General features: G+C 50.5%; 14 protein-coding genes and 1 long non-coding RNA gene across 28 annotated transcripts; 9 read left to right on the top strand and 6 right to left on the bottom strand.

Moving 5' to 3' along the window:
• The first annotated feature begins 10,546 nt into the window (after positions 1-10,546).
• Positions 10,547-11,883, top strand: CLDN5 (claudin 5). Its single transcript, XM_008142605.3, has one exon. The coding sequence runs from the start codon at positions 10,664-10,666 to the stop codon at positions 11,318-11,320; it is 657 nt and encodes a 218-aa protein (XP_008140827.1). The 5' UTR covers positions 10,547-10,663; the 3' UTR covers positions 11,321-11,883.
• A 2,445-nt stretch (positions 11,884-14,328) lies between these two features.
• Positions 14,329-37,252, bottom strand: CDC45 (cell division cycle 45). The gene is made up of 19 exons (XM_008142606.3): positions 37,202-37,252; positions 37,013-37,072; positions 35,681-35,773; positions 34,040-34,177; positions 33,005-33,151; positions 32,331-32,386; positions 31,530-31,578; positions 31,078-31,139; positions 29,831-29,881; positions 28,350-28,469; positions 26,593-26,724; positions 26,236-26,334; positions 25,499-25,660; positions 22,841-22,979; positions 22,678-22,761; positions 21,232-21,350; positions 18,909-18,985; positions 15,620-15,686; positions 14,329-14,453 (listed from the first exon to the last, which is right to left on the bottom strand). The coding sequence occupies exons 1-18, from the start codon at positions 37,250-37,252 to the stop codon at positions 15,622-15,624; spliced, it is 1,704 nt and encodes a 567-aa protein (XP_008140828.1). The 3' UTR covers positions 14,329-14,453; positions 15,620-15,621.
• A 784-nt stretch (positions 37,253-38,036) lies between these two features.
• UFD1 (ubiquitin recognition factor in ER associated degradation 1) lies at positions 38,037-58,292 on the top strand. The gene is made up of 12 exons (XM_008142608.3): positions 38,037-38,160; positions 41,006-41,138; positions 42,026-42,058; positions 44,515-44,636; positions 48,487-48,617; positions 50,178-50,250; positions 53,412-53,480; positions 54,870-54,935; positions 55,202-55,249; positions 56,025-56,113; positions 57,008-57,089; positions 58,178-58,292. Exons 1-12 carry the CDS (start codon positions 38,158-38,160, stop codon positions 58,250-58,252), a joined length of 924 nt encoding a protein of 307 aa, XP_008140830.2. The 5' UTR covers positions 38,037-38,157; the 3' UTR covers positions 58,253-58,292.
• LOC129148098 (uncharacterized) lies at positions 57,843-60,951 on the bottom strand. The gene is made up of 3 exons (XR_008555275.1): positions 60,864-60,951; positions 58,371-58,544; positions 57,843-58,208 (listed from the first exon to the last, which is right to left on the bottom strand). It is a non-coding gene; the product is annotated as an uncharacterized LOC129148098 (long non-coding RNA).
• C23H22orf39 (chromosome 23 C22orf39 homolog) lies at positions 60,928-66,867 on the top strand. Of its 5 annotated transcripts, none has more exons than XR_008555274.1 (4): positions 60,928-60,988; positions 61,135-61,302; positions 64,183-64,372; positions 66,622-66,677. XR_008555274.1 is itself a non-coding variant. In XM_028147022.2 (3 exons), the coding sequence occupies exons 1-3, from the start codon at positions 60,965-60,967 to the stop codon at positions 66,739-66,741; spliced, it is 312 nt and encodes a 103-aa protein (XP_028002823.1). In that variant the 5' UTR covers positions 60,928-60,964; the 3' UTR covers positions 66,742-66,867. The 5 variants fall into 5 exon arrangements, 3 of the variants coding, with proteins under 3 accessions (XP_028002823.1, XP_054568601.1, XP_008140831.1); XR_008555273.1 differs by lacking the exon at positions 66,622-66,677 and adding an exon at positions 64,546-65,459; XM_028147022.2 differs by lacking the exon at positions 64,183-64,372 and having other exon boundaries at positions 66,622-66,867.
• Positions 65,532-70,221, bottom strand: MRPL40 (mitochondrial ribosomal protein L40). 2 transcript variants are annotated; one of them, XM_054712625.1, is made up of 4 exons: positions 70,119-70,221; positions 68,207-68,290; positions 66,814-66,972; positions 65,532-65,969 (listed from the first exon to the last, which is right to left on the bottom strand). In XM_054712625.1, the coding sequence occupies exons 1-4, from the start codon at positions 70,196-70,198 to the stop codon at positions 65,645-65,647; spliced, it is 648 nt and encodes a 215-aa protein (XP_054568600.1). In that variant the 5' UTR covers positions 70,199-70,221; the 3' UTR covers positions 65,532-65,644. The 2 variants fall into 2 exon arrangements, with proteins under 2 accessions (XP_054568600.1, XP_028002822.2); XM_028147021.2 differs by lacking the exon at positions 70,119-70,221 and adding an exon at positions 68,643-68,982.
• Positions 69,570-134,383, top strand: LOC103286974 (protein HIRA). Of its 7 annotated transcripts, XM_008142610.3 has the most exons (25): positions 69,570-69,863; positions 84,611-84,673; positions 86,461-86,571; positions 87,809-87,899; positions 89,240-89,334; positions 97,126-97,221; positions 98,472-98,632; positions 100,590-100,757; positions 102,457-102,570; positions 104,355-104,425; positions 105,069-105,174; positions 107,269-107,484; positions 108,818-108,903; positions 114,512-114,709; positions 116,834-116,995; positions 117,427-117,631; positions 117,951-118,055; positions 119,473-119,621; positions 120,643-120,804; positions 121,411-121,469; positions 122,091-122,196; positions 123,727-123,849; positions 124,297-124,460; positions 126,909-126,997; positions 133,583-133,756. In XM_008142610.3, the coding sequence occupies exons 1-25, from the start codon at positions 69,827-69,829 to the stop codon at positions 133,697-133,699; spliced, it is 3,054 nt and encodes a 1,017-aa protein (XP_008140832.1). In that variant the 5' UTR covers positions 69,570-69,826; the 3' UTR covers positions 133,700-133,756. The 7 variants fall into 7 exon arrangements, with proteins under 7 accessions (XP_008140832.1, XP_054568594.1, XP_054568595.1 ...); XM_054712619.1 differs by lacking the exon at positions 126,909-126,997 and having other exon boundaries at positions 133,583-134,383; XM_054712620.1 differs by lacking the exons at positions 117,951-118,055; positions 126,909-126,997 and having other exon boundaries at positions 133,583-134,383.
• A 14,608-nt stretch (positions 134,384-148,991) lies between these two features.
• SLC25A1 (solute carrier family 25 member 1) lies at positions 148,992-152,348 on the top strand. The gene is made up of 10 exons (XM_008142612.3): positions 148,992-149,105; positions 149,283-149,442; positions 149,698-149,805; positions 149,885-149,984; positions 150,071-150,209; positions 150,682-150,766; positions 150,911-151,015; positions 151,135-151,250; positions 151,331-151,404; positions 151,622-152,348. The coding sequence occupies exons 1-10, from the start codon at positions 149,007-149,009 to the stop codon at positions 151,734-151,736; spliced, it is 1,101 nt and encodes a 366-aa protein (XP_008140834.3). The 5' UTR covers positions 148,992-149,006; the 3' UTR covers positions 151,737-152,348.
• An 11,485-nt stretch (positions 152,349-163,833) lies between these two features.
• Positions 163,834-165,293, top strand: GSC2 (goosecoid homeobox 2). Its single transcript, XM_054712845.1, has 3 exons — positions 163,834-164,077; positions 164,180-164,433; positions 165,189-165,293. Exons 1-3 carry the CDS (start codon positions 163,834-163,836, stop codon positions 165,291-165,293), a joined length of 603 nt encoding a protein of 200 aa, XP_054568820.1.
• A 3,848-nt stretch (positions 165,294-169,141) lies between these two features.
• On the top strand, positions 169,142-178,636 carry ESS2 (ess-2 splicing factor homolog). Its single transcript, XM_028147029.2, has 10 exons — positions 169,142-169,305; positions 170,988-171,156; positions 171,249-171,350; positions 172,061-172,230; positions 172,337-172,454; positions 172,742-172,875; positions 173,695-173,797; positions 174,957-175,066; positions 177,503-177,618; positions 178,084-178,636. The coding sequence occupies exons 1-10, from the start codon at positions 169,171-169,173 to the stop codon at positions 178,361-178,363; spliced, it is 1,437 nt and encodes a 478-aa protein (XP_028002830.2). The 5' UTR covers positions 169,142-169,170; the 3' UTR covers positions 178,364-178,636.
• A 1,703-nt stretch (positions 178,637-180,339) lies between these two features.
• Positions 180,340-181,694, bottom strand: TSSK2 (testis specific serine kinase 2). The gene has a single exon (XM_008142614.3). The coding sequence runs from the start codon at positions 181,565-181,567 to the stop codon at positions 180,467-180,469; it is 1,101 nt and encodes a 366-aa protein (XP_008140836.1). The 5' UTR covers positions 181,568-181,694; the 3' UTR covers positions 180,340-180,466.
• Positions 181,695-186,260: 4,566 nt separating this feature from the next.
• On the bottom strand, positions 186,261-187,704 carry TSSK1B (testis specific serine kinase 1B). Its single transcript, XM_008142615.3, has one exon. The coding sequence runs from the start codon at positions 187,545-187,547 to the stop codon at positions 186,423-186,425; it is 1,125 nt and encodes a 374-aa protein (XP_008140837.2). The 5' UTR covers positions 187,548-187,704; the 3' UTR covers positions 186,261-186,422.
• Positions 187,705-191,415: 3,711 nt separating this feature from the next.
• Positions 191,416-237,051, top strand: DGCR2 (DiGeorge syndrome critical region gene 2). 2 transcript variants are annotated; one of them, XM_028147025.2, is made up of 10 exons: positions 191,416-191,808; positions 208,342-208,464; positions 216,299-216,424; positions 219,121-219,331; positions 221,282-221,358; positions 223,834-224,010; positions 227,518-227,721; positions 231,359-231,511; positions 232,476-232,712; positions 234,231-237,051. In XM_028147025.2, exons 1-10 carry the CDS (start codon positions 191,730-191,732, stop codon positions 234,485-234,487), a joined length of 1,644 nt encoding a protein of 547 aa, XP_028002826.2. In that variant the 5' UTR covers positions 191,416-191,729; the 3' UTR covers positions 234,488-237,051. The 2 variants fall into 2 exon arrangements, with proteins under 2 accessions (XP_028002826.2, XP_054568796.1); XM_054712821.1 differs by having other exon boundaries at positions 216,299-216,426; positions 219,114-219,331.
• A 2,790-nt stretch (positions 237,052-239,841) lies between these two features.
• LOC129148149 (protein FAM246C) lies at positions 239,842-240,597 on the bottom strand. Its single transcript, XM_054712844.1, has one exon. The coding sequence runs from the start codon at positions 240,595-240,597 to the stop codon at positions 239,842-239,844; it is 756 nt and encodes a 251-aa protein (XP_054568819.1).
• A 7,719-nt stretch (positions 240,598-248,316) lies between these two features.
• ZNF74 (zinc finger protein 74) lies at positions 248,317-261,484 on the top strand. 2 transcript variants are annotated; one of them, XM_054712444.1, is made up of 5 exons: positions 248,317-248,739; positions 249,122-249,204; positions 256,528-256,654; positions 257,075-257,170; positions 258,867-261,484. In XM_054712444.1, the coding sequence occupies exons 1-5, from the start codon at positions 248,706-248,708 to the stop codon at positions 260,540-260,542; spliced, it is 2,016 nt and encodes a 671-aa protein (XP_054568419.1). In that variant the 5' UTR covers positions 248,317-248,705; the 3' UTR covers positions 260,543-261,484. The 2 variants fall into 2 exon arrangements, with proteins under 2 accessions (XP_054568419.1, XP_054568418.1); XM_054712443.1 differs by having other exon boundaries at positions 257,072-257,170.
• Positions 261,485-278,551: the final 17,067 nt, after the last annotated feature.

Here is a 278,551-nt window from a genome sequence, read left to right as displayed (position 1 = left end):
TGCAGATGATATGATTATCTACGTGGAAAACCCAAAGGCATCTACAAATAAATTGTTAGCATTAACTAAGGGTGCTGGATTCAAAGTGAAATTCATTTGCATTTTACACATTAGCAAAAATCAGAAGACTTCAATTTTAAAAAGACACAATCTAAAATAGCAACAAAAATATAAAGAATCCTAGAATAAATCTAATAAAAGAAGTGTAACCCTATCATATAGTAAAATAATAGCTGCGACACCTCTTAGTGCCATTATTACTCTAAGGCCTAAGCACTTTAATACATTTTACCCCCTTTGTTTATTAGCTATACTATTCTTTGTTCTGTTTTTTTTCTTAGTGATTGATTTACTGTTTACAGAATCAATTTTTTACTTAATGTACCATTAAATTTCTTTTAAATTTGTTGAGGAATTTTTTTTGCATGATTCAGATAGACATGCTAGTCTCCTCTTAATCTTTTTAAACAGCTTTCTTGAGATATAATTTATATGCCATTACAAGTCACTCACTCACCGTGTTTTTTAGCCTAGTCACAGCTGTGCCACAGTTTTCTCACCCCAGAAAGAAACTGTCACTTCATTAGCAGTCACTTTCCAGTCACTTCCTGTTTCCCCTCCAAGCCCTAGGCTAGCCACTAAACAAATTATCTTTATACAGATTAGCTCTTCTGCATATTTCGTATAAAAGGAACCAAATAAGTGTGTCTTTGTACCTAGATTTTCACTTAGAATAATATTTCCTATATTCATCCATGTTGCAGCTTATACCATACAAACATTGTCCCTTCATCAGTTGATGGATATTTGTCTCTTTTCCACTCTGGATATTATGAATAATACTGCTGTGAACATTTGTATACAACTTTTCATGTGGGCAGTTGTTATTTTCTGTTTTTTATAATAATCATCCTAATGGGTGTGAAGTTGTATCACATTGTAGTTTTGATTTGTATTTCCCTAACAAATAATGATGTTGAGCATCTTTTCATATGCTTATTGGCCATTTGTATATGTTTGGAGAACTATCTATTTGAATCTTAGACCATTTTTTAAATCTGGTTATCTGTTTTTAATTATTGAACTACAAGGTAAAAATATTCTAGATACATGCTTCTTATCCGATAAGTTGCTTATATTTGTCTTATTATGAGGGTTGTATTTACATTTTCTTGATGCTGTCTTGTTAAGCACAAAAGTTTTAAATTGTGATTAAAGCCAAATTTCTATTTTTTATTTTATTCTCTTAAATATCTTATTCTTTTTAATACTTCTGTAAATGTAATTGATTTTTTATTTTTAAATTTTATTTTCACATTATTCATTGATAGTATATAGAAATAGAATTGTTTTTTGAAAAAACTTGTTTATTAATTCTAATAATAAAAAACTTGTTTATTAATTCTAATAATATTTTAGTGGATTGTTTAAATTTCCTATATACAATATTATTTCATCTATAAATAGTGTTAGTTTTACTTCTACAATATTATTTCATCTATAAATAGTGTTAGTTTTACTTCTTTACTTTATTTCACCTATAAATAGTGTTAGTTTTACTTCTTCCTTTTCACTCTTGACCTTCTAATTCTTTTCTTGTCTAATTGACCTGTTTAAAACCACCAGTACAACTAAATAGAAGTAGTGAGAGCAGACGTCTTTGTTTTGCTCCTGATCTTAGGGAGAAAGTGTTCAGTCTTTCATCATTGTAGATGCCTTTATTGGATGGAAGAAGAGCCCGTCTATTCCTTGTTTGCTGTGTGTTTTAACAAGAAAGGATGCTGGCCTTAGCTGGTTTGGCTCAGTGGATGGAGCTTCGGCCTGTGGACTAAAGGGTCCCAGGTTCAATTCCGGTCAAAGGCACATGCCTGGGTTGCAGGCTTGGCCTGCAGAGGCAGCCAATCGGTGATTCTCTTTCATCATTGATGTTTCTATCTCTCTCTTCCTCTCCTTTTCTCTCTGAAATCAAATAAAAATATATATTTTTTAAAAAGGAAGGATGCTGGATCTGTCCAATGCTTTTTCTGTGTCTATTGAGATAATCATTGTTTTTGTTCTTGATTCTGTCAAATGGTGTACTACATTAGTTAATATTTGGATGTTAAAACAATTTTGCATTCTTGGAATAAATCTCATTTGGTCATGTTAGATCATCTTTCTTATAAGTTGTTGAATTCAATTTGCTAACATATTGTTGAGTCTTTTTGCATCTCTATTTATGAGAATTATTGGTTGTTGTTTTCTTGTGATATCTTTGTCTGACTTTGGATCAGGGCAATTCTGGCCTCGTAGAGTGAGTTAGGAAGTATTCCTGCCCCCGCTATTTTGTGTGTGTGTTTAAAATTGATTGATGTTTGTTATTCTTTTAACATTTGGTAGAACTTATTAGTGAAGACATCTGGTCCTAGACTTTTCTTTGTTAGAAGTTTTTAATATGACTAACTCAATATATCCATTCAGATTTCCTGATTCTTCCTGAGTCAAGTTTGGTAGTTTGTGTTTCTAGGAACTTGTCCATTTCATCTAGGTTATCTACTTTGTTGGTATACAATTGTTCACTTTTATTATTAGCAACATGTCGTTAGTGATATCTCATATTTCATTCTGATTTCATTAATTTGTCTTCTCCCTTTTTTTAAAGATCCATTTAGCTAAAGGTTTGTTAATTTTGTTGACTTTTCAAAGAACCAATTTTTGCTTTCATTGATTTTGAGGTTTCTGTGGCCCAGAATATGATTTGTCTTGGCATAGGTTCTCTGGGCACTTAAAAGAATGTCTATTCTGCTGTTGTTGGCTAATGTTATATAAATGTTTATTAGATCCTGTTGTGTAATGGTGTTGATTCTATCTTCTTGCTGATTTTCATCTAGTTCTATCAATTGCTGAGAAAGAAATGTGGAAGCTTCAACTATAACTGTCAGTTTGTCTCTTTTCCTATTCAGTTTTATCAGTTTTTGCTTCACATGTTTTCCAGCTCTGTTTAGTGCACACTTAGGATTGCTCTGTCTTCTTGGTGGGTTGACCCTTTTATCATTATGTAATGTCTTCTCTGTCCCTGGTAATTTTCTTAATGAAGTCTACTTTATCTGATATTAATATAGCCACTCCTGCATTTATTTGATTAATGTTTGCACAATATATATTTTCCATCCTTTTGCTCTCAACCTACACATGTCATTGTATTTGAAGTGAGTTTCTTTTAAATAGCATATATTTGGGTCTTTTTGTTTGTTTGTTTACCAATATCTGTTGTTTAATTATTGTATTTAGATCATTTACACGTAATGTAATTATCAATATATTAAGGCTTAAGTCTGCCATTTTATTTTTGTTTTCTGTTTGTTCCCTCTTGTTCCTCTTTTTATTTTTTCCTACCTTCATGTGGTTAACTTGGACATCTTTGAGAATTTCATTTTGAATTATCTATAGTATGTTTAAGTGTATCTCTTTGCATAGCTTTATAGCAGTTGCTCTAAGATTTTTTTTTTATAAACAAAACTCATCCAAGTCTACTGGTGTTGACCTTTTACCATTTGGAATGAAGTATAGAAACCTTACCTCCATTTGTGTCCCATTACTCTCCTTTTTGTTTATTATAATTATCTTAGATATTTCCTCTGCATATACTGAGAACATCTTTCGGCAGTGTAATAACTTTTGCTTTAATCATCAAACATAATTTAGAAAACTCAAGAGGAGAAGAAAAGTCTATTGTACTTACTAAGATTTTGCTTATCATATTCTTTTGATGTTCCAAGATTCCTCCTTTTACCATTTCTTTTCTGTTTAAAGAACATATTTTAGTCATTCTTTTAGAGTACATCTGCTTATGACAAATTTTCTTAGTTTTTCTTCACCTAAGAATATATTTATTTTTCCTTCACTCCTGAAGGATATATTCACTAGATATTGAATTCTGGGTTGACATTTTTTCCTTCCAGTACTTAAAAAAAAAAAGTGCTACTTTCTCCGGGCTCCATGTTCTGATCAGAAATTCTTAGTTGTTTGATTTGTGAAGTGTCCTTTTTCTCTGGCTCCTTTCAATATTTTTCTTTGTCTTTAGTTTTCAGTTTTTAGTTTATGATGTGTCTTGGTGTGAATTTCTTTGTGTTTATCCTGCTTGAGGTTTGGAAAAAATCTTGAATCTGTAGGGTGTTGTTTTTTTTAAATTTTCTTTTTGCTAAATTTAGGAAATTTCCAGATACTATTTCTTTAAGTACTTTTTCTTATCCCCATCCTCTTTCTCCTCTACTTTTGGAACTCCAGCGACATGGATGTTAGATCTTCTGTTATGATCCCACATTTCCTGAGGCTCTGTTCTTTTTTTAGTTCACATTCTCTTGTTTATATGTAATAATACTATTATTCTATCTTCAAGTTTACTGATTATTTCCTCTTCCCTTCCCCCATTTTGAGGTTGAGCAAAACTCTAATCTGCTGTTAGTTCCATCCATCTTAGTCAGAATCGGAAGCTCTCCTTGACATGAGGCAACGCAGAAGAAAACTATAAGAAATTATAACTTAATTTATATCTTCTGGATATAGAAGGACTTTTTTATTATTAAAAATAAAGATAGCCGAAACCGATTTGGCTCAGTGGATAGAGCTTCAGCCTGCGGACTGAAGGGTCCCGGGTTCAATTCCGGTCAAGGGCATGTACCTTGGTTGCGGGCACATCCCCAGTAGGGAGTGTGCAAGAGGCAGCTGATCGATGTTTCTAACTCTCTATCCCTCTCTCTTCCTCCCTGTAAAAAATCAATAAAATATATAAAATAAATAAATAAATAAAGATAGAGCCCTGGCCAGTGTGGCTCAGTTGGTTGGAGTGTCATCCCACACACCAACAAGGTAGGGGGTTCAATTCCCGGTCAGGGTATATACCCAAGTTGTGGGTTTAATCTGGTCGGGGCACATGCAGGAGGCAACCGATTGATGTTTCTCTCTCACATTGATGTCTGTCTATCTGTCTGTCTCTCTCTCTCTCTCTCTTTCTCTCTCAAATAAAAATAAAAGTAAAGATAGAAATCACACAGAAAAAATCTTAATAGATTTAAGTACTCAAAAATTTAAACATCTATAACATCTTGAAAAAAATCAACAGATTGGGTAGCAAATGGCAAAAGGATGTGCCACATATATGATAGCAAGTAATGTTTCTAACATACATAGTGAGAAAAACATCAATATTCTATGTGGGTACATAGACATTTCATTAAAGAGGAAATAAAAATGAGCCATTTGAATTGGAAAATAAAATTTAACACCTAAAACTAATCCTATATAATAAAAGGCTAATATGCAAATAGACCAAACAGTGGAACAACTGAACAACCGGTCACTATGATGTGTGCTGACCACCGGGAGGCATGTGCAGAACATGGCGGGCATTGGCCGCAGCGGGATGGTGGAGCAGGTGAGCGGGGGTGCTAGACCAAGGCAGGGTGCCAGTTGCTGTCATGGGGGCAAGCATCTGGTGGTTACTGAAAATTCTTTGCTCCCGCACACCACGGTCTGGTCCCGCCCTGCCCAGCGCTCGCACCTGTTGCTGGTGCCGGCCCCGCTCACACCTGCAGCTGACACCAGAGCCAGTCCTGATCACTCGGCACCATCAGCGGGTTTGAGCAGCGGCTGCCAGCCCTGATAGCCCCTGAGGGCTTCTCCACCTCCCCCAGCTCCTGAGGGGTGATCGGGGCGGCAGCCGCATGTGCAAGTGGGGCCCGCTTCGCCAGCACGTGGGAGCGGCGGTGGCAAGAGGGGGACTGCCAGCAGACAGGCGACCGGGGGCGCAGTGGGAGGGTCCAGGTGGGGGCGAGGAGGATGGGCCAAGACCCACCCCTGTGCCTACCGCAGCCTTGCAGCCCACAGTTCCTTTCAAGGTGCATGAATTCGTGCACTGGGCCCCTGATATAAAATAATATTGAATGTCAACTATAATTGAAAAATAAAATAAACTTAATATAAACTCATTACAAAGAAATGCAAATTAAAGTAAGATACCACTTTCTACCTATCCAATTAGAAACATTTTTAAACTGTGAATACCCATCGCTGGTGATAGGTAGTGAAAATGCATATTCAGATAAGTGGTCTAGGTCCTGGGTGTGAGCCAGAAATTTTACATCAAGGAATTGTTCCTGGGGAAATCATCCCAAAATACCAAAGCTTATGAATAATGACATTCATAGTAGCATTATTTATAATAAAAAATTGTCATTTATAAAACTGTCTTGAGGGACAGTTGCATAACCAAAATCATCATCATCAAAATCAATCCATTGTCTACCTTGAGCCACAAAGTGATGTCCACTAATCCCCTTGACAATCATTTGCATCCCCATTTTACAGAACCTCAGAACAGATTGCCCTGGCCATGTCCCGCCCCGCCCCGCCCCAGGAGTGATTGAGATAGGCAGTTGCATCCTGGCTCTGTCCAACTCCCAAGGCCATCTTGCACGCAGTTAGAAACAATAATCAAGAGGATGTTTTTAACAAAGTAGGAACATGTTTACAATATGATGCAAAATGAAAAAGGAGGATCCAGAATCACTCTATGATTAAGTGCAAAGAGTATAAAATTATTGCAAAATGCAGAGAAGGAAGGAATCTGAGAAGGAAAAGGTTGTGAGAAAGAGGCCACAGAGTCAGTGCAGGCACAAGGGGTGAGGGGGTGGGGGGCAGTGAGGGCACTGCTGTTATTTCACAGAGCCTTGGCTGGCCTCCTCCAGGCTCTGGGGAGGGGAAGGGGTGCAGTTGTGAAGGCCCAGGGGTCTACAGCACCCTGGAGCTCTGTCAACCAGAGCTCTCTGCCCCATCCAGGGAAGGTAAAGCCACAGTGCCCTCCAATCTGACCAACAGCCAGTGGTGCCCACTCTCAGGGAGGGGACTAAAGTCAGATGATTTGTGAAGGTCAAGGGAGCCAGGAAAGACGTCTCAAGAACCTGGAGGGCGCTCAGGAAAGACCTCAGAGGACCCAGGATCAGTGAAAGCCTCCTCTCCAATCTTGCAGGCTTCACCACGGACTTTGTAACCAGTGGTAAAACTAAGGCCAGGAGAGGCCAACTCACTCGTCTGAACTGTGAATTCACTGGCTGTTTGCCAAAGGGCGTTCTGTGCATGAGTGCAGGTGGTGCCCCTCTAATGCAAGCGCCTCAGGCCCCAGAGCGGGCAGAGTGACACCTGGAACCAGAGCTGCTTCTGAAGCGCTGTCTTGTTCCGAGAAACATCTGCTGCATTGGAGGAAAACATCCTTACCTATTTCAAAGCCGAAAGATAGAAGAAATGTTGGTTTTCACTTCCCCTGAAATGAAATCCCTTAACTAGGAGCTTCCCAAAACTCAACCCCAAGGACTCTGGAGCCTAAGTTTAGATTGTCCTTGCAAGGTCACCGGATAATCCTGGCTCGGGGTCAGCCAGCAGCTGCTCAAGATAATTTTGCTTTTCTGCTGACTCGGGCTTTTCCCTCAGACAATTAATGAGATCCTGCTGCACTTCCCCTGGGAAAGAGAACAATGGCTGTAAATGAGCAGGTGGCCTTGGCTGGTGGGAGCCCCTTGCCACAGATCAGGGATTGACGTCCCTGCCCAGCCCTGCACCCTCTCTGAACTGGGCTTCCAGGCCCTCCCCCTTCCATCTGGCCTGAGCAAGCTCCTGCTTGGGGTTCCACCCCTTCCTACCTCTGGGCTCTTGCTAGAACTTCTTCCCAGATCTTAGCTCCTCAGAGAGGCCATCACTGCACCACATGCTGTCTCTTTCCCCAGGCAACAGGCACACCTTACCCAGTTACTGGTTGAGGGTGAGAGCTCCCTGGGTTGTGCTCCACTAAAGAATGTGCTCAGCATGCAATAGGTCAGGAGATCCTCCTGAGTGGAAGGAAGGGTGGGCTGTCCTCCTGCCTCCCCTCCCTAACCCCTCCTCCACCCTGCCCTTGGTATGAGCTGGCCTGGCTGTGGTAGCTCTGGTTCCACTGTGGTATTGAGGTAGAAATCAGATTGTAATAGGTGGACCCTGTCAGTCCCAAGATACTGTGATCCCCAATACACTGTGGGGCTATCCCAAAGGGTCATGAGATTGCTGGGGGCACCATTGGCTGCCAGGCTGGAGGTGGGCCCAAGGATGGGCCCCAAAGTGGTAGATGGAGGGAGGCAGGTGGGCAGGTGAAGGGGGAGAGCCACATGCAGCTGCACCCCAAGCTGGCTGAAGGAGCAGCAGACAGGCCCCTACCTGGTACAGATGCATGAAGATGGCCACTGTGTTGAGATTCGTTCCTGGATACTGGTGGGGAAAACCAGCAAGCAGATGGACAGTTCCAGCTTGGACCTCTGGGAGCAAAGCTAGGGGACGTGGCAGAAAGGCCTCTGAGTGGAAGTGGCCTCAGCAACACAATGTAGACGATGAGCAGGCCCCAAGCCAAGGGACAAGCACTGAAGGCAGAAAAGGCTGTGGATGAGAGACAGACCAGCCTGAGGGCCCAGAGGGAGGCAAGTCTGGGCGGAGCATGGAGTGCGTGCTACAGAGCGACCAGGCCCAACACGGCCAGACACACGTCACCCTAGGCCACTCCCAGTAATCAGCACTTTGTCCTTGGGCAGTGAAGAAAGCCATGCAGGATTTTAGGCAGAGTGTGAGTCGGGGAGGGGCCTGCTGGGATGGCCCAGCTACCCTGAGAACAGCCCAGTGGGCAAGGGTGGGGCCCAGGCAGTCTGAGGACGCAGAGGTCATCCTGGGAAGAAGGCGGTGTGGATGTAGGGGGGGACCTTGGGCAAGGTCCCTGGACTTGGACTGGGGGAAGCAGGACTGAGAGGGTGGGGTGAGTAGTATAGCTGGGCCTCCTGTAGTGGATGGCAGAGGGGATGTCCAGGAGGGTCTGCAGGGTATTGGGGGGGGGGGGGAGGGGGCGGGCGGGGTGTGGACAGTTTGCAGCAGGAGGGTAGCAGCCAGTGAGGTGGTGGCTGGGAAGAGGCTGTGGTTCTTGGTGCTGGGAGGTAAGGTAGGGGTAAGGAAGGAGGTAAAACTTCCCTCCACATCCCACCCCTGCCCGCAGGGCCCAGCAAACTTGCCTTCCTCCCCATGCTGGAGGAACAGGGTATTGGCCTTACCTCAGAGCCACCTGAGGAAGGAGAAGGAACCAGGACCCGGAGCGACAGCTTTGTCAAAGCTCCCAGGCTGTGGTTGACCTCAGAATACCAGGTCTTCTCTGGGGAGGGCCCTGGCTAGCAGAGTCAAGCACCTCAGACCATAGGGAAGCACAGGCAGACCAGGGGCCCCAGTCCAGGACAAAGTAGACTTTACTGGAAACAAGGGGGCTGACAGAGAGTGAGGAGGGGGTTGCCAGAAAGGGCTGGTGCCCCACCTGTGGGGCTCCTGTGTTCATCCTGGTAGGCCTTTCGAGAAACTGCTGGGCCATTGTGCAGAAGAATGCCCGGAAATCCCGAACCTCCCTCCTCTAGTGAGGATGGAGGCTCTTCCTCCTCGCCAGGAAACTCCAAGTTGGCTTCCGGAGGCTGGTCTGGGGGCTGGGGTGCCAGAGTTACCACTGGTGGGAGGGCAGAGCACAGCCCCTCTGTCCCTTTATGTCTCTCCTGTCTGAGGCCAGAGTAGGCCTTGGAGCTGGGCCACCGCAGTACAACCTGGATGCTGGGTCATTGGGGAACACTGGGGACTTTCTGAAGTGCTGTCGCTTGAGCTGGGCCTCCCAGGATGGGGGATGGGCAGCATCTTAGGAAGGGGAGCAGTCTGGGAAGTCTCCAGGGCGGCAGCAGAATGGGAGGAGGAAGGGTTTCATGACAGACCGTGCCTGTGCCTCCCGCTTCGTGCTGGGGCCTCAGGCCCCAGGGAGGCAGTGATTGGGTGGGCAGTGGTGCTGGGAAGTACCTTGGATGAGGCAGGAGGCCAGCCTGACTCGAACAATTCTGCCTGGCCTCTCAGCCTGTGGGAGAGACTGCGCCAAGACTCAGAGGGGCACCGAGCAGTAAGGATGCGGTGAAGGGGTCTGGGTCCGCTTAGACTCCAGGGCGAGCTTGGGAGAAGATCCCACACGCAAACCTTTACTCGGTGGTGATGATGGGGACTCCCTCGGACCTTGGCCAGGGAAGAGTGGAGCTGGCCTGGGGGTGGGGACCATCAGGGCTCTTTCCGGGAAGTGGCGGGGGAAGTTGGGGATCATGTAGCTCCTGAAATGGCGAGGCGGGACATGCAAGGGGGTGGCCGAGGAGGAGCGTGCTGGCAGCCGCCCCAGGCCAACCCAGAATGCGCTCGGCCACAATTAGACAACCGACCGCGGTGGGGGCTTGGGGGTGGAGACCGTGCGGGGAGCGGTCCCCGGGCTCTCCGCTATCCTCACTCGCGCTAATTTTACTACCTGCCGGCTACTGGGGGGCGTCGTGATTGGCTGCGGGTCGACAGCTTGAGCGTGGATTGGCTGCTTGGGCCAGGAGGCCGGACCCGAGTCCGCCCCCCGAACTTTCAAAGGGGAGGGACCCCGGGAGGTGCCGGTAGACGCGAAGTCTGTGTTCAGGCTGGTGGAGCAAGCTGAGAGGGCAGTGAGGCGGCGGCGCGGGCGCAAGGGCACCAGAATCCACGCAGGGCGCCGATCTGCTCGGCCAAGGCACCGCCGCGCCCCCCGCGGAGGTCCCGGGGCCATCGGGCGTGCGTCTCACCTCCAGCCATGGGGTCGGCGGTGCTGGAGATCCTCGGCCTGGTGCTGTGCCTGATGGGCTGGGTGGGCCTGATCCTGGCGTGCGGGCTGCCCATGTGGCAGGTGACGGCTTTCCTGGACCACAACATCGTGACGGCGCAGACCACCTGGAAGGGGCTCTGGATGTCGTGCGTAGTGCAGAGCACGGGGCACATGCAGTGCAAGACGTATGACTCGGTGCTGGCGCTGAGCACCGAGGTGCAGGCGGCGCGGGCGCTCACCGTGGGCGCCGCACTGCTGGCGCTCCTCGCGCTCTGCCTGACCCTGGCGGGCGCGCAGTGCACCACCTGCGTGACCCCGGGTCCCAACAAGGCGCGCGTGGCTCTCACGGGCGGCGCGCTCTACGCATTCTGCGGGCTGCTGGCGCTCGTGCCGCTCTGCTGGTTCGCCAACATCGTGGTCCGCGAATTCTACGACCCGAATGTATCCGTGTCGAACAAGTACGAACTGGGAGCAGCGCTGTACATCGGCTGGGCCGCCTCAGCGCTGCTCATGTGCGGCGGTGGCCTCGTGTGCTGCGGCGCCTGGATCTCCGCGAGCCGCCCGGACCTCAGCTTCCCCGTCAAGTATTCGGCGCCGCGACGGCCGGTGGCCGGCGGTGACTACGACAAGAAAAACTACGTCTGAGGGCGCCAGGCACGGTGGGGGCCCTCGTGTCAGCCACGCTCTCAAGCCGGAGTACTGGCCATGGAGCTCCGCAGCCCGTCCACTCCGACCGTTACTCGCTGGGTCCTGGGCGGTGCCCTGCCCTGAACAGGCGACGCGCACTTGGGAGGACTTGCTCGGTTTCTTTTTCTGGGGGCATTGTTGGCTCCGACGTGGGTGGGGCGCAGATTCCTTGGTTGTGTGGGCGCTGGACCAAAGATGCCACTTCTCTCCCCGTCCCTGGTGGTCTTGAGTGCCACTGTACTTTCCAGCAGTTTCTGCTGATTCCAGAGGGGCAGACTGAGGGCCCCGGGGGCCCCGGTCTGGGTTGCATGAAGGATGTGTACAGTTGGCCTTTACCCCATCAGCAGTCCCTGAGCCCAGGGGGCCCAAGAGACTTGATCTGGACCTCCCGTCCTCCCCCCCCCCCCGTCAACCCAGCAACTCCTCAGGCCAAGATCCTGAGTGTGGGACTGGGGTGCTGTCCTCCTTGGCCGTTTGGGGGGAGGGTAAGAATTTGTTTAGTAAATGGTTTGAAAATCCTCCCACCTGTGTTCTGTTGTCTGTGCTGTTACCACTTGTGCCCAGCAGCCCCCATTCATCCGCCCACACATCGACTCCTCCCAGAAAGGCTCCTGTGGGGACCTTCCACAGCTAGCTCCGGAGTCCGTAAGGTCCCACCCACAGCCTTTCCTTGGGTCCTCTCTGCCACATGATCTCCTTCGTGCAGCGTAGGAAACAGCCAAAGCTCACTGCAACCCAGGAAGACCCTGTAGTCAGAAGAGCCTCTCTGAGCCATGGGACCTGGGAGGTGGGGGTGGACACCTCCTCCCTCCCTCAAGCCAGTGAGGGTGGGCTCGAGATGTCGGAAGTGCTGAGGGTGGGCTGCCAGGCTGCTGCTGGCTTTGTGTAGAAGAGGCTGCTCCACAGGGTGGATGTTTTCCACCTGCCCTCGCAGGGCTCACCTATCTCTGGTCACATTAAATGGCCACAGACACCTGTTCACCAACTGGGCCTGTCAACTGGGTGCAGTGGGAACCGGGGCGAATCCAGGATGTGTGCTGGGGGGGCTCCAGCAGAGCTAGCTGCAGGTCGACAAGCTTGTTGCCATGGGAGGAGGCCCCATGGCCAGTTGCCTGGAGAGTGCCAGGCTCAGCTCCAGCCCATCCTGTCTCTTCTGCCAGTCTTGTTCCACTGTGCCCAACCAGATGACCATCCCAGACTTGTGCCATCAGCACCTGCTGGGAGCCCCCTGTATGACCCTCCTCCTGTGGGTGGGACCCCTGGGAGCTATGCTTTCCCTGGTCAGGCACCCTGGTGGGGGTAGATCCCAGAAGAGCAGAGCAAACCAGAGCTATTACAGCAACTGAAAGCTCGTTGCTTCCAGCTCTGTTCTAGGCACTTAAAATTAATGTATTTTTACCTTCTGCCAGACTAGGGCAGAAGAGAGCAGTGGACAGAAGCAAAGGTGTTCTAAGCCTGGCCAGCAGGAAGGTTTGGCATCTGCCCCCAACCCCAGCCTCAGGGGCCCTGTCCAGAAATGCCAGTGTCATGTCCAATAGCAAGGAGTCCCCCAGGCTTGGCCAGGCCTCTTAGGGGAAGAGGGGGGCAGTGGATAGGGAGAACCTGAGGACATGGGCTCAGGGTGGCCACAGCAGAGCCATTGAGTGGGACTTCCCGGGAGGCTGAAACAGCTGGTGGCCTGAGCTCCCAACAATGGCTGTAGCAGGATGGGCCCCACAGTACAAAAGACCTCAGCAGCCTGCCATGGCCTGTGCAGCAGGGACCAAAAACAGCTCCTGGCTGCTGGGGCCAGCTAATGCTGGCTACAGGGTATTTGGCCAAGAGCAGCCTGCATCCCACACAAACCCATAGCTCTACAACTCTTTCAGGTCTCAGCTGGGGTTCTGAAGGCAGCTGCACAGGCAGCTTTTGAAAACAGCCAGGTTGGGGAGTTTGAGGGCAAGCCCTGGAGAGACAGGCTGCTGCCACCTGACCCATGCCGAGCAGGGTGCAAAGTCCACAGCCAGCGGTCAGGAGAGAGAAGCTGGCCCCCATCGCAGCCAACCTCACTGTGCCCACTACCCTTTCCCAAGGGCTGCGTTGAGTCTTGGCCACACCCACCCACATCCTCAATTTCAGGCCACTCTCTAAGCTTTCCCCTCCACCAACTTATAGCCTGCTCAAACTACTCTGCCTCCACCTGCCCACGGCCTCGGGTGCTGCACTCAGGTGGCCATGTCCCTCCAGCCTGCTTGCTTCCCTGGCACCCAAGCTGCAGGTGGTAACCACAGACAAGCTCAGCCACTTGTATGAACTCTCTCCTCCCCTGAAACAGGTGATGTATCTAGATGACAGACCTCCCAAAGAGCAGGAATAGATGGGAGCAGGGAGCATCCTCGCCTCCAGATCATGCTCCAGAGACATCTGGGAGAGTGGGACCAGTGGATCCCATGGCTCCCAGAGAACTCGCTCTTCTGAAGACTTAGGTCACCAAGGTCCTATCCAGCTTCTGTGACAAAGACGCAGGTGAAGCTGACCTTGAGGGCATCGTGTCTCTATCAGCAGCCCTTCCTGGCTTGGGCCTCACTGTGTGCCCGTGAGGTTGGTGGTACATGGACACATAGGTGCTAAAGTGTGAGATGACAGTCCTGGGGATGGGGTAGAGTGGCTGATCATGCGAGTGGGACATGATCAAGAGGGTGAACTTGAGATGTTGCCAAGGCCAAGAGGAAGTGGTGAGGGAGTGGACACAACTAGATTCTGGCTGGCATTGCTGGGCAGTGATTGGCGCAGTGCTATATAGATACCCAGGTGCTCGGCCTCTGCCCATTGCTGTCCCCATACGCCCCACCCGTGCTGATTTCCTGTAGGGCCTGAGGGTGTCCAGGGCACATGATCAAGGCTCCTATGAATCCACAGAAGGCTCAGGGCACAACTAAGTGCTTGCCCTATGACTGGAGTAAAGGTTGGCACACCGAACCTAAAATAAGCCTTTTATTCCATTAAAAACCACCGTCCCTGCATTTAAAACTATATCCATAACTTATAATCTAAATAAAAAGCTTATTAATATAAATAAGGAGAAGGAGGTCATTTCTGAAGATATCCAACTCTGAAAAAGAAAAAAAAGAAAGAAATTTCAAACAATTCTTATGTCTCTTTCAAAATAATACATTGCTGGGCCTCCCCTCTGACATGCCAGGCTGCTGCTTCTGAGTAGCCCCCACCACTCATGGGGTGAGGGCCACCCCAGAACTACCAAGGTGCCTGACCCTGCCCTCCTGACTGTACCCCTTGCCCAGGTCCAGGCTATCTGCTCGAGAACCCCTGAAGGCATTATGGACCCCCAGCACCTTCTTACTTGCAGTTCTTACCCAGTGGCTTGTCCAGCCTCAGCCCCATGGTGACCCTCCCCTTGCCTGGAGTGTCCTGCTGCCACCCCCGACACACTGTTCCTCACCCTTCCTGACTGAGCCACCTTGCACCCTACCCTGTCTTTGTGGAAGGACATATCGCTGAGCAGACTGCAGGGAGCCATACTTGTAACCTTTGATTGGATCATCTGCTCTTAGTTTCCACTTATCATGGACGGGGAAAAAAGGGGACCCTGGACCAGCATGAGGGCCCCCTCCTATGTCAGAGCCTTGACAGGCCCATCTGCCACAGCAGTAGCCCCAGCTCAGGCTCAGGGAGTTGCAAGACTAGGTGTGGGCATCCACTGTATGGGGTCCCTGTGCTGAGAAGTGGTCACTAGACACAGAGCAGCCCCTGACCAGGTCAGCTGTGGCCCATTTCCCGCGGAGCCCGACAGTTACAGCCACATGCTGGTGCAGGCCCGCGTACAGCCACCATTTCATAATTCTCAGCTGAGTGGCTGACAGCAGCTCTGCTTTCTCAAAAGCACACAAGAGCCTGAATAGAGGCCCTTGTGGGCTCCAGCCCAGGGCCTGAAGCCAGGCTGAAGGGGCAACAAGGCTCCAGGTGGCCTGTGTGTCCCTGGCTATTGCCCAACCCACAGTATGGTTGGGAAGAGGGCAAATGCTGGCTGTTTCTGAAGGGGTCTCAGGAACTTAATGCAATTAGCTCCCCAAAATGCCCCATTGTGGGCACTGCCGCCAGCACAGAGACAGACATTCTTGGGAAAAATGTGTTGGCCCCAGATCTCCTCAGGAGCCCCGCTATGGTCTGAAACCCAAGTAGAAGCCCGACGGAGGAGGAAGAGAGCAGGGAAACCACAGCAGGAATCAGGCAGGGCCCCCACCCTGCCCCCGCACTCACCCTCAGGACAGGAGGGAAACAAGCGCGTCCAAAAACTTGCTCCGATCCTCCGCTTTCAGTTCAATTACTGCAGTAATGAAAGAAAAACAGCTTGTGAGACGGGAGGAGCAGGGACGGGAGGGAGAAGTGAGAAAAACAAGCCACAGCACATTAACTTCTTTCCAATCATCCAGGGCTGGAACTCTCCAGTACATTCCACAATGGACTTGGCTCCCTGATGGCCTGGAATATTCTGGACTAAATCATACTTTCTCATCCCACTGTATTTAATCCTCAGAAACCTCCAGCTGCCCTGTTGGTGAGGCTGGGGCTGTGGTCTGAGGGTAGGACCCTCCAGGCAGCCAGGGGAACAGCACTGGACACGGGGATGTGATGACTTTTAACACCATAGTCCTGGGCACAGATAGGCCTTCCACCCTGCTGGACAGAGTGCTGCCCCACAGTGGGTTGTGAGAGGCCCTGAAGCCAGCCTTCCGTCCTGCTCTGGCCAATCCCTCAGCTTAAGTGTCCTCTTTTGTAGAAGGGGGACACAATGCAAATTGCCTTTATTTCTGGGGGGCCATCAGGCTCAGACAAACACATGGGCCCTCATTAGAGGGCAAACTGTCTGTGCCATGAGTCATGGCTCCAGGAGCCTCAAGCTCAGCTCACCCAGGCATACTGGCCAACTGGTGGCTTTAGGACAGTGGTCTCAACCTTTCTAATGCCGCGACCCTTTAATACAGTTCCTCATGTTGTGGTGACCCCCAACTATAAAATTATTTTCGTTGCTACTTCATAACTGTAATTTTGCTACTGTTAATGAATCATAATGTAAATATTATGATTAAATTAGATATAGTAACAGTCTATTCCTATCATAAGGATGAATCGGGGAATTAGGCCCAGTTGGTGTACAGGGCTGCCCATGATCTCCACCCACAGGGGAAACCAAGCAGCTCCTGGCCCACAAACCCTCCCCAGGTATAGCTAGGGCATCCTGTAGGTCAGCCAGCATCAATCTTTCCCACCTCTCAGACACGAAACAGCAATTAGGGGGCTGCTGCTGGAGGTGAACCCACCCAACTGAGCCACAGCCTGAGTGGGCCCAGTAGGAAGAAACCAGCTCTAGACACTGAGGCAATTGGAATGAAGACTGGGTCTCTGATCACAGTGATCATTGTCATTAAGAAATCAAGTGGTGAGCCCTGGCAGGTTTGGCTCAGTGGATAGAGTGCCGGCCTGTGGACTAAAGGGTCCCAGTTTTGATGCGTCAAGGGCATATGCCTGGGTTGCAGGCTTAATCCCAAGTAGGGGATGTGTAGGAGGCAGCCGATCAATGATTCTCTCTCGTCACTGATGTTTCTCTCTTTCCCTCTCCCTTCCTCTCTGAAATCAATAAAAATATATTTTAAAAATAGATAAAAGAGATGGGTATTAAGGGCTGAAGCATATCCTCCCAGAATTCTTTTTTTTTTAATATATTTTATTGATTTTTTCACAGAGAGAAAGGGAGAGGGATAGAGAGCTAGAAACATCGATGAGAGAGATACATCGACCAGCTGCCTCCTGCACACCCCCCACCGGGGATGTGCCCGCAACCAAGGTACATGCCCTTGACCGGAATCGAACCTGGGACCTTTCAGTCCGCAGACCGACGCTCTATCCACTGAGCCAAACCGGTTTCGGCCCTCCCAGAATTCTTATATTGAAGGCCTAACCCCCAGCACCCGAGAATGTGACTACATATTTGGAAATGGGGCTTTTTAAAAGGTGATTAGATTAAACAAGGCAGTTATTGTGGGTCCTAATCCAATCTGACTGGTGTTCCTATAAGAGATTTGGACAGGGACACAGAGGGACAACTATGTGAGGTATAGGGAGAAGACAGCAATCTACAAGCCAACGAGAGGGGCCTCAAAAGAAACTGACTCTGTAGATGCCTTGATCTTAGATGTCTAGTCTTCAGAACGGTTGAGAAATACATTTATGTTGTTTAAACCCCCAGTCTGTGGTACTTTGTTACGGCAGCCTGGGCAGACTAATACAGGGGTGAAGTGTCAACACATCTGTTTTAAAATCTGTCAGCAAATATGGCCAAATGTAGGCCATGTTCCATGCTGGTGTCTGGAGAAGTTCAAGGGTAGTGCAGGGGCCACTGGCTGGCCTACAGATATGATTGTCCTAAAGCCACCACTTTGGCAGGGCTCTTCCATTCTCTGGGCTCGTGCAACACATAGGTGGGGCCAGTGCCTGAGCTATCATACAAACCACATTGAAGCCTCAGGTGGGCCCCTCACAACACAGACAAGAGCTGCTGGCCTGCACAATGGTGGAGGTGGTGCCCTCGAGTCACCACAAGCGCAGCTGTTTCTTTTTCTTGACATACAATATTAAATTAGTTTCAGGTGTACAACCCAGTGATTAGGCATTTATATAACTTATGAAGTGATCCCCCCCAATAAATCTAGTACCCATCAGGCACAATACATAGTTATTACAATATCATTGACTATTTTCTTTATGCTATACTCAAATCCCAGGACTACTTTATAACAACCAATTCGTGATTCTTAATCCCTTCACCTTTTTCATCCAGCCCCCAAACCTCTCATCCCCTCTGGCAACTGTTAAAAATATTCTCTGTATCTATGAATGTTTCTGCTGTTTTGTTCTTTAGATTTTGCATATACATGAAATCATATGGCATTTGTCTTTCTTTGTCAGACTTATTCCACTCAGCACAATACCATTTAAGTCCTGAATTTTAACTGCCATAGGTGGGTGTGGGACCAGCATTCTGTGTCTCCACCAGTCTCCATGTGGCTTCTTCTTCTTATCTCTAGTTATAGGACTTCTGTTCAGCTAGACTTCAGGCAGTTCTCCTTGATGGTTGCTCTGTAGTTTAGTTGGAATTTTGATGTGGTCATGGGAGGGGTACCTACTTCGCCATCTTGGGAGTTGAGAGCTTAGGCGCTGGTGTTTCTACAACCCACAGAAGGGTTGCAGACCATGATGGGTGAGGCTGGGCCCTGGAGGCTCTGGTGAGTGGCCAGTCCTCTAGGCTCGTTGGTGAAGTGATCTCAAGGGCCAGGCCTATGGGTTCCTGGGCAACACCTATTTCTTCTCCTGGGAGCCTGTCAGGGTCTGAAGCATTCCAGAGCTCCCTGAGCTGCCTAGAGAAGGCAGGCTCAGGACTGGTTCCAGCAGGATGAAAGGGCTGCTGGCAAGGTATCTCTGGTGATGCCAGCTTCCCTGGTTCCAAGGCCAGTGCTGACCTTGAATGGGCCCCAATACATTGGACTCTTACCTGAGAAGTCAAAATAGTTGTGCAGTGTCCGGGAGTTGGTGCCCTCCGCTGCCTTCTCAAATGCCCGCCCAAAAAAGCTGCAGACACATAACAGGCACATTGGGGGCCCTGCCACTGTGACAGACCCTTCCCACGTCTCTGGACACACACCAGATTCAGCCCAAACTCCATCCCAGCTGCCAGTTCCTCCCATCAGGACTCATGCCCCTCCTGGGCCACTGCCCTCTGAGGCCTCACCACTCATTGGGCTGGCAACACCTCTAATTGCTGCTTCCCATCTGTACCCAACTGAGCCCTTCTCAGCCCTCAGGGAGTGAATGTCCATTTGTACCCCCCAGGGCTTCATGCCCAGGGCTCTGACTGCAGCTTCCTTCATGCCTGTCATTGTTCTGGCAGCTGGAGCAGGTGAGAGGCAGAGGCTCAATGAAAACTGCTGGGATGGGGGTCTCAAATGAGACCAGGTTACACACAGTAGGATAGGACTGGGAGGAAGCTGCAGAGCTGGGTTCTGGCATGCGGCTAGAACTTGGCCAACAAGGGCAGGAGGCAGGAGTACCGAGCTGCTGAGAGCACAGGGCAGCAGATAGCAGAGATCATGGGCCCGCCCCCTGGGGGCTCAGGGCTGCGGCAGCTAAGGGCTGGCAGCAGACAAATGAGTTGTGGGGAAGGGGCTCTTGGGCACACCACAGAGTGGAGGCAAAAGGAAGGACATGTGCTTCAAACTGCCATGGCAACTCTCACAAGGGACTGTGCACACGCAGTCAGAGCTAGCACTAAGCATGGTTACACATATGACGTACAATGACAAACTGACTGGAGGAAGAACGAAGGTGACTGTGATGACACCATGAGGGAGGTGCTTGCTGGTTGCCTCACGAGCCCTGGCCAGCTACAACCTGTGTGATCATGAATTGGAGACCCATGGAGAAGCTTTGGAGAGCAGCTTAGCCACTTAGAAGCACTTGTCTAAAAAAGTTCATTGTCTCACCCAATATCCTACTAAATGGTCTTTGCAAACACAGGAGGTCAAAGCTCACGACAGTGGAGCTATGATTGATCTGTCCTCTACGGCAGAGGCCAACAAAGGCTAGTTGGGAAAAATGAGGGGCACAAAATATTGGTTGGTCCTTGGCCACCCAAGCTGCCCTGCCAGGAAGCTGGGTGGCAGCTTCCTGCTACCTGCTGTCACTCAGCGTCCACCCAAGATCACCTTATGGGATTTGTTGGGGAGCACTTGACCCGGGGCACTTATTGCACTTAGGAGGCAAAGATACCTAAGGATGGTGACAGGCAGCCCCTGAGATTAGTCACCAAGTTCTCCAGTTTGCACAGCATGGAGGGGCAGCAGGGAGAGCCAGGGAGCCCCCTTGGCCTTGCCTGCTGGCCAACACCTGGTCTGGAAGGAGTGGCCAGGAGGAAACCTAACACTGATGCAAAAGAAGGGAAAGAACACAGTGCTGAGGCTGAAGATGCAGGGAGGGCCAGAAATACATTTAGATGTGAGGAAAGCTTTGCAGAAGTGCAAGAAGATGAGCCTGGCTCAAACTCACTGGTTTATTATCTATATAATAAAAGCCTAAGTGACCGTTACAGCAGAACAACCAGATGCTGGGTCACTATGATGCGCACTGACCACCAGGGGGCAGATGCTCAATGTAGGAGCTGCCCCTGGTGGTCAGTGGACTCCCAACAGGGGAGCGCCGCTCAGCCAGAAGCCAGGGTCATGGCTAGCAAGTGCAGCGGCAGCCTCTTCCGCCTCCACTGCAGGCAGGCGGTAAGGAGTGAGGGGTCCTGGACTACGAGAGCCCCAGATTGCGAGAGGGATGTGCGGTAGTCAGACATCCCCTGAGGGGTCCTGGACTGAGAGAGGGCACAGGCTGGGCTGAGGGCCCTCCACCCCTCCAGTGCATGAATTTCGTGCACTGGGCCTCTAGTTAATAATAACAAAGAGCTAGCCTCAACTGGTGTGGCTCAGTTGGTTGGGCATCATCCCATGCACTGAAAGGTTGCAGGGTGTGTGCAGGAGGCAGCAATCAATGTTTCTCTCTCTCACCCCTCTCCCTTCCTCTCTCTCTAAAAATCAATTAAAAAATATATTTTTAAAAATAACAACAGAGTTGGAAACAGCATGAATGTCCAACAGGAGAGGTAACCTGCCATCCGTGGATTAAAGTCTGAGTCTTTGCCTCATCAAAGAAAAGGGTCTCCCTGGTGTGGCTTTGAGGACAAACCTCACCCAACTCCAAAGGGCTCATGAGCTAATGACACCCCTGCACCCACCCTAAACCATGCAAGCTCCCAGGACATGTAGAACATGACTCACTTCTTTCTGTCTGAGCTGTCGGTCTCTGGAGGGATGCCCACCACAGTCACTGTGCCTTGTTCCACACTCAGTGGGGCAGCCATCACTAAGGGCAGCAGCTTGCAGCGCCGGTTCTTCGTCTGTGGAGGCAAAACATCCCCAGTCATGGTGTTGAAGTAGAGTGCAGCATTCAGCGCCCAGAACCTGACAGAGCCACTGCTCAACTCCCCAAAAGCCTTCAGGGGCTCCATTTCACCAGAAGAGATGCTCAAGCCTCCATCGGCTGCTTCAGCTTCCTTCTGTGCTGATGGTCAAGGCCCCACTACCCCTTAGCTGCTTCCTCCCTCACCTCCTTTAAGTCTTGACAGTTATCACCTCCTCCAGGAAGCCCTTCCCAATCAAGCCCTCCCTCATACTGCTTCATCTTCCCCAGTGTGTGCCACCACCAGACACTGCATGTACTTATTCCTCGTCTGTCTCTCTCGCTAGCATGTGTGCTTCCTCAACACTGAGACTCGAGTGTTTCCTTCACTGCTATGTCCACGACACCCACATCCCACAACCACGGTGACCAACTGTCCTGGTCTGTTCAGATGTGAGGGCTGTTCTGGGACTTGAACCTTATGGTTGGTCACCCTGTGACATCAGAGCCCAGCAGGCAGTGGATGCTTAATAAACATCTGAAAAATGAATGGACCTCACCCATTCTACAGAGAGGGAAACTGAGACTTAGGTCAAATAATAGACTTCACATCACACAACTGGTAAATGAAGAGGCTGAGATTTAAACACAGTCTAGAGAACTTCAGAATTTTTCCCTAGTATACCTTTTGTTATTACTTGACTGTTTCCAAGTAATTTTATTGGTCAGTTGACTGGTATGAGGTCATCTCAACCTTCTATTCAACATTTGTGTAAAGTAGCCCCCAGTGTAAACCCTCATCCTGGACGAAGACTGATTGCTGAAATGTGAGGGATAATCTTTTCCTTGACCACACCTGGGAAAGTGCTCACATTATCAGGGTAGGGGCCCTGTTCCAATGCCAGCTGAATTATGAGTGATCCCAGGCCAAGGCAAAGAAGGGTGTCAGGTCATAGGGAAGACAGAACCACACACAGCAAAGGGAAAGTAAGCCCAGAAAACAAACTTGTGCTGGGAAGCAAGTTTGCTCCAACCAACTTCATCTTTCCCTGATCTGCAACAGCAGAACAGGAATCCCAGTCCCACATGCTCCCTGAGGCCCTCCCCACTTGTCTGAGTGACCAGAATGGCCAGTGACAAAATCAGAGCTTATGGGAACTGGGAGGTTCCTAGGGGTCAGCTGAGGAAAACACAGCTCGGAAAAAGGGAAGGGTTTGCCCTGTAGCTGGTGAACAGCCACAGGCACCCAAGGCCAGCTTCTAGTGCCCACCTGAGCACTGCTCCAAGAAGTCTGCCCTCTGGCACCCACCCACCCTCCTCCTCACCGAACACACAAAGGACTTGAGCAGGTGTCTGCTGAGCAGACTCAGGGAGGCTGGCTTGGAGAACAGCGCGACGTCTGGAGTGCCCTGCAGGGAGAAGTCACTCAGTCAGAGGGGGCCACCAGCAGATGTGGCCGGTGCCCGTCCGTATCCGAGGAAGCCTGACCTCCATGAGGGAGCAGTAGAGGAAAGGTCCCTGGGAGATGACGAGGTTGGTGCAAAGGCAGCTGGCAATGGTCTGCTGGGTAGCTAGCAGCTGCTTCTTGGCAAGCTCCAGGCCGTGGTATAGCTTGTCCAGGTTACCCCTGTAACGTGGCAGACACATGGCTTCAGCACAGAGTCAAACAGGATGCTTGGTTCCTGGGTCAGGAGGGAATGTAGGGATGACAGTTGATTTCTCGCCCTCCTGAGTTCCCTTTCACAGGAAAGGAAGGAATAAACACTGTATAAACCCATAGTGATGGACAGGGGAGGTGGGAAGGTGTGCTGGCATCAGAAGGCAGGAAACTAAAAGCCAATAGCGGGGGAAGACCCTGCCCAGCAGGCCTTGGAAGGTGCCTGGAGGGCAAGGACTGCAGGGAGGACCTGACAAATGTATTTTTACCTTTTGGCACAAAAAGGAGGGTTCCCCTCTGAGTACATCAAAATGAACCCTCGTGGAGAAGTGAGGTCCTCAAGCAAAGCCGCTGCACCCAGAAGTTAAGGTTCCCCACGTGTCACACTGACTCCCACCCCTCAAGATGGAGTGATGCCTTCTGGCTAGCAGGCTGTGCCCAGAAACCCAGGGCTCTAGAGCCCCCCTCTTGAATGCGAAGAACCATCAGACATTGAGAAACACCTGGGGCCTGAAAAAAAGGACCCAAGAGGAAAATGAGATAATTTGGAGAACAAAAGAAAATGAACTCTAGTATCTTCAGAGAGATTTGGGCAACTATTCATAAACCAAGAACCGCACGCTATAAAAAAGGAACCATGTGATACTAGGAAGTGTTTGTGGAAAGTAAAATAATTGCAAAAAATAAAAAATTCTCTTTCAAAGACAAGAGGATAAAGAAAAGCTTCCTTAACATCAATAACAAAACAAAGACATGGAAATATAAGACAAAAATAAGAGCTAGGGTATTATTCTAGGAAGTCTGGAAAGAAAATAAAAAACATTGACATATATGTATTGGGGGATAGTAAAGAAATAGCACATACTCTCAACAATTAAAAAAAAAAAAAGAAATAGCACAAAAGCATTCTCAAGCTTAAAGACACAGAACCTCAGATTGAAAGGGCTCACTGAGAACCCAATATAATACATGAAACAAGATCCACCCTAGACACATCACTAAGAAATTTCTGGAACACTGAGAATAAAAGATCCTATAAACTTCTTCAGATGGGCTGGGAACACATTTATAAAAAAAAAAAAAGAAGAAGAAGAAGAAGGAAAGAAAGAAACCAAAATGGCTGAGACTTCTCATTAGCACCACTGGCTACTGGAAGACAGGGGAGCAATGGAATCCATATTCAACAAGAATTACCTTCCACCTAGAATTCTATACGAGCTAAACTAGCAATCAGAAGAGGGTAGAAGAGATATTGTCAGAAGTGCAACTCAGAACGTTTATACTCTTTTTCTTTTTTTTAAAATATATTTTATTGATTTTTTACAGAGAGGAAGGGAGAGGGATAGAGTTAGAAACATCAATGAGAGAGAAACATCAGTCAGCTGCCTCCTGCACACCCCTCATTGGGAATGTGCCTGCAACCAAGGTACGTGCCCTTGACCGGAATCGAGCCTGGGACCCTTCAGTCTGCAGGCTGACGCTCTATCCACTGAGCCAAACCGGTTTCGGCCGTTTATACTCTTTCTTTAAAAGTTACTCGAGATTGCGCTCTAGCAAAATGAGGGAGTAAAATAAAACAGACAAAAGATGAGAATGCCGAGAAATGTTGGCTCCAAACCAGGGCGCAGTTAAGGGCCATCCACGATGGCAGCGGACAATAGGCATCGGGAGCTGCAGGTCCAGGTTGGAGTGAAAAGACAGACTCCCAGGCTCTCGCAGACAAAAAGGACTTGGGGAAAACCTGCTGAAAGGAGAGCTAAGAAAAAACTGGATGTGATAAAAGGCAAATAAGAGCCCCAGGAAAAACAAAGCGCTAGACCAGAAGATAATGGAACCACTGCGCACTATTGACTGAAATATTTTACTAGCACAGTGAAGTAACACCGTTTATTGATTTTCATCGTTTAGAATCAACCTATAGCCAAAAATGAGATGACTCACATTCTCTTCTCTAACTCAAGATTGTGTTCTCAACCTTGAAAATGTAAAAGCCTAGATTTATTGGGGGAGGTGAGGGGGGAGGGGGCGCAGGGAAGTGGGGAGGAGAAAAGTAGGAATGCTGATAACCTTTTCTTACAAAGAAGGGAGACAAGAGACACTGGTGATAGAACAAGATGTAAGGATGTTGAAGTTACAAAGGAGCTAAAAATAGGGGCAGACTGTAACAACAGGAGGGGAAGGAGCACAAAGGTGAGAAAAATGCTCTTTTGTCATAGCAGGAAGTCAGCAGACAATGTCTAAAACTGACCCATCAATCCTGGGATGAGGGCAGTATATGACCCAACAAGTCCATTCCTAGGCATATACCCAAGAGAAACGAAAACATAAGTACACACAACTTATATGTGATTCTAATTTGCATGTCAGCAGTTTCTGCAGGCCACAGTCACACCCACACCCCAGGGTCCCTGAGACCTGCCTCCCTGGGCAGTGTGAGGTTGAGGGCAGGAGATGGCCTGAGGGCTAGAGGCCACAGCCATGTCTACTACCTGGAGAGACTGTCCAGAGCCTGGATGAAGTTATCTGTCCCGGAGCTGTCCTTCTCGGGACTCTCCATCAGTGACATGGTAGCAAAGACCACGTCACTGGCCAGGAACTTATGCTTGAAGCCAAAATGAATGCTGAAAGTCTGCACACGCATGTCCTTCATCCTGCAACAGAAAGAAGCAACATGGCTGTCACCCCGGGGCACATGGGAGTGTCAAGTGGGTGAGCTCTTACCACTAGGCCAGGACAGCAAAATGTGCTGCTGTTCCCCCTCTCCCGCCCTCAGCAGCAGCCTGGCTATTTTGGTCAGAGAATGAAGGGGGTTAGAAGGCCTGATGTAGAGCCCTGTAACCTGGGCACTGAACGCCTGGAAGCTGCTCAGCTGGTTGGGAGCAGAATAACTAGCTGTCAGGCCGGGTTGTGCATTGTCCTCTCCCACGCCCCAGGATGCCAGGAGCGGCAGTGCTGGAGAACCTGGTTGGCAGAACTCGCCTGAGTCTGGACCCAGTGGGCTCTTCCCAGGCGTTCCCTGTGTCCAGTGAGGGACACACTGGGTCAACCTCAGCCCCGGGATTTAAGGATCCCGGACCTTTTGGGCACTTCATGAAGCCCTATTTTTAACCCAAAGAGAACTGAAAATTTCAGGAAAGGCTTGGCAGGTCATGCTCATTTGTGCATTCCTGTTTTTTTACATTATTTTAGGAAATGTGGTTAAAACTGAAACCTTCACAAAGCTTACCCAAATTTATTCGCAGATTCTTCAATTAGCTCCCGCAAATTCTCCTTCAAAGAGATGTCCATAGACTGAAACTTCTGCTTCACCTGTTTCAGGGGAAGACTGGAAAGATGGCAAGCACTAGTCACACACAACCTGACTTCAAATAGAGAACGCTGACGCTGAACACCAAAGGGCCCCAGTGTTTGTAAACAAGGGACATCCTGGCATGGGCGCATGGGCCTTCAGATGATATTCTGGGAACTCAGAGTGAGGAATTTATGGCAGAAACAGGCAACAGCTAAATATTACAACCACGTCAGTCACAATGAAGGGGAGGGGTTTTTTTCTTGGGGACTTCAGGTCAAGGGGGTCACTCACCCCATGTCCGCAAGGAACTCCTGGAGCCGCTTCTGCCCGTGGACAGACCAGAGCTTGAACCTGGCTGCAGTGTAGCACGTGTTGCACAGGCTGTCATGGAGGGACCAGTGCTGGTAGAGCGCCAGGCGGAGGCTGGGCCTGCAGTCAAGGAGGCTGCACCGTGACCTGGGCCCCCCCACCCTGTGAGGGCCACTTTGGATGCTCCAGTAGATGGCCTGCTCCATTCACCAGGCACAACCAGTCAACACCTGAGTACCCTGGAGCTCTTTGACCTTCTTGCTTAATTTAACCCATATATAGAGTTTGTGAGATTGTGGGTGTACACCATTATCTCTGTGTGACAGACAGGGAAACTGAAGTGAAGGGGTCCTGAGAGCCTTACTGTGGTTATAGAGAACCTTCTGACTCCCTGCATCCTCTACCTGACCCTGCCCTCCTCCCCATCCATCCCCCCTGCCTGGACTCCCTCAGCTCCGAGGCCTCTCCTCTCACTGGAGGGTCTCAGGCAGGATGCCAGGCTGGCCCTGCCTGCATCGAAGTGCCACTACTCCTGCCAACATACCTGCCTCCCCCAGGCCAGCCTCTGGGCACATGGCAGGCTGTGTTCTCTTTGCTGCCCCTCCTGAGGGCTAAGATCCATAGCCACCGACCTCTCTGCCCACACCCCAGCAAGCCCTGGTTCTGAATGGCACATGTCTGGACTCAATTCCCGGTGGGTTCCTGCACACTGTGGCCCCTCTCCCAGGAATTCGGCCGCCCCGCACCCAGCACCTCTTCCTAGACTTGTTTTGGATTCTTCCCACATGACCTGTCCAAATCCATGTTTTTACTCATTCCCACCAACTCAGCACTGGGAAAGGAAGGCACTGTCCTTGCCATTATTCTGCCACCTAAGCAGCAACCCCATCATGCCTCACGCTCACTCTGTGGTCTGACCCAAGCCACCATCCTGTCTCCTTTCCTCGAATCGGCAGTCCAGGAACCTTTTAAACACTAAAAAGTGAACACAGTCACTGCTCTGGGCTCACAGGGCCACTTACTCCATCAACCGCCCAAATGATCTCATGAAACGCCCAGTATGTAATCACATGCTGGTTCACTTTTTTCCTGACTTGACAGGAGTCTGCAAATGGCACTAAACTGCCTCCACCACAGAGACAGTCCCTCATGCCCTTACCTGCATACACCTAGCACCAGGCCTACAATGAGCTCTACATACAGATGCTTCTTAAAACAGCTGTGGTGCCTAGGAGCCAAAGCCACACAGACAAGGTGAGGCAGAACCTGCGTCCCTAGTACCTGGTGCTTTGCCCAGCCCAGGGACACATGGGACCCCTCTTCTCGAAGCCTCTTGTCTGATGCCCATCCTGGGGACATGGCAGCCACAGCTGCACAACCTGAAGCTCTGTGGCCAGCAAGCACGCCAAACACAGGGGACATGGGCTAGGGCAGTGGTCGGCAAACTCATTAGTCAACAGAGCCAAATATCAACAGTACAACGATTGAAATTTCTTTTGAGAGCCAGATGTTTTAAACTTAAACTTCTTCTAATGCCACTTCTTCAAAATAGACTCGCCCAGGCCATGGTATTTTGTGGAAGAGCCACACTCAAGGGGCTAAAGAGCCTCATGTGGCTCGCGAGCCGCAGTTCGCTGACCACGGGGCTAGGTTCTGCAGAGGCGACAATGCACAACAGAACAAAGTATCTGAGGGCAGGGGCGCTGCCTGCACCCCGAAGGCCTGAGCCACAAGGATACTCGTACTCGAAGGAGATGCGCATGCAGTCCACAGAGAGGGCATTCTCCTCATCCTCGTCCCGGTGGTTGTGCCGGGACACGTGGCGCTGCAGGATGCCAACGTCGGTCACGTACTTCATCCTGGGAAGGAAGCACTGCTGGCCTGGGCGGGCTCCCTCCTCTCCTCACGTGCAGCCTGCCACGGCTTCCCCCTCCCTCGGAGCTTCCCCTCACAGGCTCAAGGGCCAGCCCACCACCTCTGCCTAGAAAGCAATCATGGCAAAGGGGGTGGCAGGCCTAGGTGCTGGGGGAGCTGAGCAGACAGAGCTGGCAGGGGGGAGCTCAGGCCCCCACCTCCCCTGCACTCTCCTCTGGGCATCAGCTGCTCTGCCATTACTTATTGAGGCCTTCTGAGAGTGGGCACTGCAGAAGGCCACAGCCCTGCCTGCCAGCCACGGTCAAATGGACAGACCCCATAGGTGACAGTGATCCGCAGCAGGGGTGTGGACCAGGCACAGGAAGTGCTTCTGAGCACAGGAAAGGCCGGAGTCCAGGTCCTCCTAAAGGGGCCACTGAACAGGACAGTAATAGTGTGGTCTCACCTAAGGGAAAGCCACAGGCCAGGGATGGCACCTAGCACTGCACACACCCCCTGCTACCCTAACAGGGAGGGGGAGTGAGGACCAGCAGGGCAGCAGGCTGGACCCAGATGACAGATCCAGGAAGTGCCCCCGAGCCTGTGAAACTCAGGACTCTCCCACTCCCTCAGCCCCACTACAGACTTAGAAAAGTAGGGGAGGCAGAAAATAGGGGGCACAGGGACCTTTGCAAACTGTACAAGGAGGCTGTGCCTGGGGTAGTGCCAGGTGACAGACTCAGGTCCCCTGGGAAAGGGTTAACGTCTTGGGGCCAAGGTCCCTTTGATTCCCTTCGAGTCCCCACCTGACGGCTACCAGAGTAGGGATGAGAGGGCACCAGCACCCTGCCCCTCCTTGGCATCTGCATTCGGCAGCCTTTCAGCTTGTCTGATTCCAATGGCAAGCACCAAAGTCTGCCCACTGAGGGGCAAAAAAGGATTCATTCCATGCCAGCCCTCCCTGCAACCCTCACCACCCTCCCTGGCAGGACTCCTGGGGCCCTCACCTCCTCCTCCTGCCCTGTGTCTGCTGTGCATGAGCCACACCTTTACAGCACAGAGCGAAAACAGCACCCAGCTCGGGGACACTGGGCTCCCTCCTCTCACCTCTGGCTCCACCTGCTGGGGTCCCCGAGGGTGGACAAAACGTCCTCGTAAGGCCACATGCTACTCTGACAGAGTTCCTGTACTAAGCCCTTCCTCCTCAGTGACAAGGACTCAGGCCCAACGCCAGCCCCTCCTCAGTGGGGCTCTCCAGTGATGCTGCCACCCATGTCCCCACTGCAAACTCCGAGCCTGCGGCTGGGCCGTGTACATCCTCCCAGCACAGGCCGACCTTGAACAGCCCGAGGGAGTACATCCTTACTGAGTGATCCTGTCTTGTACCCACTGGTCTGTTAGTCCAACGATGGCCCACCTGGAAAAAGAGGAGAGGGCAATGAGGCCTTGCACAGGGCAGGGCAGGCAGGAGCGTCCTGCCATCATGGCCAGACCCAGGCCCACCCTCAGACAGGTAGTCCCTCTTCAGGGTGGAGAGGTGATGGGGGAGACTCAGGGCTCCTGGTTCAGTGCTACCACTGCAGGAACTTCTGATACACAAAGAGGGAGATCAAGAACAAGGGCGCAGGGCACCACTCTCTGTATCCTGGCTCGCCCGCCACTCTCCGCCCTCGTCCTGCCAGTGCAGGACTGCAGCAGACACCCAAGCTCAGGCGCTGGTGCCTCACTCTACCTCTCCGAGCCCCTCACATTACCCCTCTCTGAGGTATGCCCTTGTCACATCCACAGCTCCGTCCTTCCTGTGTAAAATGATGGCACATAAAGTACCAGCATTTAGGCTCCTTAGTAACCTTCCAAGGTTCCTTCTCCAAGCTTATCTTTTGTGGATGAGATCATGGAGATCTAGGCTGGACCGACTTCCCTGGGTTCTCAGCCGGCCCACAGCAGGAGGGACCAACACCCGAGGTGTGTGCTAACTGCTGGTCCCAGGCAGCGTCCTTCAAGACACGCCTCCAGGGCCACAGCTGAAAACAGCTGGCACTGGGCACAAAGTGAGACAGGAGAGGCCCTGCGGGTGGAAGACAGGTCACTGGAGCACCCACCACATCTCAGCGCAGCATGCACCCACCTCACAGGGACCTCTTCATAAAATACCACCTGGGGTGTCATCCCTGGGACCAACCCCACCCACCTCCTCTGACTTTTCCACCCCAATGTACCACAAGTTCCTGCTTAAAGCAAACTCAGAGGGGTCACATGCAGGGTTGCCAAGATGCCTAGCAGGGCTGCCTTGTTCAAATCCCACACTCCTTCCGTAAGGCTCAGCAGTAGAGTAGGAAGGGAGGAGCTGCACAAAAGCCCCACCGTCAGACCCTCTGCACTGGCCATGCTCCCTCCACACCTGAGAGCTCACGTGCTGCCTGACAGCCTCACGGTTAGAGAGAAAACCAGGGCCATGCACATTCCCAGGAAGGGGTCTGCATCCAGTGCTCCCAGTGGGAACAAGGGAGGTGCACATGGTGACATCTTCCTCCAGACCCTGCCCTCACTGGGCGGACAGAGCTGCTAGAAGGAAGCCACGAACAGGAGTGACCTTGACTAGAGGCTACATACCACAGCATGTCATTCATATCCTTGGACATCATCCATGCCAGGTCGAACATCACCATGGCCGACTGAAAGGAAGAGGGAAGCCTGAGTCCAGAGGCAGCCATGCTCATTCATGGAAGGGGCATACACTGGGGCCAGGCCACAGCTAGCCCAGACCTGAGCTGCTCAGGGCCCAGCTGAACCCCTGCAGCGAGTCTGCCCGACCAGTGTGTGAGTGGATTGGGTACAAAGGGTCATCCTAACAACTGCCTCTGAAATGAAGATTGTGCTCTTCCTTTAGTGGAGGATTTAAGGCTCAGAGAGACTGTACCACCTCCCCAAGCTCACACAGTAGGAAATTATGGGGCTCAGATTCAAACCAGATTTTTGTGGCTCTATGCGCATTCCTCCTCATGTTCCAGGACAACGACCCCCGAGTCAGAACTTTGTGGTGAATTCCACCTATCCATACTCACTGATGTCCCGTGATATTCATACTGCTCATAGTCAAAGAGGATGTCTCTTCTGTAACAAAATAAAGTGCAACATAGAATGCGAGTCTTCAACAGGAAACAGCAAACATTTTGGGAAGGCGCTAAAATTTTACAGTACTCAAAGAAATGCAAATAAAGGCATGGTAGTCTCTGTTTTCACTTACTGACCCTTTCTCGGAGTGTACAGGCACAAGGCTGGGAAGGGAGTGATATCAACACACACCGCTGTGGCGATGGGAGATGTGCAACGGGATAGTCCCAGAACCCCACTTCTGAGAAATTATCCCAAGATGATTCAAAGAAACAAGCAGGACCAAACTTGCTATGTGCACAAGGTTGTTCGCTGCAGCCTTACTTGTCATGGCAAGATACTGAAGTAAGATACAGTTCAAAAAGGAGGATGGCCAATTAAGTACTATGTAGTACTTCCATTGCTATTGTAAGTTTTACACAATTGGCGTCTAAATCAATTGTAAAAGTCTGTAAATAAAAGTATCTACATCTGGAAAACAATAAAAATAAAAGAACCAGAGGCCATCATGCTTGGTGATGTATGTGGGAGACCTTTGGGCCTGCTCCTGTCACTCCTGGGACCAGGACTACAAAAAGGACGCCAAGTTCTCCAATGCAGGGATCACATGCTCACTCGAGGAGCCAAAGGTCCAGAGGTCCTAAACCGAACAAATTACCCTCACATGGAGAAAACTGCATGCGCTCCCAGGGGAAAACCAGATGCCACAGACCCAAAGGCAGAGCAAGGTGCTGCTTGAAGTGCACACTCACCTCCGGGCCTCCCACTCTCTTCGCTCCCTCCTTTTCATGGTTTCTGCTACTATCTCCTGATACAGGGACAAAGAAAACAAAAGTAAGCAAATGAGCCAGGAATTGATCACCACAGCCCGAGAACGTTCTGATTTGACAGAAGCCATTGGACTCAGATCCAAAATAGGAGTCATTCCAGTGCCGAGCACAGTCTGCTCCCGCAGAAGGGAAGCGATGAGGCAAGGGATGGCCGGGACTCCTCTGACCCATCAGCCCTGAAGACATTAGGACAAGAGTGATGCTTCCACAATGCCTGCTCAGGGTACACTCTGTCTACCTCAGTTTTCCAACACCCCCACCACCAGGTCATCTGGGATAACACACAGCTGCCTCATACTGGCTTCCCCACCAGATTAATAAGAGCTAATGTTTCTTACATCCTATCATGCGTCAGCTACTATTCTAATTAATCTTTTTTAATCCACACTCGAGGGAATGTGTGTTTTTTTCATTCTAGAGAGAGGAAATGAGAGGGAGAGAAACATTGATGTGAGAGAGAAACATCGATCTGTTACCTCTTGTACATGCCCACACCTGCTACCTCCCAGGGATGTCTGGGTCCAGCAGGCTCCAGACTCACCTCTGACCTCCTGGAGTGACAGGTTCCCTAAGACTGGTGAGAGGCCCAAACCCACCTCTTCTAACCGTGTGCGCTTCTCAGAAGGCTCTGATCCATCATCCTTTTTATCTTCCGAATGTTCTTCATCCTCCTCTTCGTCCCTAAAGATATCATCGTAGGCGGGAACTTCAAGGTCATCGTCTTGTTTAATGAGTAGTTTGATCTAAGATTAAAACAAAGAACCATCAAGTCTCTCCTTTCTCTTGACAGAAAACTATTCACATGTTTGTGTCTTGAAGAATCTCATTTTCTAATTGGCTGACTCAACTTTTCTGCACACATAAGTAGTCACGTGATTAAGAATTTCAAACTTCTCAGGCATTTTAAATTTTTCATTTCCATTAAGTGAGGTGCTAGGGTTACACCACACTGTCTGCAGAAATTACAAAAAAACTTGAAAACTATCTACAGTCACTAAGTCTTGGAAAAAGCTTCCTCTTATGCCACACACCAAGCCAACAAAACAAACACTCCACAACTTGGCCTTTGACAGAGGATACAAAGATGTGCAACCCCAAAGTGAATAAAAATCCTGCCTGTAAAAGCAGTTCCAGGCCGGCGGATTTCACGTGAAAATTCCGGGCCGAAACTTTGTTAATGTGGGTGGGAAAAGATCACCTCAGAGATAGGTTAGGCAGCTGCTCTGTGCCAGGCTCCGTGTTCTGCTCAGGAATTCAAAAAGTGAACGCAGCAGAGCCATTTTAAGTTAACAGTGGCCTTTTGCACCACCACCTTGCTGGTCCTCATGCCATCCCTTGGATGGGCAGGGCAGATGTCTCTGAGGCCCCTTGATAGTTAATGAGGCTAGGCCTGAGCTCTGAGGGCAGACTCGGTGCAGGGTTCTGGTCCCTACACCTTTCAGGTCATGCACGTTCCACAAATGCATTCCGAGCAACTCCAAGGGTTAGGTATCATGTTTCTCATCAAAGATGGACAAAACCAGGTTCTTGTCTTGCTAAGGACACCAAGTGCAATGCTGTCCTTGACATAAAAAGGAACAGACAGATCGATGGGAGAACGCAGGAGATGCATGGGCCCAAAGGCCAGTTACCTGGGTATCATTGTACACATTCACAACATTGACTGGCCTATGGGTGTCACACACAAAAAATATGGCGTCATCATCAGGCTGAAGGATATCCAATAGGTCTATGTTAGCTCCACAGTTTATGAGGATAAAATAACGGAACTGAAAAAAAGAAGAGACATCGTGAAGTAAGTACATCGACAGGGCACACCAGGCTTCTGAGTCCTTCTGTTGAGATACATCAAGCCCCTAATAGGCCCTGACAGTAAGGGGCTCCCAATAAGATATTGGGCTGTGCTAAGTGCTTCCATTACAACACTGTGAGGTAGGCCCTGTGGTTGTCTCTGCTTCACCATGGAGCATGCAGAGGCTCAACATGCCTGAGTCACACATGGAGTCAAGTAGTTGATGAGGGCCCTGGCTGGTTTGGCTCAGTGGATAGAGCATCAGCTGGTAGACTGAAGGGTGCCAGGTTTGATTCTGGTCAAGGGTACGTACCTCGGTTGCAGGCTCGATCCCCAGCCCTGGTCAGTGTGCATGTGGGAGGCAACCAATTGATGTATTTCTCTCACATCAATGTTTCTATCTCTCTGTCTCTCCCCCTCCCTTCCACTCTCTCTAAAAGTCAATGGAAAAATATCCTCAGGTGAGGATTAACAAAACAAAACAAAAGTGAAGTTGATGAGGAGCAGACCAAGATTTCAAAGACATAACTGGGCCTCTTCAGATCTCAATCACTCTACTCTGCTTATCTGCCTCTCCATGCTAATAGCATTCTACAGGTTAAAAATTTTAGCAAGTCTTGGGTAGTCCATACTTAATGGACACCTAAATATTAAGTTTTCATTACATCCCGTCACTATAGAAAATCCTTTCCTGCCCTAACCGGTTTGGCTCAGTGGATAGAGCGTCGGCCTGCGGACTGAAGGGTCCCAGGTTCGATTCCGGTCAAGGGCATGTACCTTGGTTGCGGGCACATCCCCAGTGGGAGGCGTGCGGGAGGCAGCTGATCGATGTTTCTCTCTCATCATCGATGTTTCTGTCTCTCTATCCCTCTCCCTTCCTCTCTGTAAAAAAATCAATAAAATATATTTAAAAACAAAAAAACAAAAAAAGAAAATCCTTTCCTTATAAATATAGATCTGGCAGAGGTCCGTCCCATCATGACAAGAGCATCAGGTGAGAATGTACCTCTGCCAGACTGTCACATATATGGCCACAGACTCCCGGGACCCTCTTCCATACTCCAGCCCCTCGCAGTGGGGTCTCAGCTGCCCCAACTCTCATTATAGCCCCATGCAGAGGTGGGAGGAATCCTGACTTCCACTGTTTAAATTATGTTCCCGGATTCCAAATTGGAAACTGGGACACATCTTTTTGGAGAGATAATGGGAATAGTAGTCTAATCTAAAATAATTTTAACTAGGCCATATCTAAAACAAACTGCTAAACTCCAAGCACCTTACAATGGAATGTCTGCAACACAAATTCAGAGTTAGAAGCTGTCCATATTGACTATCTTTTATTTATTGTTGACTTGAAGGTATGTCACCCAGACATAATGCTTGTTTTTCCCTTTCATATTGTGCAACATATTTGATACTTAAATAAGACATTACAATTGAGTAAAAAAAGCCTAAGTACTCCAAAATACATCTTGCATACCTGTTCTTTATGTTCAAGAAATGCAGTTTCAAGTTCTTGCCACCCAGAAACGGGAACCAGTGTATATTGCACGTGGTCACACTGGAACAGGGCCTAGAGAGAGATTATTTTCAAAGCCTATCATATTTGGAATGTCTTTAATTTACCTTGAAATGCACTTAAAAAAATAAGATGGATTGAGAGACGAATGACATGTGATAAAATAAGGTTAGAAAAATATTAATGGAAAAAACTAGGGGATGGGAATGTGAGCGTTCACTACACTATTCTGTAAACTTTGATGAATTTTTTTAAATTACCAAAGGAAAACATTGGGAGAAAACCTGATCTTATTTACAGTTCTTCTGAGAAGTAGTTCCTGAACCAAGGGCCTGACCAAAGCTCATGTAAACATCCATTGTACCGTATAAAAAACTGAAGCAATGATCCTATCTAATAAAGAGGGACTATGCTAATTGACCCTCATGCCATCACAAAGATGGCAGTGACCACAGCCAATAAGGAGGGACTATGCTAATTGACTGTCCTGCCCTCAAAGATGGTGGCGCCCACAGCCAATAAGGAGAGAATATGCTAATTGACTGCCCTGCCCTCAAAGATGGCAGCACCCACAGCCACAAGATGGCGGCGCCCAGTCCCCTCAGCCCCCAGCCGCCCAGGGCCAGCCAAGGCACAGGCAAGTCTTGGATGGCGGCTACCCAGCTGCCCAGGGCTGCCTGAGGCTCAGGTAACCAGAGCCCACAGTGACAGCAACAGAGGTGTGATGGGGCACTGCCTTCCCCTGATCACCGGGTCACCTCCCGCCCCTGAGGGCTCCCAGACTGTGAGAGGGGCCAGGCCGGGCTGAGGGACACCCCCTCCAGTGCATGAATTTTCATGCACTGGGCCTCTAGTCTTCCATAATAGACTAAGGAATCCTGTGTTTCCAGCATTACTTATGGCATCACTATGTCCTCAGTTGTCACAGATTTCTCTGTCTCAAACCCCACATCTGAAAAGCCAATACAGGTCTCTCTAATGCAACCATATTTTGCCTAGGTTATTGCAAAAATACTAACTCGTCTCCCTGACTTTTGCCTAGAACTTCTCTAACCCACCCAATACTAACCTGCCAGGGAAGAAACTTCAAGAGGCCTCCTCCCCAGCTTTCAGCTGTTGTTGCTTCAGCCCCCTACCCCAACCTGAGCTCTCACCTGAGAAGGTGCTCACCGCCCGCCCTGCTCCCTACCCCACCAAGTTCCCTCCGGACTCTACGCCCCCACCTCCCGCCCCGGGGCACCCAGCACCCTCCGCTCTCGCCCGGTCCCACCCTTCCAGGGTCCGAAGTCGCACCTGAAGGATCTTGCAAGCGCACAGAGCGTCCACGTCCGAAGCCACGAAGAGAAGGACCCTCTATCGGCAGAAGAGAAAGAGAGCTGAGCGCAGCGCCCCTCACCCGGGCCCCTCCCGTCCTCCCACAGCCGCTCCCCTTCATCCCTTCCTCGCGAAAAGGCCTCAGGGTCCAAGGAAGGGCGGGGTCACCTGGTTCTGGACCACCTCGTAGAACTCTTTGCGGAAATCGGACACGAACATGACCACGGTAGCCGGACACCCAGAGCTCGCGCAGAGACACTCGGAGCCCCGACTGTGATCAAGGCTCCCGCCAAATTGGGGTTCTTCCAATTGGCCCGCAAGCCAACCAATAGCTACTTAGTTCCCGCCTTTCTTCCTGTGTGATTAGTTCAAACTGCGGCGGCTGCAGCGCTCCGCCATTCACTGCTGGAAAGTTCTGGCCCGCCCCTAAACGCGTCATCGACGAGCGGGATGCAAACACGTTTGCCCTAAAACAATACGGTCGGTGGACATCTTTACTTTGGGCAGAGAAGCCTATTACTCTCCCACAGGAACCCCAGGAAAAAGAAGCCATCTCACCTTAAATTAAATATATTTATACATCGAATGAAGCTGTCAGTTTATTATTTCAATATCACCTTAAGTTAAATATGCATCGAACGAAGTTGTCAAGTTGATGATTTCTACAGGCTCTCGGTCTAATTCGAAGGCGGATGAGTAGCAAACTTCCGCCCGAGTCCTCCAAGACTGCTGCATTCTGGGTAGTGTAGTCAGTAAGGAAAAGGGCCCTAGTAAATTCGTCGGGCGGGGAGGGGTACTATCAAACTGTAATTTAAAATACTTTTTAAAATTCCTCTAGAGTGGGAACAAGTTCAAAAAAAGGGTACTTTATGGTTCATTCCGGGGAAACTTTAGACCCTGGCGCTTTTGCCTGCCTTTTTCTCTTTTGCAACCCAGCCCTGTGTTCGGCACCTCCCCCCGGGCTGTAGTCCGGAACTTCCGGCGAGCCTTCCGTGACGTCAGAGCCGAGGCGACAGCGGCGGCCGCAGTGAGAAGAGCTAGTCGGCTGTGAGGAGAGCGAGTCCGAGGGCTTGGGTCGTAACGTTCCCTGGACAGAGCGGTGTCTGCGTGGCAGAGGTGCCATCATGGTGAGCACGGCAGGGCAGGGTCCGGCAGCTGGGGGCCGGGGTTGGGGAGGAGGGTGTTTAGGACCCGGCAAGGCGGACCTGACGGCTGCGGAGATGCCGAGTCACCCGGCCTAAGTCAGGCCCGTCTGTCCGTCCGTCCGGGGAGCATCTGGCAAGCGCCGTACCCTTGACTGCAAACGGTCGTGGGTCATCCCCACTAGTTCGGGAGATGGTTTGCATTTCCTCTCAGTTGAACTCGAGCTCCTTCCGTGTTTGTGTCCACCCATGGTTTTCGCAAGTGGTAGACATTGAACAGGTTCCATGAATACCGAATTAATTGAAAGTTTGTTGTGGGGAGGAACAGAATGAGGGGCTTCCCAGAAAGAATACCCCCGGGGGGGGCGGGCATCCCCGTGAGCGGGAACACTCCGCTCTTCCCCCGTTCCTGGAGCCCAGTACCTCCTGGTCCTGCCTGGGTGGTGACCATGCCTTCGGCTGTGTAAGCGATTCAGTAAACATGACAGTAGTAGCTAATATTTGCTGGTGCTTTTCCCGATACACAGCTTTTATTTAACACCTGCAGTCCCTCCTTACACCTTATCTCATTTAATCCTTACAGTGTCCTTGGAGACAAGAATGATTATTATCGTTTTAATATCGAGAAAACTTGTTGTTTACAGAGGTCACAAAAGTGGGGAGTGAACATTTGAAACCGAGTCTGGCTAGCTGGCTGCAAAGCTCAGTCTAATTACTACTGAACAGCATTGCCTCGGTGTGGCCCGTTCGTTTTTGTAAAAAAAAAAAAAAACACAAGGAATGATGATTAGATTTTATCCTGAGTGTGTTGTTGTCGAGTCATACTTCTGTTCTCAAGTTTATCCGCTTAACAGACCTTGAATATTTGGTATGTGGTAGGCCATATGCTAGGCCTTGGGCTTATAAAGGAAAGTAGGATTTGGGATGGGGAGCAGTAGGAAGGAGCAGAAATTCAGGTTCCCGAGTGGATTGAAGGCAGATTGGTATGGGTGTTAAATACTTTGCACATTTTCCTCTTTCATTTTGCAAAGAGAAGACATGGCTGAGACGGGGTGGTGTAGGGAGAGGCGCTCAGGGAGGCCCCACTTTTCTTCCTTTTATCCCAGAAACACTTTCTTTTGTTAGGTTTCTGGCCAAGATTTTGTTAGACAGAGTTCTGTTGGTTAAAAGAAGAGTCAAAGGTTTTAAACTCCTGTGCCAGAACACAGGGACTGAAGAATCATTTGAAATTTTAAGCAGAATCATTTGAGATTTATATTTGCATTTTAGGAAGATGGCTGATTCAGTTTGCTACTTTCGGTAACTACCTTATCAATAGATGGCTTTCCCTCTACTTAATGTATATTTGGAATCAAGTCAAGAAATATTTGTCTATTTTGAGATTTATTTTTTTAAAAATCTTTTAGGTTGAAAGTATTACATATGCCCCGTATTTTCCCCCACTGACCCCTTCTAGCCCGCTCCCACCCCCTGCCCCAGGCCTTCACCACCTTTTTGTCTGTGTCCATGGGTTGTGCGTATTGCATACAGTTTGGTTGGTCTCTTCCCACCTACCCACCCTCCCCCACCTTCCCTCTGAGATTCCACAGTCTGTTCTGTGCTTCTTTGTCTCTGGAATTTTGAAATTTCTTAAGTACTTGGGGTAAAAAAAAAATCTTCACCATTTTTAAGTGTACAGTCAAATAATGTTTCCATTGTTGTGTAATGGGTCTACAGAACTTTTTTATCTGGCAAAACTGAATCTATGTTTTAAACAACTATTTCCTCCTCCCCCCCAGCCTCTGGAAACCAACATTCTACTTTTTGTCTCTTATGAATTTGACTATTCTAGGGAACTTATATAAGGGGAATCACACAGTTTTTGTCATACTGTGTTTGGCTTACTTGTCCTCAAGGTTTATTCATGTTGTAGCATATGTCAGTATTTCCTTTCTTTTTAGGGCTGAACAATATTCCATTGTGTGTATGTACCACATTTTCTTTATCCATTCATCCATGATGGGCATTTCAGTTGTTTTTACATCTTCGAAATTGTGAATAGTGCTGCTCTGAACATGGGTACAAATATCTCTTCGAGACCCTGCTTTCCATTCTTTTGGATATATACTCGGTTGTGCTATTATATTCTTTTTTTTTTATGTCATAATAATTGCAGTACTTGGAGAAGACTCCAGGTTGCTGTGTAACAGCCCCCTCATCAAAAAAAAAGAAAACACCCTGAAAGCAAAAAACAGAGAAAAAAATGGTTAATTCAAAGTTTAAATATTCTGTGGGAAAAAACTTCTGAACAAAATTAAGAGACGAGTGCCCAGCTGGTGTGGCTCAGTGGTTGAGCGTCGTCCCATGAACCAAGAGGTCACTGGTTCAATTCCCAGTCAGGGCACATGCCTGGGTTTGATCCTCAGTGTGGGGTGTGAAGGAGGCAGCGATCAATGATTCTCTCTCATCATTGATGTTTCTATCTCTCCCTCTCCTTTCCTTTCTGAAATCAATAAAAACATTTTTAAAAATACGTTTTTACTGATTTTTAGAGAGAGAGGAAGGGACCTCTTGGTTCCTGGATCGACATTCAACTGCTGAGCCACACCAGCTGGGCTCAACTCTCAACTCTCTTTTTTTAAAAAAAGAAAGGAAGAAAGGGTGGAAACAGATTTTAGGTTCACTGTAATACCGAGAAGTGCTTCAGGCAGACCGCTGTGGTCCATCAGGATTTTGGTAGTATATTTTGTTCTTCGACAACATTTAGCAGCATTAACTACCCTGATCTGTTTTGGCTTTTGATGAAAATAAATGTGTGTCTTTAACTCTCGCATCTCTTTTCTCCTTCTAGTTCTCTTTCAACATGTTTGACCACCCGATTCCCCGGGTCTTCCAGAACCGCTTCTCTACACAGTACCGCTGCTTCTCCGTGTCCATGCTTGCAGGGCCTAATGACAGGTCAGATGTGGAGAAAGGCGGGAAGAGTATGTGCTTGTTTTTATTTTGAATAGTAACTTTTATTTTGAATAGTAACTTTTATTTTGAATAGTAACTTTTCCTGCCCTCAGCCTGCAGTGCTTATAGTCTTCAACAGTTCTAATTTTACATGTGTAACAGTAGCTACTTACACTAAAAATATTGCTTGTTCCAGCCGAAACCGGTTTGGCTCAGTGGATAGAGCGTCAGCCTGTGGACTGAAGGGTCCCGGGTTTGATTCTGGTCCAGGGCACGTACCTTGGTTGCGGGCACATCCCCAGTGGGGGGTGTGCAGGAGGCAGCTGATCGATGTTTCTCTCTCATCGATGTTTCTAGCTCTCTATCCCTCTCAATTCCTCTCTGTAAAAAATCAATAAAATATATATTAAAAATATATATATATATTGCTTGTTCCAGATTTGATGGGGTGGGGGGTCTAAATTATGATTAGATATGGCCAAAACCGGTTTGGCTCAGTGGATAGAGCATCAGCCTGCGGACTGAAGGTCCCAGGTTCGATTCCGGTCAAGGGCATGTACCTTGGTTGCGGGGCACATCCCCAGTAGGGGGTGTGCAGGAGGCAGCTGATCGATGTTTCTCTCTCATCGATGTTTCTAACTCTCTATCTCTCTCCCTTCCTCTCTGTAAAAAATCAATAAAATATATATTTTTTTTAAAATAAATAAAATAAATAAATTATGATTAGTTATGTGGCTAGTAGTCATTCAGTTCCCCAAAATAAACTATAGCAAGTAAAATTCATTATGATAGATCATTATTATTAATTCTGGCTACCATATAAGTATCATTTAGTACTTTTTAAAGATTAACAGCAACTGTATTTTTATTTCTGCCCTTTTTATTTTCTAATATTTTTAAAATGTTCTTTCCACAGTTATTATGCCACCCTCAGCCCTCGATCAACTCAGTAAGTATTTTCTACATGACTTGAGAACTGAGGTAGTATAAAGAAGGAGGCTATGTCTGGCCAGGAATTGTCTCTGGAATATGCACGCTAAGCTGGGAGAACTGAGGCCACAGATGCCCCCGTGAAGTGGCCCTGGGGCCAGTGAGTATTCAGCTCCAGGTCTCCCCTATGAAGGGGCTCTCCCCTGACCCGCCCACTGTTTTGGATCCCATCAGGACTAAAGGAAGGTTGGAGCACCAGTGTGTATCACACTGCCTGGGCAGTTGATGCTGTTGCTGGATTCACTAGGTTTTCTCCTCTTGGGAGCTGTGTGGCAAGGCTCTCATCTCCAGCCCAAGCATCTTTCCTCGGCTCCAGGCCCTCATTTCTACCCCCTCTGTCCTAGTGCATCTGCAGCATGTCAAAAACAGTCTTCTGCCTCAGAAGTTTTTCCTCTCACTGGCTCCTGCCTCTTTCCCTGGCCACCCCCCCACCCCCCTCAACCCATCAGAACAGTTTGGAGACTTCATACCACGGCTCCACTCCAAAACCCTGAGCACAGGCACAGTCATTGCCTATTGAGATTCAGTGGTGTTTCTGGTGTGAATTCTTCCCATCTGAAGCAGCTTGGAGGCCACCAGCAGGAGGGTCCATACATAGTGTTCAGTACACTTGGAAAAAGGGTGCCAGCTCTGGTGTCGCTCTGGCTTGGACTTTGCACCTTGCCTAGCCTGACTCTTGATTAATGACTTGCCTCTCTGAAATTCAGTGACTTCATTTTTAAATGGGGACACACAGAGCTGCTGTGTGGCAAGAGTACCTCTTAAATAGTGCCCTGTGGTGTGTTTGTAAACAGCCTAAACCCAGGTAACACCAGTCAGAGGCGTGAGGTGGTAGCCTTTAGCCAGCAGGGCTTCACCAATGCCAACAGCAGCAATGGCCGTACCCAGTGGGGGCCTTTAATCCTGGCCTCAGCTCAGCCAGTGGGTGGATAGAGCTGAGCGGTTCACATCCCTCAGACAAGTCCCTGTAATAGCAGAGGAGGGGTCAAGGCCCCCAGAGACCCTACCTTTCCATTTGAGCGGACCCAGGAGCTGAGCACCAGTGTGACCCTTGGCACAAGTGTCTGAGAAGAGACTTAGGGATTGGGACTGTGGTATTTAGATCAGTGCTGTTCAAACCTTTTATGTTGTGGGAGAAACTGTCCAACTGAAATCTATCAGCATTCAAGTCACTCTGTGATGTGCAGGGGGCAACACCCACATCCACCACTACCTCTGCAGTGAGGAGCCTTCCCCATCTGTGTGTCATGCCCCAGCTCATTCCTTGGTCTGCTTTATCGGAATTTTTAGGGAGATCCCAAGTGAGTCTGCCATACCTCCTGACTGCTGAATGAAACTTCTGTTGCCATGTTTTCCTAAATCGACAGGGTGAAGTGGGCCTCAATGGTTAAGTCCCCGACCTGGGCCAGTAGCCTAGGTTGAATCCCAGTGTCACTACTACTGGGCCGTGGGTCCTTGGCATGTTGCTGAACCTGCGTTCTTTTGTTCCCCGAAGATAAAATTGGCAAGGACAGTACCTACCTCACTGTTCTGGGAAGACTGAGTGAGGGCCTGACATGTGACAAACACTGTCACTGTGTCATTCTGTCCCAGTCCCCGACTCTCCTGGGTCTGCTTCCCATTGACAGCTCCTCCTTTCTGTGCCCCTGCACTCCTGGGTCAGGCTGACAGCAGTCCTGTTTGCCTGCCTATGGCTCTCTATGTGGCCTCACCCTCAGAGGGGATGCGCTGTGTCAGTCACCCTGCCTGGTGTCCCACCCAGCCTCCTCTCCTGACGGCTCCATACCTTGTACCCGTGCTCCGGTCTCACCTAATGGTCAGCCATTCCTGAACTGGCTGGGCTCCCCTTCCCTCCATGCCTTTGCTCAGGCTGCTTCCTCTGCCTGGAATTCCCTTCCTGGCCCTCCCACCTTGACTCACCTGGAGGACATCCTCCAGGAGCCCAGCTTCCTCCCGCCCTACTCCACCCCTCCCGCAGCACCCCTCCCGCAGCACCGCGCATCAGGGTGCACTTGTTTTCTTTCTTAGTTTGCTCACTAGAAACCTTTGAAGGTGGCAGTTTTGTCCAGCACATGGTTGGCACTTAAATTATCTGCAAATAAATGAATGAACATGCCACTTTTTAAAATTAGAATTTCAGAAAATCACAAGTGTAAGCTGCTGCTGAGAATTTGAGTCACTGAACATTTCCCAGTTCTGGGCCAAGTTCTGTGATCTCGCAGGGAATGTGGGGTCTTGTGGGTGGGCAGACTCTGAAGGGCGAAACACCACACAGGTCCAGGACCTGCTCTGGGGGGCAAGGCTTTGTGGAGCCATAGTGGGTGCCCAGGAGGCCGCTTTTTATGGGAGCATGTTGGGGGAACAGCGTTTCTGTCCCTTGGAGAAGCTTTGTCTCATAACCTCTCTTGTTTCTAGGCCGACTCAACATTACCTACCCCATGCTGTTCAAGCTGACCAACAAGAACTCGGACCGCATGACGCACTGCGGGGTGCTGGAATTTGTGGCTGATGAGGGTATCTGCTACCTGCCGCACTGGGTGAGTGGGGCTGTCCTGGTCTCTGGAGAGTCTGTGAGCCTCTCGAGTGGGACCTCAGGCAGGGACACCAGCCCACCCAGCATGTGCAGGTGTCTTGCCCCCAGATACAGAGTGAGGGAGGGCATTCGGAATATCCTTTTCTTTGTTAATTGCTCAACTGGTAGCCGGGATACCACCCCATGCCATTTTCCTGTGATATCCTGGTAAGGCTTGTTCACCATAATGAAGCGGGAGTATATTTGAAATGGTCTACGTACAAAATTTTAGATTTTTAAACATGTTCTCCCCATTTTCAGTAGTTCCTCCCCCAGTTCTGTTGCAACCGGTATGCATTTACTCTTTTGCCTATAACTGAGTCTTTTTAAAGCACTCAATTTTGTTGCCATGAAAACAAACCTTCTCTAGAGCTCTTAGGCTTTCCCTTAAGCCTGTGTCCTTCCCGAGGGCTAGGCGGAGCCAGCCTCTCCACCACAGGAGCCCTCCACTCCCTCTCACCTGCTGCCTGGCCTCTCTTGTGATGTTTCCCAATCTTGGTCCCATGGGGAGCTCTTACACCTCAAAGCCCAGACCCAACTTGCTTTCCTTTTTTTTTTTTTTTTTTTTTACTTTCCTTTTTTTTTTTTTTAAATTACTTTATTGATTAAGGTATCACATATTTGTCCTCAACCCCCTCCCCCCGTTCCCTTCCCAATCCCCCCCACACGCAAGCCCCCCTCCCCCTGTTGTCCGTGATCATTGGTTAGGCTCATATGCAAGCACACAAGTCCTTTGGTTGATCTATCTCCCTTGTCCCCACCCTCCCCTACTTTCCCTCTGAGGTCTGACAGTCTGATGGATGCTGTTCTTGTTCTTCAGTCTATGTTGTTCATCTTTTCCCCTAGATGAGTGAGCTCATGTGATACTAGGAATACACTTATAGGAACTGAAAATGAGACAAGCAATAATGGTTATGCTGAGAGGCAAATGAATCAGTCTGTAGTGAGTTTCTTTCTGGGCCAACAGTTCTTTTGAGTCCCGGTTTCTATGTCCAACAGTTGTTAATGTGTTCATAACAGCAATGATATTTCAGTTCTGGATGGTGGACAAATGGTGGTATTGCAGGTCTGACCCTCTCTGGTTTGGTCCTGGGCAATCTGCAGTGACTCATATCTGCTGACTGCTAGTATGGCAAGGCATCGTCAGCGTCTTCCATCTCTGGACTGTTTCTCTTCTGACTTCATGGCTGGAGCACTCCTGTCAATTCCTCTCTGTTGCAGGAATCCACATGTCTCGGAGTTGTTTTCTGAAAATATACAAACATATTCTCGACCAAAAGTTATTAAAGGAATATTTTCTATGAATTTGATTTGCGATCCTTTTTCATTTTTTTGCCCAAATGATTTTCCTTTGGCTTGTTTTGACACCATGTATGTTTTACCTGGGTGACTTGCTGTTAGCATTACAAATGAAAGTTAATTTTCTAAAGTAAAAATTTTCTAGATGTAATTTATTTGCAGGATATTTTTCCTTACATGATATTCTTCTACTATCCCCCCTTTTTTGGTTTAAATATTGGGAGGCTTTTGGAAATTTTATGCTGTAATCTTGATAGCTTTTAAATTTTACTTTTTTGCACTAAAATGTGACTGCTTTAGGTTCATTATATGTTATGCAATTTTACCATGAGATGAACTACCAATAAAAATTTTAGTTAACACTTTAGTAACAGCTTTTTTGTCCAGTACAATTGATTTTTCTAGAGTATTTGCTTATTTTGATTGGCAAATTTAAATTAGTCTGAAAACTTGACTACTATTTTACTGTCAAATTTAATATTCTAACAACCATCTTGTTTTACCCTGTAATTATTAGTGGAGAGGATTATTTGCCTTCTTGAGTAGGCCCTGAGCATTCCTGGTGCTAGGCTGGATTTAGATATCCTAGACCCCAGTTCCCCGGATCATGGGTGCAAGACATCTCCATCAAGTCTTGTTGCGGTGAGAGGGCATCTGCTGTCGGCCAAGTCTCTGTTACCTGGGTCCCGATTTGAGCTGGGCATGTGAAGCTGAGCAGCCATGGGGGCAGGAGATCTCTTTCAGCAGGGGTGAGGGTTCAGGCCCCTGCAAACTTGGGGGGGTGAAGGTCTGTGCCCCACCTCTGTTGACCCCCAAGTTCTCTCCTGATGGCCCCTGTGCGACTGTGCCTGTCTTAGGTTGTTCCTTCCCTGAGGAATCTTACCCGTCTCTGGCTAACCAGCCATCCTCCGGGGCCAAGCAGGGTGATGTGAGGTTTAGTTCTGTCTCCTTGGTCGCCTATGCCCCCATGGCCTCCGCGCCCAGCACCTGTCTTGGGATCCCCTCGCCTGTTGGCAGGGTCCCAGCACTGATCACATATCTTGTGGAACCCAGGTTTCTTCTCCAGCTCACCCCACTGGGCGAGAGACATATCCATGGTACCAGCCATCATGAGGTTTCACCCTTGGCATGAACAGAAGCTCAGGCAACAGCTGTGGACAATTGGATTGTGAGAAGCAGGTCCCTCTTGGCTAAAAGGGCAAGAGGGGCCAATTTAGAATGCTCAGGTGCCTTCCCAGGGGGCCCTCTACATAGTGGAAGAGATTAAACCCTTTCATGTCCTTTTTAAATTGTTGTCAGACATTCAAAGAATTAGTTTGTAAGTTTGTTTGGGGTAATTATATAATATGCTGTTGTAATTCTAAAATATCTAGAGATGTGTTACGTTTGTCTCCAAGCACCAAACAGATGATCCCCCCCCCCCCCCCCCCATGGGTGTGAGGAATTATTATATGTAATGGGGGTGATCCAAGTCTGGGAAAATTTTTAATGACAGTGTAGAATAATATCATGTAAGGATATTCTTTGTTCTAGTCCATGGCAATACCCTTTCAAACTGGCTGTCTATTTCTTTTTGTATAGACAAGGTCTTGGTTACATTTTCTGCACTTCTACCACGGGCAAGTAGTGATAGTAGTGACACCCTTTCTTTGGTGTCCACATAAGCCAGAAACCTCTCTTTAATTTTACACACAAAGGGGCATTGTTTTGATTTTGTGTCATACAAAAGGGAAGCTGGGTGGAGACCCCTGTGTATTTATACTTTCTTGCCCCCCTCCCCCATGGACCTCCTGGATAACCAAGGTGTTTGGTATTATTGGTGACTACGTTAGTCAGGGGATCAGCCTATATGAGTGGTCTTACCCACCAACTTGCTTTCCTGATCACTTGCCCTCCCCGGCACTTGCCTCTCAGTGCCTCGCTCTCCTGTGTATCTGGAGGTCCCTCTTCTTGGTTTGAGGCCTTCTCCTACTAATCCAGTAGAGCATTGTGGGTGGCTGAAGCTTCCTGGGGCCACTGTGGATCTGCAGAGACCCCTCTATAGAAGTGCGTGAAGAGGTGGTGATACTGGGATACATTGTACCTCAAAGGTTCTCTGCAACCTATTGACTTGGAGTTTGGGTGGCCCCTTGTCTAGGTTCTTAGGCCACTTTGGATCAGAAAACTATTTGAATTCTTTTTTCTGAGAAAAATCACATTCCCTGGGATGCCTCTTTAGGGAGCATGGAGCTGCCGGCCTGTCTCTTCCTGAGCTGGTCTTCTAGCTCCTGGCAAGAATAGGTGTTTGCCTGGGGTTTCCCAGGTGTTGCCGCTGCGTCAGCTCCCATGCTCATGCATTGTGTTGGCTTATTGGCTGGCTCCATCTCACCTCAGGCTCCCGGGCTGCTTCAGGGTGAGTCAGCCTGGAACAAGGTTCCAAGAGGCCATCTGAATGTCAGACTTTAGCCTGCCCAGTGTATGGGTCATTGACGGTCCCTGATTTCCAGAAGCCTCATGTGGCCTTCTTTTTCCTTTAGATGATGCAGAATTTGCTGTTGGAAGAAGGGGGCCTGGTTCAGGTGGAAAGTGTCAACCTTCAAGTGGCCACATACTCCAAATTTCAGCCTCAGAGCCCTGACTTCTTGGACATCACCAACCCAAAAGCAGTGTAAGAAGCGTTCTTCTGGACAAAAGGGGTTTGCTGGCACACGGTCTACAGAGCGCTTTGTTGAACGTGTGCCTACTTTGAGGAGCACATATTTATGGTGATTGGCGTTGTAATTTGAGAATAATGACATTCAGCCAGCACATCTGCCATCACTCCTGGACCTGGGCCTCACCAGTGTGCTAGACGCTCTGTGCGCCCCTTCTGTATGCTCTGTATACTTCTTCATGGGCAACGTGGGACCTTCCTTCAGGTGAACTCTGACACCTAGCCCAAAGCCCAGTATGTTCTGGTGGAAGGGAGCCAGCTGGTCTGCCTCTCAGCTCCCGAGCCACTGGTGCCCGTAAACTTGCCACTCAAGCTTAGGGCTTTTCACTCCAAACCAGTGGGGAGCATTGGCTTAAGCTTTCATCCTCTTAGCAAGAGGAAAGCAGAGGTTTTAGGCTCTAGTGATTTTTTTTTTTTTTGGGGGGGGGGGGCGGGTGTTCTCTGAACAGTAGCCAGATGTATGTGTTTATAATTTAAGGAGTGACCAGTATGGGTGAGAGATGTGCTGTGAGTGGACTACAATAGCTTGGAGGCCCCAGTTTGGCTCATTGAGGTCATGTGAGAGTGGTCACTCTGTCTCCTATTTGTTTTTTAAAATGCATGTTTGAAAAAAATGCAGGTAAGTGGACAGTAAAAGAAAAGCTGCCTCCACCTGTCTCCCTGCACACTCTTCCCAAGCAGGAGCTCAGGAGCAAGTTGCTGACAGTCGTGTCCTATGTGGGTGGGCTTGTTGAGCCATCCACTGACTGTGTCTGTGGACTGGCGTGTTGAGCCCCTTGCAGCTGGATCCTGGACATGCAGAGGTGCTAGGCTCTGCTCACAGCAGTCAATGTCTGTGGCAAGGTCTGGTCCCTTGTCATTCAAAGCTCTGCTTGGGGTGCTTGTCTGACTGTCAGTGCCTAGGAGTGAGGTCTGTATCTGACCGTAGCCCCTCATGATTTTCTCTGGATTTTTACATTTTTTGCAATGCATACTTACTGGATTGCTTTCAGAAGCAGTTTCTCGCATAGAAAGGGCACTACTTTCATCAGCTACAGTCAACCCAGTGCTCCCTTGTCTAGCTGATAGTCTGGATAAAGGCAGTCAGCATAGAGCAGAGAATGGGGGCAGGGGTGCACAGAGCAGTGATGGGAGAGCCATTTCCATCCTCAGAGGCCGATTGGATTGGGTCTGACAACTCAGGGGTCCTCAGGAGGCGTCAAGGGCAGGGCCCTCCTGAAGCATGGCATTTCACACGAGGAATGAAGACAGCATCCACACAAGGCCCTTTTCACAAAGTTGCTGTCACCCTGGAAGAATTTGTGACCAAGAAAACTAAACCTAGACAGCCTGGCTTTTTCCCCTCAGGCTCTGAGAGCCTCTCTAGGACAGCATTCGCCAAGCGGTGGTCCACGGGCCACTGGTAGCCTGTGATATCTGAAAGATTGGCAACCGCTGCTCTAGGATGTACCATGTCACTGTGGTGAATTCTGGAGCTTTAGTTTATGTTTATGCCTTGACATTGTGTGTCTGCAGATTAGAAAACGCATTGAGAAACTTTGCCTGTCTGACCACTGGGGATGTGATTGCCATCAACTACAATGAGAAGGTAAGTGTGTCGGCTAGAAGGCCAGCAGGGCCAGGAGCCCAGCTCAGGGCAGGTCACATCTAAATAGGGCCTGCAGTGCCATTCTGGTATTTGAATGGGGGTTCTTTTTAAGCAGTGTATACCTGACTTTTGTCAACTAATTGCTGCCTACTGTTTACTTTTTAGAGCCCTATACTAATAATTCAGCAGCTAAGTTTTGGTAATTGATTTATTACATTAATAGGTGAATAAGCTTAACATTGTTATCCTTTTGTTTTGTTTTGTTAATACCCAAGGATATTTTTTACTTGACTTTTTAGAGAGCACGGAAGGGAGGGTAGAGACCGAGAGAAACACTGGTCTCTACCAGAGATTGGTTGCCTCCCACATGGGCCCTGACCAGGGCTTGAGGTATGTGCCCTTGACCAGAATTGAACCCGGGTCCCTTCAATCCTCAGGCCGACACTATCCACTGAACCAAACTGGCTAGGGTTTGTTATACTTATTAATCACATATCTGTGTATCATGGTGGTGAGCCTGCCAATTATGCCTCAGTTAGAAAGGTCTGCATTGCACCTAAAATCTCAGATAAGCCCTTTGCTAGGCTGTCAGGACAGAGAAATGAGCCAGTCTAGGTCCCTGTCCTTATGATTCCCTCCATTGGAAGCAAACAGGCCCTCCTGGAGCTGGCCAGGCAGTGCGCTCCAAGTGGGGGGCGCCTGGAAGCAGAGCTGGCCACATCCTCTTCCTTACGTTTTCTTTCACTTTGGTTTTCTCGTAGCTCCTCTGGGCTTGTCCATCCTGACACAGTCTTTCAGGTCTGAACACCACTTATGTTCATCCGTGATTCCATGCTTTTTAGGTGTCTGGATCTAGACAATTTAGCTGTAAAGTGAAATAGCGTACTGCATCTTTCATTTCTCATTCTTTCATGCATAATGACAGATGAGTTCCCATGAATTCAAGACAGCATCCACTTACCCATTATTTGTGGAAACGTATCTGAGGAAAGATAAAATAGTTGCTAACTCTATTGATAGGCCATCCTAACACAGGCGTGGAGCACAGTGATGTGAGTACCTCGTGACCACTGTGACAGTGACCAGGATTGACCTTCACAGAGTTGCTGTCAGGGTCGACCACCTAGTCCTCAGGAGTGACCAGCCCTGGCGTGCCTTTCCCTGAGGCCAGCTCTTAACTCCTTCACACACTCTCTTGTCCCCTCATGGCCTGGGGCCCTCATGCATAAACAGGAGCCTGTGGCTCAGCCAGTCCCTTCATGTAGGATCAAGAGGACACTTACTCCCTTGGTGTCAGTGTAGGGATCCAGTATTCTCCAGCAATTTCCTTCTGTTTGCAGCATCTGATATTGAGAATCCTTACTTTTCAATTTGTGGATCTTAAATCACAATTTTCTATAAAACTAAGAAATAATCCTATTGCCTTTAGCTTTGTGGGGAACATTTTAAGTATTGTCTACATTAACTAAATACTTTATAAGCTTCCATAATTAATTGCAGGTAGCCTTAATGTTCTTTATTAAGGTAGTAATACTAAATATAACTAAATTGATATTTTTGCACTGAAAGGGAAGGTGAGTTACATAGAGTTTGGAAATATAGAAGACTAGGTACTCTAAAGGGCCCTTCTGATAAAACCCAGTTTAATCAGGATAAAACCTAGGTTATAAATGTGTTGGTGGGTTGGCAAGAAATATAAGAAGTTTTCAAGATTCTCTCAGCAGGGAGATCCTGATGGTAAATGACTATATCAGTCAGTGATATAGTAGGAGATCTGAATCAGAGACTTCCACATTAAACTGGAACTCTTAAAGGGGCCATAATAGATCCAGAGGTGGGTGTTATCCTCATCCCACAAGAAGGAACTCAGATTCTGTTTGGGAAAGGCCTCCCAGTTTATTTAAGCCCTCAGGACTGCTAAAGATTGAACAAGCAGGCAGGAACTCATAATACAACTGCCAGACACAAAGCAGAGACAACAAAAGCAGATTTAGACCCTTAAGGAAATCAGCATTGGGATTTTCAGGTGTAAATATGAAATAATTATGTGTAAAATAGTTAAAGAAATTAAAAAGTGGAATTATAAAATTTAAGCAACAAAAGACTACAAAAGAAAAAAAGGAAGTTTTGAAAAACAATAGTTAAACAATAGCTGACAAAGAATTAATGAAATGAAAGTTAAGTCTGGAAACGTGACTTAGAATTCTGCACTGAGAAGCAAGGTAGAACATATGAGAGCTTGAGGTATTGGAGATACTAAGAAAGTCAAACATGCTCTGTAAAAATCCCAGCAGGAAAGAATGGGGGAATGGAAATATTGTAACGAAATAGTAAGTGAAATTGTTTTACAAGTGGCCATCAGCCCATAGTTACAGGAAGTAATATGTACATCAAACAGGAGAAGTTACAGATATCAAATACCAGATACAGGGAGGTGAACAGAGAGAAAATACAATACTTCCAGGAAAAGAGCAAATAGCAACCATTTATAGTCCCCAAATAGCAGAATATCTTTAGAGGCTGAGAGAAAGTAACTCACCAAGCCTTCTTTAAAGAATGAGGGCAACCCCAAGACTTGAAACCAGGGGGGCAGTGGATAGCAGCAGCTTGTCCCAGGCTCTGAACCAAAAGCAATGTTGACAAAAAAAGAGTCAGCCACTTTTAATGTATGTTTTTATGTACTTGAGATTATCCTAAATACACAGCAACATTACTGGTTTAATTTCTTATCTCTTGGCTACATTGTATTCTCCTGGTGGCTGTAATTTATTTATATATGAATAAGTTTTGGCTATATACTATTCCTAGCAATGTTGGAGTGAACATTCTTAGAATTTTCTCTCTGCATATTTAAGCTAATTAATTACTTAGAGTTAATTCCTAGGAGTGTACAATCTGGGATAAGGTTATAAGTGTCTTTTTCAATTTGATCCATAATTCCCTTGTCTGATTTGAACTACTTTTAGGGAATAGCTTCTGTTGAGTGATGGACAGGCTTGAAGGCAGTCCACCCCCATGGCCTCTTTGTTGCAGCAAGATGCTGAGGAGGGTGTTGTGGAGGTGAATGATGTGTCTGCGAGAGCCCAGTAGGGAGTCACAATAACAGTGACAGTTCCCAGTGCTGTCATGAAACTAACCAAATGATTTCTGTGTTCTCACAGATCTATGAACTGCGGGTGATGGAGACCAAGCCTGACAAAGCCGTGTCCATCATCGAGTGTGACATGAATGTGAGTAACTTTGCTGCTTATAGTGCATTCCACCTGGGGGAGACGGGCATTTGGTAGCACCTGTAGGCCAGTGCCCCAAGAGGATGTCACTGTCACACAGTCCCCAGGACTGTGTGGGTGAGAGAGGAGGAAAAGGCTGCCAGAACGTCATGAGAAGGCCGCTGACCTTGTGGTCCTTCTCAGGGCCAGTGGAGGTGGCACAGTTGCCTCCGGTTCTGAGATGGCTAACTCTACTGGCACCTCAGACCTGCCAAGAAGTACGTCTTCTTAAACACTAAGGAAGCTCAATTTTTTAAAATATTTTTATTGATTTTAGAGAAGAAGGGAGAGGGAGAGATAGAAACATCAATGATGAGAATCATTGATTGGCTGCCTCCTGCACGCCCCCTACTGGGGATCGAGCCTGCAACCCGGGCATGTGCCCTAGACCGGAATCAAACCCAGGACCCTTCAGTCCACAGGACGACGCTCTATCCACTGAGCCAAATGAGCTAGGTCAGGAAGCTCAATTTTTTAAAAAAGCTAAGGAAGGCTACTCAGCTCCTAAGTAGAAAGGAACTACTGGGACACACAATAGTTTGGTGGCTTTGCAGAGAATGATGCTGAGCAAAAAAGGGCAGTCCCAAATGGTTACAACTGATTCCAGTTTTTGTTTTTGGGTTTTTTTTTGTGTGTATGTTAACCCTAACCTGAGGATATTTTTCCATTGATTTTTAGAGAGAGTGGAAGGGAGAAAGAGAGAGGGAGAGAGTGAAACATTGATGTGAGAGAGGCACATCAATCAGTTGCCTCCCGCATGCACCCCAGCTGGGCCTAGGGATTGAACCTGCAACCCAGGTATGTGCCCTTGACCAAGAATCGAATCGAACCCACGACCCTTTGGTGCACAGGCTTATATTCTAACCACTGTGCCACATTGGCCAGGGCTGATTCTTGAAATAACAATACTTCAGAAAGGGAGGACAAAATAGTGGTTACAGGGCGCCCTGGGCGGTGGAGAAAGTGGCCAGCAGAGGTGTGGATGTGGATGTAGAGGGAAACACGGAGGGATCCTGTGGTGCTGGAACTGTTCAGCATCTTGACTGTGGGCCTCACTGGTGATAAAATTGTGAGAACTTAGCACACACACACACACACACACACACAGTGAATTCTTGTAAAACAGGAATTCTCAATAGTGTAAACGTCGATATCCTGGTAGTGATATTATACTATAGTTTTGTAAAATATCACCGTTGGGAAAACTGGGCAAAGTGTACAGGGCATCTTTCTGTGTTAGTTCTTAAAACTGCATGTGAATCTACAGTTGTCTCCGTTACAAACAGAAAAGCTAAGGAGTGCCAAGTGCCAGCATGTCTCACAACTTTCCCTTTCACCTTGGGAACGCAGGTGGATTTTGATGCTCCCCTGGGCTACAAAGAACCCGAAAGACAAGCCCAGCATGAGGAGTCAATTGTAAGTTCTTCCCTCCTCAGCCTGGCGGGTTTGGCCTCCTTGGTAATGGGCTTTGGGAGCGTGTCCTGGTCTGTCCTGGCTGCCAGCTGTATTTGGTCTCTACTGGTGCTAGTGTAGCCACATTCGCTGCTTTTCTCCCAGCCCTGCTCCCAGGGGATGGCCCAGCTGTTCCGGTGCAGAGACAGCAATAGAAATGAGGGGCCCAAGGGAAAAGTTGGGGTGTCCCTGCTGGGAAGCTTATCTCTCATTTTTCTGTCCCCTGTCAGGAAGGCGAAGCTGACCATAGCGGCTATGCTGGAGAGCTGGGCTTCCGGGTGAGTAGCAGGCCACGGGTTTTACTTCCTGTGCTCCTGCCGTGCCATCTGCTCCTCCCAGCCACTCGATAACGCTCCACGGACATCAGTAGGGATTGGGCCTCTGGTATCTGTACATACATGAATCTGCCACTCTATCAGTTAATAGCACTTGACATCCACTTTCTCATGGAATCTTCCTAACAAATCTGTAAGGCAGCCACAACTTTCTTCTTTTTAAAATTCTAACCTGCCATAAAGTTAAAATAGTACAGTGGACACACATATACCTTTCCCTTAGATTCACCACTATGGCCACATTTGCTTTATCTCTAAGAAGGTGTCTTCTTTTCTTGGCCTACACTGTTTAAAAGTAAATTGCAACATGACCCTCAGCACTGCTGCCAGCCCGCTCCCTGGGAAAAAGCGATGACGAGTATCGGGGCACTGGGAGGCAGTGGAGGACTGGAAAGCTGAGCTATGCGGCAGTTCCAGCAGAGGTCTTAGTCCATCCACAGGGCCCCAGACTGGTCCTGCAGAGGCCAAGGCCAGACCTTTTAACCTGTCATTGGCTATTGGCTACTGGCTCCCCCTGGGCGGTGGTCGCTCTTTGGCCAGGAGACTACCTTCATCTCACAGCAGTCCTGAGACAGAGTTCTCAGCTGCCCACACTTCAGCAGCTGGGGAGTGAGGGCTTCATTCCTGAGGGGGACTGGGTGGCACCCCCCAGAACATATCCCTGCAGCAGTCTCAGCAAAGGGCGTACATGTGCTTACCCGCCTGCTTGCCTGTGTAGGCCTTCTCCGGCTCCGGGAATAGACTGGACGGGAAGAAGAAAGGCGTAGAGCCCAGCCCCTCCCCAATCAAGCCTGGAGACATCAAAAGGTGGGTCTGCCCTGTCTCTGCTCCAGCCTTATGCTTTATCATCATCTAGGGAGGATCTGTGCCAGACCTCTGGGGTGGGCAGCCTCACTCCAGCTCTGGAAATAAAGCCCAGCTCAAAGAATCCAGTAGAGTGGATGAATTCCCCACCCCCACCCCCACCTGCTCTCCTTGGGGACTGAAACATGACAAGGAGTTGCTGTTTCCCAGTGGAAGTGTGTCAGTATCTTCCCTCCAGTCCAGGAACACTGCAGTCCAGCCTCCACCCGCCTCCAGCTGGCCCCTCATCAGATCTCTCTCCTACTTAAAACCTTTCTAGTTCCTATCTAATCTGTTGTTCTGTTTTATTCATCAAGACACAGTATCTAACTTCCTTCAAACAGGAGGCAGGAGCTGCCTCACTGATGTGTTTCTGTTGTTTGGTCCAGGGACTCAGAGCAGATTCCCTGCTCTGGTGGCTGTCACAGTGGTGGCAGGGATGAGATGTGTCACCTGTCATATGTCACCTTTCTACTATATGTTGGAGCAGAAGGATAATGCTATAATGGATTTTTTACCCACTCTCTGAGTTTGGTACAAGTGTACCCCTTCAAGGTTGATCCGAGGCTGGAGGACGGATTTGATGAGGGCCTCCCAAGCCCCTAGGTGACCCTTCACTGCAGGCTAGGTCCTGTCTGAAGGCCCCTGCCCCGTTTGCCTTCTGATTCTCTCCTGTAGGGATGCTGGGGAGCACCGGAGGGCTGGCCCAAGGCCAGGGTGGTTTACAGCCGCATACCTCAGAATGAGAATCACCAAGAGGACACCCTTCCTCTCTTTGGCTTGCCTTCCTCTTGTTTGTCAAAAGAATTTGAGTCTTTTTCTTCTGGAGCTAACATTTCTCCTCTTCCATCTTTACAGAGGAATTCCCAATTATGAATTTAAACTTGGTAAGATCACTTTCATCAGAAATTCACGTCCACTGATCAAAAAGGTTGAAGAGGTGAGAAGTTTTATTTTCTAATGATGAGTGGGGGAATTCTTTCCACTTTGAATCAGGGTATTTCTGTCATATTTTTCTTCATTCCTGGGGCTCTCCTCCCTCCAGTGGGCTGGTTGTCCTATTGAGGCTGTGTGGAATGTGTGGGGCTGGGTGTAGAGGTGTGTGTTTGGGAGCTCAGAACCTTGATCTTCTATAGATAACACCGCTGGCTGACTAACAAAAGGAATACATGAAAGATACCTGTTTTTGCGGGTTCAGAAAAAACAAGCCCTCTTTCTGCTGGTGGGAGACTAGCTTACTAAGGAATTCAACTTCTAGGAAATACCAAGCTGTGTGCAAACACATTAAGCTGGTCACCACAGCAATTTAAAATACTGCAAACCTAGAAGTAATATCCAATGGTAGAGACTGCCTCTCCCACGTGATGGAATTCTCTGTAGGTTTTAGAATGTACTAGATAAGAAATCCATTGTCTTGAGACTTGGGAGTTAAGTTTGAAAATAGGCCCTAACCGGTTTGGCTCAGTGGATAGAGCGTCGGCCTGCAGACTGAAAGGTCCCGGGTTCGATTCCAGTCAAGGGCATGTACCTTGGTTGCGGGCCCATCCCCAGTAGGGGGTGTGCAGGAGGCAGCTAATCGATGTTTCTCTCTCATCGATGTTTCTAACTCTATCCTTCTCCCTTCCTCTCTGTAAAAAACCAATAAAATACATTTTTTAAAAAAAATAGTTTATATAAGCACATACAGAAAAGTGACTAGAAGTGTTATTTTTGGGTGGTGGAGTTACAGGTGACTTTTCTTTTGGGGGTGTCTTTTATACTTTATATATCGAAAATGTGATGCTTCTGCAAAAGGATATACGTTCACCCTGAGAATAAAGGCAGTGGTAGACAGACACATAGTTGTGATTGTGTGGTCATGTGTTCAATTCAGTTTATTATGATTTGTATTTATATTTCAAAAACACTTCTTATTATCAATAATGGGGAAGTAAAGAAAATGGGTGGATGGTACATGAGTCAGCAGAATAAAGCAATTTCTATAAACCTCCAAGAAATTTCTGAAAATAGTATTTTATCTTCACACAGGATGAAGCTGGAGGCAGATTCGTCGCTTTCTCTGGAGAAGGACAGTCATTGCGTAAAAAGGGAAGAAAGCCATAAGTTAGCTGACTGGAAAATAAAATACTCAATTGCAACATAATGGCTTTTAGTTACTGGCTCTGACAGGGATGAAACTATTGCAAAGACGCTCTGTCACTGTAGGTTTGTTTAGAGTTACCTGAGAGTTGTCTAGTTCAGTCTAGAAGTGGGATGCAGGACTTCGTGGTTACGTGCTTGAACTGGGGCTGAGAAAGCTGTCTCCGAGGTCCCATAGGCGGCCTCCTCACCACTTCCAGCTTTCAGCCCTAGGGAGCACTCCCGCTGACCCCGCAGGAGCAGAGTTCCCCCGTTCCTGATAAAAATCAAAGGGAGGGGTTGAATTGCTCTAACTTGTGATGTTCGTTTTATTTTATTTAGCCTTTCTTTTTGTGGGTCTGTAGCTTAGATGTTGCCTTTGGTCTAAAGAAAAGTGGTTTAAATAGATTTGTGCTCTATAAATAGTGGTTATTCCATTACTCTGGCTACAATTAAGAATTGGAGGATGGGTTTTTCTATTTTTATTTTACTTTTTTTTTCACAAAAGAATTATTCCTCAGAAGGAAAACCTTATCTGAAAACATTTCTACTTTAGTTTTCATTTTGAAATAACTGGCTCCCTGAATCTATTCTATTAGGGGGAGGGAGGGAATAACAAAACTTTATGGTGAAGCACAAATATGAGTATTAGAATAAATAAGAGCTAAAGATGGTCCTCTTTCTCCTTCCCTATCTCCCACTCCCAGTTTAATGTATTATCCAATGTTCTGCTGGCCTGTATTGGTCTCAGATCCTCACTTTGTATAAAGTGAAATCTTTTGACATGTTAACCCAATTATTTTCATGTCTTTTGTTCCTTGAAAGTAAATCTAAATTAAATTTTTAAATAAAAACAGGGAATGACTAAAACCTGGATTGCCTCTAAATGTTTGATTAGATGTCAACAGGGATTGATGTTTGCAGGTATCCCTCATTCCATAGTGCTGTTAGAAAAGAACTTGGGGACAGGGGAGTGGCTCTGTATGGAGAAACAAGGCTTTCTGACCCCTGGGGTGAGGATGGTCAGGCCCAGATCTCCCCTTGTACCAGGTCTCCTGCTTGTAGGCAGAGAGTCCTTCTCTGAACAAGGCTCCTCCCAACACTCAGAAGAGGAAAGGATGTACCATACCAGGGTCCACCCATGTATCTCAGAGAATGAGCACTGAAGATTATCATGATGACCAGGGCTGTTCATCCATCATGGTGATGGATGTAGTTTCAGAAGGCATAAAGTACCACCGTGACCTACCTGACTCCACTTAAGGCAGGGGTGGGGAACCTTTTTCCTGCCAAGGGCCATTTGGCTATTTATAACATTTGCGGGCCATACAAAATTATCAACTTAAAAAATTAGCCTGCTAAAAAAGAAAAAAAAAAAAAGAAAAAAAAATTAGCCTGCTATATTTGGTCAAACATTTAATTAACTCAGCCCTAATGCTTTGGCAGGGCCAGACCAAATGATTTTTCGGGCCTTATATGGCCCGTGGGCCAGATGTTCCCCACCCCTGACCTAAGGAGTCTCAGTTCCACTACAGAGGTAGAAGCCCTTGGTGGGTAGGCAGGATCACATTGTCTGACATACTGTCATTTTATGCAGAATGAAGACGCTGGCCCTGGGTTTTTCTCTTCCCTAGGTATCACCTACTGTAAATGTAATGAAATCGGTCCTGTTCTTTTGCTGGAGGCACATTCCCCTGCCTGGGCCAGGATTGGACCCCAGTGACGGATCTCCTGGTGACACAGTGGGACCACCTGGAGCAAAACTCCTGGTTCTTACTGCTGTACCCTGGCCAGCAACCTTATTGTCACACAGTGTCTTCTCCAAGCTTGGTCTGTGAGCCAATCTGGCAGGACTCCTGATAAAATTGCAACTTTCTGAACCACCTGCAGGGCCTCTGACCCGGTCTCAATCATAGAAGGGGCCCAGCAGCCGCCTTGTAAGGGGCTCCCCTGCACATGATCAGGTTTGCATAGGCTGGGGAACCATTGCATTGCTATTGCAGGGCTTTCTGTCTCAGTAAAGCTTTCACTCCTAATCAGATATGCAAGCGGCCCTGGACTTGTACCCAATGCCACTCGCAGCCTCCATGCCTTGGACCACCCCGCCCCTGTGCTCAGAATGCCCTTCTCGCCTCCACTTCCGGCCTGAGTTCCCTCGGGAGGTTATCCCGCACCTTAGATACCCTACCCCTACACACGCTATGCCCAGCCAACCCCCGTTATTTTGTGAGTGGTCACTGCAGCAGTAGACTCGGCAGCTTCGCGGTGGTTGCTGCACAGTATGTAAGCCCGATCTTTGAGATTTGTGAAAATAAGAGTCGCTGAAAAGAACTGGCCTGACCCGCGGGGTTTCACAAACAGCCAACTTAACGTGGCGGCGGTGCAGCGCGGGACGCCCACCCACACCGGGGGGACGTCCTCAGTCAGGACTGGGCCGGCGCGGCTCCGCGCGCAGCGTTCCTACCCTCCCGGCACGCCCCCAGCCCTCTGGGCTCCACCCGCCCGCCTGCGCCCCGCCCCGGCTGCTGTCGGCTGCCCCACCCGAACGTCCTGTCTATTGGGATGTCTCCAGGAGGTGGCGAGGATTTAAACAGACCTCTGAGTTCCTGGGTGCCTCGCGCGGTGCGGGCCTAGTCCGTCTTCATTGGTCATTGGCTGGCGGGCTGGGGAAGGCGGGAGTTAGGTGCTCGCCTCAGCATGGCCGACGGCGGCGGCTGGCAGGTAAGTGTGGTGGGCGCCGGGGACCTGGGGGGACCTCGTCGGACCGTGTGACCGGCTTAAGCGAGGTCTCTCCCGGGAGGATTCGGGTTGGAGCTCCGGAGTGGGCGGCGCAGCGGCTCCCGGCTCAGGCGCCCCTCTCGCCGCAGCCGCCGCGCCCCTGCGAAGCCTACCGCGCCGAGTGGAAGCTCTGCCGCAGCGCCGGGCACTTCCTGCACCACTACTACGTCCACGGAGAGCGGCCGGCGTGCGAGCAATGGCGACGCGACCTGGACAGCTGTCGCGAGTGGGAGGAGCGCCGGAGCGCGGAGGCTCGGGTGCGCGCGGGAAGCCGGGGGTGGGTGCGGTGGGGGGCGCTGAGCCGCCGCCAGGGCGTCTGAGTGCACAGGCCACCCTTGCCCCCGTTCCAGCTCCCGGGATTTTGGAGAGCACTGCTGAGGGCCTTCCTCTTTTTGTGCTTTTTGTTCTTTCGATAAATACCAAAAATTAGTCTATCAACTGGGTTTTCAGACTCTGGAAGACAAAGAGGGGAGTGGAGAGTGGTGTGGGAAGACAGCGTTAGGGTTGTCAGCTGACCTGCAAAGGAGGGGATACTGCTGAGTCCTGAAAGCCCAGGAACCAGCCTGAGCAGCCTTTACCCGGTCCCAGGGGGTTACTTACATGAGGAACAAGGTTCAGAAGGAGGGTGAGCTGCAGAGGGGTAGGGTATGAGGCTGCAGAGGTACCAGGGACCTCTTGGGCCTTTAAAAGGGTTTTAGATTGTAGTCTAAACATGCGCTAGGATGCATGATTTGTTTCTTGTTTTTTTTTATTTAAATTCAACTTTTTTGTATATTTATTTTATTTTATTTTTATTGATTTCAGAGAGAACGGGAGAGGGAGAGAGAGTTAGAAACATCAGTGATGACAGAGAATCACTGACCGGCTGCCTCCTGCACGCCCCTAACTGGGAATGGAGCCCACAACCTGGGCATGTGCCCTTGACAGAAATCAAACCCCGGACCCTTCAGTCCTACGCTCTATCCACTGAGCCACACCAGCTAGGGCAGCATGCTTTGTTTTATACCTTTAAAAGATCAGTCTGGCTGCCAAAGTGGGAGGGTCCATTATGGAGGGGCACAGAGACCAGTAAGGAGGTGGTTCTAGTTGTCTGTCCATTTCAGCAGATACTTGTCATGTTGGGTACTCTTGGAATACAGGGATGATGAGAACACCTGCCCTCTTAGCACCTTCAGTCTAGTCTAGACTACAGTGGTGCCTTGGAGCTGTTGTGGGTGGGGAGATGGAGAGAAGCTGTGAGGGTGCAGTGCTCATGGGGAAGGGGAGCCTGCGGGACTGACTGGTGGCTGCTTCAACGTTGTTAAATGTATGTTATTATTGAAGCAGACAAACTGATGTGGAAACAAAGCTACCACATAAAAGAAAATGTGACAATTCCATACCTAGTAAGTGAAGTCCAAAAAATGAAAAAGATAACTTACAGCCTATATGACAAGAGATTAGTAACCTTTATATACTATGTCTGAGCGCTTATATCAGTAAGAAAATTGGGGATGATTTCAGAATAGAAAAGTAGACAAAGGACACAAAGAAGGAATTCTTTAAAAAAGAAAACCAAATGGCCTGGTGTAGAAGTTAAAATGATAATAGGTGGTTTCTGCCTAGCAGTATGTCAGAAGTGTTGATAGGGGTTTGGAGAGTCAGGGTTCCTTGTGCATTGGTTGGTGGAGTGTAAGGTGTTCTGATTTCTAAATGTCACATGCATACCCTTTGACCCGTTTTACTTCTGGAAGTTTATCCTAGGGCAGTGGTCGGCAAACTGCGGCTGGCGAGCCACATGCGGCTCTTGGCCCCTTGAGTTTTTAGCAAAGGCCAGCTTAGGAGTACCCTAATTAAGTTAATAACAGTGTACCTATCTATATAGTTTAAGTTTAAAAAATTTGGCTCTCAAAAGAAATTTCAATCGTACTGTTGATATTTGGCTCTGTTGACTAATGAGTTTGCCGACCACTGTCCTAGGGGAATAATTGGGTAACAGAGCATAGTTTAAAAATTCAAAATAATCCATTTTGTCACTGTGATAGTGCAAAAACTGAGTGTCCTAAATTCCACTAATAGACATTTGACCAAATAACTTCTTCCACACAGTGGAGTATTACATAGCCATTAAAAAGAATAGATAGCCCTAACCAGTTTGGCTCAGTGGATAGAGCATCGGCTTGCAGACTGAAAGGTCCCAGGTTCAATTCCGGTCAAGGGCATGTACCTTGGTTGCGGGCACATCCCCAGTAAGAGATGTTTCTCTCTCATCGATGTTTCTAACTCTATCCCTCTCCCTTCCTCTCTGTAAAAAAATCAATAAAAAATATTTTAAAAAAGAATAAATAACATATTGTGGTTAAAAACAATAGATAGTAACATATCCTGGCATGGAAAGATGCCTCAGTGAAAAAAGCAGGAAGTATATACTAGCCAGTAGAAGATTCCATCTTTAGAGAAACATGTGATAGCTCAAAAATTTAGGCCTAAAATTGTGTTGGGGAAGCTGTTCACTTCACCTCAGGGATGGAGGTCTGGGAGTCTTTCATATTCTCCTTTGCATTTCTTATCATTTTTTAAACAAGAACAGAAACATCTATTTGAGACAATAGAGCTTAAGAAGACTGAGAAGGTGAAAGTAATATGTGTAAAGAGGCCAGCATAGCCACTGGCACCTGCCAAGGAGCCCGTGACAGTTGTGGGTTGGCATCTGTAAACCCATATTCAAGGATCAATTGTAATTTTTCACAATAGCTTGGGAGGAAGTATGATCTAGATATGTGTGTGCTAATATGGAACCACCACCAAGGTGTATTAGATGGAAGTAGAGTTTCAGAGTAGTGTGTACCGTACGCTGTTTGTCCATCTGTGTTTGGGAGCCTGCTGAGGAGGAGGGAGGTACAAGGGCTGTGTGAGGTGTGAAGTGACCAGGGTCTCCCTTGCACAGCGATCCCTCTGTGAGAGCGAGCGTGGGAGAGTCCAGGCTGCAAGAAAGCACACCCTAGTGTGGACCCCGAGACAGAGCCCCCCTGCAGACTGGCATCTCCCCCTGGAGGAGAAAGACGAGTGACAAGCACCCCTGCACGGCTTCCTGCAGTCCTTCAAGTGAAGCTATTGCTCGGCCCTAAGGAGTCTGATTGGCCCAAATATCCCAGTAGGTACCTGGGAGCTTCTGCCTGGCTTGGAACACGGAGCTCGACGTCTCCAGCGCTACTTGCCCAACCTCACCTGCGTGCAGGATGCCCCACCACTGCATATTGCTGTGAACAGCCACGGTGGGCTGTCTCATGCTCCCCTACCAGGGACATTAGCACAGGAGATGGCCATCCGAAGGTCTAGAATTCTCAGGTAAACTTTTGAGGAGTAGCCCTGACCCGTGTGGACATGTAGAGTAACTAAATGGTTGTGCAGTCATGAACACCTTGTGGGGACGTTTTGTGCCACCTTGGTTTGGTGATGACCATGCATTGCCACCCTTTGCTCACACTTGGCTATGGCTGACTCTCTCAGTTCCTCTGCAGACACAGTTGGGGCGTGACCTCTGGACCAGCAAGCTGCACCTTCTAGGCTCAGGAGGTGAGATTTCCGTTTTTCTGAAATGCACACAGCTACAGAATATACCACCTTGCATAAAAAGGGTTCATGGACTCGTGGCTGAAGAAACCCAAACCCAGGACGAATGGAATTTTGGTCTGCTTCCCTCAAAATTTTTAGAAAATGTGGAATATGTCAAAAACCATTTTACACATTAGATTCTAAATAGAAGCTGAAAATTAATTCAACAGTTTAGTTGTTGAGATTGTTAAATTTCCCATCTGACGTTGTACTCCGACTGCTGAAATGAGGTCAAACTCCAACACCACCTTGTGAGGACATAGCCAATAGGTCAAGGAGAGGAAAAACCGACCTTACTGGTAACTCAATCTTAGGAGTTAAAGCTTCCAGAACTGTGCAAAATGTCACTTTCAGCCATGCAGTCTAAATGGCATTTAGACCCCACAAGGTGTTCATGACTGCACAACCATTTAGTGGCATTTAGTTCTGGCAGCCCCAGCACACTAATACAGTCACCATCCCAGCATAAGAGTGCTCAGCCCCACTTGTCCCACCCTCCTGTGGGACACGGCAGTTTTGTTAATTAGTGCGTCCCTGGCTTGCTCCACTCTCTTTAGCCTCCCTTCCCAGCTTAAAATGCTAAGCTGGTCCGGCTGATGATGTGAGGAAGTTCATGTGTTCTGTCATGTGTTCTGTCTGTCCCACCCGTGCAGACAACACAAAGCATACAGCCTGAACATCCTTCATCTTTGTTTCTTGCCTCCTGCTGGGGGGAAATGGTCTTGATCATCCTATCCCCAGTACCTGGCATGGGGGGTGATGGGGACATTTGTAATCATGTAAACAATCAAAATAAAGTGAAAATAATTTTTTTTTTAAAAGAAGGGCAGCCTATTGCACCCGTGTCTGTCCTTGGGTGAATTAATTTTGACTCTTACGTAAGACAAAGAGACACCTGATTAAACTTACATTTATTCTCAGCATGCCTAATTCTGTGACAAGGAGGCTTGAGCTCTGGTCATTCTGGCTTTCAAGGGCAGCGTGTTCAGACAGCTGCCTGCAGCTCTACCTCTTGAACTCCACCTGTGTGTACACCTTGGTGATGTCATGGTACCTGCCTTCAGGGGGCTGGTAGTTGGAGATTGGTGGTGTGTAAGCTGGCCCTTCTCTCTCAAAGGGAAACAGACTGTAGTCCCGCTTGATGGCCTCCGCATAGAGTTCCTGGGAAGTGAGTTGTAGCTCCTGCAGAGCTTCCTGCTGGGCCTCGAGCATGGACTTGATGGCTTCCCTCTCCATCTCATGCTCTCGCTGCTTGTACAGGGACCACTTCTTCAGGAGCAAAGCTCTCCGTTCTGCCTCCTCAAAGGAGAGCTCTACCTGAGGCCGCTGTCTGGGAACACACAAATCCAACATGTGAAGCTGGGAAGCACCGACCTCACTGACCAAGGGGTCATATGGCCCAAGCACCCTCCCTGCCAGACACAGATGGAACTCAGAAAAGAAAGGGACACATTAAGGAATGCAATGTTGAATGTGGTGGCAGCTGCAATTGACACTAGGAACCAGGCCCATTTGCTTTATGTGGAAATAGGAGACAGTGATCCTCTGAGGAGATTATAGTAGCACTTCCTCTTTCCCAGGCAGAGACGACCTTTGGTGAGAGGTGACTTTGGAGACAAGTGAAATGGTATAATGAAAACAAACACCAAAATCCCAGGGAGTCAAGAGCCTCTTATCAGCCCTGGAATACCAAGACACCTGCCATGTCCCACTTGTAAGGCAAGGTGCAACTTTATAAATAGTATACGCTTTTATAAGACAGCAACCCTGCACGTGACACATCCCAATCACAAGCAGTTTGCATCACAAAGCAAGAGGCTAAGGGTTTTCTAACCATCAGGATGGGCAAGGCCCAAGATGTCACAACTACAACTTGCAAAAGAAGCAACAATATGAACTTTTGAGCAGTGTTGATATGAACTAACTCGAGCATCTGGACTGGCTTATCAGACAATTACTCTGAGTTTCTTTCCCACATTCAGCCACTCAAGAGCACCACCCAGAAATGTTTGTCAACTCCCATGAGACATGATCAAGAAGAGGACTCAGCCCAGGGCCCAGTCAGCCGAGGCCTACTGACCCCCTTCCCGTTACCTGCATAAACTGCAAGTAGAACTACCGTTAGGTGATGGAACTCCTTTGCCCTGAGGCCCTCAATCCTAGAGGTCTCTTACCTCATTTTATCCATGAACTTCGCAGGTATAATAAAGTCTTCAATGGGAATTAGCTCCTGGGTAGCCTTTTCTAGTTTTCGGATCCTCTTTTTCAAACGGTCCTTTACAGCTTGGTCTTTTTTAGGATCGATCTTCTTCTTCTTTTTCGGAGGTTCTGCTCTAATGGATAAAGCAAACATAAAAAAATGTTTCCTCTTCGGTTTCACAAACATGCTGAGAGGCATGGCACCAGGTAAAGTACCCCAAACCTGTACTGAACTCTCCACTGGGGAATGCACTGCACGGTCCAAACCTCCTAAGCTGAGAGTGGCAGGGAGAGGGCTTCCAGCCCAGGGTCCCTGTGAGAACGGTTTGGGCACTGTCAACCCAGGAAGGGGTGGGAAAGCTTCATGGGGCATCCGGGTATAAATTAAAGGGAAGGGCTCATCTTTAGAGCCGGAGTCCAGGTGTGCCTTGGGATTGCACTGAAAAGTGAAAATACCAAATTGATGAATTAGAAGTCAATTACATCTCAAATGGATTTGTGATTTATAAAAATTATTTCAAATGGGGAGATATGGACACATGTAATACCTTAATAAAAACAATGAAAAAAAATTATTTCAGTAAGACTAAGAGAAAGCATAATAAAAGTGACTGGCCTGCCGAAACCGGTTTGGCTCAGTAGATAGAGCATCAGCCTGCGGACTCAAAGGTCCCGGGTTCGATTCCGGTCAAGGGCATGTACCTTGGTTGCGGGCGCATCCCCAGTAGGGGGTGTGCAGGAGGCAGCTGATCGATGTTTCTCTCTCATCGATGTTTCTGGCTCTCTATCCCTCTCTCTTTCTCTCTGTAAAAAATCAATAAAAATATATTTAAAAAAAAAAAAAAAAGTGACTGGCCTGTCCCTACTTTTGGGGGTTTCTTAACAAACCCCCATCCTAGAGCATTAACAAAAGTCTTATTTACTCGCAGGAGCACATCTCCTATGGTGATAATTTAGTATTAAGAATAATCAAATCCTCTAGCATCAAAACCAAATTTTGTGAATCAAGTCCCTAGAAAGCATCCAGAGTTCCAGATGGAAAAACTAGTCCTCACACCTTCCCGCCACTTCTCCAGTGGGTCAGAAATGGAAGGCCCATGAAGAACAGACGTTTATGCATTGCCCTGTAAAAAGCACGAGAATCCATTCAAAGTAGTTAAACTACTTTTACATTTAATTTTTGTTTTCTGATTACAGACACGCCAGTATTCCATACAGAGACAGAAAAACATCTAGCTAAATTTAACTGAGAATTTTTGTAAGCTGTTAATTTTGCATACCAAAGAGTAGTCTTGATTTGTGCCGTTCAAGTGCATATCTGCCTCCCGCTGACACCCCCAAAGAGGTCAGGCCCACATCTGAGCTTACCTCATGGGAATGAGTTCCCAGAAAGACAACAATGAAGCTCGCTGGTGGGTGTCTCTAACCTGTGTCTGCCAAATTCCCAGACGCCTGAAAGAGATGAGTATGTATAAATATCTGATTCTCCCCACTAAACAGAAAAAAAAAATTGTAATGCCCTCGAAATCTAAGGCACTTGTAACTACTAGCTGTGACAGCAAGGTCAATGTGCGAGATTTTTCAAAATCCCCCGTTCACAACAGAGCAGTTGGGCAGGGTCCCTGCTCGCTAGGGGCTTCGAATGTTCATCCACAGGTAGAGGCGGACCAGCCCGTTTGTAACGGAGATGTCCGTGGACAAGGGCGGTCAGGGAGGAAGCACAGGCGAGGCCCTGACCAGCCGGCGCGAAATGCCCCGCGCGCGCCCCGGACACCCCGCGAACGGTGATGATGTCCGCACTCACCAGCACGGCGAACGCAGAGCACGCGCGGTAGCTCCCAAAACCATGGTGGCCATGGCTTCAAAGGCAGCCACCGGCTGCTTCCGGGCGCGCACCTCGGCGGTCCGGCCCACGGTGCCTCGCGCTACGGTCCGGCAGTCCCGTCGATTCACGCGATCGCGTTCCGGCCTGGGGTGCAAGCCGCGGAGGACGGGATCACGCCTGGCCCCGCCCGGCCGTAGCGACGGCGCGCGGGCACGCCCCCAACGGAGGGCTGGGTCACGCCGGGCCCTGCCCCAGGCGGCGGTGCGGGTCCTTTCTTCCGCCTCCGCCGGGCGCCGCGACCGCACACGTCATCCCCCCCCCCCCCCCCTTACTTGGCCTGCACCCTTGGGAGCGCCAAGACTCCGCAGTGCAGCGGGAGTGGCCAAGAGGATGTCCCTTTACTCCAGGTCTTAAGTGTCCACATCTGTGAAAACGGTCCCCAATCTTCCAGTAAACGCGCCGCCTCGGCTTCCCCTGTGGCCCTCAATGAGGCGGGGTTATCCCCCTGCATTCGTTCAAACTCGGGACCGCGGCCGCCCGCCTGCCGGTGGCTGTACCTGGGCGCCGGCACGTGGCCTGGCGCTCACGAGATGCCCAATAAACGCGTGCTGATGAGTGACGGAAGCTAGCTAATTAGTCGGACTGGCAACCAGCGATGTAGAGCTGGAGAGGCGGTCCACGCTACTCCGACCCCGTGTGGCACCGCCGGCCTGGGCTGCAACTCGAGGCCCCCCACTTGCCCGCCGCGGTCCCTGCAGACCCTCCCCTTCACCCATCGCTGCGACCGGGCTGGACCCAAAGCGGAGCCTCCCTACGCTGCCCCTACCCGCAGAGGAGCCAGGGCGGCCCCGTCCGCGCAGGGAGCGGTTTCCCGCCGGGGCGATTTGGCAGGTGCGCGCCGTGACTTCCGGCGTTGCCCGGGAGCTGCCGGAGGAGGAGCGGCGCAGGGGATGCGGCTGTGGCGGCAGCGGTGGCGGCCGAGCGCGGGGGGCGGCTGTGGCGGCGGCCTGGGGCGCGAGCCGGCGATGGCGTGGCGGCACTGAGGGCGCGGGGCGGGCGGCGGCTGGAGGGCGGGCGGCGTGGGAGAAAGCGGCGGCGGTGGCCCCATGGCCCGCGCGCGTTGAAGGACGCGGCTCTCGCCTCAGCCCGGCGGCGGCCGAACAATGAAGCTCCTGAAGCCGACCTGGGTCAACCACAATGGTGAGTGAACACTGAGGTCGCCGGAGGCCACGCCTGGCGTCAGATCGGGGTCTGGAGCCGGGTCGGAGCCGCGCGCGGGGCCGTGCCCGCCTCGCTCCCGACGCCTGGTGCCCGGTGCCAGAGTCGCGGAGCGGGAGGTAACGGACTTTGTCCTCGGAGCGGGAGACCGGCGAGCCCCGGCACGTGCTCCCGCCCGGCTGCGGCGAAGTCCGCCTCCGCCCCCAGCTCTTGAGCGCTGAGCCCTCAGCCACCCACCCGTGGTCCGTGAAGGCGCCGCGGCCTGGCTTTGGGGAGCGGCCCTTGGGCGCTAGCCAGTTCCTGCCACTCGTCTGCATCAGCCAGGATGTGCTCAGATGGTTCGATGTGTGTGAAACCTGGGCGCAACCCCTCTTGTAGCTTTTGATTGGCGGGGTGAAGACCTGAAATCTGCACGTCTCTGCCCTGCTGGAGGAGCTGTTCCTGCTCCGGCTGAGGCCTGGATCTGGTGACTGTGCCCCCAGTTGGGGGGCTATGGCTGAGCGCCGAGGTCCCCCAGCGGAAGGAACCCCGTTTATTCTGAGCTGGGGCATCATGGTGACTTGGGTTGGAGTCCATCCGACACAGGTGTGTTCTAGGAGAGGGGCTTCCTTAGTTCTGTGGCAGTGGCCCCCAAGCACACCCCGGGGAAACTGACTCTTCCAGTCCTCTGGTTGAGAACAGGCTGTGTGCGGCACGGAGAAGCCTTTAGTAACCAGCAGTTTTGTCATAGTTCTGCCTTTGTGGGCACAACTGCTGGAGTTGGTCCTCCTCACCACCCCTGTCTCCAGGCCCCAGGGAGGTGAGGGAAGAGAGTCCCTCATCCCCTTGCTGACAGCACGGAAGCCCAGGGAGCACTCCTCCAGCATAAGGCCTGTAGCCCTGATCCCCGCCTGCCTCTGACTACTGGTAGGCAAAGGGTCACCCCTTGTTCCTCATTCCTACTTTGCATGCAGCGAGAATGAGTTATCGTTTTCTCTTAGAGCAAGTAGAGTAGATGCTTTTGCCTTTTTTGTACATGTAGCTTTTCAGTTTTGAACCTGATCTGCGGGTTGCTCTCTGCTACTGCAGCTGAACTGAACATCTATGTTCCTTCAGGCAGAAGTGCTCTCCCTTTCTCTCCTTGTGTGGTATCTTTGTCATTTTCCAGGGCCCGGGTGGGTCACCTTTTCCTTTTACCATTCCTCCTGAGTTAGTCCACTAGATGTGCTGTGTCCCTGTGTCCTTTCCTTATACCCCCAGGACAGAGACTGCCTCGTTCCCCTCTGTTTTCCCTGCCACACTCGGCAGTGTCTCCCACATAAAGGAGGCATGATAAATATTGGCTGAAACAGGTAAGAAAGATGAGGTTTCTGTGATTTATGAAGACACACTAGGTTTATGTGCATGAAACCAAAAGCTGTGAACTAGAGTTTCATTTCTCCGAAGTTGATTTTCTGATGTGTAGTATGCAGATCTTTCCCTGGAGACCTGGGGAAATGTTCAGTAATTATAAGTTATGGGGCTTGTGAATTAGGAAAGGAAATATTTCATTATGAACTAGTTTGTTGTGTAAGTGAAGATCTGAAGGAATTTTTTTATTTTAAAATAAAAATTTTGCCTAGGTCAGTTTGTGTGTATAGTCAGCCTACCCTTCTCCAGTCTCTCTCTCTGACTTTCTGCCGTATAATTTCTAACTTTGTGATAAGCTCCTTAGTAGGACACAAGTTCTGAGCTGTGTAAGAATAAGTCAAGGTGCTTAAGTGATTATCGAGGTACAAACAAGTGAGAGTCTACAATCAGGCCAACAGCCAAACATCCCACCCTGGCAGCGTGGGCGGGGCCTCTTGTTGCTGTGGCCTCTCCATAGTCTTAGGATGGCACTTGATATCTGCTCCGCCTTATTTATAGTACAGTTATGATGTTTGGTTGGGAAGGAAGACACAAAAGTGCACCCCAGATTATAAAATACTTTAGAAACCTAAGACATAATAAAAAAAATTGACACTCTGGAGGGATGGAATTTAACTTATTTTAAACTTGTTCTTTGTTAAATTTCCTTTCTTTTAAAATCTCCTGAAATCAACCTTTGTCTTATCAAGTGTTCAGAAGAACTGTCAGGGTAAATTACCACTATCCGGAAGGAAATAATCATTGTCTGGATTACTGACCAGTCCTACTGATCAGTCCTTTAAAAACTGGTGAATAGTGAGAGCTGGTGGGGGCGGGAGCGGCTTAGCCAGAAGCCAGAGTGGTGGGTGGTGCTTACTTTGGATTAGCAAACAAAAAAAAAAAGACCATGGTGCTTTGGAGAGGGCATCATTTCACTTTCTGGCTTCCTTACTCTGCATTTATGTCTCCTGACTTGTTACGTGGCTTGAACATACTTTTTCTGGTGTCTGAGAGTCCAAAGAGGGATGGAGCAGGAGAGCCCAGCAATTTTTCTGTGGTGGTAGGATCCATTCAGACAAGTGGAAAAGGCAGCTACAGTGGGGCTGGTTTAAGGCACAATGAGAAGTATATGTTGGGGTACAGGCATACTTTCAGTCTTCGTTTTCCTGGCTGATAATAGTGGTAAGACCTTTCTTCTAAGATAAGGTTCCTCAGCCTCAGCACAGTTGACATTTCGGGCCATATAATTGTTCTGTTGTAGGATTTTAGCATCCCTGGCCTCTACCCAGATGTCAGAGGCACACATCTCCCCGTACACACCCAGTTGTGACAATCAAAAATGTCTCCACACATTGCCATTGACCCCTGGTGGCCAGAATCACCCCCAGTTGAGAATCTCTGCTCTGTGGTAAGTTAATAAATTTTGAAGTTGTCATATCCCAGTGAAATGAGCCTTGAAAATGGAATCAGACTGGGTTCAAGATGCCATTATTTATTAGGAAATTCTTGGGATTGTGATTTCACTCCTGGACCTTGGTAAAGTTGAGTAAATATAAAAACTCACCCCTATCATTTCATCCCATATCCAAAGAGTGCCTTAAGGTATATAATAGCCAATAATATTTATAACTTATATAGAAGTTAGGTGCCAGGCATTGTTCATACTCACATGTTTTACTCTCTGTTCTTAGATATAGTATTCTTTATATTTCATTTTATTTTAGGCTTGGCCAAAGGTTCATTTCTTAGTTAGGTTATGACCATATATTGGTCAGAACGTGAAAGCGATTGGGATTTTGGTTGTAAGAAAACGTGGTCTATATTTGTGTGTTTAGGAAGTTTCATTGAGATGGGTTCTTCCCATCCCTTGGCCTTTGTTCCTAAGAGTTTTCTGGAATTCTCACTCCTGGGCAGTGTTCATGCTCAGCTCTTCAGAAGGACCAGGACTGGAAGAACTCTCATCTTCCTTTGGCCTCTGGCTCACACTTTGATGGCAATGTTGTAAAAGGTGTTTGGCAAATTTTCAGAAATGGAATAATTTGTCAGTTAATCACATTGCTTTGTGGTGTGTTTTCTCGCCTGTCCTGTGATTGCATTATTTTCCCCCCTACCCTGTCTCATCCCAGAAAGGACTTTGAGACATCCTATTGAGACATCTTCTGCATCTGGGTGAAAATAAGTAAGTCAGCTTGAAGGGGAAATGCGGGGAGGATGGTGCGGTAATGAAGTCAGGACTGGGTGTGGAAAGGCCCTGCACAGCTACTGGAGGGGCCCTGCAGACCTGTCTCTCAGAACAGGCTGGGAGGGATCCTAATAGAGATATTTTATGATTGCAGCGGTTGTTAAGGTACACTTTAGAGTTGCTCTAGATTGGGGGTTCTCAAACAGGATGATGTCTGGAGACATTTCTGGTTCTCACAACTGAGGGGGGTGGAGAGCTACTGGTATCTGGTGGATAAGCACAGGACTGCTGCTGAATACCCTCCAGCGTATAGGACATGCATCCACAACAAAGGATCCTCTGGCCCAAAATGTCAGTAGTGCCGGGGTTGAGAAACCCTGCTCTAGATAAGAATATCTTCATTGTGTTTTTTGTTGGGGTTTTTTTGCCTTTTCTTGTATTTGTCTCATCATTCCAATTAAATTGATTCTTGAGGACAAGAGTTTTGCCTTTTATTTTGAAGTCGGTCTTGTTCTTGAGTCTCTGTGCTCTACTGCTCACCAAATGTGTCAGGGAAAGTCCTTTTGATCTCTTTTCCTGATCTGTTAAATGAAGCCAGTAACACCTGCCTCCCCTCTACCTGTGAAGGCTCAGGAAATGTGAGCTCTCTTTACATTGTCTCTCACTGACTTATATCTGATGGCAATAGGTCGATTTAAGAAAACAACCAGAATACATTGCAAGTGGGTTCAGAAGAAAACTAGGTGGGATTTTGCCTTGGATAATACACATGTGGATTTTTCACTGATTTATACACCAAACATTGAACCCTTTTGGAGAGAAGTTCATGGTACATAAGGTTATCCCTATGTATGGAAAGCTGTGCAGTAGGTGGGAGCGGGACCTATACCACATTCTAGAATGCAGGGCAGAGGGAAACCAGCACTAAATGAGTGAGCAGCCATGGCCCCAGGTTGGGGGGCCTGGCTTGTGGTGTGCCCTTGGGCTGAACCTTGACCCCAGGAGGACTGTGATGGGGGAAAAGGCCCCACTGCTGTGAGGGCATCAGGAGGAAAGGCCCGGGGAGGGCTGAGAGCACTTAAGAGGAGACAGCATGTTAGGGCATGACTGAGCAGGTGAATGGGGAGAATGGGGCTGGTAGGCGGAGCCTTAAGCACCTTGATGGAAGCTTAGACTTCCTTCCAGGGGCTGGGGGAGGGGCACATTGAGGTTTCTGAGGAGGCTGTCTCCAGAAGGCCCCAGAGGAGTTCAGAGGCTGTTCCCTCCACCTTGGTGAGAGATGATGAGGGAGGTCAGGAGTGGTGGAGGTAAGGAATGGATAGGCACTGAAAACAGGGCAAAGGCAGGTGACTGTAGATTTGGGTCACTCTCTGAGTATTTCTTTAGTATGCAAGAGAAAGCAAGAATGAGGACTAAAAAATGGGGTTTTCTTAAACATTTGTTTTTATCTAAGAAGTTGTTGAAAAGATGTTTTCATTTCATGAACAGAATTGTAATTTACAGCTTGGAGGGACCTCTGGGAAGCACCTGGCTTTGGCCACTGAGGGGACCTGCTGCCATTGCACTGATCGTGGGTCCTGTCAGTGACCATGGAGAGAGGGCTGTCTCCTTTGACCTCTCCTTTGCCCCAGAGGTTACTAGGTTCTCCCGTTTATCAGGGTGTTTGCCTATAGGCTGCAGAGGTGTCTAGCACATGAAACAGGTCTGGAATGAGCCCTGGGACCAAAAATCGATGCAAGCACATTTTATTATCCTACCAAGATGAGCAGCAACTCCTAGAGAGGTGAGTGGGTCCGTCTGTAGTGTCCACATTATTAAATAGCAAAAAGGGAGTGATGCACATACTGCGGGTTGTCTGCCCCTATTTCTGTCCAGCAGAATCCCAGTGTTTTTCAGGTGTCTGCCCTCTTCTGCAGACCAAGCTGCTGGGGCAAGTTTTGATAGCCCTAAGCTGGTATGTGGATGAGTGCCAGAGATTTTTTGAGGAACAGCCATTTGATGCCATTCTAGCCAATAAGACTGGGCAGGGATATGTGCTGGGGGCTCCTCTGGAATCCGGTAAGAAGAGCTGTGTGAGAGGCCTTGCTTCTGTTGGACTTCACTGGGTTTGCACGTGGCAGTCAGCCTGTAACCATGAGGATGACAGACGGGTAGGTGGAAGGCCATGGCTTCTTAAGGTGCTAAATTAACACACCCAAAGCTGACCCGTTTCAGGATTTGTTATATCAGTTACCCTTGAAATTCTCTTTGACTTGCAGCAGAATTTGCAGGTAGAAACAGGCTGCATAAAATGAGGTGACCTACTAAATGTAAAGGGGGTGAGTTAGGGGTCACACCCAGATTCCAGTCGGAGCCCAGGCTTACTCTTTCTAATTACCAAGTGTTGGTCTCTGTGCTGGGCACCTCTGTCCCAGGGAGATAGAGTACCCATTTCCTCCTTGCAAAGAGCTTCCAGAAACCAGGAGTCCCCTTGTGCTTGGATATTTTTCTATGGCTGCTTCTGTAGCCACGCAGAGGGCCTTGAGGCTTCTAACCTGGCAGATTGCTCTTGAGGTGTGCTTGGCGACTCTTCTGGCATTTGGTTTTTAAGAGCTCTTTGGTCATGGAGTATCAACAGAATGCTTTCAGGGAGAGACCTGTGCCCCAATCATGGACTTTGAGTCTTCCTCTTGCCTTCTCTTTCTTTTTATATATATATATATATATATATATATATATATATATATATATATATTTCAGAGACGAAGGGAGAGAGAGAAACATCAATGATGAGAGAGAATCATTGATCAGCTGCCTCCTGCATGCCCCCTACTGGGGATTGAGCCTGCAACCAGGGCATGTGCCCTTGACTGGAATCGAACCTGAGACCCTATCCACTGAACCAAACTAGCTAGGGCTCTCTTGCCTTTTCTTACACTAGTCACCATTGCCTGCTGGCTTACATAGGGGAGGGTGAGATACTTGACTAAAGTTGGGGTTAGAGACCTTCCCACCAAAAGTAAGCTCTTGAAGGGTAGAGGCTTTGTGTTTGCTAACGCTCTATTCCCAGGGCCTTGGACAGTGTGTGGCACACACCAGAGTAGGCCCCCAGGTTGATGGAAGGTGGCTGGTGGATGGGCAGCCCCCAGTGTCTGCTACCCTTGGCTGGTAGAGTTGATTTGCTTCAACAAACTACTTGCTCATTCTGGCTGGCTTTTCTAAAGATCACACTTTGTGGTAGAATTTGCTGGGTATTCCAACAATGAGAGGGAAGCATTCTTTTTTTATAATCCTCACCTACATTGATTTTTTTTTTTTTTTTCAGAGAGTGGAAGGGACGGAGAGAGACAGAAACATCAATGTGAGAGAGACATCAGTTGGTTGCCTTCCGGGGCCGGGAGCCTGCAATCAAGGGACATGCCTTTGATCGGAATCAAACCCAGGACCCTTCAGTCCACTGAGCCAAACCGGCCTGGGCGAGGGGGAAGCATTCAAGTCCTTATCCAAGGAGCCTATTTATATAATTGAGTCTTAGAGCTTCCCATTTTAGGAAGGGGAGTAGATGAAACAGAATAGATAGCAAGTGGTGTAGGGGTGGGTGGGGGAAACACACTTTGCAGCTGTGGAAATGTGCTTCATTCCTGGAGGGAGGGACCTGGACAGGGTACCATGGCATCCACTCACAAGAGACCTCATGCAGGTGAGGAAGGCAGCCATCTGAGGGAGGAGCATCCCAGGCAGAGAGAACAGCCTGGTGGGTTTGAGGAACAGCAAGGATGTCTTGTGATTTGAGTGAGACTAAAGCACCACAAGGGCAAGAGCACAGACCTAAGGTATACAATTTGATGAATTTTTGAGAAACAAATACACTTTGTAACCTATTCCCCACTCAAAATATGGAATATTTACACCTCCCCAGAAAGTTTGAGTTACAGATGTATTGCTAAGGTAGAGTTGCCAGGGTAGAATATGGGGTATGAGATAAGGGAGGGCTGAAGGGTGGGTAACTCCCGTGCTGTCCACTGAGATCAGTAAGACTGGGAAAGCAGATGGAGAGAGAGCCCAGATTCAATTAGACCCCCCCGGGGGCTGGGTGAGGCCACTACACAGGACCTTCCCCAAGCATCTGTTTGATGAGTAGCCTCTCTGCCTTCTCCCTTTCGAAAAACCCTAGAGCTCCATTCTAGAGCTATTAAGGAACAGGACAAATACCTTTATTTTTGGCGTGACAATTGCCATATATTATTATACTAGGATACTTCTTATGGTATATGTGTGGATGTGGATAACGAAGCATTTTTTTTTTAACGAAGCATTTTATGATTTGATATTTTTAATTTGTAAAATGTAAAATTATTTTTATTACTATAAAAGTAATACCTGTTTAATTTAGAAAAATTTTGAAAATGCAAAAAAGGAAATAACATTGTTAAAATTGTCTTTCAGACTATTTAGAAAAAGTAACTGGTGGCTTGGTGCTTTTTTTAAAAAAAAAACACACATTTAGTTTACATACCACGTTATAAGAGTGTCTCTATTTTTTTTAAATATATTTTTATTGATTTTTTTACAGAGAGGAAGGGAGAGGGATAGAGAGTTAGGAATATCAATGAGAGAGAAACATCCATCAGCTGCCTCCTGCACACCTCCTACTGTTTGTGGGCATATCCCCTTGACCGGAATCGAACCTGGGACCTTTCAGTCTGCAGGCCGATGCTCTATCCACTGATCCAAACTGGTTAGGGCTATTTTTTGTTTGTTTACAAAGTATCTAAATTTTTAAGACCTTAGCCAAATCCCTGATACCATAGCAAATCCAATTTTTTAATTGTGTAGCCTCCCTTCAGACCTTGCATTGCATATATAACTGTGAATAGCTAACATGTTGCTGTGTAGTTTCCATTTAATATGGTAGGTTTGTTTTCTTTTTAATTGAAATACATTATATCAGTGTCAGATGTACAACATAGTGATTCAATATATCTATATATTGCAAAATGATCACCAAATATCTAGTTAACATTCCTCACCGAACATAGTTACAGAATTTTTTTTTTCACTGATGAAAATGTTTGAGATTTACTCTCTAAGCTTCTTTCAAATATGCAACACAGTATTATAAATGACAGTGTTATTTTCTTAACTATGGTTGTCAAGCTAACATATATCTCTGCCCTCCAGTGGGAATGTGGTTCTTATGCTCTTAATTTTCTAATAGAACTGGAAGAGATTATTATATTTATAGAAATCCATGTTGCAGATAACTTTTAAGGAATATCTATGTTCTGCAAAATTAGAGGAGAAAAGAGTATGAAGAAACAAGTAGTGAATGTTACCAAAACTTGATTATGTGTTGGCAAATGCTTCAGGAGAAGTGATTAAGGCCTATAAATGATATACCTGTCACTTTCTCCTACCTTAGTTAGGGCGAGGGGGAGGGGTAACGGTTGCATGATTGCTGCAGCTTCCTTCCTGTGCTGTTTTGAGTCTCTCGGCCACCTGATACCTATTGGATGTCATTGTGGTACTGCTTACTTAAGGCTGGAGAAGTTTTTGTGGTTGAAAGCAGTAGAGATAATAGCAGCAGGTGGCTCTGTGAAGTGGTTGGTGATATCTGTGTCCCTTCTTCAAGAGATGAGAAGCCTACCTTCCAAAGACTGGGATGCTAGTGACACTGTGAAGGTGTGTTTGAATTTTGGGCCTTTGCTGTGGACTTTCTCCAGCAATTAACAACAGCAAATATTTATTGAGTGCTTGCTAAGTACCAAGCCATAGCTGGGAATGACTCCATGACTGAAACAGACAAAAATGGCTGAGCTCTTGGAGTTTACATTCTGGTGGGCAGGGTGAGCAGAGATACAATAAAGGAAATTATATACTATGTAATAAATTAGTTAAGGAAAAAATAGATCAGTATTAATGGGATGGGTTGTGCCCGTTTGAGGAAGTAACACTTTCAAGTAGGATATCTAGGGTAGGTTTGAGGAAGTAACACTTTCAAGTACGATAGCTAGGGTAGGCCTCAGTGAGAAGGCAACATTGAGTAAATGCTAGGAGGAGGCAAGGAAGGAGCCGTGGTCTGTACTATTTGGGAGAAGAGCTTCCGGCTCAGGATAGAGCCAGTGCAGGGCGCTGGGTGGGAGGGCACCTGGTGCAGTCTAGGAACAGAAAGGAGGCCAGGGCACTGGACCAGTGATTAGAGGGAAGGGGACCAGGAGATGAGGCCAGAAAAAAAGTCATAGGCAGTATGGCTGTTGTGCCCAGCCTGTTGGCTTCTTCTGTCTAAGGCATGGCCTTAACTGTGATGGGCAGACAGCCAGTAGAGCAGGTATAGATGTGAAGATCAGTTCTGTCTTGGAGAAGTTAAGGATGAGATGTCAGAAGGCAGCTGGCTAGAGGTGTTAACTGCACATTAGGAGTGCTTAGGTGCCAGGGTTTCTCCAGAGAGACTGCTGGTTGTCGAGTACATTATCACCTGCACAAGAAAATAATTTGTTTCGTTATGACAATCACAGGTGGTTTGCTGTTTACCTTGATTACCTTCATGTTATTATACACAAAAATATATATATTTGGTTTTTAAAAAACAGACCATATGTATATGTTTGTTTCTCATTGAGATAATTGTAGAATTACATGCAATTGAATGAAATAATGAGAAATAGAGAGATCTTTTGTACACTTTGCCCATTTTCTCCCAGTGATAACATTTTGCAAAACTATAGTATAATACCACATTGACATTGACACACTCCACCTATCTTATTCAGATTTCCCCACTTTATTTGTACTAATTTGTGTGTAGATGGGTATTTAGTTCTATACAAGATTTTACCTGTCTAGGTTCGTGTATTCACCACGACAGTCAAAACACTGAGCAGTTCCAACACCTTCTATAACCACACCTATCACCTTTCCATACCCCTCTACCTTATAGATATATGTTTGGTTTGGTTTTGATTAGCATTTTTTAAGTTGTAGTAAAATACATATAACATTTATCATCTTAATCTTTTGAGTGTATAATTCAGTAATGTTATGTATATTCACATTGTTGTGTAAAATATCTACAGAACTTGCTCATCTTCCAAAACTGAAACTATATGCCTGGTAAGCAACAACTCTCCATATTCCCTTTCCCCAGCTCCTGGCAACCACTATTCTTCTTATTTTTTTTAATTTTTTTAATTTTTTTTACCCCCCCTCTCTCCTCCCCACTCCCCTTTCCACTATTCTTCTTTCTGTCTCTATGAATTTAACTACTCTAGAGACCTCATATAAGTGGATTCATACAGTATTTGTGCTTTTGTGGCTGGCTTATGTCAATTAGCATAATGTCTTTAAGGTTTATCCATGTTGTAGCATGTCTGAATTTCCCTGATTAATATTCCATTTTACGGATATACTACAACTTGCTTATCCATTTATCCATCAAAGGACACTGATTGTTTTCCCTTGGTTATTTGAATAATGCTGCTGTGGCCCTAACCGGTTTGGTTCAGTGGATAAAGCATTGGCCTGTGGACTGAAAGGTCCCAGGTTTGATTCCGGTCAAGGGCATGTACCTTGGTTGCGGGCAACATCCCCAGCAGGAGGTGTGCAGGAGGCAGCTGATCAATGTTTCTCTCACATCGATGTTTCTAACTCTCTATCCTCTCCCTTCCTTTCTGTAAAAAATCAATAAGATATATTTTTTAAAATATGTTAAAAAATAATAATAATGCTGCTGTGAACATGGGTGTACAAATATGTCTTCAAGACTCTGCTTTTAATTCTTTTGAATATATACCCAGAAGTGGAATTGCTGGATCCTAGGTAATTCTGTTTTTAATTTTTTGAGGAACCACCATACTGTTTTCCATAGTGGCTGCACCATTTTACATTTCTACTAGCAATGGATAAGTGTTCCAATTTCTCTATATCCCACCAGTACTGTTATTTTCTTTTTTCTTCTTTTGATAGTATCCATCCTCATAAATGTGAAATGATATCTCATTCTGGTTTTGCCTTGCATTTCCTTGATAGTTTAATGATATTGAGCATTTTTTCATATGCTTGTTGGCCATTTTGTATGTCTTCTTTGGAGAAATGTCTGTTGAAGTCCTTTGCCCATTTTTTAATGGAGTTTTTTCCTATTTTTGCCATTGAATTTTAGGAGTTCTCTATATGTTCTGGACATTAATCCCCTAGAGAGGCAGCAAACCACAGTATTTAATACCTTGGGCTCTGGAGCCAGATACCTAGACTCTTCCAGGCAGCTGTATGATTTGGGGCAACTTTTTTTAACCTCTCTGTATGCCTTAGTTTCCCTCTCATGGTAAAATGAGGATGTCAGAAGTATTTACCTCAGAGGGCCAGGTGAGATTTATAGAATGGCCTGGCCTGGCCTGGACTGCCTGCAGGGTTTTTTTTTTAAATATATTTTATTGATTTTTTTTTTGATTTTTTTTACAGAGAGGAAGGGAGAGGGATAGAGAGTTAGAAACATCGATGAGAGAGAAACATCGATCAGCTGCCTCCTGCACACCCCCTACTGGGGATGTGCCCGCAGCCAAGGTACATGCCCTTGACCGGAATCGAACCTGGGACCCTTGAGTCTGCAGGCCGACGCTCTATCCACTGAGCCAAACCGGTTAGGGCATTTTTTTAAAAAATTGATTCCATAATCTGCTTCATCCAGACTATTTTAAATTCATTCCAGCATTTTTTAAATATATTTTATTGATTTTTTTTTTTTTTACAGAGAGGAAGGGAGAGGGATAGAGAGTTAGAAACATCGATCAGCTGCCTCCTGCATACCTCCTACTTGGGATGTGCCTGCAACCAAGGTACATGCCCTTGACCGGAATCGAACCTGGGACCTTTCAGTCCACAGACCGATGCTCTGTCCACTGAGCCAAACCGGTTTTGGCGCCTCCAGGTTTTGAGATACTCGAGAGCATGTCATGAGCGGGAGAGGTGAGGGTCTGGCCTTGGAAAGGCAGAGCTCCATAGAACATCCCCCAGCATGGCTCTGGCTCTCCTAGAAGGAGTGGCTGGCTGGCACCTCTAAGGGCTGGCCTGCCACAGATGCCCCAGGAGGCTCCAAGTGGAGATGGCAGCACTGATGAGGTCTAGGCTCCCGCTGCTGTTCTCATTATACTTAGAGATATCTGCTCTTTTGAAGTTCCCAAGGCTCCTATGGTGCTAATTGGTCACTGTCGTCTGGTGTCTGGCCGCACTCCAAGCCTCAGTCTTAGCACTAGCCATGGTCTCAGCATTTCTTACAGCCTTTGGAGCAGTGGCATCTGCACCACTCAAGGTTGGGCCCACAGCCCCAATTGTCCTTCCTGTCTTGTTTCTTGAGGCTCGCCTGGGAGGCATATCTCACAGGCAGATAGGCAAGAAACCCACCTTTTCGCAACTGCTTCCCTCCCAGGCCCTCAGCCTATGGGAAAAGCTGGCACATTCTCAGCAGCAGCGTGTGGGACTCTGGCTTATCACACATGGCAGCCACCAAGCCCAGGAAGGGTGTGGGTGTGCCAGCATGGGCCTGAGTGCACACGCATGGAAGGACCAGTTGGAGCACTTTCAGTCCTTACCTGTGTTCTCAGCACCTGCCCTTCTTAGCCCGCCCTGTATAATAGTTTCTGGAGTCCTTTATTGAAGATGAAGGTGGGAGTGATCAGGTCTGCCCTGTCCAGGCTATTGGAGAATAATAACTGGCAGGCTTCCTCTTCAGGTCTCTGTGAGTGCACTCCACTGCTGGGGCTGGCTCCTTCAGAGATTATGCAGTACCAAGCTGTGTCAGGGCTTGTCTTGTGAACTCTTGGAATGAAAGCTCAGAGCAGACCAGGGCTGAAATTTCATGTGTTTGGGACCGCTTTGAGCACCCTGCCGTGCTCCCGGAGTGCAGGCCGCAGCTCCTTGGCTGTCACTATAGAACTCTGGCTCTTGGGTGTGGGCCTGGAAGTGACTGAGGGGCCCAAAGACCAGGCCAGAGCTGCTAGCATGGCCTGTTGTGGTAGCCTTTGTTGTTTTGGAATTCAGTAAATACTAGAGATGAAATAGCATGTGGTGTGATTTTCAAATTTTCCTAGGTTTCTACTTGCTCCCTGAGACAAAATAGAGAGTTTGTACCTGCTTGCTGGCGGCCTTGCACAGCTGTGTCTCCCACTACCACGTAATGACCAGTGAGAAGGGAGCACATTTCCCCGGCCTGTGGCAGCTCCTGCATAATTGGACTGTGAGACCTGGCTCCAGAAGTGAGGGAAGCGGTGCCACCGGGGCCAGTGCTGGCATTGCCTTTTCATTTCCACACATGGATGTGAGCCCTGGCAAGACTTTCAGCTCTTAAGCAGCCATTGCCCACACTTGCTACCTTATAATTCTATAGCCAGTAACTCTTGTCCTAGTGCCCATACCACCTTTCCTTGGGTGACAGCAATAGAGCATGCTTGACTAAGAGACTCTTTGGCAACAGCAATTGCTCGTGCTCAGTCCATTGTCATGCCATCTAAATTTGTCACTGGACAAATATTACTGTGTTACCACTCACCAGTCAACATCTGTTTGGACATCGGGCATGTACCGTGGAAGGAGGATCAGCAAAAGGAGATGCCGAGAAGGCCGACTCTCCGTGGACATTGATGCAGCACAAATGTATGGGGGCGAAGCTTTTCGGAATCAGAAGCATGATGAGGGCAGCAGTGTGTTGCAGACAACCACTGGCCCTACCCAGCTCTCAGTCAGCAGAAAAGCCAGGGCATGCATCCCGTGTCCAGGCTGATCCATGGGACGGGGAGATGGCTGGATGTACTAGTATATACTAGTAGCCCCTGTGACTCAGAGCTGTTGTCATGATTAGCCTTTACAAACATGCATCCCCGGAGGTGGCAAGCTCTTATCCAGTAGACCCCTGTGTAAATGCCCAGGTGACCTATGCGCTCAGTCATTCTAGGGACAGATTGCTTTGTCCCACTTTTATACTTTCATCTAGTTAATGTCACTTGGAGAGTGTTCCAGCAGTTTATACTTTAAAACTTAGATCACTCCGCCCTCACTCTCAGGTAAGTGTACATTGATAATATATTATTTTTCCTAGGATCAGTGATTAGGGATATTGTTTGAATAACCAATATTTTAAAAGTTTGAGTCTGTTGCTATTCTTCAATGAATAGAAGCCAAGGCGATGTTGTGTGTGTTTTTTCTTTGTTTCCAGGCAAGCCAATATTTTCAGTTGATATTCACCCTGACGGGACCAAGTTCGCAACTGGAGGACAAGGTATGTTCATGGAATAACAGGAATGCTCACAGCCCTGCACCTAGCTCTGCTTCTCCTGGTCACCCATTGAGCGATAGAAAGAATATTTGCTGTTTTCAGTATAGATGTGACTCAGTTTAAGTCTGAACAAGTCACATCAAAATCCCTTTTTGGCACTAGAGTATGCTGTGTATCGATATTTCGATAACAGGTTTATCTTTCTAATTTCTGTTCATTGGGTTGATATTAAAATCAATTTGCATGTCTGAGCCCAAGCTTATTGAGCGTGAAAAATGGCAGGTAGTCTCATGGACAAAGCTCCAGCCCCAGAGGCAAGGGCTCTTGGTCCTCATCTTGGTTCTGGCAGTGTTTTCTCATCTGTAAAGGGGAGGAGATGGTTAACCTCTGGAGTCAGTCATGTAGTTATCAGGCCCATTCTCCAGGCTCAAAGCAATTCAACTGGCGTTAGAGGGCAAGTACAAATGTGCACCACCATTTGAAAAGATGATCCATGGTATTGTTGGTGTGTTTCACCCAGTGTCTGCTGCAGTATTGCAGTAACAACTCTGGAAAGGCAAAGTCACTTTTGAGGCCAAGACACCAAGATGTATATATGGTCACACAAAGTAGCATTCCCGCAGAGCCCAGTCCCCCAGCAGCTTCACTACAGAGCAGGGTCTCCCTCTGGCTGAGGCCTTCCTGGACAGGACTGGAGAGTGCCCCTGTGAGTTCCAGGTCTGCAGGTGCTGCAGAGCAGGTTGCCTGAAGACTTCCTGCTGCAGGGCTTACAGGGAAGCCTTGATCTCCTTCCAGCGTGCTGCCGGCTGCACCAGAGAGGTGCCCACAGGCGTCACCTAGGACCAGTGGACTTAGCTGGGGTAACAGATTTCTCCTCATCCACGAGAAGAGGCACACCTTCCTGACCTACTCAGCATAGTACACTCTAGAAGAGCTGATTGAAAAATGAGTTTACACCCTAGCTGGTTTGGCTCGGTGGATAGAGCATCAGCCCCTCTATAACAGAAAGTTAAAGGAGGGGCTGGACTTTTGTTAGTTATCAGTAATGGAAATCTTAGAAAGAGAAATCATTACTGAAATGCATAGATGTATTTTTTAGCCCAATACTACATCAGCCTATGACCACAGGCCTCGAAATGCCCTCTTTTGGTTGATCTCTCATCTGTAGATGGCAAAGAGCCGGTGAGATAATGAGGACCTTTTCCAGTGTTTAAGGCACATTTCAGACTGGGGTCTTAAAGCACCATGTGAGGACAGCCACGGACTGCAGACAGCACCTGAAAGGGAGAGAAGCTCATGCAGAGACCTGAAAGGGTGTTGGGCCTAGGCTTTTCCAGCCTCTTCATTTACAGATGGGGCCAGCGACCTGGAAGCAGTAGGGTTTGGGGAAGCGTGTGTAAAAGACAGTTTATGAAATGTCTCAGATGGCCCCTGTGTCACTTGGAGGCCCTCTACTAGGACCCTCTTGGTTACTGGGCAGGAATGAGGACCTTCTAGGGGCCTCTGGTGGACCCGTGTTAGAGGCCAGACCAGAACTTGGTCCTCATTTGATTCTGGTCTAGAATTCTTTTCATAAAGTCAGGTTGGCCTCAGCACAGTACTAAATCCACACTTTTTGAGTCCCCATCACACTTGCTTTTCTTCATCTTTGCTGTAACTTATATTAGTAATTCAAATTCAGTCTCCCCCAATCTAGTTAGTTGTGATTTGTGAAAGCTAAGTGAGGACTGTGTCTCATAGTTAATAGTCCACTCCTTGTGCATTGAGTTATTTCTGCCCCTTCGTTCCAGGACAGGATTCTGGGAAGGTTGTGATCTGGAATATGTCTCCAGTCCTCCAGGAGGATGACGAGAAGGATGAAAATATTCCCAAGATGCTTTGCCAGATGGACAATCACTTAGGTATTACAGAGTGGCCCTTTGCAGGCTTTTCGTGTTGGCAGAGTGCCCAAGGTTAGCACATGTGTTTGTAATTAGAAAGATAAGGCCCCGTGCGGCGGTAACTCCCCTCGGCCTGCTGTCTGAAGGCACAGATGTTGGCTGCACACCTGGGTGAGTTATTCGGCAGAAGACTCGGCCCGCCCACAGAACCATCTTTGGACAGTCTGCAGGTACCTCTGGTGATTTCCTGCTCATGAGTCGTTACTGCCTGATTCCATGGGGCTTTGGGGCCAGCAACCTGGAAGCAGTAGGGTTCTGGGAAGGGAGTGTAAAAGACAACTTACAAGATGTCTCAGATTGCCACTGTGTCACTCAGAGACCCTCTACCAGGACCCTTTTGGTTGCTGGACAGTATGTGGTTTTCCTTCCTGCGTTAGTGCCTTAGTTTCCCGCCCCTGAGCATCAGGGTGACTGTACTTGGCTCTGGTTTCCTACCTGGCTGCTTCCCCTGAAGTGCTCCATTAACAGTTACATCCCCTGCCTTTGCTCTGTATGTTCTTGCTCTCCCAACATGTCTCTTGGCATTCTCCAACTTGGAGCGCAAGTCACTCACAGGCCTTGTGTGGGCCACAGCTTGGATAGTGTCCCTCGTATTGCTGGGCTCCCGAAGGTTGAGCTGTGAGTGCTCCCAGAGGCTGCAGCACAACAGGATCCAAGAGGGATTCCTGTTGGTCTCAGTTTATGAGCGCAGGATCAATCGACCTGCCGTCCTGATGAGTTTGGAAAATCCGAATTTAATTGCTGACAGGTGGAATGAAGTCAGAGTTTTATGTTTTACCCAAGCTGCTTCCTGAAAGCTCTGGAGAAGGCATCTTGGCCTCTTTAGCACATGTCTTCCTGTCAAGAATTATCCCTCTTCAGAAATACATCTCATCATTAGACAGCCCTTTTTAAATAATGAGATTTAGGTATTTACCAGTTTTCAAGGCAGTGAGCCTCCTCCTACTGACTACTTCATCCAGCACTAACACTTCTCAGGTTATATAGCCTTTCACCCTCCAGGCTCTATTCTGGTCATTTGTTATTATAGCACAAGTAGATTAGTGCTTGAACTGAAATGTTTTTCTAGGGCTCTCACATAGTAGATGCCTTGAATAGATTAGATAGATTAGACTTTATAAACCCTTTGCATCTTGCCAAACTCTGCTTAAACAAATGACTATTGGATTTTCATCACCCTATTTTTTTTTCTTCCCAGCATGTGTGAACTGTGTGCGGTGGTCAAACAGTGGGATGTATTTAGCTTCTGGGGGAGATGACAAACTGATTATGGTGTGGAAGCGGGCTACGTAAGCATCATTTTCCTTTCTTCACATTTTATTTTTAGAAGCTTCTTTGCTGGTCTTTATCACAGTCACTTTCTTTACCCTGGCACTGAAGTCCCCAGAGTCCCAACTTCATAAGAAACAGGAAGCACACGTAGGCCAGGAGCAGCTGGGGCCTGACCAGGGAGTCAGAAGGCCACCAGCCTCCCTAGTGATCTGCTCAGCTGTCCCTTGCCAGGCAACAAGGTTTCCACCTAAAAAGAAAGGGCGAATCCCTTCCAATGCTGATATTGGTAGCTTCCTTTGTTTTGTTCTTTAAATGAGATTTCCCAACATACAACGTGGTGAAAAGTCAAGGTGCTCTGATGGAATCTGGGGAGGGGTCCAGAGCCTGCCCTCTTAGCCATTCACCTCATTTTCTGTCTGTCTCACCCCTGACCTCTAAGGAGTCCTCACTTGAAAGCCCTTTCTCTGCACCAGTAGTGAGCTAACCATCACCTAGAAAACTCTTCTTCTTTACACCTAGGCAGCTTCTCTCAGGGTGGGTCCTGGGACTCTTCCATAACCAGCTCCCCAGGTGACTCAGGCCAGTCAAGCTGGAGACTCAGACCTACCCCACTGCTCAGCCAGAGTGGCCCTATGGCCGAGGCTTTGAGAGCAGAGGCACACTGTCCCACCCAGCTGCCCCAGCAAGGTCCTGCTGTGAGTTTGTGAAGAAGTCTACAGGAGTAAAGGCTGTCAACAGAGGCATGTCAGTGGTGTAGGCACCACCTCCATGGGAGCCCACGTGACTGCTTGAGTGCCAGGACCTAGTACCCATGATTCGAGTGCTTTCTCTGCCTCAGGTGTTAAGGCTGAGGCCTTCAATTCTTTATAAGAGGGCTTAAAAACTGTTGATTCTGCTGCTTTAGCCAACATAAATAATATTAAGTATATAATTTGGAAAACTAAATATAAAAGAAAAATATGATAATCCCACCACCTAAAGAAAGCTATGGTTAATATTTTGGTGTTATTTACATGTGTCCTGATCCATTTTCCATGCGTACATGTAATTTTTTTGTTACATAGTGACATATTGTATATGCTGTCCTATGGCCTCCTTCTTTCACTTAGTTATATATTGTGAACATTTTCCCATGCAGTGGCTAGTCTTTTACCACACACTTTGTGATAACTGTGTAGTATTTCATCAAGTGCAAATAATTTACCAATCAGCTCCTACTGTTCAGCAATTCAGTGCTTTCCAGCCATTGTCTGTTTTTGCTTTGTCCTGTCTGCCATGATAAGCCATGCTGCAGTGAGCATCTCTGTGCAGTGCCGGAGCCTCCCTGGAGTGCCTTTCTGATTCCTCTTTCACACAGGTACATCGGCCCCAGCACTGTCTTCGGCTCCAGTGGTAAGCTTGCCAACGTGGAGCAGTGGCGATGTGTCTCCATCCTCCGGAGTCACTCAGGCGGTGAGTGGGGCTGCCTGTTGGGTTGGGCGGCCCCAGCAGCTGTCTGAGACCAGCAGCAGTATCTTCAGCAGCTCTGTGTCTGGGTCACCCCTCCCCATCACCATCGGTCATACCCTGCCTGTCCCTCAAGGTCTGTGCAGTCATCGTCCCCACTGCCTGCCTCCAGCTGCATTCAGTGCCCCCACTCCTGCCCTCATGGGGTATATGTTTATATTTTTAATGTAGAACTCCCCACGTTCTGCTGTTTATCCTGGTGAACTGAGTCACTTCCTTCATCAGTGGATCACTAAGTCCGTAAGCGCACTTTATTTATTCCACAGAAACTAGAATACAGGGGCCCAGTGAAGTTTTTTATTTGACCCTGAGTATGTTTGCAAAGTGTTGTAAATAGACTTAGAATGGAAAGACACATTTTGCCAATTTGGACTGAAGAGGAGGAATGTCACTCAGTCAGCAGCAGTCTAAAACCATGTGATGCACTTCGTTAGGCACGAGGGATGCCAGAGCAAATATCACTTAGTCTTACCTCAGAAAGCCTGTGGTCTAGCCCTGGAATATCCTGCAGGGTTTCCCATGCAGGGTGGACAGCAGAAGAGAGAGGTTTGCTGTGAAGGAGTAGGCAGCACTTCACCACTGTTGGATCTTTATATACAAGGCAGGAAACAGCACCGAGTGGGGCCAGCTGAGTGCGCAGGGACCAGGTCATGGAAGGCTCATGCTCCCTTTTAAAAAGTGTGTCTTTTATTGTGGAAGAGGGAAGGAGTCATTAAAAGCTTTGAAGCCAAGAGGGAAATCGTTCTGACAGCTGTGGGGAAAAGAAGGCTGTGTCTGTGGTTCAGATGAAAACTTTAAGGGCCTGACATAGGCCTATGATAATTGGAATAGAGGGGAAGAGACTATTTGGGAAATTCTTAGGATAGAGCAAGGGGAGTGATGGAGAGTCCTAGCTGGTGCATGAATAGCCAGTGGTTGTCCTCCACTGAAATCATAAGAACAATAGGCTTATGGGGATGGACACCAGTTCATTGTTGGGTAGGCTACGTTTGAGGGAGTTGGGGAGAGAATGTCAAGAAACTGTTGGAATTGAGCCTGGAGCTCTGGGGGAAACATGGGGCAGGCGTGAGAGGTTTGGAAAGCATCAGCTATAAACCATTAGCAGTGTATGCTCGGCAAATACTCTGCAGACACTTTGAAGGTGAACAAACCCACCTCTTGGTGACCGGATTGAGTCTAAATTTGTGAAAGCTGACAATAGCCTTTTGTTATTGTTGATAATAGTAAAAATCTGTAACTTTTACTGTTCACAGCTGTTCACAGTGGAGTCTAGATGGGCTTCTGGAACTTTGGCACATATGGCTATGAGGGTGTTCAAGCATGGGTGGGGCCTCAGGCTTTTATGGGGCTCCTAACTTGAGACTCAGGCTGAGCCATAACCTTGACTTCTCTCCTGGCCCAGTACGCCAGGGTTCTCCTTTACCCGGCAGGTAGGGTTGCCCACCTTCAACAGGGGTACCTGCCACTTCTTATTCAGTGGTCCTGATAGTAGGTGTGGGTGGAACCATTAAAGAAGAAAAAAAAAAGTGAAAAAGAAATAAATGAATAGAAAGCACTGGGTCTTTAAAAGCAAAGTGTGAAAAACATACACTTGGCATATTTAATCAGGGGTAGGAAAGAAAACCTAGGTGAAATTAGAAGTAAAAGGTCTAGAAAAACATTTAACCTAGCCCTGGCTGGGTGACTCAATTAGTTGAAGCGTCAATCCCATACACCAAAAGGTTGCGGTTTTGATTCCTGGTCAGGGCACATGCCTACATTGCGGGTTCGATCCCCCGTTGGGGTGTGTACAGGAGACAACTGATCGATGTTTCTCTCTCACATTTATTTCTCTCTCTCTCTCTCTCTCTCTCTCTCTCTGTCTCTCTCTCTCTCTCTCTCTCTCTCTCTCTCTCTCTCTGTCTCTCTGTCTGTCTCTCTCTCTCTCTCTCTATCTCAAAAAGTTATAGAACATATCCTTGGGTAAGGATTAAAAAAACAGTTAACCTAGAGCAGTGATGGGCAACCTTTTGAGCTTGGTGTGTCAAACTTCACCAAAAAACTGAGCATAACTCGGGTATTATGTCACTTTGAGGAAAAAACATTATTTCGCAAATGTTTCATCCTCAGGAGCAGCAAATGTTACATCCTCGGCAAGCGGCCGCCTAAGCAGCTGCGTGTCATCAGAAATGGCTACGCGTGTCAATGCTGACACGCATGTCATAGGTTCGCCATCACTGACCTAGAGAAAGAATATCATCAAAGAGTGCAAAATGTAATGTTTATATAGTATTAAATTTAAAAAAATACTAAAATAAATATAATTTTCTAGAAAATAAACATTTTTAAAATTGATAACATAAGGTTAGGAAAAACTGAACAAAGTAGTAACCAATGAAGAAGTTGGAAGCTACTTTCAGAAATGATTCCTGGTCCTAAATTATTTTTTGATGCATTGTTTTAAGCTTTTAAGAATAATGCCTCTGGAACATAGAAATAGTTATTCTTTAAAGGAAGCCCTAACCCTGTTCCCAAATGTAATAAAAATAACAGTGAAACAAAAGCATAGACAAGCCCTGGCCGGTTTGGCTTGGTGGATGGAGCGTCGGCCTGTGGACTGAAGGGTCCCGGGTTCAATTCCGCTCAAGGGCACATGCCCAGGTTGCGGGCTCGGTCCCCAGTGTGGGGCGTGCAGGAGGCGGCTGGTCAATGATTCTCCCTCGTCATGGATGTTTCTATCTCTCTCTCCCTCTTCCTTCCTCTCTGAAATCAATAGGAATATTAAAAAAAAAAAAAAAGCATAGACAATATGAATGAAGATAGAAAAGTCAGAAAGGAAATATTCACAAGTTCATAACATTTGAAAACTAATTCATTTTGACTAAATATGATTTATATTGGAAAACTTGTGTAAAGGAAATCTGTTAATATAACTCAGCATACTAGGAGGTTAAATGAGAAAAAGCACAGAGTCATCTGATGAGGTATTCTGAAAGACATATTAGATAACTCAGCATCATTTCCTAATAAAAAATGCTTTTTAAAAAATGGCCATAGAAAGTTATTTCCTTAACATGATAGAGTCATCTGTCTTTTTCCAACCAATAGCAAATACTACACTTCACAATTGAGCCTTGTTCCCATTTATATTGAGAAAAGACAAGGATGGGTGCTATCATTTAATTTGTTACTTTGGAATTTCTGCAACACAATGAAGCAAATCAGAAGGAGATAAACACACTGGAAATAAGACAAAAATGAAATGATATGAGCATGGTATTGTATATCAAGAAAACCCTAAGGAAGAAAGCTCTTAGAATTCATAAAGCCTTGAAAAACACTTGGAACTAATAAAAATGAGTTATTGAATTGGCCTCATATAAGAAAACTTGTAATTATTTATCTTTCACTAGTAATAGCCTATTAGAATATATATAAAAGGGTAATATGCAAATTGATCCTAACGGCTGAACAACCAGGAATGACCGGTCGCTATGACACTCACTGACCACCAGGGGGCAGACACTGAATGCAGGAGTTGCCCCCTGGTGGTCAGTGCGCTCCCACAGGGGGAGCTCGGCTCAGCCACAAGCTGGGCTCATGGCTGTGAGCACAGCAGTGGTGGTGGGAGCCTCTCCCACCTCCGCAGCAGCACTAGGGATGTCCGACTGATGGCTTAGGCCCGCTCCCCACCAGACATCCTCTAAGGGCTCCTGGACTATGAGAGGGCACAGGCCAGGCTGAGGGACCCCCCGCCCCCGAGTGCACAAATTTTCATGCACCAGGCCTCTAGTCTATATATATAAAAGCCTAAGTGACCTGCCAATCATTCGGCCATCCAACTGGTAACTATGATGTGCACTGACCACCAGGGTGCAGACACTCAATGCAGGAGCAGAAACCATAGACATGGAACAGACTGATGAATCTCAGAGGGAAGGAGTGGGGAGGGTGGGAAGAGATTAACCAAAGATCTTATATGCATACTAGAGGCCTGGTGCATGGGTCCCTCGGCCTGGCCTGCACCCTCTCACAATTACAGACCCCTCAGGGGATGTTGGAGAGCTGGTTTCAACCCAATTCCTGCAGGCCAGGCCGAGGGACCCCACTGGTGCACGAATCCATGCACCAGTCCTCTAGTCTAATGATAAAAGGAGAAGTCTTATACAGTAGAATAAAAAATTGTAACTCAGGAATAATCTTACCAAGAAATGTATGAGATCTCTAAGACTTAAACCAAAAACCTTTTTTGAGAAATAAAAAATGACTACTTCATAAATGGAAAGACTAAAATAAATACTTAATTTTCCCCAAATTAGTATTATTTATTTAACAAACATTTATTGAACACCTTATATGTTCCAGGTGCTGTTCTGTCTATCTCAGGGAGTTTACATTCTTGTCAAAGAGACAGATAATAAACTAGTCATGCAGGAAACTGGAAGATAAGTGCCAGGGGGTAAAATGAGGTTGGGTGCCATTTCACCCAGAGTTCACAGAGAGGGCCTTGCTGAAAAGGTGACATCCAAGGAGAGATCAAATGGAAGTGAAGGGACAACTATGTAGTGTTCCAAAGAGCTTTCCAGGCAAAGGGAACAGCCAGGGCAACAGCCCTAGAATGTAGATGTGTGGTTGGTGTGTCCAGGGAAGCACAGAGCTAGGGTAGAGAGAGTGAAAGGGCGGGGAGCATGGGTTATGATGAAGGCTCTTTCCTTAGTGAGGCAGGGGGGCTGAGCAGGGTTTTGAGCAGAGGAGTGGGGAGGCCTTGGCAGCTGTATGGAGTTCATATTGTGGAAACTAAAGGGCAGCACTGGGGAGATCATTGAGGAGGCTGCTGACAATGTAGGTGAGAGACAATGGCAGTTTGGGCCTACGTCATAATGGTGGAAGTCAGGAGAAGTGGTCAGATGCAGATTTCTTGGTGGATGGGATATGGGGTGTGAGATAAACAGAGGAATTGGGATGAGATCAGAATGTGGCCTGAACAGTGGAAAAGATGCAGTTGCCATTACTTGAGATGGGAGTTGTGTGGGTGGGTGGGATAGAAATGTTTGCTGGATTTTGGGCATGTTGTTTGCATTGCCTAGCAGCAGTGTAAGTGGACCTGCTGTGTAGGCATCTATATAGATAAAAGTCTAAGCGACGGTTCGACCGGTAGCTATGACGCACACTGACCACCAGGCGGCCTGACACTCAATGCACAGGCATGGAAACATGGAACAGACTGATGAATCTCAGGGGGAAGAAGAGAGAGGGGAGGCAGGAAGAGATTAACCAAAGATCTTATATGCATACTAGAGGCCCGGTGCACAGATTTGTGCACCAGTGGGGTCCCTCAGCCTGGCCTGCAGGGTTTGGGCCGAAACCAGCTCTCCGACATCCCCCGAGGGGTCCTGGATTGCAGACCTCAGCAGTGACTCCAAAGGGCATCTGAAAGAATAAGTAAAGTTGTGGAAGCTACAGTGTTTGTCACAGAGCGACAAACTAACAACATTGGGTAAAACTAACAAAATTGAAGTAGGCTACAGTGTACCTAAATAGAAAGAATTATTCCCCATTGGGATAGAGTAACCATTAGCAGTCCGTGGTGAGGGGAAAGTAATTTAGAGCTCACTAAATACAGCATACACCAAAATAAACTTCAGATATTAAAGAGAGGAACATTCTAAATAATTAAAACAGGAAAAAAACAATTGAATATCTATCAAACCTCTAGCAGAAGGAATGTTTTTAAGGTTAATAGGCAGTAAAGGATGTCACAGAGAAGAATAAGAGTTTGCTACATAAATCTACAATATAGGAAGGCAAACTGATGGAATTTGCAGCTAATGCCTGTAGTATCAATAGTCCATGGAGCCCAGCTGGTGTGGCTCAGTGGTTGAGTGTCGACCTATGAATCAGGAGGTCAAGGTTCCATGCCTGAGTTGCAGGCTCAATTCCCAGTAGGGGGCATACAGGCGGGATCAGTTAGATCCTTCAAAATCAGTGATTCTCATCATTGATGTTTCTATCTCTCCCTCTCCCTTCCTCTCTGAAATCACTAAAAATATATTTTTTAGAAATAGTCCATGGAAATGGCAAAGAAAATCACATCTCCTTTCTGGATTCCCAGCTAACCACTTCTCTGCTCTAGGACTTGGGCACCACAGTGAAGTCCTGGGGTTCACATGTCTGGACTCAGCTCCTAGAGGAGGTTCTGGGTCCTTGTATTTGTTAGACGGCTGCACAGGAGAGCTCATCAAAAACAGGAGCAGTGTCGTCTAAGGACAAGACAACTCTCGACAAACAGATGTGAAAAGCCTTCACTTTCACTACTAATCAAAGGAAATTTAAAATATAACAAGTTATAAGGAAAAAGATCATAATCCTCAAGTTATTAAGGGAGTCTTGAAATGGACCTTCTGCTTATAGAAGTGTGAAGTCATAGAGGTCTTTGAAAAGCAGTCTGCAGTGTTAAGAGACTCCAGACTTAGGAAAATGTTCAGTTTTCTTCCCAGATTCCCACTTTGGGGTAATGGGCTCAAAGAAACGATCCAGGATGTGGAGAGTGACACATACCCACGTGCTCATTAGTATGAAAAACGGGAACCCAGTCAAAGTTCATTGTTAAATTAGGTCTGTTTATGGTAGCAAATGCTCTCAACGACATAGAATGCAGAACAAATCGAAATAAGCCCTGAAGATCACATATACTGTTAGAATGTTACAGCAGCATACCAGTGCATGCAGCATGAAATGCAAATGCTAGTACAGTGTGGAAAAATTCATCCAGCTGTCACTGAAGATTTTTTTAACTAGAAAAAAAATACAATAGAAATTTTAAATATTTTGCTTATACCTCTTCTTTAAAATCCTATGAGGAAAGGACTCGAAAGCTAATAACTTGCTGCTGTGTTTCTCTTCATCTCACCAGCTATTCTTCTGTGCGCCTAGCACTGCATCAGGCAATGAGAGTAAGACCGTGCCCGTCACACCTGCATGTGAGATGGGCATCGTCACCATCACGTTGACTTTTATAGATGCTTTGAGTGTGCCTGATGCCTTCCTACAGCAATTTCTCACATTTAATCCTCACAGCAACCCTCTGAGGATAGTTGCTTGCTTATGTATTTATGTATGTATTTAGGATAGGTGCTATTTTAAATCCTCATTCTACAGATGTGAAAACTGAGTCACAAAAAAATGAGCATGATTAATTGTGTTTGGCGGCTCCATAGGGAAGGGGTACTCCTGTCAGGATCTTGGAGATGAGAGCTAATTAATGAGGAAAAGGGTCTGAAGACGACTTTGCTCTCATTCTGTCAGTAGCTATTAAGCTCTGACTGTGTGTCAAGCACTTTACTGAGTGTAGAACCTGCAATGCTCAAAGGGCTGTGAGGTAGGCCCCGTTAGAATGGGGGAAGCAAGCTTAGCGGGGTTGAGGAGCGAGCCCCAGGCCACAGGCCCGATAGGTATCAGCCGTGGTTTTAATACCTGGGTCCAATGCCACAAGACACCAAGCTTTCAGCCGTGCCCCTAGTTGCCTCATGTATGAAAGGGGTAGGGCGGGATCAGTTAGATCCTTCAAAATTTATGACCAATTGAAAATCATTAGTGGGGAAGTTTTTCAGATTGGTTACAAAAAGAGTCTACTTAAGATGGTCCTAGGTCAAGTCTCTTCAAACATGACACCAGCTGGCAGATGGGTGGTACTGCTTGCCCCCCTTGCCGACTCTGCACTCCCGGTAAGAGACTCAACGCCAGCCCTCTTTCTTCCAGATGTGATGGACGTAGCATGGTCTCCTCATGACGCCTGGCTGGCTTCGTGCAGCGTGGATAACACTGTCGTCATCTGGAATGCAGTGAAGTTCCCAGGTCTGGGCCTCCTCTGGCTGGGGGCGGCAGGAATGGGTTGCTCATCATCCTGCCGCCTGTTGGTGTCTGGAGCAGGATGGCTCTCTCTTTGGCTGGTGGCAGCATGTGTCTCACAGTAGACAGGGCTCCATGTGTCTTGTCAGTAATCCAGTTATTTTTCTTCATCAGTTATATTTGTTTAAGGTTTTAAAAGAGTTTTATGTTAAAGAAAAATAGTAACCGAGTGCTAACATGGATGTGCCACAAATCATGAGGGTGGTACATTGACAACTGGCGTTGGGGACCTCGCCCAGCTGGGGCTCAGCTTGCCCTGACACCCCGACCCATGCTGTGCTTTCACATGCACCCCAGCATCTCCACACATATGCCTTCAAGGGTCGCCGTTCCACCACTGGGCTCTGGCCTCAACTCACTTGCCACCTCCTCTGTGACACCCTTGAGTAGATGCAGGCTAGCAAATCCAGTTTTGCAAAATATTAATTTTTCATATTAATGTGTTTGAAGTCATGACAGATGGCATAACCTGGCATAGCACTGCAGTTTATACCTAGTAAGATACTTCTTATGTTCCTGCTTCATATCTGGATATGTGTTCCTCATGGGCTGAAAAACATTGTCCATGGACTTAATCCAAGTCCTTTTCTCCCTATAAACCACTAGTATGTGTGGTGACACTCAACCTGGCCACCAAGTGGCAGATTTAGAAGCTGGGGTGACATTTAGGTGAGGATTTCTAGGAGGTCCTGTCACACACTTGGTCCTCGGTGATGACTCACAGGGGACTCAGTGCAGTGCCCAATCCCCTGTGCTGCCAGGCAGGTTCACATCAGAAATGCCAATGTGACGACCCAGGTGAGCATGGGCTTCTGTCAGAAAGGCAAACCACAGGCAATACCGCTAACTGCAGACAAGATAAGGGGCAGAATTTGGCTCTGGCCCAAGCCGAGGCCCCTGATTGCCTGCCCCTCCAGGGGCATATGCAGCCTCAACCCACAAGTGTTAGCTAGGAGCGAAAGGCGATCGCGATGCCCGCCTCTTTGGTGCGGTCTTCAGGTGGGTTTTGCCTTCGTGGAAATTAGATTAGGGGGCTCTTCTGCTTGTGCACAGGAGCAGTGCTAGCCAAGTGCACTCCTGAAGTTCCTTCTCTTGGTTGGCCATCCCATAGCCCATGGATTGTAGTTCATGTTTCTATATAGAGTCATCGTTTTCCTCTAGGTAACACCTTTCCAATCTCTTATTTTTCTTCACAGAAATTCTAGCTACTCTGAGAGGTCATTCTGGCTTGGTAAAGGGGTTGACTTGGGACCCTGTTGGTAAATATATTGCCTCTCAAGCTGATGACCGCAGCCTGAAGGTGTGGAGGACGCTGGACTGGCAGTTGGAGACCAGCATCACCAAGCCTTTTGATGAGGTAATGAGACAGCCTAGAGAGCTCAGCCCAGCACCCTTCCTGGCCTCCGTGCACAGAGGAGCTGGCTGGGTGGGGGCTTGGTGGGTGAATCAGAGTCCGGTGGCCTGAGCAGACTGTCAAAGTTCTCTGGGGTGGGCACTTTGGCCCTAAGAGTCAGGTGATGAAAATCTTTCATTTCTCAGATGTTATCAAAAGTCCACCTTTGGAATGAAAATAATTTAAAAGTTTTAAAGCTGAGGAGATACCCCACAACCTTGTGCCACACAGCTGGCTGCCACAAACATGGATGAAAGTATTTCTTACCATGTGACATTTATATTGCACTGCCCATGGTGGTATGGGAGGACGGGATGGAGGTAGTCCTCCCCTGTATTTTTCCTGACTGCGTGGCCTTGCTCACTGACTTCCACTGCAGGCCAGCTGACTTTCTTGAGTAGAGTTACCAGTACAGTTTGCAAAATATCTGGAGGTCAGACTGCAGTGGCTTGTCTATAGTGTTTTACTGTCTCTTCTATTTGAGTTCTCATTTTATATGGGGTCAGCACTCAAACTCACCATTATTCATTACACATTTCTTAAGTGCCTACTATGTACAAGGCAGTACTGTGTACAGGAAATAAGTGGTTTATTCAGACTTTACAAACCTCTTCTCCTTTGCTGGTAGCATAACCAGGCTTTGGGTGAGGAGATAGGCTTTGAGAGAACAGGTGATGTGGCTCAAGGTCACAGAGACAGGTTTCTGAGGGTCAACAGGGCTCTTTCTCCACTGCAGTGAATGCTCTACAGACCTCATGGAGTGGAATTAAAAGGTGCTGGCAGGAAAAAGGGGGTAAGTGGCCAGATAGATGTGGCCCATACAGAGTTGATGGTTAAAAGAGTTGTCCATACAAGCGGAATCTCAGAGGGAGGGCCGTGGAGGGTGGGTGGGTGGGAGGTAATCAAGCAAAGACCTTGTAAGCATATATGCATAATCCATGGACACAGACAATAGGGTGCTGAAGGCCTGGGGCGGGGCGGGCGGGGGGGGGGGGCGTGCGCGAGAGGCGGTCATTGGGGGAAATTACATATGTGATACAATAAAGAATCACTAAATTTTTTTAAAAAGAGAGTTGTCCGTCCTACAGATCCCCTCAGGGCCTACCCCACTGTGCTGTGCTCAGCTCCTGTGGGAGTGGCGTGTGCCATGGCTCCAACTCCCATCTGACAGAGCCTTTAGTTGTGTCATGTGGAGAGGCTGGAGTTACCGCTGTCTGTGTAGCCAGAAGCTTGGGTACAGGCTCCACCATCACACATTTATAAATCAGAGTTCAAGTTTATTATTATTATTATTATTATTATTAGGTATTAATATGTTTTATTTATGAACTGGATTTGGTATCTTAGAATGTTTTTTTTGAAACTATGGTTCCCATTCTGGCTTCCTTGCTTCTTCATAGTCCAATCTTGGTCAACAGGAGAAAGTAAGACCATTGTTCCACATCTTACTTAAAAAAAGAACATTACTTCAAAGAGAAGAACATTGCCACCTGGTCGCCTTTTGGGGTGGGGTCCGCCAGATGGGGGTGATGCAGCCAGGTGGGCAAGTGGGCGCGAGGGAGTGTGCGCGTCCCCAGTAACCTGGGTCTCACTTGTCCTGTAACCAATTCTCAAATTTATTCTTTTTTTTTTAAATATATTTTTATTGATTTCAGAGAGGAAGGAAGAGGGAGAGAGAGATAGAAACATCCATGATGAGAGAGAATCATGGATCGGTTGTCTCCTGCAAGTCCCCCACTGGGGGTCGAGCCCACAACCTGGGCATGTGCCCTTGACGGGAATCAAACCTGGGACCCTACAGTTCGCAGGCCGACGCTCTATCTGCTGAGCCAAACCGGCTAGGGCTCAGGTTTATTCTTGAGTCCCTTTTTGGTCACAAGGTTGGCCTTGATTTCCTTTTAAGCACAGATGTTTCTTTCAGTGTGGAGGGACAACCCATGTATTGCGGCTCAGCTGGTCACCTGATGGACATTATCTGGTGTCTGCCCATGCCATGAACAACTCCGGCCCCACCGCCCAGATCATCGAGCGGGAGGGCTGGAAGACCAACATGGACTTTGTCGGACACCGAAAAGCTGTGACTGTCGTGGTGAGTGTGCTCAGAGTGGTCCCCTCAGAGCCAGGGCAGTGCTGTGCTCAGCAAGGCTGGGTCACCAAGGCTGAGATTCAGCACAGGTCATGTTCTTGTTTCATTTTAAATACTTACGTTTCCGCGTTTAAAAATTAAACTTAAAAAATAGAATACGTACTCATGTGTTTATTGGCAAACTTTACATAATGAATATCACCAAAATCAGCCTTTGATTAATAACACTAGCTCTGCACTAGTCTCTTTACACATTCGGGTCTGCTGGTGGGTGCTCACGCATGGTGGTCCTGACAGGTGGCCCACCCACCAGGCTCTGGAGGACACAGGTGCAGTTTGTGCGTCCATGGAGCCCGTGCACTTGCCCCGGAGCTCCGCCAGTGACCAGTGTAGCTTCAGGGCTGTGCTTTGGGTCACTGGAGTGCTTGTCTGATTCTGGAGCTGTCGGCCCCGTTTTGATGTGGAAGGGGGAGAGTGCCAGAAGATGTGAGCTACTGTTATTCTCTCAGGCTTCAGAGAATAACACTCTTTTTATGCTTTTGGATGACTTTCATTGAAGAGTGTCTTGAGAGTGCCCAAGGCAAACACTGTGAGGACCAGAATTTCCTCAACACTGGGTACCACAACTAAGTCAATAGATTGATGGGCTAAGGCCGATAGAAGTGAAGGATCATCCAGGGCCCTGACCTCAGTTTTTTTATTTATCAAAATGGGCTTCTTCCCATTGTTTAAAGTGATAATATATACCATATAGTATGACTTAAATTTATGCAAATAAAATATCACTTCTTTAATATTTTTGTGTTGGAGTCCATGTAAGATCTTGTTTGAAACTAGGACCATGTTGCTAAAATGTTTGAAAGTCACTGCTTCGTAGTTAGCATAGTGCTTCCACATGACTCTCTCAAGTGAACCTCATGGAGCAACGGTGTGAGATGGTTGTGAAGACTCAAGCCCAGAATACGTGCCTCTGGGTTCCATGTTCTCCAGTCTCTGTGCACCCCTGGCCATTCTTGCCTGCCCTCTGGAATTAGAACCCTTCTGGACCACCTAGCATACCCTTGCCTTTCAGTTTTCCTAGCTGAGTATTTTTCAGCTCTGAGTCTAGAGCTCCCAACCCTTTTCAATTCAGGAAAGCAGCAAGGACCTCCATGTGTGCTTCCAACCTTTCCAAAAATGACGTCCTGGTTACACTTAGCCTGACGTAGCCCTCATCCCGTTTGTGAGGTCAAAGCAGGGCTGATCAGTCTTTGTAAGACAGTATTGACTGAGCAAGAAGTAAAGTGAAAGGAAAGGAACACTGGAACAGCTCCCCTCAGGACCTTCTCCCCAAAGCTCAGGTCCTAGAGCTGGTCCTGCCCAGGCCAGGAGGGATTCAGTAGATCCCTTGCCATGGACCTGACAGTGGGCCCAGCCTGGAGAGTTGGTAGAGCCTGTTTCAGATCCTCCTCTCACCACTTACTCATTTGGTGACTCAGCACATGTGTTTTGGCCTCTCTGAATCTCACTTCAGCCTCAGCAAAACGCCTCCTGGGTAGTTGTAAAGATCAAATAACATATACTGAGTGCTGGGCCAGGAAGATGTCTGTGTGGACTGCCCATCGGTGGACGGCAATTGTGGTATATTTGTAATACTTGGCATGCGGTGCGGTACATGCTTGATGCTTGATCAATTATTTTAGCATTTGTTATTTGGCTTTAGAAATTCAACCCAAAAATCTTCAAAAAGAAGCAGAAGAATGGGAGTTCTGCGAAGCCCAGCTGCCCATACTGCTGCTGTGCTGTTGGCAGCAAGGACCGTTCTCTCTCTGTCTGGGTGAGCCCCCCATCATGAGCTTTTGCTGCTCCTGCAAGGTGACAGGATACAGGGCTGGTGAAGGTTTGGAAGCCTGCCAGAGAGGGACCCTGCTTCCACCCTGTACCTGGAGTCAGGCCCAACTATTACCCCTAACGGAAGCACTGAAGACTGGGCCTCAGCCCAGCCAGAGCAGCTCTTGTGTCCAGACTCAGGGAACACTTTAGTTGGCATGTTGTGTTTGCTTCATTTAAAAACCCTATATCGACATACAACCTAGATGAAGTATACAGCTCAGAGCATTGTCATGACATGTTTACACATGTAACCACCACCCCAGAACCCTCTGCCAGAGCAACCATTCTAATGACATCTGTCACATCGATGAGTTTTGCCTGTTTTTAAGCTTTATTTAAATGGAGTTGTGCAGTGATTACTTTTTCTTGTATTGCTTTCACTCAGCACAGTGTTGTTGGGATTCGTGTATGCTATTACATTTAACGATAGTTTATTCCTTATTAATTTCCCCATAAGCGGAAGGTTTGAAGGTTATCCTCTGACTGCATTTATTATGGTCATTTGTCACAGAAATTGATTGCTGTGTACACTGTGATTTTTTCAGGCCCAGTATTCATGTTACATCCATTCCAGAACCTGAACCCTAGTGCCATCATAGGCAGTTCCAGGCATGTTCTTCCTGGCCTGGGGCCCCATTCATGGTGCTTTGACCAAAACATCACTGATCGTGTGCTCATGTTTCTTATAAAATTGAGGTCAGTTGCTCACACAGGTCCAGATTTCTGAGGGGTCTGTAGACACATTTTTGGGATGAGGGGCAGAGCTCTTTTTTCTGGAAGTACAGTTAGGGTAGGGGCAAGATTTTTCTGGTGAATCCAAGTGGCTCAGATTCCAGCCCTCTCCTCAGGATTAGGATGGTCGAAGCAACTCCTTTTCCACAAAAACAGTCCCAGCCTCCTGGAAGCTGCCACAGTACTTGGTGGGAGCCCTGCAGAAGGGTGTTCCCACCCAGCCTACCGCTCTGTGGCCCCAGGACCTGTCAACAGGAAGTCAAGACACTAGTGTTAAGAGAGGTGAATCTCACTGTAACCGTGGGAGCACGCAGACAGTGCAGGGCCCAACGTTACAATCACTAGATCATGAGTATTCACGTGTGAATGTTCTGCAGTCATCTAAAACAGATGTTTACAGGATATTTAATGACATGCTCAGTGGGTATTAAATGAAAAGGCAGGCACAACCATGTGCCTTATTTTGTAGACCAGAAGAAAATAACTCACCCAACATTAATAGTGGTTAACTTTGGGTCTGGATTAGGGCAACATAAACTGTTTTTGTGTGTTTCTGAACTATCCACACACAGTGTAGAATGAGCCTGTGTGACATATGTAGCCGCTTACACCAAGCCTTGTACAAATGTGTACCACAATTCCTTGGGCCCAGAGAAGATATGCTGCGTTTTCTCTGGAACTATTTTCCTGCCTCATTCCTGGCATGCCTTCCCCTGCTTGGCAGCCCTTCTCTGCTCAGGTCCTGGCCCTTCCAGAGTCCCCTACTCCATACACTCTGTCTGTGTATGAAGTCATCTCCCCCGCCAGATCCCTTCAGACAGGGAGCATTCTAGTTTGCATATTTCGGCAAGCTTTGGTTTCTACAGTTTGGAATCTTGGTCGTTGCTGTTTGAAATTCTGACCAAGTCTTCCAGGATTGATAATGTTAACTGAGCTGAGTGAACAAAAAATGGTTTTCATTCATTTTATTAATCTTTGCTGCTGCTTTCTTTCCAGCTCACGTGTCTAAAACGACCTTTGGTTGTCATCCATGAGCTGTTTGACAAATCCATCATGGATATTTCCTGGTAAGGTGGATTCCTGTAATGATGTACATTAGGCTAGGAAAGGAGAAGCCACACATTGGAACACGAGACCCCTGGATGTGATTAGTGTCAGGTAGCCAGGGACCCACCCCAGGTTTTGACACTGGAGCAGACCCCCCAGGGTGCTGTTTGTACACGATTCAAGAAAGGGCAGCGTGGTCCTGCTTGTGGGAGAGTGTATGCTGCTGTGCTCTTTGCTCTGTTGGGATTTGCCCTGGAAAATGCTGTGATCTTGGTTCCACTTCACTCTGTCCTTGCATGAACCAGATTAGCATAGGTGTGGAGGCACAGTCTGCCTCTCAGTGACCTCATTTAGATTTGTACTCCCCCACATGGTTATTTTTTTTTAATGGTTTCAAAAATAAGATTAAAAAAATAAAATTCTTACAAAGTACATGATGAAAGATACTTTGTGCATGTGCTGAGAACTAAAGGATGCCAGAACCTTCTGGGACTCTATTGTCTGCCCTATCTGCATCCCCATACCCACAAGGCCACAAAAGGGAATCAGAGATTCTCAGTGTCTACCTAGAGCTCTGCCCTGCTGTCCTCTCGCACCAACCACTGAGGCATGCGTAAGCACCACAAGGCTTGCTCCCAGGCTGCTAATGGTCATCTCTTTCAGGACTCTGAATGGGCTGGGCATCCTGGTGTGTTCCATGGATGGCTCTGTGGCATTCCTAGATTTCTCCCAGGATGAGCTCGGAGACCCCCTGAGCGAGGAGGAGAAGGTAGGAGAATAACATACTGTGGGGTAGTGACCTATGTGCTGCGCATGCTCTGAGGCCACAGAAATGGCCATGATAGCTCTGAGAGGCCCCTTCAATTGGACCCTCATCTTGTGACATACACAGATACATTGTTTCTTTTCTTTTTTTTTAAATAGTTCTTTATTGTTGAATATGTACTTTGTTTCTTAATGTATTATTGGGTGTTCGTCTTTTATAGGTCGTAATCCTTGTCTTCTTTAGAAAGTAGATTAATTTAAAAATGAATCTCGGTTCATGTCAGAAATCAGTTAAAAACAATTTTGGGCATCTCTTCCTGAACTGATAATTAGCCACACACTGGGAGGTTTCACCCTGGGAGAAGAGCCCGAGAGAGATCTCACAGGGGTCCCACTCACCTCACTTTCTCCATTGTCTTGTACTAACAAGGTTACCATGGAGCAGCAACTAAATAGTAATATTGACCATTTTTCAGCACTTACTATGTACCAGTCTCTGGACCATATGTTTGCATATATTTTATTTAAAATACACAAAACCCTTTAAGGCAGAACTTACTCGTTTCATCAATGAGGTAACTAAGCCACGGAAAATAGCATGGCCTTTGCCAAGACCATACGGGACCTTTTGGTACAAGAACAGAAGCTTGACCCAGGCCCACCGATTTGGGCCAGGCCTCCTCCCTGTGCTCTGCCCAGGACAGTGAGGCCATGGGCCCTTCCTCAAAGGCTTCAGGAACGGCTCTGCTCTCACTACCCTGGACTTAGAACCAGTGTTTCAACAAATGGCCTTTGTCTGAAAGGAGCCCTGTGAAAGCTCAGAGTAGGTGGGCAGCTCTCCCCGCAGTGATTCAATTACTAGTAGAAGCTTCCTCTTAAGCTACTGTGTGGACCCCCCCGCTCCCCCACTATGAGGTAAATCTTTTGGAGGTAAGAGTCTGAGTTGACAACACCTAGAATAGGGCCTGGCACCCTGGCAGTCTCTTGTCAATGAGAGGATGAGTATCTTGGCCTCAGGTCTTCTTTCCACCTTTTCACAGTCCTCAGGTAACCTGGGATCCACTGTGCACTACCCTCCCACTTGTAGAGTCGCAGTGGGAGACTACGTAATAAGCTGTCTACCTTTTCCCAGACGACAGGCAGGGACCCCGTGTATGAAGAACACTAGGGAAATATTGGCCAAACTCTGAATTCTGCCTCGAGATTCCAGGGGAGGGATTTAGGGGAAAGGGGACAGGAGCCAGGGTGGTAAGGGAGGGAGGTTCCTGGCCACATACAGGGACAGTAGGCCCTGCAGGAGTGAGTCCCAAACTGCCACTTCCCCCACCCAACATCTTCTGCTGTGAGGCAGATGTCCTACTGACCTCCACATTGGTCAGTGCACATCCTTATGTGAATCTTTTCTTTATCACACCAGTCACTCCAGTGTTCTGGGGACATTGTCCCTGCCCTTGTGGGGTCTGATCTGACTTGTTCTGGCATGCGACCAATGAGACTTGGGAAGATGGAGAGAGGGACCCTGCTCAGGAGGATCGATACAGCAGGGACAGAGAAGGATTTCCCTACGTCAGCTGTGCTAGGCCTCCCCTTGTTCTTAGAAACACTGTTAGCAGTCCCATGGCGACCTACAACCAAATGGGGCTGATGGCTATAGAGAAGAGCAATGAAAGCAGACTCTGGTTTCAGTATCTGATTCCCAAACAGTGTTTGGGGTCCTTGGTGATTTAAGAGCCTTAAGTTAGCAATTTGAGTTTCTTAACTTCAGTTCAACAAACATTTGCCATTTGTTCTGCATCAGACATGTAGTAGGTTTTTTCTGCTTGGTTACTCATTCACTTTTGTCCCCAGGTATAGATACACAGGAGACTATGAACATCTAGGAAAGATACAAGACTGCTCCAGAGTCATCTAATTGGCAACAGGCAGAATAGGGTGGGAGGCAATGGAGACTTGGCATCTGGCACTCCCGGACCCCTGCCCAGGGCCCTTTCTGCTCCCAGAGCCAGGAGAGCTAGCACACAGTTCTCCCATGGGGGAGCAGTATCTATCACTTGGCTGCTCACAGCTGGTTTGTTGTACTTTGCTTTGCTTTCTCTAGAGTCACATCCACCAATCCACCTATGGGAAAAGCTTGGCTATCATGACCGAGGCCCAGCTGTCTACAGCTGTCATCGAGAACCCTGAGATGCTCAAGTACCAGCGGAGGCAGCAGCAGCAGCAGCTGGACCAGAAGAGTGCCGTGGCCAGAGAGACGGGCTCAGCTGCCTCAGTCGCTGGTGTCGTCAATGGGGAGAGTCTGGAAGACATCAGGAAGGTGAGGGCTTGGCCCGATGGCACTGAGAACATAGCACATGCCCAGGAACAGGACAAGAGGAACAGGCAGTCTGGACAGGGTACAGACATGAGTGGTGGGGAGGTGGGTATGTGCTGGGTCTGGTGTAGGACCCAGGAATGAGCCAGTTTGGGCCCACTTGGCCCGTTACCCTCAATTGCATGAGGAAGTAGTGGTGCTTAATCTACCTTTATCAAAGGCCTTTTTGCTCCAAAGAACTCAAAAGGGGTCATTTCTTATAGGAATTTGGCCTTTCTAGGGAATTCTATATACTGTTAGTCCATGAATAACAACATCCTTTTGTCATTACAGCCTTGATGAGAAAATTAAAAATTGAGTCTTGTGTGCAGTTTGCATGTTCTCCCACATCCCAAAGATGTGCATGATAGGTTTACTGTCCAAGGTATGCCCGAGCTGCCGAGATAGGGCTCCAGCCACCGTGAAATAAGTGGATTGGAAAATAATCACCTTACTTGTTTTTATTAATCTTCCGTCAATATATGTATAGCTCACATATATTTCAGCGTTTAGTATTAGAAGTATTTTGGGTCTTTACTTAGAAGTTTGAAGGTGCTTTTGTGACCAGAAATATGTCATAGGAACTTAACTCTTGTTTATATCAGTTAGCCTCTGGTAAAATTGTTCCCTTATATGTTGTTTCACTTTAAGTCATAGTTTCCAAGAACCTATCGATGATGACCTATTAAGTGAGGATTTACTGTGCTGAGAACATTAGGTTTCAGTCTCTGCCCTTAGGAAACATCTGTGGGCTCCTCTTTTTTCTTCTCTCTCCCACCCTATTCTGCCTGTTGCCAATTAGAGATGGAGCAGGAAGGTTAGAATTTCTTAGGGTGCTTAAACCATCTTTAGGAGTTTGTGAAATGTGATGAACTTCCACAGGTGATTCAGACACAATGTGTGACCCTTGGTTATGAGCCCTTAGTGGAAGAAAGTTTGCAAACCACAGCTTAGAGACAAAAGTGTGGCTCATGGGTGCAGGTCTCATCTGTTAGTTCCCTTGTTGACTCCCATGGCCACTCACTTTCTCCTGGAACCTGGCCAGGCCTGCATACTGGTGATGGAGAGGACGGGGCTGAGCTGGTTCAGCTGGGAGCTTTCTGTCTTTTCTGTGCCGGAAGTGGAGCATGTACCCTGATAAAAACATTTATTCTTTGATTGAGTGGCTTAGTTTAGTTGGGCCAGAAGTCTATAGAATGGAAAGTTAGAATACATTTCCTTAGAAACCTTATTTTTTGGTAACTGGAGATGGTTCACATAAACGTTTCCATTCATTTATATCACTCTACTTTGCCAGAATCTTTTGAAGAAACAAGTTGAGACTCGGACAGCAGATGGTCGGAGAAGAATCACACCCCTCTGCATAGCACAGCTGGACACCGGGTACTCGTTCATTCACCGAGCTTTCTGTGGCCTTGTGTGGGAGTCTTCCTCTCGCCTTTCACCACTTAGCACTTTCATAATTAGGGTCTTCACAGGCTCTTGGGCAGATCTGACCCATAGAACCTGGAAGTGAGAGAGTTGAGCCCAGCTTCTGACCAGCCTCAAAGTCCAGTGCTCCTCACAGAGCCCTTATGCAAACTTATGCTGAAGGTGGGCTGGGAAGAGCCTGTGACAGGCCAGCAGCCAAGGGCACCTTCACAGGGTCAGCGTGTCTACACAGCCAACCCTGCTTCATCTTGCCAGGGCATTGAAAGACTCGAGGTAGAAGAAAAAAAAAAAATTACTTTGATCCTCTAAAAAAAAAAAAAAAAAAAAAAAAGAAAGACTTGAGGTAGAGAAGTTGGACTGATTTTTTCCCCCCGTTTCTTTTTTCCCTTGTATAGCCTTCTTTTTAAAATTTTATTGTGACTTAATACATATATTTATTATTGAAAATAGTAAAGGCCCAAAGAAGAGCATAAATCTTACCCTTAATTCAGTCTCTCAGATATAATCAATGTTAATATTTTGGTATCTGTATCTCCAGTCTTTTCCCGACTTGTTCCTATATCTTGACCTTGCATCCCTTTTAATAAATAGTCCTCTGAAGCATTAGCTTGCTGATTGTCCAGGTTTTCAGCCTGTGAATGCACCATGATTTACTTAACCAGCCCCTTAACTGTGGACTTGTCGTTTTTTTATTATAAATGAGTAACAGCACACCTGTGACTGTGACTTCAGGTACTTCCCAGAAGTGGAACTGTTGGGTGGAGAGTGGGGCTCTGAGGCACATTTCCCTGAGGAGGCAGAGTGTGGGGGAAAGTGGACTCAGTCACCATGTGCTGTGTCTTAGCATCTATTGTTAGGCTTGCTTTTATATGGGCCATTCTCCCCAAAATTATGTATGTTGATTCAAAGAATGATAAAGCCCAGTATGAAAGAAATAGGTCCCTCCCCCCCTCATAAAGGTGATTCACTCTGGGTTATATTCAGGCAGTCAGCCTACTCAGGGCAACCACACACTGTAGTCCTCTGCACCTTGCAACTGTTCATCCATGAGCCTGTCCCAAATCTTCTTAGAAGTCTAAAGAGACCTTCAGTCATACGATGTGCTGATTGACCTCCTCATGTTAGGTGTTTGGGCACTGAGACCCAATGGAGCCAGTACCAGTTTCCTGGCTCCTCCCAGAGAGTGGTTTTCCTTTGATCAAGCCTTTTCCCCGTGCCACCTGCTGCCACCTGTTATTAGGACCAAGTCAGACCAAGTATGTGACACTGCAAGACTTGTGGGAGTGAAGGTCGTGGAAGTGGTGGAGGTGACGGTGGTGGTGGCATTTTTGTTCTGTAGATCCCTCCAGGCCTCACCTTGTGAGGGGGCAGAGGGAGTAGATGACTTCCTGCCTGGACTTGAACCAGCTTTCTGCTATAGAACTCATTTTCTGGCACCAGAATTTGATTCCTTTGGTCTCCAAGGCTTCTTTGCCCTCCTGATACCCATATTAAAACAAGTAGTAACAGAATAGCTGATTATTAGCTTAGCTAATCAAGAAAGAAAAAAGCATAAACATTTAAAGTAGAAATAAGTGGGAAATAACTACAAATAAAGAATAAATTAAAAAGATGAAAACTTTGCTGAACTCTGCAAATAAATTTGAAAATGGATGACTTTTGAGGAAAATAAAATTAGCAAACTGAAGAAAATCTGTACAGATGAATTATTATAGAAGAAATAGAGGACACTGTCAAAGAGTTAATCTGCCAAAAGCCACCAGGACTAAGAAGGGAAATTCTAACACTTTGAAGGAACAAATCATTCTAATACTATTGAAAACATTCTAGTGCATAGAAAAGGAAGGAAAGCTTACAAAATCTTTATCTTTGAAGTGAATATAATATTTACATCAAAACTTGACAGAGATAGAACATAATAAATTACTGCTCAATCTCATTTCTGAATGTCAATGCAGAATCCTAAATAAATAGTAACAAACAGAACCTTACAGTGTGTTAAGATGTTAATGCCCTATGACCAAGTAAAGTTTATTTTGGGAAAGCAAGGTAGTTCAAATTTTGGAAAACTTAATTTACTTCTACATGTTAATATATCCCCAAAAATGATATGATCATTTCTAGAGATGCTTAAAAGGCATTTTTATTTAATTCAACATACATCATTCTTATTTAAAACTCATTTATAACAGGAATAGATGGATGCTTCAAAAACTATCTTATTCAAATTAAATTAAAGAACTAAAATGTCTACTCTTGTGACTATAATTTAACATCATTCTAGAGATCCTTGCTCAGTCAAGAGAAACAATAAATTGGATAGGAAATGGTAAATGTGTTATTATCTAAATATGATATGATCTTTATAAGAGAATCAACTGGAAAAACTGCCATAGACAATAAAAGAAGAAAATAAGGTGACTATCCACAACCTACATGATGAGATCAAGTACCACCACCTACTTTTAGAAGATAAGAAGAAAGAAATGCCCTAGCCGGTTTGGCTCAAAGGATAGAGTGTCAGCCTGCGGACTAAAAGGTCCCGGCACATCCCTGGGTTGTGGGCTTGATCCCCAGTGTGGGATGTGCAGGAGGCAGCCAATCAATGATTCTCTCTCATCATTGATGTTTCTATCTCTCTCCCTCTCCCTTTCTTGCTGAAATCAATAAAAATATATTTTAAAAGAAGAAGTCACTTTCACAAATGCAATACCTCAATGTAAGAAGAAATGTAGATCTTTATGAAGAAAAAAATTTAAACCCTACTGAGAGACCTAAAAGGAAATTCAAAGAAATTACACAAAATGCATACCATGTATTAGCTAAGATGACTCAAAATCATAAAGATGGCAGATTTCTCTCAATCTATAAATATAAAATGAGTCAATACCAATAACCGCAGGAGTTTTCTGAATCAGATAATCTGATTCTGAATTTAAGTGAAAAAAGAAATAGGAACAGCTGAAATATTTTTGAAGAAGAAAATCAGGGAAGACTAGCCCTACCAGAAATTAAAGCAGTGAAGTACTAAAGTACTGACCCATAAAAAAAAGAACATTGGGCCCTGCCCAGTGTTCCCAGTGGTTAGAGCATAGGCCTGAGGAACGAAGTATCTCAAGTTTGGTTCCTGGTCAAGGACATGTACCTGGGTTGGAGATTCAAGTCCTGGCCCAAGTCGGGGTGTGTGTGTGTGGGAGGCAACCAATCAATGGCTCTCTCTCCTCTCTCTCTCCCTCCCTCTCCCTCTCCCTCTTCCTCCCCCCTCTCTCTCCCTCTCCCTCTCCCCCCTCTCCCCTTCAATCTCTTCCTTCCTCCCCCTCTCAAAATCAATGGAGCCCGGCCAGTGTTGCTCAGTGGTTGAGCATTGACCTATGAACCAGGAGGTCACGGTTCAATTCCTGGTCAGGACACATGCCCGGGTTGTGGGCTCGACCCCCAGTGTGGGGCGTGCAGGAAGCATCCAATCAATTATTCTTTCACATCATTGATGTTTCTTAGCTCTCCTTCCTTTCTCTCTAAAATCAATTTTTTTTTAAATCAATGGAAAAAATATCCTCAGATGAGGATTAACAAAACAAATAGAACAGCCCTGGCCAGTTTCACTCAGTGGTTAGTGTTGATTTACACACAGAAGGGTTGCAAGTTCAATTATGATCAAAGGCATGTACCTGGCTTGTGGGTTCGCTCCCCACCCCCGGTCTAGGCTCATGCGAGAGGCAACCAGTATATCTATCTATCTATCTATCTATCTATCTATCTATCTCTTATTTCTCTCTCATTTCCCTCTCCCTCCCTCTCTCCCCCCTCTTCCACTCTCTCTGAAAAGCAATGGAAAAAATATCCTCAAGTGAGGGTGGGCAGGCAGGAATAAACAGAACATTGGTATGCAATAGAAAACCCAGAAATCGGCTCAAGTATTTATGAAAATTTTAAAGGTAATATTTTGCATCTATGGTGAATCAGTATCTTCAATAAATGGGAGTCAGGACTATTTGATACTCTAAAAACAGAATTGGAGCCCTGCCTCACTTAAAATTCTGAACAGCTGAGAGATTTTCAGAGAACATCTGAACAGCTAAGAGATTTTTTTTTAATGTTTAACTTTTTTGTTTAAAATTTTAGAAGACTCCATAGAAGAATATTTTCATAATCTCTGAGGTAAAAAAGTATTTTCTATAAATGACACAAAATTTATACCACACAAAAATAACTTGTTTGGCAAAGAAAATTACACAGTAAAGAATTAAAACACGATATTCTGGGGGAAAATATTTTCTGCTCATATAAGGAATTATTTTATATGTTTGTAGCCTTAAGATCAATAATAAAGACCAATAACTAAATGAAACAGTGGGTGAAGGATATGAACAAACATTTCACACAAAAAGAAATCAAATGTTTCTATATGAAAAAATTTCAATCTTATAAAATAATTGCATCAAAATAATTGCAAATTAAAACTATAGTAAGATACTATTTTTTCATCTATCTGCTATCAAGAAATTTGATAAGCCCTAGCCGGTTTGGCTCAGTGGATAGAGTGTCAGCCTGCGTCCAGTCAAGGACACATGCCTGGATTGTGGGCTCAATCCCAGTAGGGGGTATGCAGGAGGCAGCCGATCAATGATTCTCTCTCATCATCATTGATGTTTCTATCTCTTCCTCTCCCTTCTTCTCTGAAATCAATAAAAATATTTTTTTAAAGAAATTTGATAGAATTGTCAGTGAGGGTGTGGGTTTATAGACACTCATAGACAGGTTGTAATTTAAACCTCTAAGGAGGGCACTTTAGAGCTATTTGTCAAAAATCATTAATGAACATTTCATTGACTGCTGCAATTCCACCTCTAGGAATTTATCTCATGTAACAAGTGAAACAGCAGGCGTGATGACAATTATGCCAGTGGACATCTTTGAGCAGCTACTATGTGTTCTAAGTGTTTGCTACACTAACAACTTTAGTCCTGACAGCAGCCTCATGGGGAAGGTCCTGTCATTTTCTGTTTTGCAGATAGGAACCTGAAGCACAGAGTGGTTGAAGCACCCAAGGTCCCAGAGCTGGTGCATGGCAGAGGCGTGAAACCTGGCTGGTTTGGCCCAGGGCCCTCAGTCTTAACACTGCAGTATCTTGCCTCCTGTTGCAGCAGTGTCTGTTACTGAACAGGCTGGGAGACAGCCCAGCCCAGTTGGTCCTCAGTAAAGACTGGTTAGGTAAATGGTGGCACATGCCTATAGCCCATAATAAAAGGGAAGTCCACTCTGTATGCTATATTTCATTAGTTCTCAGACACATGTTTTTACATTTTAACACCTCTAAGATCAGGATGCATCTGACAATTATATTTGGTAGCAATTTTTTCTTAGTGGTACATAAAGTATCAGTTCACCTTAAAGTCCGTTAAACAGAGTATATGGAATGATTTTAGTTTTGTAATTTTGCACATTTTCTTCTATGAAAATAACTTACCTTTGGATCCAGAAAAAAAGTTACTTAGAATTATATAAAGTACTTGATGTGGTATCTGATTTCTGAGGCTGACTTTGTTCTTCCTGACCACAGGGACTTCTCCACGGCGTTCTTTAACAGCATCCCACTCTCAGGCTCCCTGGCAGGCAGCATGCTATCCTCTCATAGCAGTCCACAGCTACTGCCACTGGACGCCAGCACCCCCAACTCCTTCGGCACCTCAAAGCCTTCCACGGAACCTGCGGCAGCCGCCGGCACCAGGCCTGCGGGCAATTCTGTCAATAAGGACAGGTGAGTGGGCACCAAGGCTTCCTCCTGTCCCTGGGGAAAGTTTGGGTTTGGCCACAGTTCCAGGGACACTTCATGGCCCCTTCAATAAAAAGAAAGAAAAAAGATGCTGGATTTCAGATGAGGGCCTGCTCGGAAGGGAGGCCTTCATTCAGCTGAGTCTGATGCACAGGGCTGTGAGGACTCCACACGCTGGGGGAAGAGCAGTCCCAGGACTGGGCTCCTAAGGGTGGGAACGAGCCAAGGACACGTCACCTGCCACAGGATCAACCCCACCTTCTGGCAGGTCTACGCTGGAGGTGGCTGAGCCTCCGCTGCATTATTGGTAGCATCACCGCACCAGCCATCTCAGGCAGAGTGCTAGTGTGCTGGGGCAGAGTTATCTTTCACTCTCAGAATTGTGTTTGTTCCTGGAGCCCGTGTCTTCACCAACCATTACCTGGACACCAAATTAGAAGTCAGTAAGAACCAGAGGAGCATGAATAAGAGCCAGGAGCCATTCACTCAGTGAACATTTGCCCAGTACCTGCTCTGGGTTACACACTGCTAGTGCCCAGGCATCCTCATGGGGTTGATTGGTGGGTCCTTGTCCCCAGAGAGTGTGTAGGCTGGTGGAGAAAGGGGCAAACACAGAGGCATAGGGATGGCTCCTCGGGTCTCCTGTGTAGAAATGGCTAGCCATCCAAAGGTGGGGAGGGGTTGTTGAGCAGGTCTCAGGAAGACTTATTGGAGGATGCCTACCCAGGGCCCATATAGGCCACCCAGGGGAAGGGTTAGGGGACAGCAGCAAGAGCAGAACCCCAAGTCCCTGAGGAGTGTCAGTAAAAGGGGGAAAAGCTGGGCTTCAGTGCTGAATCAGATATCCTGGGCTTCTCCTTAGAATGGAGACACAGAAGGCTCTGGACTTCCACCTTAGACAGATCACTCCAGGAGGCACTGGTGCCCAAATATAGCTGCCACCTAGCACACAAAACTATTACTGTTAGAGTGATTCTCCATCGGTGGGGACAGAGTCTTGTGTTATTATAGCCTCCTCCTTCCTGGGCTCTGATGTCATGGTCATGGAGGCATGCACCAAGTGTCAAGTGTCCCGTGGCTGAGGGAAGTGTGAGGGTAGATGGGAAGAGGAGATGGAGCAGCTTGACCAGTTAGAAAGCAAAGCATCTGGGGAGGAAGGGTGTCTGGGGAAGGACAGAAAGCTCCAGATTTGCAAAATGTTTCAATAGTTGGTCCTAGAGTTCCCTGGAGAGGAGGAGAGGCTGTCTAGGATACCTGCCAGGCATCTGGTGTCGGGCCCAGTCCAGTGGATTTGGTCATTAGGAGGCCCAGTGGTTTGGGGACCCAATGTGAGGGATGCAGATGACCACAGGGTAGCTGGCAGGCTCATGCTTGGGCTCTCCTTTCTCGAAGGAAAAGGCAAGGGCTGTGGGATGGACACTGGGAGGAGAGTGTGAAGAATGTGAAATTGTTACATTGAGAGGCTACCGGGGCAGGAGGTTGAAGGTCAGGAATAGACAGTGGCTTCAGGACCCCAGATGGGACTTTTCTCATCAGACCCATTGTCAAAGTGGGAAAAGCTGCTGGTTGGAGTGGTTTGGGTGGCTGTATTGGAGATGGGGCCGTATGGTGAGGAGAAAAGCGTTGCAAGAACCACTTTCTAGGCCTCGTGCTAACCCCCAAAGCTCTCAGAACAATGCAGTGGGGCAAATGTGAGTGCACTCTCTGATAGCCAAACTTCGAGAATTTTTTTTGTAAACGTTTACTTTTTTCATATTTACCATTTTTATTGATTGATTTGGTTCAGAGAGAGAGAAACATTGATTTGTTGTTCCACTTCTTTATGCATTCATTGGTTGCTTATGGTATGTGCCCTGACTGGGGATCAAACCCACAACCTTGGAGCATTGGGACAACGCTCTAGCCACCTGGCCATGGCAAACTTCCAGAATTTTAACATGAAAATAATTTAAATAGTCAGGAATAGTACATTATACCTCGACATTTTTGTGTTTTTATAAGTTTTATATTTGTGCCCCTTTCACTTGGCTCCAGGTAATGTAAATCCCAGACTCCCAAATCCTGACGAATTGTGCTTGACATGCTCTCACATCTTGTTCCCCACCCCAGCGTGAACGCTACCTCGGCTCCTGCTGCATCATCCCCCTCTGTGTTAACAACCCCATCCAAGATTGAACCCATGAAAGCGTTTGACTCCCGGTTCACGGAGCGGTCCAAAGCCACGCCTGGTGCTCCTGTCCTGACAAGTGTGACACCGACGGCCGTAGAAAGGTAGGTGGTGACTGTGGGGCTCAGAGAGACCAGGTGAATACAGTCTCAGGCCAGCAGTGCAGCGTCCTCTCTCCTACCAAGCAGCTTGCCCTCCCTGCAGGAGCAGACCAATCTCTCTGTATTCGGGAGCCCTGTTTCAAGGAGAAAGGAGCGGCTGCTTCAAGTGGGAAGGTTGTTGGAAGGAGCGTGGGGTGGACAGAGCAGCTCTGCACAAGGACATGAGGGCAACAGCATGGCAGCTGGGCGGTGTGGGAGATGTGCTCAGAATAACTGTGTGTGAATGGAGCCCAGAGTTTGTGTGAATGTTCGAACAGAAACCAGAAGTCCTCACCTACTTTTTTAATGTTTCAGCTTTGGGGAATTTTATTGATAATTATAATTATAAGTTAATAGTCACATGGAAAAAGCCATGGGCATCTGTGTTTGTGCAGGTTGAAAGAGCAGAATCTTGTGAAAGAGGTGAGGCCCCGGGACTTCCTGGAGAGCAGCAGTGACAGTGATGAGAAGGTTCCTGTGGCCAAGTCCTCCTCCCTCTCCAAGCGAAAACTGGAGCTTGAGGTGGAAACAGTGGAGAAAAAGAAGAAAGGGCGACCTCGGAAGGACTCACGGCTCATGCCCATGTCTCTGTCTGTCCAGGTGAGGCCAGCAGATCTGTGCTAGCTTCCCCAGCCCACTTGTTGAGTTCAGTGCTGGAGCTTGCATGTGCCCAGGGCGTAGCATGGAGGCACACTCCCCCTCAGACCTGCTCTGGACCCACCCAGAGGCCTTGAGCAGCTCCTTGGCGTCGGCTACCTCATCTGTCAAGTGGGATCACTGGCGCATTCATCTGCACTGTCCTCCCAGAGTGGGTGGAATACCTGGGGAACTGGCCTAGCCTTACCTCTAGGTGACTCCCCTTTACCTGACACTGCCCTCCAGTGCTGGGAGGGGCTCAGGGACATTTCTGCTCTTGCAGTCCCCAGCTGCTCTGACCGCAGAAAAGGACACTGTGTGTTTGTCTGTACCAGCGCCTACACTGAAGCTGCCCATGCCGAGCCCCCAGAGAGCATTCACCCTCCAGGTGAGCCGGCCCCCTGCCTCTCCCTCACAAGCGTGTTCTCTCTCTCTCTCTCCCCAGCCCCACTCCTTCCCCAACCCCCAGCGTAAACCCTGCATTGTCAAAACAGGGCTGTTTCCCAGTGGCTCTCCATCATCCTCTGAGGGAAGTTGTAGTTGATCATGGCAACCACCAGTCTTATTAGCAAGATTACTAGTCTGTTCTCCAGGAGCCCTTCAGCCCCTGCCCCTCCCCCCCGCCCCACCATCACCACCAACACACTTCTTTCTCTGTGGCTTTGCCCTCACAGTCCCTGATGCCATCTTCTGGATGGCCAGCTCCTTCCAGAATTGTCTCAGGAGTCCCTTCTGGAAGCCTCCTTCGTTCCATACTTGGTCCCAAGCAGCCTCAGACTCAATGCCCATTGGACTGTGTGGTAATGGTCTCCCTCCCGACCAGCCCACTGGCCCTGTTCACTTTCCAGGGCCCAGCACAGAGTTTTCATCAGGGCTGTTTTAACATGTGCTTGTTCAAAACACAGTTTTTTAAATATTATTGTAAAAAAAGTCCTTTATATGCAGAGGCCCTGTAGTCACTCAGTCTAGCACCCAGGCCAGACCTTTGCACACCCTGTCACCTCATGCCCTTTGTGCCTCAGGTGCATGTCGATAGGAAACCCTTTAAGACTCCATATTCAGGTCACTTCTCACTGTCTGCACACTGCCCCAACCCAGGCTGGTCCTCATGGGGTGTCGGCCCTTTCCTGCCACAGGTCCTTCTGAGCCTAAGAACAGGGACCCACATGCTTTGTTCTTGTTGCTGATATGAGCAGAGGCAAAGAGCGCAACCCCTCTCCCAAATTCCTCCAGCTTCCTCTGGGAGTTTCACCACTGAGTGCTGCTTGGAGCCCTTCTTGGTTTCTCTATGGCCCTCTGCCCCAGGTAACCCACTTACGTGGCCACACAAGTGCCAACTGTTCAGCCATTCTGCCCGGTTTTTCATACGGACTATCAGTCATCTCCCCGTACACAAAAGACAAAGTTGAGCCCATTGTGGAGCCAGGCACTGAACTAAGCGCTTCCATGCATATGCATGCTCTTCTAGGGACACTCCGTGAGGTTGGTTTCAGATGAGCAGACGACAGGGGCTCACTACAAAAGGAACTAGAGAGGACTTTGGGTTTTCTAGACTTTTCCTCGGTTCTTGCCAAGCACTGCGATCTCTGAAGACCTTCAACTAGGAGCCACGTCTCACCCCCAGCTGTGTCCAGCTGGCTGTGGGCCTCATTTGCAGTGTGCTCTTAGATAAGCCACATGCCTTCTCTGCATGTTGCCTGTGAGAGGAGATGGTGGGCTTAGGAGGCTCTGGAGTCTCTAGCTCTGACACCAGTTCTCTGCTCTGCTACATGGAAAGAACATTGTGTTTGCTTTCCTCCATTCAGGTGAGCTCCGACCCCTCCATGTACATTGAGGTGGAGAATGAAGTGACAGCCGTTGGGGGAGTGAAGCTGAGCCGCTTGAAGTGTAACCGGGAAGGGAAGGAGTGGGAGACGGTACTCACTAGCCGGATCCTCACTGCTGCCGGTAGCTGGTAAGGGTGAGGGTCTTCACCTGGCCCAGCATCTCATGCAAAGCAAGCACCATGTGTGGTGTGGTGTGGTGCTGATGCTGTTTGAGGGCATGCACTGCCCCCCAAGTGCCAGCTCCCATGGAGACTGCAGGTCTTGCTCTGGGCAAAGTGTGTGCCGCTACCATCTCGGTCCCTGCAACACCCATTGAAGTTGGCATCATTATCTCCATGGTACAGCTGGGAAAACTGAGTCCTAGAGGCTCACCCATGCCAGGATTTTTCACCCAGGTATTCCGATTCCCTTGTCTGGCCAGACTCATGAAGTCTCGGGTTCCAGGCTGAGCTCTGCCTGGCTCTAACTTGGGCTGGTTCTTTTTCTGGATCCCAGATTTTAACCCAAGGAAGTCAAGACAGATTTCTGACTGCCCCCCTGAGTTCCCAGACCAGCCCTTTTGAGATTCTGCACTTTGAGGGGAGACCTTAATTCAGTGTTAGTCACACGTGTCTCACAATGGGCTTCTGGGCCTCTATCCTTTGAAGCTGTCCCTGTATTCACCTCCACCCTAGCCAGAAAGGCTTTCCGAGGACACAGTTGGTGTCCCTTATGGAGACATGCTCCGTCGTTTCCACACGTCTGGCCTTTCTCGGCAGAGATCTCAAGACTAGTCCAGCTAGTGGTAGCCAGCAGACTGTTGAGTGGGCGCTGTATGGCCTCATATGACAAGTGAGGTGTGTTTTCTGGGTCACCATCAGTGGTCCTCTGAAGCACCCCCCCGCCGCAAGTTAGCATTAGAGTGAATTCGGAAAAGCTTGAGCAGCCTAGTGGGGGAGGAGAACATAGTCTCTAATGAGAGATCACAATTCTGTCAGCCCTACTGTCCCGCCCTCCCCCGGTCCTTCTGGCCGGCCCTCTCCCTGCCTCTCCTTCTGCTGCACCCACTCAGGCTCAGGCCCAGGTAGAGGAAGGCTTTGTGCCTTGGGGCTCCTACCTCTGCCACAGCACCTGATCATCATGACACCTATCCCCTCTCTGCCTTCTCAGTGACGTGGTATGTGTCGCCTGTGAAAAGAGGATGCTGTCAGTGTTCTCCACCTGTGGTCGCCGCCTCCTCCCTCCCATCCTCCTGTCATCCCCAATCTCCACGTTGCATTGCACAGGCTCCTACGTCATGGCGCTCACTGCTGCAGCCACGTTATCTGTCTGGTGAGAGACAGGCCTGGGGTGAGGTGGGCTCCAGGCCGGGCAGGATAGGGCTGTACAGGTTCCTCTGCACTGCAGGAACAGGGGAGGCATGGAGGAAGCCGCCTGGCAGACATGCCCTTGGGCCCTGCTAGCATGGGGATCTTAACAGCCAAAGAGACCCAAGCAGTTGGACACTGCTTGTGATGGCCACCACACGTGTGTGTACGTGTCGGGGAGGGGGCAGGTATGCAAGTGGAAGTGGGGCAGGCTGCCTACCCCTGCTACCACTTTTATAGGAGCAAACCACATGACAAAACACAATGTGCCAGGGTCCTTAACGGGGGTTCATCAGAATGGGATCTCAGCTGTGGCCACGCTTCTCCCAAAGTTGGTATGGCATTAGCGACAAGCCCCACAGCTCTGTTGCCTGAGCTGTCTCCTATAGCCTCGTGTGGAGAAAGTAAAGTGGCTCATGGGGAGCAGAAGCCACTTGTGGCCAGAGCTCCTCCCAAGGGATGCCAGGGCAGGGTGTGCATAGAGACCACAGAGGAGGGGTCTGAGCACCGCGGCACACTTTCAGGCATTTACTCAGATTGGAGAGTAAACTGCTTCCTATCTCCCTCCTAGGGATGTTCACAGACAGGTGGTTGTAGTAAAAGAAGAATCTCTACACTCCATCCTGGCAGGTAATCGGCGGTGGGCTGCCCCTGGTGCCCTGATGAGGGAGGGGGACAGGGCAGCTCAAGTCCCAGGCTCCACTCAGCCTAGACAGAGAGCTAGATCCAGTCTCTTGGCTCAGCCCAAGGTACTCAGTGTGACAAGGCGTCACAGTTATTTTGCAGGGAGATGCACCCTCTCTGGAGCACATTTCATTGGCTCCCTGTGTGGTGACAAAGAACCTGTGGCCGAAACCGGTTTGGCTCAGTGGATAGAGCGTCGGCCTGCAGACTGAAAGGTCTCAGGTTCGATTCCGGTCAGGGGCATGTACCTTGGTTGCGGGCATATCCCCAGTAGGGGGTGTGCAAGAGGCAGCTGGTCGATGTTTCTCTCTCATCGATGTTTCTAACTCTCTATCCCTCTCTCTTCCTCACTGTAATAAATCAATAAAATATATATTTAAAAAAAAAAAAAAGAACCTGTGGGTGGTGGTGAAAACAGCACTCTCAGGGAAGAGACTCCTAGTTGCTGAGTCAGCATTAAGGCGCCTGTTTCTGGGGCTGGGCGCATGTTCAGATTCCCCTCGGTGCATGTGCAAGCACTTGCTGATCAGAACACACCCAGAATCCATTCTTATGGTGTCTCCCCAGGAAGTGATATGACGGTGTCGCAGATCTTGCTTACACAGCATGGAATCCCAGTGATGAACCTGTCCGATGGAAAGGCCTACTGCTTTAATCCGTCACTTTCTGCATGGTAAGCAAGCCACCCTCCCCTGGCCCAGCCCCAGAGGAGAGTGTCCGTCTCAGCTGGTAACAGGTCATGTGGTGCTTGCTCCTCAGGCCTGCCTGGCTTGGCTTCTCCTGAGAATTGGGCCCTGGAGTAGAGGTCACATGACAGCTTGGTGTGCTCTCTGCTGGAGGAGACAGAACTCAAACGCACCTGTATAGGCCCTACTGTCCCTGTGAGAGGCTGGAGGCCCACAGCCTCTCTGCTCTCAGAGCCCGTGTGTAGGGGTGCTTTGCTTTGTCTGCATTGTTCTCTGAGGTCACTTTGTTTGGAATAGGCATTTGAAAATTTTTATGGTTGCAAATATACACTGAGTGGCCAGATAATTATGATCTCTGAACTCATAATAATCTGGCCACTCAGTGTACTTCTCTTGAGTACCTTATTTATTTGATATCAAAGATACCATAAATTATGCACCTGATCAGTTTTCCCCTTTGCACTGGCTGACAGAAAGCTCAGGGCAAATAGGTGGTTGATCTCCAGCAAAAGTCTAGAATACTTTTGGTACCCATTTGAGATACAAATACACTGAGTGGCCAGATTATTATGCATTCTGAGATCATAATAATCTGGCCACTCAGTGTATATTTCCAGCCTGGCTTCCTTAGCCATCATCAGCATCGGTGAGTCAGCTTCACAATACCTTCGCCAGCACATAGCGGTTTTTGAAATCCAGTAGCAATTTCGACTTTGTAAATTAGTACGGTTGCACCGTCAGCACATGTGATGGTCTGTACCTTTCCTCCACCCATTTGGAATTGGGAGCCCATTTTTATATTTGTAAAATCCCTTTCTACATCAGAGATCTCAACCCCAACATGTAAACTGTGTGCATTGTATACCAGCCACTCTGAGAACTTCTGCCTGCACTTTTTGGTCCCTCAGACCCAAGTTCTTCTGGCACTTTGCTGTTCAGAGTTGCCAGGCACAAATTTATCCCATACTGAGATCTCTTTCCTGAGTTAAAAAGAAACAAAACTCCCCGCTGCCTGCTCTTCCATATTGCAAGATGTTGTGTATTACATGAGATTACTGTTATAATGGAAACAAACCAGGTATTTAAGAAGGAAAATGTTGACCCTTTGTATTTTGGGCATGTTTACAAAGGCACCTGGCTATTTTTAAAGTGCGTAAAGAAAGTTTTCACAAAGATGTGAAGGGTGTGGAGAAGGGAAAGAGCTGACTGCCTCGGATGCTGTGGAAGCACACGAAGGCTGGATGCTGGCATTCCTCGAAGCTTCGGAGGGCTGTACCACTTCACACATAGGCCTCCTGGCCCCAGGAGCCTTGTCAGTGACCTTCACTGTCTTTAATGTTCCCTTGTAATGAAAGCTGTCTGTGAGAGACCTGTGGTGAGAATGCAATGACACTCAGCCTTCGCTGGTGTCCTGGTAACAGGTCATGTGGTGCTTACTCCTCGGCAGCCTCACTGCCAGTCTGCCCTTCTGGACCTCCTGGTTTTTCTGAGCTCAGCTCCTGCCTTTGCCTCCCCAGGAACCTGGTTTCTGACAAGCAAGACTCCCTGGCCCAGTGTGCGGACTTCAGGAGCAGCCTGCCTCCCCAGGACGCCATGCTGTGCTCGGGACCCTTAGCCATAGTCCAGGGCCGTGCCTCCACGTAGGTGACCGAGTGCCAGGAGAGGTGACTGGGTTGTGCAAGTACAGTCCCACCCAGGCCAGCTCTCTGATTGCTGTCCCCTGTGCTCAGCTACTGCTCAGCACAGGCAGACTGTAGGCGCCAAGAGTTTGGGGCCCACATCAGATGATTTCTCAGGGTGCTGGATGCAAACCCTGTTATTTCAGGGCCCAGATGCAGTTTGAGGTGCCACGGGTCATGGGCACTCATGTACTTTGGTTGGGGGTCTGTCATCTCAGGGGTCTAAATGGGAGGTACAGAGTGGGGTACACCTGGGGTGCCAGAGCATCCAGGAAGTCTGCAGCTGGGACGTGGGGATGAGTGGGCCAGTGTGGAGACTGACATCTGCCCCCTTGCTGGTGCCCTGGGGTGCATGGTGGCAGCCTCCTGCCCACACAGTATACACTGCCTCATGATGTGTTTCTGCAGTTCAGGGAGGCAGGCGGCCCGCCTTTTCTCCGTGCCTCACGTGGTACAGCAGGAGACTACCCTCGCCTACCTAGAAAACCAGGTGGCAGCAGCACTCACCCTGCAGTCCAGCCATGAGTATCGCCATTGGCTCCTCCTCTACGCGCGGTACCTTGTGAACGAAGGTGAGGTCCCTGGTGGTTCCTCCATTCCCCTGGGCCCAGCTCAATCCCTGTTCCAACACAACCCTTCTAAAAGCCTGTGAGTTAGGGCAGAGGTACATTGGCCCAGGGCTCCCTACATTCTTTTCTCTCAGTTTGCCATGGTCATCCAAGAGGCCCTAGCCTCCAGTTCCCTGTCAACATGATGGACCCTCAGCCTCCCCATTACAGGCTCCCAGCCCCTGAATGGAGTGTTCCCTGAGGGCCAGCAAGATTGGCAGCAGGCGAGGGTGAGGGCAGAGGATATGTAGAAAGACATGCAAATGTGATGCTCAGACTTCTGTTCTTCCCTCACACCCTTGGAGCATCAGTGGTCAGTGACCCCAGGGAGGGTGTCTTGTAGCATCCAATGAGCTTGCGCTCCTCTTCCTTTTCTGAGCCCCCACATGCCCTGGAAGGGCTGTCCTGCTGTCCAGCACCTCCCCTTGTCCCTCCAGCCTAGCTTTCCCTGCCAGGGCTCTCAGCACCTGCATCTCCTTCCCAGCATACGCCCACCCACACTTGCCCTGTTGTTCAGCAGAAAGCAAGGTGTGTTACAGGAAGTGACCGTCCTGTTCTTAGGGTGACCTCCCAAAGCCTCTCATCCTCTCTGCTAGGCAAGCATGGAGTCTGTCTCACCAGTCTTCCTTCTGCTTGAACATGGCCTCCAGAGATGTGGCCTGGGAACGCCCTCCCTAAGTTCTCCCTGTGTCACCATGCAGGTTACTGAGCAGCCTCCCCCACAGCCTCTCCTGGCCTTGCTTTGCTTTTGACATCACCCTCTCCATTTTGTTTATGATTTAGAGGTTAAAGTGAAGTATAGAAAAGACAGGGGAAATAAGGTCAAACCCCTACAAATGTTACTCCCAGAACTTGTATGTTATGTTTCCTCTGATGCAACTACATGTTCTATACACCTTGCAATCCTATATAATAAAAGGGTAATATGCAAACTGACCAAACAACAGAACGACCGGTCGCTATGATGTGCACTGACCACCAGGGGGCAGACACTCAATGCAGGAGCTGCCCCCTGGTGATCAGTGCACTCCCACAAGGGGAGCACCACTCGGCCACAAGCTGGCTGATGGCTGGCTAGTGAGCACAGCGGCAGTGGTTGGAGCCTCTCCCAACTCCACGACAGCACTAAGGATGTCCCCTGAGGGCCCCCCAGACTGCTAAAAGGCACAGGCTGGGCTGAGGGGACCCCCTCCCCCCACGAGTGCACAAATGTCATGCACCAGGCCTCTAGTGTGTGTGTATATATGTGTATGTGTGTGTGTGTGTATATGTGTATATATATATATATACACATATACATATATATATATATCTGAGGACAAGCATGACCAACCAACTCGAAGCCCCTCTCCCTTCCCCAGCAGACTCCAGTAATGAGTTTGATCTTTACTCTCCAGTCTGTGTGGTCACCCAGCATGTGTAGTCAGTCACTGGCATTTCTAAATATTCAGTCTTCGCAAGCCCCTCCCCCCTTTTCTGGGATGCTCCTCACACCCCATTCTGCTGAGGAAATGCCTCCTCTGGCTCCTCCGGTTTCCTTCATCCTGGCTGTTGATCAGGACTCGCCCTGAGGCCCTGAATAAAGCCACTGCCTCCTCTGGGGCCTGCACCCATTTGTGAAATCACTTCTGCCGCTTGCTCCTCTTTTTCTTTCACGTGTCTGTTCCAGTGTCCATACATAAGTCACCTCCTCTCTTTATCCCTTGCTTCCTAACTGTAAAAGGAGAGCTCAAGTTTTAACAGGAGACCCCTTTCCTTGAAATTCCTCAGATTCCAGCTTCATCCTCTTATTTCCACTCTCATCTTTGGGTGATTTCATCCGTTTCCTGTGGCTTCAGCTGCCCCCAGTGCCTACAGACTCCAGACCTGCCTCTAGCATTTCTGGCATACCACTTGGCTGTGCCCATAACCCTTGACTTGATAGGCCCATGCCTGCTTCTCCTGTCTCTGCTTAGTCACCACCTCCTCAATCACCACCCCTCGCCATCTCTTACCTCCTGACCCTGCTGATCTCCTCTCACACTGGCTGCCAAGATGTCTTCTCTCAAACAAATCTGACTAACCCTCTCCCCTCCTTCTACAATTTCCCATAACCTTGGAGGTTTCATCCCAAAACTGGCCACATCTCATTTTTCCTCATTGGCCCAGCACACAGAGGGGCCACTGCATGCATTGTCAAGGGAGTAGGTGAGTGAGTGAGAATCTGTCATTATGAGTCTCAGTGCCCCAAACTGAGAGGCATGCAGGAGGCATTTTGCCCATCATAGGCAACACAATAAGCCTTTGTTCAGTCTGTTTTGATATACCCAACAACTTAGCATATTCTTGATTTTTTATTTCTTTTTGTAATGTGTTCCTATTTCTGTTTTGTTTTGTTTTGTTTTTGTTCTTTTCTTTTTTTTCTGTAATTAGGGTTTGAATACCGACTCCGAGAAATATGCAAGGACTTACTGGGTCCGGTTCACTACTCCACTGGAAGCCAGTGGGAGTCAACGGTAGTGGTAGGTGCTTCTTTCATTCTTGCCACAAGAATTCTCTTGAAAAGTGAAGGTGGAAATTTAAAAAGTAAGCCAAAGTGCTTTGAAATTCTTCCTCATTAGATGTCTATAGCACAATGCCTTGGGTCCCAGCGTCAGTGAGCAGGTGAGATGCCTGCACTGCACAATCTAGCAAGAGCTGGGCCCTCAGCATGAGGCCTCAATGGGGATTCAGCCATGCACTTGTGCTGAGGAAAGCTGCCTGCACAGGGCTGTGGGTTTGTTCAGTAATGAAGATGGAAGATCCTTCCCTGCCCTCATGGAGATTGCAGTCTGGTAGGGAGGCCGATATAAGCCAGTAAGCAATTTAGTCAACAAGATAGCTTTAGACTATGGATTATGCTTAGAAGGAAATAGCAAATCAGTAAGACAAGCATGCCTGGGAAAGAGTGACGAAGGAAGACCTCAGAAGAGGACTTTGAGGATGAGCCAGCTCTGCAGAGCCCTGGGGAGAGTTTCCTGGTGGAGGTGGTAGTACATGCAAAGAGGGCTTGGTACATCGAGGCCACTGTGACTGGGACATAATAGGCAGAAGAGAGGGTGATATGAGATTAGGCAAAAGAGGTGAGGAGGAAGTAGATCATGGAAAGCTTATAAAGATACAGAATTTCAGTCTAGGCAGTGGAAGTTATTGAAGGATTTTACACAGATGTGATATAAACTGACATAGAAGACCAGTCAGCAGAGGTGATATGACCTGACATAGACCAATCAGCAGAGATGATGTGACCTGATATAGAAGACCAGTCAGCAGAGGTGACGTGAACTAACATAGAAAACTGGTCAGGCCAGACAGCGTGGCTCAGTGGTTGAGCATTGACCTATGAACCAGGAGGTCACAGTTCACACATGCCTGGGTTGTAGGCTTCATCCCCAATGTTGGGTGTGCAGGAGGCAGCCAATCAGTGGTTCTCTCTCATCATTGATGTTTCTCTCTCTCTCTCCTCCCTCCCTCTCCCTCTCCCTCTCCCTCTCCCTCTCCCTCTCCATCTCCCTCTCCATCTCCATCTCCATCTCCCTCCCTCCCCCTTCTTCTCTGAAATCAATAAAAATACGTTTTTTTAAAAAAGAAAACTGGTCAGGGTTTGTTGGTTTTTCCCCCCAAAAGTTCCGGCAATAGATGCAGGTGACTTGGATCAATGTGATGGCTATCAAGAGGGGAAAGAAAACAGATTCAATATGTATTTTGGAGGCAGAACAAAAAAAGAGTTGGTGTTTTTGGGTGGTTGGATATGGAGTAGGTGAGGAAAAGAGAATGGTGAACGTGTGGTCAGCTCAAGGTTCTTTTGGCTAGTGTATTGATTGAATTGGAAAAGGAGCAGGTTGGTGAGGAATGGGAGAAGTTGTGGGTCCAAGATTTAGCTTCAGTGCTTCATTCAGTCACTGAGCAAAGACTGATGGAGCACCTTCTCTGGCCAGGCATAGTCTAGGCACAGGGCAGGCAGCAGTGACTAAGGCTGACCGGGGCCCCGCCCTTATGGATCTTCATTTTGTGGAGAGAGGAAGATTCAAAACAAGTGAACAAGTACATATAAAGTGTTGGGTGGGGATGGGTGCCATGGAAAAAATATATATAGGACAGGGGTAGGGAATACTGGCAGGATGCAATTTTATATTGGGTGATCAAGGAAGACCTAATTGACTGAGCAGAGACCAGAAAAGGTGAGAGATGAAGCCCCAACAGATATTTGGAGAAAGAATATCCAGGCAGAGGGAACAGCAAGTATAAAGGCCCTGAGGGTTGGGCTTAGGCATTTTGCAGCATAAAAGGAACAGCTGAGCAGAGTGGCCGTGGGAGAGTCAGTCTTACAATGTTCTGAAGACCTTGGTGTATACTTGGCCTCCTCTACTTTTTATTCCCTTTTTTAAAAAATATTTTTTTATTGATTTCAGAGAGGAGGGGAGAGGGAGAGATAAAAAACCAATAATAAGAAAGAACCATCAATCGGCTGCCTCCTGCATGCCCCCCACTGGGGATCGAGCCCACAACCCAGGCATGTGCCCTTGATTGGATTCGAACCTGGGACCTTTCAGTCCACAGGCCAACACTATACTCACTGAGCCAAATCAGCTAGGGCTCCCTTTTTATTTTGTTACAATAGATCTTAATTTGGTTGGCTAATAAAATCTTAGAGCTTTGAATGTATTATGCTGTGCCACAGACTTTTAGTATCCACTGTTGTTGCTAAAAACTACCAGGAATCTGATTTCCATTGTTTTGTAAATTCTCTTGGGATTGACCCTTTCTTGGTGTTTTGAAGTTTCACAAAGCTCTAAGTCTATATCTTTCATTCATTCTGTGTCTTTTCCTAGGTTCTCTTTGATTATATTCCATTTTCCCCATCATGAGAAATATAATATCCTCTTTTTGGAATCTGTTATATTTTTATAGTTTCAGTTCTCCCCATATTTTCAATTTAGTCTTATCTACTTGAGCATAGTTCTACTTTGAGGAGCCCTTGTAGATCTATTTCTATTTCCTATAAATATTTTTGCTAGTTCTCATTTATATTGTCTTATCTCCTTAAGTGACTGGTTGGTTTTGACTATCTGCTAGACATGGTATTTGAATAATTATTTATAGAAATGTTTGGAAGCCTCAGTAATGTTACCTTCTTCAACAGACCACTTTTATTTGCTGCTACCAGCTTTTGGCCCTAACCCTACAAGGCTCCCTCAACCAGTTCAGGGATTGAAGTCTTCTGGGCTACCTGGGGACTCAAAGCTGGGTACTAATTAGTGCATGGACTGGTTCACTACCAGTCTACCCTTATTCTAGAGTGCATTTCTTTAGAGACTAGCACAAAGGCAAGGGACCCCACTTTTCATGAGTCCTATGCCCCTGCTTTGGTCCCCCTAAACCCTCAAGTCTAGTAGACGCTCTGCTCAGCCTCTTCCTCATCAATAAGTGTTCCCAAGCCCTAGCCAGTTTGGCTCAGTGGATAGAATGTTGGCCTGCGGACTGAAGGGTCCCAGGTTTGATTCCCGGTCAGGGCACATGCCCGGGTTGTGGGCTTGATCCCCAATGTGAGGCATGCAGCCAATCAATGATTCTCTCTCATCATTGATGTTTCTCTCTCTATCTCCCTCTCCCTTCCTCTCTGAAATCAAGAAAAATAAAATAAAAAAATAAGTGTTCCCAAGGCAAAGGTGTTTCTCTCTGGATTTCTACCTTCTCCACACTCCAGCTCAATCCTTCCTCGCTAGCACTTGAGCTCTCTGAGGTCTGTTTCTCTTTGTCCAGCTTTGTCCCCTTTCTCAGTGGGAAGGGCTTTTCTGAATTCCCTATAAGAACACCTCACCTCTAGGCAGCCTGATGGGCCATCTGCAGAGGTGGGAGACAGGTAGGCCAGTGCCCAACCAACCACTCCTGTAGGGCTTCACTCTGGGAGCCTTAGGGTGAAATGTCAGCAAGAGTTCTACGTAACAGTTCTCTGTCTCAGCCCAAAGGTAAGCATTCTAGGCTAGTGTGGTGCAGGCAGAAGGGAGCACAGACAGGCCACTAATTCATGGCCATGCACTTTCCCTGCCTCCTCCTCCCTGCTGGTTGTTTTTGCTATCTCTAAGTAGGATACCTTATTAGGGATTTGCCCAGGAGAGTCTGTGGCTTCCTTCCTAGGAAGCACTTGTCAGTGTGGTCCCACTTGCTTTTCCGGTAAACTGCTTAAAATAGCTGGTCTGCTCATAGTGCGTGAGCAAATCCATGACAAAATTTCTAGAAATTGCTTTGTAGGAGTTCTTATATATTAGGGAAATGACTCTGTGATATGAGCTGCTAGTATGCCTCCAAAGATCCAGGCTTCTTTCCCTCAAGGATCATGACTCAGTGAGCATAGGAGGGAGGTGGAAACAGAGGGTTGAGGCACTAAGCAGCCATCCTTCAGGTACCTGAGCTCTGTGCTCAGCACTGTCTCTTCAGCCAGGGCCGACTATTGGAAGCCTCCCTCTGCAAAGGTCTTTATTGGAGGACCTGTGTCATTGGCCAGAGGGAGGGTGATGAGCTGTTTCCAGGCTGCTGCCTGAAACAGGGAGGAGCATCACCTATTACTGAGCCCAGGGTAGGAGATGATACTTGATAGCTGTTGGTATTGAAACTAGCCTTCGAGCCAGAAGGTAGATCCTCTTGTAGCTTGACCCTGGTGCCATAGACCAGCTGAAATTTTTACTTTGCTAATAACAGTTTGCTTGATACCCTTTCGTGTGTTTTTTTAATAGAGTTTTTCGTTAAAAATTTTTTTTGGTGTTTTTTTTTTTGTGTGTGTGGTTTTTTTAATTTCTTGGTAATTTTTTTTTTTATTGATTTCAGAGAGGAAGAGAAAGAAACATTAATGATGAGAGAGAATCGTCAATCAGCTGCCTCCTGAACACCCCACACTGGGGATCGAGCCCTCAACCCAGACATGTGCCCTAACCAGGAATCGAACCTTGACTTCCTGGTTCATAGGTTGAAGCTCAACCACAAAGCCACACCAGCCGAGCCCATACTTGTTTGTCAGAGACCAGAGAATAAAATTTCAGGCTTTGCAAATCAATATGATAGCTTACAACTCTCAACCCTGCCTTTGTAACATAATATGTAAACAAATGGGTAGGTATGTCTGCATTTTGATAAAATTATTCACTAAATAGGTAGGATGGATTTGGCCCAAGCCAACTCACAATCTACATGAGACTGTTATTTTGTTGAGGTTTGCTTTTAGAGCAATTGTTCATATTTCCGTGTGTGCCAAAGAAGAACTTATGTTCTCTAGTTCTGGGTGCCTTAATGTCCCAATGGTCATGTTTACTAAATGTTCGGTTTGAATTACCTGAATCTGCAGGGTTTTGCCTTTCTGGACACATCCCTAATGGAATGTGTATTAAAAGCTCCCTGTAAGCTTGGTTTTGTCCCTCTCTCCTGACTTTCTCTTTCTCCAATGATGTTTTTGTTTCAAAGTCTACGTACTTTGATAATTGTGAAACACACACTTTTTTTTATTTACTAACATAATCTTTCTCCATCTTTAACTTTTAACATTTCTGTATCCATGTTTATGTGTTTTTTGCCAACATCATGTGTCTGACAGGCTGAGGTATTTTTAATCACAAATTGAAATCATTCACATTTGTTGTTTACTTTTTTTTTAAAGACGAACATAAACTTCAGCAAGGGGTTAATCACGTTACTTTTCATATCTCTTTTAGCATCATCTCTATTTATTTCTTCTTATTTTTGAGTACTTTCTAGAACATTTTCAGGGTGGATCTTTATTGTGGTAGACATTCTGAGATCTTACAAGCCTAAGAATATTTTTTATTACTTCCTCTTATGTGAATAACAGTTTGGCTGGATGAAAAAGGAGATTATGAGTTTTTTCCCAGTATATTTAAAATACTACTTTATTGTGCCTCTTGATATCTCTTCCTTTGTAGGTGATATGCTCTTGTTTTTTAGAACTTTTCAGAATTTTTTTGTGTTTGATATCCATAGATTCTATATATTTCATTCTAATGTATCTAAAATACCTTTTTTTTTTTTTCATATCTTCATCAGCACTCAATGAAGCCTTTCAACCTAAGGCAGTTCCTTTTTCTTTAATTATGTGAAATCTATCCATATTATTTCTTCAAATATTTCCTTCTCTCTTTTGTGTCTCTCTCCTGTGGGTCTCATGTAGATGTTGGGCCCATTTCCTACTTCAGCTGCCCTTACTTTATCTTCCAGCCTCTTCTCTTACATTTCCCCTCGGCATGCCTCCCTGCTCGAGCACTGCTGCTCCTCCACCTGACCCACTTGACTCGCTCTTCAGCCGGGTCCATCCTGCTAATTCCATCTCCTTTACCCACTGTATTGCTCAAACTGAATGCCTACACTTTGTTCTTTTCTGTAATTCTTTGTGTTGTTACCATGCTGGTTTAACATTTGGACCTTCTCTTCTAATGGTCAGTATTGTTGGTTAGTGGTTTTCCCTTTGCAGTGGAGACCCTGCCTGGCAGTGCATGTTGCAAAGGGGTCCAGGCAGATCGTGGTGCCAGTGCACCCAGGCATGGAGGAGGTGTGGGCAAGAGCTAAGGGCAGACCTCCCCCCAGGACTGTAAAACTCCCAGGTGCCACCTCACCCCTGGGCTTGACCTCAGACCCCTGGAGAGCATTGCATGAGGGGGCAGTCCCCCTCAGGTGGCCATCTACCTGTCCCTCTACCCTGATATTCTACTTTCCTCCTACTCTGGAAGGCCAAGCTACTGTGGTCACTGAACAGTTGAAGGCTAGTGGTGACTGTGCCAGCAGACTTAGGGGGCACAGACCTACCCTGGTTTTCTCTGCAGTATCCTTGCCCTGTGTCCTTCCCCTGCACCTGCCACCCACCCCACACGCCCCAGGTCAGCCTTTCAGCTCTCCCAGGGCTTCTTAGCGTGCAGAGAACTTTTTCTCATCCATCTCTGGTTTCTCCAAGGGGTGCCTAGGGGTCAGATGGGCAGGCACAAGGGTCTCTGTTAGGCCAGGAAACCACCCACAGTCCAGTTCTCCTCACTGACACTTGTACTGAGCCGTCATTTCTGTGCCCACAGGGTCTACGGAAGAGGGAGCTACTGAAGGAACTGCTGCCGGTCATCGGGCAGAACCTCCGCTTCCAGCGTCTCTTCACCGAGTGTCAGGAACAGCTCGACATCCTAAGGGACAAGTAGCCTGCCCACATCTGCCCCAGCTACAGCCAGGGCAGGGCCAGCTCTCACCTTGTCGGGCTATCGTAGGACAAGGAGACACTGGCAGGAGGTGGGCTGTCCTGCACCAGCACCAGCCCAGGTCCCTGGGTAGACTTCCCCTGTGTCCTGGGTCTGTTGCTGCTCCCGTGGAAGGGGGCAGCTCTGCTGGCAACTCATCCCTCTCTCCAGGACCCCCACGCGGCGCAGGGGCTGGGGCTCTGCCCTGCTGCCCTGGGATCAGCGAGGCACGCCCAGACCGACCGTCTTCAGCACGGTCCAGAGGTGGACACTAGCCCTGCCACTGCAGGTGCCGTGCAGCTTCAGCTACGACGAATGAGCCATTTGTGAAGAGAGAGCCCTGAAATGTATTAGTGTATTATGCAGTCAGTAGACTGACCCGAGACCTATGTAAAAGGAAAGACTATTCCAACACAAAGACTATTTTTGTACTAGAATTTGCTAACTTGTAATACAGAATTTTCCTTTTGGCCAATAATCAGGATTTCCCTATAAGTCACTTGGACATTGGTTACTTGTAGGAAAAAATTTAAACTCTAATTATGACAGCTACATTGAAAAATAATTGTACTGAAATTAACTTGTCTATCTTCATTTGGTTTTAATTTTTCAATGTTTGTAAAAAGAGACTGTTTGGGGGGGATAGGGCAGAGGGTGGGTGATTTCTTTTGTAAGTGTAAAATAAATGAACACACATTGGATACCAAATCATCCTGATTCCCCCTGCCTCTCCTTCAACTTCACCTTTCTCCCACAGCTGTGGATCCCTCCTGAAATGGAGAATGGCAACATCATAGCCAGAAGGGATCCTCGGTGTCATCTGATACCACCAGTCCCACCCCAGCCCCTCCTTGTGGAAATTCATTTCTCAAGGGGAGGTCACTTCCCTGGTCATGCAACATCCTAGGCAGAGCTGGGGCTCTCAGGAGGTCCACCTCGCATGGTTCTTCTTCCAAACCAGCCACTGAGGAGGTCCTTGGTTCTGGCTGGGCTGTGCCCCAGGTCCCTGATCATGCTGGGCACCAAGGACTGGGGCAGACTTGCTGATTTCATGGAAGGATATCAGTAAGTAGACTCATGTTTTCTGAAGTATTATCTGGAAGCTGACAGTTTCTTAGAAAGTGGTCGAAGATGCTGACCCACAGGAGAGGAGATAGCTAGAAGCACAGAATCTTCAAATATGGTGCGGGCTGAGCACCTTCACCCCGGGCTCATGGACCTCATTGTCACCTCCCTGCCAGCTGTGTGTGATCCTGAATCCGAGCAAGGAGGCCTGGACTTGGGATCAGAAAGCCTAGGTGACTGGCCACTGGCACCTCTCTGATAGCTTCCCTGCCTAGAGGCCATCTCACTGCCTGTCTCACTCATATGTCTGGTGGCTGGATGAGACCCAGACACATATGCATGCCTGACATGGCCAGCACACAGGCGGATATGGGCAGAGACACCTCAAAAGCCAGGCTGCAAGTGTGAACTTTTCTTTAAGGAGTAAGGAACCAAAAGGTGCTCTGTGGTCAGGCACCTCCCTCAACAACTCTGCAGTGAGACGTTGAGAACTTCGGGCCGACAAATTATATACATGGCTGAAGAACTGACAGGCCTGTCCGGGATCTGAACCAGCAAAAATCTGGGCCTTACTTTTCAGCTGTCAAATGGAGCTGAGGTTAAGAAAACATGGTTGTGAGAACTAAATGGGATCATGTAGGCAACGTCCTGGCACTTGGCAATGCTCTGTTGAGGAAAACTTTGGCAGTCAGTGTTTTTACTACACTACTATTTGGAGAGGAAGACAAGAAACAAAGTTGGAGACTTCCGCTTTCAGCCAAGATGAGTAAGGGGCCCAATTGACCCTCCCGTCTGAAACAACCAAAGGAACAAAATAACATGGAACAATGGTCTTAAGACACTGGTTATCGGAAAACAAAGGACAGTGATCCCTGGGAGATGGAAAGCAAACAAGATGAGCCCTTCGACTGCAAAAATCGACTCTCATTTCGTGATGGGGCTACACGGATGCTGAAAGGGCAGTCTGCAGAGGTACTACAGGGAAAACCATTTTAATGTGAAAGTGGACAGTCTATTCTCTTTAACATTTTTGGCCACTAGACTGTAAAGCTGTTGTGCCAATAATCACATCATCGCTGTGTTATTTGTGGTAGAAAATAACCAGTGAGCAGCCTGAAGCATTCAAGACGGACAGCGATTACTCTGTGGGAGTGCCAACGCAGAATGCCAAAGGCTTCCCCTTCCCTGACAAACATCTTGTATGCAGCTGAGCCATCTGCATTCAAAACGCATGCGCTAGTGTCCCTCTGAGAACAGCTGGCCGCTGGGCAAAGGTGTGGCTTCTAGCTATGGACCTGCTGCTGTTATGTATTCTTGTGCAACCACAAGCAAGCCAGGTGACTCTCAGTTGGCCATCTGCCGCTAGATGCGATCTTTGCAGACTCTTCACACTGATATTCTGACGCAGTATTCTCTAGAAATCGTATCAGCCATGAAGGATGTGTCCTAAAGGAGCAGGTGCTCAGCCTGGGGCAGGAACACTTCGGTCACACTCACACTTGGAAGCCTCCTTTTAGTTTTGGGCATATACTTGACTGAATTTTAGAAACTGTCCGTGAACCCGCTGGCCGGTGTGGCTCAGTGGTTGAGCATCGACCTGGGAACCAGGAGGTCACGGTTAGATTCCCGGTCGGGGCACACGCCGGGTTGCGGGCTTGATCTCCAGTGTGCAGCATGTAGGAGGCAGCCCAACGATGACTCTCTCTTCATTGATGTTTATGTTTCTATTTCCCTCTCCCTTCCTCTCTGAAATTAACCAAAATATATATATTTTTTAATATATATATTTTATTGATTTTTTTAGAGAGAGGAAGGGAGAGGGATAGAGAGTTAGAAACATCGATGAGAGAGAAACATTGATCAGCTGCCTCCTGCACACCCCCTACTGGGGATGTGCCTGCAACCAAGGTACATGCCCTTGACCGGAATCGAACCTGGGACCCTTCAGTCCGCAGGCCACTGCTCTATCCTCTGAGCCAAACCAGCTAGGGCCAAAATATATTATTTTTAAAACGCGTCCCTGAACCCAACTGTCCAGACGTTGAGGTAGAATTTCTGTAGAGATGTAAGGCTCTGGGCAAGGGCAGCCGGTGACTCAGTTTACCTCTCCTGAAAACCCCATCCCTCACAGAACTTGCTGCGGGCAGCCCACACCTAGTCTGGCGTCCACGCTCACCCGCAGCAAGAGCACGGCCCGCCCTCCGGCGCGCACCTGCCCTGGGCACTGGGCACTGCCTAGTCCCAGGGGCCTGGGCAGGGCGACTACCCGCGGACTACTTTGCGCGGACCCTCAGGCGGAGGACGAAGGGGTTCTGCTACCGCCGGCGGAGGGAGCGTCTGTGGCGCCCCGAGTCAGTGCGCCTGCGCCGCCGCCCCCGCGCGCGCACACCCCCAGCTGGTCTGCGCGTCTGCCCGTCCACGGGGCCGCTCGCGCGACAGGAGCCGCCGCCGCCTCAGCCCCGCGCCCGCCTTCGCGCAGGTCCTCCCCCTTCGCTTCCAGGAGCACTTCCAGGTGAGAACCCGGGTTCTGCGGGGACCCGGCGGGCTCCAGGGCAGGTCGCGACCCCCACCCTCACCCCCACCCCAGTCTCCCTGAGGACCTGGGGGCGCCGCTGACCACCCCCCGGCTCGACCTGACCCCGATAGAGACGGCGCTGACTCCGGTTGGCTGGGGCGGGCGGTTCGGTATCGGGACGCGACGGCCAGGGACGCGGACCGCCAGGGGTTCTGGTCGCGGAAACTGTGGTTCCCCCCCCCCCCCCGCGACGGTGGGCGGGGACGGGGCCGTCGGGGCGGCCGCCCTCGAGGCTCCAGGGATGGGACCCGAGAACTGCGGGAATGCCTCGTGTCAGTGCCTTTGAAAAGCTGTACCGAGACCAGCGATTGCCGGCCCTTTCCATCGCTTGGCTCCCATTAATTAATTACTAAAGTTCTGCGGCACATCCAATATATATATATTTATTTATTATATATATATATATTTTTTTGCCGATCTGACAGCAGAGTAGGTCTCACTTTGATTCATGCACACGGGACGGCTGTGTTGGCTGTTATTTTATTTTATTTTTTTACAATCTAAGGGGGAAAAGAGGTCAGTGCCCCTGACTAGTCGGGGATTGCACGTTTTAAAAATTCCTGTGGCACACCGGTTGAAAATCGCTGAACTAGACTGACTAGAGATGCACGTACATTTCTGTCCTAAGCTTCGTAACTCCGAAATCTGCATCCAGTCTTAAATTTTGTATCTTGTGATCCCTTACACCGGGGTGACTTCATGGGGGAAGGCTCTTCAAATTGTGTGACCAAACAGGAAAATCATTACTTTTTAATTATAGAATAATTGCATGCTCTAGCTAGCCGGTTTGGCTCGGTGGGATAGAGTGTCAGCCTGTGGACGGAAGGGTCCCAGGTTCGATTCTGGTCAAGGGCAGATGCCCCCGGGTTGCAGGCTCAATCCCCAGTAGGGGTTGTGCAGGAGGCAGTTGATCAATGATTCTCTCATCATTGATGTTTTCAATGATTTTCTCTCATCATGATGTTTCTATCTCTCCCTCTTCCTTTCTCTATGAAATCAATAAAAATATTTTTTAAAAAAAGAATAATTGCATATTCATTAGGGTCAACAATAATATGTATATATTTAATCCTCACCCAAAGAAATATTTCCATTGACTTTTAGAGAGAGTGGAAGGGAGGGGAAGAGACAGAAACATCAATTGGTTGCCTCCCACAGGTGCCCTGACAGGGTGGGAACCTGCAACCCAGGTACATGCCCTTGACCTAAATCAAACCCTGGACCCTTCAGTCCAAGGGCCAAACCGGTTAGGGCAAAATTATGATGGTTTGTTATCATAAGATCCTTTCAATACAACAGCACCCCCAAAGTGTAGCTCTTTTTCTTTTTAAGGCTTTTTTTTTTTTCCCCAGAGAGGAAGGTTGTGGGCTCCATCCCAGTGTGGGGCATGCAGGGAGCAGCCGATCAATTATTCGCTCCCGTCATTGATGTTTCTTTCTCTCCCTCTCCCTTCCTCTCTGAAATCTGCCTCCAGGCTTGCCTGCCCCTCTCCAGTCCATTCTCTAGCACACAGGCAAAGAGATCTCAAAAGATAAACAGCTGCTTAGTCCCTCAGTGAAAGGCTCTGAAAAGCTCTTGCTGTGTCTAGCTCTCACTGCCCCACTTCTTGTCCTCCAGGACCTTCTCTGGACTCCGACACCCTTGCTCATGGGCTTTTCAATATGCTATTGCCTCTTTCCAGAACCCAGTCATCCCCTCACCCCTCTCATTACCCAACCGAGTCCTACTTAGCCTTCTGGTATCTGCTTAAATGACACTCTCTCCAGAAGCTGTCCCTGACTTGTCAGAGCCTGTGTCCCTGTGGCCTTTGGGACTTCCATTTTGATGGCCCTCCTTTTCCCTTCTGGATTGTGAGCTCAGAGAGGTCAGGATCTCCTCTTGTTTGCAGTTGTATTCCCACTGCCTGTATGGAATAGGCCCTCCCATCTCTGAAGCCAGTTTCATAATAAAATGTTTGTGACTGATTAGTTATAATGTAGACAGTCTGTTGACAAGATTTGTAGGCTTTTCCAGGCTCTCTAGACTGCTCACTTGGGACCATCACTGACTTTGCTTTGTTTCTGCCTCTCCTCTGTCCACCTGATCAGTCCCCCAAACCAAAAATTCCTTGAGGAAAGTAGAAATCAGTTCTTCAGTTAGTTGTATACTATTAGGAAGGGGGAAATACTAGTAAACTAGTGACTGATAAAACATCCGTACTCTTCATTTAAACTTGTTTTTTCTCTAGATCTTCGTTCCCATGCCATGCATAGAAAAATAATTCTAGACACTTGACATTTGTGAATCGCATTCCAAGAATATTAATATGTTTCTGTTTTCAATTTCAGTGTGTTGCATGTGAAAATTCTCAGGCCAGTTTTCTCCCAGAGGAAAAACAGTAATTTTATAATGGCCAGTGGGAAACTAGAAACCAGTGTATGGACATTTTTAGTCTACAATCACCTTTTCAGGGTTGCACCGAGAGCAGAAACTGCACTGTTACAGATAGTGCCTTGTAATACAGCATTCCTTCCACTTCAGTTTAAGATGGGAGCAGTTTATTAGCTTTATTTATTCCTGACATGCTGGTTTTGAGAGGAGGGCTGGTTCTGCAGAAATATTTCTCTTACATTATTTGTACTTTTTGAACTTTTAAAAAAATTCTGATATCTGAGTTGGAAGGTGGTTGCTGTGTGTGATACCTGAAAATGGAAAAATTCTCAAGGTCTAAGAACTGATGACAACTTGATTCAGAAGAGGAATGGCTAAACCATTCAGTGGCCTCGAAATTCATTTATGAGCCCTAGGAAATTTTCTCCCAGGTATATCAAAAAGCAGCTGCTAGTTGGTAAGAGTTTTGAAATATGGCACAGCGCAATTCACAGAGAACTTATAAACATGTTCCCTTAAGGTTTGATTATGTAGCATATCTCTTAGATGATGTTCTTAATAGATGCAGAGTCTTCCAAGGCAATCTATGCAAATTATAGGAGCAAGGTGGTCACTAGTCTTAATCAGTGCTTCTCAGGCCAGACTGGACTTTAAAAACACCTACGCAGGCACCTACCTCATGTTAAATGAGAATCTCTAAGAGGTGAGGGTGGGACTTTGGCATTTCTTGCCAGATGAGTTTTACACGCAGCTGGGTTGAGCCAATCATCTAGATGTTGGTCCTTATTTATCATTAAAGAAAGAGGTTGATGTTTGAAGCTTTTACATGTGAGTGGGGAAGACAGAACTAGAAGGAGTAGCTTGAGCTTGAACTGAAAACAGTTCGTGAGCACCTGTGTCTGCTGTAGAGGCCCCTGGGAAGTCGCTCTGAAAGGTGACACTGTACCCACAGCCCAGTATGTGTTTGTAGCCATCTCATTTTGTCAAATGGCTTTGGATATACTGAGACAGACAATAGTTTCATTGTGTCCTAAAACCGTTGTACATCTATGAAAAACTTTCTAAGGTCTTGTGTAATCTAGGAAATTTTGCCTATGGGCAGACTTATGATCCTTGTTCTGGAAATAGATACTGGGCCAATCATTTACCTTCTGACTTTCTTATTTACAAACTAGAGGCCCAATGCGCAAAATTCGTGCAAAGGACTTGGCTCTCGCAGCCCCAACTTTGTCTGGAAGTCATCCGGAAGGACGTCTGGAAGGTTGTTCGGCTGTCTGGTCTAATCCTATATAATAAAAGGCTAATATGCAAATCAGCCAAACAGCAGAATGACTGGTCGCTATGATGCGCACTGACCACCAGGGGGCAGATGCTCAACACAGGAGCTGCTCCTGGTGGTCAATGCGCTCCCACGGGGAGCGCAGCGGCAGTGGCGGGAGCCTTTCCCACCTCCATGGCAGCGCTAAGAATGTCCGACTGACGGCTTAGGACATCCCCCGAGGGCTCCCGGACTGCAAGAGGGTGCAGGCCAGGCTGAGGGGCCCCAAATTTCGTGCACTGGGCTTCTAGTTAGCATATAAGCTCTTTATTATATAGGATTGAGGAAAGTAACCACCTATTCACCGTGCATGTGTGGGAGGGTGAGCCTTTGTGAGAGCGCCCACAACAGTGGCATGGTAAGTGACCAAATGATAAATGAATTTGAATAGGGCTTCCTTGGAAAAACAAGTCATCACTATATAACATGTTTAAATGTTCAAAACCCCTAACCTGCACAAGATTCCCAGTATTTTTTTAGTTAATTGGGTTGAAAGAGTTATCAAGTCCTAGGAAGATCTTTAGCAATGTTCTTCTCCACCAGTTCTTGAGCATTCTGTAGCTGAGGCAAAAGTCTATCTGGAACAGACTTTCAAGTAATACATATACACGGGAGAATGGCCCCATACAGAAAGTATAAATTAAGTATAAATTCTGTTCTGCTGGGTCTCTCTCTCCAGTAGACACCACTATATTTTTCAAAAAATGATTAAAAGAATCCTACTATAAATATTCTCCTGCCCTTTGCTTTTGTAACTTATTATAGTTTGAAAGATCTTTCTTTTAGGATCACATACAGATCACAGCATCAATTTGACAGTATTGTTTGTTAATATCCTCCTGGGCGATAGTTGTCACCCTGTCCCACATCCTGTAAGTATTTCTTTGCTTCCCCTGGTCTTCCTGTATTTTCCCCCCTTGCTGCTTCACCTAATGTGCTGCATTCAGTCTCTTCTATATTTTCTTCTGCTGCTTCTCTTGCTTGAGGCCTGCTGGTGGCCTCCATGCCAGGGAGAGATTTCCATCACTCTTGGCTGCTTACATAAGGATGCCACAGAGCTGGGATAGCACAGTTCATTGACAAAATTAGAATCCGAACAGATCTTCACAGGCCGGAATCCAACTAGTTGACATTTAACAGGGATAAATATAGGGTCTTATGTATTGGTTTTAAAATACAGAAAACTGGGGGGTGGGGGCATGTGGGGGGAGGGGGGTGGGATGGGAATGGGGGGACAAGGACAAATATGTGATACCTTAATCAATAAAGAAATTAAAAAAAATAAAAATAAAATAAAATACAGAAAACTTACAGTAGTGTAATTTGAGAGAGGTTCTGTAAAGCACTATAAAAGTGTAGTTTTTAAACTATCCTAAACCAACCTAGTCCTAGAATTTGTTTTTGTTTTTTTTTTTAATTCTTTATTGCTGTAAGTATTACATATGTCTCCTTTTCCCCCCATTGACCTCTAGTCCTAGAATTTTAAGTAAGTTCTATAAAAGACCTTGGTGTCATCATTCTTCATAGGCCCTCGTTTACAAAGCGCTCTCTTTGAGCTAGTAAAGCTTGCTGGTAAGTTTAAAATATATTTTCTTAAATATATCTTCAGATGCACTAAATCTGACTTCCTAAAACAAGTAACTTCTTTCCTAGTAAATTATTTAACATGCCAGGGACCGGGATAAGGTTGTGAATGAGCCTGAGGAGAAGACAGATACAAAAGGAAAAAGGACCATCTTCAGAGGCACAGAGGCATGACAGCATGGGGGGTGTTCAGTGCACCTAATGTGTTCTAGCTCTTCAGTACAGTCAGTTGGTGTTTTCACCAAGAGTCTTGTGTAGCCGAAACCGGTTTGGCTCAGCGGATAGAGCGTCGGCCTGCGGACTAAAGGGTCCCAGGTTCGATTCCGGTTGGGGGCATGTACCTTGGTTGCAGGCACATCCCCAGTGGGAGTGTGCAGGAGGCAGCTGATCGATGTTTCTCTCTCATCGATGTTTCTAACTGTCTATCCCTCTCTCTTCCTCTCTGTAAAAAATCAATAAAATATATTTTTTAAAAAAAGTCTTGTGTAAACACAGCTGTAACTCTCTCAGACAGACTACTTACTGTCCCTAAGCCCCTTTTTAAATTTTTCATTTTATATTTATTTATTTATTTGGATAATCTTCACCCAAGGATATTTTTCCCATTGATTTTTTAAAATATATTTTTGTTGATTTCAGAGAGGAAGGGAGAGGGAGAGATAGAAACATCAGTGATGAGAAAGAATCATTGTTTGGTTGCCTCCTGCACATCCCCTACTGGGGATCGAGCCCACAACCCAGGCATGTGCTTTCGACTGGAATTGAACCCAGGACCGACCCTTCAGTGCACAGGCCGACGCTGTATCCACTGAACCAAACGAGTTAGGGCATTCCCATTAATTTTAGAGAGAATGGAAGGGAGGGGAAGAGACAGAAAGAGAAACATCAGTGTGACAGAGCCACATCGATTGGTTGCCTCCCGCACATGACCTGACCAGGGATCAAGCCTGCAACAGAGGTACACGCCCTTGACCGGAATCAAACCCAGGACCTTTCAGTCTGTGGGCCAATGCTCTAACCACTGTGCACAGGGAACCCTGTGGGGATGAGGGAAGGGCCTTCCTGGAGCTTGGCACTGCTCCTGTACCCTGTCAGCCCAGAAAGGCAGGGTGGCCAAGCTGTGCATCTGCCTCGGTTGCAGGACGCCATGCAGCACACTGCAGAGTCAACACCAAGATGGCTGAGAAGTAGCTGCAGTGGTTCCCGGAGGAGGGCGAGCAGGAGTGCTTCGCAGCCTCTCCCTTCACCTGCTACAACCGGCTTCCCCGAATGTGATGTTGGAGCTGGCCTGGAGGCACAACCTGGTAGGCCTGGCCATGACCTGCGTCACCCAGGTGATGAGGGAGTACCTTAGCAAAGTAAGTGCATGCCCTTCTGTGGCTCCTTGGCCCCTGGTTGTGACTCTGGCGCTGGTCTGCAGAGGCCCTGCCGCAGCTGGTTGGAGGCCAGCCCAGATTGCCCAAACCGCCCAGGCTGCTGTTGGGAGAAGCCTCTTTCTTGCCTTCGCACTTGATTGTTTTTCTGCCCAGTGTTATTATTTCTAGAAAATCACCGTGGGGTGGTGGGGAGCTGGATAGAACTGAGCACTTGCCCTCGCAGCCGTTCCACACAGTGGAGGGGGGGCCTGAGGGGGATGCAGTCATTTCACCCACCACCAGAGGGCCCAGGGACAGCTGGTGTGGGCCAGCTACCTCTCAGCACCAGCTATTGGCAATGGGAGGAGCAGTTAATAGGAATGTTAACATGGATTTAAGCCTTTAATGAAGGAAACAGTCATCCCCTCTACAGCTGCAGACACTGGGGTTCAGGTCCAAAGCTGACAGGTGAAGAAGGGGTTGGGGGGTTTAGACACAAGTCTTCCTGGCCCAGAGGCCATACTTATGTCTTGGCACATCACTTCTGCCACTCCAGATATCACCTGGTGTCCCTAGTGTCCCATTCTGGCTTTCTTTGCAGGTTTATGAGCTGTTTAATGAGGTGACAGTGTCTAATTTCAACTCCCTGTGAGTCGAAGCCCTAGGAGTCACTAGGGCCTAGCTGTAGCCACTCCAGAGACCCATGTCATCTGGTCGGATTTGTTTCTAAGTCTGCAGAAAAGCAGTCGCTCAGCAGTGCCTACTTGCCCTTCGAGCCACATTCCTAACCTCCTTCCAGCCAGACGGAGGCCCCACAATGCCAACGAGCCACGGGCCAAGGCTTCTTTCCGTGTGCATGGGAGGAGCCTCCCAGGGTTAGTATGGGGGTTAGGGAAAAAACGGAGGGGGTGGGGCCTGGTGCTACCAGCTTTGGCCTGCAAGGGCTTCCTCTGGGCCATCCCAGGGCCATTCAAGGCCATGGCCCTGCTGCAGGAGGAGGGACCCATAAAGTGTGCCTTCTTGCTGGAAGGACCCTGGTCCCTGGCCCAGGGTCCCCAGACACCTTCCCTAGTCCTGGAAGGCAGGAGCTGCCATGGTGCCTGCCCTCAGTCCTGCCCCACATGCCTCTGCTAGCCCCCAGCCAGATGCCTGTCACCTGGTGGGGAGAGGAGGGTGCTCACGAGGGAGTATAGCTGGTTCTTGGGGGCTGGGGACCAGCAGACTGGACACTGTTGTGAGGCAGAGGGGTCCAGACAAGAATGCCACAGCCCCTTCCTGACGAGAGATCCTGGTCCCAGGCCTCTTGACTCATCTGAGCAGCTCAGTGGCCATCCCTCGCTGAGAACCGTCTGCTCCCCAGCGCTCTCCCAGTGCGGCCAGCTGAAGGCAGAGAGGACAGGTTGTGAGAGGACAGCTTTCTTGCTCCTTCCTTAGCGCAGGTCCCATGGAGGGGAGAGGAAAGGGAGCGCACAGGGCTGGCATCAGAGCTCTCTGCTAGGTTTCTGGGGCCTTGCCTGAGCTCTCCCAGACCTGAGTGCACACAGGGCACATATTGTTTCTTCTTTCTTACCCATGTGCTTGTTTGGGGGGGTCCCAGACACACAGTTGCTGTCATTCCTTCTCGCACAGTACATCCCCCATGGCACCGCCTCATTCTATTCCCTCTCCATCTGTCTGTCTGTTCCAGCCTGTGGGCACTGCACCTGGTGAAGCCTCAAAGAAAGGCAAAGTGCAGTTTGTCTTCAGATGGCCATCACAGCCCCTGCCTCTCAGATGGAGCATCCTCTTCGCCAGGCGGAGGGTCCCAGGTGTAAGGTGACCAGTATCCTTAGAAGGGGTGAGCAGCCTGGACTCTAGAAGCAGGAGCTACTGCATTGTCTCAGCAGTGTCCCTGTGTCCAGAGGAGGACTCAGCCCTGTGAGTCATGCCCACTCACAGCTCACTGCTCCAGTGCACCTGGTGGTCAAGTGTCCACTTGGGAAGTACATGGATGGAATAGCACCTGGGGTTCATCGGGGCCCCAGTGGGCACTCATAACTCCACCTGGTTAGAGAGGCTTCGCTTTGAGGAATGAAGTGGTGGTCACTGTCAGTGCAGCAGAGTTCTGTGTGCCTGTCCTCATTCTAACTCTCCTGGAGGCTGTGTGCTTGCCCCCAAGTTCACCTCCAGGCCAAGACTGCATGTGGCCTGTAAGGCAGGCACTCACAGGCTCTTGCCTCTTGCTCTGCTTTGCAGGGACAGACTAGACACCTCAGAGAGTCTGCACACGTGAAAGAAGCATGTGGTAGAGCCCACCCCTCCCCTGTTTAGTAGGTGGCATCCCATAGCTCCTGTCCCCTGTCCCTGGCTGGGATTCAGATTGGGGTGGGAATGGACAGGGTGAGGGATGAGGACCACAATGGCTACCAGATGTAGAGAAGGCAGAAGGTCAGTGATCCAGGAATGCTGAAGAGACACCACCACTGTCCTCCCTTCTCTGAGGACAAATGCCTTCTGGTGGGGGTGCCCTTGCCTATTCCTTGTGCCTGGCAACTGCCCTGTCTCAAGGTACTGCTGTGTGCACCTGTCTGGCCCCTGACAGGCTATTGTTGCCTTTGCACTTGAGAACCTGCCTAGATGGCCTGGCCATTCAGTAGACAGGTTGTTTGGTATCCACTGCACAGAGAGGCTAATGGTTCCTAGAATGCATTTGCTGGACTAACATAGGCCTGAGGGTGTAATGTGAGCACACAACACGTGAGTCTTCCACCAACTGTGCTCCTTGGGGGTCATGGTGCCCACCTACCATTAATGTCAAACTGTTTTGTTTTTTTTGCTTTTTTTTAAATCTGTTTTTTCTAGATATCGATGGGCATTGGTGAGACCCTACCAGTTTAGCTAAGTAAGTGCCCTACTTGGGGATGAGCTCACCCTCTAGAGTTGGCCCTACAACAGCAGCTCCCACAGTCCCTGCCTCCGGCATCTGCTTTTGGAGCCTCAGCCTCTGGATCAAGCATGTCAAACTCAAAGGCTAACACGGGCCAAATAAACAAGGTTTAAGTTTATGTGGGCCACAGAAAAACAAAAGCTTCAATTTTCATAGAAACAGGTTTATTTCGATAGAGACATGCTGAATACAAAGGGCTGAAATAAATGAGTAATTGTTAACATGAAATAATAGAACATTTTAATAAAAATTAATATTTTTTCTTGAACATTAACTTACCAGACACTGAATAACTGCATAAAGTAAGCATAACGCAAGTAAACCTATTTTTCTTGTTCTCCAAAAGCGAAATATTTCCTGTTGCACACACCAAACAAATCAATCCAAGACTAATGACATAGCAATCGGCTGCTAAAATATTTGCTGCTAGTATTAGTGGAGGGAAATGGTGCGTCTGCGCGTAAAGCGCGTAAGGAAAATGAATGCAACACGATTATAGTAATCAGTCATTAGCAAACATTGTAGTTATTAATTACGTATAACAGAAAGTTGTAAAATTAAGTTATGAAATTTTTATTCAAACGTTTCTTACAGCCCTAGCCCAGTGGTCAGCAAACTGCGGCTCACGAGCCACATGTGGCTCTTTGGCCCCTTGATTGTGGCTCTCCCACAAAATACCACGTGTGGGTGCACACATGCAGTGCGATTGAAACTTCGTGGCCCATGCGCAGAATTCGGTTTTCGGCTCTCAAAAGAAATTTCAATCGTTGTACTGTTGATATTTGGCTCTGTTGACTAATGAGTTTGCCGACCACTGCCCTAGCCGATTTGGCTCAGTGGATAAAGCGTCAGCCTGTGGACTGAAAGGTCCCAGGTTCGATTCCAGTCAAGGCACATGCCCTGGTTGTGGGCTCGATCCCCAGCGGGGGGCATGCAGAAGGCAGCCGATCAATGATTCCCTGTCATCATTGATGTTTCTATCTCTCTCTCCCTCTCCCTTCCTCTCTGAAATCAATAAAAATATATTAAAAAGAAAAACGTTTCTTACATACCATTAAATCGGCTGGGCCGCAAAAATATTCGTTGTGGGCCTTCAGTTTGACATGCTTGTTCTGGATCGTTAGGACCAGGCTGCAACCCTGCTCCTTGAGGCCCTGGCCACTTGGGGGCAGCAGGAGGCCTGCTCATCCTTGGCTTCTCCCTCTGCCAGCCTGCAGCTGATGCTGACCGCAGGCCCTCCTACTGGACCAGCGCGCGTGGCTCCCCCTGTGGCTGTTCCTGCCGTTGCCCAGCCTCCTGTGTATGGCTGCAGTCTGTAGTGGCCACTCAGTGGCAACACTCCGTCTACCGATTTAGTAACTCCCTCAAGGAGCACGGAGGACCCGGATACAAGGTGGAGACACCTGGATGTTATTTATTTTTGCTGAGACCCATTGATTGCAGCCACTGAGCCATCCCAGAACCTGGGGGTGTCAAGGTAACCCTTGACTACCTAAGAAGACCAGCTCCCGGTGCCAGACAGGGAGGTCAGCTCAAGTCTTCAGACCCGCCAGCACCCTGAGGAGTTCTTGTCTGCAACGAGTCCCCAGCACTTGGGGGAGGGGCGCCTTCTCTTCATTGGCGCTGGCACTTGCGAGCTGCCCTCTCCTGGTCACTTTGCAGACACAGCTGACGCGAACCCCTAGTCCACCCATCTGATCTGGCCTTGAGCTCCTGCTGATCGTGAATATTAAAGTCGGTTTATCAAGGCAAAGCTTCCCTGCTTGGTGGTGGTGTAGGTAGGAGGGGGCAAGAAATCTGCTGGGTCCTCTGGGGTTTGGGGGACCTGCACCCACACAGGGAAGCCGCCCGGGAGATACAGCCAGGTGTGTTTGGGTCTTTTATGGACCGTGTGCACTGCTTGGAGTTGTAAATCCCGGAAGGGGCGTGGTAACCGCCGAGCCCGCAGGTGTGGGAAGGCCAGACCCTCAAACAGCCAGGATGGGGCTAGCCCACGTGTCTCGCCACCGCCATCCCCGGGGTCCGGCCGCTCGCGTCGGGAATGCAGACCCCGAGCCCGCTCCTCTCCGCGCCCAGCTATGCTCAAGGCCCAGACCGGCTTGGGAGACTGCACTTTGACCCACGGCTCCGGTCCGGCGCGGCGCCGCCCACCGAGGACCCCGGCCCCGCCGAGCGAGGTGGTCCAGGGGTCGGGCTCGTCCATTGGCTGGGTTGGTCCCCGCCCCGGCCTCAGTTTCCCGGCCCACACGGGGCGGACCGGGGGCGGGGCCCGGCTCGAACCACGCGGGGCGGAGTCCTGGAGCTGACGCGGCCGCCCCGCCCCCGGACATAACCAGCCGCCGCCACCTCCGCAGGCTCCGCGGAGCACCGGAGGCTCGGACCCGCGGCCAGCGCCGGGCGCCCCGCCTCTCGCCTACTGCCTCCCTGCAATGGCGGCGCCTCGCGATCTGGCGGCCGCTGCGCCCGCGCCCGGAAAGGCCAAACTGACGCATCCGGGGAAGGCTATCCTGGCAGGTGGGCTCCTCAGGGGCGCGAACCCCTAGTCCGCCGGTCCCGCCGCGCTTCCGGGCGTCCTGGGACGCCAAGGCCCCTCCCCACTTCCGGGTTGGGCGGGGGGCGCGGCGCTGGTCTCCAGCTCACCCTGCGTGTCACCCCTCGGAGCCTCGCTAGGGGGACGGGGTGGGGTAGGGGACCTGGCCGGACAAAGTCCGGGGCGGGGGCGGGGCGTCCGGGCGGGGGGTCTCAGACCACGAGTCCGGGTTCCCGCAGGCGGCTTGGCCGGAGGCATCGAAATTTGCATCACCTTCCCCACCGAGTACGTGAAGACGCAGCTGCAGCTGGACGAGCGCTCTCACCCGCCGCGCTACCGGGGCATCGGTGAGCAGGGGGCAGCAGCGGGGAGCCCCGAGGGGCGGGCCCCGGGGGGACTGGAGTCGCTGACCACCCCCTTCCCCAGGGGACTGTGTGCGGCAGACAGTGCGCAGCCATGGCGTCCTGGGCCTGTACCGAGGCCTCAGCTCCCTGCTCTACGGCTCCATCCCCAAGGCGGCCGTTAGGTGAGGCGGGCCCGGGGTGGGGGCGGTCTCTGGAAGGTGGCAATGGTGGTGGCGGCCCCTCTCACCCCACTGCCTTCCGCCCCAAGGTTCGGGATGTTCGAGTTCCTCAGCAACCACATGCGGGACGCCCAGGGCCGGCTGGACAGCACTCGAGGGCTGCTGTGTGGCCTGGGCGCAGGAGTGGCTGAGGCCGTGGTGGTCGTGTGTCCAATGGAGACCGTGAAGGTGGGGAGGTTCCCTGTGGGAACAAAGCATGCAGAGGGGAGGAGGTGGTGGAGCCGGGGGTGATGCTGTGTCCCTGTGTCCAATGGAGATGTTGAGGTGGGAGGGTCCAGCAGGAGGGGCAAGGGGTGAATGGGGAGCTGAGTGCCGGAGGCCTGCAGGATGGGCCTCCTGTGGAGGCTGGACTCCGTTCTGAAAGCAGTAGGAAGATGGTAAATTTTTTAAAAGCACTTTTATAAACAAAACAATGCGTGTTTGCTGCCGGAGATACAGGCAACACCACAAACACAAACTAGTGAGGCGGGCCCTCTTTCTTGACTCTTTGGCCTCAAGTCGGACAGTGGCCGTATGGGCCCTGTTTCCAGATGAAGATCTGGCCTGACTGGTGGGCTCTGGACCTGCAAGCCAAGGAGCCAAGTGTGCCCTTCCCATGGCACCCTGGGAGCCAGCTCCTTTGCTTCCCTCTCTCTCTCAGGTGAAGTTCATCCATGACCAGACCTCTCCCAACCCCAAGTACAGAGGATTCTTCCACGGGGTCAGGGAGATTGTGCGGGAGCAAGGTGAGCCACTGGGCCTTCCTCCTCAGGGACCTTGGCCAGAATGGAAGGGCCTTCCTCCTTCTGCCTTGCACTCCTGTGTGCAGCTTCCCCCAGTCCCCACTGGGCCTGTGTGCAAGTGTAACCTCCATTCCTGCCTGCCCCCAGGGCTGAAGGGGACATACCAGGGCCTCACGGCCACCGTGCTAAAGCAGGGCTCCAACCAGGCCATCCGCTTCTTCGTCATGACCTCCCTGCGCAACTGGTATCGAGGTATGTGTGCTGCCCCAAGACCCCACCTCATAAGCCCTCGTTCATACTCCTCCCCAGCCATCAGAGCTGACCCCTTTCCTTCCCATCACTTTCTGATTGCAACCCCCACCCACATCCAGGGGACAACCCCAACAAGCCCATGAACCCACTGATCACCGGGGTTTTCGGAGCTATTGCGGGTGCAGCCAGTGTCTTCGGGAACACTCCTCTGGACGTGATCAAAACCCGGATGCAGGTGGGATAGAGCTGAGGAGGGGCGGGGAGTGTGGGACAGGGGCTGGCTGCTGAGTCCTGTGGGGTGCTGGTGTCTTGCAGGGCCTAGAGGCACACAAATACCGGAACACGTGGGACTGCGGCATGCAGATTCTGAGGAATGAGGGGCTCAAGGCGTGAGTGACAGACAGGGTTGTTTTCCCCACCCCAGGCCCTCCCTGGCCTCCCTAGGCCTCACCCCAAAACCCCTGCCTGCCCCAGGCCATCCCCTAGGAAGTCCTTACCTTTGGGTCCCTGTTCTTGCCCCTCCGATGTCTGGACCCACCCGCCCTGTCTAGGGGCAGTGTCCTTCACCTACCGCCTCACCTGGGTTTTTCTCCCCCTCAACCCCAGATTCTACAAGGGCACTGTCCCCCGGTTGGGCCGGGTCTGTGCGGACGTGGCTATCGTGTTCATCATCTACGACGAAGTGGTGAAGCTGCTCAACAAAGTGTGGCAGACAGACTGAGCCCCAAGGGTCTGCATTGGGGCTGCCCTCAGGCACCTCCAGACCAACCCCCTCCACCCTCTTCTCATGATTCCAGTGCAGTCGTGCCAAAAGGCCCCCTCTCTTGTCCCTTGCATTCCACGGCCTGGGCCTCTTCCCCACAGCCATTGAGTCCACATGTCCCATGGTACCGTGTCCCTCGTGGTCCAAATGACACCACCATTGTGTTCGTGTGTTCAGCAGAGGCTGGTGTCCTCTGGCCTGTAACTCTGTGCCCCTTGCCCACAGTCTGACTCGCGCGCCCTGTGCCTGTGTTTCATGTTTTGTGTTCTGTGACCCTGTGTCCCACTTCCCAGGGTGCCCGTGTTGCCTGGGCCCACAGCCCTGTCACCATGGCTTGGTCCCAGCCCGGTGCCTTCCACCCTGGGCAGCAGGTGCACCCACCCCTGCATACCACAGCTGCCTCCGGGCCTCAGCCTGGCCTCACTGCATTCCAGGGGCTGCATGCCCCCCGCTTTTCCTGCCACTGGCCTTAACTGGCCCTTGGGCCCTCCCTCCGCCTGGGACAGGGTGGCACCCGCCGCTCTCAGGACCACCCTCCCGAGGCAGAATAAACCGGATACTGTCACAGCCTCCTGTCCCTGTGTGGGCCCATTTGTGGGTGGGCAGTGATGGCCAAGCCTCTGTGAAGGTCAAGCCCTTCTGAGGATATTGGCAGGGGGCCAGGGCAGCCAGGCAACTGGCAGGCAGGTGGGCAAGCCAGCTGTAGCCAGTGTCAACCCTCAGACCTGACACCAGGCCAGGGAACATCTGGGCTTCATCCAGGCCTGGCCTGTGGCCTGTGGCCAAGATCCTGTAGGGTCACTTGGAAGAAAGCACTGCGTGGGCAGAATGGAGAGCTGCCCCATGCTGCTGGTTGGGCCTGGGGAGACAGTGTTCCTGGGCTCTTATCCTTCAACCTGTGATTAGGCCCCTCCCTCCCTCCTGGCTTCTCTGTGAAATGGTCTGAGGTAAAGGGCTTTGTGGGGCATGTAGTCCCCGGAGGCTCTGAGCATGGGGCCTTTTCTCCACCGGGACTGGGAGGCCTGGAGCAGGAATAGGTGGAGCTCCCTGACCAGGGCCCTAGGGGTACCTCACCCCTCAAAGGAAGGTGTGCCTGTTGCTGGAATCCCAGGATCCAGGCACAGATTGGGGGATACAGAGCTCTGAACTGAAGGATCCCCAGGGCTCTTCCCACCCCCCTCATATCAGGAGCTGGAACCACCACCCATTAGCCAAGTGGAGGAGCCCCAGAGCAGAATGGGGTGAACCAGTACCCCTGGCTATGTGGAGGCAGAGGTGCCTTCCTGTCCAGGTGACTTAATGGGTACAAGCCATGAAAAGGGTTGGCTCAGGCTGGGGCTGGACAATAACTTGCCAGCAGAAGCCTCCCAATAGGACGGTCCCCTCCCTGGAACTGCTGCTGCTGCTGGGGGGGGGGGGGGAGTGTCCCACGGGTAACCTCCCACAACACCTGGATCTGAACATTCTGGGGTAGAATTGAGGGCCACGTGTGGGCTTGGAGAGCAAGGAACACAGATTTTAGAAGGGTTGGGCCACGTGCTCCTGATATTCACAGGAGACTTGCCAATCTTTGCCACGACGGAGAAGGTGCAAGCAGCAAAGCTTGCCTACCCACAGGGGTCAGGGCTGTCCCCCCACACGTACACGCACCAGGGTGCAGGAACTCGGGGAGCACTGTGTGGCAGACACTCTCGCTGGGACCTCAACCTCAGGCTACCAGCTCAGCCTCAAGCTTTACTGTGGGGATGAAAGCAGGTGATGGGCAGCACTGACCCACAGCACAGACTACTGAGGCCAGAGGGGCACATAGCCCCTTGGCATCTGCTGTCCAGGACACAGCATGTGACCCATGAGGGGGCAGGACCCTGGCTCCTCATCTGCTCACTGTGATCTTAGGCAAGTCACCTAACTTCAATTTCCTAATCTGTAACATGGGGTGACACAGGAACCCACTCCAGTGGGCTGTGAGAATGAAATTACATCCGTGTAAGGTGCTTAGAACAATGCTTAATACAGTAAGCCCACACGTGGTAGCTTTTTCATTGGGTTGCAAGAGGTAGTTTGTAGTCTCTCTGGTTCTAATGCCCTTGAACACTGATCTCCTGGGATGGTAGCCTCTTACTCATTGCTCACCAGCACCCCAGAGTCCTGTCCCTCTCCCCCTTCACAGGGACGAAGGGACCAAGACTACCCTTGGCTAAAAGCAGGGCATGTACTCAGGAGGGGCAGGAACTCTGCCATAGCTTCAGGGTCCCCTGCTGTGCCTCACAGCACAATGTGGACAAAGTAGGTAGCCCAGCTAGAAAAGTTGATCGAGCTGGGTCTGAGTCCCCTGGGGGCTGTGAGCAGAGTTGCCACCTGCCCTGTTGGAACTCCCTGTTAGGCACTGCCTGAGGAGTTAGGCAACCTCAGTTCTTGTTCTTGGGGCTGAGACCTGAGGGAAGTGGCGGGGGAGGGGCAGGAGAAAGCTTGTGTCTGGGCTGAGGGCCATAAAGGCTGGAGGGAAGTAGCAGAGAGAGCAGCTGGAAAGGCAAGTGAGGACCTGGAGAAAGCCTAGCTGCATTTAGCCAAGACCCCAAAGGCTGCAGAGAGGAGGCCAAGGGCAGGGACCGTGTAGACATGGGACCACCGGGACTAGAATCATTGCCTGCCCTTGTGACTATAGGGGCAAAGGAGCAGAGATGTGGGCAGACCTTCAAGTTATCAGGAAACAGAACAAACTAGACTTCCAGCCTGATCACAGGCCAGTGTCAGGGAGGAGACAGCTGTGTCTGACTCTCGGAGAGATGTGAGCTGAGTGTGAAGACCATATTCCTTCCACAACAGACCCTCTGTGCCCATCTGGAAGCCTCAGCCAGCCTCCATTCAGCCTCCGGCAACCTTCACCATCTGGCAGAGTCTCGCCTGGGATCACGGAATGTGCCCAGGAAGGACAATGGCCTCAGAGACGGGGCAAAGGAATAGAGGGTGGGTGGCGGCCGCTTCTGGGGCAGGGCTTGGCCAACCTCCAGCCCTGTCCTCACTATGTGGCTAGCCTCTCTAGGCAAAGGCCTTCAGGCAGCTGCCCTCTAGTTCCCACCCCACCTTCCTTGAACCCTTCCTTCACTGGGTGACACTCCTGCACCGGTGTTCCCTGGGTTCCCCCATATCCTTGTGTAGGTGATGAATGGCAATCAGAGCTTAGAACACACACACACACAGTCACTCCTGACAAATGGTCTGTCTGCTCTCCGTCAACAGAGAATTCTGTTTTTCAGGTTGTGCCCTCAGCCTTCACAGCAGACACGATCTCAATTGATGCCAGAGTATTCTCTCTGGACTTCCTGCGGGTTCTCACAGATTCCCTGGGGGGCGGGGAGGAGGGTGGTTAAGAGGCACAAAATTAGGGGGCCTAAGGAGTTCCTGCCTCCTCCAGATCTGGAAGAGGGGCTGGGCACACCAGGACAAGCATGGAGGTGCAAGCACAGTGGAGAACTGGCTGCAAAGGACCATGGGAGGATCCATTGCGTAGACCAACTACGTAGGTGATTTATAGAAAACAAGGTGGTCCCTGGTGTGGCCTTGTAGCTTCCCTCTTCCCACACCCACCTGGCAAATATCCCAGAGAGCAACCTCCCCTCTGCTCACATTGGCCCAAGCCCTGACCTCTGACCCTCCCGGTTGTCACCTTAGTCTCCGTTGCCAGCCACGCCCACCTCTCACTTAACCCTCCATTGGCCCGAGCCTGACCTGCAAGGCCCCACTGGGCCACAGGAGTGTCCCCTCCTCAGGTGACCTCAGGGGATAACCATGCCACTCCCTCCGCCACTCCGATGCCTACAGTGGCCTGCTGCGCCCCCACCCCCACCCCGGGCTGGAAAGCGCGGCCTCGGGAAGCTGCTGGGCCTGGGCAGTTTCGCAGGCTGAGCGGGTCGGAGCCGCCGAGGCGCTCACCAGCCTGCTGTTGGCTCCTGGAGCCCGCGCCGCCGGGCCCCCTCCTCCCCGCTGCGGTGACCTGGCGAGGCGCCCCTGCTCGGTGCCTAGGAGACCCCCCAGGGCTGTGATGCGGGGAAGGTAAACCCACTGCCCGCGATCGTGGCCTGAGGCTCATCCTGCGGGTGGGATCAGGTGGCGGGCAAGGGGTTGTGCCTGTCGGGGCTGAGGGGAGGGTCGCCATCGCCCGGCCGGCTGCGGAAGGCCGCAGACCATCAGAGCCTCTCTCAGCCCCCGGTTTGGGGTCCGGAAACCGGGGTCCGTGGGCGCGGGAGGTCCCCAGGAGGCTTCCCGGGGCCATTTCTGAAGAAGGAGCCAGCTTTCCACGGCCTTTCCCCTGGCCGGTGGCGCTCGGGAGGAGCCCGGGGAGCCAAGGCTCGCCCGGAAGTCGGAGCGGCGCGCGCTGATGACGTCACGTCGCGGCCGCGCGCTCGGACCCTGGACTGGGTGGCCGGGTGGCCGCGTTACGGTCACTGCCTCCAGCCCCTGGTCCTCGCTTTTCACCAACAGGGCCCCCCACCTCGCCTGCAATCCCCCAACACCCGGCCGCTCTCCGAGTCACCGAGGACGCCTGCCCCGACGACCGACCGCCCGCCTGGCGCTGCCAAGGGCCCCTCCCGACGCGCCAGCCCGAAGGGACACCCCTCAGCCCCCGCCCCCGCCTGGAGATGCCGGTCTCCCAAGGCCGGCCTGCCCGCTCTTCCCTAGACCGCTCCGCACCGCCGTCCCTTCTCCCTCACCCTCGTCCTTTAACCTGTAATTAACGCCCGTCAGGCCCCGCCGCCCCTTCCTGTTTGCTCAGACCTCAGCTCCCGGAGGGCAGAGGCTGGTCTGGCTCAGCCTTGTCCCTCCACAGGCCGGGGCTAGGGATTCGCCGGCCACGGCTCAGGACGGGAAGGAAGGACTAACAGCTGTGTCTTTTCCTCCCCCTGTAGCTTCTGCTCCCGTGTCCCCGGTCTCAGCCATGGGGAAGGAGATCGGGCCAGGGGCCACGAGGGCTCCCTCAGCCCCTCTCCACTGCGGACCCCTCCCCAGGCTGCCGGACTGGCCAGCTCCAGTCCAGCCACCTGTTGCCATCCATGGGCTTATGTAAGGCACAGTGGCCTTGCCACATCCCCATGGAGGAGGAGGTGCAGGGTCACCCCTTTGAGTCCCCCACTGTGGGAGTCTGTCATTTCCACCCAAGAGGAGTGGGGGCTGGGAGGGGTCCCTACAGGAGGCAGCAGTGAGCACAGGCCGCCCCACTGGACAGCGGTACCGCCTGGACAGACCTTTCCTCCTCTCCGCAGCCCCATTTCTCAGATGGGCAAACCCAGGCACACACAAAGGACCCACCTGGGAGCTGAGAGAGCCCCGGCTTGCACAGCCCCACCCAGTCCCACCTAGTGAGAGGTGGATGGAGATAAGTGGGGGGGGGGGGGGGGGAGCAGGAAGCATTAATCCGCTGTCAGCTAGTGGATCAAAGAATGTGGCCCTTCGGGGTCCTCAACAAACATGTCCCTTAGGGAAAGATGGAGAGTCTGCAAGCGGTGGCTCTGTGCCTTGCTGAGAAGCCAAGCTCCGTGGGTAGTCTGACACCGAGTCACAACGGTGGAGTGGGGAGAGGGAGGTGTCCTTCCTCCTGCTGGCCGGGAGAAGGGAGGGGTGACTGGGCAGAGGGGCAAAGGTATCCCTGATTTCCTGGGACGGCTGGCAGGGTTTGCAAAGGCTGGAGCCAAGAGCCAGGATTCCCTCACACCTGCTGGGCTGGGTCCGCATGTCAGCGTTGGCCTGGCTGACCGTGGTGTTCATCCCTCCCTCCGGTCCTCAGGACAGGGCTTAGCCTGGTGACAGTGGGGGAAACCGAGACCAGCCCGAGGGCCTGGACTGCAGAGGTCCCTCGGTTGCTCCGCTGAGGTGTCTACCTCCCATTCCCTGCGGACAATTGAGCGGCCAAAGTAGATTAACCCGGGTGCTAATCCCCTCTAATGGCTTCAGAATCCCCAGCGCCGAGCAGCTAAGCCGGCCTTTCTCAGGCCTTTCTCCAAGGCCCCGGCCAGCCTCCCTGGCGGCTTCAGCCCCAAGGCTGGGCGATGCTATCTCGCCCTGCGGGCCTGGCCGCTGGTCTGCGCTAATCTCCAGCGCTCGCTCGCTTTCTTTCCAGTCCCGCTGGAGATCGGGCTGATTGGCGTTTGATTAGGGCCGCTATCGAGGGCCTCTTTGTGAAATAGGTCCTAAATCCCCTAATTCCGTGATAAAGGAGGCATTAGCGGGCCGTTTGCTTCAGAGAAAGGCACCGGGATGAAAGAAAGCAATCGGGAATCCTGATGGCATCGCCTGCTGCAGGCTGCAGAGGAAGGTGGGAGAGGGGGCCCAAGTGGGGGGTGGGAGAAGAAGGAGGGAGGAGGTCTCCAAGAACAGAGGGCATCCCTAGCTCCCCACCTCCATCCCATGTCTGTCCTTCCACAGCCCTGAGCTGCACTCACGACCCCCTCCCCACCTCCATCCTGGCTGCCATCTCAGCTGGATGCTGAGGGACCACAGGCACCCCACTCCCCTCTAGCCTCACTCCTGCATTTGCTGGGACTTAACCCCAAACCCACCCTGGACCTTGCTGGGCTGCCTTTCTGTCCTGGCCTCTGTCCAAAGCCAGTGGTCTCTCAGGACTAATCTGCACATGCATTCCTCCATGGCCCCTGATGGTCCCCCGGCCCCCCACAGGCCCTGCCCCTCCCTTTTGGCACTGACCCGCTTTGACCAGTCCTGGAAGCAGCTGGGCCTGCTCTTCAGTCTGGGAAACAGAAGTGATGGCAGCTAGCATTGTCGGTGAGGGTGTGCAGGTGGAAGGCAGGTGGAGTAAGATGGGAGGGCCCCTCTTTGGAGGCTACACCGAGCCCCAGGGTGGTTGAGAGGAGCCAAGCTGGCTGCAAGCTGTGAGAACTGGAGAAGCTGACTTGGAGCCTGGACAGCTGGAGGGAGGAGGCGGAGGCCCAATGGGGCAGATGGACAGAGGTGGCAGAGTGCAAGGACTGAGGGACCACGGAGATGGACAGCTGATCCTCTTATCCTGAGAGTTTGAAGCAGGGAAGCATCATGATTGGATGTGTTTGCAGAGATCACTGCCTCGGTAGCAGGCTCACTTGGAAGAGGGTGTCAGGAGGGGAAAGTGGCCAGGAGTGGGTTGGACGGCCATGGTGGGGGCACAGGTGGCTGGCACTGAGAAGGGGGCAGTGCAGAGGTCCAGATGTGGACAAGAGAACCAACGAGACTTGGGGGTGGGACACAAGGGAAATAGCAAGCACTGTTGGAGGGCTGGAGGCTTAAGCAGCTCTGGGGCAGGTGAAGGCTTACCAAGGTGCACGGGTGAGTGGGTGGACCACTTTCCTGGGTAGACAGCTGTGCATTTACCAAGGTGAACAGGAGTCTAGGTGTGTGTTTACCCAGGCAGGTAGACTCCTGTAGGTGGAAAGGCGGGCCTTTCACTGAAGGGGAGAAGTAGGCACTGGTGGGTGTTGTCTTGGGGACTTTGTCTAGACCCCCTCAGTGGTCAGTGCATCCATCTGCTTCTCTGAGTGTTGGTAGCTAATGGCACATAGCAGCTTCCATCTTGGAGCATTGTCCTGGCTGATGGAGCCGCTCACACAGGAACCCTGCAAAGCTGAGGGCAGAGCTCAGACAAGGACAGCGGAGCATGGGGCATAAAAGGCTGGTTCCACTCTAGCCGGTTTGGCTCAGTGGATAGAGCATTGGCCCAAGGACCGAAGGGTCCCAGGTTCAATTCCTGGTCAGAGCACATGCCCAGGTTGAGGGCTTGGATCCCCATTTGGGGGTGTGCAGAGGCAGCTGATCAATTATTCTCATCATTGATGTTTCTATCTCTCCCTCTCCCTTTCTCTCTGAAATCATTAAACATATATTTAACTCATATGGAAATTCAAGAGAACAAGAACAGTAAAACCAATGTTGAAAAATAACAAAGTTGGAGAGCTCACATTTCCCTGTCTCAAAACTGACTGGAAGGCTACAGTGATCAAAACAGTGTAGTACTATCGTAGGGGAGGTATATAGATCAATAATTCAGAATAAAGAAGTCGCTCTCATTTATGGTCAATTGACTTGCAATTCATTTATGGAGTGCAAAAACAATACAACAGGGAAAAGAATAATCTTTTTTTTTTTTTTTAACTAGAGGCCCTGCGCACAAATTAGTGCACCAGTGGAGTCCCTTGGCCTGGCCTGCGGGATGAGGCTGAAACCAGTTCTCCAGCATCCCCTGAGGGGTCTCAGATTGCGAGAGGGCACAGGCCAGGCCGAGGGACCCCACCAATGCATGGATTGGGGCTGGGGAGGAACATGGGAGGTTGGCCAGCCTGGGAGGGACTGTGGGAGGGCTCCAGGGCATGTCCAGCCCATCTAGCTCAGTCCTGATCAGTGGACCCCAGCAGCAAGCTCACCTACCGGTCGGAGCATCTTCCCCCTGGTGGTCAGTGCACAACATAGCGAGCAGTTGAGCGGCCTTAGCATTTTATTAGCATTTACGCTTTGATTGGTTGAATGGCCGACTGGACAACCAGACACTTAGCATATTAGGCTTTTATTATATAGGATATATTTTATTGATTTTACAGAGAGGAGAGGAGAGGGATAGAGAGTTAGAAACATTGATGAGAAAGAAACATTGATCAGCCGCCTCCTGCACACCCCCTACTGGGGATTGAGCCCTCAACCAAGGTACATGCCCTTGTCCAGAATCAAACCTGGGACCCTTCAGTCTGAGGGCTGACGCTCTATCCACTGAGCCAAACCAGTTAGAGCAAGAATAATATATTATTTAATTTATCTTTATTGCCCTGGCCGGTTTGGCTCAGTGGATAGAGTGTCAGCCCTATCCAGGTTTCTCTGGATTTTGGAGGCAGCGTGCTCGGAACTTAGGAATACTGCCCCGGCCATTTGTTGCATGAGACAGAGCACGCCTGCTCTGAGCAGAGCCCAGAGCAGGAAAGGAGTTTGCAGCAGGCCCAGGCTTCAGCACAAGCAGCTCTGTGACCTGGCAGAGCCCCTGGCGAAGAGTTACAGTGTAAACTCTTGGGGTTCTGGAGCGAGACTGTACCACACGCCATTCACAAACCTGCTCCTGGCATGTTACTGGCCCCTGGCAGAAACGGAACATCTGACCTCGGGCTGTCAAGTGACCAATGTGGCCAAAATGGCTCACCAGAGCTGGAGACTGTCTGAACCACCAAGGCTTAAGGTCACACAATGGAAGAGGCATTGCCGGATCAGCTCCCAGCAAACCCAGACACAAGTAAGCTGCCTGAGCAAGTGACTGCCACACCCACGTGGCCTCCTTGGCTGACACCTCGGGTGGCCCTGAACAGTAGCGATGAGGGGAAAGTCCCCAAAGGGCAGGCTTCTATGGAGCAGCACGTCATCCACATGGTGTGGAAGGGACAGTGCTGAGGAAAAGAAGACAGGGACCCGGGGGCCACAGCAAACAGTTGAGTCGGTTGGTTCTGGGGCCGGGACAACCAGAACAGAATTTCAGAGACAAGGAAGTAGAGGGACGAGGCACGTAAAGAACTGGTGTGACATGGTGCTGGGTTTCCAATTCCTGGAAAACATGGGTCTGGATCTGGCGGTGGAGATGGGGAGCCCCACTCCCCAGTATTCACAGGGACCCATCTGTGGAATCTGTGTTCACATCCTTGTGACTTTAGGTTCTGGGTCTTGGAGGGGCCGCTTTCACCAAGAACACAGCAAAAGTGGCACGAAACAGAAGCCATGGTAGCTGCCGGGCCACTCAGCTCTCAAGACAGCAGAGGGGTCCCCGCCCCAGCAGGGGTACCAAGCTCAGGTCCGGGGAGCGGGATGTTAGATCTCCCCGTCCACTGTGTGACCTCAAAGATGAGAATCCGGATCAACCCATCAGGTGAGCCACCTGCACCTTCAGAGGCACTCGTCACTCCTGGGAGAAGGGGAGCCTGGTACGTCCTCACAACCAACTCACGCATCAGAGGCCGACGCCTATCCATCATCCTTCCTCTCCTACCGCTGCCCAGAAATTGTGCCCAACCAGAATCCCGGGGAGTCTGAATGCAGCGACCCTACTTTGAGAAGCAGCGGGCTGGGCACACCCAGAACCCCTCCACCCCCAAGATGTGAGCTGGTGACCCACTGGAGCGTCGGCCAGATGGGAGGCACCCTGACGGGATAAGCTGTGCACCCTGGGCCTCACTCAAGGTGACCCCAGACACCCCAAGCCAAAGTGGAGCTGGCCTCCCTCTCAGCATCTTCCTCTCTCTTCTTCCGTTTCCCCTGGTGCTCCCTCACCCTAAACAACTCACTTTGGTCCTCCTCCACCCCAACCAATGATCTGTTCTCTGTCACTCTGACGTTGCCTTTTCCAACGTGTCACATAAATAGAATCACAAGGATGCAGCCTTTTGCGACGGGCTTTCACTCAGCACGTGTCTCTAAGATCCATTGTGTTGTGTGTCACGGTCACTCCGGGTTCCTCCCTGGCATGGTGGACCTCGGTGCCTGCATCCACTCACCAGCTGATGGGCTTCTGGGTTTGTACGCTTTGGCGATGATGAATAAAGTTGCTCTACACATGCCGAAACCGGTTTGGCTCAGTGGATAGAGCATCGGCCTGCGGACTCAAGGGTCCCAGGTTCGATTCCGGTCAAGGCATGTACCTTGGTTGCGGGCACATCCCCAGTAGGGGGTGTGCAAGAGGCAGCTGATCGATGTTTCTCTCTCATTGATGTTTCTGGCTCTCTATCCCTCTCTCTTCCTCTCTGTAAAAAAATCAATAAAATATATATATATTAAAAAAAAGTTGCTCTAGCCGAAACCGGTTTGGCTCAGTAAATAGAGCGTCGGACTGGGGACTCAAGGGTCCCAGGTTCGATTCCGGTCAAGGGCATGTACCTTGGTTGCGGGAACATCCCCAGTAGGGGGTGTGCAAGAGGCAGCTGATCGATGTTTCTCTCTCATTGATGTTTCTAACTCTCTATCCCTCTCTCTTCCTCTCTGTAAAAAAATCAATAAAATATATTTAAAAAAAAAAAAAAAAGTTGCTCTACACACTCGTAGGCAGCATTTGTACGAACAGAAGTTTTCACTTCTCTAGGGTGAATCCCCAGGAACAGAACTGCTGGTTCATGCGGTTGACTGTGCTTAACTCAGCAGGGTGGCTTCTTTGTATTTAACATTTCCCTCCGCCGCTCCGTTCTCTCCTTTCCATTCTTTGAGGGCAACTAGAGGAAGCCAGGCATCTCCTCAGCTAGATCATCTCATTCATTAGGGACATTTTCTATTTCCTATTTCCTGCTCTCCTGCAGGTCACAATGTTGTTCAATTCTTGCCGCTCTGACTAGGGTCTCCTTCCCTCCATGTTCCAATAGCATTTTCCTCACTTTCCTCTAGGACACACTGTCAGTCTCAGCGGGTTCTTCCAGCTCTCACTCACTGCCCACTGCCCAGCCCCAAAACCAATGCCATGTGATTTAGGGCTTGCATAGGCTCAACTGACCCAGGAGAGAAGGCAGGCAATTGGGGACATAGCTCCTGCCCTCACCCCTATTTCCTCCAGGAGGCTAAGACTGGGCTCCGAAGCGGGTGGGAAGTTTGGGGCCCAAGAGTTTGTTTGGGATCCTGGCTTTGGGGATGGTGCCAGGCCCCATTTGAGGTCGGGGGCCCAGTAGCGATGGGGCGAGGAGGCTGCGCAGTTGGGGTGGGTTTCTTCTGACCAGTTCATCCGCCTCGGAAGGGTCCCGATGGGGACTAGGGGGAGCCCCGGCCTCCTTAGCTCCAGGGCGAGGGCGTCCTCGGGGCGCTACCCTAGCAGCAAGGCGAGGTGGGCAGGCTCCGGGGCGGTGGGAGGCTCCCAGGACTTCCTGCGGGTCCCATCCCCGAGGCTCGCCAGCCCCCGCGCGCCGTGGCGGGACAGCATTTCCCGCCGCCGCTGTCGGGGATTAGCGAGCTCCGGGCCACGCGGCGGGATTAGCCCGCGTGGACGAGGCGCCCGGCCCGGGGATTATCGCGCTCCCCCCACCCCCGACGTATATATATCCCGGAGGCGGCGGCGGGCCGGGCCGAGATGGCGGCGGCGGGGGGCGCGACGAGCCGCAGGGGCCCCGGGCGGCCCCGCCCCTTCTCCATCGAGCACATCCTCTCCAGTCTGCCCGAGAGAAGCCCCCCGGCCCGGGCCGCCCGCCCGCCGCAGCCAGCCGGCCGCCCAAGCCCTGCGGAGCCCGGGGAGCCCGGGGCGCCCGGGGCTGCGCCCTGCGCCTGCTGCTGCTGCTGCGGCCCCCGGAGGCCCCCGGAGCCGGCCGCCAGGCTGGGTGAGTGGCCGCGGGGCGCGGGCGGGGGAGGTCCGGGGTCACGGCGAGGTCGGTGCCGAGCGCGACCCCCGCCCCGCGCCTCACCACGCCCTCGCCCCGCAGGCGCGCGGCTGCCGTGGCCGCTGAGGCTGGGGCCCTCGGCGCCCTTGCCCTTGGCCGTGCCGCCCGGAAGCTCCGGGGCACTGCCCGGCGCGGGCGGCCCCGGCCCGCAGCGGCGCACGCGACGCCACCGCACCATCTTCAGCGAGGAGCAGCTGCAGGCGCTGGAGGCGCTCTTCCTGCAGAACCAGTACCCCGACGTGGGCACGCGGGAGCGCCTGGCCGGCCGCATCCGCCTGCGCGAGGAGCGCGTGGAGGTGGGGCCCGCCCGCTGGGCTCGGGAGGGTCCCCGGGTCCGGGCGGCCGGCTCCCTCCTCCTCTTCCCAGAGAGTCCGCCCGGGCGCAGGGGGCGCGGCGGGAGGAGGGGCGGGAGGCGCCGGGACAGCCACGGGCGGGGGCGCGGCGGGGACAGGCACGTGTGGGGAGATGTTCTTGGAACTGGAGGAGAGTGAGGCCAGCTTTCCTTTCCTTTGTTTTCAACTTCATGTTCCCCTGATGGTAAATGCGGCGCGCGTTCCAGGTCCAGAATTTGGGAAGCTCCGAAGACCGCAGAGCGGCAGGAGGGGCGCCCTGGGCGCCGCGGGGCGGAGGTGGGGGTGGGAAGGGATTGGGGCGGGATGGCTGGTCCGTGTGGGAAAGGGGTTCCCGTCCCGCGACCCGGACCGTGGCCGCAGCTGCTACCCCACGCCGGCTCCGCAGCGCTGGTCCGCCCACACGCTGGGCGGGACCGCCCCACCTATGGGAGCCCGGCGGGACCCCCCCACCTATGGGAGCCCGGCGGGACCCCCCCACCTATGGGAGCCCGGCGGGACCCCCCACCTATGGGAGCCCGGCGGGACCCCCCACCTATGGGAGCCCGGCGGGACCGCCCCACCTATGGGAGCCCGGCGGGACCCCCCCCACCTATGGGGAGCCCGGCGGCCCCCCCCCACCTATGGGAGCCCGGCGGGACCCCCCACCTATGGGAGCCCGGCGGGACGCGGGTCCTGCCTGAGCAGTTCCTCCTCCTCAGGTTTGGTTCAAGAACCGCCGGGCCAAATGGCGACACCAGAAGCGGGCGTCAGCGGCTGCGAGGCTCCTGCCCGGAGCCAAGAAGCCTCCCAAGGAGCGATGCTGATGCTCCGCGCGCTGCTCCTCGGCTTGGCCTGGGGCGGCTCGGAGAGACGGCGGTTCCGCCTGAAAAGCAGTTGCGGGAGGACCCTGCCTCTTGCCGTCGGCACAGCGTCCCGTGTCCTGGAGCTGGTGCTGGAGGCGGGAGGATCGTGTGGTCCCTGCGCCGCCTGCAGAGAACGCCGAGGACCCAGGTGCGCTCGGCTGCCCCACGGCCCGCGGGCTCGAGGCTTGGGGGCGGGGGACACAGCAGGTCGGCTTCCTCACCCCTCCTCCCGGGCACGAACCCTGCCCAGAGGACAGGAACCGCCCGCTGTCGATAGGGGACCTAGAATCCTCCTTTCTTTCCTGGGCATGCTGGCCCCCCTCCTCTCTGCACCCTGGATGTGACCCCCGGACCTGGAGGCAGGGTGGGTGGTGTCTGTGCATCCTGGGGTTGCTGCCAGCTCGAAGGTACTGCACTGGGTTCCATGTTCAGACCTTTCCTGTGAGCCTATTGCAACAACGAAAAACAAACAAGCAACTACAACACCACAAAAACACCCTAGATTCCGGTCAAGTGCGGTAACCTCGGTTGCAGGCTCCAGACCTGGTCCTGGTCTGGAGGCAACCAATTGATGTGTCTCTCTCACACCGATATTTCTCTCTCTCTCTCTCTCTCTCTCTCTCTCTCTCTCCCCCCCTTCCCTTCCACTCTCTAAAAATCCTCCAGTGAGGATAACAAAACAAACAAACAAAAACCAGTTGAGTCCGAAGTCTGCCCTGGTTCCACTCCCACACCCAGCTGGAACCTGTCCCTTCTCTCTCCTTCCCAGGGAAGGGGAGGCATCTTGTCTTGGGGAGCACAGTCCAGTAAGGACTCAATCCCTGCACCAGGGTGCCCCTCAGCAGAGCAGACTGCCCTACCAGTACTGGTCTGGCACCCTGGAGGCCTGCACTGGCCTCTACCTGCTGCTTCATGGGGGTAGGGGAGCGGTGGTCCTTCGCTTCCTCCCTGGGGGGCAGATTTCCATGTTGTGGCGTCTGCCTCCCTCGCAGCAGTCAATCTCTGCCACTCTGTAGGACAAGAGGAGGCTCAGTTGGGGAGACCTACCCCCACACACATTGCCTTGAAAATGTCTGCTTTCCCTTCCATCATCCTGCCCCCTGGCTGAAGGATAGTGTGGAAATACGACTTCAGCTCCCCAAGTAGACCCAACAGTGGGCCCAAGGAACCTAACACCCCCCCTCCTCTGGCTTGAGGACCTTGCTCTGCCCCCTCACAGGTCCTGGGGGGAGTTTGGGAGGAGTATCTGGCAGGAGACACAGTTTACTTTCCATAAAAGTCACAGAAGTCAGGGTTGCAGCTCTTGGGACTGTCCAAGGCTGGCCAGCTCAGATAGCACCCAGCAGGCATGGTGCTCCCAGCCAGGGCTGCCTTAAAACTGCCGGGTGCGGCCAAGACAGCAGCTGTTGCCTCACCCCCCAGGATGCACACTCTGACTGTCACCAAGCTCTCTTCCCTGAATCCTGGCCGTATCCTTGGCCCCTGCACAGTCGGCCTGTGGAGCTCCCCTGCAGGCTGGGACACTCTCATCTCGCTGGGTTACTGGACCTTTGCCCTCCTTGGCTGAGTGGTTATTTGCCTTTGTGCGGGGCCGCCAGGGTTAGAGTTCCATCTTCAAGGGACGGGTGGCTGTGTTGCCCTTTTGATTTTTCTCCTTTCTCTCTAGCTGCTCTTGGGCAGGCTCACCTCCACAGCTGGCTGCTAACATACGAGTAGGTGTCCTTGAGGCTGCGTCTCAGCCACCCCCCTCTCATCTCCATTCTCGCCCTGGTCTCTCTCTTCCATTCTCAGCTGCCACATTTACATACCCAGCCCAGGCCTCTCCCCAGAACTAGATATTTATGGCCAAGTGTCCCTTTGACTCCTTTACCTGGAAGCCCACAGGCCCACCTTGTCCTCAGAAGGCGAGCTCCTCCCCCGTACATACCAGGTGCATGAACCAAAGGCAGGCAATTACCCTGCCCCCGCCTCTCCCTCACCAACCAGACACAAGCCAACAGCAAGTTGATCTCAACTTCCAAAAACAATCCCAGAACCTACCTTCTCCTCAGCGTCAGTTGCACCAACCTCATGAACACCTCCATCATCTCTCACCTTGACCGTTGCAGCCACCTTCAGTCTTGCCACCTCTATCCACTCTGGTTCCTTTTTTTTTTTTAAAATATATTTTATTGATTTTTCACAGAGAGGAAGGGAGAGGGATAGAAAGCCAGAAACATCGATCAGCCGCCTCCTGCACACCTCCCACTGGGGAGGTGCCCACAACCAAGGCACGTGCCCTTGACCGGAATCGAACCTGGGACCTTTCAGTCCGCAGGCGGACGCTCTATCCACTGAGCCAAACCGGTTTTGGCCTCTGGTTCCTTTTTAATTTATTCTGCATAACGTCTGCAAGTCTGAACCTGCGTCTCCCCTGATACAGCACTCCAAGGGCTTCCCATTGCCCCATGACCCACAAGGTGCCATCGATTGCAGCCTGGCCTGCCTCTCTGGCATCACCTCACACCTCACTGCTCCTTGTACTCTGCAGATCCAAAGGTCTTCTCCCTCCTGCTGCTCTTTGCCCATGCTTTTCCCTCTCCACCTGATCAATGTCATTTGGATCTGCAATCACCCCCTGCCCGGGAAAACTTCCCATGACTGGCGATTCCTCAACTACAAACACTTTTCTTGCTCCTGTCAACTGCAGTTCTAAGCTTGTTCCTGGGGTGACCTAACCAGAGTCTGTCTTCCTCATTGGGCTGTTAGCTCTGTGAGGGCAGGAACCATCACCATGGAATCCCCAATGAATAAAGGAATGACTGCCTATTGTACTAAATCATTTTGGGATAACACTTACTTTTTTTGACATTAATTCTCAACCTCCTTTTGAGGAGAAATGATCAGTCCTGAAAAATGCTTAGGCAATTTTCTGGTCCACTTCAATGAGAATTAACCCTCTTCTGGGAGCTCACTCTGGCATTTAGGGACCTGAAAAATTTTTTTTTTAATTTTCTTTTTTTCTTCCCCCATTGCCCTCTCCCCCGCCCCCAGGGACCTGAAAATTTTTAACCAGATATTTATTTTTTTTCTTAATTTTTATTGATTTTTCACAGAGAAGAAGGGAGAGGGATAGAGAGTTAGAAACATCGATGAGAGAGAAACATCTATCAGCTGCCTCCTGCACACCCCCTACTGGGGATGTGCCCGCAACCAAGGTACATGCCCTTGACCGGAATCTAACCTGGGACCTTTCAGTCCTCAGGCCAACGCTCTATCCACTGATCCAAACCAGTTTTGGCAACCAGATATTTCTTTATTGAACCATCATGTTTTGCTTTCTTTTTTCTTTTGTTAGATAACTATCAAGAAAGAATTGTCTTAGAGTTCTTTTCTTGCATAAAATTTTAATAAAAGCTTTGAAACGTGTATATAACCAAAATTCTTGAAGTGTGTATTTTTGTTGATAATATGGAAGCATATGCAGATTATTTGCCAAAAATTGGGAAGCCAAGGCCTTACTTAATGCAGGAACGTTTCACGGTTAGAGTGAATGACACACACACAAAAAAATAAAAAAATAAAAAAAAATAGAGTGAATGACACGCCCCTTAACCCCACCACCACCACAGCGCCGCCTAGTGCCCACAGCTCGGGTACATAAGAATATAGCGAGGGTTGGGGAGAAGACTACAATTCCCATAAGGGCGAGGGCTTGTAGTGACGTCATTGCGGAGCGCGGTCGGCCTCCGAAACGCGCGGTTCTCCCATTGGCCAACTGTTGGAAGCGCTTGTGCAGCCAGCACAGTCCCGCCCCTCTGACGCTGTGACGCGCCTTCTGAGCAGTCCTGGGATAGCGATGGAGACGCCCAGTGCGTCTCCCCGGGCCCTGTTGCTTTCCACCGCGTCCGGGCCCGGGAGAAAGCGGGCGGCTGCGGAGGCCGGGGCTGTGGCGAGGAAGCAAAAGGTCTTGGACGAGGAAGAGTACATCGAGGTAAGACCTCGGTGCGGACGCCAGCGACTTCTGGGTCCTCCTGGGTCCTCCCCTCCCACCCCCACCCTCCTCGCGCTCCTCTGGGGTACCTCCTCACTGGTTGAGGCACTCTCCTCCTCTCGCAGAGGTGAAGCAGCCCGAGTCCCTGCCGCCCTTGGGGTTTGGACGGTACGAGAGCCAAATAAACACAGTGCAGAAGGGGCTGGGTGTCCTTGATGGAGGAAGCAGTGTTGTAGGTGAGGGAGGAGGCAGTTCTGCTTGTATGTGTGGGGGATTAGGGAAACAAGGTTTTCTGTTAAAGCCTGAGTGAGAGTTTGGAAGGCTAGTGGCAAAGAGGACTTTCTAGAGAGCGGTCATGGCAAGTGCAAAGGCTGGGAGTCCTGCGATTGTGGCAGCATCTTGAAATCCTGCCGCAAACAGGCCGGAAGGGGGAGATTGGAGGGTGTCAGTTTGGTGTGGGACCGGTTAAGTTTGGGAGGCTTCTAGTCTATACCGACAGGGGGCGTTAGTGGACAGCTGGGTGCACAAATGTACAGCTGAGGAGCAAGGTTTGGCTGGAGGTGCAGAGGCTGGGGATCACAATTCGTGCTGGTGATGGGGGGAGGGAGGGAGGGTGAGTGGCTGAAGTCATCCAGGTAAAGGAAGACCCAGAAGTCACTGGCGTCTGCACCGAGGTCTTACGTTGGAAGTAGGAGTGAAGGTGGCAATCTACCTTCTCCCCAGCTTCACTTGCACCAACCTGATGAAAACCTTGGTCCAGCAGGTGTGGAAGTGGGGCCAGCAAATGGGAATGAGAATGACCAGTTAGTAAGGGAGAGAGAACGGCTTCATGAAAATCAGAGGAGCATTTAGTAATGTTAGATGTTACAGCAAGGCCACATGGGATGTTGTTTAGAATGCCTTTTTAAAAAAATGTATATATTTTATTGATTTCAGAGAGGAAGGGAGAGGGAGAGAGAGATAGAAACATCAATGATGAGGGAATCATTGATTGGGTGCCTCCTGCGTGCCCCCTACTGGGCATCGAGCTCACAAAGCAACCCGGGCATGTGCCCTTGACCGGAATCGAACCTGGGACCTTTCAGTCCACAGGCCAACGCTCTATCCACTGAGCCAAACCAGCATGGGCTAAAATGCTTTTTTTAAAAATATATATTTTATTGATTTTTTACAGAGAGGAAAGGAGAGGGATAGAGAGTTAGTAACATCGATCAGCTGCCTCCTGCACACCCCCCACTGGGGATGTGCCCGCAACCAAGGTACATGCCCTTTGACCGGAATCGAACCTGGGACCTTTCAGTCCGCAGGCCGACGCTCTATCCACTGAGCCAAACCGGTTTCGGCTTAAAATGCTTTTTAAAAAACTTTTTTATTTATTGAGAGAGAGAGATAAGAAAACATGGACTTATTGTTCCACCCATTTATACATTCATTGGTTGACTCCCTAACCGGGGATCAAACCCACAACCCTGGCACATTGGGAGGATGCTCCAACCGACTGAGCTACCCGACCGTGGCAGGGATGTTGTCCTCATCAGAAAACGCCCCTAAACTCGGGAGCATTGGGCTGGACAGAGGTTGGGGGGCGGATGGTCAGCAGTGGCCTTAGCATGTGCATCAGCTGACAGAGGCAGGGGAGCCTAGATGGGAGCTCTGACTCTTGTTCTGATCTCTCCTGACAGGGCCTCCAGACAGTCATCCAGAGGGACTTCTTCCCTGACGTGGAAAAGCTGCAGGCACAGAAGGAATATCTGGAGGCTGAGGAGAATGGGGACCTGGAACGGATGCGCCAGATTGCCATCAAGTTTGGCTCTGCTCTGGGCAAGATGTCCCGAGAACCCCCGCCGCCCTGTAAGAGGACTCCTGTGGCTGGCACAGACGGGAACAATCTCTGAACTGTTGCCTCAGGTTCACTCTGATGCCCGTTTCCTCCCTTTCCCCAGATGTGACTCCAGCCACATTTGAAACCCCTGAGGTGCACACAGGGCCTGGAGTGGTGGGCCACAAGCCCCAGGGCCGGGGCCAGGGCCTGGAGGATGGTGATGGTGAGTGCCCTCTTTCTGTCACATGGTCAGTGACCCCTAGGAGACTACCCTGGCCCTGCGCTAGGAAGGGGACCTCGCTGACCCAGCCTAGCTCCTCTAGGGAGCGCCCCTCCTCCAAGCTAAGCCCCATGGCTGCAGGGGCCTGGGCCTGCCTTGGGCGCATAGTGGCCTGGTTTCCCTCCCAGAGGTCAGAGATTCCAGGGTTCCAGAATCCTGGGGAAGGGTAGAGGGCCAGCTGCCAGCCTTGGTGTTTGTTAGCTGGAATGTACACTGGTTTGGAGGGATGGCTACGGTGGGTGGGAGGGCCTGGGCTCACCCCCACCTGGGTCGCTGATGGCACCCCACCCCAAGGGAAGGGACACTCAGGGGCTTCCAGAGCTGCCGTATCTCCCAGGACCCTGGGCAAACCTGTTCTTTCTCTAACGCGTGGGTGCTCCCCCTCCAGTCTGAGTCAGATCGCACACTTCGCTTGGCATCCAGCAGATGAGGAGAGCCACCGAAGGCTCCCTGGGCACTTGGGGTGGTTGATTCTGCCCCCGGGTGGGGAGTTGTCCGGCAGTGTGGGCTCTCACAACCAGACCCAGGATCAAGTGTGAGAGTTCTAGCCCTGCTTGTAGGTAAGTGCGGTTCCCAGGACCCACAGTCTGCAGAGTGGTGTTGGTGCCATTTATGGCTCTGTGTCACACACCCCCCCCTTTACCCCTGAGCAGGAGAGGCTGGAGAGGAGGAGGAGAAGGAGCCCCTGCCCAGCCTGGATGTCTTCCTGAGCCGGTACACAAGCGAGGACAACGCCTCCTTCCAGGAGATCATGGAGGTGGCCAAGGAGAAGAGCCGGGCACGCCATGCCTGGCTCTACCAGGCCGAGGAGGAGTTTGAGAAGGTATGCCTGGGTGCAGGGGCAGAAGCACCCTCTGTGGGGGTGGGGAAGTCCCAGGGCCAGGGCACCCTAGGGCGCTCTGACCCTCACTTTTCCTCATGTGATGCAGAGGCAGAAAGATAATCTTGCACTCCCATCGGCAGAGCACCAAGCCATTGAGAGCAGCCAGGCCGGCGTAGAGACCTGGAAATACAAGGCCAAGAACTCCCTCATGTACTACCCAGAGGGTGAGCAGGCGGCGTGGGCAGGGCTGGGTGTTTGGATCTGGCCTTCAAGGCGTGTGTCTCTGTTCCCTAGTATTCTGGGCCTCCGAGGGGTCCTGGTCTGTTTGGGGGGCAGGTGGGTCTGTGTGTGAAGTCAGTGAGGGAGTGAGGCTCTCCCCAGCTTTGTTTGGGTTTTGTGATGTGGGGACTGAAGTCGGCTCCATGTGTCTGTTCAGCGGGGAATGACGTGGCCTCTCTCAGGCCCTGAGCACCCCTCTGACACCTGCTGCCATCTCTCCTCGGTCTGCCAGGCGTCCCTGATGAGGAGCAGCTGTTTAAGAAGCCCCGGCAGGTGGTGCATAAGAATACTCGCTTCCTCAGGGACCCCTTCAGCCAGGCCCTGAGCAGGTCTCAGCTGCAGCAGGCTGCTGCCCTCAATGCCCAGGTGAGTGGCGGGAGCCAACAGCGGGCTGGCGGTGGGCAGAAATGACTTCTTTGATCTTGACTCTTCCTCTTAAATGAGTTCTTGGGCTCGGCAGAGCTCAGCCGTGCAGAAGTATTTGGGGCCCCTGTGTGGCAGGGTCCTGTGTGTTCTCGACCCATGTGGACTCCCATTGGGGCTCTGTTTTGTCAGACACGTTCTGTGGGTCCAGATCGGTGCCAGCTCCCTTTGGGGGGGGCAAGGGCATTGAGACAAAGTCAGCTGCTGAGAGCAAGGCCAGTCTGGCCAGACCTGCTTCTCTGCACCAGGCAGGGCTGGGGCGTGGGAGGGGGTAAGTAGGGAGTGGGTAGGCTGTGGTGGGGGGCTTGGTGTGGCAAACAGCACAGATTTCCAAGCGTGGGAGTCCCGTGTGATGGCGGTTCTGGTGGTCATGGGGCTGAAGGGTGGGAGACAGGAGGTGGGGGAGACTGCTCTGGAGGCTCTTACAGGGGCCTTATGGGAAGAAATCAGGGTACAGGCACCCATAGTTAGTGTAGCCCCTGAAAATATCCCAGGTGGGGTGTGGCCGAGCCCTACCCCGCATGGAGGGGGAGCCTGAGGAGAGCTTCCTTCTTTGGATGCCTGCTCTGACAGGTCCTCAAGGTCTTTGCAGGGGCCAGGGGCCTCCCTCCTTTTCCCCAGTGGGGCTACCCGCCACAGAGACCCGGCTCTGCTCTTCGGGGGTTGGGAAGTGTTTCCGCTGTGTTCCTGTGCACCTGCCCATCTGCCAGTGGGAGAGAGTGGTTGTGGGCCCCCTGACACTAGTCTCTCTGCTTGTTCCAGCACAAACAGGGCAAGGTGGGCCCCGATGGCAAGGAGCTGATCCCCCAGGAATCCCCTCGAGTGGGCGGATTTGGATTTGTTGCCACCCCTTCTCCTGCCCCTGGTGAGAAATGCGCCTGCTGCCACGCCGGCCCACCTGTGGACGGCCCGGGGGGAGGTGGGCTGCTCGGTTGGTCCTGGCCACTCTCGGCGCTCCCCTAGGGTCTGCCCCTCACCTTGTGTGACTCAGGGACCCAGTGTCCCATCCACAAGGACAAGGCTGGACTGTAAGGCAGACCCGACCTGAGATGTGTGGGACCTGGTTTCTTTAGCCAAGGGGTCTGTCCCTCACCCAAAGCTGGGCAGGACAGACTGAGTTCGTCAGAACCAGGGGTGTTGGGGCTCTGCTGGACAGACTGGTGTGCTGAGCATGCAGAGGGGTGCAGGGGATGCCTGGGGCCTGGTTTGCAGTGAGGGCAGTGTAGTCCAGTGGGCTGCCAGGCAGACCTCTTCGTATGTAGATGTGCACGGAAGGCAAGTTGTTGTCTGCAGGAGGCTGGTTACACCTGGGGCCTGAAGGGGCCGTGCCTGGCCTGTGCGGAGTGGGCAAGATAGGCCTTGGGGAGCTGCAGGAGCCTGTGTCCCTCTCTCAGGCCGCCTACCTCCTGCCACTGGCCTGGGCTGGGGCTGAATGTCCCCTCAGTCCTGGGGTAATGTTTCTGGGTCTCACGTTAGCACTGTAAGGAGGGGTCTCTGGGCCCCAGCCCTGCATCTCCTCACACAGAAGGTGTGTGAGCCGTGGGGACGGTCTCGCAGTACACACTGTCCCTCTGCCCTCCCGTGCACTGGCCCTTGTGCTCTGGGGAGCTGGTTGCCATGACATAGGCAAGGGCATGTGGGGTTTGCCCAGGGTCCTGGGAGAAATGGCACCTCTGGAAGCCCCTGAGTGTCTCTTCCGTTGGGGTGGCCCTGTGCTAGGAAGGGGACCTCACTGACCCAGCCCAGCTTCTCTAGGGAGCTCCCCTCCTCCAAGCTAAGCCTGGCTGTAGGGGCTTGGGTCTGCCTTGGGCCCAGAGTGGCCTTGTTTCCCTCTCAGAGGGCAGAGAGGCCAGGGTTCCAGAGTCCTGGGGAAGGATAGAGGGTCAGCTGCCAGCCTTGGTGTTTGTTAGCTGGAATGTACACTGGGGGTGGGTGAGGGGACTATATTGGGGGGGGGGAGGGCCCGGGCTGTGCTCCCACCTGGGCCCCCTAGCCTGAGGTGTCTGTGGGTTCTCCATCTGCAGGTGTGAACGAGTCTCCGCTGATGACCTGGGGAGAGGTTGAGAACACACCAGTGAGAGTTGAAGGATCAGAAACCCCCTACGTGGACAGGACACCAGGGCCAGCCTTCAAGGTGAGTTGTGGTGAGGGGAGCACAGGTGGGACCCCAAGTGGATGTGTGGTCTTCTGAGCACCCGTAGCTCAGTGCACAGAGGATGGCCCAGCTGCCACTGTCAAAGCAGAACTGACCAGTGGGCTGAGCCACGTGCCAGGCCACACACCTGCTCAGGCGCTGCACTTCTAAATGGTGCCCGGGCAGTGAAGACAGGTGTGGGTGGATGGATGGTTTTGCCAAGGAGGAACTGGTGGGGTGAGGCCGAGGCAGCGAGGCAGGGAATGGCTGTGGCTCCTCTGGGCCTGCAGTCCCAGAGGATGGGGCTGCCCAGAGATGACCGGTGGTCTCAGAGGCAGACCCGGAGCTATGCTGCAGGCCTGAGGAAGGGTCTCAGAACCCCAGCATTCTGTGGGATGCGGTGTATGTCCTCAGAAGGGCTGTGCACTTCCACAGAGAGGCCTCTTGCAGTGATGGGGGTGGCCCAGGATGGTGTGGGCAAATGGGCAAGCAGGTGGGGTCCCAGAGAAGTATTGGGAAGATGAGGTTCTCTGGTCTACACGCAGTTTGTTGGGGAAACTGAGTGACTGGCAGGGTGTGAAAGGAGGAAGCTTGCAGTTCTGCTCTCTGGGTGCTGGGCTGCTGCCTGTACCAACTGTGGGGTGCTGGGAGGTCGAGGGAGACAGAGGTTGGTGTTGTCACAGAGACAAAGAGTGCAGGATTACCCCATCTGCTCTGACACCCCAAAGAATTGGGCTTGGAGTCTGGGATTGATGCAGAAGGCCTACCTAAAAGGCTGGGTCAGTCATCTTGAACCCGTCCCTTAAATGCTGCCAGTGATCAGTTTGAAATGCAACAAAAAAATGGATATCACTCACTGTAGCAGCAGAAATTTAGAATAACCAGGAGTAACTTAGCTTTCAGAGAAACCACAGGAGAACACCACTAACTTTCCCCGCTCCCCAAGGGTGTGGGCTCTGCCGTGTGGCCTCCTCAGTGTAGTAGAGTTCATGTTGCCTTGATAGTTCAGAAAGGTAGCATATCTAGATAGTATGTACGCAGAGGTTTTTCGTACCTCGGTTCTGAACTTTTTCTGGGTTGCAAGGAAAACTTGAGAGAGGAAAGAGAGAGGAGCCTTTGCTGTCCCATACTGGCCAGGCCAAGGGACCCTACCCATGCATGAATTTTGTGCACCAGGCCTCTAGTAAGTAAATAAAGCTAAACAAACAAACAAACAAAAAACCAAGGTAAGCACCTTGTTAGAAAAATAGGCCAAGGACACATTTTGGGAAGTTCTCAAAAGAAAAACAGAAAGTTGGAAAGCAATAGATATGTCAGAAGAGTGTCACTGGTCCTAGAACCTACAGGTCAATAGAAAAGAAGAAACATTTTAAAACCTCAGTTCAAGTCAGAATTTAGGGTGTGTTGGAGATGCTAACTCAAATTGTGCTGAGTAGTAACTTGGAAAGGAAGTAAACTAGGTCCTTAATCTGTATAGCAGAATGTATTCCAGAAACTCGGAAAAGTTAAGTAGGAAGAGAATAAGTATAAAACAATGAGAAGAAAATAGTGCTCAATATTTAATATGATTTTAAGGTACAAAGGACTTTGTACACATAAAAGCAAAGGAAGAAATCACAAAGGAGTGATGTCTAGCTTACATTCTATGGAAATGACAAACTGAAGTACAGCCAAAAATGTCACACGTAAAACTAAAATCAAATAACTGGAAAGATGTTTGTATGGCATAGCCTAATATAACCAACATAGATAAAGCTCCTATCTGTATATATAAAAGCCTAAGTGATTGTTACAACTGGTTGACTGAACAACTGGTCTCTATAACGATGCACTGACCACCAGGGGGCAGACGCTCAACACAGGAGCTGCCTCCTGGTGTTCAGTGCGCTCCCACAGCCAACCTGTTGCCGGCCAACTTCCCGTGGTCCCTCCCCACTGCTGGCCAGCTGACCCAGATGGGCCAGATTGGGACTGGGCGAAGTGGCCCCCATTGGCCCTGATCACTGGCCAGGCCAAGGGACCCTACCCATGCATGAATTTTGTGCACCAGGCCTCTAGTAAGTAAATAAAGCTAAACAAACAAACAAACAAAAAACCAAGGTAAGCACCTCGTTAGAAAAATAGGCCAAGGACACATTTTGGGAAGTTCTCAAAAGAAAAACAGAAAGTTGGTAAGACAGAAAGATAATCAGAGGGAAGCAGATTAAAACAAGATGCTCTGTTCTAAAAGATTGTGAGGTTCCTAACTCAGCAGTGCTGGCTTTGAGGGCACCGTGATGGCAGGTGGGCACTCGGCCTAGCTGGTTGGAGGCCTTCAGGGGCTTTTAGGAGAGGTGATGTTGGGTTGGTGAGATGGTGGAGGCCATGGGAAGAGTCAGCCCTTCCAGCAGTGAGGGACTGTCCGGCTCCGTGAGCACCCACACACCTACTTTGTAGATCTTGGAGCCGGGCCGCAGGGAGCGGCTGGGGCTGAAGATGGCCAACGAGGCTGCTGCCAAGAACCGGGCCAAGAAGCAGGAGGCCTTGCGGAGAGTGACGGAGAACCTGGCCAGGTGAGGGCTGTCTGACCCTCGTGGGCTTTCTCCCTGCTCCCACTCGGCCCCACCCCCAACAGTGTGGACGTCCGGTCTTCAGGGCAGTCCCAGGTGTCCTTCGATGGGTCCTGGGGCAGCTCCCCGGGTCCGGAGTGAGGCCCTGTGTGAACCAGGATGTGGGGGGCCCCTTCGTTTTTTTCTTCAACCTCTGAGGCACATCCCTAAAAGGGACCTTAAGGCCTGTTGTCCCACTATGAGCTCTTGTCAGACCTGTGATCATGGATGTCATCATTCCCCTTAGAGAAAATTGGGGTCCACCCCAGCCCCGTGGCCAAGGGCCGCACCAGCACTCCACCTCAGTGTCCTCAGCCCAGAGTGACCAGGAGTCTCCCGTGTGTCTTCCTATGGAGCTGTGGCAGGCCCTATTGCTGGCTGTGCCCCTCAGGCCTAATCTCCCTCTCTTGCTCACGCCCTCTATTCCAGCCTCACCCCCAAAGGCCTGAGCCCAGCCATGTCCCCAGCCCTGCAGCGCCTTGTGAGCAGGACAGCCAGCAAGTACACAGACCGGGCCCTGCGGGCCAGCTACACACCATCCCCAGCACGCTCAGCCCACCTCAAGACCCCGGCCGGCGGGCCCCAGACCCCGACGAGCACACCAGCTCCTGGCTCGGCCACACGCACCCCCCTCAGCCAGGACCCGGCCTCCATCACGGACAACCTGCTGCAGCTCCCTGCCCGGCGCAAAGCCTCAGACTTCTTCTAGCGCCAGGCCCGGGCTGGGCTCATGGGATATTTGTGGAGCCTGCAGGGCAGTTGTCCATTCAGCAGAGGACTCCGGCCTTTTGGGGACCCAGGCCCGGGCCAAAAGCAGTGACTGTCCCAGGAGCCGCCGAAGAAAGGTGCCATGTCACAGCCAGGCTGGCACAGGACCCACCCCATGGCCCTTGGATGCATCCCAGGGCTTTGCTGGTACTTTTTTCTATGGAGCCCCTGCCCATTTCTATTTAACAGGAATTAAAGAACACCTAGCACAGTCTGCAGGGCCGTCCCTTTGCTTGCATGGAGATCTCAGGATTATGGGAGAAGATGCTGTGTGGGGTGATCCTTGGAGGGCGAGGTGTCTTACCTTTCCTGTCACCACCTGCATTGCTTTCTGTGGCACTCCTGGCCTTAAAACCTGCGCTGAGCTCACAGCATATTGGTCCCCTGTGACTCCCACCTCATATTCTGTTCCTCTGAGGGAAGGACGGAGCCCTTGGGAACTGAGCCTCTAGGGTTCACCTGCGGCTCTGGGCCCTGGGCTGCATGGGTCCTACATAGGTGTCAGGCCACACTGCTGTGTGAGGTTCCTTCCCAGTGGCTTCACCATGACTTCTAAGCCCCTGGTTTCTAGCTCAGGTGGGGCAGGGCTGTCTCCATCTTCCTGCTCCCTCCACCCCCATCCCCACCCCCCGTACTCCAGGCACTGCCAGTCTTAGGATGCTGAGTCACCAATCTCACCTGTCACTCCCACCAGCAGTAGCCCCAGGTAACAGTGACCTGGGTCACAGTGTCAAGCAGTGGGGCCTGCCTCATGCAGCACCATTTATACCACCAGCCAGCGCTTGCTTGACAGCCTGAGTGTATTGGTGCCCAACCCCCAGAAGGCCTAGGGCCAGCTGCTTCACATGGAGTTGGGGGGGCCCCAGACCATGGCTGCTTGCCAAATGGGTCTCTTCTGCCTCAAGTGGGATCAGATTGTGCCCTTGGGGGCTCGCTGCTCAGGGAGGCGACCTGGAATCCCTCAGACAGGAGTCCTGCTTCGAGCACCCCAGCCCTCGCACCAGGCCGTCTTCCTGAGGACTCCTGCACTGGTCCGCTTCTGCCCTCCTGAGTGCCAATAGCCGCCGGAGGCTGGTGCAGGGCCTGCTGCCTTCTGGACACTGCTAGCCTGCACTCCTCGGCGGTGAGTTCCTGCAAACTCCAGGGGCCAAGTCCTGTCTGTGCCCTGTGACACACCAAAGGGGCTGGGCTGGGCTTAGCAGGTGAGCTTGGACCAAGGTCTGGGACGCAAAGTGTGGGTTTTGATACTTTTCCCGCATGGGGAAGAGTGGCCCTGGGCTTGAGGGTGCCCCCAGGAAATGGGAAAACAGAGGTCGGAGCGGGCATGAGTGAGACGCAGAGAGATGCTGTCCAGTCAGGGCCACCTAAGGCCAGGTGCTGACCACTTCCAGCACGTGGCTGGCCTGTTTGGAGTGTGCCCTGGGTGACAAAATAGGGCTGCTGTGTGGGGTGACCAGGATGCAGTGGAGAGGGTGAAGGTCAGAGGTCTTGGCTGGGGCTGCCTGCCTTCCTAGGGGTGAGGGAAGGGAGGGGGAGGAGAACTTTGAGGAAGAGCTGTCTGAGGAAGTGGGATGGGGTCAGAGAGTGCTGTGCTGCACCTGAGGTGGGGGACACATCCGCCTGGCGAGCCCTGGAGGCTCTGGGCACCGGCAAGTCAGGGAGACCGGTGGGAGCCTGGCAAGATGGTCCATGGCTGCGATCGCCTTGTCCACAGGCCTCTCCGTGAGAACTTGTGCCCGAGCCCCGGTCCCTGGACCCCTGTGCTGGAGACGCTGCGCCGCAAGGAGGGTGGTTGGCTGAGTCCTGGAGAGAAAGACTCCTCAGGGGGCACTCTCGATGCTTGTTTACACTTTGTGGTTTATTTGCTGGTTAGTAATTAACGTCTTTGCTACTAAGTAGAAGAAAGCTAATAGAACGTAATCAAAATAGTGGTTTAATTGACAGATTTTACTTGTTCCTTGCACCTGTGCCTTCTTCAGCTCCTACCTGCCTACTTAGTTTACGTGGGCGCCACCGTGCACCACGCCCCCCAGCCATCGGCACCCTAGGTACCTGCCTTCCCCACCTCGGCTCCGGAGACGTGGTGGTCTTTCGCCCTGGAGGTCTCTGCCAGCCTGTCCTCCATTTTGTCCTCGTTCTCGGGCACCACATGCAGCCGGTGCTGGGTTTTGGCCCCCAGCTTGTGATCGGGCCGGTGCTCGGGCCGGTGCTCAGGCCGGTGCTCGGGGCATGAGCCCGGCCGTGTGTCCAGTTTGCAGTCGGCCCGATACTTGCCCTCACCATCCTTCTTGAAGGAGGCGGAAGACATGGCTTTGGGCTTGGGGGGCTGCAGCCACGAGTGGCTGAGGATCTCGTCGATGTGCAGCCGCCGGTTGACGTCTGGCTGCAGGATACGGTAGATGAGGTCCTTGCACTCACCCGTCAGGTTCTTGGAGCGCGGGAAGTCCACGCGGTGCTCCTTCTGGATGCGCAGCATCTTCTTGATGTCGGAGTCGTCGTAGGGCATGGAGCCGCAGACCATGATGTAGAGGATCACGCCCAGGCTCCAGATGTCGTAGACCTTGGGCTGGTAGGGGATGCCCTGCAGGACCTCGGGGGCCGCGTACGCCGCCGACCCACAGAAGGTCTTGCTGAGGATGATGCGCCCGCTGCAGTCTCTCAGGCAGCGCTTGGAGAAGCCAAAGTCGGACAGCTTGATGTTGAAGTCCTTGTCGAGGAGAAGGTTCTCGCACTTGAGGTCTCGGTGGACAACGTCCAGGTCGTGGCAGTACTTGACGGCTGAGGAGAGCTGGCGGAACATCTTGCGTGCCACATCCTCATGCAGGGCTCCCCGGCACTTGATGAACTCGAGGAGGTCGCCCTGGACCCCAAGCTCCATGACAATGTAGATTCGCCCATCCGAGGTCTCGAAGATCTCGTAGGTCTTGATGATGGAGCGATGATTGACAGTTGCCAGGATGTCCATCTCCCGAGGAAGGAATCTCTCCACAAAGTCGGAGGGCGTTTTCTTGCGGTCAATGATCTTGACCGCCACATTGAACTTGAGGCGCTCAGAGTAGGCTGATTTGACTTTTGCGTAGGAGCCCTTGCCAAGGTTGATACCCACGATGTAACCCTTTTTCCTTAGGACCGCAGCATCATCCATGGTGCCAGGAGTGGCTGGCGCCACTGCCCTCTACATCCCCTCCCCACGTGGGCCAGCAGGCATTGTCCTCATTTACAGCGTGGGGAGCCGTCTGGCTGGGCCTCCCTGGACTTGTGGAATGCTCAGCATTATCTCCACGTGACTTCAGCATGTGAAGTCATAAAGCCAGGCAGCCGGGAGTGGGAACTGGGCTGGGGGGAACAGGGCCCCGGAACCCTGGAAGCCAGGCTGGCGTGGCAGGAGTGCCTATTCCCCACCCACTGTAAGGAAGCCAGCACCGAGGACTGTGGTAACCGTCCCTGCGCCTCCTTGCCGCGGCTTCCCTGTCAGACGAGTCAGGCCGAAGGTGGGGGCTGCCCAGGAGTGCCAGTCCCATGCTAGCTTTCCTTTCTCGGCTGTGGGGACTGACCCTGGGTTAGTTCCTGTCTCGTTAGGGTTAGCTTCCTGCAGCTTCTTGGGTGTGTGAAGAAAACTCCATCTAGGGCTTGTGTCCTCAGAACTGGCGGTGTCTGGGAGGGACTGCTCTGGTCTGGCCGGGCTGGCAGTGGTTCCAAGCTTCGTGGACAAGAGCAGCTTCTGTTTGGGGTAGAAGGGCTGGGTGGATGAGTGCTGTAGTGAGCAGGACGTGTCGGGGTGGAAGGCCAGGCAGGCTCTGGGGTGTTGCAGGCCCCAGACTGGCAGATGTGCTCTGAGGACTGGGGCAGGCCTGGGGGATGGGTTGAGAGTCAGGTAGAGGAGGTGGTAGGCATCCAGGTAGGGAAGAGTGAGAGAGGAGAGGGTCTTGTTCTGAGAATGGCTGAGTCCCACAGACAGGAGGGAGGTGGGGGGAAAGGTAAGTGGGGGCTCTTCCCTGAGGGATGGGCAGCCACTGCAGGGCACAGGGAAGAAGAGCTGTGGCCCAAGTCACATTTTGCGATGGCAGCATCGAGAATGGGCTTTGGGGCGAGTGGAGGCCAGTACCTTTGACCAGGCAACAGGAGGCTGGACTAGGGTGGGCCTGGGGGTTCTGGGCGACAGAGGGAGACAGCGGGCTGGTGTGCTGGTCACTGATTGGGCAGGGCCTGGGCGGAGCCTGGGTGCTGGCGGTCCTGGGGATGCTGAGGGCCAGCGTCCTGTTAGGAGCAAGCACCTGGGTGGATACGTCAGTGTGGGCCTTTGTGAGGAGTGGCACGTCGCAGCTGTTGGAACCCTGGAAAGCATCGTTTGCGTCACTGAAACCGTCTTTTGCGCCTGGAAACAATGTGAAAACCTTCCTTCAGGGCGTGTGTGGAGTGCTGCTTTGGAAAATATGGCCTCCTGTATACACCTTAGGTAGTTCAAAGCCCTGCTGTTCACTTGTTTTCTGTCACGGGCATCCCATGCCCACACGTAGCAAGTTGTCAGGACAGGTGTGCCATGTGCTCTGTGACCTGCTCCTGTGTGGGTGGTCAGGGGCTGACAGTGGAGCTGGCATGCAGAGGATCAACACCGCTCCATCCGCCAGGTGACAAGGGGCAGGGCATGGCAGGCAGATGTGACATGTTGCCCAGAGCACAGCTCTATGGATGCACTTGGAGCATGTGTCCGGAGGTCCATGTTGAAGATGGCAGTGGCTGGACAGCCAGAGCCCAGGTGCCAGGCGGGAGTGACTGGTCCCAGCAGGGTGAGCCCACAGTGGGTGACTGCCCTCCAGCAGCCAGTCCTCCCTGGGGCCCGCTTACCCTCTGAGGCCCGCTTTCTCCTGGGGGGTCTTTTGGTCTTAACTGAGCAGTACTCACTCCTTTGTGTCCCAGAAGGGGCTGGTTGTGAGGATTTGCAGGCCAGGACCCAGTTCTGTCCTCACAGCTGAGTGACCCTTTCACAAAGGCTTTAGGATCAAGACCCTCAACATGGACGCTGTGGCTCACAGTGCTCGCTCCCGCCCCTGCACACTCTCGCCACATCATGTGCACTAGCAGTCCTTGTCCTCCTCCTCCTCCACGTGGCTAACTCCTTTCCCACTTTCTACTGTGCCCCCAATGTTCTAGCTGGAGTGCTCCTGGATGTCTTCATTCTTGACGGATCCACTGACCCACTTTGTGGGTTCTCTGCCCCTTACCCTGCTCTTTTCCCGGGCAGTGTGGCTTCTTTGGTTCTTGGAAGACATGGCGGAGGAGGCAGGTCTCAGCATCGTGCAGGGATATGGAACAGGCAGCTCTGCCCAGGATGCGCACGAGGAGGCAGGGACTCCTGGTGTGTTGGAGGCGGAGTGTGAGATTGGACCAGGGGACCTCCAGCGGAAGTCTCAACCGGCGGTCCTGTGGGTCAGAGGCCTGTAGACTCTGGGAAGGCCACTTCTGAGCTTGGGTTTTCTCCATAAATTTGGGTACCCATTTGTCCATTCACCCCATAGGCATTTGAGGGTCCGTTCCAGGTGCTGGGCTACACTGGTGAACTAGAAAGGACTTAGGCCTTCCTGGAGCCCAGGAGGTTCAGAGTCCCACCAGTGAGTGGGAATGCCCAGTAGTGACTGAGCTTTGACACTGGGAACATGAGCTGTGAGGACAGAATTGGGAATGGGACTTGAGGAGGCTGGGAAGGCTGAGGTCTTAGGAGTTAGCCACATGGAGGAGGAGGAGGACAAGGACTGCTAGTGCACATGATGTGGCCAGAGTGTGCAGGGGCGGGAGCGAGCTCTGTGGGCCACAGCGTCCGTGTTGAGGGTCTTGATCCTAAAGCCTTTGTGAAAGGGTCACTGAGGAGGTCTATGCCAGGGTCGAGCCCAGTGAGGCCACTTGGGGAGGTGTGGCTTCAGTCAAGACGTCCCCCCTCTCTCAGCTGTTTCCCCACTTGCAAAGCACACAGTAGGTGCTCCTTCCTGCAGCCCCTCCTACCCATGCTCACCTCCTCGCTGGGCTGCAGTGAGACTCCGGGCCCTCTTGCCGCGCACTGCCCGCTGCCTCGAGGACTGCAGCAGGCTGCAGAGGTGACCGAGAGGAGGATGCTCAGGAGCCTCTCCTCAGGATGTCCCTGTCTCAGTGCCACTCAACTGTCCTCTGTAATTCCACCCCACCATCAGCCAAGCTGCATGACTGGGCTCCTGGAGCCTTCAGTCTTCACTAAAAAACTGGGGGACAGCTCCAGTGTTACTCTAGGCCAGTGGTCGGCAAACTCATGAGTCAGCAGAGCCAAATATCAACAGTACAACGATTGAAATTCTTTTGAGAGCCAAATTTTTTAAACTTAAACTTCTTCTAACGCCACTTCTTCAAAATAGACTCGCCCAGGCCGTGTTATTTTGTGGAAGAGCCACACTCAAGGGGCCAAAGAGCCGCATGTGGCTCGCGAGCCGCAGTTTGCCGACCACGGCTCTAGGCCTATTCTGTGCCTGGACCCTGGGCACTCACTGGCCTGCCTGGTGGAGCTCAGTGGCTGGCTGCTGAGTGCTGTAGGGGCCCCCAGAAGGCCGTGTGGAGGCCATGGCCCCTCAGCTGAGCCCGGAGAGAGAGGCCAGGTCTGAAGGGATGATTATAACATGTATGTGGGGGGTAGGGGTGGGGGTGAGGGAAGAGGCTGGGCGACCAGGAAGAGGTCAGACCTGGGAGGACCTCGAAGGCCAGACACTGGGATCCTTCCCCTCAGCAGAGGGAGCCAGACTGGGTGCGGTGGGAGGCAATCGCAGGGCATATGAGAACGCCGTGGGAAAGGGGGCTGTGGGAGGGAGGAGCCAGGCAGAGCAGTGGACTAACTATGGGGAGGGTTGCAGAGGGCAGGTCTGGGACACTCACTGGGTCTCACTTCTCCCAGTGGGCCGGGGTTCAGCTTTTCCTAAAACAGAGGTGTTGGGGTGGGGTGAGTCTGAAGGCTCTTGCCCTCTTGGTGTGTTAACCCTGCAGGTCCACAAGAAGTTGTCAGTGAGTGCAGAGCGGGAAGAGACAGGGCCGCCACAGCAGAGGTGAGGACTGCTTAGAAAAGGCCAAGCAGGGCCCCGCAGAGCACGTGGTTGGTGATGTTACCTGCGAGTCTGCTCCCGCTGTGGGACGTAGACGCCCCAGTGGTCAGGCATGCATTGTGAGGACCCCTGTCTTGTCTCTTAGCAGTATCAGCTTATCTACTCTGGCGGGGAGCATCCCCCCTGGGGACAGGCGGGGACCAGAGGGGAACCGGGTGAGGTCGAGGCCACACAGCTGTGGGACATGTGGGCTGGAGTGTGGTTGGGCTGTCCAGCAGAGCCTCCTGCTTCACCTGAGCCGGGAGAATGACCACAGAGTGGGGTGACTCGGCACCCCTGAGAACTGGGAGCCTGCTGGACATAAGAGAACCCCTGGCGGACCAAGCAGAAAAACTAAGCTGCCCTTTAAGGTGGGGAGATCAAGAGAGTCTGAGAAGCTGGTGCATCTGCCCTCTGCAGATCCCTCCTCACCAGCAGGCTTGTAGATCCTCCTCCCCACCCCTCCGTTACAGGCAGCCCTCCTTGGTCCTGTCCTCTCCATGTCCCGTCTCCCCCAGCACCACACTCATAGCCTCCCTCTTGAAGCAGCATCTTCCTCACTCAGCTCTCTGCTGTGGCCGAAGGCCTCAGGTCATGGTCATGGCTGGGTTCACTGGGATATATTTTCCAAACTTGGGGTGTGGTGGGGTGGATCCTCTCCTTAGACGACCGCAGTCAGCTGGGGCAAAGACATTCACCTTACAATCTGCACTAATATAGTTATTTATTGCTTTTTTTTTTTTTTTTACCAAGTTCAAAGGGAGGGAAAAGAAACTGACGAAAATAATGGCTCATCCCGGGTTGTCTTCCTTCAATGGCTTGTCCCTTGGCTTTTTTGGAGCTCGGGCGCGAAGCTCTGAGCTCTGCCTCGTTCCCTGCCAGCCCCTGGGCCATGGGAGAGGCCCACTAGGTGTGTGTGTCTGGAGGCTTCGGGGAGCCCTCTTCCGCTCTGTCCCTGCTTGGCTGCCCCTCTGCAGGCGCTGCGCTTCTGGTATCCAGCGGCCTCGACACCTCTTGCAGAATCTCCTCCTTGGGGTGTGACTCTGGGTTCACCTCAGGCTGTGCCTCCTGGGGCTCCAGCTTGGTGACAGACTTCTTGTCAGAGCCAGGCTCAGGGGTCCAGGGGGGTTCCTGGGCCCCTGAGGGCTCATGGGCCCCTGAGGTCTCCCCCTCCTTGTCGGTGGCTGCAGAGAACAGGCCCCGGGCCTTGGGCTGCACCCAGCCATGGCTGAGGATCTCGTCGATGTGCAGCCGCCGGTTGACGTCCGGCTGCAGGATGCGGTAGATGAGGTCCTTGCACTCACTGGTCAGGTTCTTGAAGCGCGGGAAGTTAATGCGGTGCTCCTTCTGGATGCGCAGCATCTTCTTGATATTGGAGTCGTCGTAGGGCATGGAGCCGCAGACCATGATGTAGAGGATCACGCCCAGGCTCCAGATGTCGTAGACCTTGGGCTGGTAGGGGATGCCCTGCAGGACCTCGGGGGCCGCGTACGCCGCCGACCCACAGAAGGTCTTGCTCAGTGTCAGTCGGCCACTGTCATCCCGCAGGCAGCGCTTGGAGAAGCCAAAGTCGGACAGCTTGATGTTGAAGTCCTTGTCCAGGAGAAGGTTCTCGCACTTGAGGTCTCGGTGGACAATGTCCAGGTCGTGGCAGTACTTGATGGCGGAGGAGAGCTGGTGGAACTTCTTGCGAGCATCCTCTTCGTGCAGGGCTCCCCGGGTTTTGATGAATTCAAGGAGGTCGCCCTGGACCCCAAGCTCCATGACAATATAGACCTTGCCGTCTGATGTCTCAAAGATCTCATAGGTCTTGACGATGGAGCGGTGGTTTAGCATGGTTAGAATCTCAATTTCCCGGGGAAGGAATTTCTCCAAGAAGTCTGCGGGGGCTTTCTTGCGGTCGATGATCTTGACCGCCACGTTGAACTTTAGGCGCTCAGAGTAAGCAGATTTGACTTTTGCGTATGAGCCCTCTCCCAAATTTATCCCCATGATATAGCCTCGTCGCTTGAGGATGGCAGCATCATCCATGGTGCCAGGAGCACCCAGTGCCTCTGAGGCTGCCCTCTACATCCCTGCAAGACATGGGCCAGCAGTGTCCTCATTTACACTGTGGACGGATAGTCCTCTAGGCTGGCCTGGCCTGCTGTCCCTGCCTCCCAGAGGCCCAGACTCTGGGGTGGAACGTTCAGCATTGTCTCCCAGACGACTTCAGTGGGTGAAGTCATAAAGGAGGAGTATCTGGGGTAATGAGGTTCTGACTTGACCCCTTGGAATCAGAATCCTGGAAGGCTGGCCAGTAGGCTGCAGACCAAATGCCTACAGAGAGTGACCTCACACTTGGCTGGGACTCAAGGTAGCAGGGGGTTGGGGGGGACACTTTCGTGTACCCATGCCTCCAAACGTGGAGCTAGGACTGCTTGACCAGTGGTGGGGCTGATGACTGGAATCCTGGAAATTCAGGGCGGGTGGTTGTATCAGTCCAGGTCCCCGCAGAAACCAGGACATACTCCAGTTGGGGCAGTCTGAGGGTATAATAAGGGCATAATTTACAAAGGTGGGAGCAGAGTGCAGGAAACCCCAACAGTAGTCACACACTCCTGGAGAAAGGGAGGGATGGTCATTGGAACCTGGGAAGGATGGGATAGAGAGGGTGACCTTGAGAGAGGCAGTGACCTTAGGTAGAGGCAAGGAGCTGGGGAGAAACGTCCCTGGTTTTTTCCCCTTCGGTCTTGGAAGTCCTTGCCTTTGTCTACACAGGTGGCCTGCGGGCCATGCAGCAGGGTGAGGAATGGAGGTGGATCAGGTGGGGCAAAGACTCCAGGCCCAGGGTCACTGATTTTAGGAAGCCAGGGCTCTGCCCTCTCCTGAATGGTTTAGCTGGACTCTTCACCTCCCTGTACTTAACCTTTCCTCATCCAAAACTTGGCCAGCCTGCTTCTCTGATAGCGGCTTTGGCGGGGACAACTTGGCAGGGATTTCTGCGCTTGGCTGTGTGTTCCTTCTTGGGGGTCTGCCCCAACCATAGCCTGGGCTGGGCTCCTAGGGCAGATCTGGGGCTGGGACAGACGCTGGACCTTGACCCTGCGTTGAGTGCCATCAGCTGCTCCTGGAGTGCTCCCTGAGGATGGTGCAAGGGGAGAGGTCAGCATTGGACAGGGACCAATTTCTGCCAGCAGTGGAGCGCCTCCGCTGTGACAGCCCCTTAGACTCTAGCACCTGCTCGGGGCCGCACCCTGAGGAGCAAGAGCAGGAGCAGGCAGGTCTGGCCTAGTCTTGGGTTTAACCTTGGCTACATCCACCCTGAGGAAGTGGGTGCCTCTCTCTCAGATGATCCTGAGTGTCCCCAAGATTAAGGGACACTCAGGAGAATCATGCCTTGAGTTAGCTTGAGAGGACTGCTCCTGGAGTGAGTCAGTGGAGCGGAGGTGGGCCAGGTCAGGATGGGTCCTCACTAGCCTTGGCCCTTCCCCCTTTCTCTGCTCTCACCTTCACCCTCTATTTTATTTTTTATAAATATATTTTTATTGATTTCAGAAAGGAAGGGAGACGGAGAGAGAGAAACATCAAGGATGAGAGAGAATCATTGATTGGCTGCCGCCTGCATGCCCCCTATTGGGGATCCAGCCCACAACCCGGCATGTGCCCTTGACCGGAATCAAACCTGAGACCCTTCAGTCCATGGGCTGATGCCCTATCCACTGAGCCAAACCGGCTAGGGCCTCTCTTTTATTTTTAAAAAATGTTTTTGTTGATTTTTTTTAGAGAGTTAGGGAGAGGGAGAAAAACATCGATGTGAGAAACATTGATTGATCACCTCTGGCACGCACCCCAACCAGGAATCGAACCCGAAATCAGGCATGTGCCCTGATCAAACCAGGGACCTTTTGTTGCAACGACCAACGCTCAACTGAGTCACACTGGCCCTTCACCCTCTTTTCCAGCCCTGACACCCTGTGCCAGGTCTTGTGTGCTTGGCTGTTGGTCCTTCCTTTGGACAGCTTGCTCCTCTCTCCTACTGAGAACACCTTATCTGCTGGGTCCCTCCCAGAGTCTCCTTGTTCCAGATAACAGATATGAAGTCAGCACTTAGAGCATTGTCCCCAGTGGCTTTATTCTATGCAGATCTGGTCTTATGTGCCCAGTGTGCCTTCCCCTACGCCCCCATTGTAGGCAGGGCCCTTCCTCCAGAGGCCAACTTTACTACAGGGTCTCTATAGAATGACTCCTTATTTTTCTTTTTTTCAAATATATTTTATTGATTATTTACAGAGAGGAAGAGAGAGGGATAGAGAGTTAGAAACATCGATGAGAGAGAAACATCGATCAGCTGCCTCCTGCACACCCCCTACTGGGGATGTGCCCGCAACCAAGGCACATGCCCTTGACCAGAATCGAACCTGGGACCCTTGAGTCTGCAGGCCGACGCTCTATCCACTGAGCCAAACTGGTTTCGGCATGACTCCTTGTTTTTATTTTAAAATATATTATTACTAGAGGCCCAGTCGTGCAGGCCAGGGGGAGGGGCCGCCTCCCATCAGTCAAACTCCCGGTGGAGGGGACAATTTGCATATTAGCCTTTTATTATATAGGATAGGATTGATTCCAGAATGGAAGGGAGATAGAAACATCAATGATAGAGAATCATTGATTACAAGCCTCCTACTGGGGATCCAGCCTGCAACCCGGCGTGTGCCCTGACCAGGGATCAAACCATGACCTCCTGGTTCATAGTTCGAAGCTCAATCCCAGAGCCACACCTGGGGGTGGGGGTGGGAGGAGCATGCTACTCCTTTAGACTACTTCTTCCTTTTCAGTTGTGTGTGCCAGTGAAGCCACACCAGCCTGTGCCTGACAGCATCGATCCTCCTTTCCCACCTCCTCAAACTTGGGTCCTTCCAGTTTTCTTCATCCCTTTTTTGCAGTTCTTTTTTAAAAAAATATATTTTATTGATTTTTCACAGAGAGGAAGGGAGAGGGAGAGAGAGTTAGAAACATCGATGAGAGAGAAACATCGACCAGCTGCCTCCTGCACACCTCCTACTGGGGATATGCCCGCAACCAAGGTACATGCCCTTGACCGGAATCGAACCCGGGACCCTTCAGTCTGCAGGCCGACGCTCTATCCACTGAGCCAAACCGGTTTCGGCTGCAGTTCTTTTTTTAAAAAAAATTATTTTTACTTTTTTTAATCTTCACCCGAGGATATGTTTATTGATTTTAGAAAAGGAGGGGTAGATTGAGAGAGAGAGAGAGAGAGACAGAGAGAGAGAGAGAGAAACATAGATCCCTGGGCTCTGACCAGGGATGGAACCTGCAACCTATGTGCCCTGACCTGGAATCGAACCCGCAGCCTTTTTGATGCACGGCAGGATGCTCCAACAAACTGAGGCGCTCAGCCAGGGCGCAACCCTTCTGAAAAAGGCCACTTTACGGGCCACGGACCGGACCTCGGCCTGCAGATGTGCAAGGTGTGAGACCCTTTGTGTCCCAGTCCCCCATGGCTCCTTCTCCTCCTGCCCCTCTTCTTTCACGCGCTGCCCCTACCTCCCACCCCGGGGCCACGCCCCATTTTTCCGGCTTCACTGGGCCCCGCCCTTTCTGTGTCCCGTCCACTCGGTCCCATCGCCCGTCCCTCCTCTGCGCCCAGAGATCCTAGGCCCTTCAGCTCAGGTTACACCCCCGAGCCCCACCTCTCTGCTCAGCCAATGGCACTTCACCCCTTAAGTCCCGCCCCCCCCGTCGGGCTGGCCCCTCACCAACCCGACCTCACGCCTCGCCCCTTTCGGGCACTACTGCCCAGGCTCCGCCCCCGCTCGGCCCAGGGTCCGCCAGCATTGGGAACGCGCAGGCCCCGCCCCCTCCTCGACGCTAATTGGTCGACGCCGGCGTCGGGGGCGGGAGGCAAGGAGTCGCAGAGCCGAACAGGACGGCCGCCATCTTGCGCGGAGCCCAAGTCGGAACCCTAGGTCGCGGCTGCGAGTGCGCGCGAGCTCGCGGTCGGAACCTCAGGCTGCGGTCGGAACCTCACGCTGCAGCTGAGAGTGCGCGCGAGAGCCCCCGGTCCAGTTCAGCCGCGGCCCAGCCGGAGCCCCCTCCTCCCGCCACCTCTTCACGCCCGGCCCCGGCCCGGCCCCCCGACCCTCAGCCAGGCCCGGTTCGGCCTCCCCGCGGGGTCACGCGGCCGCCCCGGGGACGATGAACGGAGGATAAATGGTGCCCAAGGCAGACAGCGGTGCCTTCCTGCTGCTCTTCCTGCTCGTGCTCACCGTCACCGAGCCGCTGCGACCAGGTGCGCGGGGCGGGGGGGGGGGCGGGGCGGCCGGGGGCGGGGCGAACAGGGCCGGGGTCGCCCCGGACCTCTCTCCGCTTGGTGGGGCCGCGTCCCGGGCGGACGCCTCCTGAGGCCTACCCGCGGTCCGCCGCGTCCCCCTTCCCGGGACCCCGCACCGCCGGGACCATGCCGTGCGTTTACCTGGTGGGCTCGAGCGCCTCGTACGTCCAGAAACTTTGTTCTCGAGGGCTGTGGCCTTTGGGTCCGCGTCCGTGGAGCCACTACATGCTTTGAGGTTGATGGAAGCGAGAGTGATGGAGCTCCTTCTCGCCCAGGAGCTGCGCCCTCATTTCTGGTCCAGCGGCTGGAGTTGGGCTGGGGGTTAGGTCCAGAGAGCAGCTCGTGGAGGCTCCTCGTTTCCATTGCTTCCTCCCAGCAGTGGGTTGATGCCAGCGTCTCAGTCCTGGAAACCCCTCGGCTGGAAAGCAGTAGCCGTGCCGCTCAGTGTCGCTCGGTGAGGTGTTACACTTGAGAGGTGCTCAGCTCAGAGACTGGACCCGAGGAGGTGCTAGGAGGCCGCCCAGCATCGCGCCGGCCTGTCCTGGGGCAGAGGCTGACGCGCTGCCCCGCAGGTGTGTCGCAGTCGTGGGAGCCTGGACCGTGCCCGGTACTCAGGACTGCTCCTTGTATGTGATGATTAAATGCCTTTAGAACTCCCCTTAGAACCTGTGTTTCTATAAAAAGCCTGTGGTGGGGGCTTCAGACCATTCATGGCAGCTAGAAGGTCCCAGACAATTTTTTTAATCTCTACCTGTTTCTGGTGTACCCATCTGAACTGCAGCAAGAAATCCAAATCCTGCCGAGACCGGTTTGGCTCAGTGGATAGAGCGTCGGCCTGCGGACTGAAGGGTCCCCCAGGTTCGATTCCTGTCAAGGGCGTGTGCCTTGGTTGCAGGCACATCCCAGTGGGGGGGTGTGCAGGAGGCAGCTGATCGATGCTTCTCTCTCATCCATGTTTCTAGCTCTCTGTCCCTCTCCTTTCCTGTTAAAAATCAATAAAATATATTGGGGGGAAAAAAGAAATCCAAATCCCCAAATTCAGGGCTGATTTATCTAATAGGCACGGGAGAGGCAATGCTGGGGGCCCACAGTGCTTTTAGGAGTTCGTGAAAATGTTTGATTTCTTAAGTCAGCAGAAAAATGGAACTTTTACATCAAAGAGAATGTAATGTACACATATAGGCATTCATTTTTTATAACAATGCAGTTGAAAAGTATGATTTCCTTTTAACTATAAAATTGTGTGTGTGTGTGTGTGTGTGTGTGTGTGTGTGTGTTTGAAAATTTTTAATCCTCATCCGAGGATATGTTTTCATTGACTTCAGAAAGAGAGAGAGAGAGAGAGAGAGAGAGAGAGAGAGAGAAACTTTGATCGGTTGCCTCCCATCCTCGCCCCTACTGGAGATTGAAGCTGCAATCTAGGTATGTGCTGTGACCCGGAATCAAACCTGCAACCTTTTGGTGTATGGGAGGATGTTCCAACCAACTGAGCCACCCAGCTGGGATGAAAAGTTTGATTCTTAACTTTTTTTTTGTTAATCCTCACCCGAGGATATTTTTTCCATTGATTTGAGAGAGAGAAAAACGGAAACATCAATGTGTCACATCAATTGATTGCCGCCTGCACACACGCCAACGGGGGCCAGGTAGCCAGGAGCAGGAAGGGGGGTTCCATGAAGGTGGAGGTGCTCGGGGCTGTCTTCTGTGAGCACTGTCAGGCCTCAGTGGGTGAAGGCAGGCTGGGGAGCACAGTGGTATGCGGCTGATCCTCCACCGTGCCCTAGCCAGGCTCCCACCCTAGACACACTGAACCTCTTGACTCTCTTGTGGCCAAGACCCTAGGCTCAGCCTGGAGTCTCTGCAGTGATACTTCTCTGGGCAGCAGGATGACTGGTTCTGGGATAGCCTTGGTAGGAAAGGAAGCCAGGAAAAGGGCCACCTGTCTAGGAGGGTACTGTATGGGCTCTTGGGGACCAGAGCCAATGGATTGTGGGTTGTGATGAGGTGCTTTAGAAAACAAGTCTAGCCCTACCTGGTTTGGCTCAGTGGGTAGAGTGTCGGCCTGCGGACTGAAAGGTCCCGGGTTCGATTCTGGTCACGGGCACATTTCCGGGTTGTAGGCCCAATCCCTAGTAGGGGGCGTGCAGGAGGCAGCCAATCAATGATTCTCATCATTGATGTTTCTTTCTCACTCTCCCTTCCTCTCTGAAACCAATAAAATATATATTAAAACAACAACAAAACACAAGTCTACACCTGTAGAAAGGTGAGACATCATCCTGTTCTGGCTTGTGGGTCCCAGTTTTGCACATTAGGTCACTGGACTGAGTGAAGCCATGTACCATGCATGACTACCTTCCTTGGGGTGCCTCTGGTTCCAGGTCCAGCATCTCCTACCTGGATGATAGAGGTGACCAATGTTCCCAACTCCTTTTCTGTCTGTCCACATATCCTGCTAACTGGCCAGCAGTAATTCAACAAGCGTCTGAGTGTTTGATACCTGCCCATCTACTAGGGATGCTCCAATAGAATAAACCCCTTCCTCTGGGAGTGCCCTTCAGGTGTGGAAAGAGTCAAGGTGTAAACCGGTCCACTGAGTGTTGGCCTAGGCAGGTGTCCGAGATGGCCAACCATTTGTACCTGTGAAGCAGGGAGGACACAGAAGACATCGCACTTAGGTCGGAGTTGGGGCAGGGAGGCACCTGTGGCAGAGGGAGCAAAGTTACCTTTTTCACTCCATGACACTCCATATTAGAGCTTTGCGGCGGCCCCCAGTGGTACCTTGACTTGCCTTACAATTGGGGGACTCCAACTGGCTCCCTGACGGTGTTTGGGCAGCAAGGGCAGATGTTCTTGTGTGCTGTGTGTGCTGTGCCTCCTTCCCAGGCAGGGGTCTGCTGGCTGGCATTTTCGAGGGGGTGCTTCTTTGGTCGTAGCCTGCATTCCTTCTATTGGAATCCTGACTTAGACTCATACTCGGGTGTGAGGAGGGCACCTGTCAGAACCTGTTTCCCAGATGGGAGGGAGGCAGGCAAGTAGGTGTCTTCTGATTTCTGCCAGGGGGAACCCCTGAGGACGGGGACCAAGCCATTTTTGGCTCCTCTCTGATGCAGGCCAGGGCACGAGGCCTTTCACAGACTGGGGCAATGGGCCACACAAGAGTGCTGAACTTGACCTTTGGCCAAAGTTTATTTTAAATGCATATCTGATGTGGCTTGATTGAGGATGTGTTACATGACAGGAGCTTTTGGAGTAAGGACATGTGTTAACTCTCAGGTGGTCCCTATGAGGTAGATACTCTTATTAGCTCCATTTACAGATAGAGAAATTGGAATACAGAGAGCTCATCAAGCTAAGTGGCTGAGATGACATTCAGTCCTAGAAGTCTGGCCTGATTCCATTGTGCACCTTTCCCAGGGGCTTATGTGTGTTCTATCTTTAACCCCTGCTGTGGAGCCCTAGGCCGCTTTTCTTCTGATGGACCCAGTGGCTCACCAGGTGGGGATTCTGAAGCTTTTTCCATCTGAATACTCTGGTTTGAGGGATAGGACCAGCCCTCCCCCCGAATTCCTTCTGTGGTTAACCGTAGTGACCTATGAAGATGTGTATTGTCTCCCTGAGATGTTAGAAAGGTTGGGGATCTCTGCTGAGGGGTGACATACATACAGGGGCAATTAGGGCCACTGACTGCAGTATCATCTCCCTGATCCTTTATCTTTACAGGGAAAGCAACATCAGTTACTGATTTCTAAAACTGTTTTTTTTCTAAGCATCAGTTATGAAAGAAAATCATGCCATGGGTTTAGCCATAGCTCCGTCCAGGGTGACTCCACCATGCTTAGCTGAGAAAACATTTACCTTTCCTGAGTGAGCATGGTCTTGGCTGAGTTCCCCGGCCCTATAGGTGATGTAGCAGGACTGGAACTGTGTGCCTTGGGATAAAGAAAGCTGGCTGGGAGAGGCAAGTGACTTATATAAAGTCACATAGCTGGGGAGCAGAGTAGCTGGGATTCAGACCCACTAGGAGCTGGCTCCTAGTTCAGGGTTCTTTCCCCATGGCCATTAGGGACCTGCTGGGTATGCTGAACTGATAAATCCTCAGTGAGCCGAGAAGTGGCCACAGCACTGGAGCAGCACACGGGTTAACGAATAGGAAACGTGGATATTTTATAAGCAGAACTGGCTGAAGCTTATAGAAGTAGCTGGAAAGTTGAGCCTGCACTTAGGCTGGCCAAGTGCCTTCTGAGTTTGGAGTTCTTTCCTCCACAGCTTACCACCTTGTAACACTATAGAACTTGCCCTACTAGCAGACTGGGCTTTGGTTTTTATAATTTCATTCTTTTTAGTTGGAAAGTAGTGTAACACTTTTCCAACCTCACTAGCTAATTGTTTTGTTGTTGCTTTTAAAGTAAACATTTGGTAGGAAATGTTTATATAAACTGGGAGTTCTCAGTTGGTGGTTGGCATGTGGGGGGCAGCTTATTGGTGATTCTCTCATTATTGCTGTTTCTGTCTCTTTCTCCCTCTCCCTTCCTCTCTGAAATCAATAAAAATACATAAAGAAATATATTCCTAAAAAAAATAATGTCAAACTTACAGAAAAGTTGCAAGAATACAATTAGTGCAAGAACACTTGCATATCCTGTATTAGATGTACCTATTGTTAGCATTTTATTTTATTTGCCTTATCTCCCCTGGGTGTTTATACTCATGCATAGAAATGTGTGCCAAAATTGTTTTTCTGAACCATTTGACAGTAAGTTGCGTATGGTATGGCCCTTTCCCCTGAACGCTTTGATCATTTCAGAGAGCAGGAGGAGGCGCCTGGTACTTAGCTTCCTTGAAAGATGAAAGGTGATGCTTCCCATCCCATTGCTTGCATTCACCCTGTAACAAACCCTCACTGCCACCTGCTGTGTGCCAGGCACTGTGTCACCGCAGATGGTGTTGCGGGCACAGGATGTGCTGTGGTTAAAGCTCCGGTTTGCCCAGGTGGCAGCTAGGCAAGGTTAATATTTCAGTTAGTGGTTCTAGTCTTAGGAATGAAGAATGTGCTTTTGTTGCACACTTTGGCCAGTGGGTCTGTACATTCTCGCTCTTGTTAGGCTGTTTTTTTTTTTTTTTCCTGTTCCTCTTCCTGTCCAGATTGCTCTTGCGAGCAGCCCTCTGGTTCTGCTTCCCAGACCTAGCTCCTTGGCACTATCTTCCCCCTGCCCTCCTCTGGCAGTTCCGCAGCACTTAATGCATGCATACATCATGGGAGGTGGCCTAGTTGTGGGCCCTCCCTGTACCCATGATATCTCACCTCTGTTCCTCTTCCTCTCCTTGGCATAGGGAAGTACGTAGTAGATTCTTGGCCCTGAGTGGAATGTGTCAGTGACAACATTTAGAACCTAGTAGATAGCAACAAACTGATTAAATGTCTTTTCCTTGGTGTGCTGCTAGATTGTTCCTTTGTCACCTGTGTTTTTGTGTTTGGGTTGCTGAAGAGTTGGTGATCAGTCCTTTCTCCTTCCTGTATGCTGAGCAGGTCAGTAATCCCAAGAGCCCAATTTTGGGCCAACATTTTGCCAGAGGGAAGGGTGGGATCACAGTGTGGTTTTTATGTAACATCAATATACTTGTTTCTGTGTGATTTACCTATTGACTTGGGATGTTTAGTAAAAGACAGTCCTGCCACCAAAGATGGGCCACAGTCTGGCCAGGGAAGTCCAGGGGAGGGTGAATGGTCTGTGGGCAGTGGGCAGAGTGCAGCTGGCTGGGGATCTGGGGCTTATGGGCAATGACCTGGGAGAAAGGAAAGCCCAGGCCTGGCATAACTTTATTATTATTTTTAATCCTTACCCAAAGATATGTTTATTGATTTTATTTTACTTATTTATTTTTTAAATATATTTTTATTGATTTCAGAGAGGAAAGGAGAGAGATAGAAATATCAATGATGAGAGAGAATCATTGACTGGCTGCCTTCTACATGCCCCCTACTGGAGATTGAGCCTGTAACCCGGCATGTGCCCTTGACCTCAATTGAACCCGGGATCCTTCAGTCCGCAGGCCATCGCTCTATTCACTGAGCCAAGCCAGCTAGGGCTGTTTATTGATTTTAGAGAGGAAGGGAGGGAGGAGGAGAGAGAGAAGCATCGATGTGAGAGAGAGACATCACGTACATGCCATGACAGGGGCGGGGAGCAAACCTGCAACCCAGGTACATGCCCTTGACTGGGACTCAAACACACAACCCTTTGATGTGCGGGCCAACGCTCTAACCTTTGAGCAACAGTGGCAGGGGCATAAGGTCCAAGTTCTCACACCACAACACTGGACTCCCCTTGATCTAACTGCAGCTGCTCCTCTACAGACAGCTCATTTAAAGTAATACCAGAGCCCGGCTGGTGTGGCTCAGTGGTTGAGCATCCACCTGTGAACCAGAAGGTCATGATTCAATTCCTGGTCACGGCACATGCCTGGGATGCAGGCTCTATCCCCAGTGTGAGGTGTGCAGGAGGCAGCTGATCGATGATTCAACAACAACAAAAAGGAACTTGGACCCTACAGCCGCACTGCTTGGTGTCAGATCTTGCTCTGCACCCCACTTTGTGATTTCTCTGTGCCTCAGTTTCCTTATCTGTGCCATGAACATAACAGAACTTCATAAAGATGTGAGAATTAAATGGGTTAAGTGTAAAGTTCTAAGAAATGTCTGATATAAAGCAAATGCTTCATAAAGGCCAACAGTAAATGTTATCCACGAATGGACATCAGGGAGTGTAAGGACCTCACCTTAAACTGTAAGCAGGACTCCTCACACACACACAAGGGAATATTATCAGGAGAGGGTCTGGTTCATGTCCTCCTTCCTTCCCCCTCCACCAGGCAGCAGAGCACAGTGGCTTTCAGCAGTGTCTGATACATACAGCTGAATGAGTAGCCATTTTTGATGGTCAGGGGGTGGGGGTATAGTTTTTGAAAGCCCACCAAACAGCCGCAGCACTTTGGACAGGGCTAGGATTGTTCACATTGACATGTTTTGCTCTTTGTCACGTTCATGCTGTGTCTCCTGAGTCTGGTCTGGCACAGAGTGGGCACTCAGAAATCAGTTATTGAATAAATGCACAAATGGCTATTTATATTTTGACATAAAGAGCAACAGCTCCCTTAGCCAGCAGGCTTTGCAGCTGTCCCTAGGTGGGGGGTTGGGGTGAGGACAAGGACCTTGTGGCTGCCTGCCTATGGAAGACTTGTAGGGGGGTTGTTGCAGAGCCAGCTGGCCTTGGCCTCACACTGGGGGAAGCTTGCTTCTGCAGATACTGGCTGAACTGAGAGGTGAGGGCAGGTGAGGGCTTCTCACAAATACGGATCCTCACCTGAAGTTCAACAGCCACCCAGACTGGGATTTAGAGGGGCTGAGGGCTCCTGCAGTTTGGAGCCTCAGGGCCTGGATGCCTCTCTGATGGACTTGCCTGACACTGAGGCTTTAGAACTGGACTGCCCCCTGCTTGAGGAAGTGACCTGCCCTTCCATAGGCCATTGCACAGTACAAGCCTTTCTTTGGTGCAGGGACTGCACACACTCACCTCTGGGCCTTCTTGCTCTCCTCTCTGCCGGTGGCTGTCGCTTCAGTGAACTGGACTGCATCAGCAAACCTAGGCTAGTCGTTATCCTTAGTCAGTGTCTCTGATCCCTTCCAGTCCCTCTCTGTAGGCTGACTTCTGGATCCCTGGCAGCCAACCATCAGTTTGATGAGCTTCTCGTCTGTCTGGTCTCCGCTGTTGACTGCTCTGTGTTAGACAGGACAGAGTGAAAGCAGAGCCCTGTGGGATATGCTGGACCAACATGGCCTCCAGGTCCACCCTGCACTCCCACTTGTCTCAGAATCCTTGTTCCCGGGGGGACTTTCCTTTGGAGTTCATTTCTGTGAAGGAAATAGCTTGGGGCTGCCCAGGGTGTTGAACAAGGGTTAGGAACCACCACAGAGGGCAGGCATCCCAGAGGGCCAGTCGAGACGTGATCTTCCAGGACCCCTGCACCCTTAGATTGCCTTCAGGTCTCCTGTTGCAGTGCTTTTGAGTGCCACTGGCTACCTCTAGAGTCCCCGGGTCAGTTAGAGTAGCTACAAAGCTTTGTGGTCTCAGAAGACTGAACAAGAGGATTAGAAGTACCTGAAAGGAATGAGGCTTGCTTGTGGCCCAGGCGGGTTTTTGCTTTGCCCTCAGTGGTTTGTTGGCCAACTGTGGGAGGGGAGACGGTCTTCAAATTCCCCTCTACCCTGTTGGTGTGGAGGATGCAGACCACGTGGCGACCCACAGTGAAAGCCCAGGACAGTTGGGAACACATTCATACACAGTATTTTACATAAATGGAATTAGTACTTTTTACACAGTTTTTTGACGTTTTCATTTGACAGTGTTTGGGGATCTTTGTAAGTTGCCTCATTCTTTTTATTTTTTTTTGGGGGGGGGGCTGTAAAAACTTTATTCATAATATTTTCTCTATCTTTTCTTTAATAAGACTGAAAACTTCCCTCAGTCTTCTTTTGTTTTGTCTCTGGAGTGTGGTTATGAGAGAGAGTCCTCTTATGAAAATTTTTCATCATTCTGGCAAGGTGGCTCAGTTGGTTGGAGTATCGTTCTGTGCACGGAAAGGTTGCTGAGCCAGGGAATCCCAAGAACCTGAGTGGATGGGGGTGTTGGGGGAAGTCTGGAGGTGGTTCTTCATCTCATGAAAGGGCAAATGGCATTTAGAACACTTAGAGAAGGTGGGGAGTTTGTAACATCATCACAGTTTTTTCTAGAATGATCTCCTGTGAATTGTTTCAAATGCCTGGCAATGCTTTCCCTCACCTAGTTTGCCCTCCCAAGTCCATTCTCTGTCCTGCTGCTGGTGTTCTGGCGACGCGCTCCTCCACTGCCAGCGGCATCCACTCCCGGAGCCGGAGCCCATCCGTGAAGCCATCTGGTCCTGCGGTACCTTTTGGTTTTAAATCCTGCTGGGCTCCAGCCGAGCAAAGTGCTCCTTTCCTGCTCAGTGGCACTTACCCAGGCTGAGCCCTTGGCCTTCTTACGTTTGCTGGTGGTTCAGGTGCTGCCCATCCTACTTGAATTCAAGCCCCTTATTCTCACCTTCTTACCTCAGGACACAGGTAACTGCTTGAGAAGGCCTGTTTAGCAGGGATGGCTCTCTGTTGTGTATTTTCATGGCTCTGTGTTATCATCAGTGATCTCTGTTCCCTCTTGAAGGTGTCCAGAGAAGAGACAACTGGCCCCAGTTCTGTGCTGCTGTTCCCATGAGAGCTGTTCTCCTAGAATTGTCATGTCACTTGTACAGCGGGCCCAGCCCGCCCTTATTTTCAGATCCTCTCCCTTCTGGTTCTAAGTGTTGTGCTAGATAAATATCTCTGTTCCAGCACTGCCTTGTGTAGTGGGCGGAAGGAGAACCCATGGGAACATCCTGCCCTGCTGGGAAGCAGCTGTTAGCGCTTTCCAAGGAAGAATGTTGCAGCAATCTGATGGAGGCGATACTGCCCACTGGGAAGCTGGATCCTCCTGGTCCTGGGTGGGCGCTCCAGCATGGTGCAGGGGCTGCCTTAAGATCTCCGTCCACTGGGGAGGCCATGGAGTGGGTTGTGGGCAGTGGGAAGAGATGGGGTAGAATTCTCTCCTGCATTTGTTGGCAGGAAATTTTTTTATTTCCTGAGCAGCGTGACTGGATGCGTGTGCTTCTGCTATACTAAGTCTTCCTCTATTTCTTTGTGGGCAAATGTTGCGAAATCAATTCCAAACAATTTAGGCAGCATATTAAATTTCACGCAGTAATTTGAGACAGCTCAGTTTACATAATTCAAAATGAGGCCAAGGCTTGCTGACAAAGAATAAATGGAATGTAGACAAAGATTTTATTGCAGAGACTTGTACATTTCTACAGGCATGAGTCCTTTAAACCTCACACAATGCATAGTTTAAAGCAGTAGTTCTTTAATTGTGGCCAGGGGTCTAGGGGAAGGGACTCAGGAGGTCAAAACTATTTTCATAATAATACCAAGGTATCATCTGCCTCACTCTCTTGTTCTCTCACAAATGCACAGTGGCATTTCCAAAGGCTACATGACATGTATTGACGGCTAATGGGATGTGTGCTTGGGATTTCTTCTCTCCTTTTTAAAAAAAATAGGATTTAAAAAAAATTGTGGTAAAATCCACATAACAAAACTTACCGCTTTAACCATTGTTTAGTGTACATTTAGGTGGCATTAAGTACAGTGACAGGGTTGTGCAACTATCACCCAGTGCTTATTTCCAGAACTTCTTCATTTTCCCAAACTGAAACTGTACCCTTAAAGGGAACTCCCCATCACCTCTCCCCCAGCGCCTGGTAACCTATGTTCTACTTTCTATCTCTATGAATTTGACTACTCTAGGGAACTCCTATAAGTGGAAGCATTTATCCTTCTCTGTCTAACTTATTTCACCTACCATAATGTCCTTAGGTTCATCCATTTTGTGGCATGTGTCAATTTCCTCCCTTTAAAAATATATTTTTTAATTGATTTCAGAGAGGAAGGGAAAGTGGGGGAGAGAGAGAGAGAGAAACATCAGTGATAAGAGAGAATCACTGAATGGCTGCCTCCTGCACACACCACACTAGGGATTGAGCCCACAACCCGGGCATGTGACTTGACAGGGAATCGAACTGGCAACTTTTCGGTGCACTGGACAACACCTAACAAAGCCACACCAGCCAGGGCAAAAAAGTTCTCAATTTTAATGAAGTCCAATTTATCAACTTTTTCTTTTAGGGATTGAACTTCTGGTATATGTATCTAAGAAATCTTTGCCAAGGTCACAAAGATTTTCTCCTATGTTTTCTAGATATTTTATGGTTTTAGGCTTTCCTCTTTAAAAATCAATTTAAAAATTTGATATCCAGTTGTCCCAGTACCATTTGTTGAAAGGATGATTCTTTCTCCAGGAAATTGCCTTTGCACCTTTCTCATAAATCAGTTGCTCACTTATGTGTGGACCTATTTTTGGACACGCTGTTCTGGTTCCGTTGGTCTTAATGTATGTCTTGATGCTTATGCCACGCTGTTTTTGTTGTTGTTTTGTTTTTTAATGCCGCGCTGTCTTGATTACTGTAACTTAGTAAGTGCTTATATCAGGTGGTGTGAATCCTCCAGCTTTGTTCTTACTTTTCAAAGTTGTTTTGAGTATTCTGTCTTTTGCATTTCTATATGAGTTTTAGAACCACTTTGTCAATTTCTACAAAAAGGCCTGCTAGAATATTGATTTGGATTGCATTGAATCTGTAATGAATTTGGGTAGAATTGGTATCTTAACAGTATTGAGCTTACTGATCCATACCACATCATATATCCCCATAGGTTTAGATCTTTAAAATTTTTCTCATAGCAATAGTCTGCAATTTTCAGTGTATAGAACTTGCACATCTGTCATTACATTTATCCTTAAGTGTTTCTTGGTCTTGATGCTATTGTTATGGTAATTTTAAATATTTAAATTACCGAAAGGGTTTGTATGGAATTGGTGTTATTTCTACCTTAAATATTTAGTAGAACTTTCCAGTGAAGCCATCTAGGCCTGGAGTTTTCTTTTTCTTTTTTTTAAATATATATTTTATTGACTTTTTACAGAGAGGAAAGGGAGAGGGATAGAGAGCTAGAAGCATCGATGAAAGAGAAACACCGATCAGCTGCCTCCTGCATACTCCCTACTGGGGATGTGCCCACAACCAAGGTACATGCCCTTGACCGGAATCGAACCTGGGACCCTTGAGTCCGAAGGCCAACTCTCTATCCACTGAGCCAATCCGGCCAGGGCGCCTGGAGTTTTCTTTGTGTGAATTTTTTAAACTAAAAATTCAGTTTCTTTTATAGCTATAAGGTTACTCAGATTATTGATTCTTTTTTGAGTGAGCTTTAGTATTTGTGACTTTCAAGGAATTTTTTTAATTTGTTTATTTGATCCATATTTTTTCTTTGATCCATAGGCTCTTTAGAAGTGTGTGAGTTATTGCCATATAGTTGGGGGGATTTTCCAGGTATCTTTCTGCTGTTGATTTTTTTAAGAATGTATTTTTTATTGATTTTTGAAAGAGGAAGGGAGAAGGAATAGAGAGATAGAAACACCAGTGAGAAACATCACCTCCTGCATGCCCCCTACTAGGGATCAAGCCTGCAACCCGACATGTGTCCTGACCAGGAATCAAACCATGACTTCCTGGTTCATGGGCCAATGCTCAACCACGGAGCCATACCAGCCTGGCTGTTTTTGATTTTTAATTTTTTAATTAAATTGTGGTGAAACAATATACTCTGTATGATTTCAGTCATTATAAACTTGAGATTTGTTTTATGGCCATAACATTCACTATTATGGTCAATGTTATCTATGCATATGAAAATAGTCAGCCGAAACCGGTTTGGCTCAGTGGATAGAGCGTCGGTCTGCGGACTGAAGGGTCCCAGGTTCGATTCCGGTCAAGGGCATGTACATTGGTTGCGGGCGCATCCCCGGTGGGGTGTGTGCAGGAGGCAGCTGGTGGATGTATCTCTCTCATCGATGTTTCTAGCTCTCTATCCCTCTCCCTTTCTCTCTGTGAAAAATCAATAAAATATATTTTTAAAAAAAGAAAAAAAAGAAAATAGTCATGTATTCTGCTGTTTTTGGGTGGAGAGTTCTTTTCTTTTTTTATATATATATTTTATTGATTTTTTACAGAGAGGAAGGGAGAGAGATAGTCAGAAACATCTATCAGCTGCCTCCTGCACAGATGTGCCCACAACCAAGGTACATGCCCTTGACCGGAATCGAACCCGGGACCTTTCAGTCTGCAGGCCGACGCTCTATCCACTGAGCCAAACCGGTTTCGGCTGGGTGGAGAGTTCTATAAACGTTGGTTCAGATCAGTTGGTTGATAGTGTTCAGGTTGTTTGGAGGAGAGTGAAATCTCTGACTATAATTGTGAATTTGTCTATTAGCAGTTATAGCAATTTTTCATCTGCATTTTAAAGCTCTGCAATAGATTCATAAACATTTAGGATTATTACGTTCTTTATCATTATTAAACTAGAGGCCCAGTGCACAAAATTCGTGCACTCGGGGAGGGGGGTCCCTCAGCCCGGCCTGTGCCCTCTCACAGTCTGGGAGCCCTTGGGGGGATGTCCAACTGTTGGCATTTGGACATCCTTAGCGCTGCCGTAGAGGCGGGAGACGCTCCTGCCACCACCACTGCACTCCCCAGCTATGAGCTGGCTCAGGGCTTCTGGTTGAGCTGCGTTCCCTCTGTGGGAGTGCACTGACCACCAGGGGGCAGCTCCTGTGTTGAGCATCTGCCCCCTGGTGGTCAGTGCACATCATAGTGACCGGTCGTTCCACTGTTCGGTTGATTTGCATATTAGCTTTTTATTATATAAGATGACCTTTATTCCTGGTAATATTAAGTGCTTTGGAGTCTACTTTGTGTAGCATTAATATAGCCACTCCAGCTTTCTTTTGATCAGTGTTAGCATGTTACCATTCTTCGGTTTTCACCAATTTGTGTCCTTATATAAAGAGGTTTTTAAAATATATTTTATTGATTTTTTTACAGAGAGGAAGAGAGAGGGATAGAGAGTTAGAAACATCGATGAGAGAGAAACATCGATCAGCTGCCTCTTGCACACCCCCTACTGGGGATGTGCCTGCAACCAAGGTACATGCCCTTGACCGGAATCGAACCTGGGACCCTTGAGTCCGCAGGCCGACGCTCTATCCACTGAGCCAAACCAGTTTCAGCTAAAGAGGTTTTTTAGGCAATACATAGTACGGTCTTGTTTTTTTTACCTATGTGCCAAATTCTGGTTGTTTTTTTTCCCCCCAAGTGTTTAGATCATCCCATATGTTTACTGATTAGGCAAAATTGATTATTTGTTTTATTTTTTGTACCATCTATTGTTAATTTCTTTTTTCCTTTCTGCCTTCTTTTCAATTATTATTATTATTTTTTAATTTCTTTATTGATTTAGGTATCACATATTTGTCCTCATCCCCCCATTCCCATCCCACACCCCTCCCCACACATGCCCCCACCCCCCTGTTGTCCTTAACTCAATTGACTATTTTTATTCCATTTTGTTGTCTTCGTTGGCTTACTTGCTATAACTCTTATGTTAGTTTAGTGATATTTTTCTTTAACTTATGATAGTTTAACTTCACATGACAGACCACTTTACCTGTGGTATATAAAAGCATTAAAACAGTATGCTTCCCTTCTTCTTTCAGCTTTTGTGCTATTGTCACAGTTTTACTGCTATGTGTTATAAACCCTACAATGTAGTATACATGTTTTTGCTTTAAATAATTCTAGGTTGACAGCTATTTCTTTTTTTCAGAATTTAAAAATGTTTCTTCACTGTCTTCCAGCTTGTATTGTTTATCATGAGAAATCTGTTGTCTTTATCTGTTTTTTTGTGTGTGATGACTTTTTTCCTCTGGCTGCTTTTAAGATTTTCTCTATTGCTGATTTTAAGCACTTTGATTATGATGTACCTTGGAGTAATTTTCTTTATATGTCTTGTGTTTGGGGTTCATTGAGCTTGTGGAACTGCCGGTTTATAGTTTCCATCAAATTGGGAAGTTGTTCTGCCATTGTTTCTTCAAATATTCTGTCTGATTCCTCCCTCCAAGTACAAGTATGTTAGTGTGCAGTTGTCCCACAGCTCACAGTTCCAAGAAAACTTTATTAAAAAAAACAACAACGGTGGGAAGGGCAGGAGTTGGCCCATGAGCTGTAATATTTGCCAACCCCTGCCTCAGTTCAAGACCTTACTTGGCTGAGTTATTTAATATTTTTGTCTAACCTTCTATTTTAATTGCTTCCAGAAATCATTGCTAGTGATAGCTGCTTAAAATACGGATCTTACCATATTACTTGTTGGTCCCCTACAACATACCAAATAAAGGTCAGAATTATCTTACCCTGAAAGCCACCACAGTCTGAATCTTCTTACATTTCCAATCTTATCTCCAGTGATTCTGCATTTGTCAGCTCACACAGTGTAATTGGCATGTTCTCCTGCCTTGTGATATTTCCTTAAGCCCTGCTTTTTCTGGATCATTCGTCCCTTCCTATTATGTTATGTACCTCTGAAACCATTGATCTGCCTTGGGAACCCTGTTTACATCCCACCTTTTTTTTTTTTTTTTTTAATTTTATTATTATTATTTTTAACATACATCCCACCTTCTTTAAGAAGCATTCCTGAGCCCCCCAGATGGAGGCAGTTTCTCCTTCATGTTGTTTCAGCATATTGTTATAGTGCTTCTGTGGTGGTAACCTCCATTTATGCTTTGTCAGAAACTCAAGTGTGTGTGTTTATCCATATACTAGAGGCCCGGTGCACGAAATTTGTGCACTTGGCGGGTGGGGGGGGGTCCCTCAGCCCAGTCTGCAACCTCTTGCAGTCCAGGAGCCCTCAGGAGATGTCCGACTGATGGCTTAGGCCTGCTTCCTGCAGGGAGCGGGCCTAAGCTGTCAATCAAAAGAGCCTTAGCGCTGCCATGGAGGCAGGAGAGGCTCCCGCTACCACTGCTGTGCTCCCCAGCCATGAGCCCGGCTTCTGGCTGAGTGGCACTCCCCCTGTGGGAGCACACTGACCACCAGGGGGAAACTCCTGCATTGAGCATCATAGCAACTGGTCATTCCACCGACAGGCTGAAACTGGCTCTCCGACATCCCCCAAGGGGTCCTGGATTGTGAGAGGTTGCAGGCCAGGCCAAGGGACCCCACCGGTACACGATGGGGGCCGGGGAAGGACGCGAGAGGTTGGCCAGCTGGGGAGGGACCGCGAGAGGGCTCCAGGGCGTGTCCAGCCTATCTCACTCAGTCCTGATCGGCTGTACCCCAGCAGCAAGCTAACCTACAGGTCAGAGCATCTGCCCCCTGGTGGTCAGTGCACATCATAGCAGCTGGTCGACTCTGTCTTCTGGTGGTCAGTGCATGTCATAGCAAGTGGTTGAGTGGCCTTAGCATATCATTAGCATATTACAATTTGATTGGTTGAACGGCCGACCAGACGACTGGACACTTAGCATGTTAGGCTTTTATTATATAGGATGTCTATCGAGTGTATGTGTGTTTTCTCAGGAGGTAAGATGTGTACCCTCCTGTTTCTGTCCCCTCTGCAGTGCACTGCATAGCCTGACACAGAACAGAATTGCCACAGTGTATGTTTGAATGGTTGCACATAAAGGTCAACATCTTGGGGGAGGGTGGGATACACTGCTCTGGGTATTTGTGGCCTTTTTGGGCACAGCTCTTGGCTCTTCTTTGGGGTGTGCATGCAAGCCTCCAAGGAGGTGGGCTGTAGGCAGGCTGCCTGGCCTATGCACATGGGGACCGGGTGGTGGCAGGGCCGGGCGGCTGCAGGCCTGGCCACTCCAGGTCTCCGCTGCTACTGCCACTTCCTCAATGGCCTCTTGCCCTTTGGTTTCACAGAGCTGCGGTGCAACCCTGGGCAGTTTGCCTGTCGCAGTGGCACCATCCAGTGCATCCCTCTCCCCTGGCAGTGTGACGGCTGGGTGACTTGTGAGGATGAGAGCGACGAAGCCAACTGTCCAGGTGAGTGTTGGGCAGGCAGATGCACGTGGCCCATGCTTCCCATCAGGGGAGATGGTGTCAACTGGTACCCAGTGCTGTATCCATGTGCTGGAAGGTTATTTTGAGCTCCTCCTGTCCTCTTTCTTTCTCTGTCTTTTTTTAAAAAAATAGATGCCTAACACAGGTAGATCTCAGAAGTTTTAAGATGGCAGGGTGAGCGTTGTGAGGCAAGAGAGGTGTCCATGATGCCACATTTTGGGAGGTACTGCTGGACCTGAGAGCAGCGCCTGAAGTATGGTGGCTTCTTCCCCTCCCTCTTGCCTGGTTTTGGAAGTAGGTGTCTGTGAGACTTGGCTAGAATCCTGACAAGGGTCACTTAGACTGGCCTTGGCTCTGCCTATCTGTCCTGCTCACTCAGTCACTAGCAATCTTTCTCCTGCTGATGTGTGTGCTCACAAACACAGAATGCCACACAGAGTCTAAGTTGTTGGTTCTCCACCTGGTTTCTGTTCCAGTACCCTCAAAGAATAGAACACCCCATGAGTAATGGTGTTCACCACACCCCGGGTTCTCAACCTGGTTAGGATGGACAGTGTAGTGTCTTGCGTGTACTTCTGCATGAGTATGTGAGAGAGACACACACACACATAACATGGTAATATGTTTAAGACCTGGGTGGTTCTGATAAAAGCCCTAAGAGGAAGGAATCTCAGACCTAAACTCTTTGGCCTCACACTCAAATTTCTTCACAATCTGGCTTGTTTTTTTGTCAGTCGTTATTTTCCCTTCTGTGACTCAGCTAGGCTATTTCCTGTGCCCACCCCATTAAGAATTTTCTAGCCTGGCCAGCGTGGCTCAGTGGTTGACTGTCAACCTATGAACCAGAAGGTCACGGTTCAACTCTCAGTCAGGTCATATGCCCAGGTTGCAGGCTCGATCCTCAGTGTAGGATGTGCAGGAGGCAGACGATCAATGTTTCTCTCTCATCATAGATGTTTCTATCTCTCCCTCTCCCTTCTTCTCTGAAATCAATTTTAAAAAAATTAAATTAAAAAAAAATTTCCTAGCCACATGCTTCGTTTATGCCTTTCTTTGTTCCTGGGATCCTCTTGATTTGTTTCTGTGTGGACAGATCCTGCCTATCCTTCAAGGCTTGGCTAGATGATTCCACAACAAGAAGGCATCTGTGGGCTCCATGGCTATAGGTTGGCTTCTGCTAATACCTGCTCTATCCCTCATTGGCAGCACATAGAATCGCTGGTAATTCTTACATCACTTGTGCCCATGATTGATCTCTCCTTCCAGACTGAGTTCCCTGAGGGCAGGAGACCTGTCTTCTTCCTCAGTGGGATGAGGTCCTTTTCAGCATTCAGTAAATGAAAGGAGTCTTGTAATTCCTATAGGCCAGGTGTTGAAAAAAAACTCCAACTAGGGCATCAGGTGGGACATCAATTAGAATTTGACATTTGAGCTTGGGACAGTTCATTGAGCGATGGTTCTAAAACAAGAAATAAAGGTGGTCTGTTTGGACTTTATTTGTCTAAAAAATGACCCCTGTAAAGGGACCCATTTTTTAAAATAATTATTTCTTAAAAAAAATTTTTTTTTAATTGATTTCAGGGAGGAAGGGAGAGAGAGATAGAAACACAATGATGAGAGAGAATCATGGATCGGTTGCCTCCTGCATGCCCCCTACTGGGGATTGAACCCACAACCCAGGCATGTGCCCTTGACAGGAATCGAACCCGGGACCCTTCAGTCCACAGGCCGATGCTCTATCCACTAAGCAAAACTGGCTAGGGTGGGACTCATTTTTTAATCATCCCTTATGTCTGTTCTTCCTTCATTAGGTGAGCATGTCTGTAGTTGAGGTGCCTACCTTTCCAAATGAGAGTTTGAATGGTGGTGGCTGGTTTAAGAGCCTCTGGGATAGCTCTGTGTCTGGGAGACCACCTGGTCATTCCTTGGGTCACAGCCCAGATAGTGTGAACTTCCCAGTGTTTGAGAATTTCCTATATGCTGGGTCAGCCTGGTGAGGACTGGTGATCGTGCCTGGGAGCTTCCCCTGGTGTGACTTACAGGGTGAGGCTTCATATCTAGCCTCCTAGAGAGTTTTCTGAACAAAGAACCAAAGGATTCTTGGCTTGCTTTAAAATGGGAGCATGGTTTATCTGCTGTTTTCAAAGCACCTTTTGGCTTAGCTTTGAAGGTTTGTGTAATAACTGCCCTGTTGTAGATATTGAAAACAATGATAGGCACTCTTATGGTTCAGCTTCATCTATCAGTGCTCTGTGGACTTGCTGAAGGCAGGAACTAGATCTAATTTCTCTTTTGGGTTACTTGATTGGCACAGAGGGTTACAGGTCCGCTCAGTGTCAGTGTTAACTTGAAGTTACATAGGTTCCTGTATTTTCTCCCCAGATAGAAAAATAAAGTCTATCCTACAGAGCCCAGAGTTCTGAGTTGATGGCATGTTCTGGGCCAAGCATGCCAAATTCACGACCAGCCGCGAGTTTGACATGCTTGTTCTAGGCCCAGACCATCGAGTGCTTGATGACAAGTGTGCATGCGCAGATCCACCAAGGACTAACCAGTGGGCCACTCCAGCCAGAGCTTAGTCAGTTTGCTTTTGAACATAGACTTCAGGACTCTGGAGTGACCACGCGAGATTATTTCATTGCCCTGCTAAAAGCCTGCTAAGATTGCAATAAGATATAAGGCCACAGGGGCAGAGAAAATGGAAGATGTAGCAGTAAATCATAATTTCAGTGTGGTTTTGTCAGATAGAAAATGGGTAGTATGCTAGATATAGGTTGCCTTTGGGGTTGGAACGCTCAGACCCCCTGCCAGTAGGCTTCTGGGTATCATTTGCCCAGGAGATCCTTCCCATGAAATTTGGAAAGTGGAAGAGAGGTAGAAGAATCCTTCTTCCTCTGGCCCTGATGTGGATGTGTGGTAGACTGAGGTGAGTGAGTGCCGTGGCTTCCACATCCCTCACTGGCCAGCCGTCTCAAGGCTGCAGGGCAGCTGTGGTCTGGCAGCGCTTTCCTGCAGTTTCCTCACCGGTGGATGGCAACAGCAGCTTCCTGACTCTCTGGATGCAGCTACAGTGGTGACAGACAGTTAGAGGTGGCCCACTTGACGCAAACCTTTTCAGTTGTTTCTAAAGCACTGCTTCCCTGTATTAAACCCCTTTGTGTTTGAAATAGCTGGCATGGTTTCTGTTCTCCTAACCGAACCATCTTTGATATAAATGGGAACTAACAGAAGATGTGTAAACTCTTTAATGGAGAAAAATTTACAACTTTATTAAGAGTCATTAAGAAGACTTGAGGCAGGATGTTCTTGGCTAGGAAGACTTAATGTGTTAAAGCTGCCTGTTCTTCTTATATTGATCTGTGGACTCAGTGCATCTCCAAAGGGTTTTTTGGGGAAATGTGACAAATCAGTTCTAAAAGGTTTGGAAGAATGATGTCCTGATATTGTTAGGGCACTTTGAAGAAGAGTAAGGAGGGAGCACTTGCCTTACCAGTGTCAAGGCTTTCTTTACAGTTGGCTCAGAGTAGCATGAATTGGCCAGTGGAACAGAAGAGTTGCCAGAAACATGATATATGGCAGAGGTGGAATTACATGTCATTGGGCAAAGGTTAGATTCTTCAGTATGTAGTGCTGTGACAGTCGGAAAAGAAGGAAATTGGATCCCTAATGTACAACATACAGGTAAATTGGTTTCAAGTTAAAGAAAAACTTCTAGAAGATAATATAGAACACCTAAGATCTTCCCTTTAACAAAAGGTAGCAATAAAGAATGTGAACAGAGCCTTGGGGACTAAAAGGATCACCCAACAACAGCAGAATACACATTTTAGGCTCTCTTACGTTAGAAATCCCGGTTTGGTAAGTTAAGTGTTATTTGACTTACTCTGAGTAACGTCTGATTTTTTAACATGATTTTAAACCTGTTTTGGTGTAAAGTAGGAAAGTGATGTGTTTGCTGAAGAGGCTCCAGTCAGTCTTGCCCTCCCCATTTAGAGAAGTTATAAGCTCATCTGGACCTAATATATTTGTTCAAGTTCTAGAAACACAAATTAGAATCACTCATAATTGTATTTTATCTATAATAATAAAAGCATAATATGCTAATTAGACCGGACGACCTTCCAGATGAAGCCGGAGCTGTGAGGGAAGCCTGGGTCCCAGGTGCCTGCCAGCAGCTGGAGGGAGGGAAGCCCAGGTCCCAGGTGCCAGAAGGAAGCCAGTGCTGGCAGCCGGGGGAAGGAAGGCCTACTCTTGCACAAATTTCGTGCATCAGGCCTCTAGTTTACATATAATACTCATTTCAGGCCAGTACCTGCCCTGACTCAATTTCCCTGTTGGACTTGAGGCTCTCGAGCGGCCGCCCAGCTTTCCCTTGAGACATGTGCTGGGGAAGCAGAAAGCCTGGTGCCCAGTGGATCTGAAAGCCTGGAGAGGAGGCAGCTGCCCAGGGGGTCAGGTGGAGACAGGCTTCAGGTGGCCAAGTTGTGAGACAGGGTGACTCAGGTCCCGTGAACTTGGAGGAGGAGGGCCCACCTCCCCTGTGTTCCACTTCTGCTCTGAAGCAAGTCTCATAACACTTCTGAGCCTGCTTTCCCATCTGTAAAACATTTCCCTTTTCCTTGTGGGTTTTTTCCCCCAGTAGCAAGTCAACCATGTTGGCTTCTCCTTGCTTAACATCTCCTTCTGTGGGCTCCCATTCAGTCTTTGGTGGGCGGAGCTGCTCTGGAGTCCTGGTGAGGACATCGGAGGAGAGAAGAGCACAAGTGGCAGCCTGTGGTGCAGGGAGCACTCCTCCCAGTACTGCAGGGCTGGGCTTGGGCTTCTACCACACCGGCCAGTTGCTGGATGGAAGAGGAAGGCTGAGGAGGGCATGTCTTATCACTAAGCAGGACAGGGTCATTCTTCACTACACTATTCCCCATGCTTCGGACAGTGCCTGGCACACTAAGGTAGCGGGGACGGAGGGGTGTCTGCATAGCTGCACATGAATCGGCTTAACTGTGAGAGCTGCACACCCTCCAGCTGGCCCTAATGGGGAAACACTGGATCTCAGAAGCAAATTCTTTATTGTCAGAGGGGGTCCTGATAGGTTTGTAAGGATCCTGATCCTGTGCTCTGCATCCTCCCCCACTGCCCTCACCTCCTTAGCCAAGCCCTTCCCCTTTTTGCTGGCAAAGGCCTATGTCTGTGCTGCTAGGTTTCCTTGGCAGCATGTAATGGGCCCTGAATAAATGAGTGATGAGGGGATGGGTGTGGGCATTTGGATAGTAAGAGAAATGATAGAAAAGAGAAGGGCTGAAAATTGCCTCCTGAACTTTGGAGAAGCCTGCTCTGTACAAAGTAGCTTCTTCCATCATCACCAGGCTTTCTTTCCTTAACTATTTCACCTGTTGCCCCTTCACCCCCATTCTGCAGATGGCTTCTCTTCTGCAAAGTCAGCATCCAGGCCACCTGGTGATAGTCAGTACCTATGTAACCCAGCACAACACTGTTACCCTTTCTTTCTCTTCCCCCTCTGTCCTAGATCAGCGATTTTCAACCGGTGTGTGCAAGAATTTTAAAGCATGCAATATTTAGTCAGGGGCACTGACCTCTTTTCCCTTAGATTGTCAAATTTAAAAATGACAGCAATCAACACAACAAGAGCCAGCCTGTGTGAATGAATCAAAATTATATCTTTTTTTGTCAGATGGGCAAAAAAATATATATTTTTTGTTATGCCACAGAATTTCAATAATTAGTTTATGTGTGGCATGAGATGAAAAGGATTGAAAATCACTGTTGTGGATCCATCTGTCTGTGAGCATTGTGGCCTGTCATAGACCAGATGCTGTTCTTGGTCTGGGGAAGAGGCCAAGACGTAAAGTGGAATCACAGGTCTTGCTCGTTTGAGCAGACAGAAGAGATGTGAAATTTAGGTGCGGCTTCTACCACACCCAAGCTTGTCCTGAAGCCTGTCCCAGACATGCCTGCCTTTGCCCAAGCTGTGCCCTCTGCTGGGAAGCCCTTCTGTTCCCTTCCATCATCTCCCGATCCTAAATCCACCCTTCCCCAGGAGACACTGTGGCTCTTCCCCTTAGTGTGCCAGGCTCTCTCTGCCTGGAGAAGGGAGGAGGAGGGCTTTGTAGCCCTGTCCTGTGCCAGAACTGTCAGTCTCCTCCCGGGAGCAGTGGCGCTCAGGGTGTGTGCATGGGCACTCCAGTCCTAGAGAGATGGTGCCAGGGGCCCCGAGGGCTGGGTGTTGGAAGAGAGCAGCTGCAGCCTCAGGCCACCTTCCACAGGGTCAGCAGGTAACGAGGTGGTTGTGTTGATGATGAGATCACTCCAAGGCCTTGAAGATGCTTTTCCTTTGAGGTCTTTGCTTTATCTCAGACACTGGTAGCACATTTTATATTTTAGAATGATTGGCAATCAAAGGACATCTGAACCCCATCATATGCCTGAAAAGGAGCTGGAAATACTCTCCTCAGTACTTAGTGGGGGAGAGAGCCAAATCTGATAGGGTTCATAACTTCTCAGGGTCTCAGAAGAAAATGATGAGGCATAAGCAGATTTATGTACAAGTCGTTCAGTGCAACCCTTAGAGTATTGGAAGAATGCAAACAACTAAATTTTGCACCATAGGAGATGGTGGTAATTAAAGAAATTCATTCACAGAATACCATGCAGCCATTAAAAATGGTCTTCTTAAGTTTATTTCAGAATATGGAAAGCTGTTTATAGTCTTAAGCTTACAAAGCAAATCCTAAAATAGTTTTAAGGATTTATGTAGAAAAAAAGAGACTGAAGGGAGGGCCCTAACATAGTAATGGGTTCATACGCTTTGTCTTTTCAAACATATTTTTCAAATATTTTGCATTGAATATTTATTTTATAATGCAAAAAAATAGATTATTTATGAAATAAAAATAATACCAGAGTCTGTAATAATAGCAGAACCAGATGGCTGGAGACACTTTAGTCAGTGGGTCTAATTGCCAGCCAGTCTGGGAAGGTGGGTTTGTGGGACACCACTTCGCCTTCCAACCACCCACCACGTTCCTCCACCCCCCATGCCATGCCACGCCCCTTGCCAAAGATTACACACAGTGATTCCCCCTTCATGCTCCCAGGGGAGGCTCCAGGCAGTCTGGGGGCAGGAAGGCAGCCTGTGCTCTGGAAGAAACCCCAAGGGGCTAGAGCAAGCATGGCTAAATGAGGCACGTGGCCCGCTGGCCGCGAGTTTGACATGCTTGGACTAGAGCTACTGAAGGATTTGCAGCAGGAATGACTGACCCTGTGCTGTGCCAGCAGTAGCCTGTTAGAAAATGCAATGAAGGAGAAACCTCATTTCATGATAGTAGTAAAAAAAATGAAGACTGCTAAGGGATAGTTTTAATAAGACGTGCGTATAACCCATTTGATACAAACAGCAACATTTTATAGCGTTCTTAAGAAGACCTAAATAGCCCTGGCCGGTTTGGCTCAGTGGATAGAGTGTCGGCCTGCGGACTGAGGGATCCCAGGTTCAGTTCTGGCCAAGGGCACATGCCCGGGTTGTGGGCTTGATCCCCCCCCCAGTAGGGGGCATGCAGGAGGCAGCCAGTCCATGATTCTCTCTCATCATTGATGTTTCTCTCTATATATCTCTCTCCCTTCCTCTCTGAAATTAATTTTTTTTTTAAATGGATCTTCTGTTAAGAATATTAAAAAAAAACAACAACACCCTGAATAAATGGAATATATGCTCACCCACATCTGGTCTCCCAGCCTCAAGTAGTCTGCCCGCTCTGCTGTGAGAGCAGTGTTTACAGTCCACTTTTCTTTTTGCTTTCAGAAGTGACTGGGGATTCTCGACCTTACCATGGGAAGGAAGCTGTGGATCCGAGGCAGGGGCGGGCCCGAGGTGGCGACCCCATGCATTTCCACGCAGTGAATGTGGCACAGCCTGTTCGCTTCAGCAGTAAGTTGCAGACCTGCCCTGTTTGTGATAAAGCCTCATAACCCTATATGTTTCCTGGCTCTCCCGGTACCACTTGGCTGTGCGAGGGGTACAATGTGTCTTTTAAAACAGCCCTTCGGGGCAGTCTGGCATAATCCTTTGGTAAGAGGCTGCACGGTGACCCAGCCAAGGCCATCCAGGTTGAGAGTGGTGAATCCTTGACACCAACTCGGGCTATGGAACCAGCTGCTTACAAGATGGCTGCCTTTCAGAGCTGGGCTGCAGAAGTCTTCTCACCACACACACTCAGGTCCCCGGCTTTGAGCTGTGAACTCCAGGGATTGTCACAGGGATGTAGTGTAAGCTTGGCGAATGAGGAAACTGAGCCTCTGAGAGCTCACACAGCCATGGGGGCAGCCCCTGGAATCGTGGCTCTCAGCTCCATGCACTGTCGTTTCATCTCTTACCTACTTTCTTTGAATAGGTAATCGACCTAGGGAATAATTCCACAAGTTCAACAAGTAAAAAAAGATGTTCCCTCTCTCTGTTGCCCCCACTCACTGGCTTCTGTCCCCAGAGGGCTTCCTCTGAGCCCATTCCAAGATGTGGGTGAGGAGCCAAGATGGAAGCCCCAGCTGACACTCTCCAGTTGAGATGCTTGGCCTCTGCACACCTTAGTGTCCCCACCTCTAACCTGGGACAGAATGGAACCCACACATGGGGGCTTTGGCAGGTTAAACACTTCGTGGTGGTAGGGAGCTTAGAAAACATACAGTAAAAGGCCATCTGGTAATCCCCCTACCCTCACACCCATTCCATGAACTCCATATACCTCCCCTTCTCCTGCTTGGTGGTCCCTGAGGGCTGGCTCCTGTCTACAGTGAACGCCTTCCTAGGAGCTCCGTGGGAGATAGTGCTGTCCCGCGCTCGGCGTTGCAGCAGTGCTGCGGCATGCCTTGTTGGCTCGGTGGCCAGGGGTACCTTTCCTCTCATTCTATCCCATTGTTCATAATAAGGTACACACACACACGTGTCCTAAATAATAAAAATAGCCCAGCCAGCATGGTTCAGTGGTTGAGCATCGACCTATGAACCAGGAGGTCATGGTTCAATTCCCAGTCAGGGCACATGCCTGGGTTGTGGACTTCATCCCCAATGTGGGGTGTACAGGAGGCAGCCGATCAATGATTCTCTCTCATCATTGATGTTTCTGTCTCTCACTCCCTCTCCCTTACTCTCTGAAATCAATAAAATATATTTAAAAGCCCAAGCCGGTTTGGCTCAGTGGATACTCAAGGGTCCCAGGTTCGATTCCGGTCAAGGGCACATGTCCCAGCTGCAGGCTCGATCCCCAGTCAGGGGCGTGCAGAAGGCAGCTGATCAATGATTCTCTGTCATCATTGATGTTTCTATCTCTCCCTCCCCCTTCCTCTCTGAAATCAATAAAAATATATTTTAAATAATTTATATATTTAAAAAAATAATAAAAACACAAGCCCATCAATATTTAAGAAGATTTACTAGTTCCACAAGATGTTGAGGCATTAAAAAATTGCATTTTGTTAACTGGCTTTGTAAAAAAAAAGTATTACTCTTCATCAGTGTACTTTTATATATATATATATGTATATATATGTGTGTGTGTGTGTGTGTGTGTATATATATATATATATATATATATATATATAAAAGTACACTGATGAAGAGTAATACCCTTTTTATTGATTTCAGAGAGGAAGGGAGAGGGAGAGAGATAGAAACATCAATGATGAGAGAGAATCATTGATCAGCTGCCTCCTGCACGCCCCTACTGGGGATTGAGCCTGCAGCCCGGACATGTGCCCTTGACCAGAATCGAACCCGGGACCCTTTGGTTTGCAGGCTAACGCTCTTATCTACTGACCCAAACCAGTGTACTTTTAGTTAGGAGTTAGGTACCCTGGCATTTGAAGGTTATGCATCCTGTAGAACAGGTCATTGCCCTTACCCAAGGCCAGCCATTTGGTATGGAGCCTTGCCACCCTCAGGGTGGGTACACCTGGCAAGAAGATATCTGGCCCATCTCATACAGTGGAGACTCTGAGTTCAACTGGCTACTTGGCTTTTGCCCACCGTGGAACCACCTGGGCCTCATTTTCTCATCTGTAGAAGGCAGGCGTAGCTCCCACAACCTCAGTGGCCCTTCCAGCTATGATCTGAGCTTCTGTTCTAGGGGAATACTAGCCAGCACCTATGTGAACAGAGAACCAAGGAGTAGGCTCAAGAAGTTGTGGACTTGCTGGCAGGGTGACCAGAGAGCCAGCATTTGGGCAGTGAGGGCCAAGTGGGCAGGGAACCTCCTTGCTCACTCCTACCAGGCCTTGCAGTGAGCTGGTGTGGGCAGTTCTGCCATCTTGTCAACCAGACTTATTCAGAGAATGAAATCTACTTTATCCAAAGAATCCAGCAGTCAGTCTTTACTGCCAAGTAAATTAAAGACCTTATACAAATGGGAAGACTCACCACTGAATATACTTTTACTTTAGATTGCATCTATAGTGTAGAGAAACTTGAGTATGCCACAAAGTATGTGGTCCTTAGGGGACAGAAATTTTCCTCTTGAGCTTCAGTTTCCCCATTTCTCTAGAGTGATTTCTGAGCAACATATGTAATGTTGTTTTGGAGTGCGGATCCTAATTTGGGGGGACAACTCCCCTTCCGTCCTTCATGTTTCCTAGGGAAGTGTCCGACAGGGTGGCACCACTATGAGGGCACGGCCAGCTGCTACAGGGTCTACCTGAGTGGAGAGAACTACTGGGACGCTGCACAGACCTGCCAGCGCGTCAATGGCTCCCTTGCCACCTTCTCCACCGACCAGGAGCTGCGTTTCGTCCTGGCCCAAGAATGGGACCAGCCAGAGCGGAGTTTCGCTTGGCAGGACCAGCACAAGTGAGTCCTGGGTGGGAACCCAGGGGCTGGGGTTCAGGCCAATGCCCACCAAGCACATGGCCTCTTGGCCGCCGTGGCAGTCCTAAGGCATAGCCAGCAGCCGGCATTTTGGGGAAGAGCAGCTCCACCCACTGGAAATAGAGATTTGGTGGTTTAGAGTGGGCATTGAGATGGGATGGGGGGTCTTGGAAGGGCAGAGATGGGGTGCCACCTTGGGCCAGTCTCTTGTTGGTCCTCTGTAGGTTCAGCTGCATCTGCTGACCTGTAAAGGGACCCGGCCTGCGTCAGGAGGGGCTGCTCAGTGTGGGCTTTTCTAGGCCCAGCACAAGGGGTGCACAGGTGGGTGGTAGTTCCTTCCGAGAAAAGGGGCTTTGCCAGGCCCGCTGCTCAGTGCTTTCAATGGGCTCGATCACTCAGTCCTCCAGAAACCACAGGAGACCAGTGGGCAAGAAGACTGAGGCCCAGTGGACAAGCATGTGACCACAGGCACACACTAGCTGGGTGTGTCTGGGTTCCAACCCATGCAGTCTAACTCCAGAACCTGGCTCTTGACCCCAGGCTCTGTAGCACTGAGGACAAAGTGTGGAAACTGGCCACCTGCCAGCATCTCCCAGGCCCCGGGTTGTGGGGGCAGGCATGTGCTATGGCCTGTGATGTGTGGCCTCATGCTGCCCCATCCACACTGCTGGGGGCAGGAGTGTGAATTGCAGAGCTTGCCAGACTGCCAGTACTCCCTCCCAGCAATGGCACAGGCTGCCATGTTAACAAGAGGACCATGTCAAGTGGACAGAGAGCCTTCATTTTAAGACCTGAGCTGGGTTTGGGGCTCTACCATCATATCCCTTGACATTGGCAAATCATGATACCGCAGCTACCAAGTGAGAAAAATAATTCCTAGTTCACAGGGTGGATGTAAGTTCATGGAAGAGCGAGAGGGCCCAGCCCCGTAGGTAGGGAAGCACCCTGTCTCCTTCAGGTGGGCGTGTGCATGGCAGTAGGCTGAAGGGGCAGAGGGGCACAATGCCATGGCTCCCCCAGTGTTGGACTTACTGAAGGCATCTCCAGGGCTGGACTGGAAGGCTTGGATGAGGGGCACACACTCAACAGGTGGCTGTGGCAGTCGACCAGGTTCGCGTGCACCGCCCCCTCAGTGCTGTGACTTGTGTTCTGGGGAGCAGTTGCAGGCCTGGGCGAGCTGACTCTGAGCATGTGAGCATGCGAGCATGCTTTTACCCGCCCCTGCAGTGTGTACTTACAGGTGTTTGGTTTTTATTGAGATTAATTCACATGCCATAAAATTCACTCCTTTAGAGGGTACTGTTCTGTGCCTTTAGTGCAGCAGTTGCCAATCAGTGGTCTGCCGACCACTGGTGGTCCATGAGGTCTGAAAGGTTGGTGACCGCTGCTTTAGTGTATTCATAGGGCTCTATGTCCATCGCAGATAAGGTTGGTCTTGCTTAGAATTTGAAAGCTTTTTTGTGTTTTTGTTTTGTTTTAAGTATGTTTTTTATTGATTTCAGAGAGGAAGGGAGAGGTAGAGAGAGATAGAAGCATCAGTAATGAGAGAGAATCATTGATTGGCTGCCTCCTGCACCCACCCAACACCGGGTCATGACCCTGACCAGCAATCAAACTGTGACCACTGGTTCATAAGTCGACGCTCAACCACTGAGCCACACCGGCCGGGCTGAAAGCTTTCTTGGATCAACTAATAAGACAGTCTTGGCAGGAGTCACTCAAGATCAAACTTTTTCTGACCTGTGAATTTATTCTTTAGAATTTTAATGTATTTTATTAAAAGTAAGTATTTAAAAACTTTAAAAAGTCATTAGCATTTTGGAGGCTCAGTACTTTAATGGTCAGTGTAACTATTAAAATACACTCATGCACAATCAGTGGCTGCTTTCCTGCTGCCATGCTAAGGTTCCCTGCATTTCTGCCCTCTCGCAGGTTGTGGGTTGGCTACCAGTATGTCGTCACCAGCCGGAACAGCTCCTTAGAAGGCCACTGGGAGGTAGCATTCAAAGGTAAGCCTTTCTGGGCCCTGGCCGGATAGTTCAGTTGGTTAGTGTTGTCCCGAAATGCCAAGGTTGCAGGTTTGGTCTTCAATCAAGACGTAAGTATCAACCAGTGAATTCGATGTTTCCCTTCCTCTCTCTAAAAATCAATAAGTTTAAAAAAAAGAAAAAAGGGTAAGCCTCTTCTGAAAAGAGTTGTTGAGTATGAAATTGAGGTTTACCATCCTGAACAGGATATAGTGCTAGGGTCTCCTCTCTTTCCCCCACCCCCTCTCATCCATAGTGCCTGGCCTGTTAGGGGTACCTGATGCAGGGGACATGGAGAGGAATGGGCCCCACATCACGGGAGGGCTCTGATGACCAGCAGGCCCTCTTCCAGGCTGGGGTCTTTTCTGGAACACATGGTTGCTTCTTACTTGGCCAGATTTTTAGACTCACCATCCTCCTTTTACAGTTAAGGACTTGAACTAGGGCATAAAAATGAGCATGCAAAGTGGGCAGCTGGCATGAGCCAGGGAGGGAAGGTCAAGCTTTCTAGGACAGAGTTCGGAAATCCAAAACTTGAAGGAAAGCTGTCAGGCAGATAGAATTAAAATAGAGGAGTTTGCTGGAGCCAGAGACAGGGATCTTCTCTGACTCCTCTCATACTTCACTCCCTTTCAAACGTGTCCAGAATCTCATCACTTGTTGCCAGATTGCAGCCACCAGATCTGCCATTAGTCACCTAAATTACTGCAGCCACCACTGCCAGCCTGGTCTCCTTGCTCCCACCCCCACCCAGCCCAGTCTCCTCACATGGCTGCTCGAGAGTCCTCTACTCCTCTGCCCCAGCTGTTTGTGACTCTCCTCCCGCAAAGACACTGCCCTCACTGAGGCCTGCAGTGCCCTTTCCCTCTGCCGTCCCCTTCCACCACTCTCCCGCCCTCCTCGTCAGCCACAGGGATGCCTGCTCTTCTCACCTTCTCTTCCCTTGGGTCACCTTTGTTCCCCTTGCCGCCCTCCCTGGGCCACTGCCTCCTGGCTCCGGCTTCTTCCAGGGCAGTGCCGGAGAAGCAGTGTAGCCAGGCTGGCCCTGGCTAGTGTCTGGGACTGGCTTGGGGATTAAGTGGAGCCTGCTGTGCCAGGCTGCCTGGACGGCACAAACAGGGATTACGGTGAACACCTGCTTCCCTTGGCAAGTCTGGAATTGCGGTGGGCCGGAGGCCGGCACCCAGGCTGTTCTTAGCAGAACTGGATTGCAGGGCTGCTGGCAGCGGCGCACTCCACGGCACCTTCCTGCCTGGAGGACGAGGAAGCCTGGCCTGGGTTTTTCCAGACTCCACCTGAACTGTCCCTTTTGTTGCTGCTGGTATACCTTGCTGCATCGCTGTAGTAAATCTTAGCCAGGTCTATGGCTGGATGCAGGGTCCCTTGAATCCTAGCAAAACAGTGAGCCTGTGGGTGACGTGAGACCCACCAAACCCAAGCAGTCAGGAATGTTAGTGTAGCCCTCGTCCTCCATTCTCTGTTCTGAGGCTTGCCTTCACCTCTGTGCTGCAGCTTTTTTTTTCCTACAGCAGCCATGACCTTCCGACATGTATACTTATTCTGTTGTTCAGAATCTGTCTTCACTGTTTACTTCCCCGCCCGCCACTCAGATGTCAGCTCCACAAGGCAAGTTGTTGTTGCATTGTCACCTGAGTGCCTGATTACAGGATTAGGGCTTGCTAATATTTGTTATATCAGAGGGAGAATGATCAGGAGACTGTACTAGATTATGGGACTTAGAAAAGAGGCTTAGAGGTTCATGGCTCCCTCCCCCAACACCCCTGCACCCCCACCCTGGGGTGCAATGGTAGTGTGGTTTCTGATCACCTGATTTCCAACTTGGAATGCAATAGCTGAGTGGATTATAGACAGTCTTTCTGGAGCTGGGAGTGGGTCCCAAGGAGCCTTCCAGGAGTTCACCAGGCCAGCTGATGCTCCGAGTGGGTTTGGGGCCATGTTTCTGCCTAAATTATGCATTCACGGCAGAAGCAAGGGCTTCTTCTTGAGCCCTCTATTTATCAGTCAGTACTCTATTGTAAAGGTGAACTTTCCTCTCCCCTCTTTATTTATTTGTTCATTTTATTCATATGAACTCACACATTTTCATTGTTGTGTTATTACCCATTGCTTCACTCTTCATGTTGTTGTTCTGCCTTTAAACATCCCTGGCTAAGTACAGTCCTCCTCTGGCTCTCAGCCCAGTAGGTTTGTTCGTGTGCTTGCCTCCCTGGCCTACGGAGCATGGCCCCCATCGCCCAGTGCTGAAACCTGCTCTCCGTGGAGCTCAGGGGGGTTGTGAATTAATGCCGTAACTGCAGTACAGCTCTGTTTGGTGGTCCATGAGCTCTCTGATTGATGGTCCACTTCAGGGGGCCTCAGTCCCTGTGAAGACTGCACATGGTTTGGATGTTGACATTATGTTGCAATAACCAGCCCTCCCTTTTGTCTCCCCTGTAGGTTCCTCAGAGGTTTTCCTGCCCCCAGACCCCATCTTCGCCTCGGCCATGTCTGAAAGTGACAATGTGTTCTGCGCCCAGCTCCAGTGCTTCCACTTCCCCACCCTCCGCAACCACGATCTGCACAGCTGGCACGCGGAGAACTGCTACGAGAAGTCTTCGTTTCTTTGTAAAAGAAGTAAGCCACCTTGAACTTGAGTCCTTTAGTGAGCTGGAAGGAATGGTGCTTCTTGTGACAATGTGGCTTTCTAATTTCTGGACCTTGATGTCAACTTTGAGTGGACTTACCATTTTATAGCAGGCAGCAGGCGCGCTGGGCCTGGCTCACACCTTCCTCTGAAGGTGCACAGGTGCCTTGGGGGTGAGGGCTAGAGCCTGGGCTGGGACCCAGGGCTGGTATGAGCCTGACTGGCCTGCTACTTAGTTCTGTTACCTAAGCAGCGATTGCCCTTTCTGGCCCTCATTTCTCTTTTCCCAGGACAGAGGTGATAATTCCTCCCCACCTGGATGTTAGTAAACTAAATGAGAATGGTGACAGGACTTGCCAGATATTGTGGTGTCTAGGTGCCTCTGACTCCTTTGGTCCCCTCCCCCTCCTCTCCTGGGGTCTGTGTACGATCCCTCACTCTGCTTCCGTGTCCTGTCTGGACCGCTTCCCCTCCAGCTGCTCCCTCTGCCAGTTCTCACCCACATTCCACATCAGGCTCTTTTCCCGCTTCGGGGCTAGCACTGTGGTTGTGCTGACCGAGGGAGGGCTCCCTTGCCTCACCCAGTCCCCTCTGCCATGAGTGGGGGATGGAATCGTACCCAGATGCAACCTGGGAGGCAAGGGCAGGTCATCGTTCAGTTTCCATCTGCTTAGAGATTTTCCTGTTATCTGTTATTGATTTCTAGTTTGATTCCATTATGGTCAGAGAATTTCTATGTGATAAGTTATTTAAATTTGTTGAGATATGTTTTATGCCTCCAGGTTACTGTCTGTCTTGGTGAATGTTCCATGGATGCTTCAGAAAAATGTGGCTTCTGCTGTTAGGTGGGGAGTGAAAGAGTGAGAGCAAGTGTGTGTGTGTGTGTGTGTGTGTGTGTGTGTGTGTGTATTAGATTCTATTGATTGATTGTGATGTTCAAATATTCTATATCTTTGCCAATGTTCTGTCCAGGAGTTCTATCAGTTGTTGAGAGGGAGGTGTTGAAGTCCACAAGCAGAATTGTGGAATTGTCTGTTTCTCCTTTGAGTTCTATTGTTTTTTATTTCACAAGCTGTCCTTTTGACATGTTCCTATCATTAAGGTTAATTTTATACTCTGTGGAATTAGCCTTTTCTCCAAGCGAGGACCTATGTACTAATTATGCTCATTGCTTTTACGACGTCTTCAGTGGACAGAGCTAAGATGTGTGTGTGTGCATGCATGCTTGCGCACATGTGTGTATACATATGTCTTGGGTACAGATTTTTCATATTGTTTTAGTTCCTTTAATGATTAAAGAAATCATTTAAACGTATTCAGTTTTCTAGTTATATTTTAGTTCATTTTGGTAAATCATATTCATCTAGGGCATTGCCCATGCAATATAAAATTTCTAACTCATTGCTACAAAACTCTCTTAGCATTCTCTTTGCATTTTTGAGGCATTTATATGCCTGTCGTTATGCCCTCCTTTTTACTTATAATATTACTTATACTGCCTTATGTATTGCTCAGTCTTGCTTGCCTCTTTGATTCATCTTTACAAAGAACCAGTTTTGGGTGGTCATTGATTCTCAGTGCTTTGCATTTGTTTTCTGTGCCATTCATTTCTGCTGCAAATTTTCATCCTTTTACTGTCATTAGGTTTATTATTTTCTTTTTCTGAGTTCTAGAGTTAGATTCTTAATTTTTAGTTCCTCTAATGAGAGGCGTTTAAGGTTCAGTTTTTTTCTACACATGCAGATATACAAACAAAGTGCATAAATATCAAGTGCAAGTTTTATTAATGTGTACACATACGAACCACTTCCCAGATCAGGATGTGGAGTATTGTCGGCACTCCAGAAGAAGCCTGTGGATGCCCCTACCTAGCCATTATGTTTACCCCTTCTAGGAAGCCATGCTGTCGTAGGTTAATCACAGATTATATACCGTATTGACTAGTAGTCTCTAATGTTGTGGCTTAATCATACTGTGGTCAGATAACATTATGTGTGTTTTTTTCTTTGTTAGAACTTATTTTGTGGTCTTAAATTGGGTTTGTTTCGCTGTGTTAGCTCTTTGCAATGATCCTATTGAAGTTTGTTGCACTTCTCAGATGTACAGGATTTATTTTTTTTTATTTTTTTATTGATTTTAGAGAAGAAGGAAGAGGGAGAGAGAGGTAGAAACATCCATGATGAGAGAGAAACATCGATCAGCTGCCTCCTGCACACCCCCTACTGGGGATGAGCCCGCAACCAAGGTACATGCCCTTGACCGGAATCGAACCCGGGACCCTTCAGTCCGCAGGCCGACGCTCTATCCACTGAGCCACACCGGCCAGGGCTCAGATGTACAGGATTTAGATTTTCAATGAATTTAAGAAATCTTCAGCCATCGTCTCTTCAGATATTTTTTTTACTCCTTCTCCTCCCTTCTCCTGTTGGTCTTTCTGTTTTGTGTATAGTGGTTCATTTGATGTGTCCCATTTTGCTGTCAGTGATCTCTCATTTCTCCTCATTCTTTTTCTTCTCTGTTCTAGCAGAAAACAATTTTATCTGCGTTTCTTGCCCTGGAAGTTCTTGAGCACTTGAGTTGTGTAGATTTGACTCCAGTTTTAAGTGAGGCATAGACCAATGGTGGTTGAATTTCTGAAATTTTTGTAGACATTCCTACCCTATTTAGAGACAGATGCTAACTTCCTTTTCATGTCCCTTTGTCTTTCAGTGAGCATGCATCCCTTTGGACACCACCTCCGCCTCATCCCTAGTTCCTTTCCCAAGCATCTGTAATATCTGCCAGCTTAAGGCTCTGAGTTCTCAGCTTCCTCCTTACTCTCTAACCATGGTCATTCCTCTTCTAATCCCAGGTTATCTCTGCACAGAGCTTACTGTGAGTGCCTCAGTAATGGACTGAATGGACTATCTTCCCGAGCAGTAGCAGCAGCTTCTTGGGAGACTCATTCAAAACACATCCTGATTTTGAAATGGTTAATACATGCAGCAGGTGCATCTTAGAATTGAGAAACTCTCAAAACTAAACTGCTTAGGCATCTTTTTATTATTATTATTATTATTGATTTCAGAGAGGGAGGGAAGGGAAAGATAGAAACATCAATGATGAAAGAGAGTCATTGATTGGCTGCCTTCTGCACATCCCCTACTAGGAATTGAGCCTGCAACCTGGCATGTGCCCTTCACCGGAATCGAACCTTGGACCCTTCAGTCCACAGGCTGACGCTCTATCCACTGAGCCAAACCAGCTAGGGCTTATGTATCATAAAAGCAGACACTTCCATGGGCTTTCCCCTGGAATCTGGCACTCTCTGTTCTAGCTGTCTAGGTTTGCAGCGAGGTGTGCCCTGTCCTCACAGAGTGCTGTAGTGATCTCTCTTGAACAGCACTCACAGGAGGGGGTTCTCAAGTTCATCTTGCCAGCTCCTCTGTTGTTTGTGGGGAGACTCGGGGCTGGTTCTGTTGGTAACATACATTTGTGTTTGTGTGTGTCTATTGCAGGTCAAACGTGTGTTGACATCAAGGACAATGTGGTGGATGAAGGGCTCTACTTCACCCCCAAAGGAGATGACCCGTGCCTGAGCTGCACCTGCCATGGAGGGGAGCCAGAGATGTGCGTGGCTGCCCTCTGCGAACGGCCCCAGGGCTGCCAGCAGTACCGCAAGGACCCCAAGGAGTGCTGCAAGTTCATGTGTCTGGACCCAGGTGAGACTGATGCTGGGTCACAAGTCAGCCTCCCCATTCAGGGCCAGAGGCTACATGGCCCATTGCTTCCTCAGTGGCAGGGGCTTGTGAGAGGTGGAGTTCACAACACGTGGCATAGCAGCGATGGCAGCATTTGCCCACAGAGCTGTCTCACAGGCTTTGATGGGCAAATACTCTAATGAACCGGTGTCTCTCATACAACCTGGCCTCCTCTAACTGCTATCTCTCAGGTTGGCTCATTTTAGCTGTTGGGTTACAAGTGTTCACTGATGAACTTGAATTTGAGTGTGGCTGTATGTTCACAAATCAACTGCAATTGATGACTTCAGAACTATCTCCTCTCCTTTTAAGACTAAGAGCAAGACTTCCAACTTACATCTCAGTTTGAGCTTTTCCTGTTTTCTGAGTATGGTGATGTGGTGGGTAGTGACAAATTTCATTACTTAACAGTAATCAATTTTTGCTGTTAGAATCTTTAAGGAAAAGATTAAATATAAAACTCCTCACTAGGTGGCGCTTTGCAGGTGAACACTATGCAACACGTGGTCTCTGGGTGATATTTCTTCCACTTTCAAAAGAGACCAGCAGGTGGGGCTTCTGCTCTGTAGGACCATTAGGACACATCACAGTTCATACGGTATACTGGATGGTTCACCACACCAGTGCAGCTGACATCTCTGTATGAATTCACAATCTCAGGAGAAATGTAAACAAAAAGCATAAATTTGTTTTCTGTCTTGGCTGCCACAGTACGAGAGTGACGTGGGCAGAGACTTGTGAAAGGCCCTGGACTCAGGCCCTGCAGAAAAGCAGCTTGGGAGGGCGTGGTAGCTCTCTCCGTCCCCTGGGGCCCCCATGGATGAAAGCTGGTTTGCCTAGTGCTAGTGGGAACTGGAGCTGGCACATGAGAGCCACAACAACAACTGTTCCAGAGAGCTGTCAGGAAGGCTGCTGGCAAGAGGGCAGATCAGTGTCAGAAGCTACTTAAGGCTCAGCAAAAGGGGGTACTGTGGCCCATATCCCATCAGAGGTGCACAGTTGGCTGTGGAGAGTACAGAGACCATGTATGACCAGATGTAGATATACAAGAATGACCGGTCTGTGGGCTGAGTGGCTTGTGAAGCCCGCCCAGCCCTGAGGACTTCTCAGGAGGCCAGGGCCCTCAGGACATCTGGGTAGTCCCAGAGCTACTGCAGGCCACTCCTGTGTAGCCAGACAGCATAGCCAGGCCTTTCCCTGCCCCTTGCCTCGGCCTTGTTGCTGCAGGCTCCTGACAGCCTTCCAGGTCAGGTGCCTTCTCCTGGGAAGTGTCCACACTTCCCCAAGGATAGAGGTACTGCCACCAAAACTGGAGACACTGGGAAGTGTCCCTTTTAACAAGGCAAGAGTGTCTGCTCTCACTACTCTGTTCAGGGTTGTACAGGATATCAGGGCACATGCCCAGGAGGCAGCCGATCAATGATTCTCTCTCATCACTGATGTTTCTTTCTCTACCTCTCCATTCCTCTCTAAAAACAATAAAAAAATATTTTAAATAAAATAAATACATATTTAAAATAATAATAATAATAATAATGCTAGGCTGGCCTGGTCAGTGTGGCTTGGTTGAGTGTCATACCTTGCACCCAGGGATCGCTGGCTCAATTCCCATTCAGGGCACATACCTGGGTTGCTGGCTCGATCCCCAATAAGAGATGTGCAGGAGACAGCCAAACGATGTTTCTCTTTCATCGATGTTTCTGTCTCACTCTCACTCTCCTTCCCTCTCTCTCTGAAATCAGTAAAAACAAATTTTATAAAAAGAATGCTAGGATGGAGGGTGATGCCAGAGCCCTCCACGGAGATGCTGCCTGGGCCCTGAGACCCCACTGCCTCTGCCCAAAGATTTTGGGTACAGTCCAGACTCCGGCTCTGCTGAAACTGTTATGGAACACCAGGTCCTCCACCATGGAGCTGGCCAACAGCAGGGACACGACCTCAGCCTCGCTTAAGCAGGGACTATGGCCCAGGGTAGAGATGAGCAGGGTGAGCAGATCAGCCGCATCTCAGGTTTATCCCTGTGTGAGGACTTGCTCCCAGTGTGTCTCTCCTCCCTGTCCTCTAGATCAGCGGTCGCCAGCCGGTGGTCCGTAAGGTCCGAGAGCTTGGTGACCGCTGGTTTAAGGAAACCTTTGGAGCAGCGGTTGCCAACTGGTGGTCTACCGACCACTGGTGGTCCGTGAGGTCCAAAAGGTTGGTGACTGCTGCTCTAGATCATGAGTGCCAAAATCGAGCCTTTGGCAGTGCTGAACACACTTCGATATATCCAGGGTTCCCCACCAACAGAGAGGGTTAGTAGAAGTAGGGTATGGGGAGGTCCAGAATTAGAACAGCCACTGATGGACAAGAGAAGGAGAGGGGGTGTAAACGGACTCTGAGGGCCCAGTCGAGCGCACATTCTCACCCTCCTCCCTGATCACCGGCCTCCACGTCCAGCACTGCTGAGTATTAAGGAGGAGCAAAGAACTCTGGGAGCGCCCTGATGGGGCTGGAGCCCAGGTCTGAACTGGGGCCAGCCACATTGCCCCATTGAGCCTCAGTTCCCTCTGTATAGGGACTTTTCTCCTCCTTCGTAGGGTTGTGAGAAATCAGAGAGGTGCTGGATGCTACGGCCTGATGTACAGCCCTGTTCTGTTTGGCACCTCCTATCAAGCTCCTGTTGTGGCTTCTAGGGGCTCACCCAGCAATAGGGATGAGTGGGCTCACGGGCCTCTGAGAAAGACTGAGGGAGGCGTGAGCCCCCTCTCTGACCAGGGAGATGGCTCCCATGACACCTGATGCAAGGGGGGGCGGGCCACATAACCCATCTCGTATTTTAAAACTTCCTGGCCATGAGCTGCTTCTCTCTGTGGTGGTATTATAGTACTAGTGACCCAGTGCACAGATTCATGCACATTGAAAGGATATTAATTAGATGGTGGCTGGTGGGGCAGGACTGGGTGAGACAGGCCGGACATACTCTGGAGCCAACCTCCTGTGGTCCCTCCCCTGCGTCGTCAGAGAAAGTGGGGTCCCTCAGCCTGGATTGTGGGGATCGGGCTAAAACCAGCTCTCTGACATCCCCCAAGGGCACTCTGCAAAGTTGCTGTCGTACAGGGTGTGGAAGGCAAGTGTGCAGTAAACCAGATTCGGGGCCAACAGCGCCCCAGCAACAACATAACCCACGGCCGAAGGTGGAATCACACGGCCCCACGAGGAATCGGGCTTCCTTCTCTCTGGTTTCGGGGTGCATCACCCGAGAACCACCCCTGCCAAGTCATTTCAGCTTAGCAGCTCCTGCATTGAGTGTCTGCCCCCTGGTGGTCACTGAGTGTCGTAGCAACCGGTCGGATGGTCAAACACTTAGCATATTAGCCTTTTACTGGTGTGTGTGTGTATATATATATGTGTGTGTGTGTGTGTGTGTGTGTGTGTGTATGTATATATTTTTGATTTTCAGCTTTCTTGTTTCTATCATCATAAGATTGTGTTGGGAAATAAGTTGCCTTGTCCACATGGTTGTGTGGTGGAGGGCCATGGCCTTCTCATAGCACTGAGCATCTGGGATCAGGACCTCCTTTTCTGAGAGCAGCGGGGTTTTTCCCTTCTCCTCTAACAGATGGCAATAGCCTGTTCGACTCCATGGCCAGTGGGATGCGTCTCATTGTTAGCTGCATCTCCTCCTTTCTCATCCTGTCCCTGCTGCTTTTCATGGTCCACCGGCTACGCCAGAGGCGCCGGGAGCGCATTGAGTCCCTGATTGGAGCAAACCGTGAGTGCCCCAGCCCCTGCCTGTGATGGCTACAGTGCAGGCCTGCCCTTGGCTGTGTCCCCAGGGAGAATGGGGACACAGGAAGCAGGAAGGTGCAGGGAGGAAGTGGAGGACAAGATGGAGGGTGCCGAAAGGCATCCCTGTCCCACCCACCCACCCACCCGCTCCTGGGCTGAGTGCACACCTGGGCACTAGAGGAGCTCTTTGCAGGACCGAAATCAGAGTCCACAGGCACGTGGAAGAAGGGCGTGCCTCCAGTGCCCGCTGACTCTGCGCTTCCCCGCCCTTGCTCTCTGAAGCAGTCTGGCCTAGACCATGAGTGCGGGCCTCCTGCTAGGAGAAGGAATCAGCAAATGCCCGTGGACATAAGGCAACTTAGAGAGTGTGGCTCACCCTCAGTTCAGTTTGCCTGCAGTGGCCTATGCCCCCAATAGAGCTGAAATCATCCCTTGTGTCAGCGAACAAGCCAGGGCTCCCCAGTCCTGTGGGGCAGGGCAGGTGCGGGCAGGCAGGAGAGGATTCAGAATCAAGGTGGCAAGAATGCTGAAGGCCCTCACTAGCTTCCATTAGGGGCCTTGGTGTCCCTGGGGAGCCCGGGTCAGGTCTGAAGTGTGGACTAACCAGGTTTTCCACCTTCTTCAGTTCTCACGAGTTGCAGGGTGGGCAGAACTTCAAGGCAATCACGGGCTAGACACCCAGAAACATTTTAGAGCTGGAGGGGTGTGGCAAGGGCTGGAGCACAGCATGTGAGTGACGAGCGGGAATGCACTGACCGGGGAAGGAGGCACTGGGCGAGTATCGGGACTGGTGGGCAGCTAGGCACAAAAGTGTGACAGTCAGAATGTCTGGCCGAGGGGGGGTGGGGGGGGCAGGGCCTAGGCTTGGGGGAGGCAGGGCTCAGGAGCTGAGTGGTGCATCTTCAGTGACATGACCCTGTTGCTTGTTTCTCACTCCCATTGCCCAGTGCACCACTTCAACCTTGGCCGGAGGATCCCCGGCTTTGATTATGGCCCAGACGGGTTCGGCACAGGCCTCACGCCGCTACACCTTTCTGATGATGGAGAAGGCGGGACTTTCCACTTCCATGATCCTCCGCCCCCCTACACTGCGTACAAGTACCCAGACATTGACCAGCCTGATGACCCACCGCCACCCTATGAGGCCTCCATCAACCCTGACAGCGTGTTCTACGACCCTGCAGGTGCTTCCCCCACAGGGCGAGGGAGCAGCCTGTCACCAACCACCTGGCCTGCAGGGCCAGCGTCTCAGGGGTCCTCCCCGGCGCACAGGGCTGTGAACTCTGCTTCCTCCAAGCCTTCTGATGCTGTCTCTGGTTTTCCCTTGAAAGTGGAACTGCCACCTGTGGGTTGTCAGGCTTTTCCCAGGGGTGCAGGTGCAAATGACTGCTGACAGTGGTCACTGATCACCCTGCCTCTTAACCTCCGCCTGGGAGCACATATTAGCAAGCAGCCCTCGGACACCCAGTCCTAGCTCTGTGGAGGGAGACCTGGGAACCGGGCATTGGCAGTCATGGGGTAGGGCTGGCACAGAGCCAACTGCTGGGCTGTGAAGACACGTGCACGTGTGGTAAGCTGAAGAGGCAGCTTTGTGGCATGGGAGGAAAGCATCAGCTTGGTGATGTTGGGCCAGTTACCTGAGTGTGTTCCGCCCAGGGCTGTGCAACAAAGAAGGGATTGCAGGAGCCTTGCCCATTGCCTGGCTTGCCCCTGTCCCTGGTGTGTAGTGCAGATGTCCCACTCTTTTCCCTGTGTGTTACCCTGTAACACACACATACCCCCACCGTACATTGCAGGCAGTGCCCCACCCCAGGGCTGCTGGCTCTTTGCATACCCACACAGCACAGCAGGATGGTGATGTGAGGCCGGCACTGCTGTGTTCTGTGTGCTGTTTGTTCATTTGTCGGCCAGAACCTCTCCTGGTCTGTGTGGGCAGGAGAAGTTTGGATTTAACCCCAGCCCTGGAACGGGTTGTCACCATCTGCTGTCAGGGGGACCCGGGTAGAACAAGCTTCCTACCAGGGATGCTGCTGGGGACCCAGCGCCTCCATGGACCAGGCTGCAGGGGAGCAAATGGTCCCAGGGCAGGGCAGCAGGACTGCTGAGCCCATGGGGGGTTGGCCAGGAGAGGGACACAGACGGCCTGGGGCCCTGAGCTGAAGGAGAGCCTGTGGTGGTAAGGAGCAGGCTCGCCTAAAGGAGTGAAGGAGTGGGCTGCTGTAGAGCGGCTGTCAGACCAGAGCAGTCTGCAGGCCCCTGCACAGTTTGCGGGGCTGCCTGCCCGGGCCCCATCTCATGTTCTCATGCTCTTGTTCCCATACTCCAGCGGCAGCTTCTGGTCTGGGGGCTGTGAGCACTGTTCCACCGGCCCACCTACAGCCCAGTGATGCCCTAATGTCACGTGGGTCCTGGTCCAGCCCCCACTGAATCTGAAAGGGTTTCCTCGTCCCCTACCTTGATTCTCCTAACTCTGTCAAAGTATGTACCAGCCACACACTGGGGCTTGGTCATGACTGTCCCCCTGCGCCTTGCACCGTGACAGCTGCGAACGTGGCAAGGGTGAGGGGTGAGCACAGCAGAGCCACAGCTTCAGTGGGAGCATTCAGGCAAGATAAGCGTCCCCCAGTTCTGTCTCCCTACCCTCTTCCCTCGTGCCAGGCCCACCCACCACCCTGCTGACACCCCTCTGTCTCCTCCTATAGATGATGATGCTTTTGAGCCACCAGAGGCCAGCCTGCCGACCCCAGGGGATGGTGACAGTGAAGGTGTGTCACCCCGGTGCCTGGAGCAGCCTCTGCCCTCCGCAGGGGTCACCCTGGCAGACCTGGAAGACTCAACCGACAGCAGCAGCATCCTGCTCGTGCCCCCCGACCCTGCCCAGAGTGGGACGCCCCCAGCCACAGAGGCACTGCCAGGAGTTGGCTGCCACAGCCGCAGTTCCCTCAATACCGTGGTGTAGAGGATGCCCAGCCCATGGCCCCAAGGGGCATGGAGCACCTGTTTGCTGTCAAGGAAACTGATTCCCATGGAGACTTGAAGGGCCCTATGTGAGCCTGGACTCAGCTGCACTGCTGCACGCCCTCCCCTGTAGGTGTGCACGTGCGTTTAGAGACCGCGCCAGCCTCCCAAGGGAGCGGAGCGAGCACCTGCACCAAGTCTTGAGGGCTTCAAAAACATGCATAGCTTTGGGTCACTGTCTTTTTCTTTGTAAATGACAGAAGAATGACAGTTTGTTCATGCCACACGTTTCAGAAGTAGGGAACAAAGAAGGTACTGTGGGCCTGGGTGGAGGCCAAACCACACCCGACTTTGGTGGGTTTGCTCATGGCAGCACGTTGTTCAGAGGAGCCTGCTGCCCAGCCACCAAGCCCCAGAGCTGCCACAGTGCCTCGCTGGCCACTGCTCAGGAAGGCACTTCCGGGCACCAGTGTTTGTGGACTGTCAGGATCGTCTGGGCAGTGAGTCTGCTTCACGGCAGACAGCCTTGGGAGTTGCTCCAGTGGCTGCTCTGAGGATGGCCCCTCACAGAGCTAGCTTGAACATCGAGGGTGACCCTGCCTTAGCTCTGGTGCCCAAGGCCCTAAGAAGGGGAGCTTGGAAGGGGCTTGAACTCCACTCTGTCTTTCCAGCGGGGCTCTGCAAAGCCCAGTTCCGTGCCAGAAATCCCATCCCTAGTCCGTTGGATTTCTCCCTAACATTACTGTGCATGGCCCCCCAGGAGGCAGCTCTGGAGCTGGGCTGAGGCCCTTAGCCATGCATGAGTGTCCTGGCCCTGGATCCTTCACTGGGGCTTGAGGGCTGAGCCAGCTCCTCTCTGTTACCCTCTGGAGCCCCCTCCTATTGAATTTGCCCCTGGACCTGGCCTGCCCCTACCCCCCTCTTTGTGCCATAAAGGGTTAATTGTGGGGAGGGGTGGCTGAAATTAACATCCTGGGCTGTGTCCACCTCCTGAAAGTCCACTTCTTGCACATCACCACCACCACTAGAGCTGAGTGCCTGGTGGCTGCATGCCACCTTCCTGTCCTTAGCACAGGGTGCTGGGTGCCCTGCTCAGGGGCCTTTTGACTGAGGGACCCTGTTGCCTACTCCTGAGCAGTGGTCTTGTCTCCTGACACCAGGCTTTTAGCATTTCTGAGGTTTGGAGATTAAGCGGGTTCTGTGCGATTTTTTAGCACATCCATATCTTTTCTACGTTGAATGTCTAGATCTTTTTTGCGTGTGTGTGTGTGTGTGTGTGTGTACGTGTGTGTGTGTGTACACGTATATGTCCAAGTGTTTGCAGGTGGTGATGGTACACAGGAACTCAATCTTCAATTTCCTGGGCCAACATGTCCTCCAGGGGGCACTGAGGCATGGCCGGGTCTGTGCCTCTTCTGAGGCAGGTTCTCATGCCCAGCTCCTGGTCCTCTCAGCCTTTCTGTACCAGCATGCAGCAAGGGGAGAGCTGGCTGTCGGTGGGTGCTGCCATAGTGGTCTGACGACAGACCTCACAGGCACAGCCCAGTTCGAGGCACATTCTCATACTGTGGTTGGAAACCAGTTTTGTCCTTGAGTTGTCCCACAAGGCTGACCAGAGATGTGTGTTTTGTCACTGAACTGTCTGTCCTTGGGCTCGGCCTGCAGAAGCCAGAGTGTGTGCTCCCCTTGCCAGAGGGCTGCTACTTTGAGAAGGGCATCCTGGGCACATGTGCCCATGCTGGCTGCTGAAAACAAAGCAGGAAGTGTGTGGTGGTGCCTCCAACATGTGCTGGACACAGGGCAGCCGATTTCCAGAGCAGCAGTCACAGCCTTGTGGGTGCTGGGTTAGGGTCCTGAGTGGGCCTACTTTGAAATGACCGCCCCAACAAAATCCTGTAGGGTCTGGCCCCCACAGCACCAGGTCCCCATATTCCAGTGTCTCTGGCCCAGGCTTCAACTGTGTCTACAGGGCAGTGGCTGGTATTTAGAGGTGTGGGACTGGGGAGCTTTTGCTGGGGACAGGTGTGCAGGAGGTACTAAGGAGAGGGTGCCCTGAATCAGATCATGGGGCTGCAGAGGGTGGGCCCAGAGTGTTCAGCCTACTGGCATTCTTGGGCTGGGCAGAAGGCTGCCTGCTGCCCACTGTGTCTCCCAGAACTGAGCTCTGCTTGAAGGTGGTTGTGAGGGCATCGGGGAAAAGCTGTGGTCACCCGGCTGACCTGGGCCTCCTGTCCAGTCACCACCCTTTGTAAGATCTGATTGTGTTCCAGGTCCAGCCCTGGCTGCGACTCTTGTGTTCCTGTGAGAGGAGGGCTCCCCACCCCATGCACACTGGGCCTCCAGAGGGACAGGCTAAGGTCTCGGGAGGGCCTCCTCCCCCAGGACCTGACCTGCCTAGTGGAGGTGGGAGTCGAATCTGTACATTGTCTCAATGCCTGTTTTTATGTTTTCCTTTCACTAAGGGTTTTAGTTTGGGTTTATTTTTGGTTAGGTTGGCACTAATCCTTAAGATGCTGTGAGAACCATTTCATCCAAATGCCAAATAAATTTGAGTTCTGGAAGAGGCGTAGTCAGTCCTCGGTGTGACTCATGTTGGGAGTGGGAGGCTCTGGCCAAGATGGAGCCAAGGCACGGGGCGGAGATGGGGGGAAGTGTCAGGCTTGGGGCTCTGAGACCCCTCTGTCTCTTCTTTCCTCGGTGGTCCTTTCAATAATTTCCTGGTACGTGATGTGGGACAAGAGGGCACCCAGGGGACTCGGCCTTAGGCAGGTCTTCATGCTCATCTTCCTAACCCAGCCTCCTGGCCAGAGGGCTCAGGCAGGGCTGGGGTTAGGAAAGGAGCCAGTGAGTCCCTTGGAGGGGGTAGGAGCTTCAAGGAGGTGGCCCCTCGTTCCTGAACACTTCTGTGGGATGGCAGGCTGTCCTGGGCGCCCTGGGTGCTGTCAGCACCAAGGACAGCTCCACTGGGTACAAACGCCCATTCCCCAAAGTGGAAGAGCCCAGCCCTTTGGGGATTGGAAAGAGGCGCAGGGTGCAGACCTATCCCCCACCTCACACACACCCAGTCATGTTCACACCTGTGGCCACACCGAGCCCTTTCCAGAAAGTGTTGCCTTCTCTCCTGGCCACCCTGAAAGAAATCAGAGCCTCACTTTCCAGGAGAGTGAACTGTGGCTCGGGCCCAGCCTGGGGTCCTCTCCACAGCTGCTGAGGAAGCCCAGCCCCCTCGCTGACCTGGGCTGGTCAAAAGGGCCAAGCTGTGGCTCCCTGGAGACCTGTTCTTGGGGTGGTCCTCGGGAGGAGGTAGAGTAAAGCAGAGCTCCCTCACACACTGGGTCAGTGGGGGAGCTGCTCAGAGGACGTCTGGTCTTGGGGTGTCATAGGCTGCTCCAGTGGAGGAGACCCTCCTATGCCCTCCCCATTCCAGCCCCTCAAGTCAAGTCCACTAGGAACCAGGTGCCTTCTCCCTTGAATTTCCATCTTGATGGCCTTGCCTTGTCACTCCTGGTCCCTGTAAATGGGCATCTTTAGAGCTCTCCTAGGAGGGTTAATGGGGGGTGAGCTTTTAGCTCCAGGAAGTGGCAGTTGTTACTGGCATGTATCCCTAGTATCAGAGCCTGGTGAGCCCGGAGCTCCCTCTTCCCTGCTGTTGGCCCTGCCTGGGCACTGCCCCTCTGACCCACATCGAAAGCCTACAGAATGCAGCCACGCCCACCTGGCCAATACACATACAGCCGCCCGGCTGCACCAGCCTCCACGCTTCCCATTCCTGCCAAGTCTCTACAGCAGCCGCACCATGTCCCCCGGCTTCACGCCCACCTTCCTCACAGTGTTGCAGGTGGTGTGTGCGAACTCGGAGGGTGAGCACCAGGGACTGAATCCCCGCTCCCCACGCCCTGACCTAGGCCACACACTGACACATAGTCACCTGCAGGCAGATTGCCCCACAGGGAAAGAGGGCGGAAGGATCTCCTGGCACAGGGCCACATACCTACAGTGGGGACTCCCACCACCAGCTCACATATGGTTTGGCCATTCCTTCATGCTATTCATATGAGAGAGAGACCCCTAAGCGACCCTCCACTACCCCACCACCGCCAGTTTCAGAGCCCCATCCAGAACCCCCAGGTCTCTCGGAGGAAGAAGCACCCCCACTCCCAACCTGCACACTGTCTGAATCCCTGGTCAGATGAAAGGAGAAACGTTAGCAGGTTCCAAACATACCACCTGCCCTGGCCAGGTGGCTCGGCTGGTTGGAGCATCCTCCTGTGCACCAAAAGGTTGTGGGTTCAATTCCCTGCCAGGGCACATACTTAGGTTGTGGGCTCTATCCCCAGTTGGGGCACATACAGAAAGCAACCAGATCGATGTTTCTGTCTCGCATCAATATTTCTCCTCCTCCTCCTCCCTCTCTAAAAATCAATAAAAACATATCTTCAGGTAAGGAATGAATGAATGAATAAAATAGATTAAAACACCACCACCTGCTAAAGCCTAAGATTACACATTTTATTTCAAAAATGAGCGGGCACTGACCCCAGGTCACGGAGTGGTTAAAGGAAGACTCCAGGTAACGTTTCCTGGAGGCCGGGAGGGGAGAAGCACTGGCTCCAGGTTCTGCCGCAGGCCGCCCTGGGTGGGTGGGTCCTGGGGACAGGGACAGCTGCACCAGGTGACACTCTGGGAGCTTAGCCTGTGGAGTCTGAGTGTACATGACACTTTCTGAAGAGACACCGGCGCCCAGGTGACTGCCTGTGGGAGGCTCAGTGAGGGGGTAGGTGTCCCAGGTGTGTGTCCAAAGCAAAGCTGAGAGTGCAGGTGTGGCCGCTGAGCAGATGCCTGTGCAGCCACGCTGTCCTGTGGGAGGCCGGGTTTGGTGGTCAGTGGAGTGAAGCTGTGCAGCTGGTGCCTGTGATGTGGTTGTGTATCTAGGTGACACTGATCTGAGTGGTACTGTATCCAGGTGACAGTGTTCCAGCAGCCCATGTGTCCCAGGTGTCTGCTGCTTGGTGTGTGGTCACACTCCATATCCCAGTGCATGCAGGCCCGGCCTTTTCCCCAAACCCAAAAGAAAAGAAAAGAAAAGACCCTGCAACCCCCTCCTCCTAGCCCGAGGGGTCCACCTGCTGCAAGCCCTTGGCTCTCCCTGGAGGCTGCCATACCCCAGGACCAAACATCGCCCAGCTCAAAGGCCCAAAGGGGCTCCAGGCCTCCTCCAGCCCGGACTCAGTCTGCAGAAGTTATCGCTGGCTGCACTGAGCCGGGTCCACGAGGGGACAGATCTGTCCATTCGCCCCTCGGCCCGCCCGTGGGGCCGCCAGCACTGCACCTAGCTCACCCTCGGAGCGGCCACCCTCAGTCCCCACCACCCTGCGGGGCCCCGGGGGGCACCGGCGTCTTCTTCAGGTTCTTCCGGGCAGGGGCCTGGTTCGCGGGGCCGTCCGAGGCGTCGTCCGTGGGCCTGGTGATCGCGGCCAGGGCGTTCACGGTGCCGAGCGCCCGCAGCAGGGCCGGGCCGCGGGGCGCTGCGCGGGGCTCGCGGCGGACGGGTGGCGGTGGCGGCAGCAGCGCGCGCAGGGCTTCCAGTTCGGCCCGCAGCTCCATGCGCAGCGCCTCGAGCCCCGCTCCCAGCTCCGCACGCACGGCCGCCAGGCCCTCCTGCAGCCGCCGCTCGCTCACCTCCAGGACGCCTGCCGGGTAGGTGGCCCCGCCGCGTGGTTCCCCGCACACCGAGCACACAGAGCCTCGGCTGCGCGCGTCCTCCCGCCCCCCGGCACCCTCGTCTCTGGCCCCTGCCGCTGCCCCCGCGCGCTCCACCAGCCGCAGCAGCCGGGGCGCGTTGGCCCGCGCCTCCGCCTCCGCCCGGAGCTGGCCGCGCAGGCGAGCCAGGCGCCCTGGGGCGCGGGCTTCTTCAGGGCCCGGCCCATTGGGCTGGGGCCCGGGGTCCCGCCGGCGGTCCACGCCGCGCCGCAGGGCCTGGCTTGCACCGTACGCTCCGCGAGCCTGGGCCCACGGGCGCCCCGACTCTGCCGCCATCCGCACTGTAGCCGCCAGCGCCAGTGACACCCGCGCCCAGCTTCCCGGAGCCCCAGTGCGCAGCCTAGCAACCATGGGGCCCGAGCAACCCGGTGGAGAGGGCCCCCGGGACCGCTGTGGGGACATCCGAGGCCTCGAGGGATCCTGCCTGGGGCCGGGAGATCCCCGGCAAGGCTGAGACCCGCGTGGTGGGGCAGAGCCCCAGGGGGTCTTGCGGGGGCGGGGGCACAGCGCAGGCTTTGTGTTTTGGAATTGCCTCTCCCCCTCCCCGACACGCTGTCCGTGGGTCCCAACAAATGGCTTGGACCAGCCTCTGGGCAGAGGTGACAGGGCTTGGAGCAAGAGTTGCAGAAGCCCAGGCGTTGAGACCAGCGTCAGGATTCTAGCTCACAACCTCTACATCACAGTCAAGGGAAAGCAGGTGTGGTCATGGACCCAGCAGCCCTCCTCACTGGCTAGAGCCACCTCCTTCCATAGCTTAGGCCAGGCCACTGTTACCTCCCTACTCTGCCCCCCACAGCCCACACACAGCTGCAGGAATCTATCCTTGTCATGGACACTTCCATTCAAACTCTTTTTTCTTATTTTAAATATATTTTATTGATTTTAGAGAGGAAGGGAGAGGGAGAGAGAAACATCAATGATGAGAGAGAATCATTGATTGGCTGCCTCCTGCCTGCCCTCTACTGGGGATCGAGCTGGCAACCCGGTCATGTGCCCTTGGCGGGAATCGAACCTGGGACCCCTCAGTCCGCAGGCTGATGCTCTATCCACTGAGCCAAACCAGCCAGGGCCCATTCAAACTCTTTAGGGGTCTCCTTGCTCTGGGCTGTGTCCTGCCCTCAGGAGGCGCTGGAGGTCCCAGCCCATCTCACACTGTTTATGTTCAGCCACACTTTTTAAACTTCCTCTAACCCAGTAACCTTCACCCCTCGGGGCCTTTGCTTAGGCCAGTTCTCCTGGCAGGAATGTCCTCCCCACCCCCACATGCCTGGCCAATCTCATTCATCTCACTTCTGCCTGGCAGCCTTCCTTGACCACCTCACACCAACCGGGTAATGCAGGTCCCTTCCCCACAGCATCTCTCAGTCAGTTGAACTAGCTTTCTGTTCTCTGTCCACCTGGATCCACAGAAGGGTCCCTGAGCACAGGTCTGGGTCACGTGGTACTCAGTGATGCTAATCATGGATGGAGGAGTAGCTGGGTGAAGGAGCCTAGGGCTGAGGGTCCTCTATGGGGTGGACTACCTCGCCCCTTCCCTCACCCATCGAGGGCAGCCAGTGCACCTCCTCCACCTGGCATTTGAGGCCCTTATGGCCATCCCTGCTGCCTTTCCTGTCCCTGCCATCTTCTGTGGGAGCCCTTCACCACTGCCCTGTACCACTTCCTCACCCCGCTGCCTGGTGCCTTCACACGTGCAATGCTGCCCATTGCAGGGCCATGGACAGTGCACTGTGGGCCCCCCTGGGGGGCAGTATCCCCACCCAGTATGTTGTTCTCACTGCACCCTAGGGGCTAGTTAGGACTTTGGGTGCCTTGGGGCCTCCCCCAGCAAATTGTGGAGAGGGAGGGTCTGGCGTAGATCCAGGCTGGACTGGGATCTCAGGGCCTACAGGGGCCTAGCCTCTATGCAGCTCCGTGTGTGTGTGTGTGTGTGTGTGTGTGTGTGTGTGTGTGTGTAGGTGGGGGGTGGTGGTGTGCTGTGGACCCTGTTCATTGGCAGACCTGGCCCCAACCACTGTAAAGAGGCCTGGATCCCCTCTGTTTATTAGTTCATTCATTCACTCATTTGTTCATTGCAGCCTGTCTCTCGAAGGTGCAGAGGAGGTGAGAACTTGGCCCTCTGTCAACCAACCCCTCAGGTGGCCCCATTCCTCCTGAGTCACCTGGCCTGCTGGGGCCTCCAGCATCTGGCTCAGCTGCTCCCTTGAGCCTCATTAACCAGCCCCTGCCCTCTGCCCCAGTAATTAAAATACTGCTGACAAAAGAGTCCTGGATTCCCTCCTGAGCCCGTGAGATCCAGGCTGTGTGACCTGTAGGCTCTGCCCTCCCTGAGCTCAAATTAAGTCCTGTTCTGTGAAATGAAGGAGACCCCTAAGATCCCCAGGAGGGATCAGCAAGGAGGCCAGGGGTGAGGGGAGAGGGCTCGGTAGAGACTCCAGATTTGCTGACAGCAGATGTGGCTGTGGGAGACAACAGGCGTGGCTATGAGAGCCAGGAGAGGCAAGGGTGGACATAGATGGGACCTCGGAGGGGAACCCCTTTACTTTTTCATCATCAATAAAGCTTTCCACGAAACCCCATCCTCCATGGGAGCCTCAGGAAACATTTCCTCAAGGAACCCAAAGAACTCCATTTCCCCCATAACACAACTGTCAGGCTGTGTTAGACTGGCTGGGCCTTTGGAGGGTGAGCGAATGAGGCCGGCTTGGCCAGGGCCTGGACCCTGGGCATTGGACTCTTAGGAAGGGAAGGCGCCCTAGCTAGTTTGGCTCAGTGAATAGAGCCTCTGCCTGTGGACTGAAGAGTCCCTGGTTTGATTCCAGTCAAGGGCACATGCCAGGGTTGCGGGCTTGATCCCAGTAGTGGGTGTGCAGGAGGCAGCTGATCAATGATTCTCTCATTACTGATGTTTCTATCTCTCTCTCCATCTCCTTTCCTCTCTGAAATCAATAAAAAAAATATATTTTTTTAAAAAAGAAGAAGGAGGGAAGGCTACTGTGTCCTTTGGATTCCCAGAGTACAGGCCATATAGCAGGGCCTCAGCTGACTAAGCCAGAAAGTCTGGCTTGAGCCATTACTCAGGACTCAGTTCTGGGTGAGTCCCTCCTATCTCACCTCTTGCAACCCCTGTTGCCTCGCCTGTGTTCCCACCTCTCAGATCCCAGAATGAGACTGCTGGCCAGGAGATGATAAGGACAGTAGAGGTGACAGAGGCTGAGAGGACATGCAGTGGCAGGGGGAGGCCTATGACCTAAAGAGCAGGTCTATCTATTCTGGAATGCTCTGCTGTCTGGATGCTGAGCCGCAGATGGCCTGTCTTTTAAATGTTTACTTATTGATTAGAGAGAGAGAGAGCTCGGAGGCACCTGGTCGGAGAGAAGAGCTGGAGCTTTAACTCCTCCTCCCCCTGCACCTCCCCCCATATGGGGGTTCCAAAGTACCTCTCTCCAGAACTGGCAGGGTTCCTAGGCAGGCCCCTGGAAAACACCATTAACGGCCCCACTCACCACCTCTAGTGTTCTAAGGGAGGGACCTGAGACATTCCTGCAAAGATGGAGGTGGGCCGCCCTAACCGGTTTGGCTCAGTGGATAGAGTGTCGGGCTGCCTACGGAGGGGTCCCAGGTTCGATTCCAGTCAAGGGCATGTACCTTGGTTGCGGACACATCCCCAGTAGGGGGTGTGCAAGAAGCAGCTGATAGATGTTTCTCTCATTGATGTTTCTAACTCTCTATCCTTCTCCCTTCCTTTCTGTAAAAAATCAATAAAGTATCCTACCTTATAATAGAGAAACATGCAAATTGACCACACTTCCGCTATGCCCATGATTGGGCCTGCGAGAGGCTGGGGGCGGGACTCCGGGTGGCCTATCTGGCCGTTGAGAAAACCAAGATGGTGGCGCCAAATCCTCTTAGTTCCGGGGGTCCTGGGGAGCGATGGCAACCCTAGAGGGGCGTGGCCGGGCCAGCCAGCCGCTCCCGGGGGTCCCCGGCTGGATCGCGACCCGGGGGGGCGTGGCCGGGCACAGCCAGCAGCCTCCGGGGGGGCGTTGCCGGGCCTAGCCAGGCGCCTCCCGGGGGTCCCGGGGCCCATCGCCACCCCAGGGGGCGTTGCCGGGCCCAGCCAGCCGCTCCTGGGGCGGGGTTCCCGGGCGATCGCCACCCTGGCCTAAATGGCTGGTGCTGAGAGGGATCAATGGGGCCAGTGGAAGGAGCAGGTGGTAGTTGACCACCGAGGCCATCTGCAGCAGCCGGATGCAGAGCTGGGGTCCACGTTCTCCAGGTTGGCCTCCGTGGGGCCCGTGTCGCACCCATAGTAGCCGAGTGGGCATGCTGGCATAGTAGCCCCAGCATGAGGCCAGCTTCCCAAGCCAGGCTGCGGAGGGAGGGAGGGCCTCTGGGCTGGGAGCACTCCCCCACCCCAGAGGACAGGGCACAGAGAGCGAGCAGCAGAGAGCTACTAGCGGTGGTGGGTGTGGTGGCCTGGCTTCCAAGAGGCTGGCTTCAGCTGCTGTGGCCTGCGCTGAGGTGGCTGGTGGTGGGGGCAACTGCGTGGGCGCATCCGAGGCTGGGGCACTGGGAGACGTGGGACTGCAGCCCAGAAAGCGAGGCTCCGGAGGACCTGGTCACCGACCCCCGGCATTGAAGCCGCCTCCTACAAGATGTATCCTAGCCTAGGTGTGTGGGAAGCAGGTTCAGGAACCTCTCCCTTTGCGGCGCCAGAGCCCAGGCCTGCCAGCGCCCCAGAGGAGACCCCCGCCAGGATCGGGGGCTTGACCAGTCTCTAAACCAGGGTGGCCATTAGCCCAGGCCTGCCAGCACCCCAGAGGAGATCCCCACCAGGATCGGGGGCGTGACCAGCCTCTAAACCGCCCGCAGCCCTAGCCCAGGTCTGCCAGCACCCCAGAGGAGACCCCTGCCAGGATTGGGGTCATGGCCAGCCTTCAAACTGTGGCGGCCCCTAGCCCAAGGAGGCCTCCTGGCCGAGGACGCCTGAGTCTGTTCTTGACCTAGGGCCGGGCTCTCCCCGCAAGGGACTCAGAAGCCGCCAGAGTCTAACTGCCAGTCTCTGGGAGTGCATCCACTGTCCACCAAAAAGTAGGGCCATCAAACCATTCAGTCTCAGTGCAGGCACAGGTCCGTGGCTGACGGGGTGGAGGCCAGACCAAAACAAAACAGCAGAAACACCCTGCCCACCTGGGCGGGTACTGCTGTAGTCCACGTGGCCTGGGCAGTGTAGAAAGCGCTACCTTCTCCCAGGTCCTGTGCTGGCACCTCCGCCTCGCTCACCCTCAAGCCCCCCTGAGTCCCGACAGCAAAGTGTGTGGGGCATTCTGCAGGAGTTGTGCCGATCTGGGTGCTTTTGCCCAAAGACACACTTTGGGATGAATTCAGAGCCACATCTCATTTCCCATGAGACTGGAAGAACCATGTAAAAGGATTTTGACAAAAGCTTTCCACATCTCTGTTTATTCTTTTGAATCCATAAAACGACCTTAAAAAAAGCATCTGGGCCACCTAAGAAAGAATGCACTTTCTGGCCAGAGCACGCAGGATTCTTTTGCCCAACAGGTTAAAGGGAGCAGAGCTGGCACAGTGGGAATGGCCCTGGTGCCCTATGAGGAGACCGGGGGAATGGGGTTGCCGAAATTCCATAAGCCTCTTGCCACTTTCTCCTTTGCAAACCACACCATCCAGATCCACCAGGACTGGAGGCAACTGGGAATCACAGCCGTGATTTGGGACATGGTGAGCAAATCTTGAGGGGCCTCTGAAAACATCTGCAATTGATTATAAGACTGGTCTTTATTTAAAAAGAAATAAAAGAACAGCTTTGTTGAGATATAACCCATATACTGTACATGTCACCTAAAGTGTACAATGAACTGGTTTTTTAAAGTAAATTCAGAGTGGTACAACCATCACCATGCTCAATTTTTAAATATCTTCATGACCCATCCCCTCCAAAAAAAACTTCTACCCATTGGAATCACTTTCCTGATCATCTTCCCCAAAATAGATTGCACTTTAAAGGTGGGTAAAGGAAAGTTGAGGGAAGTTAAAACACTGCACAAAGGATATTGTAAGATGACAAAGCCCAAAGTGAAGATCATGTATTTTCTTTAAAAAATATATATTTTTAAAATTTCAGAAAGGGAGAGGGAGAGAGAGATAGAAACATTAATGATAAGAATCACTGATCAGCCGAAACCGGTTTGGCTCAGTGGATAGAGTGTCTGTCTGCGGACTGGAAGGTCCCAGGTTCGATTCCGGTTAAGGGCATGTACATTGGTTGCTGGCACATATCCCGGTGGGGGGTGTGCAGGAAGCAGCTGGTCGATGTTTCTCTCTCATCGATGTTTCTAGCTCTCTATTCCTCTCCCTTCCTCTCTGTGAAAAATCAATAAAATATATTAAAAAAAAAAAAAAAAGAATCACTGATCAGCTGCTGCCCACAGGCCCCCTACTGGGGATTGAGCCCGAACCCAGGCATGTGTGCCCCTGATCAGAATCAAACCTGGACTCTTCAGTCCACAGGCCGATGCTCTCTCCATTAAGCCAAACTGACCAGGGTCATGTGTTTTCTTCAAGTTCTGCGTGGTTGTAATGGTCCCCAAATCTATACTAATAAAAGGGTAATATGCTAATTAGAGTGGTTGTCTTCCAGACATCTTTCCAGACAAAGCCGCAGTGGCTACAAAGGCCAAGGCTCAGGCAGCCATAACCAGCTGCAGTGGCAGCAGCATTGGGGTTATGGGGGTGGTGCCTCCAGAGGGAGGCCAGACTGGGGGCCAAGGCACAGGCAGTTTGGGGTGATCAGGCTGATAGGGGAGGGGAAGGTAGGGGCAATCAGGCTGGCAGGAGATCAAGGTAGGGGCGAGCAGGCAGGCAGGCAGTGGGGTTAGGGACAATCAGGCAGGCAGACAGGTGAGTGGTTAGGAGCCAGCGGTTCCGGATTGTGAGAGGGATGTCCGACTACTGGAAGTTGGACATCCCCTGAGGGGTCCCAGATTGAAGAGGGTGCAGATTGGGCTGAGGGGCACACCCCCCCACCCCCCCAGTGCACGAATTTCGTGCACCGGGCCTCTAGTATATTAGAAAAGGAAAAAAAAAAAAAAAAAGATGGAGGTGGGCCAGAGCCGACACTGATAGGAAAGCCACACACACACAAAGGACAATTCCACTTTCAGGGCACCTTTCTCTGGGAACGCCTCCAATTGGGGGCGGGACCAGAGCGCATGGTTTCCGACACTGAAACTACATTTCCCAGAAGGCTCTAGAGGGTCAAGACGTCAGAGCAGCTCCGGCACTCCAACGCCCTCTGGGAAACGGAGTCGGCCGAGAGCGAAGCGCAAAGGCTCCCTGGGGCAGTAGTTTGTGTCGTGTCTGTGCCGGCACACTTTTCCGTGGCGACCGCCGCCCTGCTCCTTTGTGGCTGCTGCTTTTGTGGGGAAGCAGTCCGTTCGGTCTCTTCGTCCGTCCCGGGGCCTCTCTGCTGGCCGCACTCCACGCCCGCTGGCTCCAGGTGGCTGAGCCATAGGCCCGGCGCATGGTGCACAAGAGAAGCGTGCGCCGGGTTGCGTGGGGCGTGGCGGTGGGATGTGAGCATTGTCAGGGGTGCAGGGCTCCTGCTGAGCTGCCTGGCCCGCACCTCGGCGGAGCGCAGGGCCAGTGTGATTGTGCAGCCGGGAGTGCGTGTGCGACCCCGCGGGCCTTCCCTGCAGGGTGCTGTTCCTGAGCCCCCGGAGCAGGACCCGCTCCTCTGGGTCTGGCCTGGGGCCCAGGTGATTGCAGATCTGCCCGTGCCTCCGGGAAACACGAGAAACGGCCACAGCAATGGAGGGCGGTGAGTGGGGCGGGGCCAGGGCGCATGGTTTCAGGCTCCGGAACTACATTTCCCAGAAGGGTGTGCTACACACTCGTCGGAGTCCGGACGTCAGGGCTACTCTGGTGCCCCGAGGCCCTCTGGGAAATGGAGTGCGCTGTCTTCGTGGTACAAAGGTTCCGGGGAACTGTAGTTCGCGTCCGGTCCGCGCAGGCGCACTTTCCCACGGCGGACGCCAGGCTGCTCCTTTGTGGTGGTCGTTGGCCTTTTGTGGGAGGCAGGTGGGCTCTCTCGCGTATCCGTCCGTCCGTCGGTCAGTCTCTCCATCTGCCCCGGGGTCCGTCTGCCGGCCCCGCTCCGCGCCCACTGTCTCCAGGTGGCTGAGCCCCAGGCCTGCCTGGCCCCGCGCGCGTCCCGGGAGGAGTGTGGCGCGGCGATGGGGTGTGAGCGCAGCCTGGGCTGCGGGGCTCCTGCTAAGCCTGCCAGGCCCCGACCTCGGCGGAGCCCAGGGCCTGTGTGACCGTGCAGCCGGGAGTGCGTGAGCCCCAGGAGCAGGACCCGCTCCTCTGGGCCGGGCCTGGGGCCCAGGTGGCTGCAGAGCTGCCCACGCCTCCGGGGGACACTACCCAGGGCCGCTATGGAGACCCCTGCCCCGAAGCCCCCGGAGACAGGTACAATGGGCCCTTTCAGTCCGTGGGTCTGTGGGTTTGCAATTGAGGAGGCTGACAGAGAGGGGCTGGTTTCCCAGAGCACCAGCAGAGTCGGGCTTCTGCCTCTTCCGAGCCCAACCATTCGTTCCCGCTGCCCGGAGCGTGCTGATGAGTGGGAGGAAATGGCAATGTTTTCCTTCTTAATGCGAGTGTCTGACACTGAGTGGCAGAATTAACCCCGCATTCTGTGTCAGATTATGCCACATGCTGGGGCTCGATCCCCACCCACCTGCTCCCTGACTCCTCTGATTCTGCTGGGTGCCAGGTGTGGAGTGGTTTTTAGCTCAGTCAGTGCACCTGAGGGCTAGGACTGACCAGCCTGTTACTTATTTCTCCTTCCCAGCTCTCTCCTCTCCGGACCTTGCTCTTCCCAAAGAGAATCCAGAGGATACATGGGGTCAGGGTCCCCTGGAAGCCAGGTCCGAGGTGAGTGGCTGTCTTTTCTTACTTCTGAACATCTTGTGTGTTGTTGTTTTTTTAAATGTATTTGTATTGATCTCAGAGAGGAAGAGAGCGGGAGAGAGAGAAACATTAATGATGAGAATCATTGATTGGCTGCCTCCTGTATGCCCCACACTGGGGATTGAGCCCACAACCCAGGCACGTGCCCTTGACCGGGACCCTCCAGTCCGCAGGCCCACACTCTATCCATCCATTGAGCCAAACTAGCTAAGGCTGGTCGTTTTTGTTGTTTTTTTACATCTTGTTCTTTATGAAGAGGGTTGGCAGCTTTCTTCAGGAAGCTCTGGGCTTGGGAACAGTTCCCGGTGATGCCCCAGGGGTGCCCTCAAGATGAGTGTCCCTTCCAGCCCAATTCAGTCCAGTGGGTGGGTCAGTGCCCAGGACCTCACGCCCACACTGAGCCAGGAGCTCCACAGAGTGGTTTTAGCAGAGCTCCAGCAAGTAGGTCACACGAGATCACTTTGCTCATCTCCACATGAAGACCCAGGCGAGGTTGGTGATGGCTGGACCTGTTTGGGGGGGTTTTCTGGTATGGAATCTGGTGTGGGACAGTAAAGGAAGGGCTGCGTTGCAGTGCTGGGGTGAGAGTGATGGTAGGGGGTATGTCCCTGTGTGCTTTTCCTCTACACTGGGCCCTTGATACGGGGCCTTCATGTAAAACGTGGGGTTTGAGAGGATCTGGGGGCTCGGCAAGGAATTGGCTCTGGGGCCACTTCTGCAGCTAAGCAGGACCCAAATCCTTCTTTAGAGACTTAGGGTTTTGTTCTACCACCTACACTACCCCTACCCATCATAGTATTGGATACGGTTGATAAGGAAAGCGTGAGGTAGTGAAAAGGCTAGAGCCGTGGTCGGCAAACTGCGGCTCACGAGCCACATGCGGCTCTTTGGCCCCTTGAGTGTGGCTCTTCCACAAAATACCACGGCCTGGGCGAGTCTATTTTGAAGAAGTGGCGTTAGAAGAAGTTTAAGTTGAAAAAATTTGGCTCTCAAAAGAAATTTCAATCGTACTGTTGATATTTGGCTCTGTGGACTAATGAGTTTGCCGACCACTGGGCTAGAGGATTGACTTTTTTAGGATTTTGTGATTCTGTTAACCTCCCACTTGAAAGATTACAGACACCGAGAAATAGCTATCAAACACGTAGTGTGAGATGTGCCCAGCTTCCGTAATGTGTTGGAATGTTCTGTAATTCTGTAAGATACTCAGGAGACATGACAATCAAATGCAATACATGATTCTCAGTGCCTCACAGATCCAAAAATTCCGTCAAAGGCAGTTTGGGACCGTTGAGGAAATTTGAAAATGGATTGTATCTTGGGTCATATTGTATCAATATTAAATTTTCGGGGTGTGATGATGGCACTGTGATTGTGTAAAAGAATATCCTTGGGAGACGCCAGGCTGATGTGGCTCAATGGTTAAGCGTTAACCCATTAACCAAGAGGTCACTGGTTCAGTTCCCGGTCAGGGCACATGCCTGGGTTGCAGGCCCAGTCCCATTGGGGGAGCGTACAGGAGGTAGTGAATTGACGATGTTTCTCTCTCATTGATGTTTCTCTCTCTCTATCCCTCTCTTTTCCTCTCTAAAAATCAATAAAGGGGAATTTTTTTTCTTTTAAGAGAAGTTCCTTGGGAGATACAAGCCGAAAAATGTAGGCTGAGATGTCATGGTATCTGCATCTTCAGATGATTTAGCAAAGTGCGACATGTGCGTGGGTGTGTACATGCATGTGAGTGACTACCTCGAGGTAATGCCCTTGTGCATAGGAGTGATTCTTAAAATACCAGCTTCTTAGATCCACGAGTAACTGGCCCTCTCCTGAGTGCTCCTCTCCAGCAGTCTCCCTCACACTCACCATCAAGTGCTCTGCAGTCCTGGGACATCCTCGGGGTCCATTCCGCCTTCCCCGCTAGTTTGGTCATCACGTGTGCGTTGATTTCCATAGATGCCCTGGGCTTTTTGTTTCCTGTCCCGCAGAATGAAGACGCACCTGGCATGGTCTTCTCCCAGTGGGTTGGGAATACCCCCTCCCAAGAAGGGCTTGTGCGAGGCCCAGATTGTACCCTACTCTTCTCATTGACAGCCCCACACTAAAGCCATGTGGCCTCTGACAGCCCCCTCTCATCAGCACTACATTCTTTTTTTTATTTTTATTGATTTGTTTTTAAATTTCTTTATTGATTAAGGTGTCACATATTTGTCCTCATCCCCCCATTCCCATCCCACACCCCTCCCCACGGATGCCCCCACCCCCCTGTTGTCCTTAACCATTGGTTAGGCTCGTATGCATGCACACAAGTCCTTTGGTTGATCTCTCCCCGCTACCCCCACCTTCCCCTACCCTCCTTCTGAGGCCCGACAGTCCGATCGATGCCTCCTTGTTTCTGGGTCTGTTCTTGTTTATCAGTCTATGTTGTTCATCATTTCCCCTAGATGAGTGAGATCATGTGTCACTAGAGATATACTTATAAGAACCGAATGTGAGATGAGCAATAATAGTTATGCTGAGAGGCAAATGAATCAGTCTATAGTGAGTTTCTTTCTGGACCAACAGTTCTTTTGAGACCCAATTTCAACGTCCACCAGTTCCTTATGTGTACATGTCAGCACTGACTTTTCAGCTCTGGATGGTGGTATTTTTTTTTAAAATATATTTTATTGATTTTTTTACAGAGAGGAAGGGAGAGGGATAGAGAGTTAGAAACACCGATGAGAGAGAAACATCGATCAGCTGCCTCCTGCACACCCCCTACTGGGGATGTGCCCACAACCAAGGTACATGCCCTTAACCGGAATCGAACATGGGACCTTTCAGTCCGCAGGCCGACGCTCTATCCACTGAGCCAAACCGGTTTCGGCAGGATGGTGGTATTTTTATTGATTTTTTTACAGAGAGGAAGGGCCCTAACCGGTTTGGCTCAGTGGATAGAGCATCGGTCTGCAGACTCCCGGTCAGGGGCATGTACCTTGGTTGCGGGCACATACCCAGTAGGGGGTGTGCAGGAGGCAGCTGATCGATGTTTCTCTCTCATCGATGTTTCTAACTCTCTATCCCTCTCCCTTCCTCTCTGGAAAAAAAATCAATAAAATATATTTAAAAAAAGAGAGGAAGGGAGAGGGATAGAGAATTAGAAACATCGATGAGAGAGAAACATCGATCAGTTGCCTCTTGCACACCCCCTACTGGGAATGTGCCCGCAACCAAGGTACATGCCCTTGACCGCAAATCGAACCTGGGACCCTTCAGTCTGCAGGCCGACGCTCTATCCACTGAGCCAAACCGGTCAGGGCAGCGCTACATTCTGAGGTCTCTGGAGCTGTGTTTCTGCCCATTTTTCCTTCCCTCTGCTTCAATGTTATTGATTTTTTCAAAAAGCTATCCTTTGTCTGGCTGGTGTGGCTCAATGATTGAGTGTCAGTCCATGCACCAAGAGGTCGACAGTTCAATTCCCGGTCAGGGCACATGCCCGGGGCTGTGAGCTCTAGCCCCAGTAGGGGCATGCAGGAAGCAGCCGATCCATGTCTCTATGTTTCCATCTCTCTCTTTCTCTGCCTTCCTGTCCCTCTAAAATCAATAAAAACATTTTTTAAAAAAATCTAATTTTTTTAAAAAAGCTATCTTTGGAAAAAAAGCTATCTTGATTTCTTATTTTTCTTTTAATCTTTATTGTTGATAGTATTATAGGTGTCCTCCCCTGACACACACACACACACACACACACTCACACACACTCACACACACTCACCCTTCTACCCGGTTCCCACCCCACCCCACCCCAGGCCTTCACCCCTTACTGTGCCCATCGGTAAGACCTTTGGTTAATCTCTTTCCACTCCCCTTCCCTCTGAGTTTCATCAGTCTGTTCTGTGCTTCCATGCCTCTGATTCTGTTTTATTCACCAATTTATTTTGTTCATTAGATTTCTTGTTCGTTTATTTTGATTTTTAGATTAGATTGTTGATAGATATGTTTGTTGCCATTTTATTGTTCATATTTTTTATCCCTCTTCCTCCTCCTTCTCCTCCTCTTCCTCTCTCCTTCAATAATACCCTTCAACATTTCATATAATACTGGTTTGGTGGTGATGAACTCCTTTAGCTTTTTGGCTCAGCCTCCCGTCTCCTGAGCTGGGCACTCTAGGTGTGCACCTGTGTGGGCTGTGTGCACAGTCTTGTAGTTGAGCCTTGATTGCTATTGGTGTCTCTGGGAGGAGTTGACCTCCAGGCCAATTGGCTGTGAGGTCCAGCTGCAAAGACAGTGGGAGAGCTGCTATGCAGGAGGCGAGGCCCGGCTGTGAAGCAAGGCAGGCTGGTGCTAGTGCTGGTCGTGGGCCTTTTGTTGATGGGTTTGGGGCACGCTGTCACCAGCTGCAGCTTGTCTGAGAGATTTTAGCAAAGTCTGAAGCCTGAGCCAGGACAGGCCATTCATATGGAAAAGCTGCTGCAAACAGCTTGGGTGGGGCTGCAGATTGGGTGGGGCAGGATTCAGGGAATCCCCAGGGCGGAGCAAACAGTGTGCTCCAGGCTGGTTGAGACTCAGATATGGCTGCCAGTCAGCCCTGGGACAGGGGAGGTCCCAGCACAGGAACAATGACCCCTGTGAGCACCCCCATCTGGGTGAGAGCCACCCCTGAGTTCCTGCCCTGATGCCAGACAGTCCAGTTCCTCCCTGTATGTATCCGGTCCCCCGGTGCTGGAGCTCGGAAGAAGTGGGACTGGGTAAGTTTGTGTGCTGTCCCTTTAAGAGGGACACTGGGATTGTAGCAGCCTCCATGTCACTCAGCCACATCCCTGCTGGTTTTTACTGCCCAACGTTATAGGGACTTCTCTTCCCAGCTCTGGGACCCTGGGCTGGGGGGGGGGGCTGGGGCCCCTTGCTCCTCACGGGCGGCCTCCGCAGATACGATCTCCCTCCTGATCAAAAACCACCACACGTGGTGCCGGACCAGCTCATTCTGCGCCTCAGCCCTCCCACCGTCTCTCTGTGCTTGCTTCTTTCCTTCTCTGGTTGTGGGACCTCCACTCAGCCAGCTTCCAGGCGGTTCTGGATGATGGTGGTTCTGTATTTTACAGTTGTCATTTTGATGTGGTTGTGGGAGGCCACGAGTACATACGCCGCCATCTTGGTTCTCCTTTTGTCGATTTCTGATCCTCATTATTTCCTTCCTTTAGGCTGGTTTTTTTAAAATATATTTTGATTTTTTACAGAGAGGAAGGGAAAGGGATAGAGAGTTAGAAACATCGATGAGAGAGAAACATCGATCAGTTGCCTCCTGCACACCCCGACTGGGAATGTGCCCGCAACCAAGGTACATGCCCTTGACCGGAATCGAACCCAGGACCCTTCAGTCCGAAGGTTCGATGCTCTATCCACTGAGCCAAACTGGTCAGGGCTGTGCTGATTTCTTAAGGTTGAATCTTGGATACTGATTTGACACTCTTCTCTCTGCATACAGCATTCATTGCTAGAAATTTCCCCCTTAGTAAGCACTGCCTTAGGTACATCCCACAAATTTTATGTTGCATTTTCATTGTTAGTTCAAAATAGTTGTGATTTCTTCAGCTATGCATTTTTTAGTAGCGTGTTGTTTAATTTCCAAACATTTGGGGGATTTTCCCAATGTCTTTCTATTATGGATTTCTAATTTCATTCTTTGGTAGTCAGAAAAGGAACTTTTGTTCTTTTTTAAAAAATATATTTTATTGATTTTTTTTACAGAGAGGAAGGGAGAGAGATAGAGAGTTAGAAACATCGATGAGAGAAACATCGATCAGCTGCCTCCTGCACACTCCCTACTGGGGATGTGCCCGCAACCAAGGTACATGCCCTTGACCGGAATCGAACCTGGGACCTTTCAGTCTGCAGGCTGATGCTCTATCCACTGAGCCAAACCGGTTTCAGCAGAAAAGGAACTTTGTATAATTTGAATTCTTTCAAATGTACTAAGACCTATTTTATTGCCCAGAATGTGGTTTATCTTGGTAAATGTTCTGTGTGCACTTGAAAAGAATATGTATTCTGCCCTGGCCATGGAGCTCATTGGTTAGAGCATCGTCCTGATACGTCAAGGTTGTGGGTTCAGTCCCTGTCAGGACATATACAAGAAAGCAACCAACGAATGCGTAAGTGGAACAGCCAATCAATATCCCCCCCCCCCCATCCCCTCTCTTTCTAAAATCAACAAATAAGTTAAAAAGTATAAGCCACTTATAGATCTAAAGGTCAAACTCCTGTGACCCCAGAGGGGGTCCCCACTTTTGCTGACTACCTGGTAGGCGTGAGGCCTCTTCTCAAGGCTGACAGTCTGCGCCCCTCGCCTGACTTGGGGTGCTGATGTGGGCCCAGAGCTTCTCGAGGAGTCTGGTGGCCCCTGGGAGCGTGGCCCCACACCAGACACCCCAGCAAAGGCTTACAAGGGGGAACCAGACTTCCCTCCTTCGGTTTATTCTTCGCTTACGTTTAACGGAACTACATCCCAGCTGCAGTTAAGCCAGGCGGCTGGCACCAGCATCTTGAAAAAGAGCAGTCAGTCAGCGGCTGCTTAGAAAGCAGCTGCCCACCCTTGCTGCCTGAGGGCAGAGCTGTGGCGGCCTTGAGAGCTTATTGTCAGGGGGGAGGGGGGAGCATGAGTGGGGAGACTGTTAGGGGCCACAGCTTGGAGGCTCAGGGCGGGAGAGGAGCCCGGGTGGTAGAAGAGCCTAGGATTTGAGGGCCTGAGTACTGGTAGAGTCATTAGGGGCATTTGTGACACTGGGAACCAGAGTGACCAGTGGGCGGAGGGGTTACCCTGCATTCAGTGGCCGGCTTTGGAGGAGGGATGGGCCAAGAGTCAGGCCTGGGAGGGCAGGGGAGCGGAGTTCAGTAGAAAGGAGGGAGGGGCAGGCAGGAAGGACATGGAATGGCTCCTTTGGTCTCTTTGGCTCGGAACTTGCTGGTAAGCACAGGGTTTGCTTCCTTAGGGTCAGGGCCTTTGGCAGCGGTGAGATTTGCACAGGGTTTCTGGGTTGTGTTATTCTCTCAAGTTCTCTAAGTCTGACATTCTTACCCAGAACTTCACAGCAGCTTTCTGTCCAGCGTGGCAGGCACAGGAGCTTCCCAGTTAGCCGGGCCCTTCGGGTCCAGATGGTGATTCCTGGCCCAGCTGTGGTGTGTACGTGGGACTGTATGACAGATGACGTCTGAGCACAACCTTCCACGCTTGGGAGCAGGTCACCGAGGTTAACCCTAATTCCCAATGGGAATCACTCCCTCCCCGGTGACTGAGAGTGTGTGTCATCCCAGGAATCGGTGACTTTCAAGGATGTGGCCGTAGACTTCACCCAGGAGGAGTGGGGCCAGCTGGACTCGCCTCAGAGGGCCCTGTACCGGGACGTGATGCTGGAGAACTACCAGAACCTTCTGGCCCTGGGTAAGAGGCTCCCCGAGGCTCGGAGTCTGTGGTCTGGGCATTGTGCCACACCACAGGTGTGACTGAGTCCCCCTCAGCACCAGCCTGGGGTGGGGGTTGTGGTCTCTGTGGTGCTGCTGGCATCCTTGCCTGGAGGTGTGGCTGGACACAAGGGGAGCCAGAACGAGAGGGAGAGGGAGGATAGCGTCCTGGAAGCCCTACCTGCCCCGGAGCTTTCCAAGGGAGATGGGCGGGGAGGAATACCCATGGGCTCCTCAGAATGCACGCCTCATCTGGGTTCCCATTCTGGGACCCCCATCCTCGGGGACGGCACACACCTCTCAGTGCCAGCTCGTGCTGTTCCGGGGGCTCTCCTGTCCCATCGCTGGTTCTGGAGAGAGAGCCGCAGCACACAGCCATGCACTTCCTCCCCACAAGCAGGGCCTCCGGTCTGTAAGCCAGAAGTGATCTCCCATCTGGAACGAGGCGAAGAGCCATGGCAGGTGCCCGGAGAAGTCCTGGGAGGGGCTCGTCCAGGTGAGAGGGGGTGCAATGGAAGGATGTGGAGCCCCTGCCCCCAGCACCCCATGTGGCCCTCCCATCACAGCCCTTTTCCTTCCACAGTCCACTGCCCCAGCTCCGTCTGCACCTGCTCAGTGCCCCTTCTAGAGCCCTCCCTCTTCCCTTCCCAGACACGGTGCTGGGAACATAGCAAGAAAACAGGCAAAGACATCTGCCTTCTGTTGGCAGGAGACAGAAGTAATTTTTCTTTTTAAAAAAAATATTTTTATTGCCCTAACCGGTTTGGCTCAGTGGATAGAGCATCAGCCTGCGGACTAAAGGCAGCTGGTTGATGTTTCTCTCTCATCAATGTTTCTAACTATCCCTCTCCCTTCCTCTCTGTAAAAAATCAATAAAATATATTTTTTAAAAATATTTTTATTGATTTCAGAGAGGGAGGGGTGGGGGAGTTCTTTTTCCTCTCTGGAACAAGGGACATTTAATTTTTTTTAAAATAGGGTATGAAGTAAATGAGTCTCTTTTTTTAATTTATTAACTTGAGAGAGAAACATCAACTTATTGTTCCACTAATAATTATTTTTTTAAATATATATTTTATTGATTTTTTTACAGAGAGGAAGGGAGAGGGATAGAGAGCTAGAAACATCGATGAGAGAGAAACATCAACCAGCTGCCTCCTGCACACACCCTATTGGGGATGTGCCCACAACCAATGTACATGCCCTTGACCGGAATCGAACCTGGGACCTTTCAGTCTGCAGACCGACGCTCTATCCACTGAGCCAAACCGGTTTCAGCTCCACTAATTATTTTAATATATGATTTTTTATTGATTTCAGAGAGGAAGGGAGATGGAAACATCAATGATGAGAGAGAATTATTGATCGGCTGCCTCCTGCACACCCCACACTGGGGATTGAGCCCGCAACCCGGGCCTGTGCCCTGACCGGGAATTGAACTGTGACCCCCTGGTTCATAGGTCAACACTCAACCACTGAGCCACGCCAGCCGGGCTGTGGTTCCACTTATTGATGCATTCATTGGTTGCTTTATGTGCCTGACCAGAGATCGAACCCACAGCCTTGGCATATTGGGATGAGACTCTAACCAACCGGCCAGGGTGGGACATTGTAAATTTATGGTTTTTGGAGTTGCATTTATCCCAGCCAGCACTGACCTGGTTCTGACACACAACAGTCTCTCAGTAGATGTTTCAATAAGTGAATCGTAGCCCTAGCTGGTTGGCTCAGGGGATGGAGCGTCAGCCTGTGGACTGAAAGGTCCCCAGTTCGATTCCGGTCAAGGGCACATGCCCAGGTTGCGGGCTTGATCCCCAGTGGGGTGTGTACAGGAGGCAGCCGATCAATGATTCTCTCTCATCATTGATGTCTTTCTCTCTCTCTCCCTCTCCCTTCCTCTCTGAAATCAACAACAAAATATTTTTTTTTAAAAGTGAATCATATCCATGAGCCCCTGACCCCCTGGCTCTTTCTGGAATTCCCTTCGGGGGCTCCTTTCCCTGTTTCTCTCTGCCCTTCTTACCAGCTTGCTTGCCTGTCTCACCCTGCATGTGCCCCTCCCACCTCTGCTCTTGAGCGCCCTCTGCTGGTCTCTTTTCTATGCTTACCTGCACCTCCAGGCCAGATCTCAAGTCTGAGTGCCAGTCCACACACCGCCCGCTTACAGAAAACTGCATTTCCGCTTCTTACAGAGTGGGAGCCCAGGCCGGAGATGAAGGCGCTGTGTCAGCAGCAGGGTGTCCACAGGGCAGAGCCGGCACCGGAGTCGATGGTGGAGGGGCCGGGGAGGTCCCGTCTCCACAGCCTCGGTCCAGGCGCTGGGTGGGCCTGGGAGGGCCCAGTGGCTGCTCTGTCCAGAGGGGAGGCTGTGCTCTGGAGGTGCGTGCCCCCCGGCGGAGGGGAGGTTTCCACAGAGGAGCGCCGGCAGGGACACGAGGCGTCTGCGGAGGCACTGCCCCTCCGGTGCCCCCTCCCCGCCCAGCAGAGCACAGGCACTCGCATTCCTGCCGAGGGAGAGGCTCCTCACAGACACACCGAGAGCTGCCGGTCCGCTGAGGCTGTCCCCCAGCACCAGGGGCTGTCCCCCAGCACAGGGGCAAACGGCTGCAAGTCCAGGGAACACAGGCAACCCCCCGCCAACAGGCACCCGAGCGCGGGGGCCGGGGAGGGTCTCTTCGCGTGTGGCCAGTGCGGGAAAGCCTTCCGCCAGCGCTCGTCCCTCACCCTGCACCAGCGCTGGCACGCCCGCGAGAAAGCCTACCGGTGCGGCGAGTGCGGCAAGGCCTTCACCTGGAGGACCAACCTCATCGAGCACCAGAGGATCCACACCGGGGAGAAGCCCTTCCTGTGCGGCGAGTGCGGGAAGGCCTTCAGCTGTCACTCGTCGCTGAACGTGCACCACCGGACGCACACCGGCGAGAGGCCCTACAAGTGCACGGGCTGCGAGAAGGCCTTCAGCTGCAGCTCGCTGCTCAGCATGCACCTCCGCGTCCACACCGGGGAGAAGCCCTACAAGTGCGGCGAGTGCGGGAAGGCCTTCAACCAGAGGACGCACCTGACCCGGCACCACAGAATCCACACGGGAGAGAAGCCATATAAGTGCGACGCGTGCGGGAAGGCCTTCACTTGCCACTCGTCCCTGACCGTGCACGAGAAAATCCACAACGGCGACAAGCCCTTCAAATGCAGCGACTGCGCGAAGGCCTTCAACAACCGCTCACGCCTCACCCTCCACCAGAGGATCCACACGGGAGAGAAGCCCTTCAAGTGCGGCGATTGCGGGAAGGGCTTCATCTGCCACTCCTACCTGGTCGTGCACCAGCGGATCCACAGCGGGGAGAAGCCCTTCAAGTGCAACGAGTGCGGGAAGGCCTTCAGCTCCCACTCCTACCTCATCGTGCACCAGCGGGTCCACACCGGGGAGAAGCCGTTCGACTGCAGCCGGTGCTGGAAGGCCTTCAGCTGCCAGTCGTCCCTCATCGTGCACCAGCGGATCCACACGGGGGAGAAGCCCTATAAATGCGGCCAGTGCGGCAGGGCGTTCAGCCAGAATCACTGTCTCATCAAACATCAGAAAACCCACTCTGGGGAGAAGCCGTTTAAATGTAACGAGTGCGGCGAAGCGTTCAGCTGGAGCACCCACCTCGCCGAGCACCAGAGGACACACCGCGAGGAGAAGCCCTTTGCCATCCAGTTCAACAAGCGTTTGCTGAGCACATACTGTGTTCCCGGCGGCCTGCTGGGTGCGGGTGGCGTGGATGTGAGCGGCATGGACCCCATAAACTCACTGGACGTGGCAGAGCTCCTGTGTGTGGTTCAGCCCTCGGCCAGCAGGAGCTTCCCCCTGGGTAGCAAACCTGGAAATTAACATGGCTTCTTCCCCGGGTGCACGGGGAGCACAGGGACGCCTGCGTATGTGCCGCAGCAGACACCCTCTCAGGAGCGGTCTCCCCTCCCGGAGGAGGGTGCCCTGCAGGAGAGTCCAGTTGATGTCCCAGGGTCCCGTTTCCGCTGATGGGTGTGGGAGTCACTGGCCAGGGGTTCGATCTTTCCTGCAGATAAAAGGTCAATCATGTCCTCTTGGCATGACTTAGATCAAGAATTTCATCTGTGAACTATTATATTTAGAATAATATGAAGACTTTAAAAACCAGAATTATGAACAGTATTGCCTCCAAGCAAACATTGTATTGCTGGCGAGGAGAAGAATCTCAGAGGCGGGAGTTTGGGGAAAAGCAGATTTCCTGGACTCACCTCCTAAGGGGCTCCACCGCCGAGTCCTTTGCTAGAGGCCGCACCCACGTCCCAGCAGCACAGTCAGCATCAGGCGGTGCCCGGTGCGTCCGGGGAGGGTGGGTGCAGTGTCGGGACGGATGTGCCTGGAAGTGCACCTTCCCCGCAAGCTGGGGCTGCCTGCGGGGCCTCCCCTCACCATGAAGCTCAGCTCATCAGTGCAACCCTGAGGGAGGAGCCCCTCCCCCAGACCATCCCCGTGTTCCCTGCAGGGACAGGAGGACACGTTCGTCTGGAATTAACGTTCTTTCTACTCAGTTCTAAGCAAGTTCAAGATGCCTTCTCAGTGATAATGCTTGACATTTGTATAGAGCACTATAGTTTATGAAATGCTTTTTCTTATACTTTCTAAATTACGGAGGCAAGATAACCACATTTCAGAGAATGTGGAATAAATGAGAGAAAACACCCATAATTCTTAATAAAGCTGCATTTTGCACTTTGATACATTATTTCTGTTTTCATATTGCATTTTTACATCACTTTAAACATAGTAGATATGTCATTTTAATCTTTTTTCCCCACTTAGCTGCATAAACTTTTTTCCAAGTGACTGCACTGTCTGTGGAGTCATAATTCTAAGTGGAAGCATAGTATTCTATTAGATACTCTCTTGTTGGCTGTTGGGGAGGTTATTTCTATTTTTCTCACTATTATAAATCATTCTTCATGGAGCATTTTTGGGTTATATTTTAGCATTTTCGTAGAGTAGATTTCTAGAAGTGCAATTTTTGAGATAAAGGAAACGAAAAGCTTAAGGAACCATCTCAGTATGTTTATGGTTGTGTGTTTGAGAAGTAATCCTGTTTCCTTACCAAGGAACCAATCAGCAGCGCCCGCCAGGTGGGAACGTCCTTGCACGTCACCTGGACACGCACTGTTCAGAGTGGGTGCCCGGACGGTCTTCGTTCAGGACACGGTGACGACACGGCCCTGAGCCTGGGCCTGTGCGCCATCGCCCTCCTCCGAGTGTCTGAGCTGGCCTGGCATCGTGCGGTCCCCGGACACCTGGCAGTGCCGGCCCTTCCTCCGTGACAAACGGGAGACGTTCTACATCACACCTGCGCAGGGAAAACACAAATACAGTTCTACATCACACCTGCGCTGGGAAAACACAAATACAGTCTAGGCCTGAGTCATGATTATCATCCTAATTTTTCTTTTTCTTTTTAAAAGAAACGAAACCATCTTCCCGGGTCCTGGGCCCTGTGTCTGCTGTGCCCTGAAGTGCCAGTTGTTTATATATGCGCACCATAGCAAGCGCACGATCTCCTCACTTGTCATATTTGGCATTTTGATACATTACAATGTTACTCATTTTTTTTCTACCTTTCCCCCCTTTCATATGAATTGTCTATTCCTATCTTTTGTCCACTATTCCATTCTTTGTTTTTTAAATACATATACATATAAATATATACAACATATACACGTTCATATATATCCCCTTAGCACGTTTTCTATCTTTGTTACAGCATTTTTTTATGTGCAGAGATTTTAAAATTCTGTGGAATAAGGTCTATTAGATTTTTTCCTTTCTGTTTCTCTTTGGCTCTTGGCAAGCCTCTCTCGTAAGTCTATTTTTGGTTCGATATTTTATATTTAATCTCTTAAACCCTCTACCTATTTGGGATATAAAATTTAAGGTCCCTGCATCGTTGTTGAATTGCATTCCTCACTGCCCACAGGCCTGTCTTTCCTTTCATTGTAGCTCCATACTTCACTTTAACATCCACGTCTTCAGCGGCTTGTAAAAGATCGTGTTTTATCTGTTCTTCCAGGGAGCCAGGTATCACCTTCTTGGAACGTAACTTCTTCCTTCCCCTGCATATGTCATTGGGATTTTGGTTAGAATTGACTGGTTTGTGAAAAATTAGGTTCATGTAATACTGTCTTCACATAAAAGAATGTGGTAGATAACGTCATTCCAATCTACCTCTAACCATCAGAAAAATTTTACATTTTTCTACATAAGTGTTCCCACATTTATTCTTAAGTTCATTCTGATTTTGTGGAGTTTGTAAATGAGGTGTTTTTGTTATATATAGGACCACTATTGATTATGAATACCTTCTTGTATATTTATTTTATACCTAACAACTTTACTGAGTTATTCTAAGGTCTCTAACAGCATCTCAGTTTATTGGGTTTTCTAGGTACACAGTCATAGCAGTTGGAAATAAAAAGCTTGCCTCTCCTTTCCATATTGTAGCCTTTAATTTCATTTCCTTTTCAAACCCACATTGGGCTGTGGCTGGGTGGCTCAGTTGGTTAGAGCGTCATCCCAATACACCAAGGTGTGGGTTCCATCCCTGGTCAGGGCACATACAGGAATTGAACAGTAAATGCATAAAAAAGTGGAACAACAAATGCTGTTTCTCTCTCAAATCAATTTAAAAAAAAAAACTTTAAGAAAAAAAATAAACCACCCACATTGGCCAGCACTTCCAGAGCATCACTGTGTAGGGGACAGTGGTCATCGGAGGTAGATGCGTGTCCATCTCAGAACATTTTGGGTCTAAGACTCGGTTGTAGCTGGGTGGTCACACGGCCCAGTTCTGTCCCGTGAGGCTCAAGTGGAGGTCCGCCAGAGATGAAGAAAACAAAACGCCTTTGCTTTCCTGATAGAAATATTACTCCTTCCTCCTTCCTGCCTGGAACGCGGATGCAACGCCCAGAGGTGTGGTAGTCATTTTAGAACCTGGAGGCAATTGATAAAAGCCACACACAGTGAAATGGAAAACTAGAAGGATCCCAGGCCTTGGATGAAATTTTTGAGCAACCGTTTCAGCGCCGACATTGAAGTCCCTGAGTTCTTGCTGTGTAAGAACAGGGAACCGCCTCGTCCGCACAGCCGCTCCCTCCTCGCTGGTACAGCACCAGGACTTGAAGGGAAACAGAGCTAGTATTTCACTATTCGGAGAATGCCAACCCTTGGCCAGACTGATGGTTTACATTAACGAATTACCTTTATAGGCCTAGTTTGTGAAAACTTTTTTTTTTTTTTGTCTAAAGTTTTACATATGCCTTCTTTTTCCCCAATTGACACCCGCCCCCGCCCCCCACAGCCATTCCCACCCCGGGCAAGCCCCCACGGCCCCAGTGTCCATTGGTTATGCTAATAGCTAAAACGTTCTTTAATTATTAACGAGAGAGAGAGAGAGAGAGAGAGAGAGAGAGAGAGAGAGGAAGGAGAGAGAAACATTGATTTGTTCCACTTATTTACACATTCACTGGTTGATTCTTCCATGTTCCCTGACCAGACATTGAACCCGCAACCTTGGCGTATCAGGACGATGCTCTAACCAACCGAGCTACCCGGCCGGGGCTGTTAAGGCTTTGAAAAATCAGCATTCAGTGCTGAATGTGACCAAACCTTCTTGGCATATCTCAGAAATGATGTTATGGGTTTCCTTCCTTGTCATGGAGATACAGTTGAATTTATAGAGATTTTCTAACTTACCATCTTTGTATTATTGGAATAAACCCCACTTAGTAATGGAACAACCCTAGCTGGTTTGTTTACTACGTGTGGACTCGCTTTTCTAGAACTTGGGGTGCAACGAGAATTGCCCAACAGTGAGCCCGGTATTTCACTCCAAGTTTGGCCGGGAAATAAACCCCCTGTGACCGTGCCCAGGGGGAAGGGTCACGCCAGCTCCCCAGTGGCTTCATCGATAGGCCTGTCCTCCCCTCGTTAAAAAAACAAATAGCCGCTGAGCAGTGGTTAGAGCGTCGGCCAATAGACCGAAGGGTCACAAGTTTGATTCCCGGTCAAGGGCACATACCTGGGTTGTGGGTTCGCTCCCTGCCCCTGGCTGGGGTGCTTACAGGAGGCAACCAATGGATGTGTTTCCCTCACATGGATGTTTCCCTTTTTTCTCTCCTCCACCTCCACCTCCACTCTTAGAAAAGCAGTGGAAAAAATATCCTCAGGCCCTAACCGGTTTGGCTCAGTGGATAGAGCATCAGCCTGCAGACCGAAGGGTCCCAGGTTCGATTCCGGTCAAGGGCATGTACCTTGGTTGCAGGCACATCCCCAGTAGGAGGTGTGCAGGAGGCAGCTGATGGATGTTTCTAGCTTGCTATTCCTCTCCCTTCCCCTCTGTAAAAAAATCAATAAAATATATTTAAAAAATTTTTTTTAAATCCCCAGGTGAGGACTAAACAACAGAAATAAATACGTAAATAAAAATAAATGTGGGACCCTAGCTGGTTTTGCTCAGTGGATAGAGCGTCGGCCTGCAGACTCAAGGGTCCCAGGTTCGATTCCGGTCAAGGGCTTGTACCTTGGTTGTGGGCACAGCCCCAGTGGGGGGTGTGCAGGAGGCAGCTGAATGATGTTTCTCTCTCATCGATGTTTCTAACTTTCTATTCCTCTCCTTTCCTCTCTGTAAAAAATAAAATATATTTAAATAAATAAATAAATGTGGGGGGCAGGGGGGCCTCCCCCAGACCATGGCATGGCGGCTGGGAAGATCCCCTGATGTGGGCATCAGCAAGGAGATGCACCAGGTGCTGTCACATTCTAGATGGTGGGTTAGGACGGACTTGTCATCTCTGAATCCTGGAAACCACAGGTGCTCATCTCTCGCAGTCAGTGCAATGAGCAATTTCCCCTTGGAACAGTGACGTATAGGGCCCACCACGCCCTGTGATACTGCTCCAGGACGACACTCTCCTGTCCTGACCAAAGCTGTGCCTGACAGAAGCAGGAGGGAGAGCACACACATTGTCCCAGCCAGGCCCCCACGATTCCGGGGCTTGGCAACAACCCACGTTTCTTGCCAGTTTGCCTCCAGGCGCCAGAGGAAGCCACAGGCACTGAGTGAAAGGAGGGCGCTGGGCCGCCTCTCTCCCTTCCCTTCCCCAGCAACACAGGGGCCTTCCTGGCACTGCAGGCGCTTTGCCTCGACTGGAGGTCAACGCGTCTGTGTGCTAGTTAGGATCGGGGTTAGGGGTGGGGGTGGGGTTTGGGTTAGGTTTTGGGGGGAATAGGAAGGAGGGCGAGGCCTAGGGTGTTTAGAGGTTGGGTGGGGTAGGAGTTAGGGTTGGAAGAGGGGGGCTTCTTATTTTTTTATTTTTAAAAATACATTTTTATTGATTTCGGAAAAGAAGGGAGATGGAGAGAGAGATAGAAACATCAATGATGAGAGATAACCATTGATCGGCTGCCTCCTGCACGCCCCACACTGGGGATCGAGCCCGCAACCCAGACATGTGCCCTGACCAGGAATCAAACCCTGACCTCCTGGTTCATAGGTCAAGGCTCAACCACTGAGCCACGCCAGCCAGGCGAGGGTGGGCTTTTTAAAAAATATTTTTACCCAGGACCAAACCAGAGAGGGTCGGACCTGCATTACCACCATTTGTCCACCATCCAGAATTGAAATATCATTGCTGTTATGTACACATAAACAACTGTTGGACATAGAAATCGGGACTCAAAAGAACAGAAAAAAAAAGAAAAAGAATTTCTACCATAGAATAAATAAGTGGAGTTGATATAAATGTCCAGCCATAGGATTAAATAAAATTATACTAATTCATAAGAAAAATAAATAAAAAATAAATAAATAAAAATATTTTTGTTTCAGAGAGGAAGGGAGAGGGAGAGAGAGACAGAAATATCAATGATGAGAGAGAATCATTGATTGGCTGCCTCCTGCACGCCACACACTGGGGATCGAGCCCGCAACCTGGGCATGTGCCCTGACCGGGAATTGGATCAACCACTGAGCCACACTGGCCAGGCAGGTGGGCTATTTTTCATGCGTTGAGCACCTGCTGGGGCGAGAGAAAAGATGGACATCACTCCTGTGAGTGCTGGGGCAGGCGGAAACGGCACATCCACTTCCCTAAGTTCAGTGGCCCTGTGATTACTTATCCGAGGATCACTGATACGCAGACCCATCTGGACTTCTCAGCAGAAGTTCAAGCTAATTCAGAGCCAAGATCACTTAGGCACAAAACCGACTAGCACCCTTTTCATAGTCTAATTGCACCAGTTCTCCCAATAACATGTTGACTTTCCAATCGAGTCAAGTCAGAGAAGTCCGTTTCTGGCTTGGTTTCCTCCCCTTGTGCAATTCTTTTGGGGGTGGTTTTGGAGTTGGCTCCGGGGCATCCTCTCCCACTGCTCACAATAGCACGCATCTTCTGGCAGAGAGTCCAGTCAATACCATCCGATTAGGTCACACACACCTCATGGGGATTATTACTACTACTAGAAGTCCGGTGCACAAAATTCGTGCATGGGGGTGGGGGGGGGTTGGAGGGAATCCCTCAGCCTGGCCTGTACCCTCTCGCAGTCTGGGAGCCCTCGGGGGATGTCAACCTGCAGGGAGCGGGCTTAAGCTGGCAGTCGGACATCCCTCTCGCAGTCCAGGACCCCTCACTCCTTACCACCTGCCTGCTCACTGCTCCTTACCACTTGGCTCGCTGCTCCTTAGCGCTGCTGCGGAGGTGGGAGAGGCTCCTGCCACCACCGCTGCACTTGCCAACAGTGAGCCCAGCTTCTGGCTGAGCAGCACTCCCCCTGTGGGGGCACACTGACCACTAGGGGACAGCTCCTGTGTTGAGTGTCTGACCCTGGTGATCCATGCGTGTCATAGCTGTAATGGTCACTTAGGCTCTTATTATATAGACTAGAGGCCCGGTGCACGAAATTCGTGCACGGGGGTGTGTGTCCCTCAGCCCAGCCTGCACTCTCTGCAATCTGGGACCCCTCGAGGGATGTCTGACTGCTCGTTTAGGCCTGATCGTGGTAGGATTGGGCCTAAATGGGCAGTCGGACATCTGTCTCACAATCCAGGACTGCTGGCTCCCAACTGCTTGCCTGCCTGCCTTCCTGATTGTCCCTAACCGCTTCTGCCTGGCAACCTGATCAGTGGTTAGGGCCTAACCACTCTCCTGCCATCCTGATTGATGCCTACCTGCTCCCCTGCCAGCCTAATTGCCCTTAACTGCCCTCCCCTGCAGGCCTGGTCACCCCCAACCACTCTCCCCTGCAGGCCTAGGTCCCCCCGCCCCCCGCAAATGCCCTTCATTGCAGGCCCAGTCGCCCCCAACTTCCCTCCTCTGCTGGCCTGGTCACCCCTAACTGCCCTCTCCTGCAGGCTTGATCGCCCCCAACTGCCCTCCCTTGCAGGCCTGGTCACTCCCAACTGCCCTCCCCTGCTGGCCATCTTGTGGCAGCCATCTTGTGTCCACATGAGGGCAGCCATCTTGTGTGTTGGAGTGATGGTCAATTTGCATACTACCCTTTTATTAGATAGGACTAGAGCCCCGATGCATAAAATTCGTGCAAGAGTAGGCCTTCCTTCCCCTGGCTGCCAGCTCTGGCTTCCCTCTGGCACCCGGGAGCCGGGCTTCCCTCACAGCCCCGGCTTCATCCGGAAGGTCATCCGGAAGGTCGTCTGGAAGGATGTTTAGTCTAATTAGCATATTACACTTTTATTATTATAGATGGCTTTACGGGCCCTGGACTGAGGCTGGGAGCAGAGACTCCCTTTAGCATGTTTATCTGCAGCAGCACCTACGAGGACCCATAGTCACCTGATCCTATCAGCTTGTAGTGTATCAGGGTCCCCAAACCACCTCAGGCTTGATGATTCACTCGGACTCACAGGACTCAGAAACAGCTACAGTTTGTTGCCATGAAAGGATACGGATTCCAATCTGCAAAGGCCTCAGGCACACAAACGCTGTAGAAGATTCCAGAGGCTCAGAGGTAACTTGAAAACAGGCCTGTCTTGGGAATGTGTGGGTTTGAGCAACCCAGGCCTGCTGAGTCATTTCCTGCTCTCTGCCCTAGGAGGGCCCAGTGGGAAACATTTGGGGCCATTTTCCTAAGTATTGGTGCCCCCGGACACCTGGCACATTTTCTCTTATGCGGAGAATTAGAACCTGGAAATAGCAGAGGTATGGGCGGGGGCAGCCGCTGCAAAGGCATTTAGGCCTAGGAGGGTCCCAATGAGCCATCTGTTCTTAAGAGTATGGACCAGAGCCCTGGCCTGTTTGGCTCAGTGGATAGAGCGTCAGCCTGCAAACTGAAGGGTCCCAGGTTGGATTCTGGTCAAGGGCACATGCCTTGGTTGCGGGCTAGATCCCCAGTAAGGGGGCGTGCAAGAGGCAGCCGATCGATGTTTCTCTCTCATCATTGATGTTTCTATCTCTATCTCCTGCTCCCTTCCTCTCTGTAAAAAATCAATAAAATATATTAAAAAAAAAAATAGTATGGACCAGCATGTCACCTGGTTACTGGTGGTCTTCACACTACACAGCCACCACCCAGGGGTCCCGTGTTGCACAGGTACCAGTTTTCCTGAGTGCCCTATAGAATGGGGATCACTCCCGGTTGAGACACACAACCAACACAGAGTAAGAGCCTTTCCCTGACCCCGTATGCAGATAAGGGGGCCCCAATCTTGTACTCTTCCCCCCGAATGACTCAGGTCATCTATAACAATAAAAGCGTAATATGCTAATTAGACCGGACATCCTTCCGGATGTCCTTCCGGATGACCTTCCGGACGAAGCCAGGGCTGTGAGGGAAGCCTGGGTCCCAGGTGCCAGAGGAAAGCCGGTGCCGGCAGTCGGGGAAAGGAAGGCCTACGCGTGCACGAATTTCATGCATCGGGCCTCTAGTAAATACATAACAGAACACAGCTCAGCGTAACAGGCAAGCTCATCCAACCCACTCCCCACAAGCCGAGGTTCCCACTCTGAGACCAAGAGCAAGAGAAGAAAGACCGCAGGCCTGGCTGGTGTGGTCAGTGGTTGAGCATCGACCTATGAACCAGGGAACACGCCCAGGTGTGGGCTCAATCCGCAGTAGAGGGCACACAGGAGGCAGCCTATCAATGGTTCTCTCTCGTCACTGATGTTTTGTGTTTTTTTAAAAATATATTTTATTGATTTTTTACAGAGAGGAAGAGAGAGGGATAGAGAGCTAGAAACATCGATGATAGAGAAACATCGATCAGCTGCCTCTTGCACAACCCCCACTGGGGATGTGCCCGCAACCAAGGTACATGCCCTTGACCGGAATCGAACCCGGGACCCTTCAGTCCACAGGCTGACGCTCTATCCACTGAGCCAAACCAGTTTCGGCTCGTCACTGATGTTTTTATCTCTCTCTCCCTCTCCTTTCCTCTTGGGAATCAATAAAAATATATTTTTTAAAAAAGATCTCAGAAGTTGGCAGTCCCAGCCTGGACCATGCCAGGTGTGCAGCGATTATTCTGTGGTCACTCCATGAAAATGCGATGGACTCGCTCCCACGTAATAGGTCAGCTGTCCAGGCTGATGACATTCCACACAACAGGAATGTTTGAAAGACGCTTATGAATCCCACAGCGGACTCAGCGGAGAGCAGGTGGGCACAAGCGGCTCCTGCCCAGTGTGCGTCACGCTTCAGACCAGCCTGGGCTGGAATTAGGGCACGCTCCCAAGTGAGGGCTGGGGCCCAGGTCTGAGGTTCCACAGGCGCCACGGGAGTGCCTCGTGGGGCAGAAGGGAAGGAGGACTTGACCATGGTTAGCGGTCAAACATCAAAACCGAAATGAGGCAGTGCCCTCGGCGGTCCCCGGTCTGTCTCCTGCCTCAACCGTGTTGGGACGGAACAGACCCAGGGACACCCCTTCGTCCAGCCTCCAGCCTCCGACCACCCCCCAGCGTCCCATCCCGTCACCACCTTCAGAACCGCCTTCAAGACCAGCCAACACGCCGGGTTTTTATCCACCTGAACTCCTATCGCCCAACAGCCATGAGCACCCAGATTTGTCAGGATTATTCCTCCGAGGTGGGGCTGCGGTCATCCGCCTGGCCGACCTGCCTCTGCAGGCCACACACCCACCTCTCTCTGGGCTTCTGTTTCCACCGCGACCATGTGGCTCTCGAGGGCGGCAGAGAAGAAGCGCGAGGGCCCTGAGCGTCTCTTGCGTTTGCAAAGCCAGCGAGGCGGCCGGGTTCTCTCCCAGGACGTGCTGAGGCCTCCCCAGGGTGAGTGGCCAAAACTCAGGACGCCACGGAAGCCGTGGAGGGGAACCTCAACCAGGCCCTTGTGGAGCTGCAGGCCCTGGTTCCGCCCGCACAGCCCTCAGCTCCGTGACTTCCGGGAGAACCACTTCCTGGGTGAGCAGGTGAAACTCATCAAGAAGGTGGGCAACACCTGGCTCCCCTCCGCAGGCGGCCGGCCCCCAGGCTGGGCTGGGCGAGTATCCAGGATCTCTTCGAAAGGCTCACCCCCAAGCACGACCAGGAGCCTGTGGAGCCCAGAGGCCTTTGAGGGGCCCCTCTGCATCCCCCTGGGGTCTGCCTTTTGCCTGAGCCTCTCCCTGAAAACTACTAGCCATTCTTTTAACCACCCTGAAGCCCTCTCGCAAGCATTGGACCAAATGGAAACAATACAGCTTTTTGCAGCAAAAACAAACGAAAACACACACAACCCCCCCCCCCCAAATCTGACTTTATTTCAATTCACCCCTGATTGGGACACTGTGATTTTTAAGAAGAAATATATATTTGGTTTTTGTTCTCTTTCTGGCAAAGAGCTCCTAAAACCCCCGAAATTTGCTAAGTGATAAGGAAACAATCTCTCTCTCCCCTCCTCCTCCTCCTCCTCCTCTTCCCCTCTCTCTCTCTCTTTCTCTCTCCTCCTCCCTCTCTCTCCCTCCCCCTTCCCTCCTTCCTCTCTCTGAAATTGATAAACATATCCTTGGGTGAGGATTAAAAGAAAAAAACAATTCTCACTTATTGCTGGTTGCAAAATTGTTCAGCCACTTTGGAAGACAATTTGACCGTTTCTTACAAAACTAAACATGCTTTCTTACTCTACAACCCAACAATCCTGCTCCTTGGAATTACCCAAAGGAGCTGAAAACTCATGTCCATACAGAAACCTGCACATGGGTATTCATTTACAGCAGCTTTATTCTTAATTGCAAAAACTTGGAAGCTACCCAGAGGCCTGTCAGGAGGGGAATGGATAAATAAACTGTGGCACCTCCAGGCAATGCAGTAGTATTTATTTATTTTATTATTTTTTATACAAGACTACACACTTATTTTCAGAAAAGACTGAGTACCTTGATTACTGTAAATCTTGATGCTGGGACCAGAAACATACTTTTCAGCAGATAGCAAACCCAGGTCTTTAAAAACTGAAACACCTTCCTTCATTTTTCCACAAAATGAAGCTCACTCTAGAGCTGGGCTAGCGACTGCTTTGTTACAGCTGCCTTCCATTAAGAGATCATAAAATCTTTAAAAAAAACAAACAAAAAAAACCCCTTTTGGTGTCCTAGCCAGTTTGGCTCAGTGGATAGAACATTGGCAAGCACACTGAAGGGTCCCAGGTTCGATTCTGGTCAGGGGCACATGCCCGGGTTGCAGGCTTGATCCCCAGTGGGGGGCGTGCAGGAGGCAGCTGATCGGTGATTCTCTCTCATCATGAATGTTTCTATCTCTCTCCCTATCCCTTCCTCTCTCTGAAATCAACAAAAATATATTTAAAATAATAAAAAATAAATAAAAGTGATGTGCCCCAGGTGTTATAACCAGGGGACCTTCCTCTCAAAAAAGAAAAAACAAAAACTTTTGGTGGAGGGAATACAAAGATGGTTGTGTTCTTCTTTTGGCTTTTTAGTAATTTCCAAACGCCCACTGATGTGTTATTTGCAGAGGAACAGCTGAAAGTTGTGTAGTGAAATGAGAGGTGCTTCCTTCCCCCTGGGAAGTTCAGCAGGATAGTGTTACAATTTCCCTCAGTAACACTTCCAGGGTATTTGTCACTGCGATGTCTGTTATCTTCAGGGTCCACCGGTGTCTCAGGTTATATGGCACCCACATCAGGCAGATGCTACCCCTCGGCCTTCTGGTGTTTCTCACCTGGGTAGCCTGCTTTGGGGAATAACATGGGCCTTGGACCCCACATCCCCCTGGGGGGTCCCCACCTGACAGCAGGAGCGCTGTATCATCACAGCTGTCCTGTCACCCAGGCTTATTTGGGCTCTTCACTATGCTGCCACAGCCAACCGCTAGATGGCACCATTGTGCCATTCCCACCTGGTGGGCAACCGGTTCCCCAGGGTTGGGAGGCAGTCCTCTGGGCTGTTCTAAATACACACCCGGAGTCCGTCCCACAGAAGGCAGCACATGCATCCAGAATGTCCACTGTAAGGTCTCTTGACCCGTGCGTGCACCTCTCCTCTCAAAATGCATGTCAGACCATTAATAAAAAAACCACTGGAGGCAACCACGATGTCCTTCGGTAGGTGAACGGATAGTAAACTGGTACATCAAGACAATGGGATGGTATTCAGCGCTAAAAAGAAATAAGCTGTCGGAGAACCAAGATGGTGGTGTAGGTAAATGCCTCCCACAACCACATCACAATTACAACGGAAATACAGAACCACCATTCAGAACTGCCTGAAAGCTGGCTGAATGGAAGTCCTCTAGTTACAACTAGAGAAGTAAAAAAGAAAGCACATTGAGACTGATAGGAGGGGCGGAGGCGCGGAATGGGCTGATCTTACACCTGCGTGTGGCGTTTGTTTTGTTTTTTTTAAAATATATATTTTTATTGATTTCAGAGCGGAAGGGAGATGAATAGAGAGACAGAAACATCAATGATGAGAGAGAATCACTGATTGGCTGCCTCCTGCATGCCCCGCACTGGGGATCAAGCCCGCAACCCAGGCATGTGCCCCTGGCCGGAATCGAACCTGGGATCCTTCAGTCGGCAGGCCGACGCTCCATCCACTGAGCCAAACTGGCTAGGGCTGTGGCGTTTTTTTTTTAATCAGGAGGGAGATCATCCCTGTCCCTGTGGACGCCGGCCCGTGAGGAGCAAGGGGTCCCAGGCCCACACCAGCCCCCCAGCCCAGGGTTCCAGAGCTGGGAAGAGAAGTCCCTGTAACTTCGGGCTGTAAAAACCAGCAGGGATGTGGCTGATTGACACGGAGGCTGCTGGAATCCCAGTGTTCCTCTTAAAGGGCCCGAGCACAAACTTACACCGTCCCGCTTCTTCCGAGCTCCAGCACTGGGTGGCCCTGGGGGACCCAGACACACATATGGGGAGGAACGGGATGGTCTGGCATCTGGGGGACCCAGACACAGACGGGAGGACCTGGATTTTCTGGGCTCTTCAGAGCTGAGCCTAGCCCAGGAGAGCCGAGCTTACCTCTCTACTCCTGTAAGGAACCAAATGAAGTAAAACATCCCTTAACCGAGCACCAGCTCTGGGCACCTAGGGGCCACCCTTCAGGACTGGGCTCGGCCCTTAGGGACAAGGTTCGCCTCTGAGGGTCTTGGCTCTGCCCTTTGGGTCTGGGCTCAACTCTTCTGGGCTATCTAGGGCTCTTCGGGGCTAGGGTCACCCGTTGGGGACTAGCTTTACCTCTTCAGGCCCCGCCTGCACTCCTTGGAGCTATGCTAGGCACTTAGGGGCTAGGCTCTGACCTTCTGGTCTGGGCTCAGCGGTTTGGGGTTAGATTCGGCTCTTTGGAGCTAAGTTCAGCTTTTCGGGACTAGGCTGAGCTCTTTGGGGCTCGGCATGGCTCTTAGGAACTAGGGTCATCCCTTGGGGACTAGCTTCAGCTCTTAGGGCTAGGCTCCACCCTTTGCGGCTTGGCTCAGCTCTTTGAGGTTAGCTTGGTTCTTTGGGGTTAGCTCGGCTTTTGGGGGCTATGCTTGGCTCTTCATGGCTAGGCTCAGGAACACGGGAGGGGGCGACTTTCTCCCAGATGGGGGTGCTGCAGGTTCATTGTTTCTGTGCTGGGACCTCCCCTGTCACAGGGCTGATTGGCAGCCATATCTGAGTCTCAACCAGCCTGGAGCATACTGTTTGCTCCGCCCTGGGGATTCCCTGAATCCTGCCCCACCCAATCTGCAGCCCCACCCAAGCTGTTTGCAGCAGCTTTTCCATATGAATGGCATGTCCTGGCTCAGGCTGCAGACTTTGCTAAAATCTCTCAAACAAGCTGCAGCTGGTGACAGCGTGCCCCAAACCTACCAATAAAAGGCCCACAACCAGCACTAGCACCAGCCTGCCTTGCTTCACAGATGGGCCTCACCTGGGCAACTCCAAGCCCAATACAAATAGCAAAGAGCAGCCCCCCAGCACACCACCTACTCGGGATCGAGTCCACAACCTGGGCATGTGCCCTGACCGGGAATTGAATCAGTGACCTGTTGGTGCATAGGTCGACATTCAACCACTGGACCACATTGGCCAGGCATTAACCAACTTCTAGACTAAACCAGGTGACCTCAGCCCTGCAACTGGACCTCACTAGAAGATGGACTGTCCCTGATGATGATCCCAGGTGCAATCATCCCTGATTCACGCCCCACTGTACCCCATCAGATGTCACCTCCACCTAGACTTCCCCTTCCTCTCCCACTTACCCTCCTCTTCCTCCTCGTGGGCCCCAACCTCACCTGTCTTTCAAGTCTGGCTCTCTGCTTCCCAGACCGCTGCTCTCCTAACCCCACCCATGTACTGCTGTCCTCGAAGGAGGCATTGCCAAGCATCTGGGTGAGCGTCACCAAAGTGTACCGATGGTTGGACACGTCGAAGGCACCACTCACTTACCCGTTCATATTACAGCCTCTCTGCTGGACCTCAAGGAAACTTTTGTGGCAGCACAACTCCTTCCATCCACTGGCCACATCGCCCACTCGTCTTCCCAGTGGGTATAAACCCTTAACTGATTCAAGCTCAAAACAGGCAAACACACAAACAGAGAAGACTAACAGAGGAAAGACCAAGCGGTCAGGTCATGAAATTGAAAGAATCTGGTACCAGAAATCAACATGTCCTCAAAAAAGAACAAAAATCCACTTCTAGCCCTAGCCGGTTTGGCTCAGTGGATAGAGTGTCGGACTGCAGACTGAAGGGTCCTGGGTTCGACTCCGGTCAAGGGCATATACTGTACTCAGGTTACAGGCTTGATTCCCCAGTGCAGAAAGCAGCCAATCAATGATTCTCATTATTGATGTTTCTATCCCTCTCTCTCCTCTCCCTTCCTCTCTGAAATCAATAAAAAATATATACATTTTAAAAATCCATTTCTAACTGTGTAACGATGAACAAGAACCCAGAGCACAGGGCCAGAGGGGGACTGCCCGGGGGTGGGGAGGTCCAGGCTTGCCGGTCAGGAGTGGCCCTCGAGGCCTCCAAGAGGCCCACTACCTGGAGGGAATGAATGGGGACCCAGGGGCAAGGTTCAGCCCAAACCAAGTCCGGGCCCCAGAACTGTGGGGGGAACGCAGCAGACGCTCGGGGAGATGATTTTACTCAGGCTACGGCAACAGGAAGAACGCTCGTTAATGAGGAACATCTGCCAGGAAAGGAAGGGCTTGGGTTTCGCTAGAGCCGTGGTCGGCAAACGGCGGCTCGCGAGCCACATGCGGCTCTTTGGCCCCTTGAGTGTGGCTCTTCCACAAAATACCAAGGCCCGGGCGAGTCTATGTTGAAGAAGTGGCGTTAGAAGAAGTTTAAGTTTAAAAGATTTGGCTCTCCAAAGAAATTTCAATCGTTGTCCTGTTGATGTTTGGCTCTGTTGACTCATGAGTTTGCCGACCACTGGACTAGAGGCAGGTAAACAAGGAACTTAAGGAAGAGGGAGGGCAAAGTGGTCCTTTAGGCCCAGCCATTTCTCAGAGCACAGAATGGGGGCATCTCCCCACCATCGCTGCTTTTCCTGTGCCCCAATATATGCGTGGGGCTCGGGGAACCCTCAATTCGCCAGTTTCTGAGTGCTTGGTGGACCGTGTGTTTCCACTGTGCGTGTCTGGAGGCATGCTGTGCGTGTGCAGAACTCATCTCTTTGTTTCTATCCGTGTGTGTGTGTGTGTGTGTGTATGTGTGTGTGTGTTTCAGAGTGAGGGCCGGTCTCAGCATTTAGTTGGGTCTGGTGGGCCGTGTGGCTGTTGCAGGCTGTCTGTCTGTCTGTTCCTGTGTTTCTGTTTGTTGTGGGCTGTGTATGTTTCTTGGTGTGGCTGTCTCTATGTATCTCTGTGTCAGGTGATGTGTGTGTGTCTCATGGTTCTGTGGGTCTGGTGGTGTGTATATGTGTTGCACGGAGTTTCTGTTTGTCTTGTGGCATGTGTGTAGGTGTCTCAGCATGTCCACCCGGGTGTCTCTGGTGGAGGGTGTATGTGATTACAAAGTGAGTGCCTCTCGGTGCTTCTGTGAGTCTGGGCTGTGTGTGTGTGTGTGTGTGTGTGTGTGTGCACTGCAGCAAGCATCTCTCCTGGTGTTCCTGTATCTGCAAACCATAGTGTGTATTGTGGAGTGAGTCTTTCCTCCTGTTCTGCGCATCATCTGGACTGTGTGTGTGTGTTGCGGGGTGATGATGCCTCCTTGTGTGCCTGTGGGCAGGCTGTACGTGTACGCTTGCTGCAGTTCACGTCTCTCCCAGGGCTTGATTCATTTGGGGGGGGTGGGTGTGCAGAGTACAGAGTTGCACGATGTGTTTCTGTGTGTGGTAGATTGTGTGTTTGTGTTGGAGAGGGAGTGTTTCTTTAAATCTGGTTGTATGTGTGGGTATAGGTTGCAGTGAGTGTGTCAGTCTCAGTGTTTTTGTGGGTCTGGTGGTGTGTTTTGTGTTGCATGTGTCTCAGCATTTCTGTGAGTCTGGCATTGTGTGTGTGTGTGTGTGTGTGTGTGTGTGTGTGTGTAACTCCATCTGTGTGTGTGTCTGTGTTCCTGTTTGGAACCCGGCTGGGCTCAGGCCTTCTCCAGTCCCACATTCCTCCCGCTCCTTTGTGCTCTGTGCTACAAAAAATATTTGCGTTTTCCACGACTCATAATTTTTCCTCCTCAATCGCTACCAGATGTGGGCCCTGTGGTCCTGGTCCCCATGGCAACGGAGGTTCCAGCAGCCGCGGTTCCTTTTGTGGCGCCTGCCCTGGGAGCTGGCACTGCTGCAGGCCCGAGGGGGTGGGGAGGGAGTGCATGTGGGACAGGGGGGTTTTGAAGGGTCCCAGCAGCTCCTGCCCCAGATGGCCCCCTGGGTCATCCTGTGTGTGGGGAGCTTCTCAGCCTAGGTCCTGCCTGGCCCCCGGGCCACAGCATCTGACCTGCAGGGAGGCAAGTGGCAAGGGTTGGAAGCCGAAAGTTCAGGAAGTGCCCCTCCTCTTCTGGGGGGCACCCACACAGAGGGGTGCCTGGAGGTTGGGGTCTGGAACACCGGGAAGTCTCCCAGGACAGGGGGAGGAGAGACCCCAGGAAAGACCTGGTTGATGTGACCACGGCTGGTCCAGGCCGGCGGGGAGAGGGAGAGATGGAGCTAACTAGGGGTGAGGGGGTTACAGCAAGAGTGTGGCTTGAGCCACGGCACTGTCCACCCCCACCCCCTCAGTCACTGCCCTGCCCTCGGGTTCAGCTGGTCATCTGCTCCCCCTGGCAAGACTTTGAACCTGAGTTCTCAACCCCAGCAGCCAGCATGGCCTGGTGCCCAAATGGATCAGAGGCCAGCCAGCCGCAGGGCCAGAGCTGGGAGGACACCCAGCTGGCCCGAGGGAAGCAGCGTGTCCTGGAGATATGTCCCCACGTGCTGCCTCATCAGGC

The sequence above is a fragment of the Eptesicus fuscus genome, chromosome 23, assembly GCF_027574615.1.
Source record: "Eptesicus fuscus isolate TK198812 chromosome 23, DD_ASM_mEF_20220401, whole genome shotgun sequence".
Lineage (NCBI taxonomy): Eukaryota > Metazoa > Chordata > Mammalia > Chiroptera > Vespertilionidae > Eptesicus > Eptesicus fuscus.
The sequence above is the reverse complement of the archived record's forward strand: the minus strand, read 5'-3'. Positions and strand labels throughout refer to the sequence as shown.

What these genes read in the sequence shown, in the direction of transcription:
- TSSK2 (XM_008142614.3), bottom strand. Translation starts at nt 181,567, where the DNA reads ATGGATGATGCTGCGGTCCTAAGGAAAAAGGGTTACATCGTGGGTATC.
- MRPL40 (XM_054712625.1), bottom strand. Translation starts at nt 70,198, where the DNA reads ATGCAGACGAGTGGCAGGAACTGGCTAGCGCCCAAGGGCCGCTCCCCA. An exon ending in TGGGAACTCATTCCCATGAG is followed by an intron (nt 66,973 to 68,206) that starts GTAAGCTCAGAT and finishes TTTATCCATTAG; the next exon opens with AGCAGAACCTCCGAAAAAGA. An exon ending in AAGTTCATGGATAAAATGAG is followed by an intron (nt 65,970 to 66,813) that starts GTAAGAGACCTC and finishes GTGTGTTCCCAG; the next exon opens with ACAGCGGCCTCAGGTAGAGC.
- GSC2 (XM_054712845.1), top strand. Translation starts at nt 163,834, where the DNA reads ATGGCGGCGGCGGGGGGCGCGACGAGCCGCAGGGGCCCCGGGCGGCCC. An exon ending in GGAGCCGGCCGCCAGGCTGG is followed by an intron (nt 164,078 to 164,179) that starts GTGAGTGGCCGC and finishes CTCGCCCCGCAG; the next exon opens with GCGCGCGGCTGCCGTGGCCG. An exon ending in TGCGCGAGGAGCGCGTGGAG is followed by an intron (nt 164,434 to 165,188) that starts GTGGGGCCCGCC and finishes CCTCCTCCTCAG; the next exon opens with GTTTGGTTCAAGAACCGCCG.
- ESS2 (XM_028147029.2), top strand. Translation starts at nt 169,171, where the DNA reads ATGGAGACGCCCAGTGCGTCTCCCCGGGCCCTGTTGCTTTCCACCGCG. An exon ending in CTGCTGCCCTCAATGCCCAG is followed by an intron (nt 172,876 to 173,694) that starts GTGAGTGGCGGG and finishes TGCTTGTTCCAG; the next exon opens with CACAAACAGGGCAAGGTGGG. An exon ending in GTGACGGAGAACCTGGCCAG is followed by an intron (nt 177,619 to 178,083) that starts GTGAGGGCTGTC and finishes CCTCTATTCCAG; the next exon opens with CCTCACCCCCAAAGGCCTGA.
- CDC45 (XM_008142606.3), bottom strand. Translation starts at nt 37,252, where the DNA reads ATGTTCGTGTCCGATTTCCGCAAAGAGTTCTACGAGGTGGTCCAGAAC. An exon ending in ATGAATATCACGGGACATCA is followed by an intron (nt 31,140 to 31,529) that starts GTGAGTATGGAT and finishes TCTTCCTTTCAG; the next exon opens with TCGGCCATGGTGATGTTCGA. An exon ending in CAACTATTTTGACTTCTCAG is followed by an intron (nt 15,687 to 18,908) that starts GTAAGAGTCCAA and finishes TCATTACTGCAG; the next exon opens with TAATTGAACTGAAAGCGGAG.
- LOC103286974 (XM_054712619.1), top strand. Translation starts at nt 69,827, where the DNA reads ATGAAGCTCCTGAAGCCGACCTGGGTCAACCACAATG. An exon ending in ACCGTTCTCTCTCTGTCTGG is followed by an intron (nt 102,571 to 104,354) that starts GTGAGCCCCCCA and finishes CTTTCTTTCCAG; the next exon opens with CTCACGTGTCTAAAACGACC. An exon ending in TCCATCATGGATATTTCCTG is followed by an intron (nt 104,426 to 105,068) that starts GTAAGGTGGATT and finishes CATCTCTTTCAG; the next exon opens with GACTCTGAATGGGCTGGGCA.
- DGCR2 (XM_054712821.1), top strand. Translation starts at nt 191,730, where the DNA reads ATGGTGCCCAAGGCAGACAGCGGTGCCTTCCTGCTGCTCTTCCTGCTC. An exon ending in CTGGGAGGTAGCATTCAAAG is followed by an intron (nt 221,359 to 223,833) that starts GTAAGCCTTTCT and finishes TCTCCCCTGTAG; the next exon opens with GTTCCTCAGAGGTTTTCCTG. An exon ending in CGTGTTCTACGACCCTGCAG is followed by an intron (nt 232,713 to 234,230) that starts GTGCTTCCCCCA and finishes CTCCTCCTATAG; the next exon opens with ATGATGATGCTTTTGAGCCA.
- TSSK1B (XM_008142615.3), bottom strand. Translation starts at nt 187,547, where the DNA reads ATGGATGATGCTGCCATCCTCAAGCGACGAGGCTATATCATGGGGATA.
- ZNF74 (XM_054712443.1), top strand. Translation starts at nt 248,706, where the DNA reads ATGGAGACCCCTGCCCCGAAGCCCCCGGAGACAG. An exon ending in CCCGAAGCCCCCGGAGACAG is followed by an intron (nt 248,740 to 249,121) that starts GTACAATGGGCC and finishes TCTCCTTCCCAG; the next exon opens with CTCTCTCCTCTCCGGACCTT. An exon ending in CCCTGGAAGCCAGGTCCGAG is followed by an intron (nt 249,205 to 256,527) that starts GTGAGTGGCTGT and finishes GTGTCATCCCAG; the next exon opens with GAATCGGTGACTTTCAAGGA.
- CLDN5 (XM_008142605.3), top strand. Translation starts at nt 10,664, where the DNA reads ATGGGGTCGGCGGTGCTGGAGATCCTCGGCCTGGTGCTGTGCCTGATG.
- LOC129148149 (XM_054712844.1), bottom strand. Translation starts at nt 240,597, where the DNA reads ATGGTTGCTAGGCTGCGCACTGGGGCTCCGGGAAGCTGGGCGCGGGTG.
- C23H22orf39 (XM_008142609.3), top strand. Translation starts at nt 60,965, where the DNA reads ATGGCCGACGGCGGCGGCTGGCAG. An exon ending in CCGACGGCGGCGGCTGGCAG is followed by an intron (nt 60,989 to 61,134) that starts GTAAGTGTGGTG and finishes CTCTCGCCGCAG; the next exon opens with CCGCCGCGCCCCTGCGAAGC. An exon ending in GCCGGAGCGCGGAGGCTCGG is followed by an intron (nt 61,303 to 63,971) that starts GTGCGCGCGGGA and finishes TCCCTTGCACAG; the next exon opens with CGATCCCTCTGTGAGAGCGA.
- UFD1 (XM_008142608.3), top strand. An exon ending in TGTGGAGAAAGGCGGGAAGA is followed by an intron (nt 41,139 to 42,025) that starts GTATGTGCTTGT and finishes TTCTTTCCACAG; the next exon opens with TTATTATGCCACCCTCAGCC. An exon ending in AAGCCTGGAGACATCAAAAG is followed by an intron (nt 56,114 to 57,007) that starts GTGGGTCTGCCC and finishes CCATCTTTACAG; the next exon opens with AGGAATTCCCAATTATGAAT.
- SLC25A1 (XM_008142612.3), top strand. Translation starts at nt 149,007, where the DNA reads ATGCTCAAGGCCCAGACCGGCTTGGGAGACTGCACTTTGACCCACGGC. An exon ending in CCTGCGCAACTGGTATCGAG is followed by an intron (nt 151,016 to 151,134) that starts GTATGTGTGCTG and finishes ACCCACATCCAG; the next exon opens with GGGACAACCCCAACAAGCCC. An exon ending in TGATCAAAACCCGGATGCAG is followed by an intron (nt 151,251 to 151,330) that starts GTGGGATAGAGC and finishes GGTGTCTTGCAG; the next exon opens with GGCCTAGAGGCACACAAATA.